At 50.1% G+C, this 244074-nt stretch overlaps 6 protein-coding genes and 1 long non-coding RNA gene across 12 annotated transcripts; 4 read left to right on the top strand and 3 right to left on the bottom strand.

The window, feature by feature from the left end:
* The first annotated feature begins 5868 nt into the window (after positions 1-5868).
* On the top strand, positions 5869-199276 carry ACACA (acetyl-CoA carboxylase alpha). Its single transcript, XM_068210707.1, is given in 59 exon segments — positions 5869-5884; positions 99764-99805; positions 102602-102648; positions 103333-103579; positions 113706-113838; positions 114394-114532; positions 115270-115379; positions 115785-115866; positions 116218-116316; positions 117034-117140; positions 117804-117914; positions 118041-118250; positions 118769-118939; positions 119593-119754; positions 119996-120159; positions 120949-121099; positions 121570-121673; positions 122187-122268; positions 123513-123658; positions 124292-124442; positions 125679-125813; positions 126181-126231; positions 126233-126328; positions 126518-126706; positions 127236-127336; positions 127446-127534; positions 128535-128659; positions 131988-132101; positions 133554-133667; positions 134269-134358; positions 134782-134900; positions 141763-141786; positions 143773-143916; positions 144391-144487; positions 145714-145821; positions 148114-148170; positions 148474-148518; positions 151192-151233; positions 151589-151804; positions 152254-152409; positions 154061-154264; positions 157368-157523; positions 158036-158182; positions 165440-165709; positions 166123-166220; positions 166688-166808; positions 167332-167442; positions 177902-178045; positions 178151-178271; positions 179879-179975; positions 181363-181459; positions 182102-182237; positions 188062-188239; positions 188492-188604; positions 195146-195300; positions 195520-195690; positions 198591-198727; positions 198936-199058; positions 199203-199276. Coding segments are annotated over 56 exon segments (7086 nt in total). The 5' UTR covers positions 5869-5884; positions 99764-99805; positions 102602-102648; positions 103333-103358; the 3' UTR covers positions 199255-199276.
* DDX52 (DExD-box helicase 52) lies at positions 6807-12806 on the top strand. Its single transcript, XM_068210722.1, has 15 exons — positions 6807-6930; positions 7062-7278; positions 7599-7729; positions 7928-8113; positions 8319-8462; positions 9229-9340; positions 9583-9655; positions 9731-9934; positions 10305-10395; positions 10579-10701; positions 10928-11078; positions 11344-11419; positions 11590-11661; positions 11780-11872; positions 12136-12806. The coding sequence occupies exons 1-15, from the start codon at positions 6844-6846 to the stop codon at positions 12221-12223; spliced, it is 1848 nt and encodes a 615-aa protein (XP_068066823.1). The 5' UTR covers positions 6807-6843; the 3' UTR covers positions 12224-12806.
* On the top strand, positions 15079-49880 carry SYNRG (synergin gamma). Of its 6 annotated transcripts, XM_068210708.1 has the most exons (23): positions 15080-15207; positions 18735-18775; positions 20104-20222; positions 21443-21573; positions 21847-21952; positions 22220-22331; positions 23459-23749; positions 24467-24694; positions 26127-26204; positions 26918-27114; positions 27776-28060; positions 28814-28941; positions 30907-31025; positions 31220-31282; positions 32706-33650; positions 40530-41132; positions 41489-41652; positions 42347-42400; positions 43092-43188; positions 43453-43601; positions 46216-46326; positions 46871-46906; positions 47838-49880. In XM_068210708.1, exons 1-23 carry the CDS (start codon positions 15137-15139, stop codon positions 47967-47969), a joined length of 4260 nt encoding a protein of 1419 aa, XP_068066809.1. In that variant the 5' UTR covers positions 15080-15136; the 3' UTR covers positions 47970-49880. The 6 variants fall into 6 exon arrangements, with proteins under 6 accessions (XP_068066812.1, XP_068066809.1, XP_068066811.1 ...); XM_068210711.1 differs by lacking the exon at positions 23459-23749 and having other exon boundaries at positions 15079-15207; XM_068210710.1 differs by lacking the exon at positions 24467-24694 and having other exon boundaries at positions 15081-15207.
* On the bottom strand, positions 53137-54549 carry DUSP14 (dual specificity phosphatase 14). Its single transcript, XM_068210754.1, has one exon. It carries the CDS (start codon positions 54429-54431, stop codon positions 53835-53837), a length of 597 nt encoding a protein of 198 aa, XP_068066855.1. The 5' UTR covers positions 54432-54549; the 3' UTR covers positions 53137-53834.
* TADA2A (transcriptional adaptor 2A) lies at positions 71670-93258 on the bottom strand. The gene is made up of 16 exons (XM_068210732.1): positions 93239-93258; positions 91615-91843; positions 90823-90929; positions 89986-90045; positions 89319-89410; positions 88521-88678; positions 87111-87199; positions 86123-86195; positions 80550-80613; positions 79162-79205; positions 78552-78662; positions 77188-77259; positions 76450-76582; positions 75602-75645; positions 73311-73384; positions 71670-72014 (listed from the first exon to the last, which is right to left on the bottom strand). Exons 2-16 carry the CDS (start codon positions 91637-91639, stop codon positions 71829-71831), a joined length of 1332 nt encoding a protein of 443 aa, XP_068066833.1. The 5' UTR covers positions 91640-91843; positions 93239-93258; the 3' UTR covers positions 71670-71828.
* On the top strand, positions 155161-156684 carry LOC137485948 (uncharacterized). The gene is made up of 2 exons (XR_011005511.1): positions 155161-155218; positions 156430-156684. It is a non-coding gene; the product is annotated as an uncharacterized lncRNA (long non-coding RNA).
* A 6321-nt stretch (positions 199277-205597) lies between the features above and the next one.
* AATF (apoptosis antagonizing transcription factor) lies at positions 205598-242134 on the bottom strand. The gene is made up of 12 exons (XM_068210725.1): positions 242021-242134; positions 240523-240711; positions 239926-240342; positions 239209-239346; positions 228727-228841; positions 228233-228437; positions 227352-227516; positions 226518-226601; positions 219225-219292; positions 218001-218081; positions 215168-215239; positions 205598-205739 (listed from the first exon to the last, which is right to left on the bottom strand). The coding sequence occupies exons 1-12, from the start codon at positions 242103-242105 to the stop codon at positions 205676-205678; spliced, it is 1683 nt and encodes a 560-aa protein (XP_068066826.1). The 5' UTR covers positions 242106-242134; the 3' UTR covers positions 205598-205675.
* Between the last annotated feature and the right edge of the window lie 1940 nt (positions 242135-244074).

Raw genomic sequence — 244074 nt, 5'->3', positions numbered from 1 at the left:
GAGAAAGCTTCCTCTGATTTTGAGTTAACCTCTGGCTGAGGAAACCTTTCTGGATGGTAAATACCACACAAAACTCTTCAGGGCAGCCTCTGCAGCAGCTGGGCTGGGGCTGGGACTGTCCCTGGACCTCACCTTGCTCGGAGAAGCCCTGGGTGGGATGTTTGCTCCCACAGGTGCCCCGGCTGCCTCATTAAATTGCTGGAAAATGCGATGTCATGTCAAGTGAAGCTCCTGGAAGATACTTTTTTCCTCCTGTTGCTGTCTGGCACGTGGTGTTTGTGTCTGATGCAGTTGTTATGGGGCAAAGAAACCAGCAGAGCCATGACAAAGTTCATTTATGACCAAAACAGTTTTACAGGGCTGGGTGACTATTTTACAGTTCAAAGCTGCTTACAAGGGAATTCCTTGCACGTGAGGATTCACAGGTTGCCACGAGGCTTTAACATTGTCTTTTCATGTGAGCTGCAGCCTCCTTCAGGGACAAGGCTGCACTAAATTTAAAGTGCAGGTGTGGGTACAAAGGAATAATCCCCCAAATCCCAGCAGTGCCAGGGGGTAACAGGTAACAGGTCAGGGCTGCCGTGGGTCTGTGTGACACAAGGACCCGCTCTGTCCATGGAGGTATCGCCCAAAGCTCTCTCTGTTTTCACGCTCCTTCCCCAGCCCATGGGCTGAGGGTCAGGGGAAGAGCACGGGGAAGCCTGAGATGTGCAGAGGTGGGGTGTGGAGGGCTGGGCAGGAGCATGACTTCTCCTGCACCTCCAAGGAGAGCACAGCTGTGGCAGTGCCCCAACGGGTAAGTCCCGTGCCCTGACAGCCTCCTGTTTGTGCTGTCAGTGCAGCCAGCAAAGTCACTGGGTCAGAACCAGATGGGCTGCCCTCGCTGCCCGCCCCAGAGTCACGACAGGGCTTATCAAAACCTGGGCACCAGCCCGGGGCACGGGGCTATCACCTCTAGCACTGTGGGAGGAATGGAGACAGGGAGACGTGTCCAGGGCTGAGCTCTGGGGCCTGGTGCCTGGGTCCCTGTCCCCAGGGATGTGACAGCAGCCTGGTGCTGGTGCCCACCTCGCTGCCAGGGCAGTGCTGGGGCACAGCTGCCATCCAGGCCCCTGGGGCTGGCTGGGCTGCAGCCAGCCGGGCTCACACGGGCCAGCAGCAAAGACTGGACTGCCAAGGAAGTGCCGGGTCACCCCTGATGTTCTGCTGGCCAGGAAGGCCAGGATCGGCCTCTCTGGGGACACCAAAACCCAGCTGAGCCATTTCAGTGGCTACAAATGGTCTCGGAGTGCGTGCACACGTAAGGAAGGCGCAGTTGCACAAGAGCACAGCTCACGCTGCGGGCTTTGCAGACCCGTTCTGCCAGTCTGGCCAGGTGGCCGGATCTGCCGGGAGTGTCAGCAGGAAAGGCAGCGGCAGCAGAGCGGGGCTGTGCCAGAGTGGGGCTGTGCCAGGCTGGGCTGTGCCAGGCTGGGCTGTGCCAGGCTGGGCTGTGCTCCCGGCGGAGCTCCCGGCAATGCCGGACAGGTGACAGGGGACAGCGCTGTCCCTCCCCGTGGACCGCAAACAGGCTCAGCCGGTGAAGGCCTCGGTGAAGCTGGCGGGGTTGAGGAGCACACAGAGGAGTGCAGAGGGTGCTCCCTGGCGAGGCCAGGCTGTGCGGGGCTGGCCCGGGCAGGAGCCGCAGCCGGAGCGCTCCCTGTGCCGGGCGCTTGGCGCTGATCACCGCCCGCTGCCCTGCCCTGCCCTGTCCGTGATGTGCCCGCAGCAGAGATTCACTAGTCTGTGGACGGGTTTGGTGGGGCACAGGTGTGAGCCAGGGAGAGCAGCACAACGGCTCTGGAACAGTTTGCTGTCCTGCACCAATGCGCTGCACCCAAACACTTCAAAAGGCGCTCAGCATCCAAAGAAACCCTCTCTGCCTGCTCCAGCGCGTTTGCGATTGTTCCTGCAGCTCCGGGTGCTGCCCTGCCGTGGCCTGGGCTGCCCGCAGCAGCCAGGGGACCAGTGAATCCTGCAGGATTCTTTTCCCCTGCTGCAGCCCCGAGGGAAAGGAGCAGCCCAGGCAGAACAGGAGATCTGGGGGAGCCACCAGCACCAGCAGGGAGAGGTCTCTGAGCCCCTGGATTTTATTTCTCTGACCCAGAGAGAAAACTTTAAAAGTCTAAAAACTCAAATGTGCCCTAGAGTTGTCCTGTCCCAGTGTAGGCGTAATGCAGAGCCATGGAAAACCAAAGCCTCAGGCATTTTACGCTGTCTTCTAATTCAAGGAACTTTGATTTTACTTTTCTACTCAGCAAAACGAATCTTCCTCTCTCTAATTAATATGCTGCTCAAGTGGATTCTTAATTACAGATAAATCACAAATCTACACACTCAACTGTTATGCTTTTCAAGTAATAAAACAGATCATTTGTCTTCCTCAGATGAACAGAGCCCAACCAGCACACCATTTCCCCCTTTATGAAGAATTCATTTGCCTTAGAAAGAAAGTCTTTAAAAAAACATTGCAAGGATTTCTTGAATAGGGGATCAAAGCTCCCACACTGCTGGAAACCATTTTTCGCTAAATAAGATGTGAGTAAAGGAGAAAAAAGTAAAAGTTTTTTGGTAGTGGTTGGGATTACAACACCCTTGGGAGGGACGAGGACGTGGGGTCAAGAAGTGGTGACCAGGTTAGCAACACAGGGAACAGAAGGGCAGGACAAAGGAACAGAAAGTGGAAATGGACAGCTGAATGAGGACGCATGTTTCTGTGCTGCAAGAGAATGGATGCTACATCAATTCATACTGAGAGCTAAGGGCTGCGGGCCTGTTAATGGATCGGGGGACACAGCAGGGGCCAGAGGTCAGCAGGGCGCTCCGCCGGGCTAATTGACTCCTATGTGCATATCAGTGCTGGTGATGGAGCAGCAGGGCAGGGCGTGGGGGCACACGTGCAGCAGCCCCCCTGTGCTGCCATCCCTGCTGTACACCTGTGGAACACATGGACACACACAGACGAGTCGGCTTGGCTGGATTTCTCCAGGAGCCCACGGCTACGGGGACTCGGACCTGGCTGTGCATGTGGTGGAATAAATGCACTCACCCGATCTGCTCGGCCGTATTATGGGATTTTATTTCAGCTCCGTGCCCAGGGCCTGCCCAGTGGCACATCTCACCTGAGCTGCTCTGCACCAGCCCGAAGATCCCTGAGCCCTGGCGGGCTGGGGCTGTGTCAGGGCCAGGAGGGCACCTATTCCCCAGCCACCGTACCTGCTGCGGTCCTGCAAGGATAACCAGTGACACCGGGAGCCTGGGCTCTGCCCCACATCCCGTGCAGCCCGTGGGCATCTACTGTTTTGTCTATTTGAGCCAGGTTTTATAAGCTCTCATAGACAAACATCACACCCTTGATAGCTCAGCTACCTCAGGTGGCATAAAAGCAGGATGGCTGCTGTGACAGTGCTGGAAACAAAAGAGTTTTAATAAAAGGCAAAATAAAAAAGAAAAACCAAGCCAGGGCAAGAGGTTCTTGCTCCTGCTAAAACACTTCACAAAAGCGATTTTCTTCTTTTGTTCTCTTCTTTTTCTAGTGAATTGCTTAGGCGGCACTTTTTGGCTCCTGTCCAATTAGCTATCCTTAAATTTGAGGTGAAATCTCCAAGGTCCTATGAGGTGTCTTTTAACCAAATTGAGGAGAGAAACTTCTGGGCTTTTTTCCTTTCTAAGGAGACAAAGGGTAACTTTTTTACTCCGTCAAGAGGGGGCACATTCCTACGGGCATCCTGCCAGCGGCTCCAGGCAGAACGGGCAGCGCTCTGCTCCCCTGCCACGGCCGTTCCAGCCCTGGCGTGAGGGAAGCGGCGCGTTCCTCCGCACGGACAGCCAGCCCAGGGGGCTCAGGGGCACACACCAGCTGCTGCCATGAAGGCTGTTGGCCCCTGTGGATGCCCCCTAAGCCTGGCACAGGAGGATGTTTCCTCTGTGCCGTGGTGCAGCTGGAGTGGGAACTCCCTGTGAGGAGGCTCTGCGCTCTCCCTCACAGGGTTGGATCAGGGACAGGGAACAAAGCGAGGCGTCCTTTGCAAGGCCTCCCTGGCGGTCTCTTGCCTAAGATAAGAAATGCCTAGTCATGATGAGTGGACCAGAGCAGCCCCTCTTCCGCCCTCGGACCTCTCGTTATTCACCTCAACCCTTCCTACTGGATAATTTCCAAAACCCCTGTGCCCTATATAAAGCCCCATTTCTGCCCGGTTTGGCAGAAGAGCTGTCACTGGAACCCTTCGCAGGAGCTGCCAATAAAGACACCGCTGTGGAACTTCAAACAGCCTTCTCCTCTCTATCCCTGCGTCTGTGAGGCACTTAGTGAGCAAAGAGCTGAAATCACTGAGAGCTGAATTCACCAAGGAGCTGAAATCACTGAGAGCTGAAATCACTGAGAGCTGAATTCACCAAGGAGCTGAAATCACTGAGAGCTGAAATCACTGAGAGCTGAAATCACTGAGAGCTGAAATCACTGAGAGCTGAATTCACTGAGAGCTGAAATCACCAAAGAGCTGAATTCACCAAGGAGCTGAAATCACTGAGAGCTGAAATCACTGAGAGCTGAATTCACTGAGAGCTGAATTCACCAAAGAGCTGAATTCACCAAAGAGCTGAAATCACTGAGAGCTGAATTCACTGAGAGCTGAAATCACCAAAGAGCTGAATTCACCAAGGAGCTGAAATCACTGAGAGCTGAAATCACTGAGAGCTGAATTCACTGAGAGCTGAATTCACTGAGAGCTGAAATCACCAAAGAGCTGAATTCACCAAGGAGCTGAAATCACTGAGAGCTGAAATCACTGAGAGCTGAATTCACCAAAGAGCTGAATTCACCAAAGAGCTGAAATCACTGAGAGCTGAATTCACTGAGAGCTGAAATCACCAAAGAGCTGAATTCACCAAGGAGCTGAAATCACTGAGAGCTGAAATCACTGAGAGCTGAATTCACTGAGAGCTGAATTCACTGAGAGCTGAAATCACCAAAGAGCTGAATTCACCAAGGAGCTGAAATCACTGAGAGCTGAAATCACTGAGAGCTGAATTCACTGAGAGCTGAATTCACTGAGAGCTGAAATCACCAAAGAGCTGAATTCACCAAAGAGCTGAAATCACTGAGAGCTGAATTCACCAAGGAGCTGAAATCACTGAGAGCTGAATTCACCAAAGAGCTGAAATCACTGAGAGCTGAATTCACCAAAGAGCTGAATTCACCAAGGAGCTGAAATCACCAAGGAGCTGAAATCACCAAGGAGCTGAAATCACCAAGGAGCTGATCTCTCTTAAGAGCTGAGCTGCTTGCTAAGATTGCCGTGGCTGGGAGCTGGCCTGAGGGACCTGGACAGGTTGTGCTTATCTGCCCAGCACTATCTGGAGCACCCACGGCTGCTCGGGGTCGGATGGACCCCAGGAACCCCAGGCCGTAAGAACTGTGCTCGGAGCAGGAGAGTGCTGAGAGCCCCAGGAGCTGCAGAGCGTGGTCAGGCTTGGAACAGGCTCCCCAGAGCTCCAGGAGCTCTCGGACAATGCTCCCAGGGATGCACAGGGTGGGGTTGTTGGGGTGTCTGGGCAGGTCTGGATGGTCCCAGCTCAGGATGCTCCACGGTGCCTCGCTGCTGGCACGGGGCTCTCTGCCCTCGGAAGCAGAGCTCCTCACCCCTGACACAGAGGGATCTCCCAGCTGACCCATGGAGAGAATATTCCCCGTTTCCTCACTCTTGAATCTGCCAGCAGCATCCCTCGGTGAGTGATGGATATTGGAGATGATTTATAGTTCTTTGTTACACAAATGCCTCCACATTCCTCCCCATCCTCTCGCAGCAACCACTAGCCGCTGCTCCCAGCAGAAAGCAGGAGCCTCAGCCTGGGAACTGCGCCGAGGATGCAGAGCTGGCTCTTTATTCACTGTAAATACACCGCTGGGGACACAAGAAAGGGAAATGTCACCGCTGTGCTGCTCTGCACCCAGGTCCCTGGGTCTGCTTCCACCCATTTGCTGGGAAGTTAAAGGCCTGGCAAAGAAAAAGGGCTATAAATCAGGCAGAGAAGGGCGGAGGGGAGGATCAGGTTTACCCAATTTTTCATCTCAAAGTTTGTTATTAAAGTAGTGAATGTTATAGGAGGAACAGCCATGGCCTATATGTCTTGGAGCTCTTGGATTTCAGCAACATACACCTTTAGCCCTCGAGACTTTTATTACATTAAATAATTTTTGTTCCTGCTAATTAAATTTCTGTTTGTTTTCCTTCATGAACAACCAGGAAAAAATCTGTATTCTTTGATCTGATAGAGAGTACTAGATTTACCTGCATTATTGGATCTCACAGCTTATCATAATGAATAAATACATTAATTAAATAAATTCTGATCTTAATCTGGGCAAACTTTCTTGAATGCCCTGAGGAGCTCAGCCAGTTGCCAGGTTGCTCCTGCCTCGGTCTCAAGCACTTCTTTCCTCAGGCACGCTCACGAAGCTGGATTGTAGGAGCATAAATCAAGGACTAAGCAAAGTGGTCGTGCCCAGGGCAGCACCCACACCCTCCTGGCTGCTCCCTGCCGGACTCCAGCACTGCGGCAGAGCCGGACGGGGCCACATGGAGGCATCCGCAGCGCACAGGGGGAAGGAATGCTCCCTCGTCCCCTCCGTGCTGTCGCGACAGCCGCTCCCATCTCGCTGCGGCCTAGGGAAGCCTGCCCGCGCTGTTGCCATGGCGACGGGCCGCCATGCCGCCCGCGGGCCGTTGCCATGGTACCCGGCCCCCCGCCGGAAGTGCTCCCCGCTTCCGGCGGCGGCGCGGGGGCTGCCGGGAGCGCGGCAGCATGGAGACCCACGAGCTGTTCCGCCGCTTGGGTGCCGGGGCTCGCTTTGACGTGCGGCGCTTCGGGCTCGACGCGCGGCGCTTCGGGGTGCGGGGACACCGAGGGGAGGGATCGGGGAGCGGCCCGTGCGCGGTTCAGGCTCCGGAGCCCCGTCCCCGCAGCGCTGAGGAACGGGCCCTGGGCCATGGCGTCTCACCCTTCTCCCTGTTCTCCCGCAGGTGGTTAAAGGGAACCGCGGCAGCGTCTCGCTGGAGAGCCTCGACTTCTTCGGGAGCAAGGAGGGAGCCCCTCAGGGATCTGCCGAGGAGGGCGGGGGGCTCGCAGGGGCTGAAGAGGAGGTGAAGCAGCAGAAAGATGGAGCAGGGCAAAACGATGGAAAGAGGAAAAGAACGGCAGAAAGCAGTGAAGGGAAAAGAAAAAAGAAAAAGACACGAGGTATCTGTACACACACACACACACACACACACACACGTGTATCCCTGGCAGAATCATCAAAGAGTCCCAGAATGGTTTGGGTTGGAAGGGACCTTCAAGCCCATCCAGTTCTGGGGTCCTTGGCTGGCCTGGCTCAGAGCTGATCTCATGACTGGGCCAAGATTCAGTGCTGAGAGCTGGGGATGTGGTTGCCATCCTTCTGGAGTCTTCATTAGCTTTATTGGGAACGAGAGGAAAAAGGTTCTGAGATTTTGTTTGTCTCCAAATAATGCCTGTCTGTGTTTTACTAAAGGAAATTTCAACTTGTCTGCAACTTCCAGGAGCAGCGTCAATGCCAGAGCTGTCAGAAAACCATGGCATAAAGTGGATGTCCTCTCTGGAAGCAAAATTTGAAGATACAAAAGACAAAAAACCTTCTGCAGAGAAGCTTGAACGCTTGAGGAGAGAAAAGGTGGGACCAGGGAGTTCTGAGGCAGCAAGAGGTTCCTGGTGTTCTGTGGGTGTTTGATCTAAAACTGAGCTTTATTTTTGGTGATGCCTCATTGGAGGAGGGTGACTGAGAGTGGGGGAAAGACCCAGGGGAGGAATCCACACGTGGTGAGTTTCGTGGTGCAGATGAAGAAGAAGGAGTTTGTCTTTTGCCTCGCAGATCAATCGCTTCAGGCACCAGCACAGGATCAACGTGCAGGGAACAGATCTCCCTGACCCCATTGCCACCTTTGAGCAGCTTCAGGACGAGTACAAAGTGCACCCTAAAATCATGGAGAATATCCAGGCTGCAGGCTTCCAGGTCCCAACAGCCATCCAGATGCAGGCAATTCCTGTCATGCTGCACGTGAGTTCTCTGGGGTTCCAGGGATTCTGCCAAAATCTGGCAACTTCATCAAAATTGGAAGCTTGGCTTTTTCAGTTTTCCTCATCTATGCTTTTCCTAAGGTATTTTGGGTCAGTTGGCAGCATTGATATTTATGGGAATGGAATTTTTACTCTTTTTTTTTTTTTTTCCCCTACTGAAATATAAGTTTGTTTTTTTCTTACAGGGTCGGGAGCTTCTGGCTTCAGCTCCTACAGGGTCTGGAAAAACACTGGCATTTTGTATCCCTCTCTTAACACATCTGAAACAACCCAGGAACAAAGGATTCAGGGCTCTGATCATATCACCCACCCGAGAACTTGCCAGCCAGGTGTGTGTTGAGGGAATCTCACACTGATGGGCTTCAGTGTTTTCACCCTGCGTCAGCAAAATAGCACCTTTGTAAATTTTTTTTTTCCTTTATTGCCCTCACATATCAGAGAAAGCTAATTTAAATGTTTCTTTCAAGTCTTTTGACTTTTGTGGAGTAGGTACATATCTGAGTCTAATCTAAATGATTAGATTAGAGGCTCAAGGTTCTTTGATCATCTTTTAAACTGGCCAATGCTCAGGTGCTCTTAAAACCTCCTTTCCTACTTGAGATTCTATGAGAGGTTTATATGTTTGTCCCAAACTTGGAATTTCAAGGGATAACGTTATAACAAAGCTGTGTTACTGAAGTGAAATTAAAATTACCCCTTTGGGCAGTTCTTATTCGTGTGAAAGAGGGAGCCACGTATGGTAGTGACGGGAATCCTGCCTGTTAGAGAGCTGCATTTTGTTATGCTAAAGAAACCAGAGAGCTTTCTCTTAACACTGAAATCAGGGTGAGGTTTGAAGCTCTGGCTTCAGGATTAGATTGTCCAGAGCAGCTGTGCCTGCCCCTGGATCCCTGGAAGTGTCCAAGGCCAGGCTGGACAGGGCTTGGAGCAGCCTGGGGCAGTGGCAGGTGTCCCTGCCCATGGCAGGGGGAACTGGATGAGCTTTAATGTCCCTTCCAACCCAAAGCATTCCATGACTCCACGATGGCCAGCAGTTTTTTGGTTAGAAAAGCTCATCAGCTCAGTTTGGAAATCCAACCTCTGCTGTCTTTTCAGACCCACCGGGAGCTGGTGAAGCTGGCAGAGGGCACAGGCTTCAGAATCCACATGATCCACAAGGCAGCTGAGGCAGCCAAGAAGTTTGGGCCCAAGTCTTCCAAGAAATTTGGTAACTGTTCTAATGACTGAAGTGCTTCTAAAAAATTAAAAAGTGTCACTGACCTTTCTCTTTGGGCTGTGTGGTTTTAAAGAGATGGTTAAAAAGTGGCAGGGAAGAAATGGGAAGTGAGCCTGACATGGGCTCTGCTAAACTGTACCTCTGGCAGATTGGGTTGGGTCTGGTGTTTCTCAGGCCTCTGTTTGGTTTATTTTGTGTCTTTCTTTGACATTTTGCTTCTTTTCTTTTAATAGATATACTGGTTACTACTCCCAACAGACTCATTTACTTGCTGAAAGAAGATCCTCCAGCAATAGACTTGAGCAGGTAGGAGAGTCTGTTCCAATTGTGCTTTGCCACTCAGAAGTGGCTCTCCTGAAAATCAAACCTCCCTGTTCCTAGCGTGGAGTGGCTGGTGGTGGATGAGTCAGACAAGCTGTTTGAGGATGGGAAGTCAGGATTCAGGGAGCAGCTGGGTACAATCTTCCTGGCATGCACCTCCCACCTGGCCAGGAGAGCCCTGTTCAGTGCTACCTTTGCCCACGACGTGGAGGAGTGGTGTAAGCTCAACCTGGACAACGTTGTGCTGGTGTCTGTTGGGGCAAGGTAGGTGGTTTTTTTCTTTTAATTTCCTAGGAAATTGTTTTCTTTGCATCATCAGCCTGCTTGGTTTTGTGGCTGTTGTTAGTCAGCACTGCAGGTTGTTTGTCTCCAGAAGAAATTGTGTAAGGCACGTAGATGTTTCTCTTGTGTTGAATATAGTGTTCTTTTCCTTTGCCAATTACTTTATCATCAAATAAACCTCAGTCTTAGGAGTGTGCACTGGTGAAGTAGGTTTTGTTGTGCAGTATTTCTCATCCACCAGGCTATATTTTTATGGGGGTTATATATATATTACATATATTTATTAATACATAAGTTTTTGTTAATGTATATTAAAAATACTGGAGTGTTTCTGTTGGATTTCTGGTTTCAGAAACTCTGCAGCAGAGACCGTAGAACAAGAGCTGCTGTTTGTTGGATCTGAGACGGGAAAGCTAACAGCAATGAGAGAGCTTGTTAAAAAGGTATTTTGGAGAGACTGAGCATGTTCTTCTGTTCAACTGAGCTATGGTCTGTCAGAGACTCCCAGTTTCCCAGGTCAAACACTTCTCTGTGACACATGTTAAACCATTGCCCGAATCTGCTGTGTCTCGGTTTCTGCAAGGAAAAAGGACTTTGGAACCTGAGATCAACTTACTCTTTTGCAGGGTTTTGCTCCTCCAGTCCTTGTTTTTGTACAGTCTATTGAGAGGGCTAAAGAGCTTTTCCATGAGCTTATTTATGAAGGCATCAATGTGGATGTCATCCACGCAGACAAGACTCAGCAACAGGTAGGAGGATTTTATTTCTTTTCAATAAATGCTTTAGAAAGAAGGGTAAAAGCAAGAGTGTTGGAATGCAACTCCAGGTAACCGTGGCAGCAAATTCCTGCAGATTTTCATTCAGAGGTTTAGTTTTATTCCTTAACATCACGACAACTTTAAGGAAACAAGTTCACCTCCTTTCTCAAATTGATATTGGGACTCATTCCAAATATCTTTTCTGTTGTTTTCCTAGAGAGACAAAGTAGTGCAGAGTTTCAGAGCTGGGAAGATCTGGGTGCTCATCTGCTCCGCGTTACTGGCTCGAGGGATGGACTTCAAAGGTGTGAATATGGTCATCAATTACGATTTGCCAACGAGTGCAGTGGAATACATCCACAGAATAGGTGAGGCGTGGCTCACAAATCACCTCCTTTTTCCCATTTCTGAGGTCTTTAATGTAGATGCTCTTGTTTTTGTCAGCACTCTGTGAACTTTATTTAGCTGTTTCAGACACAGCTGTGCTTTCATTCACTGGGAGCAATGTTTGGGGATTGGCTGCTTGGTATATCCCTGGTCTGTGAACATGTATCAGGAGGCTGGCGCTGTGAGGAGGAATAAAGGCAGATGTCTGAAGTAAAATCTCTGCTCTGCAAAATGTGTGCTTGGCAGGTCGTACTGGAAGAGCAGGACACAGAGGAAAGGCAGTCACTTTCTTTACAGAAGATGATAAACCTTTATTACGGAGGTAATACGTCTTTTTATTCATGATGTCTTTATTTCTTGCTTTAAAAAAATCACCACAAAACAAAAGACCAACAACAAACCAGACTTTTTTTTGGTTTGCTATTTTCCACAAAAAATATTTATCACTTGTCCAAGCACTGGAGTTGATCTCTTCCCTCCTCTCCTTTCCAGTATTGCCAATGTTATCCAGCGAGCTGGCTGTCCTGTGCCAGAATACATAAAACATTTGCCCAAACTGCAGAGGTAAGTTCATTTGAGCAGTTAACCAGTCTTTTAATCAGTGCTTTTTAATAACTTATGGTAGTTTCTAGAACTAGAAACCCTAGTAATTTCATCTTTCTTCACTAAATGTTGTTCTCAGCAAACAAAAGAAGAAATTCATTAAGAAACCTTTGACAAGAGAATCCATTTGTACCACCCCAAAGTGCTTCTTGAAAAAAGGCAAAAGAAAAATGTAAGTAGGTTTTGCTGAAGAGGAGGTAAGAGATGCTGTTTATCCAGAAATAGCCCAGAAAATTCAAGCAAAGTAACAGATTACGACTGGGTGGTTCATCCCAACAAGTTAAAGATTTTAGTGATGAAGTTTTAGCGTCAGTATCTGTCTGCTGGAGCTTGGATTAATGACAACATTTTGCCTTCATGTGTCAGGTGACAGCAGCCTGAGTTTAAGCCGCTGGTTATGTTCAGGTGTCTTGATCTCCAATGTGTTTCTTGTAGGAAAGCTACAAAGGAAAATACTAAGGGAAAGAAGAAAGGTAAAGAAGTCAAAAATGGCAGTAAACTACAGACTGCTTCAGAAAGCTGAATTCAGGCTGGCGAGCTGGGGCTGACACCTCTGTGCTGGAACAGAAGAATGAAGATGGCAGCGATGGTGAAGGGAGAAAAACATTTCTCATGTTTCCTTTGGGGTGAGGGTGGAGGTTTACATGCTAGAAATTCTCTACTGCAATGCCAGAAGAGAATTCCTGGATGCTTCTTATAGAAGCTGGAGCATGTGCTCGTGCAGTGAATGCCGTGTATTTCTGACAATAGTTCAAAACCGGCATCAGTTTGTGTTACTTTCACACAGTTTTGTACTGCTCCTTGAAAATATTGTCTGTGTTAAGATTGCCCCTAATAAATTTTTTAGACGCTTCCAGGAGGTTCAGAGACAAAAACCACACAATGTTTACCGTCAGTTTTGATAAACACAGCTGTCAGAGACTTCCCTGGACACTTCAAAAAAGCCAAAACAAACCCACTTGTATGTGAAAGTAAAGCCTTGTTCTTCCTACTGTTTTTCTTCTATAAAAGTATATTGAGATAAATAATACTTCGTATGTCCAGTAATTTTGTACGGTTTTATAACTGAGCCTGAAACTAGAATAAACAAGGTCATAAGATGCTAATTCAGAGACCTGTGAGACTGTGCAGCCTTGGTGGAAAAAGTCTGCAGGCAAAAAAGGCCCAGCTCTGTGTGTTTTCCCTGTCTTCATCTGCCCAGTGTGTTCTCAGCCCACTCTGCTTTTGTCATCAGAATTCCAGTCAGGCAGGAATGGCTTCTTTGGAACTACAGTCCTTTAGGGAAGTATTTCTGGACAGGATTGTCTTGGTTTAATCTAGTTTGGATGGGGCAGCCACAGCACCCTGTGCCATGGCCTCAGCACCCTCACATGGAGGAATTTATTCCCAATATCCCATCTAACCCTCCCTGTGTCGCCGTGAATCCATTGCCCCTTGTCCTGGCACTTCAGGCTCTTGTCGCATGTCCCCAGGTGACCCCGGGGGGAGGTCGGGCGCAAAGGCGGCACTTTCTTTTCCTTTTTACGGAAAAGCGGTGGTTTAGATGCTGGAAAACGGTGTTCCTGAGGGGAACCAGGGGCCACTCATCCCCATCCAGGCCGTTCCCGGGTGACTGCGGGGTTGTGGAGCTGAGGAATCGAGGGGATGTGGGGCTGAGGGGCGATGTGGGGCTGAGGGGATATGGGGCTGAGGAATCGAGGGGATGGGGGGCTGAGGAACTGGGGGGCTGAGGGAATGTGGGGTTGAGGAACCAAGGGGCTGAGGGGATGTGGGGCTGAGGGGATATGGGGCTGAGGAATCGAGGGGATGGGGGGCTGAGGAACTGGGGGGCTGAGGGAATGTGGGGTTGAGGAACCAAGGGGCTGAGGGGATGTGGGGCTGAGGAACTGGGGGGATGTGGGGCTGAGGAACTGGGGGGCTGAGGGGATGTGGGGCTGAGGAACTGGGGGGATGTGGGGATGAGGAACTGGGGGGCTGAGGGGATGTGGGGTTGAGGAACCGAGGGGCTGAGGGAATGTGGGGCTGAGGAACTGGGGGGATGTGGGGCTGAGGAACTGGGGGGATGTGGGGATGAGGAACTGGGGGGATGTGGGGCTGAGGAACTGGGGGGATGTGGGGATGAGGAACTGGGGGGCTGAGGGAATGTGGGGATGAGGAACTGAGGGGATGTGGGGATGAGGAACTGGGGGGCTGAGGGGATGTGGGGTTGAGGAACCGAGGGGCTGAGGGAATGTGGGGCTGAGGAACTGGGGGGATGTGGGGCTGAGGGGCTGAGGGAATGTGGGGATGAGGAACCGAGGGAATGTGGGGCTGAGGAACCGAGGGGATGTGGGGCTGAGGGGCGATGTGGGGCTGAGGGAATGTGGGGATGAGGAACTGGGGGGCTGAGGGGATGTGGGGTTGAGGAACTGAGGGGCTGAGGGGATGTGGGGCTGAGGAACCGAGGGGATGTGGGGGTGTGAAATCGAGGGCCTGTGGAATGGAGGAATGGAGTTGGGCTGTGGGGCTGTGGAACCAAGGGGCTCTGTGGGTGTGGAAGCAAGGAGCTGCGGGATCGTGGGGCTGTGGAAGCAAGGGGATGTAGGGCTGTGTCTCTGTGTGGCTGCGACACGGAGGAGCTGTGGGCCTGTGCCTCTGTGGGGCTGTGGAACGGAGGAACCGAGGGCCTGTGCCTCTGTGGGGCTGTGGAACGGAGGAACCGAAGGGCTGTGCCTCTGTGGGGCTGTGGAATGGAGGAACCGAGGGCCTGTGCCTCTGTGGAGCTGTGGAACAGAGGAACCGAGGGGCTGTGCATCTCTGGGGCTGCGGAATGGAGGAACCGAAGGGCTGTGCCTCTGTGGAGCTGTGGAACGGAGACACCGAAGGGCTGTGCATCTCTGGGGCTGTGGAATGGAGGAACTGAGGGGCCGTGGCTCTGGGAGACACCGAGGGGCCGTGGCTCTGTGGAGCTGTGGAATGGAGACACCGAGGGGCTGTGCCTCTGTGGGGATGTGGAACGGAGGAACCGAAGGGCTGTGCATCTCTGGGGCTGCGGAATGGAGACACCGAGGGCCTGTGCATCTCTGGGGCTGTGGAATGGAGGAACCGAAGGGCTGTGCATCTCTGGGGCTGTGGAATGGAGGAACTGAGGGGCTGTGCCTCTGTGGGGCCGTGGAGCTGAGGAACCGAGAGGCCGTGGCTCTGTGGAGCTGTGGAATGGAGACACCGAGGGGCCGTGGCTTTGTGGAGCTGTGGAGCGGAAGAACCGAGGGGCCGTGGCTCTGTGGGGCCGTGCACCCGTGGGGCTGTGGAACGGAGACACCGAGCGGCTGTGGAACGGAGACACCGAGCGGCTGTAGAACGGCGGAGCGGCGGGGCCGGGGGCGGTGCCTGCCCGGGCCGGCCCCGGAAGCCGCCGCCGCCGCTCCGCTGACAGACGGCGGGGCCGAGCGCGAAGATGGCGCTGCGGCCCGGGCCCGGCGCGGGGGGCGCCGGCGGGGCGGGCGGCGGAGCGGCCGGGGCCGCCAGGTCGGTGGTGACCGGGAGCAGCGGGCGAGGGGCTGTGGAGAGGGAGCGGACAAAGCGGGGCGGCGGTGATGGCGAATTAAGGGGACGCGGGGAGGGGCAGAGATGGGGGGCGATGAGAGGGGCTGGGGTGGGGGCCCGGAGTGCATGTGGGACGCGAGGGCAGGGGGGCCAGGTGGGCTGTGCGGGGTTTCTGACTGGGGTGTGGGGGTCCCAGGTTGGGTGCGTAGGCTCTCCGGTGTGGTACATCCTGGGTGGGATGTGGGGGTCGCAGGTGTGGTACGTGGGGTCTCAGGTGAGGTTCGTGGGATCTTGGCTGGGGGTCCCAGGTGGGGTTCGTGGGTTGTCAGGTGAGCTTTGTGGGGTATTGGGTAGGACGGGTGGGTCTCAGGTGTTGTACCTGTGATCCTGGATGGAACATCAGGGTCCCCGGCAGGATGTAGTGGGGTCCTGGCTGGAGTACGTGGGGTCCTGGGTGGGGTGGGGAGGTCCCAGGTGTGTTGTTGGGAATGCAGCCACGGTAGCTCTGCGCTTTGCCGAGATTTATTCACATTTTTGGGGGCCCAGCTGATTTCCCCCGGTGTGTCCAGGCTTGGGCAGTTGTGCCCCGCTTGCCCTCAGGCTCTGCAGCTGCAGTCTCAGATATTGGGGTGGGATTTGGGGGCTCTGCCAGCCCCGCTCGGTGCCGCCGGTGTCGGCAGCAGTAAATGTCCCTGTCACTGCCGGGCAGGTCTGGCTGTGGCCTCCTGGGACCCAGCCTCCCTGGGGACTTCCCTTTCCCCCTCCTTCTCACAAAGGGCACCTTGGCCACTGGGAGGACTGAGGAATCCTGTCAGGAGAAAAAAAAAAAAAAAACAGTGTTAAAAGAGATGTTGTGTTTCTGGAAAGGTTGGAAAACTGGATTTCACCACCTTTGAAGACTCTAGTAATGTTTTTTTTTTTCAATGTAGGCTCTCATCTGCTATTTGTCTCTTGTCCTACTTCCAGGGAGGCTGAGGAAATTTTGCATTTGACAATTAAGTTCATTGGGTTGTCTTGGATATCCAAAGCCCACGGTTTTGTCAGCTTTATTGGGAGTGTTGTCCCTGTTGTCTGTTTCAGAAATAATGGTTCTGAAAAATAAAAGAATTTACAAATCACCATTGCCCATTGATAGTATTTTGGTTTCTTTGAGGACAAAGTCTGGAGGTAGAGGAAAAGTTCTGTGTCTGTGTGGGTTCTTTGCCTGATTTCACTTCAATTTTTGCGCACTTCTGCCATTCAAAAATACTCTGACAGTCTGTTGCATCAATGGAGTTGTACTGCTTGGGAATTAAGGTGTTTAAAAATCCACTTGTAGATAGGAGAATGTTCTGTGTGGTTTGGAGCTATTACAGTGAAGTTTCAATTCAGAGAAGGAGTTGCTTCTCCCCACGCTCCTGCGTTTTGGCTGAAGCTGTTGCTTGGTTGGTTTGGGGCTTCTTGGTGTATTTTTTTTTTTAAGCTCCATATTTAAAATTCTCATTTAGCAGGCATTTGCAGATTTCTAGTAGTGCTTTAAGAGGCCTGTTGTAGGGTGATCCTTTGTTCCCTTCTCTTTACTGTATTTGTGCAGCGTACCTGAGGCGGTCTCACACAGGACCGTCCCTTCGCTGGCTCCCTCAGCCACGAGAGCCAGCTGCTTTCACTGATTGCCCTGGGCAATTTTGCATCTCCAGAAAAGCAGTGCAGTAATAAATTCCCATTGGTGGAATGGTTTGTGGCCGTGCCAGTGTGGCTGGTGCTGGCGGTTGCACACTGAATCCTGGAGAGAATACGGACGGGGCTGTGCTGCCAGAGCTTGCTTTGCTGCTTTGGACTAGCTCCTCTTCCAGTGCCCTCTAATCAGCTGAGGGTTTTTTGGTTGATTGTTTCTTTTTATTTTTTTCAGCAGAGACTTATAAATAAACCAGGAGCTCTGTAGAAAGGGATAAATATTTAATAGTTTGGCCTTTACTTGCTCCCAAAAAGCAGTGGTACCTCCTGACGCTTGTTCAGTTTACATTGCATTGGTTTGGAGAATTCTTGTTGTTCAGGTTCCCCAACAAGAAGGGAAGTGTGAAGCTTAGATCACTACTACATGCTTAGGAGATATTCAGAAATTAAATTTAGTATTTAATCATTCTGATTAAAGTAAGTCTGTTTGTTTTCATGTTGATACTGTATGCCAAGGAATGGATTAAAATGACTGAACAGAGTTAAACAGACCTTGGCTGTGGTGAGAGCCAAGCCCTGCACGTGTTTGGGGCTGAGCTCTTTGAGTCTGCAGAGTTCTCCAGAGGGAGAACCCCAGATGGTGGGAGTGGAGGATGGCAAGACTACACCATTGGGAAGCACAGGTGTGTGATAGCTGTGGAAGGAAAAATCAGCACGCAGTGGTCAGGGCTGAAGAAGAAGCTTCAGGATGATGAAGATCCTGATTAGAGAAGGAAGTGAAGAGCAAATGGGTCTTGGAGATTGTGTGACCCACTGCCTGTACAGTGAGGAGGTGCAATTTGCTCCTGGATAAATGCATAATTTAAATGCCTTATTTTATCTTAGTGCTCATATTACACAGCTCTTTTATATTTATAAAGCAGGTTGGCTTTCAGGACTTCCTGCAGCCATTTCTGATGGCATTTTCTCTTGTACTCTTCGGCAGTTTCTTTTACATCCACCCTTGGAATTGAACATTGAATATCTATAAGTGTGTTTCTCTTCCACAGCACTTTGATGTAATAACTGCCTGGGACACGGAGTGAGGTTCTTGTTTGGGAAATTGCTGCTGACGTGGGTTTCTGCAAGTTGCTTGCAAATGAGAATTTTAAACTAGGTCCTTTTTTACTGTTCGGCAGATGTTTGAGAGTGAGGGCTAGCAATTTCCATTAGGATTTTAGTTAAAATTTTAATGGTTCTTCCTCTAGGTGCACTTGACCCTTGATATGTGAATGAATGTTTTCTCCAAGGTGCTATTTTTGTTGTAATTAGATAACTGAGAAAATAGAAACTCCATTATTTTGTGATACCTAATGTTTCTAAAGGGGGCAAAAAATGATGGGGTTTTGTGGATAGTTTATTTTTCTTCAGAAAAGCTGTTCCTAAGCAGCTGAGAAGTGTTCTCTGGTGGTCCTGCTGAGTCAGATACTTCCAAGAGGAGATGTTTATTCACTCTGTGCTTAGCCCACACAACAAACTGACCTGTTCCCAAGCTGTGTGGGTGCTGAAAGTCTCTTGTGGGTGATGTGGATGAGTCAAAGCCGTGTCAGGGCTGCTGGGAGGATCAGATCTGTGTTTCCTGGCTCTGCAGCCTGTGACGGTGCCTCCGGTGCTGCCAGGGCACTTTGGGGGATCCCACTGAGGGATAACAGCTTTCCTTGGATGGGGTTGGGTTCTGTGGAACCTGCAGGAGCAGCTGCAAGTGCTGACCAGAAGGTGGGAGGCTCCTGGTGATGGTGCTGCCGTGGAAGTCGAGGTGGATTTTCCATTTGCACTAAAATGACAGAATTTCACATACTCTTGTTTTCCTCCTGCAGCTTCATGTTTCCTGTTGCAGGCGGTTTGGGCCCCCCTCAAGGTACGTATCAGCTTCACATTTTGAGCACAAAGTTCTTGACTTTGTTTAGACAAATTAGACCTAAACCAGGTCTGCAGTGGTGTTCAGAGGTGTGATTATTAATTGAACTCCATGGCTGGTTTTTGCCCTTGAATGCAGCTCTGCTCAAATGACTCTCACTCCTCTGCTGGGAAAACCTCTAGTGTGTTGTTGAAGCAGTGCCACCAGAATCTGGATTAAAGGTCCAGGAAAACTGCATCTCCCTTTTTAACCTGAATTGGCCTTTTAGATTCTGGTGTTATTTTGAGTGTGGTATTTCACCTCTCTCTGCTTCATCTCCCAGCTGTGTATACCCATACTGTGTGGGTGTTGCAAGACCTGGTAAATATTTACAAAGCACATCAAGACCCCAGGACAAGAGTCACAACCTGTGTGGAAAGTATTAATACAATGGGAGAGCCTCAGCCTTAAATTGCCTTTGTTCTCATTCCTGATGCACTGCTGTTTGTTTAATTAGGGGAAAATATGCAGAGAATTTATGGGGAAAATAGAGAGTTTTATTAAAATCTCAGGGACTGATTCATGGATTATTCCTGCCTGTGTCATGCCCTCCTGGAGTGTTTTTGCATAATTATCTCCATGGTGTGCTGGTAACAAGTGCATGTTAGTGTTGGTCTCCCAAGACAGCAAAATGTGAGACAGGAAGATGATGAAATATAACACACTTGCTTTATTCAGTGAATTAATACATTCCAGCTTGATTTGTCCAATTTTGTGCACGTTTAGCTTTTACTGACAAGTACTGTTGCCATTCTAGCACATGTAGTGGGCTAATTAACCTAAAGTGTGCTAATTAACCTACAGACAAGTTATCCAGCCAGGTCAGAGTGTGAAGTTGCTTTGTGAAAGGTTGACTTTATTTCCCAAGATTTATTTTCAGAAGCTGCTGGTTTCAAGAGAAATGGGAATTACCAGCGCCAGTCACCCTGGTTAATTAAATCTTTTTAATTGGAAATGACCCTTCCAAAATCATATGGGAAAAAACCCACAGAGAATCATTAGGATGTTGGGGATAATTCATCAGCTTAGTTACTGAAAAGCCCTGTAATATTTTTCCCTGTAGACTGGCCAGTGCCTAAACTAAGGAGAGTCTGTGGCTGCCTGCAGTGTAGCAAATGTTACTGTTTTTATTTTTAAACAGTCCAGCTCAACTCAGAGTTTTTTACTTTCCTTCGCTGGTTTAGTAAACAAAAAAGAATAATTAAATGGGGGAGGCAGGGTTAGGGAAGGGGAAAAAAAAAGCTTTTAACATTAACTGGGCACTTAGCTTGTTTAATGTTTCATTGCAGGGATGATTCCTATGCAGCAGCAAGGGTTTCCAATGGTTCCTGTCATGCAGACCAACATGCCAGGGATGATGGGAATGAATTATGGCTCTCAGATGCCTCCTGGACCCATGGCCATGCAGGTGTGTGGCAATGAAATGTGGCCTGAAACTGCAGAGCCCCAGACTGGTTTGGGTAGAAAGGGACATTAAAGCTCATCCAGTTCCACCCCCTGCCATGGGCAGGGACACCTTTCACCCTCCCAGGCTGCTCCAAGCCCCATCCAACCTGGTCTTGGACACTTCCAGGGATGGGGAGTCCACAACCTCTCTGGGCACCCTGTGCCAGGGCCTCACCACCCTCATAGGGAAGAATTTCTCTCTGATACCCAATCTAAGCCTGCCCTCCTTCAGGTTACGGCCTTTCCCTCTGTCCTATCACTGTCATTTTTCTTGTTCCTCAAAGTAACTTTGTCTTTAGTGCTGCTGTTGCTAATTGAGGGATAAGAATGAAATATGAGCAGATAATATTATGTTTTCTCTCTTTTAATCTGTTGTTTTCTATTTAGCACCGTATGTCCTTATGTACAAATTTGCACTTTGCTGAAATTCAATGTTTTTGCATGACTTTGTAACCAAATTGCTGTGTCACAAATGGAATTTATTGTTTTGCCATCTCCTTACACTCCCTTCACTCCCCCAGCTGCAATTTATTATGTTATTTTGGTGAAATTTATAGTAGGAAGATGTTTTTATGAGAGCTGGTCTAAAAATAATAAACAACTTTTGTTCTCTTCCTACGTGTTCTGAGACCAAATGCAAAATGAATGGTAAGAAAAAGAATTATTTTCTGGCTTCTTCTATATTAGGCAGCTTTGCTGCTCTAAATGTCCCAGAATATATTTCTCAGCAAATGCTTCTGATACAGTTTATTCAGACAAGGTTCCTCTTGGCTGTTGTCATATATTGTTGGTTCCCTGGATATGTCTGGGAAATGCCTTGACCACATTTTCCAGCATCTGTGGTTGGTAGGAGGGAGTATAAAAATATTATGAAATCCCTTAGAATAGGAACCAAAAATCCCAAGAAAGCCCGTGCTGAGCGGTGTAGGATGGCTGTTGCCTTCCTGCTCTTGGAGCAGGCTGGATTTGAAGAGCTGATTTTTGACAGTTTTCCCAAATGCTGTGAGGCTGAGCTCTTGTGGAGAGGAAGAGTGCCATCTACTGAGGGCACTGCTCCTCCAGCACTCCCTAACCCTCGACTTTATTGGCACTGCCAGTGGTTTGGCTTTTTCTACGGGGAAATAAAAATCCACTGGAGCTGAAAAAAACTCCCCTGGAGCTGTGTGCTGTGTTTGGTTGTAGGGTGGCATGGCCCTAGGGCCGATGCCAGCAGCTGGAATGCCCTACATGGGACAGGCCTCCTTCCTGGGAATGCGCCCGGCCGCCCCGCAGTACAGCCCCGACATGCAGAAGCAGTTTGCAGAGGAGCAGCAGTAAGTGACACTTCACTGACTCTTGGGGAATCCTTCTGTGAGGGGGAGATGTGGTTTCTCTGGAGCAGCGTTGTTTGGGGCTGTAGGATGTTGCTGGTTATTCTGTTGCCTCTGAAGTCCGTGGTGCTTGTCCAGGTCTGAGAAGAAGCAGGAGTGCGTGCACCAAACTATCTGAATTTGAGACAATGGAAATGGAGAAATTGAGCACAAACCTGATGTGAAAAGTCTCATAAAAATTATATATATGGTTTTTTAAAAATTATTTTCCTTCAGGAAGAGGTTTGAGCACCAGCAGAAGTTCTTAGAGGAAGAGAGAAAACGGCGGCAGTTTGAAGAGCAGAAACAAAAGCTGAGACTCCTAAGCAGTGTGAAACCCAAGGTATGGCCTGATAACGAGTGGGGTGTTTCTTTCTTCAGGTTTTCTTTTAATAGCTTTTAATGGGAGGGTCTCTTTCAACAAGCAAATCAGTGGGAATTGCATGAGATGCCAGATTATGGCTTGAAAAAACCTCTGGAAGAGTCAGTCCCTTCCACACTCTGCCAGCGGGGCAGGCATTGCTAATTCTGGTACTGAAGAAGTGTGTGGGTATTGATGAAAACTGAGCTGTTCTGTCAGTTTTTCAAAACGTTTTCTGTGCTGTTTCAGACAGGTGAAAAAAGCAGAGATGATGCTTTGGAAGCCATTAAAGGGAACTTAGATGGCTTTTCTAGAGATGCTAAAATGCACCCAACACCAGCAACACATGCGAAAAAGCCAGGTTTGTAATTTTCCTCATTTTCCAACTGAAAATAAAACTCCAACGTTTGAAATCCTCAGCAGGGGCACTAATTCCAACAAGTATTTTTATTTGCTGGTACAAAATGAGTGGATTAACAATTTTGTAAAATCAAATGTCATTCTGGCAGCTGTTTGCTTGGTCAGGATATGAGGGTGAAATATTAGATACCAGCCTCTATTAAAAGACTAGAAATCTTTAACAGAAAGCCTCATGTGCTGTGCTAATTGTGAAGCATCAAGGAAATTGATAAAGCGTTTGTTCTTTTCTAGTCAAAGCATTAATTAATGTTTTGCAGAGTGCTTTTGAAGATGAGAAGTGGTATTTAAATGCTAAGAATGATCAAAACCATGTATAAAGACTTGAGTGCAGTGTCACAGCTGGCTGATGTGTCGTTGGGCATGGTCAAACCAAGCCTCTGTGTTCTCAGTAATTACTCTGGCAACAATTGCCACTTAAGATTTCTTGTGGTCTGTAGTGTAGTTTTTTTTAGTGTCTAGCCTGAAACAAAACTTATCTAGGCCAGCTTTTTCCTATATAAAATTTGTGTCTCTGCTGTGGATTCACTCCTTGGTAAGTTTGCGGTTACAGTTGGTCTCTGACAACTTCCCTCTTGTCTGTAGACTTGCCTGTCCTTCACCAGTTCTGTTGAAATGAGTAACACTGGAAGGGATCAAGCAGAAAATTGTCTACATGAGCAGACATTTCTTTTGTACGTTATGATACATTGCTGAGTTTCTGTGGATAAAACATTCCTTTGAGGGAGAATGTCCCCCTGACAGACTCCATTATGTCCAGTTTGAAATATTACCTCTGGATTTGTTTTGGCCCTGTCTGCTTAAAACAGACAGAATACTTTCACAGCCACCATGAAGAACCAAGTTTCAGTGTTTACATCCTGAAAGGCTGGGAGAGAAGATGCATGGTTGGAAGGGGCTGCTCAGTTTTACCTTGTGCCAATGACACCCTTCACATGTCACCCCACAGCCTCCACGCTGCTCCTCCTCGCCCCTTTGCTGTGTATTCCCAGTGTTTGCCACTTTTCCCACATTCCCACCCGTGACCCTTATTCCTCATCACTTTGCCTTGTGTGTTCATTCCATTTGCAGATCATCCCACACCATCCCACTGTGCTGTGTCTGTTTCCCATTCTGCTTTTCTCGATGATGAAGAATTTAGTGACTTTATGCAAGGGCCTGTTGAAACCCCCAAACTGGTGCCTCAATCCACCTCTCAGCCTTTCCATCCTGCCACTGAGGCTGGGCAGCTGCTTTCAGAGAGGGCTGTGCTCCAACCTGTCCCTCCAGCCCAGGCTCCAGTGTTATCCACCCTGCATGGTACAACTGGGCAGGTTCCTTATTTTCCTACCTCTGCATCTCCATCCAATTCCCGTAAAACAGGTAACTCTAAAGTATCTTCTTTTACATGTCACCCTCTGAGCTACACAGAGTCTTTACTTAATTTGTTGGTTTGTTTTTTTTTTTTCAGCCTGGCTGGAAAAAATAATTTAGGCAATTAAGCAGAAACCTGCTGATCCATGGGAAAAGATGATTTTAGTCCCCTTCTTGCTTCCCTTAGAACTGCCTGTAAAAGCAAGTCATGTGTGGATCCAAATACTGCTAAATACACACATACCTGACCTTAGGTGAATTAAATCTTGTGTTTTAGCATCATCCTAAATCTGTGGGGTAGAAAAAGGCACAGTTGAGCTGGTGGTATATGAAATAATGATTATGCTGCTGTGGAGCACTTGTGTGCTTCCTCCCTTGGAGGCTGAAGGGATGTGGGTGAGATGAACATGAAGAGTTTTGGAGGTCTAAGTAGATACTGGGCACTTCTATTCCTGATGCCTGGATGATTACGCAACAATAATTGTATTACAGGAGATAGTTTTGTGTCTTCCTTCTCTTACTTTGGATTTGCTGTGTTTGTGGTAAGTAAAGGGCAGAACCAGGCTCTGAACGTGTCCAGAGAGGGTGGTGCTGTTGGTCTGAGCTGGGGCTGATCATCTCTAATTCATCAGTGGTACCAAAAGTACTTCTCCTTTGAAAAGTGTGGAAGTGCAGTCTGGGCAGTTCATAACAAAGTATAAATAATTCCTCCTGCTGTTTATTCAGGCTCTTCCTTGGAGGAGAAAGCCTTAGCTAATGGCTCAGATGAATCTGAACAAGAGCAAACCAAACTTAAAACGTCCGAAGTTGGGCACAAAGCCTCGGCTGCAAGCCAAGCCCATCCCAGTCTCACCAGCAGTGACTGGGATATTGTAGGTGGACATGAAAGTGGTCCCACTGCTGCTGCAGAGGTGCACAAGGCTTCAGAACAAAACAGAGCAGTTGAAGAGTGTGGTGAGCAATCGAAACGTTTGACAGAATTTCAATCTAATGAGATGCTGCTTGGTGCTAACGCTCTGTTCACTAATTTCAAGGCCAACCCTGTGCAATTTTGCTCTGAACGCCTGCTTGAATAATATGTCAGTGCCTCCTGCTCCTTGCTCAAAGTGTAACTGCCATGATTTTGCTCTGAACTTTCTCCATGTGAGTTCATTGTTGTAATCACTTTTAACATGTTTGTTTAATCAGGTTTGCTGTTTTAAAATATTCTGTCCTGTCTTGGGGAAAAAGAAGTTGTGCTGTCTGAAGATATTTTTTAAAAACTATTTAGGGAAACTTACCACTAAAGGTGGTCAATGTCATGGTGGGTTTTAATCTTTTATCCTTGAGGGGATAAAATCTTGTCAGGTTAAAACTCTTAGCTAGTTAATACTTGTTTCTCAAGTATTTGCTGCTCATACACATTATGTGTAAAACTACCTGTGCTTTAGGGGTGAATATTCAAAAGATAGTCTAGAGGAAAACTTGAAACAAGGCTTTGTTCCAGTTTGGATTTTGTTAAATCTGTTGACTGAGTATGGAAGGGGGGTTAAAACTGAAGAATAACGAGATCTGAGGAAGTGGCAAATTTATTTTACTTGGTTGGTGAAATGGAAGGAATTGCTTATGTTATAATGTGCTTGGAGTTGTGGGATAATTGGAAATTAGACTGCAGTCAAGAGGGAATCCATGTGGAAGATGAGGAGATGCAAGGGTACTGGGAAAGACAATGAATTCTGAAATGATGCTGATTTTGGTCAGAGCTCCATCCGAGGTGAGCATAAAATCTGCTGAGGGAGACTGAGGGGAAGAGTGCACATAGTGGAGAGGGAAGTAACCGATTTTCAGGGAGTGAAGTGTGGCAGGTCATGTTACAAAACCCTGTAGTAGTGAAGGTGGCTGTGGTGTCCCCTGAAGCAGTGGATAGAGGTTTGTGGATGTGGGATATGATCTTGCTGAGGTTCAGTCCCTGGGCTGTTTGTGGATTTCCCAGGGGAGGATGTTCTGGAGGAACATTGTGGGGTTTATGGTAGGTATGGATTTATTTATTCCACAAATAGCCCTAATAGCAGGGAGCTGATGGGAAGCTGAATTTGTTATGACACACAACTGCTGTGAAACCTGAAGACAGTGAGACTTTAGGTTCTGTACATCTGCACGTTGAGGGAGGCACGTGAGGAGCTCCTTATTTCATTACATAAATAACTATAGTCTTTTACTGCCACATGATTCTAGTTATTATTTCATATTCCTGCAGTATCTATTTTTCTCTGAGCACAGTGATTCCAATCTGAAATCTTTGCCTGAAATGCTGAATGATGCTGACCAGCTGTGGTGTAACCTCTTAAGATCATTGTGCTCTGTATCCTAATACAACTGTTTTTCTTACTGAATGGAATGCCTTTAGGAGTTGGAGTGTTCCCTCCCCAGGACCCCATCCAGCAAATTATGCCTCCCTGGATTTACAACGACAGCTTGGTCCCAGGTAAAGCAACCAGTGGGCATTTGGCCAGGTGGGCAGTGCAAGGTGTGAATGTACCCGTGCTTGCATGGCCACTTACTGATCAAAGCCTTATTCCCTCATCAGAAGAATCCTGGATCTTTGATATGTTACATATTTATGGTGTCTTATCTGCATTTGAAGAAACAGGGGTTTTGACATTTGAGCATGTTAACAAATTCTAGAAAAAAACATTTATGGCAGCAGCTTATCCCAGCAGAGGGTGCGTTGCTGATAATGCTGCTTTCATGGGTATTCTGGTTTTTGGCATGTCTTGCAATTAGGCAGGCTCATTTCTGAAGGCTATGTCTCTTCTATGTGTAAATAACACAGTGAATAGAAAATGAATTGCTGTAGTAAATATTGATTACACTGAGGTTTAAGTACATAAGGCTCTTAGATCTATCTTTTCATATGGGTTATTCTGCAATTTCATTAAGGAAAAGTGATTTGAAATGCAGCACTAAGTGTATTTTATATAAAATATTTCTCAGTTTGAGTTAAACTTGTCTGTAAAGACCATCCAATAACACATTTAGATGAAACATGGTGATATAATACAGTGCCAGAATGCTCTTGCTTTACCTTACACTGAGTGCTCCTGATTTGATATCATGTTGAGTTTGAGACAGCATAAAAAAGCAATAATATTTGAAAAGAGCAGTTGTCAGTGTCTAACGCTGCCTCCCTCACAACAGAGCTGTATAAGAAGATCTTAGAAACCACTCTGACTCCTGCTGGAATTGACACAGCCAAGCTCTACCCCATCCTGATGTCCTCAGGACTGCCCAGGGAGACCCTGGGGCAGATCTGGGCCTTGGCCAACCGCACCACGCCCGGGAAGCTCACCAAGGAGGAGCTCTACTCCGTGCTGGCCATGATAGCAGTGACCCAGGTATGCTCTCACCTGGCAGCCCCCTGAGCAGCTGCCCTGGGCTGTGTGCCTGGGCCTGCGCAGCTCCTCTAAAACACTGCTGCTGTTGAAGTCCGGCGGAGAAACTGCCCTTGTAACTTCAGCGGGGTTATAATCTGAGCAATTTCACCACTTACATTTCAGTTACTCTTTCCTGTAGTGTCAGCTGAAGTTCTTAGATATAGGTACAAATCTCATGTGTATGTATTTTTAATATCAAATGCAACAAGTGACAGGACAAGAATACATGGTCTCAAGCTGTGCCAGGGGAGTTTCAGCTGGAACATGAGGAAGAGTTTATTAATGGAAGAGTTTATTAAACACTGGAAGGGAGTGCCCAGGGGGGTGGTGGAGTCTCCATCCCTGGAGGTGTCCAAGGAAGGACAGTGCTCTGGGCTGGGTCAAAAGATGGACTCAATGGCTTTGAAGGCCTTTTCCTACCTCAGTAATTCTGTGTTGAATATAATTCACTTACATGGACCTTGATGGCATGTTTGGACATGGGAGGTTTACTGGGAGCTTGACCAGTACCCTGCTCCTTGTTGGCTTCAGCACGACGAGCTGCAGACGGGAACTGAGAACGCACTGCACCCTTTGATCAGCACTGCAGCTGTAACTAACTGTGTGCTTGTTGCCTCTGCAGAGAGGGATCCCTGCCGTGAGCCCTGACGTGCTGAACCAGTTTCCAGCCGCGCCCGTCCCCACCCTGTCCGGGTTCCCGGTGCCGCTGCCCGGCGGGGTGAGCCAGCCCCCGCTGCTGCCCGCGGCTCCCCCGGCCTCCGTGGGGCTGGGCATCGGGCCCTCCGTGATGGGCATGAGCATCCCCGGCCCTGCTCCTGCTCCTGCTCCTGCTCCGGTCCCGGCTCCAGCGGGAGGAGCTGCAGCACAGCCTTCCGGAGCTTTCCTGCCCTCCTACCCGCCCGGCCAGGTGAGCTCGCTCCCTGCCTGGAAAACTCCCTTCCCTGGAAGGGAAATTAGCCTGGCACTTCCAAATTTACGTGGTGAGAACAGGTTTTAAGTAAATGGCAAAAAAAAAACCCCAGAGCTGAAATCCAGCGTGTGACGTCTGAAAATGTGAAGTGCCACTAAGGGTGTTCTTTTATTTTTTCAGTTCTTTCTGGTGGCATTAGAAGAGGTACAAAAGTGTTCTGTATTCCAAAGAGGATTTTAGTTGTAGTTAGGATTTTGTAATGCACATAAAATGGAATTTTAGGTTAAACTGCACAGAAGACTCTAATTGCTGGTAAACTAGGAGTTTCAGGAGCAGCTGAGAGCACTGAAAACCTTCAGTTTACAAAGGTAAATCATGTGGGGGATAAATTTTACTGTTTGCAGACATGCTTCATCCTTCAGAAAATATTTTTTGTGGTGCTATTAATTTTAAATTATTCATTGATTTAGATTATTAATATTTGTCCTGTATTAAGAGATGACATGGCTATGATCAATAACACATTTATTGTGAAATAATGAACTGTTGTTCATTCTTGCTCCCTGTAATCCTGTGTGTGCTTGAGTAGGGTGAGGTGCAGACCAAGTGGAAGTACTGATGATGCTGGTGTTGAAAGGTTCTTTTCCTTCTTTTTTCCCCTCGTATTCACACTGCTCCAAGCTGCTTTCTTGCTGTATGACAATTTGAAGAGCCAGCAGCATGGCAATTCATGTGTTGTTTGTAACTCAGGTAGTAAAACCAGAAGATGATGACTTCCAGGAGTTTCAGGATGCCTCAAAGTCTGGCTCTCTGGATGAGTCCTTCACTGATTTCCAGGGGGAGGCAGCCAAAGCAGCCGGTTCACAGCACCGGAGCAGGTACCAGGTCCTTGGTGTTTCTGTCATTTCTCTGGCCAGTGCCTCAACTTTTGATGCCTGCCTATACATCTCAATTGAAACATCGTTCAGACTCCAGCAATCCTGGCTTTTCTTTTGGGAGACAAGATGTAATTCCTGATCAGGCAGGTTTTGTATAACAAAATAAATAAACATGTTTCCTCCCTTTGACAGTTTACAATCGACCTTTCAAGGTCTACAAAGACTACAGAATTTCAGCCTTCTTTCCTCTTTATGCACTTCCCAGGTGTCTAATTGTAGACAGACACATTTTGTGGGTAGGAACTGGCTGTTCTTTGTGGCAAACAGAGCTCTGGATTCCATGTGATCCCTGATTACCAGGTGCTTCCTCAGCAGTGACATCAAATGGGGATGTTCAACCCAATTGTTCTCTTATGCTAAGGCAAATGGCTTCTGTGTAAGAAATATAATTTTCCTGATGGCACAGAAGTCCAGAATGTTTTGGTTTGGAAGGGACATTAAAGATCATCAGTTCCACCCCCTACCCTGGGCCAGAGACACCTTCCATTAGACCAAATTGCTTCAAACCCTGTCCAGCCAGGCCTTGGGCACTCCCAGGGATGTCAGTCAATGCCACATGGGTCTGAAGATGCTGATTTAAGTATATCTTGTGTTAGATGTCATTTTGCAGCTGAAGCTAATCTGTTAGTGAAAGTTTTGACAGAAAACTGTTGCACAATGGGGAAGTAGAGGATCATAATGAAATATTTCAAAAAATGGTGTTTCTTTTTCACTGCAGCAGTTCTCTTTATTCAGTTGTGAAAGCGTTCAGTTTTGAACAGAATGTTACAATGAGCTATAATCTAATTGCTTATGGAGCTTTATTTTAAAAAAAGCCATCTGTGGAGTACAGCTGATTAACCATTCCATTTGCCAAGATTGCATATCTAATAGCCTGCTTTGCAGGGATGGGAAATTTAATTATATTACCATAAGCTCTGTTTTTTTGCCGTTGCACTGTCTGCCTGCAAGCACCACAGACCAGCATCAGCACATGTGTGCAAGTGCTTGGTTTGTGTGTTGCTTGTAGGCTGCTGATAAGGAGATTTAAATGTCTCTGGAAAGATTCTTGCCCCAGGCTGAAGAATGCAATAGAAATTCATTCAGGTTTTCAGTGTGAATGACACAAACTGGAGGTAGAAGGCATCATTGATATGTAAAGGATGTTGTTGTGTGGAGCTGCCAAGGTCTGATAATGGGGGCTTGTGTGGAGGGCAAGCAAAGCTCTCTCCTAAATCTTCCAGCTTTTGCTAACACAAGGTGTTAGGTTGTTGTGGCAGTTTTACTGGATAAAATAGAGTGCGTTTATGCAAAAAGACTTGCTTGTGTAACTGTGCACTAATCCTTATTTTGCTGACTAGATACCTGCCTAAACGCCCTGACTGGCACTGACAGAAATTCAGAGTTATTATTTTCCTTCCTTTGAACAGTGATCCCACTTTATTATCTTAATTTTACAATATGTAATGAGATGTAATCAGAATTAGATAAGCTGAAAGTATGGAGCTGTTAAAATCTCATGCAGTTTTAACTCTTTACTGTACCTAGTTCTATCAGGGGGAATTTTCATAGGGATGAATTAAGCAGGAGTGATTCCTGGCGTATGTCTGTGTGCTTGCTCTCTCCTGGGCTACAGATTCCTTGGTATAAAGTTCTGGAGTGTTTTGTTCTGGTTTTGATAGAAAATAAAATCAAGAATGGTGCAAATTGACTTTGAACTAAAGAAATTTGATTAGGTGAGATAAAGTGGGAATTTACCCAGCTGAGGTCACTTACATCAGGGGCTGGATTAAACACTCATTAAGGCATAAGCTTAAGTTTAGGAACAAAATTGTGTAGGCATAATAAGAGGCTTCTTAAAACCTGGAAATGCAGAACTCTTACGGATAAATTAAGGAACTTTACTTTTATCTCTTTTGTTTTTAGTGTTCCTTCTTTACTAATGCCACTCCCAGGTACTAAGCCACTTTCACCAGCTGACAAATATGCTGTGTTTAAAGGAATGGCAGCTGAGAAACCTTCTGAGAGTGCAGCTGCTTTTGGAGGTAAAAGGACAAATACACAACCATTATGAGCAATTCATTGTACAATTTCATATATCTTCCTTTTGGCATTGATAAGATATTCATATTTAAAAATCAGAGCAATGAATGTAACGTTTGCTGTATGAATTCATAATTTTGCTGTATGAATTCTTAATTTCTCTGTGTAAATATATTTCTTTTCTCCTCTTCTCTAGATGGAGGGGACAAGTACAGCGCTTTCCGGGAATTAGAGCAACCAGCAGAAAGCAAATACTTGGGTAAGCACTGGGGCATTATTGGATTTTCATTATCATTTGTAGCATTTCTCTTTGAGCTGCAGAATTTCCATCTCTGCAATTCTAAAATAATGGTGGTGCTGCTTCTCTAAAAAACTTGGTAGGAAGTATCTTGAAAAAACAGGGCAATATCCTATTGGAACAATGTGCTGATGGTATTTCTGGAAGGTTGGCATCTCTTCTGGGTGCTTCTAAGTTTTATTTTAAAGTGATGATGTGGCTGGAATTTGTTTTAAGTAAGGAGTCATTCATTTATGAAACCCCTGTGGTGTTTTGTGAGCTTCTCGTGCTTGGAGCCTCTTCAGGATTAAATGCTTGCAGTAAAATGAAATAACATTTGATCTCTTTCTGTACATGTTCTATAATATAGAAAGTTGCTGTATTTGCCTGCTGTCAAGGTCTGACCACTCTTAACCCTTTCACCAGCTTACATTTCTAATGGAAAAGTTTGCAATTCTTCAGTAAGTTTAGTGTGCTGTGCTGTTGCAGTTTTGATCAATGAGTAGCAATTTCAGGAATATTTATATTGTTGCTGAGCCAAATGAATTGGTTTGGAGGGGAGGGAGAATGGAATAAAAGGTCAGGTCTAGGTGGTCCTTTACTGCCATTATGAAGAGTATTGTTTTAAATCTTGGTTAAACTGATTTAAAGTGTGACACTGTGGTAGCTTAATAATTAAATGCTAGTGGTGTGTTTCTAAAAGAGAAAAAAAATCTATTTATTGGACACTTGTCTTAAAGTAAGACAATACTTTAAATTTGCAAGTAGACCAAGTATGTACATGCTGGTGAATGGGTTAAACAATGTTTTCATGTTCATAAGAAGAAAGTTACAAAATTAGCACACCAAAATATTGAATATAAATTCAGTGAAAACATTCTTACCTCATGTTGGTTTTGTCTCAGCCATCTGGTGATCCCCCCTGAAAAAGCTGCAATATTTCAGAGGGAGGAAGGGAGGAATTGCTTCCATAAAAAGCAAATACTGTATTGGTATAAGTGAAATTTAAAATTACATTCATTGTTTGGTAAACATGAGGAGGGTGAGGTGGGGAGAAGAACTTGCATGGAAGCCACATAAGGCAGTGCTGATCTCCTTTTGAATCCATTTGCCATGGTGTGTTTTGGTATTAAGTCAGTGTAAAGGGAGTTAAATATGACTTTGAGGCTGTTTGAGAGAATTAAGTGTTTGCTGGAGTGAAAAGTAGAATCACTGCTCTTGACACCTGTGTGGCTCATGGAAGTGGAGTTTGCAGTTCCCTGTGCATCCTGAGGCCTTCCATTTAAACAGTTTGTGCAAAACCTTCTGACCCTGCATGAACTAATTTGCTTGCTTGCATGGAGTGAATGTGCTGTGTTTGTTGTGCAGGGTTTAATTGTTGTTTGCTCCCTGTTTTCATTCCCAGGAGAGAACCTTGCAGAGTTCAAGCCCACAGGAGCCGACGATGGTTTCACAGATTTCAAAACCGCTGACAGCATTTCCCCGTTAGAGGCACCCTCAAAAGACAAACCCTTCCCTGCATCCTTCCCTCCTCTGCCTGCTCAGCCAAAACAGCCAGCACAAGCCAAGACCCCTTTGAATCTGGCAGACTTGGAGCTCTTTTCCTCTCCTGGAGAAAACAAGCAGCCATCCTTCCCACCTGCATTTAACACCTCAAAACCGGGCTCCTTTCCCCCCCCGCCCCTTCCATCCGCCTCTGCCCAGCCAGCACCCAGCAAAACTTCAAGCTTAGCTGATGACTTTGGAGAGTTCAACCTTTTTGGGGAATTTTCTAACGGCGCGTCGGCCAGTGGACAAGATGACTTTGCAGATTTTATGGCTTTCAACAACAGCGGGGGGTTTTCTGAACAAAAACCTGACGACAAATACAATGCACTCAAGCTGGAGGCCAGCCCTGGTGCTCAGGCTGGCTCCTCAGGCAGCACAGTGAAGGGTGGGCAGAGCTCTGCCACCACTGCTACGCCCACCAAGTATGACATCTTCAAGCAGCTGTCCCTGGAAGGCTCCGGAGCGGGCTTCGAGGAGGCCAAGGACAGCGCGCTCTCCTCGGTGAAGAGCGATGATGACTTTGCTGACTTCCACTCCAACAAGTTCTCTTCCAGCGGCGCCGAGAAGTCGCTGGTGGACAAAGTGGCAGCTTTCAAGCAGGCCAAAGAAGACTCTGCTTCGGTGAAATCCCTGGATCTGCCTTCCATCGGCGGCAGCAGCGTGGGCAAGGAGGACTCCGAAGACGCGCTGTCGGTTCAGTTTGACATGAAACTGGCTGATGTGGGAGGAGATCTTAAGCATGTCATGTCTGATAGCTCTTTGGATTTGCCAACAGTTAGTGGCCAGCATCCACCAGCAGCAGGTGAGGAACTGGTTAGATTGCTCTGGTAACGTAGGTGGTGCAGATTCCGTGTTCTCTGTGCTCAATTACAGTATTATGCACTCGTCTTTCAGTAGTGGAAGACTCCTCAGTGTGTGTCCCCGCCAGCCACGGCCCCTCAGCAGGGCACCCTTTAGTTTTTGTCTTAGAAGACTATAAATATAACTAGCTGGAACAGCTTGAGCTCCAGGCCAGTTTATTTTTGAGATTTAACATCATCATACTGGTACCTGTTTGCTATTGGCACTTAAGGGACTCGAGTGGAAAATGTTCCAGTGCAAACAGCGTCATTCCATTGATATCAGCAAGATGATGGCAGAGTCTCACTTTAATCTCTTGTTTTCCACAAAGCATTTGGCTTGGGGACTTCCCCATCGGTGCTTCCCAGGGGTCACTAATTGGGGCTGTTAATGAGAAGCTGACTAATCACCACCACCAGTGTATTCCCCTTACAGTGGGGCTCAGTCTGGGTAGGCAGGATTTTGCAGGACTGCAGCTGTAGAGTATTTCACACACCTTGCAGTGTTAAATCCCTCGTGGAAATCATTGTGCCAAGGGGCTGCAAGTGCTGGTTTCATGACTGGGAGCTCTTGGACCTAAATTTAAACCATGGGACTTTCACTTCATCCTTACCAGGTTTCCACCTTCTTTAATTTCCCTTTATGACAACATTCCTGAGGGAGTGAACTGACCATCTCTGACCTGATCACATATCATAAAACAAATTTCCCAAGTGTCCTGCTTTTTCTTTTCATATATACATAGGAGATAAGCTGTAGTTAAATGTTCAGTGGCCTTCAACAACATGGGAACCATTACTGTGTTCTAGGACAAGTTTTATGCAGTCAAAGGCTTTTCTGAACAGGGGGAACATACAAACTGGAACTGTAAAAGCTCTTGCTGCAAGAATTGGTTATTTCCACATGAAATATTTCTTCCATTTTTTTGCAGATATGGGTAGAGAAAAAATATACAGTACTGTAATTTTGCATTATATGATATTTTTAAGTAGGGGAGAGAATTAAGTTGGCAACTTCGATGTGGAAGATACTCTCTAACAGGGTACAAAATATCAGGAATAATTTATTAGCAAAGACATTTAATTTTCATATTACTGCTTGGGAAAACTCCAAGTTGAGTGAGCTGTCAAAACGTAGCACCAACAGTGTATTCTTGAATGTTTACTTTGGGTTTGAAAGCACTTTTTCCTAATATTTTTCTAGCCTCTTTTGGTGGTAGTTTGACTTCTGTAGCTCTGTACAGGACGTGTGATTTTGCCACAGCAATCCCTGATGAATAATTGCTGATTGTGGCAGGAAAGTATCTTTTTTTTTGGTTTGTTTAAAGGGGTTAGCCCTTCATGTGCTTGTTGCTAAACTTTTGAACTCTGAAGTATTAATTAGAAGCTATTTTTATTAAACAAGTCTGTATTCTCCTATGGTGCCAAGTTAGATGTTATTCCTGAAGGGAGAGTTTTGCTCCATTTAACTGTTTGGATTTGGTAGCAGGACGTGCTCTGGACACTCTGCTACAAACACTCCTGTGCTCATGTGTTCCTTTCTGTGTGTTTGATGCATTTCAAGCTGTGAACTGCTGATGGTCAAGTCCTTTTTTTTTTTTTTTTCCTTTTTTTTTCAGTTTATATGAAGTTAAAAAGCAGATTTTTTTTTTTTCTTTTTTCCTTATCCCTTCCTTCGATCTGTAAATCTAATGTCAAAAAGGGACAGTATCCCTTTGTCACCTCCCTGCTGGGAGATGGGAGATTGTCCTGGGGAGCTGCACGTGTGCAAGCCCTGTGTCACATCTCCAGGGGAACAGCAGCAGGACAGAGGTGCTGAGAGATGGTTTGGCTTTGTGACGTGCCCACACAGAGGTGTTTGTCCCTTGGCTGTGAGCTTTGACATTTGTAGCTTCCAGGTACGGGCAGGTAGGTGCTTATGCTGGGAATTAGGGAGAAATCCTTGGCTTGCTTCCCATGCCTGGGCCCTGTGGCCTCCTGAGGGGTGAAAGGTTTCTGGATTTTCTCTCTCCAAAGGGGATACAGTCTCTTTAAACTCTTAACTCTCTGTGTGGAAGGTAGATGATACTAATGTTGCCTGATTTTCCTGCATTTACTCTATAACCCTTTGAGCACTGGCTGCATGCTGTTAGTTTGAACCAGGCTGCTTCTTTTACACCAAATTTACGTTTCACTCCGAGCTGAGAGCATTTGAATGGGCACCTGCTTCTGTTGGGTGAACCTGATTTGTTCTTCCTGCCAAAGGTTGCAGCCAGAGGAGCCCTGCCCCAGGCACCCTCAAAGGGTTATCTGCTGCACTGACACACCTGTAAAGTACCTTTTTCTTTGGCATTACTGGAGATTCTCTGTATATTTTAATCAACTTCAGGTTTTTTTGCTGCTTTTTCTAATGTCTGATTTCAACTAAACATTTCCTGTGTGAATGTGCCTTTTCAGATCTGCTTTGATATCTCTCTTCTGCAAGTATTGACCTGCATGCTTTACTCTGATACCGCCCCTCCGAGCTCCTCTGTATCCCTATCTTTTGTGATCTGTAAGTCCTGCTGTGTTAATAAATATTATCTTGGCATATTTTGAAAACGTGGGGGTGTGTGTGATTTGTTGCAAACTAGCAATGTATCTCTTCTTCCTCAAAAATACAGAGTTTAAGGTTCTAGTATCCCCTTAAGCTGGTGGGTGCCTTTCTCTTGCAGAGCAGGGTGTGGGTGAGCTTCCTTCTCCTCTTCCAGTGCTTTGACCTCGCTCCCTGTGACCTCCTGAATCTTTACATATCAACCTAAATAATATTTTTCCAAAGATCTGTGTTTGAGAGGGATGGAGTGGAGGAAATATGTGGTGGCAGGGTTGTTTCTGTGAGTTGGCACTGAAAAACTGTGTTGCTGTCTAGACTTCTATGAATAGCAGCCCACTCAATAATATTCTGATATTTATTTAGCTAATCCAGTGTGAGTTAACAAGAACCCCAAAGTAAATTTTCCATTTGGGAAGTTCTACCTTTTAAATATTGAAACTTTCAAACATGGATGACAGCTGCAAATTTTTGGCATGCAATTATGTCACTTCACATTCCTCCAGCTCCTGAGCCACTGACAGCTTGGGATTAGCATCAAATTAGCAGACAAGGAAAAAAGCTAAAAAATAATTGAGATGTGGAATAGTTAACAGGTTGTGGGGTTTTGGAGTTGCCACAAGAGCAGAAACCAGCCCAGGAAGCAGAATGTGGCTTTTCTTCTTTACACCGAGCTGGAGAGACTTTAAAAGGGAAAAAAAGAAAAAGGGAGAAAAACATAACACCCCTCCTTGGTTCTGCAGAACAGTAGGTCGTGCCCAGGGTTTTTAAATCAATTATAAAGCTGAGACCTAATTCTGCAGGGCTGGTGCAGCTTGTGTTTGTTCAGCCAGTCATTCCTGGAGGAGGCAGAGGAACGTCCATGACTGTATTTATTATGTTTTTGTCCAGACTTGACAGTCAGATTGACTCCCTGGCCCTCATTTGGGTTAATTCTGCACACGGAAGAGCTTATCCACCCTGGTTTATCCCAGGAAGGCTCTGACAGGGAGGGTGTGGATGTGTTTGCCATGGCCTTCCCAAGGGCCTCTGTGGGACTGAGCTCCCAGTGTCAGCTCAGGGGTTTTATTCTGCTCTGAAACATTGTTTATCATGAGCATTTCAAAATAATTAGCAAATCCTGTAATTCCACAAGGTTTGGACCCTTTTCTCTCCTATTTCCTTCATCTTCATTTATCTTACAGTCAGCATTCTTGATGGCTTCCACCTTAGCTACAGCCATTCTTTAGAGAAAGCAAATGGCAATCATTCCCTTATTAACTGTCCCAGGCCTCCCCAGCTGAGAATGGGGCTTGGGATTTCTCTGCTTGCTGACAGGCACGGCCCTGCTAGCAGCAGTGCATGAGGCTGTGTGCTCCTGCAGTCTCCTCTCCCCTTCTGAGGCAGCAGGGAGCAGGTGGTGCCTGTCCCCTGGGCTGCTGCTCAGGCTGCAGGGGATGTTCCCAGGGTAACAGCACTCAGGGATGCTGCTCTGCTGGCAGCAGAGCTCCACAGCTACCACCTGTGTCATCCTAACAACCACAACGTGACACCACAGCTAGGTTTATTCATCAGACTCCAGGAGCCACTGAAATACAAAACCCTGAAAGTCTCCTATGCTGGCTGAAATCCCTAAATTTATTCCAATGTCCCTGAGTTGTCTTTCTCAGTTTTCTTCAGGTAGTCACTAATGCTGTCAAGGGTTTTCCTTAAGTGATTAAACTGTTGACATTGAAGGCTCCAGCTTGTAATTTGCCTCCAGCCATAACTTAATCCTTGGTAGTTGAAATAAATTATTATAGTTGGCTTAAATCAGGGGTGACAAGTTTTTCTGTAGATGCGATAAGACTGGGAAACAGTATTTTTAGCTGTATTTCATCCTGCTGTATGTTCCTTGCAGCCAGTGCTTTCCCTTGGCTAGCTTCTGCAGGTGCACCTGGTCCCAGGTGATGATCAGACACCTTGGACTTTGGGTTCCACATTCTTATTTTTCATACTTCTCACTAAATTGTTTTAGGACTGCTTGAGCTGTTAACACTGACTCTGAATGCAGTGTTTTTCCAGTAATATAATATTCTTAGAAAAAGGTTTATTCAGTGGAGTGATCCTTCTGGAATCATAAAAAAAAAAAAAAAATCAAATGTACAGAATTGAACCATTACATTTCACCTGAGCCCTTGCACCTCTTCAGAGGTTTTGTGTCTGCCTGAATTCACACACAGAGAATCTTGACTCTTGGTTTGTGAATAATTAAACTATTGTTCTGCCTCCCCTGCCCTATTGATTGCAGGTCAGTTCAGAATTCCCCCTGGAGCCTGCTGCTGATCCTGCCTGTGCCTGAGCCAGGATTGCCTCAGCAGTGCCCTGACCTGGGCCTCTAGGATGTGTTTGCAGCTCAAAATCTTAGCAGTTACCAAAGGAGTGATTCCCGACAGGATGTGAGCGTGCAGGTGCTGGGGTGGGATCACCACTCCTCCCTCTCTCTCCCAGGGCCACCGCAACAATGGCCAGGCTCAGATCTTTGCTGCCTTTTGGAGCCAGCACAAAGTGAAGGGAAACAGAGGTTGCCTGGTAGCTGGTGGTATTTGCAGGATGCCAGGATTAATTACAGCTGGCTCACGTGTTGGAGGTTGTTCTGGCTCTCTCTTTCATGCAAAGCTTTCGTTTCCCTTCTTTAAACAAAAACTTGAGAGCACAGGGTGTGGTGTGTGGTGATAAATCACTGACCCCTTTCACCCAGAGCCTTCTTTCTGTGCCGGGAGCAGGTGATTTCATCCCTTTCTGTTTACCCTCTGCAGGCTGCTGCTCTGCACATCCACAGTTCCAGTGGCACTTGGAGATCTGTGTGCAGGGGCTCAGCTCTGGGTTTGGGATGCTGGCAGGGACAAAGCAGCTGCAGGAGGGCCCCGGGGCGGGGCTGGTGGATGCCTTGCTGTGCCTCGCTGGCCCATGGCAGTGGCCACTAATCTGTGCCGTGTGTTGCTTAGGTTTTTCATTAGCCATGTATGTGGGTCATGCCTGGGAAGCAGCCTGGAGCCTGGCCTGCTCTCCCCCTCCAGTGAGATGAATAAACCAAGGCAGAAATGGTTGGTTAGAATGGTTTCATCCTCGGGCTGGTGGTGGAGTGCAGGAAGAGGACATCTGGGAATTCAGCTTGTTCTTGTTCCCCCTGTGGCTCTGTCAGAGCCCAGCGTGCCAGCCCGTTCATCCCTTGGTGTTCAGCACCAGATCTCAGCCCCAGGGAGGCTCAGGGAAAACTTTCTGTGGTCTGGGTTTGCTGTTCCTGCCGCTGCTGGACCCCGGGCAATCCAAACTGACAATTGTTCCTGCTGGAAAACCGAGGCCAAAAGTAGGGTAGGAGGGCTGGTTTGCTGGGGAGGGGGGCTCATGCCCTAATGCCAGCTGCCCAGCCCTGGCTCCGTGTGCCTTCACTGGGATCAGTGTCAGTCTGGAGCTGAAAGATCAGTGGGGTGGGAGCAGCCAGAGCCCCCGGGCACTGCAGGCTCTGAGCTCCCACCTGCCCCTGGCAGGGAGAAGAACCTATTGGGCCATGTAATCACCAGGTGGGTATAAATGTTTGGAGCTTTCTGCAAAGTAATTGGATTTTCTCTAGACTTAGCTTTTACAAACTATTTATTCAGTTAAAACATGATCTCTGCAATATCCCTGTCAGTGCTGGCACCTGGAAGTTTGATGAGTCGGCCGTGCAGCACTGCAGGAGCCCTGATAAGCTCAAACAGGATTTCTAGGCTTTTTTAGATCCTTGCAGCACATTTTTACATGTTATTCGTATCAAAGCATGAATATAAAATTAAAGTGTTTTAATACTTTATCAGAGGAATGGAAAAGTCAGCCCAGTCTTCTGTGTGGTTGGATTTGATAAGATGAAATAACGCATTAAAGGTGTTTGAGTTGTAACATTTATATTTTGATTGTAGATTCTGCAGCCAGAAAACTCAACTGGTGATCTGTTCAGCCTGGACTGGCCAGAAATTCTTTTTTTTTTTTTTTAGTGCTTCTTCACTACCATAGTGGTATGGTGACTTTCAGCTTAAAATGTAAGACGGCATTCAAAGGTCAAGGCTTGCATTCACTGAACAGAGAAATTTTTGTATGGAATGCTCAGGTATTTTCCAGATTATTTTTGTGCAAACTCCAGTTCAGTCCTCAGCCAAACAACAATTCACTGTGTCTGTTCTTGCAGTTCCTCCAGGCTCTCCGCAAGTCTGTTCTTAGGCGGCGTAGAGAGTTTAAGGTTTGAACTTCAGCTCCTAATTGTGGGGGTTTGTTTCAGATGTGGATGACTTAAAGGGTGGCCCGTTGGGAAGCTGTCACAGTGGCTCTGCAGTCAGCAGCCTGGCGAGCTACGACTGGTCCAGCTCCGACAGGGACGACGGCCAGCAGGGCAAGAGGCTCTCCTGCTTCGCCCAGCCCTCGGCGAGCGGCTCCTCCGCGGCCACCTCTGTCCTCCAGAAGAAGGAGACCTTCTTTGGCAGCTCAGAAAACATCACCATGACAACAGTTTCCAAAGTGACAACCTTCTCCAGCGAGGATGCCTTGCAGGATGTTTCCTTCGCAGCCTTTGCGAACTTTAAGGACTCAGGGCCGGTCTCCAGCGGTCCCAGCGATGACGACGTCGGGGACTTTGGGGATTTTGCCAGACTTCCCTCGGAAGTTCGGGATGCAGCAGCAGCTGACACAGCCCCGGGCGCTGATTTCCTCGCTGGAGTCTCCTCTGAGCTGCGGAGAGAGGCTGCAGATGACTTTGGAGAGTTCCAAAGTGAAAAACCAAAAATCAGCAAGTTTGATTTCTTGGTGGCAACTTCCCAAGGCAAGGTGAAATCCAGTGAGGAGATGATCAAGAGTGAGCTGGCCACCTTTGACCTGTCAATGCAAGGTAAGCCTGCCCACGGTGGAGGAACCTCATGATGCATGTGCTCATCAAAGGCTGGTTTTCCTAATTGAATTATAAATTAGCTAATGGGGATTGTTCCAAAGGCTGCTGGAAACGACCTGAATCTTCTCATTGATTTCTGTGGCATTTGGAGCAGGTCTTTTTCTACAAGGAAAATATTTGTTGTGCCAAAAACCTGTAAGAATTAAGGGACTTGGGGAAATCTGCAGCAGTCACTGAGTAAAGAGAAATATTTGTTCTTCTGGAGGAACGGGACAGCCCTTGCTGCCACTTCATTCATTTTAAACAGCCTGGCTCTTTAGAGTAAAGGAATAACTTTTTACAACCTGACTTTTTAGGGTCTCATAAGAGGAGCCTGAGCCTGGGGGACAGAGAAATCAGTCGCTCCTCACCTCTGCCAGCCCTGGAGCAGCCGTTCAGGGACCGCTCGAACACTCTGAGCGAGAAGCCAGCCCTGCCCGTGATCAGGGACAAGTACAAGGACCTCACTGGGGAGGTGGAGGTAAGGAGCTGGCTGGAACACACCTGAGCTGGCACTGACATCAAGGGGCTGCCAACTTTTTGGGGCTCTACCTGCTTGAGTACGGGCGTGACTGTGAGATGTGTCCGGGTGCAGTCGGATGTCGTGAGTGGAACCTGGAAGTTCCTTCTCTCACATCTTTAAAGGGAAGTGGGAAAACAGAGATTGTTGTCTGAAACACAGAATCACTTGACCTTGCAGCCTAAGCTTATGATTGGAAATTAGTTACAGTTTAAATCTAATCCCAGCTTTGGCAGAGACCGTTTGCTTTGGGAAATGGCATCACTTTTTGGCTGTGTGGTAGTTATTTCTCTTGCTCATCCTGAGAAGAGATGGGAAAAGGACTCGGATTAAATTCTGCTAATCCCCATTGCTAGAACAGCAGACTGTAACAAATGTGTCAGCAGGAGGTGTGTGCAATGAAACCTTTTACCCACCCCTATACATTCTCCTTTTGAAACTCATTCCCACTCCCAGAAATCAAATTTTAGAGTTCAGGTGCATAGAGAATCTTGGAAGAATGGGAAGAAATTAGGAACAGATCTGTTAAAGGTTCACACAACTGATCTGGAAATAGTCTTTTGAAATACCTGTCTGCTGTGTGTCTGCTGTGTAGGAGAGAGGGAGAGAAATGTGTGTAGGAACAAGACTGAGCCTGTCCTTCTCTTTGCTCTAGGAGAGTGAGAGGTACGCCTACGAGTGGCAGAGGTGCCTGGAGAGTGCCCTGCAGGTGAGTGTGGCTCCTCCTCCAGATCCTTCCCTCCTCCCTGCCTCACTCAGTGTTTGAGACCAGCAGGCAGAGAAAGTGTGGGAATCAGCCCTGGGAATTACAGTTTTTAAACCAAAAGCTGCCACCTCCTCAGCTAAGCACCCTACACTAATCTCCCTGTCGCTGGGGATTAGTTTGGCTTTTCCCGAAATATTCCAGATCTCTGGTTAGTGGGGTGGTCCCGTGTTTGGGTGCGCAGTATTGTGTGCTCAGGGCACTGGTACCAGTGCCTGGCTCCTCAGGGCTTCCTGAGGGGCAGAAGTGTTGGTGTGCTGTGCCCAGGGACCATTCACGTGCTGCTGGGGATATTTCACAGCCAGATCAGTGCTCCTGAACATTTCTTCTTTGCACTTCAGTATTAGCCCAAACTGTGAATGCTCTTATTAAATTAGACAGCAAGGCATGCATGCTCCTAAAACTCTTAATTTGGTAATGAAACTACTGGGGGGAATACATTAAGGTTTTAAATGTTCACACTTTCCCCTGATCTACTTAAGCAGGAGTGTATAAAAATGTGTGATGGAGTGTGGCAATAGTTTCTTTTTTAATTTGTCTCCTTTTCCAAATAACACTTTCTCCTGGGGGCAGTCTTATTTGTAATGATTATTTAAAGATAGAAACCCCATCATTTTATGAAATTCATTCCCACCAGGTCATAAAGAAAGCAAACGACACCTTAAATGGAATCAGCAGTTCATCTGTTTGCACTGAAGTTATCCAGTCTGCTCAAGGCATGGAATATTTACAGGGTATGTTTTAATTTTCCACATGTTCTACACTGAAAGTTCTTCCCTGAAAAACAGGAATATAGAATCTCTCTTCCCCAAATGGCATTATTTTTAATCCTAATCTTTGCCTTCATCTGAATAATGAAGAGCTCTTCTGCCAAATAAATGTAACTCCAGCTTTGAACTGACCCTCCACGGCCACCCCCCCGTGCCACTCTGGTTTTGCCATTTCTGAGTTCTGATCCAGTGCATTCTCTGCAATCCTCCCCTGTTTTACATCCACAGGGGTTGTTGAAGTCTACAGAGTGACAAAGAGGGTGGAGCTGGGCATCAAAGCAACTGCTGTTTGCAGTGAGAAGCTGCAGCAGCTGCTGAAGGATATTGATAAAGTGTGGAACAACCTGATCAGCTTCATGTCCCTGGCTGCTCTAACGGTAAGACCCAAATAAGCTGTCTGGTCACTAAAACAAATGTCATAATTTTATTTAAAGAGGCTTTGCAGGGTGTGCTGAGTTGATTGTTTGTGTTTCTTGTCTTGGAAAATGGAAATGAACTTATTTGTGAAAGCCAGTTTAAAATGCTCTAAAAAAACTGTTATTTGTGCACCAACATGATGTTGTCTTACTTGTACCTTAATGATTTAGGTGATATCCTGGGTGTCTGTGGACATCTCCAGTAAGGCAAATTCAATAAAATCCAAATAAGCCATTTTACAAAGCCAGAATGACAAGGACATGTCTTGTTTTTAATATCCCTGCAATTGGCTTTAAAGCTCACAACTCCATAACACTCAGTGGAGCAACACAGGAAGAACTAAACTGTTTTCCCTTCTCTCTGCATTTGGAAATGCCTGAGTTTGTTCTGGTTCCTGCCACGGACTAAGCAGCTTTTCCTGCTCTGCACTGCCAGGAAAAGCTCCCGGCCAGGCTGGTAGGAGCAGGAGAGCTTTGGGCATGGCTGGGTGAGGGGGACAGGCAGGGATGGTCTGAGGGGAGCATCCCATGGGAAGGGTCTGCAGAGGAGCTGGGGTAGAGGGGGGCACACAGAGGTGCAGAACAGACACAAAGGGAAGGCAGGAAAACCACCCTGCCAGTAAATACCTTGTGGGGTTTGTGTTGCAGGAGATACAATGTGCAAAATCACTTCCTTTAACCATGGAGACTCATCATTTTAGAGAGTCACCCATTTTTGTGTGCTTTATATTGGGTGACACAGTGGATCCTTTGACTCAGTGCATATCCAAGGAGCCATCAGGATCAGCACATCCCGCCAAGCATCACTGAGCAGATCATTACCATGGGGGTTTTAATTTGTGGCTTCCTCTTTGCACTGCAGCTGTGGCCACAAAAGGTTTTTCCTTCCCCATAAACACTTATTTATTAGTAAGGCTTGGAATTCTTGGTTTCTGCTTGAAATACCCATGTCCAGCTCACTGTCATTCCCTGCAAGGCAGGTGTTATAAGTGATCAGTCCCTTTTTACACACCTTTTGCACATTTTAAACCTCCCCAGGTGTTTTGGTGATGTCCTGTGATGCACAGAGCCTGCCATCCTAGGAAATTTATATCCTCAGCATTTTCCTGCCTGGCAGAGGAAGTTGATAGACCTGGATTCACCTGTTTGAACTCTGGCATTGCTGACAGGAGCAATCCCAAGAGCTGCTAGGATCTTTTCCCAATTTAAACAGGTGGATTAAAATACAGTTGCTAAAGTGCTTTTCCTTGGAAGATTACAGGGATTACCTGAAAGTCCAAAGCTTGGCCCCGTGTCCTCTGAGCCACAGCAGCTCCTGGCTCGTAGCTCCAGCTGAAGGTGAAGCACAGCAGGAGCTGCAAACAGCTGCTCACATGCACACAGATTCCAGCTGAACTTAGCCCAGCCCAGGGACTGGTGACTCCTGTGATTCTCCAGATCCCCCCTGTTCTTGCCTCTCTTCCCCACGGGGTTCACTGGGAGGGTGGAGCCCACACTTCTCTGGTGTTACAGTCACGCATCCTAAATGATGCAGAGGTGCCAGTTAACTGCAGAGAAGGATTCCAGCTCCCAGGCATTGGCTTGGAAAGGTTAATTTTATCTTTTAAAGGATTTTGTTACAGGGTAATTTTATGCACAGCCTTGTGGTTTTTCACAGCAAATTGCAGGATGACCTTCTCATTTGCTTCACTCATGCATTTGGTAAACAAATATTAGAGTGCCTTTATTAATTAGATTGATCTACTTAGAGATTAAAGGGTGTTTTTTCAGGATTCCAGTTACTCTCCAGCCATTCAGCAGGGCAGCATGAGCAGCATACCCACAGTGTGGATTAAGACACATGGCCTGAGATCACACCATTTTTTAAGCTTCTTGCATTCTAGTCATTGTTTTTATTTGCCTTACTATCTTCAGTGCAAAATTTGAACAGTTTTGTATCATCTTTATGCAGTGTTTTAATTGATCTTTTATCCTATGGCTGAAATGTGAGGTTAAGTACTGGAAAAGTGTCACAATAATTCATTATTTTCAGGCTTATTCTCCCAGCCTTTGCCTGTCTTTAAGCTGAGCATGTGTGTGGCTGGTGCCTGAATTCCATGGTTTGGTTAACCTTAATATCCCATTTTGTACTGCTCTGCCATATTGTAGGTTCAAAAAAAAAACCCCAAAAAGAGAAAACCAGCCGCCCTTTTTTGCTGAGGCAATCCCAGGGAGTCCAGGACAATGAGCCCTGCTGCAGCCACCTCCCCAGGGCTGGCTGGGAGAGCTCCCTCCCCACAGCTGCACAAACACCTGCAGATCCTCTGTTTGCCTTGCCCCAGTTCCCAGTGCTCCTTCCCCTTTGGATGTGGGAATGTCCACCTCAAGAGTTCCTTCCTTTGTCGCTGAGGCCTTTTTAAAGACTTTGAGTGTTATAAATTGGTGCTGGTGGAGATGGCAAATCCATCCTGACAGCTCTGATGGTTGTCACCCTGCCATGCCTCATGACACGCTGGTTCTTGGTGCTCAGTAATTCTTATCATGAAACTTTCTCAGGCACTGAAAATGCCCAAAAGTTCCTGTCTCCTCTCTTTAGCCAGATGAAAACTCCCTGGATTTCTCTTCCTGTATGCTGCGCCCCGGGATTAAAAATGCCCAGGACCTTGCCTGTGGAGTGTGTCTCCTAAACGTGGATTCCAGAAGCAAAGTAAGTGTGTGGTGCTTGAACTCCTTCTGAATTTACAGTTTGGGCTTCCATTTGTAGAATCCCAGCCTGGTTTGGGTTGGAAGGGACCTTAAAGCCCATCCAGTGCCCCCTGGGCCATGGCAGGGACACCTTCCACTGTGCCAGCCTGTCCAGCCTGGCCTTGGACACTTCCAGGGATGGGTCTACTGAAAAAAATTTCATGGTTGTAATTTCTAAACTCTGACCTGTAGATGGGTCTCAATAGAATCTTATAATGGCATGTCCAGTGTTCCTTGGGCTTTGGTGTGACACAGCTGTGGAGAAAGGGTTGAGTTTAATTGTTGGTAATGGGCAAGAAACAGAGATACTAAGATTGAAAAATACATACTCATTTTTTAACAAATAAAAATCTTTTAATGACTTTTCTTCATGAAATGGCTCACCAGAGGGGACTGTTGCCATGAGCAGAGCTGGGAGGGACTCCCAGGACATGTGCAGAGTTGTGCCAACCAGTTAAAACTAGAGGCATTTTTCCTGACTTTTTTTGGTTTCAACGTTATTTCAGAAAGAAGAGAAACCTGTGGAAGAACTTCCCAAAAAAGTATGACTCTGTAAAAAACATTCTTTCTAGACTCATTCTTCTTGAGTGTGGAAGGCTGAGCTGCTCATGGGCTCTCAGCTGTCATTCTCAATTGTACCAATCATGAATCCTCTTCTCCAGTCATGTTTTGTGGCCGTTAACTCTTGATCTGATCAACTAACATGCTCCAGAGCCTCCCCCTGTCTGTCTGCATGCCTGTACCTTGTGCCAGCTCTCTGGTTTTGTGCTCCTTCTGTTGTGTGGTAGAAAATCCCTGAGTTCCTGAATTTGTGCTGCCTGGGTGTCTGTAGCAAGAGAGGGGGGATTTCAGGGGCTTTGTGCTAGAAATATTGACTTTTGGCTTTGTGTAGCAGGCAGTGGCATTTTTAGAAATCTCTGCAGGAAATCCAGGGTGTGGAGAGCAGGGCTGGGATATTTTTTTTTTAAACAGGGAGCTGTGAGGCATTGGAAAATATCTCCTAGCAACAAACAGCGAGGTGGTTTCAGCCTGTTCATGGCTTCACACGCTCAGAGGCTCCTATTGTAAAGCAGCTTCAATTAACAGGAGGAAGTAAATCAAATTCTACCTGAAATAACACTAATAGCAAGAATTGCACCTGCCTAACCCACAGCCAGGCTGGAGCCAGGGAAAGAAATGCAGGAGCTGTCTGCTGGCAGGCAGGACAAGCTTCTCCTGCGGTAGGGAGGTGGAACAGAACCAGAAGATGCAGGGAGCAAGGTGAGTGAGCTGCCAGGGGTTAGGCCAGGGCTCCCTTCCTGCAGGTGTAGGTTGGCTCAGCTGTGATAGCTGAAGGTTTTGTCCACCTGCAGCTGAAATCAAAAGGAGTTGATGGGGTGGAGTGCTCAGGGGAGAGTCCTGTGCTGTTTCCCACTCTGGGTTTAGACCCTGGAGGGGATCAGGCTGTCACACTTGTTTCAATTCTTCTTGCAGGCCTTTAATTCCGAGACAGATAACTTCAAGCTGGCGTATGGAGGGCACCAGTACCATGCCAGCTGTGCCAACTTCTGGATCAACTGCGTGGAGCCCAAACCCCCGGGTCTCATCCTGCCAGACCTGCTCTGAGAGCAGCTGCACTGCAGGTGGAGCTTTGGGTCTCATCGTGCAGGACTTGGGGTGACTGCTCTGGTGGATAGGCTGCAGCTGGGGTCAGGGTGTGAAACCTTTGGGGCTGATTTTTGGTACAAAAATCAACGGATTAAAGCCACTGTTACAGGTGGTGAAGAATTCACTTGTAATGACCAGGGTTTCAGGAATAACTGGAAAATATGTAGTATGGCAAAACAAAAAAAAAAAGTGGCATTTCGGTCTTTCTGAAGATGAAAACGTTATCCTGTGTAAAAGCAGCCTGGTAACCACGTGCATAAACCTGGGAGAGGCCAGCATGGAGCTTCCCAGAGAACCTGGAATGCCGGGCTGATTTGCATAGAAGCAACCACTTAAATACTTGAAGTCTGCATTTGCAAGCAAATCTTTAACGTTTTTGGGACACAGACCTTGATGTTCTTTAAGTATTTGCTGCTGTGGTATCACAGCACATGAGTCACAGCAGCATCCAGGCAGAATGAATTATTGACTCAGAAGGAGAAGCTGCTGGGTGTTTGTGCTTCCACTGCTCTGTGTTGGAAGTTGTGCTGGATGCAGAACTGGGTAGTGCTGGAAGGTGAGGACTGGAAGAGTGCTGTAATGTTCCCTGTGCTGTGTGGGCTCTGTAGTGCAGGCAGCTGGAGCTCAAAACTCACAGTCTTTGTTGTAAATACAGACAAACTTGCCTGGATTTGTCCTGAGCTTCGGGCAGGGTTTTGTCTCTCCTGACCTTTTGGGAGCTGTGTGGCTGCAGCACTGCTGAAAGCTGGGCTCTGCTGCTGCAGCACATCTGCTGCTGTGGAGATTCTTTCCCTTTTTTGGCTGCGGAGATGCTGTTCCTGATGGGATGGGATGGCTGTGTGTGACTCCTGCAGTCTGCTGCTACCTGTAGCAACATGCTCCTGTGACTCAGAGCTGGCAGCACAAGGTGGCCCCTGGCTCCTGCAGCAGGGAGTGGGATTTAACACCCAAAGGGATGTAACCCTGGAATTTGGTGGTCTCAGCAAGCTGTGTCTGAAGCAGGCATTGTGTTCCTGCTGGTTTGTGGCTTTTGTAGGTGCCTCTCTGGACAGGTTTGTGTCACAGACTCTCACTAAATGTTACCTGTACATCTAAAGTACCTGGTTCCTGCTTCAGATCCAATGTGCAGAGGACAGTGCAGTCAATGGAGTGCTGGTTACAGGATTTTAAACCTGGGGGAGCTTCATGGTGTTAAAAGAGACATCCCAGGGCCCTGTCTAGGTCTGCAGGGAATGAAGTGGGGTGTAAATCCATAGGGTGCAACTTTCTCCTTAATTCTTTGGCTTAGTCTCTCAGATCTGTTCCTTTCCTCCAGAGAGCTCAACAGCTTCTCCAAGTTAATCCTGCCCCCATTACAAGTACCTGACACTGACCTGTGGTTATTTGCTGAAACAGAAATTACAATGAGGGAAACTATGCTTTGTATTTAAAAAACAAACAGGCTTAGTTATACAAAACTATTAATTAGCCCAAATGAAAGAATCTTGGCTCAGAGGTGTCTGGCTCCTTCCTTACACCAATTACCATAAATCTCCTTGCTGCCTCAAATTAGCTCATTCATGAAATAAAGCACCGTGTGCCTCCAGCTCCAGCTGATCCAGAGGCAGATTTCCCGTGCTCTGCTTCCCACATCCTGCCCAGCAATTACCAAAAAAAGCAGGGAAGCAACTCCTTGCTTCTCTCCCTTTCATTTATTAGGTGGGAGAGAGCTCCAGCACCACAGCTTGTGCCCACAGCCCTTGTTTTCCAGCACAGTGAGGCTGCTGTGCCCCTGACCAGTGTTCCCACAGGAGTTTGGGGACAGGGAGCCACTGGCAGGTATTCTCCAGCGGCTGGGAGAGGCTGGTGCTGAGGAAATGCTGTATTGGGGAGAGGGAGTTGACTGTCAGCCACCACAGCTCCCCAGCACTTTGCTAGAGAGGAATTGCTTCCCCCAGTTTAAAGAAAATGGCACAAATAAGAGGCCATGGTGTGAAATTTAAAGCACCAGCTGTATTGTCACAGGAGCATCTTCCATGCTGGTTTTTCTGTACCTGTCACCAGGTGAGCCCCTCTCTGAGCTGCAGCCAGCGTGTCTTCTGGCCCATAAGAAAAGGAATGGACGTTTACAATTGCAGCTGCAGCAGAGCTCACTGGAGGGTGACACTCTCCTGCTCTCCTGCCCCCACAGCAGGGACAGCAGCAGGCACCATCCCTGTCCTTGTGGGGCAGGAAGGGCTCTGCTCCCAGCAGCTTCAGCCATGGGAACACAGGCAGGGTTTCATGGAGATCCCCTGGATAAAGGCATTGCACAAGGAGGATCAGCTGCAGATCCCAGTCATTCCAATGACTCACTGGAACATTCAGCATCCTCTCGGATTTGTTGCCAGCCAAAGCCCAGTGTCCTTCCAAGCTGTATCCAAGGTGACAGGATTGTCACAGCCCACCTTCCCCCGCTGCCTTCCCTTTGCTTGTGTCCAATTTCAGACCTGTAACTCCTTTTCCTGCATGGATTCTCTCACTGGAAAAGAGAAACGAGATTTTCTTTGGTTTTTTATCTACGTGTAGATAGATAAAAGGGGCTGCCTTGGCGTGACCTGTGGAGAGTGGGGTTTCTGTCTCTTTGTGTACATTTGGAGTTCTGAGGAATTAATTTGCTCGGTTATTTAATGTATTTATGGCTTAACCCCGTTGTGTTCCTGGTGCTCCCCTGCCCTGGCAGCTGCTCCAGCCTCTCCCCTGCCCCTCCCTCCTGGTGTTTGGCCCTGAGTCCCTGCAGCCCCTCGGAGGTCACCTGTGCCCTGGGCACTGTCACCTCCTGCACTCACCATTCATTCCAAGGACTGTTCCTCCCTGGCAGCAGCTCCTCCTGGCTGGCTTTGGTGGGAGCAGCTCCTTCCCTGAAATCCCTGCAGGCTGTGGGGTGAGGGTGAAGTTCAGCCCCAGGCTGAGCAGGAGCTCATGTCCTGTCAGCTGCACTGGGAATCATAAACTTGAAACAAAACCTGCCTGTCCAATAAAAGCTGCTATTGTACAAACTGCTGCTTTGGATTTACTTTTAATTCTGCACCTGTATTTAATTCCAGTTCTCAATGTTAAAATAGGAATGTCGTCATTTTATGAAGAAGAGCAATCAGAAAACTTCTCTTTCTATTGTGATTCTTCTCCTGCCCTCTGGGCAAATGTTATTTTTCTTCCAGAAGTGGCTTTGTGATTATTATTTGGAGCTGTTTGGGTTTGTGCTGTGCTGGAGTTGCTGCTGATATTTTAAATCCAGTGAGAATAAGTGTTATTAATTGACTTTAGTACCTTGTTTACTCCCTTAATTCCTGCAATGATTTCTAAATCCTCTGTTGAGATTCAAACCTGGTGTTCAATAAAAAGCTCGTTTCATATCTGACCAGCCTGGGAAGCTGAAATATTTATATTATAATGTAAGTGAAACCTGCTCTGTGGCTGGGATGGGGAAGGTGTCTCACCAAATACTGGAAGATATAAAATATTTTTCAGACAATTAAGATACCATTTGGAAAAGCCTGTGGGGAGCAGGAGAAGGGGTGTTCCCCTCAAAGCCAGTGGGTGTGCTCAGAGCAATCCAAGCTAAACCAGGGCTCTCTTTTCTTTGGTTTCTGTACATTTAAGAATGGAGAAAAAAAACTGGATTTGAGGGGGAAAACACTTGTGTAAAATCTTTTGCAGTAGTGAAGACAAGAGGAGCTTTTGCAGTGAAATCCCCACAAGCACTAAGACTGTAATATAACCTTGAATGGGGATTTCAGGTGAATTTTTTCCTCATGTGTTTTATTAGGCAATTTCACTTTTTATAGGTCTAACTTTCCCTTGTGTTTAAAGCCAGCCTTCGGTGCCTTCTTGGCTGAAGATCAGCATCTCCCTCTCCCTCAGTCCTCGGGCAGTGTGTGCATAAAATCTAAAGAATGATTCCAAGTGGAGAATTTTTAACCTTCCATTTTTTTATACCAAAAATGCTGTTAAACCCTACTTTGCCCATTTTTAGGTAAAGTTTAATTTTGTGAGCAGATTTCAGTTTTTAGCATTTTTTTCCCTTTAAAATGTCATGTGTTGGAATGTCTCCAGACCAGTGATTAATCTTGATTTTCACTCTCTAGTTCCTTGCTTACCATTTCCCTGACTGAAGTTTAATTCCTGATAAATTTGGGAGATGAGTCTCCCGTGTCTGCCTGCCACTGGAACTGGGATCCAGCCATGGAAGCTGAGCTGGGAGCAGGTAATAGCAAGCATCACCTTTATTCCAGTGGGGCAAAACTCATCTGGAAAAGCAGGAGAAAGGCACTGCTGGGCCTTAGGCTGCTGCTGGAGCTCCATTAGCACAGTTTGGAACAGGAAACCAACACATGTTCTGGTTTAATCTTTATTGATTTTTTTTTTTTACAAGTATAGAATCTCATTTAAATCAGCGATCGCAGCAACCTGCCTGCTCCTCCTCCAGAGGCAACAGAAACTCTGGTGCCTTCTCAGGAGCGGGGCTCTCCTGGGCTCCAGTCACACTCCAGGGAAGTGACCCTGACTCCACACAGTCCCTGCCCTGGAGCCACGGGAAGGCTTCTCCCAGGGAAGGGCCGGGGCTGGAGTCACTCCTGGCACACTCTGAGCGAGGCCAGGCCTCTGTCACCCACCCTGGGGACAGAGAGGAGCAACCCTGGAATGCAGCATAACCTTGAGGACGGAATGGAGAGAGGCAGGAATGGGCTAAGGCAGGTCCAGAGCGGAGCCAGAGCTGAGGAGCCCAGGGGATTCACCCTGTCCTGGGCTGGGCTGGCTGCAGGGATGCTGGCACACACAGCCCAGCTGAGGAGCCCAGGGGATTGTCCCTGTCCTGGGCTGGGCTGGCTGCAGGGATGCTGGCACACACAGCCCAGCTGAGGAGCCCAGGGGATTGTCCCTGTCCTGGGCTGGGCTGGCTGCAGGGATGCTGGCACACACAGCCCAGCCCGGGCAGGGGCCATGCACACATTCCTGAGCGTCTCTTTGGCTGCCCAGTGGCTTCAACCCTCTCGCTTCTGCCTCGAGCCACATCTGGACAAGATCTGTCAACTTTCCACCCACAAAACACACCAGCATTTTCCAGTAGTTGAAGTGTATTCCAAGACTATTGCCCTGGCATGGAATGAGTGAAAAAGGATCTTGTATTTATTTGATTTGAAGTGCTCAATTTTTATTTTACTTGTGGCTGACACGGACTGATTCAATCTTGTCTGTTTTTTTCCCTTTTTTTCCCCCTAACTTTGAATATGATTAAGAGCTGACTAAAGATCTCAAACACTATATACTGAGAGTCACTACGGATGTTAAAGAAAACACCAGCACTAGCACCACAGCCCCTGTATTCCTGCCTCCCTGGTGCTTGGAAAACCTGCTGCTGTGGAGCAGGGCCTCGCTGGTGCTGCTCCTGAGCCACTACAGGGTTTTGCAAGGAAGCAAACAAGCTAGAAAAAAATATCCAGGCTACTACTGTGGCACAAAGTGCACTTGGGTCATCCACTCTGCCCAGTGCCTCTTAGGCCTTTCCTCAGAGGAGCCTAATAAACTTGACTAAAAAAAAGAAAAAAAGACTTGAGGCTTTATGGAAGGAATAAACTTATAATGAGACCTGGTTTTGCTAAATCAGAGATGCAGATGGGAAATCCCCACAGAGAAAAATGCTTTGAAGGGAATCGTTGGCTTTGCAGGTTAGTGAGGTGGGAATTGAGGTTCTGCTGTATGGTAAAGAACCAAAGTTGGCCGTAGAAGGAGAAGGGAACGTCTCCAGTCTGGTCGACTCGGAACAGCGTGTCCCTTCTTTTGTGCTTCCCGTCTGCAGTCCCATTAAATTCCCCAGTAAGGCATCAGGGGTCTCCTCTCTCTCTCGTAAACGTCTGGGATGATGCCATAGGGCGTCTGTACCATTTTAACCGTGGTCTTCCCAAAGAGCTTCCTCTCGTAGTCTATCAGCTGCCTCCAGAAGCCCACGTTGGGCCGGATCACGGGGCGCCGCGACTTGACCCAGTTGTAGGCCTCGAAGAGGGAGACCTTGTGGTACTTCATGAGGAAGGCGATGCAGAGCGTGGCCGACCTGCTGACGCCGGCGGCGCAGTGCACCAGCGTGGCCCCGTGCTTCCGCGCCACGCTCTGGATCTTGTCGGCCACGCTGTCGAAGTACAGCGAGATGGGGGCGTTGGGCATGTCAGCCAAAGGCACTTTCACGTACTCAAACTGGGGCCAGTTGAAGTTGGGGATCTCGATGGTGGCGTTGATGATGCAGGTGATGCCCCGGGACAGCAGCAGGTGCCGGTTGGAGGCGACGCTGCCCCGGCTCAGGTACAGCGAGGGCGTGATCTGGGCGATGCCCCCCAGGGCACCTTCGGAGAGCATTCGCGGAGCCATCAGAGTTCTCGGCAGGGAGTTGTGGCTTCTGGAGGTCATGGAGGATCTTGGCACTCAGGCTTCCATTATGGGAAGAGAGCCAATAGGATCTGCAGCCAAGGGAGGGATTGTCTGGCCTGGTGGCGGCAGGACAGCGAGAGCTCCCACTGCTTAGTCACTGCAAAACACAAGTGAGGCCACATGAGCGGGGAGCTGTCCCTCACCTGCGTCTGTGCCAGGCAACAGGAAAGCCCAGCTCGCCCTGCTGTGGCCTGGCAAAGCTCCGTGGGGAATGTGGGGCTGGGCTCACAGTGCTCATTACTGCTGTCCCCCAGGCACTGCCTGGACAGATAGCAACAAAACAATCTTCCAGCCTAATTAACACCAATTACTCGCCAAGGGTTTACCTGTGGGCCCGGACAGCACCTCACCCGGACCAGCATGTGGAAGATGAGCTACACCTTTTCCATACTTAAACACAGCAGCTTCACAGCTGGCCACAGTTCAAAGGGATGGTGAGGAACAGCAGATGCCAGCAATTTCCAGCACACTGCCTTCTCCCCAGTGCCACCCTTCTCCTTTTTAGGTGTAGGAAAGGCCCCGCCAAAGCACATAAACAGAGGAAAATCGCTCATTAGGAAAGGCGGTGAGTCACGTCCATCCCCATCAGTCATCGGCTCTCACCGAAGCAGGGGAAGTGTGGAAAGAGTGACCTGGTTATGTCAGAAGCTGGGAGTAAAACCCAAGAGCAGAGGCTGGGACAGGGGAGGCTCTTGTCCTGCTTCAATGCCTGACTAATGCTTGGCAGAGCGACACGCTCTGCCGAGGCCTGGGACCGCCCGCGAGAGCCACACGGGCCTGGAGGGGCCCTGCTCTGACTCCCCCTGCTCCTTTGGGGCACCTCCAAAGCCAGGGGAGAAGCTGCAGGCAAGGGGGTGAGCCCTGGAGTATCAATAGTTTGCCAGTCTGTGTGTTCTCTGTTTGGAGAAGGGCATGGGAAAGGCTCCAGTCTGTGCAGGCTGGGGAGCTACCCCTGCTCCTACCCTGGTGGCACTGGCAGAGCTGAGGGGACTTGGGGGATGCTCAGGGCCTTGGGAGCAGGGATCTGTCCCTCCAGCAATTCCTAATTATGTTAAGAAGGTCCTTAAGGGGCTGTGGCTTCCCCAGCCCTCAGCTGTCTTCCCTCATGTCATGCTCTGGGAAGCACCCGCAGGTCCCAGCAGTGGCTGGTGGTGCTGCCAGTGGATTTCTGGCTCTGTAGTACAGAAACTTAATGAGCATAACGTGGCCTCCTCTGCAGCTCTTCCCTGCTGCAGCTACTTGAGCAGCTCCTGAAGCTGTGGACCTAAAGCTGCAAAAGTTCCTGCCCCAACAAGGCTTTTGCTGCAGCTCCAAGTGCTCAGCTTCCCCCCACTGCAGTCACCCAGCTGGAGCAGCAAGGAAAGGTGTGTTTTTTCAGAGGAATAAAGTTCTTTGAGCAGGGGAAATGCCTGCTCTCAAGCAGCTCTTACTGTCAATGCAAAGGATTTGGGCACTTACACTTAGTAAAAAGTCCTGCTCTAAGTCACAGACGGCACCGCGGTGCTCTGGGCTGCTGAGGCTGGGATGTCTCAGAGAGCGTGTCCAACGCTGAGCTGGGGAGACAAAAGAGCACGGATTGTACTGGGATCTGCACTGGACTCTAATAGCATAGGTGGGTGTCCAAGAACTGGGAGGGAGAACCACGGCTTCCCCACACAGAGACTGAGGACTCAGGGTGGCGCTTGCTGCCAACACCACAACGTCACCAATTCCTGCCAACACAGCACTCAAAATCATGGTGAGCCCACAGGAATCTGAGGCTGGCACAGAAGTCATAGCTCGAAAAAAATTAAGTCTCTTAAGTAATTAATTTGCTCTAATGTCTCCTTTAGCATCCGCCCAGGCCCAGACAGCTGGGGCAGGTCTGTGTCCTTCTGATGGTGCCCAAGCCACCCACTGGGGATCCCCTGTTCCTGTGAATGGGAAGGGGCAGAGCGGATGCCAGAGCCACAGCGCCGTGCTCCTGAAAAGCTGAGGATGGGGCCAGCATCCCCTTCCTTTCCTGGAAGCCCCCAGAGTGGAGGTGAATCAGCTGGGGAACGCTGCTGGGTGAGAGCAGTGCCACCCCAAAGCAGCCCTGAGCAAGGCAGAGCCTCCAGCTGCTCCCGGGGAGCCGGAGCGCTCCTGAGGCGGTTTGGGAAGGGCTCTGCTGCTTTCCATAAAGTGGTTCCTGTTTGCAGGCAGGAACTTATCCGGGGATTTGCATGTGACAGGCTGGGCTTGCTCTGCAAACTCTGGGGCTGCTGGATAAACACCTGCTCATCCCATCCCCTCCCATCCCAGGTGGCTCCAAGCCCTGTCCAGCCTGGCCTTGGACACCTTCAGGGACCCAGGGGCAGCCACAGCTGCTCTGTCCAACCTGGTACATCCCAGGTACACAGGACATCCCGGGGGCTCGGGGTGGCCGGCACAGCTCCCCCGCCCCGATCCAGAGCAGCTCTCAGCCAGAAGGACGGAATATTTTGAGGAGAATCTCATTCTTGCAGCGAGAGATAAGGCTGCTGTGCCCACAAAGCATGTGCCTGGGGGCTGACGGTGCCCGGTGCTGGGGCACAGCCACCACGGCACCCGCTGCCGCGTCCCCTGCCGTGCTGCGCTCGCAGCGGGAGCTGGCTGGGATGCCACCGACTGCGCCGAGCTGGCTCAGGCATGTGACAGAGCCACGCTGCTGCCCACACACACCAGGCTGAGCAGCTGCTGGCGTGCAGGGAGCTGGGAATGGAAGGGGCTCGTCTGCCTGGGCTGGCAGCGGCTCTGGCTGAGATCGGGAGCTCCCCCAGGCTCGCAGGTGTGAGCCTTCATCTGTCCCCAGGGCTGCAGCCCTGCATCCCTCCTGCCCAGCCCAAAGTCCCCTGCTTTGCTCCCGTGAGAGTCCCTTTGCCTCTCCCAGCACACCCGCGTTATCCCGCTGTAATCCAACACTGTTGCTCTTCACGCAGCCATTGTGCTGGGGCAGAGAAAGAGAAAAGGAATGAAAAGCCTCTTGCCAGGCGTTGCTGAGTGCAGAAAAAAAAAGGAGAAAATCGCTGAAGATGGAACAAAGCACTCACACAGCCCGGCGTGGCTGTGCCTGGGAAGGCTGATGGCACAAGAGGCTCCTGGCAGGGCACAGGGAGGGGCACTGGCTGCCCCTTCAGCCTCTGCACTGCCAGGTACAGCCAGGGTGCACCACCTCATGTGAAATGAAAACCCCACCTCTTCTCCCACTGCTCCTTGGTTGGGGTTTCTGAGTGCTGGCATAGCCCAAAGCCGGTGCCCTGGGGTGCTGGAGCCTGTCCAAGGGCTGGATCCAGAACTGTCACTAAAGCAGCACTGGAAGTGCTCTCCAAAGGAGCTGGAATGTCACTGGGGTGTCCTGCAAAGGGCTGACATCCCCAGAGGGTGCAGATGGCCCTCTGGGAGAAGACCGGCTGGCAGCGGGCCGGTGGCAACCAGGTGTTCCTGCCATCACATCCTCCTTTTTCTGGGCTGACTCCAGTTAATGAATTAATTAATCTTGCAGCAGCCCTGACCCACAGTAAATCCCTTTCCAGACTGTGCCTTGGTCTTGCCCGCACGCAGAGCCCAGAGAGTGCCCTGTGGGGTGGCAGGGGGTCCCTGGGGTGGCAGGGGGCAGGACTGGAGCTGCCTCCTCCCTCCCTGGCAGACTGGTGGGTTCTGCCATTTCCCTCCTCTGCATAATCAGGGGTGGGGGAAGCCAGTGGCTAATTACAGCCTGGAGAACACTCTGCTCTTCAAAGCCTCCAGGTCCTTTCCCAGCGCTCCTGGCCAGCACCATCCTCAGGTTTATGGCGAGGGGACACTTCTCCAGCCCCATCCAACCTGGATCTCATCCTGCACCCACCAGCTCTCCACAGCTTTCAGGTGTACCTCCTGCTGCACCTCCAGGCTGGGCTTCGTGCTTCCCAGGTCTCAGGAGGAGGGGCAGTGCCTAGCCCGGGTAGCTGCTCCCGTGGAAGGCTGGCTGTATCCCACCTGGGCTGGATCTCCTGGCCCCAGAGCAGCTCCTTTCCAGGTAAGAGGATTTCCAAAGCAACGCAGCAATCCCGATGCCGAGGTTGGTGTTTTGTGGTGCAGCCCTTTGGAAAGGTTGCTGCCGGCAACGCTCGTGGCTCTGCTCTTCCAAATCTTGCAACAGCTGGAGTTTGTTTCTCTTGCTTTCATTCCTGGGAACGCAGTCCTGTTAACAAAGGCTGAAATTCCCACGGGAAAGCATTGCTCGTTCCTGGACCTCCTGAGAAAGACTTGAAAACACCTCTGGAAGGTCAAATGACAAACAGGGTGAGTTGGTGAGTTGAGTACTGTGATCTCCAGGACAGGAGGGAGAACTGGTCGGGCTCTAGACAATGAGTTGGCAAGTCTGAGCTTCTGCCTTCTTATTCTGGTGCTGCCGGGTGGTTTGCTCTGATTTTAAAGGGTTTGTTTGTTTGTTTTTTAACGCAGCTCCTCTGTCTTGAGAGCTGAGGCTGTGGCTCATCCCTGAGGCACTTGAGTTTCTGTTGGGTTGTGTGGCAGGAACACAACCATGGGGCTGGTACCTGGGCAGGTGAGAGCTGCCCCAGGCCTCTCTCCCTCTGGCCTGTGGGTTTAATGCAGGGTGGGCCCTGCTCTGCTCATGGAACAGAGACACTGAAGCCCCTGGTTTAATTCCCAGATCATCATCTGGGATTTGAAGCAGGTTTGTGGGCTGGGTGTGCAAAATGTCAGTACTGAGGCAAGGCTTCTCCCCCTTCCCAGGAGAGGAAAAGTTATTCATTTTGGAGATGACAAATGCTCTCTAATCCTGCAGTAAAGAGAAGAGTCAATATCGCAGGCGCTGAATGAACGAGCCTGCTCAGGGCTCTTCCCAGCCAGGCTGAACAGCAAATTGCTTCAGAAATGGTCCTGGAGAGTGGCATTTCAAATAAATTTCAGCAGACGGCACAAACTGCAGCCATTCTGGGGTCAGGGCTTGCTTGTGCTGAGTCCAAGGGAGCCCAAAGCAGAGCCGGGAGGGAAGAGAACGAGTGGGAGCCGCCGGCTCCTCTTCCCAGCCCTTGGCTCTGCTCTCCTGCCTTTGGTTGTGCTCCTGGAGCCATTGCAGGCTCCTCTCGCGTGGGTCAGAGCCATCAGCACATCCTCACCGTGGAAAGGTCGAGTGGCTCGGGTTTGGAATGGGAAAGAAGGAAGGGGAGCAGGCGGGGTGATCTGGGCTGAGACGGAGGATGCTGCGACCAACCCCCGACTGATTCTGCTGGCAGCCTGGGCTGGCCTCTCGAGCAGGATGGGAGCTGTCAGATGTTAAATCAAGATAATAATCTGTCTGCCCGGAGCTCTGAGCAGGCCTGGCTGCTTGTGCAGCTCCCAGCACAGCTGGGTCCCCACGCTTGCCAGAACACACCAGTAACTTCCCAGAGGATCCACAACAAGGGGAATCACGCCCAAAACGCACAACAAGACACCCTGCAACCAGTCCCGGGCTCTCCTGGGAAGCTCAACGACCCCAGATCAAGCAGTTTAGTCCTGCCTGCAAGCACACAGTCCTGCCTGCCCCCCGTGCCTGGAATGCAGGCTGCTCCTGGAGCTGAGGCAGCTCCCTGGGCTGCAGGGCTGGCAATCTCTCAAGAGCCTGTCCCAGCCTGCTGCCTTCAGAGGGGTGACAGCTGACACTCCTGTGTCCCTCCTGCTGGTACCAGCAGGGTGCCCGGTGCCCTTGGTGAGGCCAGGGCTTGGCAAGGCTCACCCGCTGCCTCCTGCCTCTGCTGAGGATGAGCCACCCTCACTCCACAGCCAGGCTCTGCTCCCACATGGCAGCACGGAGCCTCGGGCTGGCACCAGGCTCAGGGGTGGTGACTCTAACCCAGCCCAAGGTGCCCAGCTGAGCAGTGTCTGAGTGCTCTGCCAGCCAAAATCACTCCTTGATTGCCATTCTCCCAGCAGGAAAAATGGGCGGCGAGGTTTTCACAGGGACTCATCTGAGGATGCCACTTGGCACCATGGGCAGAGTCCCAGGCTGCCAGGCAGGGCAGCAGCTCAGCAGCATCTCAATTCCCACTGCCACCAACTCCTGTGACAGCGGCGCTGCCCACAGCCACGCTGTGATCCCTGTCCCCCTGTGATCCATGCAGCCACCGCCTTCCACAGCAGGAACAGGCACCGCTCCCTCTCCAGCTGGCAGCTGGATCCTGCCAGCTGCCAGCCAAACCTCTGGCCACAGGGAGAGCTCCAGGCCGCAGGGACGGAGCAAGACGGGCAGCGGGCACAACCTGGGGCAAGGATTTATAAATCCTTGCTCTGCTCTGAGGACAAGCCTCCCTCGGCAAGCAGCGAGAGGATTTGATGCAAGAAAAACAAACCATCTTTCTTTTAAACACCACGTCTGTGCTTTCAGAGCCACGGGCTCCGTGTGCTGCTCGCTGGGAGAGCGCTGCAGGGGCATGGGGCTCCTCCAGCACGGAGCAGTGCCGTGGCCACCTGCATCCTGCTTTAAAACTCCTGGGAGGCACGTGGAATGCTTTAAAAACCAGAACTAAGCCGGGAGGAGGCACGAACGGGATCTGACTGTTGCGTGCAGCATCAGTTCCCTACTCGGCTGAGCACTGAGGGCTGTTTTCCAGCCCCCAGTGGCGATACCGCCTCTTCTGGAGCACCACGGACTATTCCAGCGCCAGCTGATGGCATCTGGATTGCAGGTGGAGTTTAGGAAAGCTCCATCCCCTGCTCCCTGTGTCCAAGTGTGACCCCGGGAGAGGAGGGGGGCACATTCAGGGAGCAGACCCACGCCTGGCTCTGGCTCCCGGGGTGCTGCAAGATGGAGCCTTGTTTTTCCCGGAGCCATGCCCTGCGCAGTCACAGCTGACAGGAGGGACACAATCTCTTCCCTGTTAGCAGAACAAAACACAGGGACCTGGTGTGTTTGCTCGTGTGTGACCCCGCCGGGCCCAGGGCTGTGCCTGCTGCTCGTGGGGCTCTGCCCCAGCCCACCCCAGAGCCCATAAAATTGAAGGCAGCTGCAAATTCACTGCAACGTGTCCTGGAAACAGTCCGGTGCCTCCACGCTGGCCTCACCCGGGCCTTTTCCAGGGGCAGTGCCAACTGGTGCATGCTCTCAGCTGCCTGGCTTCTCAGGGGGGCTCGAAGCTGGCACTCTGATGAAGCTGATGGTGACACATTCCCCTCCGGAGGCATTCCCGGCGGGCAGGGGCTGCCCACGCCTTCCCCACGCTTCCCAAGGCCGGGCAGGGGCTGGCTGGGCAAGGGTGGGAGCAGAGGGATGTGCCCGCAGCAGCTGTAAGGAGTGAGGTCAGCTCTGAGCACATCCATGGGGTTGTGTCGGGTAACAGGGACAGAGGCCAATTTTAATCAGTTGGGGGAGATGGAGTTTAAACGTGGAGCTTCCCCTGTGAGCACCCCTCGGCTCCCAGGAGGTCACTCTGGCTGCTCCAGGCTGGGGGGAATGCTCTTCTCCAGGGATGCTGTGCAAATTCACATTTCCTCCATGGAGGACTCCTGCCCCCGAGGGGAGGGACCTGCAGACCCCCTCACACTGCAGGGTGGGATGGTGAAAATAAATGAGAATTAATTCTCATTGGCCTGGGAACCCTGACCCACCTGGCCTGGGGGTGACTGTGGCAGCACCTGTTGATCCTTCCTGCTGGGAACCCCAAACCTGCCTGGTTATTATCATTTTATACTATTTTTAAAGCAGGGGAGTAGCTGTGTGAGCTGAGCCCACGCGCTGCCTGCACTACAGGTGCCCTGGGAAGGGTGGGCAGTGCCTTTGCCTCCCAGTTCCTGGCTTTATTCCCAAGCATCCAGGGAGCTGGGACTCCTGTTCAGAGATTCCTCAGCTATTTCCAAATGCCAGAGCCCTCTCAGCAGGTCATGGCTGCTCAGAGTGTCCTTTCTGAAGTGATAAATGGGTGTGTGTGTGTGCTGAGGGCTGTGTACCTGGAGAGGAGGGGCTGAGAGAAGCTCCCGTGCCTGGTTTGAGGTGTTAACCCTCCCTTCTAGGGAAAACCACCCTGGAAGCAAAGTCCTGCAGTGGTGGCAGGAAGCCTGAAAGGCTTCTCTGGTGAACAGCCTGTAGTAGATGGCTCTGGTGGGATCAGTGTGTTGTGTGGTGCTCCCAGGCCCCACTGCCCTGCCCTCTCCAGGTGCCTTTTCCCCACTCCTCATTCCCAGCCTTTTCCTGCATGCCCAGGCGTGCAGGTGGCTGGTTCCGTGGGACAAAGCTGGTTCTGGCTCCCAGAGCAGAGACCTGAGACTTTTTTGTGGCGGCTCTGCATCCCTTTCCTCCCTCCCATGGAGCCTGGCTCAGGCGGAAGATTTCCCCCCACCCCCTGAACGTTTCTAGCACTAGAGCAGCATGAGCTCTCTGGCTTTCCAGCTCCAAGATTCCAGCTGGGATCAGGTATTGAATTAAGCCATGCAAATTTCCATCTTGCCCTGACCAACGAGGAAGCAGTGCCACAGCCCAGAGCAGACCCCGCGGCGAGGGCTCGGATGAAATCCCTGGGATTTCACCTTTGTTCCTGGAGGAACCCGGGATGTCTGTGTCCCTGTCCAGGACCCAGGCGAGCCCTCGAGGGCAGGAAGGACAGGCAGAGCTGCACGTTCACACCTTCCAGGCACAAATCGATTAAAACCTGCTGCATTACTGCTCCCCTGACGTTCACCAGGGTCACGTCAGCTAAGTCGTGGCAGCAGATCGCTCTGCCAGCGGGGAACAGCACGTGTCCCCCAAATTAGGGATCCTTCCTTCTCATTCCTTGGGAACCAGAGTGCCACAGAGCCCGTCCCAGCCACCGGGAACACAGCAAACACCAAGGTTTACAGCGAGGCCTGGGGGAGGAATCCACTCCCTGCCAGAGCAGGGGCAGCTGATCCGGTGTATCATAAGGGAAAACTGTTTTGTCAGTGCTAATCCTCCACCATTCCTGAGGCAGGGGCATTAGGGATAAACTGAACTTGCAACATGATATTAAGGCATCTGCCAGCACTCGAACCTCCAGAATAAAAGGCTCATTTGCTGCCCAGTCGAACAGGTTATAATCCTGCCCCATCTCCCTACAGCCAAATGCCACTCATTGATTACCGGTGTTGCTCAAAGCAGCTGCTCCGGAGCTGAGTCAAGGGCCGTGCATGCAACCGGGCTGGATGTGAGGCCGGGCAGCTGCAGGCACCCGCCGGGGCTTGGGGACACCGGGGTGCCCTGGGAGCTGGGGGTGCGGAGGGCAGGAGCCAGGGATGGGTCCTCCACTCCAGCAGGCTGATGGGCAGGAGCCAGGGACGGGAGCCCAGAGCAGGAGTGCAAGGGCAGGATCCAGGGAAGGATGCTGAGCTGGGGGTGCCGAGGGCAGGAGCCAGGGATGGATGCCCAGAGCAGGAGTGCAAAGGCAGGATCCAGATGCTGAGCTGGGGGTGCCGAGGGCAGGAGCCAGAGGTGGGTGCCGAGCCAGGAATGGGTGCCGACGGCAGGATGCAGGGATGGAGCCCTGTGTAACCGGGCACAGCCCGTGGTGGGGCTGGTTCCACGTCGAGGAACCCCCGGAGCCGTGCCCGCGGCTGCTCTGGTGCAGCTCGGAGGTGCCCCCCGCTCTCCCGCCGGGCTTTGAGCAGCGGCCACCGCGCTCTCGGCCGCGTCCCGCTCCTTGGGGCACCCCCGGCAGCGCCGCCGCTGCCCCGTCCCGCCGCGGCGGGGCCGCTGTCCCACGGCACAGCCCCGGTACCCTGAGCCCGGCGGGGATCCGAACCTCCCCGCGTCCCGTCCCGCCCGCCGGGGGCCCCTCCGGAGGCACCGGGACAGCGAACACAGCGGGGCCCCCAGCGCCCCGGCTCCCCCCGCCCGGCGCTGCCCGTCCCTACCATGGCTCCCGGGCGGCGGCTCCGCGCTCCCTCGCGGCCGTGGCGGCGGCGGGCCGGGACTTTTATCGTGCTCGGCCGGCTCCGTCTCGGCGGTGCCACCTGACCGCGGCTGCCGGGGCCGCCCCCGCCCGCAGAGCCGCCGTTACCAGGCTACGGGGGGCGGCCCGGCCCGGCCCCCGGGCGGGGGCTCCGGGAGACCGGCCCCGCTTAAAGGCGCCGCCGCCGCCGCCGCCGGGCCCGCGGGGCCTGTGGGAACGGGAGCCGCTGTGGGGACGGCGCGGCCCTGTGGGTTCGGGGAAAGGGGGCTCCCGGTGGGGACATGGCGGGGTCGCTGTGGGCATGGGGACGATGGGGATCCCAGTGGGGACATGGCAGGTGCCCTGTGGGGATGGATGCGTGGAAGTCAGTGAAGGGACATGGCAGGGAGAGGTGGTCGCTGTGGGCACAGGGGTGTGGCAGGGTCCCCGTGAGGACGGGACAGCGTGTGGGGATGTGGCAGGGCCCAGGACATCCCTTGTGAGGGATGGGACGTGCCACGTCCCCGTGGGGACCCTGCCAGCGTGTGTGGGGACAAGCTGGGGTCCCTTTGGGGATGGGGACGCGCCAGAGTCCCTCGGCTCGATGGGTGCTCACTGGGGAGGGGGCCAGCCCTGAGAGGGAGAGAGGAACCTGGGTTTTGTGACACAGGACATCCCGAGCCACAGCTCCTCCCCACGCGGGGAGCACAGTGAAGGAATGTCAGGTGGTCCTGAGGCTCCTGGGGCTTTCTTGTGGCACCTTCCTGGGGGCCAGGCTGGACCCTGGCCCAGGGCAGGGTGGGCTCAGGCCCCCGAGGAGGGATGCCACAGGCTGGGATCCCCAAGGAGGGATGCCACAGGCTGGGATCCCCAAGGAGGGATGCCACAGGCTGGGATCCCCAAGGAGGGATGCCACAGGCTGGGATCCCCACGGAGGGATGCCACAGGTTGGGATCCCCAAGGAGGGATGCCACAGGCTGGGATCCCCACGGAGGGATGCCACAGGTTGGGATCCCCAAGGAGGGATGCCACAGGCTGGGATCCCCACGGAGGGATGCCACAGGTTGGGATCCCCAAGGAGGGATGCCACAGGTTGGGATCCCCAAGGAGGGATGCCATGGATTAGGGGATCCACACAGCAAAGGGGACAGAGAGTTTGGCTGCAAACTGTGGGCTTGAGGTGAAGGCTCTGCTCCCACCGCCTCACCACCATGGCATGGGACAAGGCTGGCACTGGCAGAGGAGGAGGAGGAGGTGGGAGGAGGAGGAGGTGGAGGAGGATGGCAGCCTCTGCCTTAACCCCGCGGCTGCTGGAGCGAAGCGTGGCCACCCCGGCCCGCTTTTGTTCGCTTTCTGGTTTTGTTGTCGCACGCTCCGACTGAAATAGCCCAAATCCCTCCTAGGAAGCTTCCCCCAGCCTGAGCCCTCGGCTGGTATCTCGCTCGGGCAGGTTTCATGACTCAGCAGCCCAGATGGAGCCGTCCCTCACAGCCCTCAGCTCCAAATCTGTTTATTGCTCCAGAGGCTGTTTTTCCAAGAACCTCGCTGCTTTATAGCAGCCAGAGCTCTCCCTTAAAACCCTGCCTCTCCAGCGAGGGCTCGCGTCACACTCCGCGCGGAGGTGGGCGAGGAACAAAAATAGACAAATTAAGAAAACCTCAAAAGGCCAAAAAATGAAAATGTGAGGGTTCTGGCTCTCCAAGCTCAAGGTTTGCTTTGCCTCCGTGTTGCATCAGTTCTCCTGCCTTCCTTGGAGCTGCACCATCTCAGGGGCAGAGACAAATCCCCGGGTGATCATCAGGTCTGTGAGAAGCTGAGGGACTGCTGAGCCCCCGGGGTGTCCCCCTGGAGCTGGGGTCCCTGGGCCGGGGGCTCGGAGCCCCGGCAGTGCAAGCCTGGGGTGGTGTTTACTGGCCATGGGCAGCTAGGGAGAGACGAGGATGGGTTTTGAGTGGCAGCCTGTGGGATTCCCTGCGCAAGCATCTAAACCCCTCATTCCCCCCCACCACCACTGAGTGAGAATGAGGCTCTTGCACAACTCCAGTTGCTCATCCTGGGCAATTTTTAACTACTCACACAACTGCAAAGGTGTTTCTAATGCCGGTGCAACTCGTGCTTTTAACCTGCACCCTGCCAGGAGCTTCCTGTGTGTTTGGTGTGGGACAAGGAGGGAAACCTGGGAGGCCTTTGACCCAGGGACACAGCGGGGAACAAAGCTAAAAGGGAATGTCAGCTCCTTCCCACACTCAGCCCTGGCCAGAGGTTCATTCACGGGAGCTGGGGGACTCGGTGGGTGGCTGGGGGCTGCTGTCCTGCCAAGCCTCTCCTGCCAAGAGCTGTTTTGTCCAGGATGGATGTTTGAGGGGCAGGCGGGACTGGGAGGGTTTGCTCCTGAGCACGGGGGAGGTGTCAGGCACTGGGTGCTTTCTGGGGCAGCTGCCCACTCTCTGCCCTGGCATAGCGGGGACTGCAGGGCCTCTGTGGGACCCCCAGCCCTGGGAAGGTAGCCTGAGCTCCCACCCGTACAGCCCAGGGGGTGTGGGGCAGCAGCAGCTCTCCTCTAAGGCAGACAGCATGTTGTGGACAGGTTTTCCCCCTTCCCATAGCAACTGTGCATCTCTTGGAAAAGTTCTGAAGACTGTGTAGGGCCAAGATGCTCCAAGTGGTGACCGATGACCGCGCGGTGCCTTTGGGGATGATGGCTTTGGAAGGGTCAGGACTTGGACTCTGGTCCTCGTGGGTTGAGCAATTCCGTGACTCTGAACTCACCTTCCCCAGCCCAGCCTGGCAGATGCCCGCTGGCTGTGCTGGGGTGAGCACAGCGCGGTGGGTCCCGGGCACGTTCCCGAAGGGTGCGCCTGACCACGGGCCATTAGCTGGTCATTAGGGCTATTATCTTAATCACGGGTGTTCCCCTGCTCTGTGTGCTCAGGGTCACGAAGGCCTGCTGAGAGGGGAGCAGGCTTCCTTCCGCAGCTACCATCCCTCCGTCCATCCATCCCTCCGTCCATCCATCCCTCCGTCCATCCATCCCTCCATCCCTCCATCCCTCCATCCCTCCACCCATCCATCCATCCACCCATCCATCCCAGTTTCCTGGCTACTCCAGAGTTTACTCTTCCCCACCTTCGACCTGCACCAGCGTGATGTAGACAAAGGTCCCTGTGTGAGGCAAAAAGCCCAGGGATTGGGACCTCCTGGTTTTGGGAGCAACAGCTGCATCCAGGGTGGTCGGAGCGTGGAGCGACAGGCGCTGAGCCCCCGGCAGCACCCCCAGCCCAGCTGGAGGGAGCCTTGGAGGGGCAGGTTTGGGGTGCTGCCTTCCCCTCCTCGCCTCCCTGACGGCAGCAGGGACCCAGGGGAAGCAGCAAATGGGGACAAATCCCGGCGCGGGGCCATCGGCCGCCTGGCGCTCGATGCGAGGTGACAGCCGGAGCAGAGATCCTCGAGCAGGCGCTTCTTAACGGGCGAGAACAAAGCCTGGGCTTGGGTCACCACGTGGTGGGGCTTTGGTGGCCGAATGTGGGTCAGCGGAGGCCTCGCTGAGGAGGCAGGGATGTCACGGCTCCGCAGGGATGTCACGGCTCCACAGGGATGTCACGGCTCCGCAGGGATGTCAAGCACAGCAGGGCTTTGTTGACTTTCCAGCAGCACAAGGAGCAGAAGGGGAGCATGTTCCAATCCGAGCTCCCTGAGCAGGAGGATTTTGGCTGAGGGGCTCCCAGGATGTGGCCATGAGGGTGTGTCACCCTTCCCAAATCCATGGGGTGCTCTGATCTGTGGGTGACATGGGAAGTGTTTCCACAGCCCGGGTGTGTTGGGCTGTGGGGAGCCACACGTGTGCCACAAGCTTAGTCAGCACCCAGGCAATCCCAGTGCCCTGCCCTGCATGCCAGGATCCCTGCCTGCCCCTGGCCACCCAGGTGCCTCATGGAGGAAAGTGCTGTCCCCCAAGGCCAGTTGTCCCTCTGATGGGCTGTGGGCTCTAGAGGGTCAGGAGGAGCAGCTCTGCTGCCATTTGTTTGTGTTTGTTGCATGTGGGGCGCCCTTATTGCATTGACTGGCCCCTCGCTAGGCAGAGGGAGGCAGGGATGCTGTGTAGTGCAGGACCCCATGGCGTGGGCTGTGTTTTGGCAGCTCCCTCGGTGAGATGCCAGGGTGCCGGTTTGTCTCAGGAGGGTGGGGTGAGTTTCTTGGGTGCTGAGTCAGGGGCTGAGCAGCCATGTGAGCCGCGGCCGTGCCCCGCGTGCCTCCGGGATGCTCCGTGTCCTGCCCTGGCCCCCTCTCCACAGCCCGGGGCCAGGCTGGGAGCGAGGGCTGGGGCACTGACATGGCCTGGCAGCTCAGCCTCCCCGGGGCGCTGCTCCTGCCCCATCGCAGCCTGCTCAGCACCGCCTGCCCTTGGGCAGCTGAGCTGGGGGCTGGCCCGTCCCAGGGACCCCTGGCATCCCCTGGGAGCTGGGCCTGGAGGTGTTCTGGCAGTGCCTGCCCCTCCAGCACTGCATGAGGTGCTCTGAGCTCCCGTCCATTCCCATTTCACTCCCATTGGGGAATGCTGATGCCTGGTTCATAAAACATTGACTTTCCAGACAGGCTTTGCAAAAGAAATGAGATGTTGGTGATTGTACGGAGAGCTCAGGAGATTCCAGGGCGCATTCCCTGGAGCAAAGGGTGCTCACAATCCTTGCTTGTGGCCATGGAGAGCCTGTGGTGGGGCAGGCATTGCCCAACAGCTCCCAGTCTGTGAGATCCAAAATGCTGGACACCTGTGTACTCTGAGCTGCTGCTTGACCCCAATCTCTGTGTTCCCCATGGTCTTTCCACTCCTTGTTGGGTTCCACATGGTCCTGACCCAGCTCTGCCAGGTGTGAGAGCACGCAGCTGGGATGTGTGGCCTGGCTCCCTGTGGGAGCGTGTTCAGCTCCCTGGGTAGCAGCCAGGTGGGAAGAGGCCCAGTGGGCTGGGGGCTGCAGGAATTCGTGTGCCTGGTGCTGCTGATGGGCTCAGTCCCAGCACTGTCCATCAGCTCCAGTCACAGGGAGGGCTGTGGGAACGTGCTTTGCCTGTGCCACTGCGTGTGCTTTCTCCAGTCACTAATAAATCCATGCTGGCTTTTCCTGGAAGGTCACCCAGCCAGTTTGCTGGAAGGCCAGAGATCACCGTGGGGCATCACCACGTGGTTTGGATTTTTCCCTTTTCCCTTCTCACCAGGATGGCAGCCTGGGGTTTCTCTAACCACGGCTCAAAAGCTGCTGCTCCAGTGTGGTGTTTTCTCCCAGGGAGGCGGTTTAGGTTTCACAGGCCCCTCCTGATGGGAATTTGAGCAGGCAGTAAAACTAGGGCTCCTTGTGTGCCGTTGTTACCGGTGTTATCTGCTCCGTGAGGAGCAGGAGCCGGTGCTGGGGCGGCAGGAGCCCCCGGGATCTGCTCCAGGCAGCCCCCTCCTCCCGGGCTGAGTCACCAGCGGGCCCAGTGCGTTTGCTGCTGGGGTGACGGCAGCTGTGAGTCCCAAAAAAAAACCCCAGCACTGATGCTTTAATGACAGGCGGATAACACAGCCCCGGGAAGACTCATTCCGTGCATACCTCAGTGCTGTGACTAAGCCCGCTGGGCTGGAGCAGCCGCAGCCTCCCCGCATCACCCCAGCCCCGGTGTCACCAATTCTGCAGGTCCCACCATCCCAAAGTGCCCATCTCCAGCCTTGTTGCATATTTAATGTTCCATGTCCACCCGAGTCTGTAATTAAGGATCTGCATCCCCCAGCTGTGAGTCTGGAGTGCAGCAAGGGCTGGCGTTCCCCAGCCACAGCAGCAGCCCCCCCAAAACCAACCCTGGCTGATCCCAGGGTGGTTTGAGTGCTCTTGGCCCCCTTACTGCCTCTGGGGGCAAGTCCCCTGAAGGGCTGGGCAAAAGAAAGGCAGTTTGGCTGTTTAATGTTAAAAGACAAATGGGAAAAACATTCCCAAGGTTTTACAGCTTACTGTGCCCTTTCCCTCGGCATGCCCAGTCTCAATTTCTAGACTTTAATCTTCAACACGTCGTTTATTACTGCTGCTTTTCTTTAAATAGTAATATTTGCTAGGAAATGCAGTGGCTGCATCCCTACGGCCGCTGCTGGGCGTTCATCTCCTCTCTCCTGGCGAGGAGCTGATGGATATAGATCCAGGCAGCTGTGTGACCTTTACAGCCTCACTCCGAGTCCTGGGATGTGGATGTAAGATTGTTTCAAGTCATTTTGATTTTATTACAAACCAAAATACTTCACATTCAACGGCACCTCATGTCCACAGGATAATTACTCTTGGGGAACAAACAACAACGTGAACCTCAACACCTTAGAGAGGTGCTGGTGCAGCTGTAGCTCAGTTATGCTCTTCCATGAGATCCCAAACCTGGGAGCATCCAACACCTCACCTGCTTTGGCTCCCAGCTTTCCTGTGGGACATCATTCCAGCATGACACCTTAGCAGGAAGCTGTCTGACAAACAACTTACTGTTCAATAAACACACAAGCTGCACCTGCAGAGAACCATCTTCATCATCCAACTGATTGCCAAATCCCAACGTTTGGTACTGAAGCTCCTGGTTCAGCTGATGGGATGGGGGCTGTGTTTGAGCAGTGCCTTGTGGCACCTCCTCAGGCGTGTCGCTGGCAACGCTGAGGGAATGAAACCCCACAAACAGGAGCTCCGTGCTCTTCACTCCTTTTTTGTGGGAGAACATCAGGGTCCCAAGAACCTTTTTATTCCTGTTCCCAAAAGCTGCAGTGGCTGTAGCTTCCAGCCTTCCCAACAAGCAGCAGACTGAAATGGAGGGATTATATTTAACCTGACACCCCCAAATCATGGTGGGGAGTGGCTGAAGCTCCTTGGTTTGTGCAGAGCCCTCCTGCTGGGATATGTGCTAATACCACATAAAAGTAACAACTGTTGAGGAGCTTCCCTGCCATGTCCTTTCCCATTTTTTATCACAATTAAGTCAAAAAGACTGGACCACTGCAAGCTCTATTTTTACACCCTCAGGCACGTGCTATCGCCTCTGAAAGCTGCTGCTGATTTAGGAAGGAACACAAGGAGGGAGGGACTGCATTTCTATACCCTGTACTGCAAAAAGTGTGACAGTGTCCTTATTCTTTGTCACCATCAGCACAGAGGTACCGTGATCCTCTCTGCAGCCACAGGAGGTGTGAGCAATGAATGCCCATTCACGTTTAAGATCAGCTTATATGGCACGTGATCCTTCCCAGCGCTGCGAGGCAGAGGAATCCTGACAACAGCAGAGCCAAAAGGAACCCAGACAAATGTCAGCATTCATGCAATTTAACAAAGCTCCCTACTTGTTTTTACAAAAAAAAAAAAAAAAAAAAAAAAAAGGGAAAAAAAAAAAGCCCCGAAAGGTTTTAAACAAAAGGAAACGTCCTTCATTCAACACTGGTGAAATCTTTCAGCGCTGTCAAAGCGACTTCAAAGCTTCTCCACATCTGCCTGCTCCAGCCAAGCACTGCTGCCTGTCCTCAGGCCTTTGTGATGTACCCTTCTCTGATCAGGAAGTCATAGATTTTCCTGGTTTTGTTCACATCAATCTTGATGAGGGCTCGAGCCTGCGCCAGTCTCAGGCCTCCCTGTTTGTTGCACTCATTCACTAAAGCAGCTTTATATTCCAAATAGGCTCCAGGGACCAGCCTCACCATCTGACAGAGCTGCAAGACAAAAGGTGAAGTTAATAAACACCAACACTTGTCATGTTCTTCCATTCCCAGAGCCCTGCTGGGGGAGGAGCACGGGGAATATTTCCCTGAGAACACTTCCAGTGTTTCTTTGCACAGGGGAATGCCATGAGGAGCTGTTTGGATCCACAGGTAGGGAGGGGAGGAGCCTGCTGGCTGCTGCATTCAGAAACATTCCTGGTGGAAAAATAAAGGAGGAGGATGAAAGCAAGCCCTGGGCTCGCAGGAGCACAGCTCTGAGTGTGTCCTGTGTGGGCGTTGCTCCTTCCCAAGCCTGGGAAGCACACATGCCAGACTTGGAAGCAGCAACTGGGCTGGCTGGCCAGGAGCCAGGGAGGGCATCTGGCTGCTAATCCCCTGCCGACTCGGGCTCTAATACCTTCGACAAAAGCAGCTCCCCCTCCACAAGCCTGGCATGGAAGCTGTGCAGGGAAGGCATTCCGTGGCTGGAAGTTTGGTAAGGAATGGCTGTGCACAGCCCCTGAGCTGTTTGGCTGCACAGCTCCTGCTCAGCTCCCAAATTCCAGCTGCCTTCCAGGAGCACGGCGTTGCTCCCGCTGGAGAAACTGTCTGTCTCCTCCCTTTAATAAGGAAATGCTTCATGCTCATTCCTCACGGATAGGAAATTGCAGAATTCCTCAGCCCTCAGACTTTCTGTCTCAGCTGACCAGGAAATCAGATTCCACACACACACCGATGTCCTGCCACCATTACGGCCGTGCTGAATGGAGCAGAATTGCCAGTTCCACACGGAGCCATGGGCTGATTCCCAGTGCTGCCAGCTCCAGCCAAGGGGAACAGGCAGCGAGGGGAGGCTGAGGTACAGCTGTGCTTCACGGGCACTGCAACCTGCCTGGGGCAGCCTAAGGACACCTCTATTAAGAAATAATAATCTCTTATTTCAGTAGTTGTTCACTGAGTTTGAGGACAGGCCTGCACTGGGCTGAAAAACAACCAGTGCTCATTAAGAAAAATTAACCCCTGTGCTCAGCCCAGCCTCAGAGAGCAGGCAGGGAGATGGATGTTGTAACAGCACCAAATAACACCCTGGTGCTCTGCTCCTTTCTTTGCTAAATAAGCCAGTTTGTGCTGTATGTGTAGCACAGGAGATTAAGAAGCCAACTGGAAATCCTGAATGATTTCTGTGAGGAAGGAAGAGTAGTCAGGCCTGTGACTGAGGTGACATTCACAGCTCCCCAGACGTGGTGTGGGCAGCCCTGTGCTGTGGAGACACAGTTTATAGAAGTGATCCTTCCATCCTTTCCTCACCTCCTTCTCCTTCTCGTTGAGCTTCTCTGTGCCTGGCAGGCCGGTGAGGTTCAGCGGTGGGGCACTCCGCCTGCCTGTGGAATGGGAAAGGAAAAGCTGGAGAACGGGAGCAGTTTGGAGGTGGCTGCTCTGTTAGGGAGGCAATTCAACCCAGCTTGAGCCAAGTGTTTACAGACAGGGCTATTTAGGGCTCAGCAGAAAGCTCTGCTGATGTGACAAAAGGTCTGGTTTTGCAATTTGAAGCTCTGTGAATGTTGCATGAGACTCGTGAGCTGTTGGTTTTTGGGAGGAACTGCAAGACAAAAGCTTTGTGTCAGACTGGCATCAGGCATGGCTCAGCTGGGCTGAGCCTCCTGCCTATTCCAGCTCCAGGGAGGGTGTGCCAGGTGTGCTGAAAGCAGCACCTTGTAAGGATGATGAGACTTTTTATTGGTGTGATTAAGCAGCCAATTTCTCTCTGGCATTACTGACAACTTTATGAGGCAGAGTTTTCTTCAAAAGCCTTTGAATATGATGCAGGTATTACAAGGCAAATGCAGTTTGGGGATTGATTTTTTGTCTGTTATGATGAACAGTTCCAAAGGAATATTTATCACAAGGTCATGTGGTATTTCTCACTTTCACTATTGTTTCTATGTAATTATATAAACAACAGTTATAAGTTATTATTTACTTTACTGGACATTACCTGGCACAGCCTAAACTTTCACAAGGGCTGTCTGCTTGCAGGTTTGGCTTTTTTTTTTTTTTCTAATAGTTTTTTGCGGGTTTTTTTTTTTTTTTTTTTTTTTTTTGCAACTCACAGAGCTCAGGACAAAGTTTGGGTTATTTATTCACACTGGAAAAAGTCTCTCACCCCTGTGCTGTGGGCTGCATATTTAGCACTGTTAGAGATAGATCTCTATCCCAGGATAACTGCCCAAATTTGGTGAAGTGATGAGACCTTGGGAAATGTGCAAAAATAAAAGGTTTTCCCCAAGCACCCTGCCCTGGCCAGGTCCTGCCCCTGGCACTGGGAAGTCTCTGTGCCTCCTGGGCATCTGCAGGAACAGAAGGGATCTGGCTGGCTGTGAGGAGCCTGAGCAGAGGGAGCTGGGGACTGGGGAGAAGCTGGAGTGTGAGTCTGTGGGAGGTGTAAAGGAAGTGATTTCTCAGCACTGCTCCCTCTTCCCATGGCATGGGGCCACTGTGCGAGGAGGGACACGACAGAATTCAGTTTTACTCTTTTATAAACCCAGAAAATACACACACAAACTACATTAAGGAAAACATATCAAGGCTGCAAAGTCAAGAGCTTAGAATCTAGAAGTGAAGCATTAATTTGCCCTCTTGTATATTCAGAGTGATGCAGCCTTTAATTAGAGCCACGTGGCAGCTCTTCCTCAGCATCCCTGGGCAGGATGTTTGCTTAATTAGCAACTCTGTGGTATTTTGTTTGGGTTTTGTTCCACATGTGATGCTGCTTGTAAACACTGTGAGCTATCACAGCTCCACAGGCAACACAATCCCCTTCATGGGACACTGGATCCTTGACAAAGAAAGGAAGTTCATCCCTCATTCCAGACCTTCAGCTGGAAGACAGTGTCCTCCCTTCACAGACTCTGGGATATACGAAGCTGTTTTTTCTCCAAAATACCAGATCTCAGCAATCACCTAACAGGTTTAGAACAGTCTCTAGTGCCCTGACTCACTGCTTGGGATCCTGACCCAAATTTACCAGGAAGAAATGAGGAAGAACATACAGACCCAGTGTCCACCTCTGAGAGGTTTGATTCAAGTGGTTTAACAGCATCCCCATAAAAACTGGGTGTAGGGACAGAGCCAAAGCCATTTTCCCTGGCCACATTTAACAACCTTGCAGTAAAACTTTATCCCAGTCTCAGTCACCCCATGACCTCAACAAATGGGATGGGAATTTATTTAAGCCTTGCTCATGAGGACCTTGCCTGACCCCTGAATCTGTCCTTACTGGGCACTGAAAGAAGATAGGGTCCTCCTGGTGGAAAAAATCCTAATTTGTGCTTACAGACTGTGAAAATTCTTTTGTTTCCTGCCTTGCTAATGTAGCTTTAGGATGGGTTTTGACCTCCAGTCAGAAAAATCTAGAAATTCAGCAAAAAATCCTGCAGGATATGTGAGTGGAATGACTTGCAGATTGATGTAATGTTGACTTAAGCAGTGCTTAACCGTGAGGCTCGAGGACTGACACTTTGGCACTCGAGAAAAAGAGTCAGAAAAAGGCTGTCAGGGAGATATTACTGGGTTTTTGGCAGACATCAGCTAGCACTTACCTGTAGTTGAAGGAACTGGTACCGTGGGAGTCAGGCCAGAATCACTGAAAAGAAAGGAAATTTTCAAATTGCCTTCATGTTTTTTTTAAGAAAAACTGCATGTGTTGACCCTGAAAATGCTCCTTCCACAACTTGTAATAATTATACAATTCAACTTGCATAACCCAGGCCCTGACTAGGAGTCAGTAGGATTTATAAATATTTAGTGTTCCCACACTGAAAAATATGTCTGAAACCTGTTAAAAAACCCAACAAGGAAATGTGGAGGGGCACACAATTAAAAATCCAGTGGAGATTGAGTGGGGAAGTTCCAAACCAACTCCTGCACACAGGATGCACTTCCTTTAGGTTTGTTCCTTAAATCCAAGTGCTCGTGCAGGCTGATGACACATTAATAATGCTGCCAAATCTAAAATAATCTGAAATATTTCAGGCATCAGCTGTGCCTTCATTAATATCCATAAAGAGCTCATTTCCCTCCGTGACTTTATGAACAGCAGTTCAGTTCCTGAAATATAAATTTGAGAAAACTGAGGGGTCTGAGTCCCTCCTTTGCCTGCACTCAACAAGCACTATTGCTGTCACCCACTCTTCTGCCCCTCTGAATTCTGCAGGCTGCTCCCACTTTGATAGACTGGGAATGGATTTGTTACTACCGGGCAGGAAAATGTGTTTGATGCAAACTGAACCCCACAGAATCCCAGGAAGGTTTGGGTTGGAAGGGACGCTGAAGCTCATCACGTCCCACAGGCAGGGACACCTTCCCGGCTGCTCCAAAGCCCATCCCAGCTGGATGGGGCACTGCCAGGGTGGGGCAGGCTCCCTGGGCACCCCGTGGCAGTGCTTACATGTCTGCCTGGCGGCTGAGCCACTGCTGGCAGGCGCTGCTGTCCTGGATGTACTGCAGCACCTCCGAGAGCATCGTGCGCTTCAGCCGCTCCTCGTCCCGGCTCTTCTTCAGGTGCTCGTAGGTCCGGGCACCTGTGGCACACACACAGCCTGCCCTCACCACCTGTCTCACCCAAAAAACTCCACACTGGCTTGTCCCTGCTTCAGGAGATATTGGGAAGTTCTCTGCCTCTGGCCTAACCTCTGCTGTTCTCCCTCGTGGTGACTACTTGGCACCAGGAGGGATTAAATTCCACCCTGCACCCTTCCCCCTGTTAATTTCAGGCCAAAACCAAACAAAAAAGGCTTCCATGATCTAATTCCAGGATAAAACAGGCCATTTTGTTATGTGGAGGTCTTAGGCATCTCTCCAGGTATCACATGTGTCAACAGGCAGTGAAAGTGTCCCAAGATAAAGCCCTGAGACCACTGTGCCATGACACAAGTATTTTTTAATGAAGCTTTTGCAAAGTGGTGCCCAGGGCAGAGCTGTGTCAGACACTGTGATCTCCATGCTGATGGCTCAGATCAGCTCTAAACCAGCCCAGCTGGACTGTGCATCATTGCTGAAGCCTTGCTCAGTTCCACAGCCTCTCTGAACTAAGTGCCTTTTTATTCAACACATCCTGAATGTTGTAAAATCATCCTTCCCTTCCTTGATGGATGGCAATGGGCTGAATAATGCATCAGGTACTTACTGCAGAAATTGGTGATTCCTGCTGCTCTGTATTCCTGGAGTCTCTTTATTTCCCTGCGCAGCTCAAATTCCACTGTTGGACCCCACGAGGTGGCAGGAGGGAAAACCAAAAAAGCAAAACTGGGTCAGTGGGGTGGACTGGGGATGTGGCTCTTTGTCATCTGCCTGCACCGGTCAGCTCTGAACACAAACCACAGCCAGGGTTAACCTCCCTCCACAAGATCTCAATCTCTCTCTGTCCCCATGCTCCTTGGTCATGGATTTCAGCTGGTTTCTAGAATTTCTGTGCTCTTAAAAGGCATTTTCTCTTCATGCTTTGATAGTCCCTTTGCCATACCCTAGACAAGGCAAACAACAATAATGTGGGGTTTCCAGAAGGCATTTCAATAGCTTTGAGGAACTACTCCAGCCAGGCTCCTTATACATCAAATATTCTCTTGGAACGATGCTTTTCCTAACCCGACCTTCCAAAATTTTTCCTTGCTGACAATTTCTTTTCATGCAGTCAGTAGGATGAAATTATGAAATGTTTCTTTTGCTCAGAGATATTTCCTGTCTGTTGCTTTCATCAGCTGCCTTCCAGCACTGCTCAGTTTTACAGGGAGCAAGTTTCCTTGTGAATTTGTTTCCTGCTGCTGCTCAAGAGACCTGTCCCTGACTGCCAGGTTCACCTGAGGACCTGCAGCCACTACAACAACAAAGCCAGGTTCCAGGAGCAGCACTCCCATGCAGGACTCATGACTTTGCAGGATCATGCTTTTGGTATTTCACTCTGGGTGTCCTGAAAACACGGGCACAACTTCGTAACTGCTTTGTTCTTTCTAATGAGCAACAACTGTCCCAGTTTAAGTCACAGAATGAAGCAGGATGTGGTGACTCTGACTGGAATCTGCCTAAGTGCAGGCTATGGGATGATTCAGGGACGAAACAATGCCTCTCCCCTAAGGTTAGGACATAATGACCACTGCACTATGTAATTATGTGACATTAAATACTTTAACGTGTGTCTTTCAAAGAATTCACTTTGCTGCCAGCTCCCAATCTCTCCACACAGACAAAATATAGGGATTTTATTCTTCCCCTGATACAGAGTCCCAGTAAATAAACAGTGGTCTTTAGATAAAAAAATATTACCTCTAACACGTGACCAGAATGTTCAGTCAGCCACAAACTCAACCAAAGAGCTCGGACACAGTTTAGTGGAAAAAACCCACTGGCTGCTCATTCAACGCATCAAACCACAAATGTATTTGTTTTCCTGAGGCAGTTAGATGGGGGAGGAGGAGGAAAACCACCTCCTGGCCTCCAGGAGAGGGATGTGTGCAGGAGGCAGGTGGTGCAGCCCGTCCCGGCCCCGGCACTCACGCGCGTGGCTCTCGATGAACTTGTCGTGCTCCACGGGCCCCAGGATCCGGGCAAACCTCCTCATGGTCTCGTACAGCTCCTGCACCTCCTTGGGGTAGCGCCTTTCCAGAACTGCAGGGGGGCAAAGTGCCACGTGTCACCACTCCTGCTGCCAGGAGAAAACACCTCTGCGGGGGCTGATGTGAGCCCCAGCCTCGGGACTGCCTAAAAATCCACGTGTTTGCTGTCACAACTACACATTGCTGAGTAAAAAGCAACAAAAAGTTACAGCCCTTAAAGTCCTTAAGGCATAAAGGGTGGTATTTAAATGTTGTTCAGTCGTTTCTCACAAGAGTGAGGTGCACTTGAAAGGCCTGGGTTTCACCTTCCCCCTTTTCCCCACTCAGCAGAGCCCAAAGTGCTTCTGAAGAGCAATTTTGAGGCAATAACTAAAACACTGAGCTGGGGATAGTTAGAGGCAGACAGCTGGAAACAGCTGGGGCAGGAAATCTGCTGGAATTTAGAACATCTGAATACGTTCCAGTATGAACAAACCACACTGGTGACCTGGAAGTGGTGACTGTGTGAAGTTTTGCCACTTTGAAGTCAAGCAGTTACACCTGATACTCACTCTGAAATTTTCTGAGGTTGATCAGGCCATGATCTCTTATAATTCTGGAAGTGAAGAAAAATTATATTAATAAAGGTCATTACTCCCGCATTGCCTCACAAACACAAAGTCTTCAGAAGAAACTTTGATTTAGACCATCAGAGGAGTCTAAAACTAAACATGAATGAAATTTCTATAAGCCCTGGGCTGGCTGGAATGGAAACATGATGCAGTGTGTCTTTCATCAGGGTAAATTCTGGACAGTGGTGTGCATTAGCACTGAGCACAAAGGGAGCTGCAATCACTTTAAAGGTTGGAAATTGCTTCTTTAGGCACAGGTTTCACATCTACAGCATCTTATAACTTGTCCTTCCAAAATCAGAGGTAATGAATGTCTCATGAGCATCATTTCCAGCTTCAGAGAGAGACAAACTTCCCTCTGCTAAAGCACAGGGTAGAGCTGGACTGTAAAAGCCACCACTGGCACAGGAGAAAGGCATTTTTCCATGGCAGCCTGGGATTTAAAGAGGTGATGGAGCAAACTCTGGGTTTGAACTGCTCCTGCTGGGATCAGGGGGAGGAGCAGAGGAAAAGCAGGTGCCTGATAAATCCCTTTGTCACCAGTGTGAGCAGTGCCACGTGCTCATTGCTCTGTGGTGACTCCACTTTGGCAAATAAGATACCACAGAGTTGGGCTGTCAAGGTCAGCTCAGAACTTGCTCTGTAAAATCCTTGACATTTCCTCTGCTGTGCACAAAACCTTCCTGTCCCGTGCAGAGTCACCTTTCTGACAGTGACATCAGCACTTTTGTGTCATTTTCCAGATTTTTTTTGTCCCATCCTGCTGTTGAAACTTCACAAAACTTGACACTGGTGTAACCACAAGAGTTATGGAGAGCCCTGCAGCACTTTCCTTCAGTATGACAAGATTGATCATCATGGAAATTACACCACATAAATACTTTTTATTTATGAATTATAAAGAACCAGGTCAATCCTTCCTGTCACTCAGCAGAACTGTGTAGTTTTATGAGAAGGACTGGAGCAGCCTCACTTCAAATCACTAATTCTTCCGGCATGGAGAAATCCAGCAAGACATCATTTTAAATATTGAACAAAGTACTGCAAAGTTATAATAAAACTTAATTTAATTAATAGATTGAGTCATTCTAGAACGCTGTCAAATGAGCTGAATAAATTATTCAAGCCCACGTCAGCAATTGAGTTATCTTCAGTGCGAAGAACTAACTTAGGGACCACTAGGATTTAAAAATAATGATGCAAATATTTCTGGGGGAAAAAGTTGGGGTCCAGCAATCAGTCACAGTCTGGCAGGAAATTCATGATGTGTAATCCATCAGCATTGCACAGGGAAAGGGGAAACCACAGTGACTGCTTAAAAAACTCACTTTTTCCGTCTCTGTCTTTCCTTTAACCTGGAATGATAGATATCTACAACTGCAATCTTCAGAGCTGCAAAACACAAAGATTAAAGAATTCATGAGCAATCCCTGCAGGAGGCTGAATTTCAAGCTTTTATGTTCACGTGGGGCTGAAATGGTCACTGCTTTGCTGGTTTAAAAACCCTGAGGCAATTTTACAGGGGCATCAACTCAGTGCAGTCCTTGCTACCTGGGGAAGGTTTCTGTGGCTTCCTCCTGCCAAATTCATCACTGTAAATACACTCATGTCAGCATGAACCTGGGCAGGGCCTGAGAACTCCTCTCCTCTTCCTTCCTGGACTGTTTTGCTGCCAGCAAATATTTGTTCCTTCATACATGCAATAGCCAAGTGTTCCTTCTCCTGAGAGAAGATTTAAGGACCTGAGGTGCCATCTTTGGGCAAAGGCTTGCCCAGAGCAGGGAACTCCAAAAAGCTCTGACTGTGAGGACTCAAAGTAGCCTTTGCTGCAGTTGTTAAAGACATCTGGAAGATTCCAGCTTGTTAACTCCCAAACTTATCTGTCTGCCAGGAGAACAAAGAATAGTTCAGGACAATGTGAAGAAGCCCAGGGAAAAGCCATGCTCATTAGAAACCACATCCTTCCCCAAATCAAACCTGTCTGCAGCCTGGCTGAGCCACTCACACAGCCTGCAGCTCCTTTTTCCTGCAGCCATTAGCTTAATAAACTTTTTTTGGGGGTAAATTCTTGAAAGACAAGATAAAGAGACACCTACCAGCTTCCCTTCCCTTGCTCTGTTAGATAACACACAAATTCTAGGTTGTTAAATGAGTGTAGAGGTGGCTGATTTTCCGTGGGTTTTTAAAAAAATTATGTTAATAATTTCCATGTGCTCCCAGAAGGAAGAGGCTCAAGGCTTGGCAGTGGTTTGGAGGCTGTGACACAACAACCAGATTTTGGAAAAAGGGGAACCAGGGTGGCCCAAGGGGGACAGAACCCAGGATCCATTTCTCTCTGTAGTTACACAGAAGGAGCAAAACTGATAGTGGCAGTTTATTGATTGCACTCTTGGATTAATAATTAATAATGCAATTAAGAAGTGGTTATGTGTCTGTCTTAAATATGTGTGTAGGTGTAAACACCAGGAAGCCCCCAGGCTCTGGGAAATTCATCCCTGCACCCCTCTGGGTAATCAAACTTCATACAAACAGGGACAGAGCCCAAAGGCTGTGGGGATTCACTCAGGAGCTTGGTCCCAAGGAAAAAAACCCTTCAGTTTGTCCCAAATTGCTCTGACATGAATCTGAGAGTAACGGATTCTGTATGAGACAGGAGGGGTGCTGCAATATTCTTACTTGTTTTTCCAAATTTCTTGCATTTTCCAGCATCATTGTGTATTTTCATAGTGAGGGATTTAAGTTTCCTAATTTAAGAACAAGCAGAGACAGCAAATTCTCCTTCGTGCTAAAATGTAGGGACGAGAAATTGGGAATGCAGCAAGTTAAACATGAATGAAATCCATTAGGAAGGGCTGGAATTGGAGCCAATTTAGGGAAAATATTTTTGTAGTTTTCAAACCCTCTGCAAGCTCAGCCAACTTGTTATTTTCTGGGGTTTGTGTGGGCAGAACTTAATAAGTACATGCAGAAACTGCACTGGAGAGCCTCTATAAATATCACAAGTAATTATGCACCTCGAACCATGGAGTTTTGATGCTTTCACCTGGGTGCACAATATTCTAAAGAAATGATGATCAGCTGGGGAGAGGAAGGAACAAATGAAGGGAAAAAAATGGAGCTTCTGCTCCCAGTGAAATTAGTATTTGCTGCCACATGCCCTTCTGGAGGGGCTTTTGTTTTTAATAGCCAGATTCAGCCAGGACAGGCAATTCCCAAATCTGGGATGCATGAATAACTCTGACTACTCCAGGGCCACACACTGCATGGAAATGAGAGAGGAGATGCTGGGGGAATGAGAATGATCTGCCTGTGCTCTTCCCCATGGATTCTGCAGGGAGGCAGCATTCTGTTTGTGCTGGCAGTGTCAGATAATCCAAGCTGACACCGTGCTCAGTGTCCACCCTGGGCTCTGATAAGGCTCTTTGCTGTGCTTGCTGCAGCTCTGAAGGCTCCACTGATAGGCAGCAATTCAAGGTTCCTTCCTCCATTCAAAAAAACAAAACAAAAACAAAAACAAAAACCCAAAACAAAACAAAACAAAAACCAAAACAAAACAAAACAAAAACCAAAACAAAACAAAACAAAAAAACCAAAAACAAAAAAACCCCAAATATTTTGGTTTCTCCAGAGTGTGTCCAAAACAGTTTCTTTGCTTTTCACTCCTCTTCAGCCTCACTTGGTGTGCAGGGAAGTTTGTGGAACACTAATGAGTGAGAGCTTTGTTCCACGGGAGAGAACCTGCCTTGGCAGGAGAGGCCCAGATAATGGGAAGAATGCAAACTAATCCCAGGAAACAGCCTGTGGGACCAGTGTGTGCTGGGCTGGGGACAAGCTGAAGGGCTGCAGTCCAAATCCAGCCACCCTGGAGCAAAGCAGGACCCCTGGCAAGCAGTTATCTGCCTCTGGAGCAGGGCAGAGCTTCCACAGCAGAACAAACACTGTGTTCTGTCAGGAAGGACACAGACTGCCTTGCAGCTTAAAATCAAATTTCCCTGCCAGTTGCAGCCTATTTCCACTCACTTCTAAATCTGTGGTTTCAGCAATTACTTTGCAGTGTTAGAAGTGAAAAATCATTTACATGAGAAGGGGGGAAAAAAGCTGGGGAAAAGATAAATTACCAATGTTCTAATTCAGCCTGATGAAAACTTGTAGTTCATGAAATATTCAAGCACTGTGGGCTGAATTAGGCTTGTAACTGGTTGGTGCTTTTGATCTGTCCATTATGTTTTTGTGTAACTGCAATATATATTTGCATGCCCTTACTGTACTGCCAGCACTGAACACAAGAGAACAATTCCAGAATTTAACTGAAATATGAGAGATTTCATACAATTTTTTGCCATCTCACTAATACCAACAAGTGACTGAATGACGTCTGTGACCTCCAGTGAGGTGGGGAGAGCTGGGGAGGCAGCAGGTACAGGTTCTGTGCTCCCCAAAAAAGCTGCCTAGGAGCCTTCCCACCTTGTAATAAATAGCATTTTCTTGGGGGAATACCAAGAACTTATTTAGAGTGACACAGTGAAATCTGACAGGTAAAATACATGAGCTAAAACTTTAAATATAAATATCATATAAAAGGTATACATGAGAAAACAGAGGTCAAGCAGCTCAGATCTAGAACTCCTTAAAAATAATTTTTACAAAATTATTACAAAAAGCAATGTGGGAGGAAGGGAAGAAGGGGCAATTCCACTCCAGTGGGAGCACAAATATTCCTGTGCGGTGTGCAGCACTGAGCAGTGACTGGTGCACCAAGAGAAGGAAAGACAGACCACAGAAATTGTACTGGGGTGTTCCAGGGCCCAGCCTGAGCGACCTGCAGAAAATGCAATATGAAAAACGCTCTCAAAAAATAATCTTGAACCCAGTGAGGTTTAACGTGGGGCAGGAAGACAAACAGAGGATTTTCTTCCCCACCTGAGCCTTAGTCTTGGCTGTGAGGCCCCGTTTGGGTTTCTCTGGGCCATGAGATGTGTTCAGCCCCTGTGTCACAATGTCACCTTCACACCCAGGCTGCCTCACAGCCCCCTCTGCCCACCCCCAAAGCACAAAGCTCCTCAAACCACCCCTGCTCTCGAGAGCCCCGTGTTGAGCCATTTCCTGCCCCGTGGGCTCCCACACTTGGGTTGCAAAATTCCCCCAAGCAAAGTGGGCAGCTGAGCCCTTCAAAACTGCAGCAGAGGGAGGATGTGGCTCCTTCCCTTTTTTGCATTAAATCACAGAAGTGAAAGATCTCGCTCCAAATTCTTTAGAGAAGAATTCCTGCTCTCCCCAAGATGCCTCGTGTGAAAGGGAAAAAGCTGGCTGGACCCTGGGATTAATTTCTGCTAGGCTTTCACTCTCACGTGGGCAGATCTGGGACAGCTGTGGCAAGGCAGATGCCAGAGTTCCTGGACTAAGAGATCCAAAATGCAGCTGGTCACGCTCCACAACCTCTGCCAGGCAGTCTGCACACAGCAAATGCCTGACATCTCCTCCCAAACACTGAAGACAACTGAAGGATGGAGCAGAGAACACCCAATGAAATTATCGAGCAAAAATATCGGACAGACTGGGGGGAAGTATTTTTTCACTCAACACACAATTAAATTGTGAACTCCTGTAACTGGATTGTGGCAGTCCCTGTTGCAGGATGTGCAGGAGCACAGGCAGACCCAGCTCCAGCAGGAGTTAGCAGAGCTCCTGGAGGATGGAACCTGGCAGGAGAGGGGCTGAAGTGTGCCTGGGAGGAGGGCAGGTGTAAGGGAGGGCTGCAAACCCCCTTGGCCGAACGTGGATCTATCATTAATGTGCAGAAGTAGGAGATTATTTTGCTTTTTCAGTTCAGCAGCACCCAGAATAGGATGAAACAGCAGAGAGCTGGTGTGGATACTCTCAGTTCAGTCAGAGAGAAAAAGAGAAAGATTTCTGCCAGGCTAAGCCTAAGAAAAAAGTCCAGGAGGAATGTAAACAATCTGTTATCTTGCTTTCCGTTCATATTGTTATAGATCTGTTCTGCCACACTGACCTAAATCCAGTGTACCAATCAGGTGAAATGTTTTTACTTTAAAACCAATGGAATTAATGTTCACAACGCTCTCTATAAAAGAGAGAAGTGAAGTGTTTTTGAATACAGATCATCCTTTCCCTTCTGAAGATGGAGTCTCTTCATTCCCATCCCTGCCTCAACAGCGACAAGCTGGCAGGAGGAATCCCTGCCATGGCCTCAAGCCAGTCCCCCCTCAATAAAAGCTGCAAGGGGAGAGGCTGACACAGGACTCTCAGAACCTGCCCTGACCAGGGGAGTTTGCATTCCTAAAGCTCCTGCGTGCCCTGCTCAACTTCAAACTGGCTTTTTTAACTTTGCCAAGACTGTCTGTACGTAACAAGGATTTGTCTGTCTCCAAGGGATGCAAAGGCTTTAGCTCAGAACTGCCTGACACAGATGGCAGAATTCTGAGGCACAAACACAGGACTTTTAAACCCTGTGTGTACTTACAAATGTGGGGAAAAGCAGGATCTTTTCCTCTCTGTGGATTAAAATGTCACTTTAGTAATTCCTGCTATTTCATGTGATTAAGGCAGCATGTTCACAGAGACTCAGAGCAGGCACTGGACTCATACAGTCATCTTCACAATAAAAAGGAAGTTGTCACACACAGCTGATGCTACTCTAACTCAGGGCATGCTGAACATATGAGAAATCACACAGCTTCGAGTCCAACACTTTTAATGTGTTTCACATAAACTACACACCTCCTTGCTGCCTGCATGAACACCTACCCTGATAGATTTAATGCATTAAAAACCCAAACATGAAACCCCATACATTAAAAGTGTGTGGAGAAAGACACCCAATGAAAAGCTGCACAGGCATCTGAAAGAGTTTTCAGACCGGGTACAGAAATATGGCACTTACCATGCAAAATGTCTGAATCATCTTCTACAAAATCAATATCTCTCAAATCCCACTCAGCATAGTTGTCAAACTCCTGTTCAGAGGTGATTAACACATTGTCACTAACGAGCACTAAAATATTGGCCTCAGGTTTGAGAAGATGCAGAAGGACTGGGGACAGAGATGTTTACTCAGACACAGGGCACGAGGTCCCATCCCTGAGCAGCCCAGGGCAGCTTTACCTGGGGGAAATGTGTGTGAAGGCACCCCCGTGGCTGCAGCTGGAGCAGGATGTTGGGAATTAACCCAGTCATCACCCCCTGGCTGGGATGGGAATCAGAACGCCCTGAGCTGGAAGGGACTCACAAACATCACCAGGTCCAACTCCTGGCCTAGCTCAGGAGTTCCCCCCATGTGCCTGAGAGCCTCGGGTGGGATTTTTGGGTGCTGATTGTGCTCAGGGGGACAACCCCGAGCCCCTGTATGGCTGAACTCGTTCCTCCATGGACAGGAGCAGGAACTGGGGCCTTTCCCATGCCCAAAGCATGGAGAGCAATCCCAGGTGATGTTTGGAGCAGTGTGTGTGCTCTCCTCAGGCAGGTGACAGTGCTGGAGCTGATCCTTCGGCCCAGCAGCCAATTCCCAGTGCCCAGCAGGGCCACCCCGATGGACAGCTGGACAGCTGGACATCTGGTGGCAGCAGCACGTCCTGCAGCCTGTGCTGCCTGGCCCGGCTCTGCAGGCCACCAGCGCCACCTCTGGCACCAAAGCCTTCATTAACAGAGAGCTTTAATCACGAATATCTCACCTTGGAAGGGAGGATCAGAGTCCCTGCTCCTCGCGGGGTAAGCTCAAACTTAATCACAGGACTAAGAGCATCCCTCAGCCCTGTGCCCTCCTCTGATGCTTTTACATGAAGAGCAAGGACAGGCAGGGGCCAACAGGGGTGTGAGAGCAGGGTTTGCACCCAGCAGCAAATTTAAAATAATGTGAAGAGAGTCTTTCTTACCTCAACAAAGTCAGCTCTGGCTGGCATGTACCCAGCCATGTCCCTGGAGAGCAAGGAGTCAAAGGTGGGCCGTGGGGGATCATCAGCAGCTGCAAAAAACAAAGCTCTTCAGTTGTTGAAAATCTTCTTTTAAGGATCTGTAAATAAGTGTTTATTTTGCAGGAAATGTGGGAATAATTAGTTGAAGAAAAATACCCTGATTGGGTTTTATTCAGTGTTATAGTCAGAAAAGACAGAGTTAATCCAGAGAAAAATGCAGTAATCTGAGATCTCTGTAGTATTCTCAAGAGTCAAACACAAATTTGAGGTAATAAACAGGTAATAAAATGTAAACTTCACATTTTGGAGCTCAGCATCCCCCTCTAAACCTCTGCAGATCCCCGGGGCTCAGCGTGCAGGTTCTTTTAGTTAATAGCAATAGGAGTGTTTAAATCTGCCTTCTTCTGGGGGCCATTGACAGGGCTGCAATTAAAGGCAGAGAACTCCAGTTTTTACAGCCCTTCCCAGCTGAGGAGCTCGGTGTTTTACAGACAATAACAGTCTGAGGCTCACAATGCACTCGTGCAGAAGCTGAGCTTTGTGTGTCCCACGGCACAGATAAAGCAGGCTGAGGCACACAGAGTTTGTCTTGGCCCAGGGCACATAAAAATATCAATAACAGCCAGGGACAGAACCAAAATTGCCCAGTTCCTACTGTTTAGCTCGAAGTACTTCAGTGGGAAATGTAAAGCCCCAGACAGGCAGCAAGTGCCTCGCCCAGGGAGGCTGAGAGCTCTGCAATGAGCAGCTGCCAGACTGGGGGAATGCTAAAGATGTGAAATGCAAGGAAAACTGAGAATCTGTGAACTTGCTGCAGACTTTTTTAACAGGCAGTTTTCAAGAGAGAGGTGTGAAATCAGCATAGCTGAAAGGAGTGATTTTATGACAAATTAAATCAGCAGTCAGGCCTGGGACAGTGTGTACACAGAAATGTGCACACGAGCAGAGGGAATGCTTGAAGGCAGAAATCCCTGCTCAGCTCCCTCTGCTGTGCAGGGTGAGAGCTGCACTGGTACTTTTCCTGAGGGACACACCTGAAGGAGCTTTGGGGTGGACTGTAATCCAATGGATAAAACATCCAGAACTTCTGCTGGGATGGTTTCTGTGTGCTCTGGCTGTGCAGGAACTTCTGCTTTTGAGGCCCTGATGTTTGTGCCAGCTCCTGTTTCCCGCCTTCCCCGTGGAACTGGCAGCCTTGTCTGTCTGATACACCCAGGAATTAATCCAGTGAGAAGAGAATCCTGCTCCTGACATTCCCCAAGCCAGTTACCAGAAGAGGTTATCCCTCTGGGAGTGAAAGCAGACAGGGTCTGTGGTGCCTGTCCTCCCCAGAGCTGCTGATTCCAGCCTAGGCAGGGCAGGGATACTCACAGTGGAAGGGAATGGCTGTCTCGTGGTGCTGAGCCTCCTCTGCCTGCTTCAGGTTCAGCAGGGTGGAGGCAAACAGGGGGTTGTTGATGAAGTGTTTCATGTAGTGCTTCTCACACTCCTCCTTGGATTTGGTGCACATCTGGTTGGCCACGTCCTGCCTGGAGCGGGGAGAGGGGAAGGCTTCGTGTGAACAACACAGAAATGTTGGAGTTTTTTAAATTTCTCCAGTGGGAAAAGATAATTTTGGACAAGAGATTGGTAGTGTGCAGAGAACTGGCCTGTGATGGTGCCTGAACTCACATTTTCAGCACCAACACTCACATGTTTGTGTCAGGGAACATTTTTGGGTGCCCATGAACAATGAAATTCACTGTTTTCATATGGAAAACCCTCTGGCTGATGGAATGTAACACATATTTAACAGGCTTGAAGTTTACTGATGCTATTTGAGAGCTTTTAACACGTTTTACTGACTCCAGGTAATGGCAAACTCTGGAACCAGTTATCAACCCTACTTCTGACAGCAATGTGCACCTAGGAACTCTCAGTCCTGCTTCTGTGAATTCTGGGGTTCTGTACTTTTCACACAACTACTTTTAATAAGGGAGAAGACAGATAACTCATGAAAACAGGATCTGATGCTCCAGCCTTGCACTTTAGCTGCTGAATTAGTGTCTCACCCACAATAAGTCATTGAACAGTCAATGTGCACTGATGAATTCAACAGTGAGATCCAGGGAAAAGAAAGGACAAACTGCCCAGCATTGACTGAAATTGGCTGAACCACAGAATTCTCACCAGTTCCCAAATCCACAGTCCATCACAGCTTCCAGGAGAGACATCTCCTCCTGAGCTGTCCAGTTGGGATCCAGGACAGGGAAGTCGGATGTCTGGAGAAGAAAAAAGCAGAACAAACTGTGATCCTCTGTTCCAACCCACCTCAGAAAGGGCAAGGAAGTTCTGAGCCACGGGGTGACACAGGAGATAATTCTGGTAGTTTTAAACTTTCACAAAACCTGATTGAATAATTATTGGATTGCTTAGGGCAGGCAGTGGATCATCAACCACAGCAAATACTGGTACAAGTTGTGTCTCCCAGCTGTAATTGCACAATGTTGTGCCATGAAACACAGTAAAATTACTGGAGACTTTAAGAATTATTAATTTGGAGGAAGAAAAAAACAGCCTAGAGGAACAGAGGCCAACGTAGCTGGCTCAAGGATTGCAAGTCTAGTGAGGTGCATTGTGTTATCCAGGCACAACAAAAAGATGCAGCTGTAAATGACTCCACTACTCCATTCTGTTCCAGGTGGATGTTTTTCTTTTTTTAATGGCTTAAAACCTCTGAATCAAAGAATTGCATCACTTAACCTTTCAGTATAGTATGAGTAAGCAAGGGTCCCTCACTCCTGGGAAGCAGTGAGAGCCCAGGATTGAGTAGGTGTTATCCAAAAGGAATATTTACCATTATCTCATAAGTGTGATCACTTTGATGCTTCTTGTACTCAAATCCTCGGGTGAAACACTGCAGAACAAAAGATCAGAACTGTGTTACCTCTGCCCTGAGAAGCTTTTCACTGGTCCTTTTTCTTCACTTTCATTCTCTGACCACCTGCCCATGTCTCAGTCCTCCACCCTCCAAGCCCCTCTGTCATTTCCCTGTCCCGGGTGTGCTGGTCCCTGCTGGAGAGAGCAGAGATGACTGGGACAGCCCTTGACGGCCCTGGCTGGCTCTCTCAGAGCACTGAGAGCTGTGCCCTGCTGCTGGCACTCTGTCCCAGATTGAGAAGCAAGATGTCTTCTATTGCCATCCCTGTAGCAATTGTCTTCTGTTAAGTGGGCAGTTTTTCCTTATCTCTTCCACAACCAGTCCTCTCTCAGGGGAGACATCTGCTGATAATGGGCCATTGAATGACGGATAAGAACTAGAATATCCCACTGGGAGATGCTCCACCCAGAGGGAGGAGCCAAGCATTCCTACCTGGATACAATCTGGGTTTTGGGGACACCAGACTCAGCCCTCCCACTGGGTTCCCAAGAGGAACAGCTGGGGTTTTCCACTGGACCTTCAGAGGAAGACTCCACCCTTCTCCAGGATCACTGCTCTGACAGAACCACATCTGCCACTCCAATATGGACGGCTACCAGCACCCTGACCAAAAGGGTGTCAAGTTGTATTCTGTCAGTGGATTTTTTTTTTGTATTATTGCGTGGATTTTGTTTCTTTCCCCTTTTCCTAATAAATTGTATTTCTGACTTGGAGTCTCTCACTGGTTTTGCTTTCAAACCAGAACACACTCACCTGCAGGCACAGCAGGAAGGGAGGGGGCCCACACTCAGCACACTTCACGTAGGGCTCCGTCAGGTACGAGGAGCAGCCTCGGCACGGGGGCTTATCAAAAGGGTCACCTGGGAAAACCACAGGAAACCTCCTGTCACACAAGCACAGCACTGCTTTGGCAGCCCCTAAATCCACCTGTGCCCAGCCCCAGCAGCTGATGGCTCTTGTGGGCCCAGCTCAGGATGTTCTGTGGTTCCATGGATTTTAAATGAACTCAATTGTGCAACGAAATTAATATGACTGTCAGGTTATAATGGCTTCAAACTCAAAGAGAGCAGGCTTAGATTGGAGAACTGGGAAGAAATCCTTCCCTGGGAGGGTGGGCAGGCCCTGGCACAGGGTGCCCAGAGCAGCTGTGGCTGCCCCTGGATCCCTGGAAGTGTCCAAGGCCAGGCTGGACAGGGCTTGGAGCAGCCTGGGACAGTGGCAGGTGTCCCTGCCCATGCCATGGGATGTAATTGGATGGGCTTTAAGGTTTCTTACAACCCAAACCAGTCTGGGATTCCAGGATTCTGACTTTTTCCAAGAAAATGGGTTTGAACCAGCTCAATTATAAGTAGAGAAAAATAAGACAAAGCTCACACCAAATCATTTGTGTGAGCACTACACCATGTCCACAAAGTGCCCCATTTGCTCATTTTTTGATCACTTTCAGGGATGGTGACTCCAAAATCCCACTGCCCCAAGAAATCCTTGTACCATGCAGGTTTTCCAGGAGCAGATGTGGGAGCTGGATTCTCTGCTGGCACTTACTGCTGAAGGAGGCCAGGCGCTCCATCCTCCTCCGGTGCTGGCCGTGCTCCCTGGGGTAAAATCTGCTGGCCCAAGCACCAGGAACGTCCCAGACCGGGTATCCCAAAGGGAATTCTGCCTCTCCCGCAGCCCTGCGGGTCTGATCCTCCCAGGGTGTCCTGAGCAGCAAGCAGAAAGGTTTCAGCAGCCCCCAGAGCCCATTCCACACGGATCAGAGTCGCTCCTCTGGCTGTGGGGAGAAATCCGACATGGAGCTGTGGGGTGGGGGGGATGCAGCCCCACAGGGAGGGTTTCAGTGGGAACAGACGTGAGCAGAGTTGTGAGCAGCTGCTGTGCGAGGCAGTGCTCTGCACCTCCCAGAAGCCCTTCCCATATCCCACTCCCCCTATCCTAGTTCTCAATCCCTCACATCCCAATCCCCAACTTCCCATATCCCAATCCCCACTCCCCCTATCTCAATTCTCAATCCCTCACATCCCAATCCCCACTCCCCCACATACCAATTCCCATTCCCCATATCCCAATCCCTGCTCCCCATATCCCAATTCTCACTTCCCCATCTTCCACTTCTCACATCCCAGTTCCTATTCCCATTCCTCACTCCCCCATATTCCAGTTCCCACTCCCCCATATCCCCATTCCCATCCCCATATCCCCACTGCCATTCCCATATCCCCATTCCCATCCCCATATCCCCATTGCCATTGCCATATCCCCATTCCCGTCCCCATCCCATTCCCATCTCCATCCCCATATCCCCATTCCCATCTCCATCCCAATCCCATCCCCATATCCCCATTCCCAATCCCATCCCCATTCCCAATCCCATCTCCATCCCATTCCCGTCCCCATCCCCATTCCCATCCGCCCATATCCCCAATCCCATTCCCATATCCCCATATCCCCTTAATCCCATTCCCATATCCCCTTAATCCCATTCCCATATCCCCATTCCCATCCTCACATCCCTATTCTCTATCCCATCCCCATCCCATTCCCGTCCCCATCCCCATTCCCATCCGCCCATATCCCCATCCCCATATCCCCAATCCCATTCCCATATCCCCATATCCCCTTAATCCCATCCCCATATCCCCAATTCTATTTCCATATCCCCATATCCCCAATCCCATTCCCATATCCCCTTAATCCCATCCCCATATCCCCAATTCCATTTCCATATCCCCATATCCCCAATTCCATTCCCATATCCCCATATCCCCATCCCCATCTCCCCTTAATCCCATCCCCATTTCCCCTTAATCCCATCCCCATCTCCCCTTAATCCCATCCCCATCTCCCCTTAATCCCATCCCCATAACCCCAATCCCACTCCCATTCCCAATTCCCCTCTCCCGCCCCGCCTGCCCCTCTCCCCATCACCGCCAGGCGGCGCCCCCGCGCGGCCCCGCCCCCTCCGCGGCCCCGCCCCCTCCGGCCCCGCCGCGGCCCGCGAGGCCCCGTGAGGAGCGCGCGCGCGCTCCCGGCGCCGCGCTCGCCGCGCCCCCCTCCCCCGGCTGCCCGAGCCCCCGCTCTCCGCGCTCCCCCCGGCCCCGGCTGGGCCCGGCCCGGCCCCGGTGCGGCCCGCTGGGGGCGGCGCGGGGAGCCGGGGCCCGCCTCTCACCTCGCTCGGGGCGGCGGGCCGGGCCCGCCGTGCGCACGCGCCGGGGCGGGGCGCGCGCCCCCTGGCCGGGCCCGGCGCGCGCCGCAGGCCCCGCCCCTCGCCCCGCCCCTCGCGGGGCCTGAGGGCGCCGGGCCCGGCCCGGGAGCGGGGCTGGGCGGGGAGCGGGGGCCGCACGGCGGCACCGGCACGGCGAGGGGAACGGCCCCGGGCCCCTCTGACCGCCCGAGAGAGCCCCGCGCTCCTCCCCGCCCTCACCGGAGCAGCTTCCCCCGGCTCCTGACAGCGCCCGGCCTTCGGGGGCATCCCGCCAGCTGTTGAGGTGGCGAAGGGTGGATTTTCGTGGGGAAGGGGCACCCGTGGCACTGTGGATGGCCTTGCGAAGCAGGTACGGGAGGAACTGCGGGGGATTAGAGCAGGACATCACAGAGAGAATCCCGGAGCGGTTTGGGTGGGGAGGAGCCTTGAGGATCATCCAGTGCCACCCCTGCCATGGCAGGGACAGCTTCCACTGGCCCTGGACACTGCCGGGGCCTGGACCTGTGCCAGGGCCTCCCCACCCTCACAGGGCACGGTTCCTTCCCGATATTCCATCTAACCCTGCCCTCTGGCAGCCTGAAGCCATTCCTCCTTGGCCATCCCCGCTCCTTGTCTGAACTATTTACCAACAAGATAAAAAAATGCTGGCAGTTGTTTCCTTTTCCTTTTGCCCAGGCTGCAAGCGCGCCTGCAAAAATATGGGAAAAAAATTCAGGATTTGGGAGAGGCAAAGTGCGGAATGTCAATGAAATATTTATTGCTTCTGCTAACAGGTTTTTCCTGCATCTGGGAATTAGGACTCTGGGTGGTTAGTGGAAGGAATCAGCATGTGGGAATCTGGTTCCTGCTGTTCCCAGGAAAGGTGATGCCTCTGCGAGGTAAAAATGCTGTCCTGAAGCCTGCAGCTTTCCGTGGACTTCAGATATTTCAGTGTTGAGGGTCTTCCTGTTACGCCTCTGGCATGGCAGTGAAAAAATATTCATGTGAAACATTAAAATCTGTGGAGTCTTACAGGATTTTCAGACCAGTGTTCTAGGGACACGGCGTCTCCTGGCTGAGCTGAGCTGAGGCCACAGCCCCTTGATGGCTCCTGGAGGGAGCAGTGACAGGAAAAGTCTTTTTTTCCGAAGTCTGCTCCAGTGGTTTCCAGCTCAGCAGAGCCCTGAAGGTGCCACCAGCCCGTGGCTGCTCCATGGCACATGTGGAACGGCTCCAAAGGGTCTCAGCTCAGCTCCCAACCTCCTTGTCACTCCAGTTGCACTCCAGGAAGATCCAGGTGGATGCTCTGGAACGAGCTAAGTGCTCACACGCTGCTACTCGGAGGTTTTAGCGAATGAGGCAATTTTCATTTGCTATTTGAAATTATTTGCTGATAATTCTGCTCGCCTGCAGCCCAGTGCAGGAGTGGGGGCTGAAACAATAGTTTTGGGGTGAAACAATAGTTTTGGGGCAGCTGTGCCCGGCGAACCCAGAGGCCACACACAGAGAAATCAGCGGGAGCATTATCAGGCCTCTTCCTGCCCTTGGTGCGATTTCTCGGCGCTGTTGGGTGGAGTTTTTTGTGGCATCGGCGTTTTCTGCCTCGGACACACGGTGGCGATGGAAATCACCTTTTCCTCCAGAGCTTCGGGCTTCGGCGTGCTCGGTAAGCACACGTGGTGTGTGCCCCCGAGAATGGAAGGATGAAATATTTCTGTTCAATCCCAAATAACCGCTGACGTTTCCCAGGGGCCGAGGCTCCAGGGAATCCAGAACGCTTTCTCATAAGCACTGGTAGTGTTTAAGTGAAGATGTTTATGTTTAAAACAGGAGCCAATGGAGCCTCGAGGGCTGGTGTTTTGCTTTAAAAAGTGATCTGACCTTTCTCTCTGTTCCTTGGCTGCCAGGACACGAGAGGTGCCAGGCTGGCAGTGTCACCGACCCCCTCACCCAGGATGATCTGTCCTGTGTTTGCACTGGGGGTGTCATCAGAGCCTGGTCAGGAGAGGTGGAACCAGCACTTGGCATCACGAGAGGTGAAAAACATGTCCCCTGTGTGTTTTGGAGTTTATTAACTAAGGCTAAGCTTCCTTTTTTTTTAAGAGAACGCAGTGGCATGAGTTCACAGTGCACATGCTTGGAAGTCATGGAATGAGAGTAAATAACTGTGTCCAGTTTTGGAGCGGGACAAGGAAAGGATGTCAGGTGCATTTACCACCCCTCCTCCAAAGCAGAACGTGGTTATGAATCAAACATTTAAAAGAAAACCGTTGGGAAGTGTGTCTGAACCCTGTGAGACCATTAAAACACAGATTATTCCTGCCCAGACTTGAATCCCAGGATCGTTATGTTGGAAAAGACCTCCCAGATCATCGAGTCCAACCTGGCTTGTCACCCAGCCCAGAGCACTGCGTGCCACATCCACGCATTCCTTGGACAGCTCCAGGCGTGGGGACTCCACCACTGCCAGTAGCTGAATTTCACGGAATCTCCTCAGTTGGAAGGGACCCACAAGGATCAGCCTCACTTTGCTCCAGCTGATCATTCCACGTGCCCTCAGCCTCTCCTCACAGCCTTCCCCTCCAGCCCCTTCGCCATCTTCATAGCCCAAAAAGGCTCCTTCCAAATCCGTGCTGGATTTTTGAGGTTAATGTCTTTAACTCGCTCTTTTCCACGTGTTTCTCTTTGCCCTTGAATGGAGGAGTTGCTGCAGGATTTCAGTGTGTGAAGCAATCCCTCCCCCAGCAGTGTTTGGACAGTGTTTGCAGCTGGATGGATGCGCTGGGCTGGGCGGACAGGCAGAGTGCAGGTGCAGGTTTTAGCAGGCCTGGAGCTCTGGGAACAGCAGCCAGGATGAACTCAGCAGCTGTTGTAACCTCCTGGTTTGGTAAGTTCTGTATGTAGTTATTATCAGTGATTTGGGACCAGCCCCTCAGCAAGCCAAGCACTCCCCCTCACTTCTGCAGCAGCTGGGATTTAGCACTGGAGACCATTAACTAACACCAAAAACCTTCTCTTCAGCTCCTTCATGAAACACTTACTCAGAGGAGGATTCTTTATGTGAAAGACACATCTATATCTATGTATTTATGTCTCAGAGGTATAAATAAAAGCGTCCGTGCCCAGATTTTCTAGATTTAGTCCAAGTGGATGTGAGAATACGGTCTGTTCCCCCAATAATTTTATTAACTACGAACCCCCAAATTGGATTTTCTGGGTATTTCTTGCCTGCAGTGGGCACCCATCCCACCACTTGCAGTTTCCTGCAGTGTCACACCTTCTAACCACTGCCTTGGTGGAAATTATCTGTATTTGGGAACAGTGGATCCCACTTCTGTGCAGATCCTTGGGGTCCCTGGCACCTCCAGCAGGATCAACCTGCACAGGTCACCAGATCCAGCAGCATTAGCATTTTAACTTGTGTTACTCGTTCCATTTGAATTTCAGCAACCCTGTAACGGCGCAGAGTTCAAATAAAACACAAAAACGTGACAAAAAGCTAGAGGGGTCGTTCTTTAAACCACTGTCCATCGGCTGAACAAGCAGCTGAAGGTCAAAGACAAGCAGGAGAGGCAGCGACAGTGCCCTGCTTCGCCGTGCCCTCACCACCTGTTATCAGCTCTGTCCTCCCGGGCTGTGCCAAGGCGGGGACAGGCCGGTGTCCCCGAGCCACGCGGGCACCGCGTGCGCAGCCACCGGCCTGGGCTCCCCTGCTGCCGCGCTCACGGGGGGCACCCGGTCCCGCTCCCTGCCGGAGGAGCACACGGCACAGGGCAGCGTCCAGACCGTGCTGGAGTATCTGCAGGGCCACCTGCACAGCAGAGTTCTTCCTCGTGTTCAGGTGGAACTTTGTGTGCATCAGTTCTGCCTGTTTCCTCTTGGGCTGCTGCTGGGCGCCACCGAGAAGAACCTGGTCCGGCTTGGCCCCCCCACCATACACACCGATGGGCATTGGCGAGGTCCCTTCGGTCACCTCGTGTCGAGGCTGAGCCGGCCCAGCCCTCCCGGAGAGCTTCCCTCCCAGGAGCGATGCTCCTGTCCCGGGCGTCTCAACTGTCCCAGATGTCCCGGGGGTCGCGGGTGTCCCGGCTGTCTCGGGAGTCCTGGGGTCCCAGGTGTCCCAGCTGTCCCGGTGGTTGCGGGTGTCCCAGGTGCCCCGGCTGTCTCGGGGGTCCCGGGGATCCCAGGTATCCCGGGGGTCCCGGCTGTCTCGGGGGTCCCGGGGATCCCAGGTGTCCCAGGTGCCCCGGCTGTCTCGGGGGTCCCGGGGATCCCAGGTGTCCCGGGTGTCCCGGCTGTCTCGGGGGTCCCGGGGATCCCAGGTGTCCCGGGTGTCCCGGCTGTCTCGGGGGTCCCGGGGATCCCAGGTGTCCCGGGTGTCCCGGCTGTCTCGGGGGTCCCGGGGATCCCAGGTGTCCCAGGTGCCCCGGCTGTCTCGGGGGTCCCGGGGATCCCAGGTGTCCCGGGTGTCCCGGCTGTCTTGGGGGTCCCGGGGATCCCAGGTGTCCCAGGTGCCCCGGCTGTCTTGGGGGGTCCCGGGGATCCCAGGTGTCCCGGGGGTCCCGGGGGTCCCGGGGGTCCCGGGGGTCCCGGGGGTCCCGGGGGTCCCGGGGGTCGCGGGTTCGAGCCCGGGCGCGGCCCCGCCCGGCTCTCAGGCCACGGGCATCGCCCCACGGGCCCCGCCCCCGCCGCGCCTCCCCATTGGTCACGCCCCCCGCCGCGGCCCGGGCGGCAGCCAATGGGAGCGGCGCGGGGCGGGGCGCGCGCGGGGCGGGGCGCGCGGGGCCTGACCCCAGGTAACCCCGATCACACCACCGGGGGGCGGGGCCGGGGCGGGGCCGCGCGGGGCGCGGGGCGGGGCCGGGGCGGGGCCGCGCGGGGAGCGCCAGGCCGGGGGCCCGCGGCGCCTCCGCTGCACCGGCACCGTGAGGTGAGGGCAGGGCCGCGCCGGGGCCCGCGCGGGGCAGCGCGGGGGGCTCGCGGCACCGGCGGGCGGCGGCGCGCGGGGCCGGGCCGGGCGGGGCTGGGCGGGGCCGGCCGTGCCGCGCCGCGGGAGATGGCCGGGCCATGCCGTGCCGGGCGGGCGGGACCTGGCCGGGCGCCGCGCCGGCGGGAGGCGGCCGGGCCATGCCGTGCCGTGCCGTGCCGTGCCGGCGGGAGATGGCGGCATGCCGAACCGAGCCGCGCCGGGGACGGGCGGGGGTCTCCCGGGCCCGGAGCCGCCCCTGCCCGCCGCAGGAGCCGCCGCCCGGTTCCCTCCCGGTACCACGCGCTCCGTCCGCGCCAGCGCGGGCGGCGGTGCCGCCGGTCCCGTCGCTCGCGTGGCCTCGGCGGTTCCCCGGTGCCCTGAACGAGCAGCACGTGGGCGGCACCGGGCGCCCCGGGGCTGGAGCCCGGGGCATCCCTCCTCCATCTCATCCTTCTGCTGTCCCTGGGGGAATTTCGGGATCCTGGGGAACAGTGTGTGTCTGGTTCTGCCGAGGGGCTGAGAGCAGCCCTGAGATGCTCAAAACCAGTGGAGTTTTAAAAGCAGATTGGCAGGGAAAAACCAAATTGTTGTTCTTGCCCTTCCGTTCTCCTAAATATTCTTGAAGAAGTTTAAAATGAGAGGAAGTACTGTGTTAGAGAGTGTCTGAAGCGTGAGTGGAGCCTGTTCCAGTTTAGCAGGCAGGAAATATTCAGCAAACTGTTTAAGTGATGCCAAAATCTCTCAAAGACAGTGGGATTCAGACAGTCTCGAGTGTTTCAGCAAACTGGGATAGCTGTAAATACTGCCTCTTACTTTGGTCTCTAGAGGTTTAGGCTGGATAAAGGGAAACAGTTCTTCCCTGGAGGATGCTGGGCACTGCCCAGGCCAGAGCACGGCCCCGAGGCTGCCAGAGCTCCAGGAAGGTTTGGGCACTGCTCCATGGGTGCCCAGCGTGGGATTTTGGGGTGTCTGTGCAGGGCTGGGAGCTGGACTGGATGATCCCTGTGGGTCCCTTCCAGCTCAGGATGTTCCATGATTTTTCATTCTACATCCACAGGTGGAAAGTTCTAGGCAGTTGTTTTTCTCCTAAAATCCAGCCTAACCCTGCCCTGGCACAGCTCCAGCTGTTCCTTCGGGTCACAGGGAGCAGCAATCCCCCGGTGAGTGTCCTCTCAGTGTCCTCCAGCTGAACAAACCCTCAGCTGCTCCTCCTGAGGCCCCTCCAGACCCTTCCTCATCCTCGTGTCCCTCCTTCGGGCACCCTCCATCAGCTTTGGCTCTTTGTTTTTTCTTTTTGGCGGGCAGCGGCTGTGGAGCTGGTGAGGAGCCTCTGGTGCAGCAGCTCTCGGGGTGTTTGGTTCTGTTTTGGGCCGGGATGAGGCAATGCCCAATGATTAACCAGGAGGCAGGCTCAGGTGGGGCAGGCTCATGTGGGGCCGGCACCGGGCCAGGCTCAGTGCTGCCGTGGGGGCGTTAAAACAGCGTGGCCAGGGAGGCAGCGAGGGTGTTCAGAGCTGGGGACCCTCTGTGCAGGAACCTCTCTTCTCTCCCGAGCTGGAACTGCCCCCCCAGCCCTGGTACAGGTGAGCGCGCTGCTGATTTTTACTCTCCTTCACTTTGCTTTTACCTTTCTTGCCCCGTTGTTTTCCGTGTTTCTCCACGGATTTGTGTGAGAGCACAAATCCATTTCATCACTTTAAAGTGATTCACACTGATCAGCAATGCCACAGCTCTAATCAGGAGACATTTGTGTACAACTAGTTTTATTAATTTCCTTTTCGTGTGCCGTATCAATATGGTAAAAGTGTTACTCTGATTCTTGGAAAGAGCCCACTGGAACACTGACGTTCTCTCAGTTGTGGATTTGTCTTTGGAATGGGATGGTTTGGAGAAAAACAGGAAACTTTAATTTCCACCTGTCGTTGCCCAAGTTTCAAGCCTGGGTGTATTTTTACAGTATTAAAAGTGATTTTAAAGTGAAGTTGTTATGAAACTTCTAAAGTCTGGTATTCTCACAAGTGCATTTCATGGTCAAGCCAAAGATGTGACTAATGGTAGCAGCAGAGCTGGGCAGGAGTGAAGTGGGGTTTGTTTTGCCTCAGGCACTTTCTGGGTTTGGGCTGCAGAGTTTTGGACAGGATTTGGGTGTTAAATGCCTGGACACCTGCTGGGAGCTGGAGCTGATTTCCCTGGGAGGAGGGAGCCCAGCAAGGCTCAGTCTGGGTAGATCCAGCTGTGCCTAAAAGTGTTCCTGCATCCTCAGTGCTGTTACCTGGCCTTGCATCACCGCAGGACTGAGCTCTCAATCTTCATCCTTCCACCAGCTGCAGGTTTTTCTCAGTCCCTGCAGAAGTTACCAGTTGGGCAGGCTGCTGGCACCTGCAGGAGGGGAGAGTAGGGGCTGTGCACAGCTGAGGATCTGGATAATTTTGGGTTGTAGGGTCTCGTTCAGCATTATTGAGATAAACACTACACGTGCAGTGGTTCGTGGCACTCAAATTTATCTTGGTGCTGAGCTGAATTCGAGGTGCTTGTGTAAAAATCGAACTGTGGCAGTTGCATTTCAGAGAGCCAATACAATATGCAGAAGTGCATAAATATATTCCTTTATTTATATGTATAGCATACCCCTTTACTTGTATATATTTAACATACCTCCATGTTTGTATATTTACATCTATGTGTGTATAGATAATACAAATATATTTATAAAATTTACCTATGTGTAATATAAGTGTATTTTTGTGTGTGTCATACACCTCTATATTTATACAAAATTCAACTCTATAGTTATATATATATATAATTTACCTTGATATTTCTGTGTGTGCAATATACCAGTGTACAGTGCACAGCCTCGTGCATTTCACTCACAGCCCGGAAATCCAGAGCCTTCAGTGAGGAGATCTCTGAGAAAGTCCCTGTGTAATTTAGCCCCAGACAATGCTGAAATTAATTTAAATATGAACGAGGACTCTCGGTGTGCTGAGAACAAGCCAAGCTTATCGCTCCAGCACAACGCGGATTGCACAACCCCAGCGGAACTCCTGCCTGTGGGACTGGCTCCCAGGGTTTGGAAGTGCCTTGGGAAATGGACCTGAGTGGGGTTTCATGGATAACAACTGGGTTTTTTGGGAGCTGTATTGGACAAACAAGGTGTTGGAGTGAAGTTGTGTGAGCGTGGCAGTGCCTGGCCTTGAGTGGATTGTTTCTCATGGAATATTTGAGTGAGACACCTCCCTTCTTGTTCCTCAGCTTCCAAAAAAAAAAACCTCCTTGAAACTTGCTTATTAATATATTAGTTATTGAAATTAGAAAAGGTTTTCTTCAGTGAAGTGAGGTTGAAGTTAGTTTGGCTGCATCCCAACCTCTTTGGCGCTGCTGATTGTGCCAACAGTAAATCTGTCTGGATGAAAAACTTTAGGAGAGATCTGGTGCCAGGATAAATATCCATGTAAATACTGTCTGCATCTTTGTATGCAACAAACAAAATTGGATTTGTGCTGTCTGAGCACCTCAGCTAAAGGAATCTCCCTGCGTGGTTTAGCTTGCACATCACAGGTGGACAGGGAAACTTCCTGGTCATGCTTCCCTTTCTTCTCATCTCTACCCTCAAAAAAGATTTTTTTAAAATGCTTTTAATGTCCGTGTCAGACAGATATTTGTGGCTTTTCAGTTGTAAAATGGTTAATGGTGCCTCTGTCAAATGAAGTGCCCGTGGCCACAGGGCAACTGGAGTTTGTGGGAGGAGTGATGTCAACATGGGATTTGATCTAAATAATTCAGTCAGGTACATCCATGGCAAAAGTGCATGAGCCAGTTGGATGAGTTCTTAGTTCTGTCACTGATGGAAAGCAGGAGGGTGGTGTTTAGGGATTGCTCTGGCTATGAATGCTTGTCTGGGCCCTCGCTGAGGGTGTCCCATCTGTGTGACACCACGGGCCAGGCTGAGAGGTGCCGTGTTCCCGTCGGGCTGATTGTGCTGCATCCTTGGGCTCGGCGCGATGGGGCTGTAGTTAGCAGGCCTGATGACGTATTCGCTCCTTGGGGTTCAGCTGGAATCAGCCAGCAGGTGCAGAAGGTGGCAGAAAAGGCTTGGTATGAGTAGGTAGTGCTGGCACAACCCGTTGCTCCTGGCAGGTGGGACGGTCAGGTCTCTCGGAAGATTCCAGAAGGACGGACCCGCAGGAGGTGCCACGGCTGGACGTGGGCACTGCAGGTTTAGCTCCTGGGTTAATCTGTACCTGGAGCAAGCAAGCCAGCCCGTGGTGTGCCTGTGGTTTTTTTGGGATGCTTTTGATGGTGTAAACAGGAAAACACACATGGAATATGCTTCATTATAACCCTAATGTTTACTTCTTAATTCTTTTCTTTTCCAGTTCGTTTTGGAAGTGGCTCAGTGCTCAGATTGCACGGATATCAGGAGGTTAGTGCATTCCTCGTTTCCTAATGATGTGTTTCCAGCTGGGTGTAGTTGTCATGAAAGTGCAGCAAAGTCAGGCTGGGGGGTATCAGATGTTTATTCCCCATCCCACCTTTGTGCTGTGGGGTGTTCCTTTGTTTTCCACATCTCTCCTGGCTCGCTCTCAGTTGAAATAATTGAAATTATTTTTTTGACTTTTAAGAAAATGCTTTAATTCCCTGCTGGAATACTGGAACAGACCCATCCCTGGAAGTGTCCAAGGCCAGGAGCAGCCTGGACTGGTGGAAGGTCTCCCTGCCCATAGCAGGGGATGGGATGAGATGAGATTTCAGGTCCCTTCCAACCCAATCCCATCAGGGATTCTCTGATCCTGTGAATTTTGATACTCGCAGTCCCCTGCCTTTGTCTATAGGTTTTGGGTCTGGTGTGTGGGGTTATTTTGGTGGATTTTTTTTTTTCCTTGAAGTGACTCCTGCAGCTTTGTGTGAGGTGGGAGGTTCTGGAGCTTGTGAATCTCAGAGTCCTTGTGCAAGCAGGGAAGTCAGCGCCTAGAGCAGAGCTGGTTTTGATCCCCGACTCGGGGTTCAGCTCCAACCTTTTAACATTGCATTTCCCATCAGTGAGCCTTGCTTTGCCCTCCAGGGGCAGGTATCCACCTCGGGTTTGGTTTTGTCCTTCCTTTTGCAGTGTTGAGAGCCCACTTCGGGGGAGCCATGGAGGAGTCTTCCGAAGCCAGCAAAGCCGCGGACGCTCACTCGCGCTTCATCATCGGCTCCGTGTCCGAGGACAACTCGGAGGATGAGACCAGCTCCCTGGTGAAGCTGGATCTGCTGGAGGAGAAGGAGAGGTCTTTGTCACCTGCGTCCGTCTGCTCCGATTCCCTCTCGGACCTGGGGCTTCCCAACGCTCAGGATGGCCCGGCCAGCCACATGAGGTATGGAGAAATAGTTAAATAGAAGTTCTCGGTTAAATAAAACAGTTAATAGAAGTTCTCCAGTCTTTTTACCCTGTCAATTCCAAAGATAATCCAAAGGTTCAGCTTCATACCCGTGTTTGGCTTCAGGTGTTATTGTTGTGCAAAGACATGCTCTGGCCTTCTGTTTCTAAATTACCTCTTGTATGTTTATCTGTATCAAACCCTTCAGTTTTCCTTTGCTTTTAGTGAAATATTTGCGCCTAAATTCCTTAAGCTCCTTGCCTGTCTTGTCCTGGCTTTCAGAAAATGGAAGTGTCTTCACTGAGATATTTCAAGTTTTCACCCGTGTGTGGTTTTTCTGGGCCCTGTTTGTTGAGAGCAAGAACAATATTTGCTTGTTTTGTCCTTGCATGGGATTTGCTGCTCTCAGTGTAGCCAGAGAATTGGCAGTGGGTAGGATCAGTGGCTCCATACTGGGAGTTTTCTGGTTTGGATAGGGAAAATGGTGATGGTTGTAGTAAAGGTTGGAGTCCTGCAATGTGGTGATAAACCAAGATTTAACGAGGTTGCTGCTGCCTGAGCTCAGGGTTGGTCTCAGGGCTGCCCCACTCCTGATTCTCTGTGAATGAGGCATCAGCTGGGCTTCTGGGGTCGCGGTGATGGTGTTTCCTTGTCCAAAGGCCCCTTTATTTTTAGGTGTTGCTGATTTGCATTCCAGTAGTGGGATGTGCCTGTTGGATTTCCCACGTACGGATCAGTTTCTCGGTGCCTGGTCAGTCTGGCTTCACTCTCCCACGTATCCTTCATTTGTTTGCCATATTCCAGGAGGTCTGCTCTTCCTGCCTGTGCCTTCCCATTCCAGGAACACCCAGGACAGTGTGGATCCCACTCCAGTTTTTACTGGACAATCCCTCATTGCCTTTGCTTTGTTGCTTTTGAAGGAATGCTTGATTCCAGAAAGGTTTCCTGACCAGAGGTAGATATTTACCCAACCAGCTAATCCTTGTTCTTGTGTTTTACTGGTTTCTCTGCTTGTGCAGGCTAAGGAATTGTAATCTGTCCTTTTTTTTTGGCGTTTCCCTTCCCACTTCAGGAAGAAGCCTCTGGGAACACACAGTCCCAAACTCCCAGGTTGGGGCAGAAGGGGGACATTGCTCTGTGCTTGACAGAGCTGTCGTGGTCAGGCTGCTGGGCATGTTCAGCCAGCTGGCACTTGCACAGCTGATGCAAAACCTTAAAACAAATTTACAGAGGGTTGCCTTTCCAGAGCCTGCCAGTTGCAATGATTTGGCAGCACAAAAGGTGAATTTGAAGCAGGAAACTGTAACTATATATTCTATAGGAAGAGAAGAAATTGGATGAGCACCTAACCACAAGTGTGTAAATGGACAATATCAGAGCAAGGAACTTGTAGGACAGAGTCTGGCACCAGAGTGCAGCAGGTGTGCAACCTTGGGCACCTCTGTTGTAACCTGCTTACTTTGGCAGTCCCTTTGGGGAACACTTGACTTTTGAGTTAAATTGGAGAGAAATGCCAATTCAAATAAAAAAGTTACAGCATTATGGGCTGTTTTCCTAAGATAAACTCAGATGGGTTGAAATACTTTTCAGGATGGTTGTCCCTTTCATCAGGAGATTTCTAAATCATGTTTACAGATGGAGAAACTGAGACAAAGACAACAGCAAAGACAAGTTCAACAACTTGCCTGGAGTCACTCCGTGACAGTCAGTTAATGGAACAGAGGTGCTCTTGCTTCCAGCTTCCTTTTGGTGCTCACAAAGGTACCACACTTTGTCAGGTGATAAAGGGGAATTCGCAGGCAGCTCTGTACACTTTGACACAAGGTGCAGGTCCAAGGGTGCATATCTTTTGGAAGAAGGTGCCAAAAACCTTTCCATTTGCTGGTGATTTTCCCACAGGGTGTAAGCAGGGGTGGAGGGCTTTGCTGCAGAGCAGTCCTCAGGGAACAATTAGGATTAAAATGCAGGATTTACTCAGCTGCCAGGGGGTTTGTGAGGGCAGGTTGGTGTGACCCTATTGATCTTGTGAAGGGTTTATGATGTTGCTAAAGACACTCTTGCTGGGACAGGTTGTGCACTCTGGGCTCCCCTGCCCCCGGAGGTCCGCGGAGACCTTCAGGTGTGCCAGCTGGCTGCTGCTCTGGAGGGTTAAAAGTTAACTTTAAATTGCTGTGTGGATCATCAGTGCCCAAAATTTGGTGTGTGGGGACAGTAACCACGCAGAGTGAGTGTTCAGAGGGTCTTTGTTGCATTTTGCACCTTTCAGTAATAAACCCAAGCCTGCCAATCTTTCCTTTTTTTTCTGCCTGTGTTGTCTCTGAGTTCAGAAGTTTCCATCAGCACTTCCAAGCAGTCCTGCTGGGATACAGTTTTCCTTGAAGTGAGCTGTTACAGAGTTGCTGTGCTCCTTTCTGAAGTTTTAGTGGCAGATGAAGTAAACTCCTTCATAAATGCTGCTTGGGAAGTACTTTGGGCCCATCTGTTTTCTTTAATAAATTGTTGTTGATTCTTGCTAAATTTAATTTCTAGCTTCCGAGACGGTATCTTGTATCAAATTCTTGTTTAAAATAGATCAAAACCTGGATGTCTTCTGGTATTTGTACATCAGGGCTCTGGTTTCATAAGCAGTGACATGGGTGCACAGAGTCACCTGACAATCCACTTGTATCAGCTGAAAGGCAAATTTTTGGATGGAGTTCAGCTGTTACCTCATATGAAGCCCACAGAGTTTAGCTCCTTGCTCCTAACACTGGTTGGACTTCTCAGTGTCTCAGTAAATTTTGGAGATGCTTAAGCAGAACTAATCATCTGCTAAAGGAAATTTGGCCAAATGCCTCAATTTCAGCCTGGACAGCAGTGGTTGAGCATGCCCAGCCTGGCACTGGGACAAGGTGCCTGCTTAGAAACCAGCCCTAGAGTGACTGCACAGAGCCCTGGACGTAATGAAAGCTCCTTTTGAGCCTCTTCTGAATCGAAAAAAAACCTTTGCAGCCCAGCAGGTTGTGGCTGGGAGGTTGCACTGTGGAGCATTGATGCTGTGGAGCTGTTGGTGCTGCTGTGGTTTTGGCCCAGCTGTGGGCAGGGAGGCACAAATGTGCTGTGGGGTCTGCGGGGCCGCTGCCGCCTCCGGGGCTGATCCACTAGGGATTTCTCCTCTGCTGCGTGGAGTCCTTGCTGATCCAGGCTGTCTGCAGGGTCCTGATCCCCCTCTGGCTCTGCCTGTGCTGCCAGGTGGTGCTGGAGGTTCTGTGTGGGGTGATTTGTGAGGCAGGAACACCTTCCTCTATCCCAACCTGGCCGCGGACGCTTCCAGGGATGGGGCAGCCACAGCTTCTCTGAGCAGCCTGTGCCAAGCCCTCACCACCTCACGGGGAAGAATTTCTGCCTAATTTCTAATCTAAACCTGCCCTTCTTCAGCTTAAGGCCATGAACTTCAGCCACCTGGAGTGAAAAGGTGACTTCCTCCTCTCTCTGTTGAAAGAGAAGGAGGTGCTTTGGACTGCTGGCTGTGCCTGGCTGTACTGATAACGTGGGAATTACACGTGGGAATGACAGCTCCTTCCTTCCCTGAAGGCTGCCCTGCTCCCTGAACAAACAGCTCTGCTTGCCTCTCAGAAGTTGTATTCTTATTTTGGTGTTATTTTACTCCCTTTAGCCTCAGTTAACAGAGGAAACGTCCTGTCTAAATTCAGTCATTTGCTGGGAGACTCTGCAGAGATTCCCTGGCTGAGACACCCAGCGTGACGGCATCTCCCACGTGCTCACTTATCTGATCCTTCTAACTGAGAGATAACCAATCTCTTACTCTGGTAAATTCAGTGTGACACTCCCCCACCTACCCCTAGCTGGTGTGAAAAGGTCCATTCTGGTGTTCCTGCCGATCAGATCTGATCTGCAAGTCCAACACCTGAACTTTGCCAAAGAGCACGGCGAGGGCTCCCTGCCAGGGACTCCAATTCCGCTCCACTCTGCTGCACGACTATCTTCTGCTGCTGCTGCTGTTGTTATTGTTCGCTTTTATCTTGGTGCCAGGGCTTGACCTGGAGGGCTGTTTGCTGCTCCAGGAACGTGTGGAGTTTTATACTTCATGAGGATGGAACAGTAAAGTTCTTTTGGTACGTCGTCAGTTTAGGAACTGGAGTGTGGATATTAATTTGATTTAAACTTGGCTGTTTATTTGGATTGATGTTTGGGTTCAGTGGATATTTTGAGTGTCAGGGTGTTGCTTTTGGACTTGCAAGGAAGCTCAGTGATTTGGGCTGTGTGTCCTGGGAATGGTCCTGTTCCCAATGCACCTGGCATGGCAGGTAAACAGCCGGGTGTGTGGTTAGGAAAAGGAACTTCTGGCAAACTGTTGGCACTTGGTTATTTGGGAGGAATCCTGGCAGCTTGTACCCATTTGGGCTCTGTAAAAATTCCAGCTTTACGCTAAAGGCTTGCCTGGACTGATGCTGGAATTCTGTGTTAGCATGGAAGGGAAGTTATTTGCCTGGAAGTGCAGAGAGCAGTAGTTTTATTCTGTGCTGCATCCTTTATTTAATTCCCTGAAATCCTGAGGCTCAGTTCACTGTCAGAGCTGAGTCAGGTTTCATTTGTTTTGACCTCTAGGTGAAGCCCTGGTTTTGACAGTGTCTGTGTTCAAGCCAGTTGTGGCTCTTTAAAACATGGGCAGAGCTGTCTTTGACAGGGTGCAGATTGCTGCCTCCTGGTGCCTGAGGCACAGGGAGCCATTTATTCCAGCTGTGGAATTCTGTATCCCTTGCTGGACAGCATTTCTGCTTGTTCCTCCCCTCTGCCTTCCTGTGAGATCAGATGCAAGGGCAGGGCTAAAACTGGAGCAGATCTTAGGGAGGCTTCAGCTGCCTGAGCCTTATCACCCGGGTGGAATCGTATTCTCATCATATTTACAAAACACAGAGCCCACATGGATGGGGAGAGCTGCCCTCTGCACACCCTTCCCAGGCCAGATCCAGAGGGAGACAATGCCCAGTCCTTTCTCTGGGGAGTGTGTGTGTGTGTGTGTGTGCGCTGCAGGCTGCTGCAGGCTGCCTTCCACCCGGGCCAGCATCCCTGCCCCTGGAGCACACGGAGCCTCACTGCAGCCCTGGCATGTGGCAGTGCTGGGATCACCTCCTGGCTGGGATGTGCCTCAGGTACGTGTCCCTGAGGAATGGCTTTTCCTTGGAAAAACGGCAGAAGAGCAGGCACAGCCTCTCCCTTTGCGTGCCAGCGCCGAGCAGGGCTGGCTTCTGACGGGTGAAGGGCTTTGGGGAGCCCTGCCTGCAGGAAATGAGCCCTGTGGGGGGTGTGTGTGTTGGGTGGGCAGCCCTGCATCCCTGACACATCCTTGTGCAGCTTCTGTTTTTGTGGGGATGCTGCAGCAAACCGTGGCCATTGATTTCTCAGCAGCGAATTCAGCTGGCAGAATATTTTTAACCAATGCTGAAGCTGCTCCTCTGGGTGTGCTCCTCCAGCAGCAAATCGTGGCCATTTCTCTCCCAGCAGTGGCTTCAGCTGGTGGAAGGCACAGGGAATGGTTCTGACAGTGCCACATTAAGCTGTGTGTGGATTTGTTTCCTTGCAGCCACAATAGGCAGAGCCTGTTTGGACTGGGGGCTGCGGATGGGGTTTTGAGGAATGAATTAAATGGGGAATTTGTGGGGTACCTGATGATGATTGGGCAGTTTGAGATGCTTTTCCAAGAGGAATAAAGGCAGGCAAGTGAGAGGCATTGAGTTCTGGGGTAGGTACACCGTGCTGGGGTGTCCCTGTTGGTTCAACTCTGTTCTCTCTCAGGTCCCTTGGCTCTGCTGAGGTTTGTGAGCAGAGTGAGGCTGCCCTCACCCCACAGCGTGTCACTGTCCCTGTTCCCTGCTGGTCCCTGGGTGTGCCTGGGACTGGCAGCACGTGGCACTGCTGCTGCCTGTCACCCTGTCACCCTGTCACCCTGTCACCCTGTCACCTGTGCTGGCCTCAGCCCCCTGGCCCCGCAGGGAGGTTACCTCCTGTCACCTGCTTAACGTGGCACTTCTCCCCTGGGTACCTGTTCCTTTTCTGAGTGATCCCCTCCTGGCTGGCTGCATTTTGGGATTCTGTGCCCCAAATCAAAGCTGTGCTGCCTGGCTATGGCCCTCCACCAGGACAGACCCAAATATCCCCACATTTAAAAAATTCCAGCTGCTGTGCCCAGCTCAGTCCAGGCTTTACCATCAGGGCACTGCTGCAGTCACTGCCCTTCCTTATCCTGCCTCTACCCCCAGATTTGCAATTTAGTCTCTGTGTGTGCAGGGCCAGGAGTTGGACTTTGCTGATCCTTGTGGGTCCCTTCCATCTCAGGATGTTCCATGGATCTGGTGCTGAGTAAACATCCTTCCTTTCTCCAGCGATGTTACTGGAGCCTGCCATGCTGTAACACTCTTGCTGTGAGGATATTTATTCTTCCAGCACATGGAGTGATCTCCTCTCCATCTCCTAGGTGGGAAACGGGCACAGAAAAATGAAGTGACGTGTCCAGGGTCTCCCAGCTCCCAAGCTGGTGTCCAGTTTGATCTGCCAGTGTGTCTGTGTGCCTGCACAAGCTGCCTCGACATTGCTCTGTGCAGCCCTGCAGACTCTGTCCCTGTCACCTCCCCATTCCTCCTGACAGTCCCGCATTAAATCCTGCAAATGGACTGAACCCTTGGGGTACAGAGCCCTGGCAGAGCCCGCAGCTGGGCATGTGCTCACCTGGGCAGGATCCCCCCGTGGGGTGCGGGATCCCCCCGTGGGGTGCGGGATCCCCCCGTGGGTTGCCGCATCCCCGTGGGGTGCCGCATCCCCGTGGGGTGCCGCATCCCCGTGGGTGCCACATCCCCGTGGGTGCCGCCATCCCCCGTGGGGTGCCGGATCCCCCCGTGGGGTACTGCATCCCCCGTGGGTTGGGCGCCGCATCCCCCGTGGGTTGGGTGCCACCATCCCCCGTGGGTCGGGTGCCGCATCCCCCGTGGGTCGGGTGCCGCATCCCCCGTGGGTCGGGTGCCGCATCCCCCGTGGGTCGGGCGCCGCATCCCCCGTGGGTTGGGCGCCGCATCCCCCGTGGGTTGGGCGCCGCATCCCCCGTGGGTCGGGTGCCGCATCTCCCGTGGGTTGGGCGCCGCATCCCCGTGGGCGCCGCATCCCCGTGGATGCTGCTGGAGGACGTGGCGGGCTGTGCTGCCCGTTGCCAGCGTGCCCCCAGCGTGGGAGCTCGCCCCGTGGCTCGGAGCAGCCGCGTTCGGGCTCCTTACGTAACCTGTGGCTGCTGCTGTCCCTCCGCCGATCAGCTGCTCCAGTGACGACAGGGAGGCTGGTCCCCTCTGCTGCGTCACCACCACGGGGGTGGCACGGCCGTGGGGGGAGCCGGGGACAAAGGTTATGGGATTCGGAGCAGTCCGGGATGTGCCCTGCGTGGAGGAGAAGCCGCGGGAGGCTCAGGGCAGCGTCTGCTTGAGCTGGCAGGACTGAGAGCTGCAGAGGGGAGCCGAGAGCAAGCTCGAAATCCGGTCATTCCCGAAATCCGGTCATTCCTGCCCTCACACGGCATGGAGGATTCTGCAGAGCAGAGTCAGGAGATGAGGTACCACATGCTGCAGAGGTAAGAATCACAGATCTGCCTGTCTCAGGCTCTGTGCTGGAGATGCTCTCTGAGCTTTTGGTGTTCATTTTATCCTCCTGGGCTCTCCGTGCATGCAGCCTGTGACAAAGGTGCCAGGGTGCAGCTCAGCTGGGGGGTCAGGGTTCTTCAAGTTGGAGGTTCTGCACAACTTCTACCCTCTGTGAGCCCTGAAGGGTAGAAAAGCATTTTGAAAACTCCTCCCTCACAAAACATGGCAGTTGCGAGCAGGTGATAAATAGGGATGGCAGTCACTAACTCAGCATTTATTCTGTTTAGAGATTCGTGCTTTCTTCCTTCCTGTCCAGCTTCTACCTCATCTTATCCTGCAAAAAAAAACCCCAACTCTTCTGTTTTGATTGCAATGTGCAGCCTGTGATTATTGATAAATAAACTTGATGTTCTTGGCATGCTCACAAATCAGACTGTAGTTGTTTATGTCCCAATGTTTGTTGCATCCTGGATGATGAACCTCAGGCTCTATTGATGTTTTGCCCGTAGCAGTATCTTTGTGTGTGGTAATTTCTTGGTGGGACAGTTCCTATTCAAACACGTTCACAAATTCTCACCTTGGCATTTTTATCTCTTCTCTTTTTTGTTGAGACTGCTCTCAGTAAACCTGTAATGCATAAACCTCTCTGACTCATTGGACTGTGCCCCTTCCTGGCCAGGAAGACTCTGATCCCCTAAATGCACAAAGTTAGCAGAAATTCAACCTTAACTACACCTTTGCTCTCTTTCTTGCCTGTTGGCTCCTGTCCTTGTATTCCCAGGCTGAGTTCGCAGGAGTGTGAGAACTTTTAGGGACAGATCTAAGTTTGGTGACAATGTCTGGAAGTGCAGCTGAGTGGAAGAAGGGAAAGTAGGAGGGGATGAACCTGTGCACACAGAGCTTGTTCTTTGCCTTTCTCTGGCTGTCAGCTCTTCTCTGAGATAAGATACTCACCTGGATGGAGTTGTTGTGACCTGGCACAGCCATTCCCGTGTCCCAGAGTGTCACTGGGAGGGACAGCATTGGTCTGTGGTGTCACTGTGCTCCTGGTGAAGTGCTGAGGAGGGACTGTGTTCCATGTGGGGGACTCTTCATGGCCATAAGGTGTTTCTGAGGGAACGTCAGGGGGAATCCCCGTGTTCCCTGTCGGGCTGTGGCCAGGCCCCTGGAGCAGCAGCTCATTCCAGCAGGGATGCTCCAGCCCTGCCCTGGGGCAGGGAACCTCCAGGAGCAGCTCTGGGGCTCCCTGGCCTTGGTGGCTGTGATGGCAAAAGGAAATCTGTGCCTTGGCTTCTCCTGGTGTTGGTTTTCCCTTCGTGCCCTCCCCCAGCAGCTCTCTCTGCATCCCATGCCATTCCCAGTGGAGTTGCTCAATGGAGCAGCCCTTCAGCAGCTGATTAGGGCAGAGGTTCCATCCAGAGCTCCTGGGCACAGAGCTGCCAGCGACCAGCACCGACCCCTTGGTGCTCCTGGGGCTTTCCAAAGCTCTGAGCTGAGCTTCCCGATCTTCCTTCCTGCAGAAGGGGTCTGTGGTGCTGCCAGTGCCAGGGGAAGGAAGGGCTTCCCTGTGCTCCTGGGGAGGGAAACTCCTAGGGGAAGCACAGTAACTACAGCAAAAACAAGTGAACTGTGGGCTGAGCAGAGAGGGGAAGCTTCAGTGCCTGTGAAATAAAAACTGTCTCATTAATTCCCTAATTTCCAGTCGTGCTGCTCCATGGCAGGCACTGGGTGTGAGGAGCAGCTCTGTGCTTTCCCCTGGAATTTCCTCTCACAGACTCAGCTTTGTAAACTCTGGCAAATCAAAGCCAAAGGGTGATATATCCCAGTGTTGTTGCTGTGGAAGCTGAAGCAGAAGGAGGGGAAGTGGCTGTGCCATTCCCACACAGAAGAGCTGGGGCAGGGCACGGGGTTGGTCTTGGCAGGCACAAAATTGGCTTTCTGTGTTTGTAGTAGGAGTAACATGATTAATTTGTCCTCTGGCTCTCAGAGCTTTTGAGGAAGATATTAACAACTGGATAGTGGAGAACTCTTGGAAAATGATTTCCATAGCCAGTGTGGGGCTCTCATTTGCACCTGGAGATAAATTTGCTGTGCTTCCCAAGATGATTTCCTTACAGAACCTGATCTTTGCAGCTTGTTTTGCCAAAGCCAGAAATCACTGTTGTTTCCAGCTTCTCTAGATGGATTGAAAGCAGTTTGGTGGAGCATTGTTGTTCTGTGTTGGGCAGCCACACACAGCAGACATCATTTTACCTATTTATGTTTTGGCATAGCTGGAATTTTTCCAGATCACCTGAAACTTTTGGAAATAACTGAAAAGTAGTTTAAAAGGAGACATCCCTGTAAAACTGAGCACCAGGCCACGAGGGTCTGGAGGCAAGGAGAGATTCTTGTCTGTCTGGGGAGTGTGGTCAAAGAGAACTCTCCCATTATTCACACACTTTGTTTTGCTGGTGTCCAGCTGCCCTGACAGGTTGTCTCTGTCTCCCCCATCTCGTCAGGCCCAGCATGTCTGGTTTGCACCTTGTCAAGCAAGGCCGGGACAGGAAGAAGGTGGATGTGCAGCGAGATTTCACCGTGGCCTCTCCAGCAGAGTTTGTTACCCGTTTTGGAGGCAATAAAGTTATTGAAAAGGTACCTCCCTGACCTGTTTTAGCATATTACAGCTCCTCTCTGCAGCTCTGACTTGTCTCTCTCTAAGGCTGTACGTTGCAGGTATCAAATTACTAATATTTCTGAGCTTGGAAGTCCTGCTTCTGTCTGGAATCATTGTGTTTCCTTTTTCTGTGTGATAAACAAACATCTGATTATTTTAGCTTAAAGTAATAAGAAAAAAGATGTGAGTGAGCCAGAGCACTTCTGCTGATACAGAAGGATTTATGGACAGAAAAAGCAAAAGTAAACTGGAAAAACACTAAGAAATGTATTTAAAAATGCTTGATGATTTGATTTGAGTCCTCCTGCTCTTTAATCCAACCAAGGCATAACACATTAAAATTTTATGGTGAAACAAGAGCTGCTCTCTGAACTGACAGATGGGCCATGAGCTGGATGATGGCTAAAAAAACTGCACAGCCCCAAACTGGGCAAAGAATCTGCAGGGGTTGGGGGGGGGAAATATTCTTTCATGATTGTTAATGGTTTTGTGCTATATAGACTCTATTTCATCCCAGCTTCTAATGCACCCAGGTCCTGATAGCAAACAATGGCATTGCAGCAGTGAAGTGCATGAGGTCCATCCGGCGCTGGTCCTACGAGATGTTCAGGAACGAGAGGGCCATCAGGTTCGTGGTCATGGTCACCCCTGAGGACCTGAAAGCCAATGCAGGTGAGCTGGGGAAGGGTCACAGCCTTCTCCTTGCACAGCCCTGGGGATGCAGGGAGGGGAATGACCTCCTGGTCATTCGCTGTGTCCAGCTCTGGCCCCTCAGTTTGGGAAGGACGTTGAGATGCCTGAGTGCATCCACAGGAGGCAACGAGGCTGGAGAGGGGCTGGGAACACAAGTCCTGTGATGAACGTTTGGAGGAGCTGGGGTTGTTCAGCCTGGAGAAGAGGAGGCTCAGAGGTGCCCTCATTGCTCTCCACAACTCCCTGAAGGGAGGCTGTAGACAGGTGGGGTCGGTCTCTTCCACCGGGCAGCACTGACAGAACAAGAGGACACAGCCTCCAGCTACGTCAGGGAAGGTACAGGTTGGATATCAGGAAAAAATTCTTCACTGAAAGAATAATAAAGTACTGGAATTGTCTTCCCAGGGGGTGGTGGAATCACCATCCCTGGATGTGTTTAAAAAAAGGCTGGACATGGCACTTGGTGCTACAGTCGAGTTGAGGTGTTAGGGCATGGGTTGGACTGGATGATGTTGGAGGTCTCTTCCAACCTCATCATTCTGTGATTCTGTGGTGTGTCAGTACTGGGGTGTTCTGGAGCAGGTCAGCGCTTCCTGGAGTCAGCCCTGTGAGGAGCAGCTGAGGGAGCTGGGAGGGCTCAGCCTGGGGCAAAGGAGAACTTTAGAGCGAGTCCTACTGTTAGATTTGCAGCCCAAATGGAACCCCTGTGTTTGCAGAGTACATTAAAATGGCAGATCACTACGTGCCCGTCCCAGGAGGACCCAACAACAACAACTATGCAAACGTGGAGCTCATCCTGGACATTGCCAAGAGGATCCCGGTGCAGGTGAGAAGTGTCACAGGCACCGAGCAATCTTGTGTCCTTCAGGAAGGAGCTGTGCCTGGGGAGCAAGGCAGGACAAAGAAACTGGAATTCCAAACCAAATGAGCACCCAGAGGCAGCCCATGTGCCAGGGCAGTGGCTGTCCCAGGGTGAATACCTGCAGGAGAGGGAGGTTCCCTGCAGCCTTGCGCTTCCCTACACCCAGCTCCTCCTCAGCCTGCTTGCACTTGTCTTCAAGGTGCAAGCCATCCTCTAAATTCAGCACGCCCTGTAGCTCAGAGGCTCCTGGGTGTTCTCAGGCTGTTTTCCATGAGGAAAAGAAAGGCTTGGAGTGTTTGCATGTGTCTGTTTCGGCTTGCTCGCTTGCTCTATTCAAACAAAGAGCAAATTGTTTCTTTTCTCCTGCAGGCTGTGTGGGCTGGCTGGGGCCATGCATCTGAGAACCCCAAACTGCCAGAACTTCTCCACAAAAACGGGATTGCTTTCATGGGTGAGGAGATGGACTGCTGGTCTGATACCTAGTCCTTGTTGGAAGGTGGGGAGGTTTGGGGAGATAGAAAACCCAAGAGAGAGCCACGGGGAATGGTCTGCAGTGCCAGGTGGATGATCTGTTCTTTACAGCAGGTCTTGTGTGGAAAAAAGGGAAAGTTTTCCAACATAGCCTTTAATGTTGAGATAAAAAAATCAGGAAAGATTCCTGATTAACCAGATTGTCCCTGTTCTCATTTTAAAGAGGGTTCAGTTTTAGGGTAAGATTGGAGTTTCTCCCTAAATTCTGGACCTTGCCCTAATGTCTGATACCCCTTGTGTCTCTCTCATGCATTGTCTTTGCTCTCTGCAGGTCCTCCCAGCCAAGCCATGTGGGCCTTGGGAGATAAAATTGCTTCTTCCATCGTGGCCCAGACTGCTGGCATTCCAACACTTCCTTGGAGTGGCAGTGGTAAGAAGGAAATTGTCTTGTGTTTACCAAGATCATCCTGATCTTTTTTTCCTTCAGCATGCCTACTTTTTAAGAAGCTGCGTGCTCACAAGTGTGTTCCAGGAGGTGCTCCATCTGTTCAGGGTTTCCCATTCGTGCTGTTGGCCCACCACACCAGTGAGGTGCCTTGGAAGCAATGACACCAGGGATGGAATGAGCCTGGAGATGGTGGGAGAAGCTGGCAGCGTGCAGAGGAGGACAGGGAGGAGGGACTGGGAGGAGGAGTGAGGAAACATGGAAGAGGTTGTTTCCTGGAGTGCAGCTGGTGCTCACAGGCTCACCTGGTACACCCAGGGCTTGGAGACACCTGGTCTGGTGGAAGGTGTCCCTGCCCATGGCAGGGGGTTGGAACACGATGATCTTTGAAGTCCCTTCCAACCCAAACCACCCCGTGATTCTGTGTAGTTTTGGAACCCATGCTCTGCTGCCATGGAAGTTCCTCTGCAGTTCCAAGGCACTGTAAATAACAGCCTGCTTCTCACAGATAAATGGAGGAGGATATAATGGATTGGATAAAAATACTTGCTCCCCAGAAATCAGGAATGTCTGTTTACATTCTGCACACTCCCTTTTCTGAGGGCTGCCAGCCTGGTTCCTCAGGCAGCTGTGAGTGTCACTTGTGTCCTACAGTGGCCTCTGGCAGCACGAGGAGCTCAGAGGGTGGTGTTTGTGTTCCAGGCCTTCGAGTGGACTGGCAGGAGAACGACCTCCAGAAGCGCATCCTGAGCGTTCCTCAGGAGCTCTACGAGAAGGGCTACGTGAGGGACGCCGACGACGGACTGCGGGTGGGTCTGGGGGCTCCGAGGGCTCGCAGCGAGCTGGGCTGGAGCTTCCTCCTCATGGCAGCACAAACTGCAGCCCCAGAGCTGCCTCTTGGAGACTGGGGAGTGATCATTCACAAAGCTTTGGCCCCGGCCTGCGCAGCTGGGTGAGGATCAGCAGGGAGGGGCAAAGTATGGGACCAAGGTTGTGTTGCATTAAGAGCTGTCATCTAGTTTTTGTTTTTAGTAAAAACACACAACCACACACTTCACTTCGTCTTTGGAGTTTCTCCTTGAGGAGGAGTTTTAGAATGAGAAATATTCCTGGCACAATGCAGGACTTGGAGTTTTCCTTTGTGAGGAGTGGGTGTGCCGTGTGCCGTGCTTTTTAAATGAGTTTCTGTATTATACAAAAACTTTTCTGTGAATTTGTAGATTTAATGGCATTGAAACACTGACAAAAGTTTTTGTGGTCACTTGGAGAGGTCAGAGTTCTCTGTAATCACAAAATCCCTGCTGATTTTTCCAGCTACAGGCACTCTCACCAACGAGATATTTGGTTTCTATGCCATTGCTTGCTAAATACTCCAATATGGCAGCTTGGATGTGAATCAAAAGAGAAATAATGATCTTTTCACTGGATTCTGCTGCCTTTTTGTACTTACCCTGTTGTTCCCATCTTGCCAGGCTGCTGAGGAGGTTGGCTACCCTGTCATGATCAAGGCTTCCGAAGGAGGAGGAGGAAAAGGAATCAGGAAGGTGAACAATGCAGATGACTTCCCCAATCTGTTCAGACAGGTGAGTGCTCCCTCTGCTCTGTGCTGCCTTGCTCTGAGCGTTCAGGGCTGGCTGGCTGCGAGGCCTCAGCCCTGAAGGCGCCTCTCACTCGAGATGCTCTGCCTGTTCGCTCTGTCCCTGCTGTAGGTTCAGACTGAAGTCCCAGGCTCTCCCATCTTTGTGATGAGGCTGGCCAAGCAGTCCAGGCACCTGGAGGTGCAGATCCTGGCAGACCAGTACGGCAATGCCATCTCCCTCTTCGGCCGTGACTGCTCCGTGCAGCGCCGGCACCAGAAGATCATCGAGGAGGCTCCAGCCTCCATTGCAACCTCGACAGTGTTTGAGCACATGGAGCAGGTGAGAGGGGCTCTGCAGCTTCCCCTGCCCCGGCCAGCCTCCAGAAACAGGCAGGGCTTTGTATTTTTGTTTCACGTCCCCCGGAGTTTAGCGTTGTTGGGTGTTTTAAAGGAGCAGTAGAGGGCTGTGTGTCTCCACCTGGTTGGTGTGGGCAGCCACTTGCATTTCTAAATCTCACCAACAGCTCCTTTCGAAGATAAATGCCCCCCAAAAAAGGGGAGGGAAGTGTGTTTTAAATGTGTGTTACCATATTAAAAGCAAGTCTCAGGAGTTGCAGGAATTGCCTAATGTTGAGCGTTGCAAATATTTGCGTCAAACTCTGCCTTCTGCGAATTGTAGATGAAATAAATTGGAAATCAAAAGTCCTGTGCCACAGGCTTTTCTCTGGGCAGGTCTTGGGCCTGTTACAAGTTTTGGGGTGTTTCAGGATGCCAGCAAAAGTCTGACGTGGCTGTGGTGGATGAGCAGAGAGAGCACGGGTAGCTGGCAATGCAGTGTTCTTGTTTTCCATGTCCCAGTGCGCGGTGAAGCTGGCCAAAATGGTGGGGTACGTGAGTGCAGGCACTGTGGAGTACCTGTACAGCCAGGACGGCAGCTTCTACTTCCTGGAGCTGAACCCACGCCTGCAGGTGGAGCATCCCTGCACTGAGATGGTGGCAGATGTCAACCTGCCAGCAGCACAGCTCCAGGTGAGCACAGAAAATGGAATTCCTCACCTTTCGGCAAGTTCAGCCGTTGTTTGAAGCTCCTCAAAGCCACCAGGGGATCCCTCAGAGATCCTGAAGAGCGGTTGTTGATATGCTGTGGCTTGTCAGTCCCTTGTGTGTCCCCCCAAACTCCTGGCCCCCAACTTTCCAGCAGTGGGTGGATGCCACAGTCCCCTCACATCTCAGTAAGGCTCTGTATGATTTTCTACTTCTTTTTTGAAGTGTATCTGTAAAAAAAACCCAGCTAATGAACAGGGAAAATGGGATTTTGCTCCATAAGGATGCAGCCAGCAGCTGGTTCTGCAGGTTACCCTCCCCAGAGTTTATAATTGCAAAATTCCACAGTTTCCTATGACTAATTAGGGCCCTTCTGTCTCATTGGGACCTCAGTATATTTTTAAAAGGCCTAATGCGTGCCCATCCTCAGCTGACCTGGCACTGTCAGCTTTCCCTGGAGCCTTTTAATCAGTCAGTGGAAAATACTGGCTGGAGGGCTTAAGGTGGATATTACACTGAGCTGACTTGTCCTGGGAAGTGTGAATGTTTGGCTCTGTGAGGAGAGAAACTTAGCAGTGGGGTTTATTATTATTATTATTATTATTATTAATTATTATTATTGTTTTTTCTCTCCTTAGATTGCCATGGGGATCCCCCTGCACAGGATCAAGGATATCAGGGTGATGTATGGAGTTTCTCCCTGGGGGGACACAACCATTGATTTTGAGAACTCAGCCCACGTCCCCAGCCCCCGTGGCCACGTCATCGCTGCCCGGATCACCAGTGAGAATCCTGATGAGGTGAGGCGTCCGTTTCTGTGCTTGGTGCTCACTCTGGGCTTTACAGGGCCAGTCCCTGCTGCTGCTGCAAATTTTGGCAGCAAATTTAAAAGACTCTTCCCTTACCTCACTTAGACCCTGGTTAGACACAGCCTGAACTTGTTATACCACATGGAAGCACAAAGAGGTGTTCCCAGAACCCTAATTCTGGATTATTCACCTTTTCTTTAGGGCGTAGAGCAATGTCTGTCTGTCTTTGCAGGGGTTTAAGCCCAGTTCTGGCACAGTTCAGGAGCTGAATTTCCGCAGCAATAAGAATGTCTGGGGCTATTTCAGTGTGGCTGCTGCAGGGGGGCTCCATGAATTTGCTGATTCCCAGTTTGGTCACTGCTTCTCCTGGGGAGAGAACCGTGAAGAAGCCATCTCGTAAGTCAGGAATGTGGGAGGGCCTTGGGAATTGCTTGGCTTTGTCCTCTTTGATCCAAAGTGCTACGGGAAAACAAGGCTCCTTATTTCTAGGAGTTTCAAGAGAAATTTCCCTGTGTTTGTCTTGTTTTCCATTTCGTGGTCAGGCTTCTCATCCTGTCTTGCTTTGCAATTCCGCTGTGTTGCACCTACATTTCTACACTTTTTGCTAAATTTTCTTTATTTTTCTTCCTTTCTCTTTCATCCCTGCCTTGCATGCCTGCTGCTGGGCTGTGACCCTGTGACTTTCACAGGGTGAAAGTCCCTCTTTAAAGCATCCAGGTGAAGGCTCCTAACAGGAAAAACATTGCTAACCTGACTGACCAATGCTTCAGGATGGTTTGTGAACCATGGAGTGTCCTCTGTGGTGTGGGATTTTAAAGCACCTGGTCCTAAGGCAGACCTGTCTGACCTGTCATCCACGTTTTTCATCCAGGGCCTTTCCCAGTTCCACTCTGAGTGGGGTGGACACCACATCTGTCTGTCTGTCTGTCTGTTGAATGCCCCTGACACCTGGTATGGCCCTGGGTGACGATAGCAGGGGGAGCTCCTGATCCCACTGAGCTGCTCTTCACACCAGCAGCAGGGAAATCAATACTCTCCCATTCCCAAACATTCCTTCAGGATCCTGCTCCATCCAGTGCCTGTGCTCTTCTGCTCTGACCTTCAGGTGCTTTTCTGGATTAGAGCTGTCAGCTTGCATGCTGCCATTAGGATGGGATAGATAACAGGGCATCTTTCCCCTTTCAGAAACATGGTGGTGGCTCTGAAGGAGCTGTCCATCCGAGGGGACTTCAGGACCACTGTGGAGTACTTGATCAAGCTGCTGGAGACAGAGAGCTTCCAGCAGAACCGCATCGACACGGGCTGGCTGGACCGGCTCATCGCCGAGAAAGTGCAGGTGCAGCTGCTTCCCCTTGCAGGACACACATGGGAATGGGCAGGGGTGGTGCCTGCTGCTGCAAAAGGGTGTAGGAGTGGTCAGTGTTCACTTAATGAATAAACATTTTCAGTGGCATTGCTTCTTTTATATATATATCAAAATCCTAGGTCGTCCCTGTTGGGGGAAGTTGGTCTTAAAGTTGTCCAGAAAAGCATTGAGACCAGTGTTATGCTTGGAATCTGGGAGAGATGACAGTGGAAATGTTGTTGGAACCTCGAGATTTGATCCAGGCAGAAGAAAATGTAGTTTTAAGGAGTTACAGCAATAATGGCTTCTGTGTAGAGTTCACATGGCTGCCACACTGAGTTGATTTTAAAGTGTCTTGGCCACGAACCAAAAACAGAGCTGAGACTGCTGATTCTTCTAGCTGGGTGTTCAGATTGGGCTGAAGCTGGAGGAAGTGTGACTGTGTCTGTCCCCTTTTTTAGGCTGAGAGGCCTGACACCATGCTGGGGGTGGTTTGTGGGGCTCTGCACGTGGCTGACGTGAGCTTCCGAAACAGCGTCTCCAACTTCCTGCACTCCCTGGAAAGGTAAAAGGGCAAGCTGCTCTCTAGTAATTACTCCTGGTGTACAAGCTCTGTTCAGTTCAGTCCAGGAATGCTCAGGGGCTGTTATCTGCTGACTGTTCCCTGGCCCCAGGGAGCTCTTTATCTGCTGAGAAAACTGGCAGGTATCTGCATCTCCTCTGAATATCCCCTGCTGTCCGCAGGGATTGCTTTGGTTTCTCGCAGGAGCTCCAGGAAATGGCTCAGAAACACAGAGTTCTTGCTCTGTGTGCTGCTAGGGCAGCATTAGGGAGTCTCAAATCACCCAGGAGTGAATGAAAAGGAGAGCAAAGCTGGCCTGTGTGGCCGGAGGGACTTTGTTCGACTTGGTCAAATGGATTAGTGTCTCTCCTAAGAAGAGACTCTTATAAAAACCTACTCCCACCTCTCTGCTAGTGTTTCCTAAAGCCTTGCATGCATCTCTGAAGCTCATTGGACCCCTGGTAGTCATTTAGTGGCTTGTGGAAGATCAGTTTTGTTTTGTCCTTCTCTTTCCAGGGGCCAAGTCCTCCCAGCTCACACTCTGCTCAACACGGTGGACGTGGAGCTCATCTACGAGGGACGGAAGTACGTGCTGAAGGTACAGAGTGGGACCCACCCTCCTGCCCCTGGGCTGGACGTGGCCACGAGTGCTGCTCTGGCCTCATCTTTGCACAGATGCGTACAGGGAATTCTGTCTGAGCAGGGTTGATTTTCTCTGCTTTAGTGGGTGAAGAAATCAGCACGGCCTCGTTTGCGGTAGCACGGCTTGCATCGATCCATTGCAATGTCCCTGTAAACATTTCAGCCTCTTGCTCTGAGCAGGGTGAAATTTGCTTTGTTACAGGCAAAGACTACTACAGGTTGAGCAAAACTTCCAGCTGATTTTTCTGAATATGTAGGTCTACTCTGCTGGGGTTTTGACACACCAAGGTGGCAGAATTTGCAGCAATTTTTCCCTTTGGTGTTGCTTTTTTGCTGCATGCAAGAACCCCATGTTGCAAAACCAAACATAATGAAAGTTAGGAAATATTAGACTTAAGGTTGCCTGTGCAATCTTCATTAGCTTCCTTGGGCAAATCTGTGGTGGTGAAGTTTTTAATGACAAGACCATAGGCTGTTTTTTGCAGTGGTGAGAGTTCTGCACCTCCCTGGGTTTATCTTTGATGAGGAATAGAGGCACTGAGCAGCAGCTGGAGTGTTCTTTAAAGGATTTACCCAGCTTCAAATAGCAGCTCTGGGGCAGAGGCTGGGATAGGATCCCTTTCTCCAGTTTGTTGCTTTCCCTGTGGGACAGTCTCTCATTTTTCCCCCCAAATTATCTCCTCGATTATGCAGTGGAAGTACAACTGTGCCTTGTAAGTAGGTGAGGGTGGGAGAATGGTCTGTGATTGCACAATCAAACCTCAGCCATCAGTGCAGAAGTGTGAGAGGATTAAATCAACATTCATGGACAGCACTAGTTCTGGCATCTCTTGACTGCTGTGTCACAGAATCCCAGACTGGTTTGGGTTGGTTCTTGTAAAAAGTCTCTCTCTGTTTTTCTTGTGGGATCCCTTCAGGCACTGGAAGGCCACATTTAAACCTCCCCAGAATTTCTCTTCTCCAGGCTGAACAATCCCAATTCCCTCAGCCTTTCCTCACAGGAGAGGTGCTCCATCCCTCTGGTCAGCTTTGCTTGCCTGCCTTTGTGACCCAAATTTTTTTTACACGACATCGAACACCTCTGTTCCTCTTCATTAACTCCCACTATTGCAGCACTTGGAAAACTCTGTGTTATGGCAGCCAAGGCACTCAATGCTGTGTTCAATTCCCTGGATAATTCCCATTCTTGTGGATTGGCAGGTGACCAGGCAGTCTCCCAATTCCTACGTGGTGATCATGAACAGCTCCTGTGTGGAAGTCGACGTGCATCGCCTGAGTGACGGGGGGCTGCTCCTCTCCTACGATGGCAGCAGCTACACCACCTACATGAAAGAAGAAGTGGACAGGTAGCAACCTGTACAGCTCCAGGTTTAGCATTTACACAGCCAAAACGAGGTGTATTTGTAACTTCATGCTTCCCAAAAGATCAGCTGGGAGTGGAATTCTCTCCTAGGAAGAGTTTTCTAGGTGTGCTGTGGGTGAGTTTTGAGACAGAACAGATCTTGGCTACTGTTAAAAGGATCTGGCTGTGCACCATGTGGAGTCCATATTCCTCTGCTTGGTCCTTAAAAGTGATTTTTGGGATTATAAAAACCAAAAAACCAGAACAAGAAAATCTTTAAAATTCTTGTAATTCTGTGGCTGCTTTAGAAATAAAGACAAGTTGTACTGTTTCAGTGCATCCCCTCAAAATTCCCTGCAAGGATCATAGCAGTAAGGGCAGTAAAGGGCATCCCCAGGTCTGGAATGTGAACTCCGCCCCCTCTGCTGTGTTATCTTCTGGGAAAAGTAATGGATCTGCTTAGGAGGACAAAGAATTTGGCTAACTTCCTAGGTTTGAATCCCCACCTCTCAGTTGGTTGAGGCGTTTTCCTGTAGTTTTGTTTCGAAGTAGAATAGGGAAAGGGAGACTGGATTTTCCCTTTCCCATGCCTTCCCCAAGGAATTCTGTTGCCCTGATCTGTCCTGTTCTTCCCCAGGTATCGCATCACCATTGGGAACAAGACCTGTGTGTTTGAGAAGGAGAATGATCCCTCCATCCTCCGCTCGCCATCCGCTGGGAAGCTGATCCAGTATGTGGTGGAGGATGGGGGACACGTGTTTGCAGGCCAGTGCTTTGCAGAAATTGAGGTAAAAGTCTCAGAGAACTGGTTTGGCTGCCCAGGAAAAAGCTAAAAAGCTTAGGGGGAGGGATGTTGGATGCTTTGGGACTGGGAGTTGAGCGGGAGGGATCATTCACAGTATTTCACTGACAGATTTGAACCTGAACTACAGCGGGAATCATCAGCGGGAGCGATGGGGTGGGGAAGAAATGTAACAGCAGAAATTTGAGTGTTAATGACTGTACACCAAGTGATAAGTAACATTTCTCAAAAATCCTGTGATTATCACCTTCCTGAGATTCCAAGGGAAGGTGGGATCCATTCCCAGCTGTGGTGAAGAAGGCCTTCTCCTTGTACTACTGACACAGACTCAGAGTTATATGCCAGGATGAATTAACAAACTTCATCCTGGGTAGCTGATCATTTATCAGGTCGATCCCAGAAGTTAAGTAAGTGTCACTCCTCCCTTCTCCCTAGGAAGTTACTTAACTCTTACCGAGGAGGAGGAGGAGGAGGACGAGCAGTTTCTGCATCACGATGAGGAAAGCACGATGAGGGGTTGTGTAGGAGTGTGTGGCTCAAAACAGATTTGAGGGAGGGGAAGGTGTGTGATGACAGAGGGGCAATTAAACCAGTTGGGGACAATGTGTAGGAGAAAAACATCAAGAGAGAGATCCAGCTATTTTATGTAAGTGCTTTTGCACTGCAACAGGGCATGCTAAGAAGGCACCACCCACACAATCCCTGTGGCTCCCAGTGGTGTAGAGCAGAGCAAGGGTAAAACCAAACTGGCTCCCCCATACCCAGCCCTTCTGCTCCAAAGGCAGCAGCTCTTGATGTAAGGAAGCATTTCTGTCTGGGAAGAGCTGTCTGAGAGCTCTAGAAAGTGATCCTGGTTCCTTCTGCTTCAAGTGAAGATGTGGCTGTAGCCTTTGAGAGGAGCCTTTGGAATGCAGCAGAAAATTGTCTGCTTTCTTCATTGTGCTCAGTGAGGGGCCTTCCTGAGTCTCCTGTTGGTTCAGGCAGTGTGAGCAGTGACACTCCTGAAGTTCCTGCTGCACTATTTTGTGGCCAATTATTTTGTTCTCCCATTCACTTCAGTGTCTGGGTTTTGTTCCCAGCATCTGTAAGTTTTGGGAACACCTGAATGCCAGAGGTGCTCATGCAGGTCTGTCTGTGGTGGGACACTGCCTGCTGGCTCCCCAAACTAGAACCATTTTGGGGCACATGGAGCTGAGTGTGTAACCTGTTTTCTTTGCTACAGGTGATGAAAATGGTGATGACAATAACAGCAGGAGAATCAGGCTGCATCCACTATGTCAAACGCCCAGGGGCAGTCCTGGATCCAGGCTGTGTGATTGCCAAGCTGCAGCTGGATGATCCCAGCAGGGTTCAGCAGGTGAGGAGTTGCAGAAGGCACAGATTTCGTGGAGTTTTAATGAGGGAGTGATGTTGAGAGTGTACAAGATGGTCCAGTGAACCAATTTCCCATTTGTGCATCATACTGGAATTGTCACTTCACCGTTTATTTGTCTCAGATGAGGACTGGGACTGAGATTTCTCTCTCTCTCTCTCTCTGATTCATCCCAAACTTATCTGCCATTCCTGCCCTCTGCTTACCTCAGTACTCTTGTGGGGATGTCTCTCTCAACCAAGTGCTTTTCCCACTGTGGGAATCCTTGCAAGGGGCTCCAGCTGAGGGTGACTGGCTGCTCCCCAAGGCTGGTGCCCCACAGGAGGCTCAGTGAGGCTGTTCCTTGTTGCAGGCTGAGCTGCACACGGGTACCCTGCCCCAGATCCAGAGCACAGCGCTGCGGGGGCGAGAAGCTCCACCGCATCTTCCACTACGTGCTGGACAACCTGGTCAACGTGATGAATGGGTACTGCCTGCCAGAGCCCTTCTTCAGCAGCAAGGTACTGGGGGGCTCTTCTTCCAGAGCCAAAACACAACGTTCTTGCAGCTCAGGGAAGGGTTGGGCAGTTTTTCTGCCACAGGGCAGCACCCATGAGATGGGATGTTGGACATCGCCCCTCTCTTCTTCCTCTTCCTGTTGTTTATTCCCTTCTCCATTCTTGCCTTCACACTGCCTTGTCTCTCTCCAGGTGAAGGGCTGGGTTGAGCGATTAATGAAGACCCTGAGGGATCCATCTTTGCCCCTGCTGGAGCTTCAGGACATCATGACCAGTGTCTCTGGGCGGATACCACCCAATGTAGAGAAGTCCATCAAGAAGGAGATGGCCCAGTATGCCAGCAACATCACCTCTGTCCTCTGCCAGTTTCCCAGCCAACAGGTGACCATCCACCCTTCATGGAGGGATAAAAATTGGTTTGTGTTGGGGCAGAGAGAGAGAAAAAGTTCCTTTGAATGACGTGGAGGTTAACTGAAGCTGAAAGATGTGTTTGAACATGGTGTGCTGATGGTAGAAGATACTTCCCTGTGTCACTTCAAGGCTTGTCTCTTTACCTGTGCTGAAGGGTTCCCTGCTCAGTATGGCTTTAACCAGGAACACTGGTGGGAGCACTTCAGTCTTATCAGTGGCCCTGTGGGCATTTATTTGCTTTTGGCATGGTACATGTGCTGCAGTGCAATTTGTAGTGCTCAGAATAGAATGATTGCAGCCAAGGGAGGCCTGGCAGGGTGAGGAGATGCTGGAAGCTGATTTCTCCATGGTATGATACAAAAATCAATGCACTGTATCACTGGCAAGTCTGGAACTCCCTTTGCTAGAGTCTGCTGGGGCTCTGGTGTGTCTCTGCAGGTTGTCCAGCCCATCGAGGGCTTTTCCCTGTGCTTTTTTTCCACGTGCTTTTCCCTTTCAGATTGCCAACATCCTGGACAGCCACGCGGCCACCCTGAACCGCAAGTCGGAGCGCGAGGTTTTCTTCATGAACACCCAGAGCATCGTGCAGCTCGTGCAGAGGTGAGCCTGCCCAGGGCTGTCCTGCAGAGCAGGAGCCACCCCCAGCAGGCACGGCAGGGGCTGTGTGTGCGCTCAGCCTCGCTCAGTGCTGGCTTCGGTGCCTCTGCAGGTACCGCAGTGGCATTCGGGGCCACATGAAGGCCGTGGTGATGGATCTGCTCCGGCAGTACCTCAAGGTGGAGACTCAGTTCCAGCACGGTGAGTTCCTGGGCACATCCAGGATTTGATTTCTTGAAGAGTCGTGTTTGGTCCTGGAAAGTCCATGTGGGCCCTCTGGAGAAGGTTTGCTCTCACTTTGTGCTGAGGGTGAGGTGCACCGGCTTGTTTTTAAGGGTCTGCAGTCAGATCCTGGGTTTTGTAGAGGAGATTCTGTCCCCAAAGCTCAGCTGAAGCTGAGAGGTGAAACCAATGCCTTGCACTGCTGTATCCAGGCACAAGATGGCAATGAAGCCCTGGCCAATTCCGAGGCTCCGGCTCTTACAGGTAGTTCAGATTCCACTCTTCTTTTGTCCTGCTCCATTACCTGCCCCGGCCTAATGGTACTGCAGATTCATTTCCACTTCAATTTGCTGGCAGCAGAGGATGGTGCAAGGCTTTTTGCTGTTATTTCATTTTGCTTGTCATTTGAATGAAAGTCTGAGCTCCCTGTTCCTCTCTCAGTATTGCTCACAAAGGAGGCATTTGGTGTTGGAGCTGTTTATTAAGAGTGGGATGTTAGAATTAAAGTTTGCAGTAGGTGATGGTGGGAATGATTCCTTCCCAAATTGATTGTGTGGACCATAGAGAATCACAGAATGGTCTGGGTTGGAAGGGGCTTTAAAGCACATCTCATTCCACCCCTGCCATGGGCAGGGACAACTTCCACAATCCCAGGGTGCTCCAAGCCCTGTCCAGCCCGGCTTTGGACACTTCCAGGGATCCAGGGGCAGCCACAGCTGCTCTGGGCACCCTGTGCCAGGGCCTCAGCACCCTCACAGGCAGGAATTTTTTCCTAACCCTGCTCCCTGTCAGTGTGAAGATATCCCCCTTGTCCTGTCACTCCATCCCTTGTAAATAGTCTCTCTCCATCTTCCTTGTCGGCTTCAAGCCAAGGAGATCCTCAAAAAACATGTAGAAAAATAAAGCCACATCTACTAACTTGCAATCCTTGCCACAGAGGTGTTAGGACTGGAAAAGAAATGTGCATTTCTGCCTGCAGGTCACTATGACAAGTGTGTCTTCACCCTTCGTGAGGAGAACAAGAGTGACATGAACGCGGTGCTGAACTACATCTTCTCCCACGCCCAGGTCACCAAGAAGAACCTGCTGGTTACAATGCTCATCGTAAGTGTCTGCTGCTTTCTCTCTATCTCCCTCTCACTTTTTTTCTCTTTCTTTACTTTTTTCTCTCTCTCTTTCTCTCTCTCTTTCTTTACTTTTTTCTCTCTCTCTTTCTCTCTCTCTTTCTCTCTCTCTTTCTCTCTCTCTTTCTCTCTCTCTTTCTCTCTCTCTTTCTCTCTCCTCTTTCTCTCTCTCTTTCTCTCTCTCTCTTTCTCTCTCTCTCTTTCTCTCTCTCTTTCTCTCTCTCTTTCTCTCTCTCTTTCTCTCTCTCTTTCTCTCTCTCTCTTTCTCTCTCTCTTTCTCTCTCTCTTTCTCTCTCTCTTTCTCTCTTCCTCTCTTTTGTCTTATATTTTACAACCATAATGTGGTCTGTTACTGCCAAAAATACATCCAAAGTAGCCATCCACGAAATAACTCTCCAAAGCAAAAAAAGTCATAATTTTCCGAGACCGAAGCTGGGTTTCTTAAATTCTCATTTGTAAGATGTACGGATCCTGGCGTTCTTTCTTCCTGGCTCTCCTTTTTCCCCCTTTTTTTCCCCCCCCTTTTTTCCCCTTTCTTTTCCCCCCTTTCCCTTTTTGGTGTGTGGTGTGATTGTAAGTAACGCTTGCCTTAAGAATCTCATTATTTGAACACGGAGCCATATTTCCTCTGAGGATTCTGGAGTAGCTTTGAGCCGGGGCTGTTCATTTCTCAAGTAATCACGCTGGCGTGATGGAGAGAGAAAATGGCAGCTGTTCACAGCTCAGGCCTTCAATTTTCTTCAGAGTCCAGTCACTCAAGTGTGTAATTACACGGGGGTGCCGGCGAGGCGTTAGCCCTTGTCAGGGAGCTGGGCTGAGGCTTTGCTGCTGCCTTTGCCAATCAGTGCAGGCAGAGCCAGTGCCTGGCTTTAGGTTGTTGTTGTCATCCTGATCATTCCTTGCTGAAACAGGACTGGAACTTTCAGTCTGGTTTGTCACCTCGTGCGGGCTGTGCCTCGCTGCCTCTTGGTGTTGGCTGGGTGAGGAGACCTCAGAGAGCCTCAGAGAGCCTCCCTTGTCCCTTGCTGTTGGGTCATTCTTCCCACCAGTTAGTTCTACTCAAGTAAATGCCAACATCCCAGGGTGCCAGAGCCTGAAGCACCAGGGAGACCTTGGTGGAAGAGCCACTCCTGGTTACCCAGGGCCATGGTGCCACCTCACGGGAGCACAGGGATTTCTCTGCAGTGGGAGCAGGAGCTCAGGAGGGACCCCGTGGTCATCCCTGGCACAGCTGGGTGTCCCTGAACTTCCAGGCACTCCATGAACCAAAAGACCATCACTCCTCCCCTTCCAGCTCGTGGCTCTTCACGTGCTGTGGCACTCTGGGTGTGACCACGGTGACAGCTGTGGTGTGACCACGGTGACAGCTGTGGTGTTTTGTGGGGTCAAGCTGTTTGTGTGGGGTGGGGTCAGGGCAGCCTCGCTGCCTGTGTGGCTGTTATTGATGGATCCCAGGAATCCATCATTAACCGGGGGCTCCGAGGATGCCGTTAGTAATGGTGTTGTGCTGCCATCACTCACCTTTTTTAGCCAGCAGGCACTGAAGGCAGGGTGGGAACTGCTTCATCCTTCATACATCTGTTGAAATACGGTGTGATTTGTTGTGGTGTGTTCCTTTTCTGTGCTTAACTTACGCACGCCCTGGCCTGAGCAGGATGGAGTGGCTGGTGGCACGGCAGGGTCCCGTGTCCTGTCGGATTTCTGTTCCCTGGAGCAGCAACATAACAACACCCAGGAGTTTGTGTTTCAAATCCAGCAGTTCTTGAATTTCTCACTGTCCCCACAGCGTCCTGGAGTGGATAAGTGCACAGAGCTTCCTTTGGGAGCAGTCACACTCGTGTTTGGTGGCCCAGGACCGGCCAGGAGGGGACAGCAGTCTGATCAGAGTTAGGAGCTCAGATGTTTTCTCAGTGGTTTGAGTATGGGCTGTCCCCCTGGGAGATCTGTGTGGTCATTCCTAGAGGTGCCATCGGGCCTGAGTGGGGCTGGAGAGAAGGGGATCAAGAGCAGTGTGAGGGAAGAGCTGTTGAGCCTTGGAATCTCGTGGACTACGAGCTGTTGTGGAGTTATTCACTCTGTGGGACTTCTGTATTATTTGGCTTTGGTTTTTAATTTATTTTCCCCTGGCAGATTTGTCAATCCTACCTGCTGCACAGAGGTTTCCCCTTATCCTTTTCTATTTCTTGGATCTTCAAGTGGCCTATTCTGGTCTGTAGGTGTTTAGGATCTCTTTAAACTTTTAGGCACCAGCTCTTTCTCGTGGCAAATCCCTGTTTCATCTCACATTTCCCTCCTATGATTAATTTATCAAAACAAGCTGTTAAGTGCTGTGTGGAAGAATCACGTTAGAGGCTCCTAGAGGGTTTCCAGCTTCAGGGTGGGAGGGAAGAAGCTCACAAGAAGTGTTGAAGAATGTGGGATTATTCATGGGAATTGATACTATTTTTGGAAGAAAGTCTTTACTGTTGGCATTCTTTTGAATGGATGAATTCACAAGAGTTTTGGAACAGCATTAACACTGGAATTTTATGCTCTTCAGTTTTGTTGTTCTATCCGGCCAGTTTAGGCAGTAAGGTAAGCTTGTGGATTTCCTCAGATCCAGGATTCTCTGGTTAGAAGAAATATTATGGAGTCAGTCCAGTGCTGTGGCAGGAAATACAGTACATTATTCATGGGTTTAGTTAGCTTTGCTTAGCCTTGTCAGAAGAATGACAGATCTTTTATCTGGAGTTGGCTGAAGCTGCACAAAGCTTGGGTGGTTTGTGGCTGTGGAGTAGTGGGGACTTCTGAGGTTTGAGGTGTTTTTTTAGGTGGGTGTCAGGAGGTTCTCTGGCAGTGTAGCTCTGGTCACCCTTCAGGGAGAAGGTTTGCTGACCCCTACATGTTCCACAAGGTGTCTGGCTACAGTTTGAGCTCTCTGAATTTTGCATTGTTGCAAACTTCTGTACCAGAAGGAGAAACTTCTGGTACAAACCTGAAACTGGATAATGGGAAAAGGTTTTCTGGGTCTCTCTGAGAAGTCAGCATTTCTCATGTGTTTGGGTGCCATAACATGTGCTACAAATAGGAGAGTGGGAGACGGTGCCTGTCCCTTCTTTCACCTTTTCTTTATGTGTGTAAAACTGTTGAATGCTGACTATTTGTGTCCTTGTCAGCACAGAATTCCAGGATAATTCAGGTCAGGACTGCTGGGGACGGTGTGGTCCAGCCCTGAGCGTGTGCTCGCGTTCCAGGTTCAGACTCCTTTGGGGGAGCACACGTGATGTTTTCCCTCTGCTCCAAGCATTTCTTGTTCTCTCTGTCCCCAGGACCAGCTCTGTGGCCGTGACCCCACCTTGACAGATGAGCTGATCAATATCCTGACAGAGCTGACCCAGCTCAGCAAGACGACCAACGCCAAGGTGGCCCTGCGAGCGCGGCAGGTGAGGGGTCCCTGCCCGGCTCTGCACAGGCTGCTCCTGCCTGCAGCTCAGCCCCCTGGGAAACCCAGAGCTCCTGATGTTTATTGTGATCACTGTGCAAATGGGGAGAGTAGGTTCCTGTGAGCAGCACTTTGGCAGTGAAGCTAATTAACAGTGATTAACCGTGGTGACGGGCGATGACTGCGGTGCGTTCCCAATCACTGTAATATTTAAATTTAACGTGCGTTCCTTTGTCCCTGCTCCTCCAAGAAGTTTTGTCTGGCTCACACAGGAGTTAATTGTGAGTAGCCCATGGCTTGTGCGATGGAGGAAGTGGAAATGTGTGGCCACTGTGGTTTTTGGTTTTGTCATCTGCAAACCTGACCAGCACAGGCTGCCTGGATTGTGCAGGAACGACATGGATGGACTCTCCTGGTTCCTCAGCTGCCTTACAGTTGTGGATCCACATGTGCAGAGAACAGGGAGAGCCATTTGCACAAGAACCAGCTGTTCTTTGCAGCTGCTAAGGAATTACCACAAAGAATTATGCTGGCCTTTTGCAGGGCTTCTTCCATCCTTGAGCTGCGCTTTGTCAATTTTGTTCTAACCTGGAAATAAGTGGAAGAACTCTGGATACTGTAAATTCTGAGAGTCTGCTACAGAACTGATTTGAATGTCACATAGGCACCCAGATATTGTTGTGAGCTTCCTCTTCGGCAGTTCATTTAACCCTCCCTCTGTTGCCAGGAAGGGGCGAGAGGTTTCCTGATAGCGCTGACCCGAGTCTGATCACTCCTCTCGCTGCACAGTCCCCATCTCCAGCCTAAAGCAGGAAAGCTCACACTTCGGGGGTCTCTCCTTTTATTTCAGAGCTTGGCTATTGAAAATGAACACGGTGTTTGAAGCTGCTCAGTGACCTTCTGTTTCCTCCAGGATTGTGCTTGTGTCCTTGAGCTGTTCCGCTATTGAACCTCCCCACAGCAACTGGGGATGCTGCCGCAGTCCTTGTGTTGCTCTTCCACTTCATTTTCCCTGCAAGCTGCTTCCATTTCCTACCTCTGCATCCTTCACGTTGGGCATTTAATACCTGGCAGTGGTGGCTGTTCCCTCCCCTGGCCAGGAGCAGAGCGTGGCTCCGGCGTGGGCATCCCCACAGCTGATCCCCACCAGCTCTGCTTCCCAATTAACAGCTGGGCAGGCAATCCCCAGGACTGGCAGCTCTGCCCTGCTAAATCACATGCACTGATGGAACTTGATTGAAGCCGTTCCCTTTCTCCCCGGGGAATCGCCAATAACACGAACGGAGCAGACACACAAATGAGGCCGGGGAGGGGAGAGGGTGTGCGGCATCACCCGCCGAGCACGGGAGGGCCTGGCTGCCTCTTCAGGGATGGAGCAGGCTGCTGGAGCTGCCAGCCCCCTGCTGATGGCCCCGCATGGCTCCTTTCTCTGACGTCCCCCGTGTTTCCCCAGGTTCTCATTGCTTCCCACCTGCCCTCCTACGAGCTGCGTCACAACCAGGTGGAGTCCATCTTCCTGTCGGCCATCGACATGTACGGCCACCAGTTCTGCATTGAGAACCTGCAGGTACCCCCCAGCCTCCCTCCCTGCCCCCTGCTTCCTTCTCACTGACCTTCACGCCCCAAGGTCCTGGTGGCTTTAAGCTGTGTTGGTCTGGTGTCCAGCTTTGCCCCGTTTCTTTGTTTTTGTCCCTGTGCCAAGGTGGGGATGGCCTCGTGCCAGTTCTGCACCTTCCTCCCAGGGGACAGCAGAGCAGAGGTGCTGGTTCCTCCCTCTGGGCACCAGGCATGGGGAGATGGAGTGGAGCTGTGCCAGGGGAAGTCCAGACTGGACATTAGGAAAAGGTTCTTTCCCCACAGGGTGGCACTGAACAGGCTCCCCAGGGGATGGGCACAGCCCCGAGGCTGCCAGAGCTCCAGGGGCACCTGGATGAGCTCCTCTCCTATGGTGTTTTCGTTTGAGTCCTGTGAGGAGCAGGGAGTTGGACTCAGTGATCCCTTCCAGCTTCAGGTTTTCTATGGTTTAATATAAAAAAGTCATAGTCCTTGATGTACAACAGGAGAAGCTTAGGAATCAGAACTAGCCAGGCTTGATTTGGGGCTTTTCCTTTTCTGCCCGATTCTGCAAGACACACTTTTAAACCCCTGCTTAATGTGATCTCTCCTAGAAACTCATTTTGTCTGAGACATCCATCTTTGATGTGCTTCCCAACTTTTTCTACCACAGTAACCAGGTGGTAAGAATGGCAGCTTTGGAGGTGAGTTTATTCCCGTTGAAAAAAAATGGTATTTTTAATTTTTCTGTGGATTTGGTTTGTTTTGAGCACTGTCTGCAACCGTTCTGGGCAACCCTGCAAGATCCAAGAGAGCTGTAGGTTGTGTGGCATTGGGCATGCTTAGAATCTGGCATTTAACAGCATTAACATTGATAATTGAGTGAAATTTCAAAATCAAGTTACATTTGTGTGGAGACTGAGGTGGTTGAAGGCAGAAAGTGAGAGTTCTGTCAGAGGACAGGATCACAATCCTGATGGCTCTTGCCTTCCTCAAAGAATAAACTCTGGTTGAATTAGAGTTTATCTAGCTGCTCAGGTGCAGGCATGCTTGTCTTTGAGCTCTGAGGGGTCTCTGGGGTGCTGCCTGCCCTGGGGCAGTGCGGCTGATGGGTTCTGTGCCCCCAGGTGTACGTGAGGAGAGCCTACATTGCCTACGAGCTGAACAGCGTCCAGCACCGCCAGCTGAAGGACAACACCTGCGTGGTGGAGTTCCAGTTCATGCTGCCCACCTCCCACCCCAACAGGTCAGATTGCCTCTGCAGCTGGAGATTTGGGAGGGGCTCGTCCTGCCCTGGCAAGGGGAGCTTGCACAAGGGCTGCTGGAGAAAGGGGGTTCCTTTGGGCGTGATCGTTCTTGTGTATTTTTTGGGTTTTAGCTTTAGTTTGGGTTGGAAGTTATCTCTAGAATGTCAGTTCTGGCTGATTCCCGAGCCTTCCAAAAGATGCAGTTCCAGACAGAATAATCAATTAATTGGAAGTTTAATACAGAACAGTCAACCAGTCTCTGTTCCCTTCCTGCCAGCCCTTTCTGACTGCTTGTGTGGCTCTGCTCCTTCCTGGCTTGCCTGGATAAGGTGGCATCTTTTGTGGCACACGATTTTTTGATGGAGCAGGCCGAGATGAGAGTTTGATACAAAATGCTGGGGTTGACCCAGTCTGATTTTCAGTTTTGCATTCCTTGTGACTACGACCGAAAGCATCAACTCTTGATGCCTCCTCCTGGAGAGGAGGGTGGCATCTCTACTTCATTTCAAAAAGCAAAACCTGATTACTAGAACTTGCAGCAACATTGAATCAGAGTGGTTTGGGTTGGAAGGACCTTAAAGCTCATCTCCTCCCAAGCCCCTGCTGCTGGGGCAGGGTTGTTTCTGGGTCTGTGGGGTCAGCCCGTGCCGTGCGTTCCCCAGGACGGTGTTGGAGCTGTCCCTGGGGTTGGTCCCTGCTGGCTCTGAGGTGGCAGTGAGTCCCCGCAGCCACCGGGTGCCACTGTTGGTCCGTGCCGGGCCCTTTCTGCCTCCTTTGTTCCCAAACATCGCTGCCCTGATCTCATTTCTGGTGGGGTCCGGTCTCGCTTCGCTGGGAATCCATCAGTACCTTTTATGAAATGGTTTTCAGGATCTGGTTTGCTGGAAATGAATGGCTGTCCCCAGCCAGCCCCCAAACCACTCCTGCTACAAATGGGACATGTGTCTGGGCTCATCTGGTCCCTGCATTGCTAGAATATTTGTACATAATTGCATACTATTTTTAGTACCCCTTTATAATGTTCCCTTCTCCCCTTCATTCTTCCTCCATTTCTTCTCTGCTGGCCTCAGTTGCCTTTGTTGCTCAGGGATTTTTGGCCTGCCAGTGCTCTGCTCTGTGCACAGGCTTAATCAGACATGGTCAGCTGGGAGAGGAGAGATGTTCCCTGCTCCAGGAGCAGCTCTTTGGCCTGAAATCTCCTCTGCCCTTACACTGAGTTGGCTGGGACAGTGTTCTGGGCTCAGCTCTGCTGCTCGGGCTGCTGGCAGGTGCAAAAGGCACAGTGTCCCTTGAGGGAGCAGGCTCAGGGGCAGGCTCAGCTCCTTGCAGGTGCCTCCAGCTGCCAGTGATGAATATGGCTCCTGGTGCTTGGGGCAGCTTCCTGCTCTCCCTCTGGGGTGGCTGGAGGAGCCCAGGGGCTGGTGGTGGCACAGGGTTTGAGGAGCTCTGAAGCCACACCTGGTGTTAAACCCAGGACATGGAAATCTCAAAACTCTGAGATTGTCCTGCTTAAGTCTTCTCTGTTGTTCTTGACCACGGTCTGTGTTCATCGTGTGTGCTTTTCTGTATCTTTTGTAGCACAAATTCTTAGGCTGGAAAGCTAAAAATGCATTCCAAGGGCAAACCCCAAGGCCAAAATATCCCAGAATGTCCCCGGAGGCTCTGCAGGGCTGGTGGCCCAGGAGCAGATGCCAGGGAGCCCTTAGGAGAGCATTCCCTAGAGCATTCCCTAGAGCTGCTGTTATATGATGCCACACATTTTTCACCACCGCCTCAGATATTTTTAAACCCTGGTCCCTTTGTGTCAGATGTCTGTGAACCTTTGAGAGCCCAAGTTTTATGGAAGCAAACATTCATGTCGAGAAAACAGCAAACTGCTAATGGTTTAAATTCTAATTAGGATTTAAAATTTGTATTTAAATTCTTCGTTATTGCTATTTAACCCTGCTATGCCTTTACTTAATTGTGGCAGAAACAATCCCAGCCTCTCCCTCTGAGCTGCCTGATCACAGCTCGGGCTCAGACTTTGTGGTTTTGGCCATGGAAGGATTGCCATCAGCTGCCCACAGGGAAGCAGAGAGGACAGAAAAGCTGTTAAATCTGCTGACAAAGTCACAGAAGTGCAACCTGCTCCTGGTGGGTTTTGTGGGCAGAAACTGTTTGGGGAATTATTTGTTTAAATTAACAGCAAGCATCCTAATGCAAGAATCCCCACTGAACAGCAAGGGAAAGTGAGGGGAAGGAAAATAGCTTCTAATGGGAAGCACGGAGGGCTTTGTGGGTCCATCAGCATCCCTGTGCCCGTGCAGGGCAGATGAGGAGTGCAGTGTCACCATCTGGCAGCAAATGGGGTTTGGGAGCCCTCTCCATGCAGAAATCCCATCTGGAGGCGTGGATCCAGGGCAGCTCTGGGATGCCAATGGCCACGGGCTGCACAGGGGGCTGCAGAGTGCCATCCTTGCCTGGGGACGAGCTGCCCTGCAGGCTGCCAGCGTCCTGGGGAGAGGGGAGGCAGGGGGAAAGGAGCCCTGCTCCGGGCTCTGCTCTGCTGTGTGTGTTGTGCCAGCCCTGCTGCCGTGGGCAGAGGGGGCAGAACTGATGCTCAGAGGGTTCAGCTGCCTTTGTGAGCACGGCAGCCCAGGTGACAGACCCTGAAAGGCCTTTCTGAGGTGCTCATGAAACAGGCCTTGCCTAATCTTAGCTTCAAATCTTCTGTTCAAAGAAACATTGTGTGTCGAGGAGAGGGAATTATAGTGCTTTTTCAACAAAAGTGTTTCTTTCTAATCCCCTCTCCTCTCCTGCTTTCCAGCAGCCTTTCTTATGTCTGAAGCTGTAAGGTTTAAATTAAACTGGGACATTGTCTGCTGCAGCCAGCTCTTGGAGCCTGCTGCTGCCCTGCTCCTTCTCCCCAGCTCCCCCAGCCAGACTGCTCAGCTGCTGGGGGATCCCCCCTTCCCCTGGAACAGATGTGCTGCAGGATCAGGAGAGAAGAGCTCGGAGATAAATGTGCTCCCACCAAACAGATCCCTGGTTTTCTCAGAGCTGGATGTGTCCCCTGTGTCAGATGCTGGCAAGGAGACTTAGAGGTGCTGGATATATCCTGATTTTGGGGTGTGGCAAGGATAGCCCAGGGCTCTGCCTTCTGCTTTGTTGAGCCCCAGGGGAAACTGAAATACAGCCCAGCCTGGTTTTGGTCCCTGCTGCCTCAGCCATGCCTTCCCAGCCCCTCTGGGCACTGAGCCCACACCGTCCCTCTGTCCCATGGAGCACCCCCAGCTGCCCCACTGGGCCTTGGGATGTCCTGGATCAGGGTGTAGCACTGGAAGGAGGAGGCAAGGAAGGGTTTAGCCCTGCGGGTGAAGTGTTGATAATGAGGCAAGTGTGACTCTGGGGGCTCCACAAAGGAGATGTCTGCCAGCAGCACGCCCTGGCTGCCTCTGGAGCCAGGAGTGCACACTCCACAAACAGGGATGCAGAGGCAAAAATGCCTTGTGTGGCTTGGATTCGTTCCTGGGGCTGCAGCCTGTTGTCCGTGGTGCTTCCAAGGGTGGAAGTCAAGGCTAGGCGTGAGTTGCTCTGCATTTCATCATCATCATCATCACACCACAGAATGGCCTGGGGTGGAAGGACCTTAAAGCCCATCTCATTCCCCCCTTGCAGTGGACAGGGAACTTCCCACTAGTCCAGGCTGCTCAGAGCCCCATCCAAGGGTACTTCCATCAGTACGAATGTCTCAACTCCCTTGTGCTTGGTTTGGCCTGGAATCTCCCTGGAATCTCCTCCCTCTGTGCTTGTGGATGTTTGTTCATGCCCCACCTTGGACTTTGGTGTTGCTGATTTCAAGGCCTAAGAGTGGTGCATGCTCTCTCCTTTGCTGTCTCCTGATGTTTTATCATCTATGGGGAGTTTTGGTTGTTCTTTTTTTGTCAGCCTCTTCCTTAGCTTGGAGGTAGAAACCATTTGGAAGGCTGAAATATCCCTGGTCCCAAACAGGGCTTTTTTAAGAACCCCACACTCACTCACATTTACAGCAGTGTGTACAGGCATTTTTTCCTGCTATCATTTTACAATGATCTACTCATAAAATGTCAATTTCTGACAAAGTGACAGCATTTTCTGTGGACTATTTGCTGGAGCAGCCTCTGGCATCAACCTTTGGATGCCAGGAGTGACCCAGCCGTGGGCTCTGGCCCTACCTGGAGCCCCAAAGGGATAACTCATGGGGTGTCAGGCAGCCTGAGGTCCCCTCCTCGTTGTGAGAGTGGTTTGTACAGGGAGGGAGGAGGGGAAGATGATTCCAGGACACCTGTAAATCCCTGCAGCTCGGGGCTGAGGTTTGATGTTAATTAGGCAGCAGGCAGCAGTAATGTGCTGCCGTTCCCTTGGCTTTCCTGCCTCGGAAAGGGCAAAATCTTCCAGCAGAGCAAAGAAGGGGCTGTGGAAGGGGCAGCAAACTGAATGGAACGAGGATAATTTTATGCAAATTGGACTTCTGTAGCAGATTCAGCTCGGCTGAATCACAGAGGGAGCAGAAGAAAAGGGGAAGAAAGAGGGAGAGGAAAAACCCAATCAAAATGTATGGTTTGAGGCATGTTTCGCTGCCTTCTGGTTAGGTTCTTCTGCAGAAATGAAGAAACATAAGAGGAATGGCACTGGTCAGAGCCAGTGGAATTGCTCTTTCTCCTGTGGTGCTGCTGTTAATAACTACAAGTGGGTTATTGAGCCAGCCTGGGCTGATTCTGCTCTGCTGCCTCATTTCCAAAGCTTTGCCCTGCGCTGGCACTCGCCCACAGCTGAGCTCTGCATGCCTGCCCATGGCGTGGGGGAGCTCCTGTTCCTCACAGAAAAAGGGGAGGAAAAGGAGGAGGGGGCACAGGGAACCGAATTCAGAGTGCCCAGAGGCTGCAGGAGCAATGGAGCCAGCGGGGCTGCAGCAGATCCCTGTCAGGAACATTTCCAGGCCATCCTGGGAGCTGAGGAGGGATCAGAGGAGGGCTGGGGCTGGTGTTGGGGACAGGCTGTGAGCCTGGCCCTGGTGCTGCAGGGGGCTCTGATGTGGCCCTGGCACAGAACCAGGGGATGGTTTGGGCTGGAAAGGACCTTAAAGATCTTTTATTCCACCCCTGCCATGGGCAGGGACACTTTCCACTGTCCCAGGCTGCTCCAAGCCCCATCCAACCTGGGCACTGCCAGCGATCCAGGGGCAGCCACAGCTTCTGTGGGCACCTGTGCCAGGGCATCCCCTCCCTCACAGAGAGGAATTTCTCCCTGACATCCCGTTTGAACCTGCTCTCTTTCAGTTTCAATGCACTCCTCCTTGTCCTGTTTCCCTCCTTGCCTCTCCAGCTCCGTGTGGAGTGGCAGGAGAAGCTCCCAGAGCACAGCACCAGGGTGCCCTTCTTGAGGCTGGACTGAACATTTGTTGTGCTGTTTTTTCGTCCCTCTCTTTCCTGAAAGCCTTCCAGGGACGGCTACAGGAGGGTTCCTGCTGGGGGTAGGAACTGCCAGTCCTCTCCAGACTATTTTTTCCAACTGAAGTAGATCACATGCAGCTTTCCCACTCTTTGCCAAGCTCAAAAAATAGTCCCAAGCCCCTGAGGGCTGGAGGCCCGTTCTGTCCTGACCACAGGCTCTGCAGCACAGGGTCTGTCCCCCCCATCCCCCCCAAAAATTAAATATTTGTGGTTCTTACACCATGACAGATATGTTTTTAGGTATTTTTTCCCCATATGGTTTAAGGAGACTATGGGAATTTTTTGTGCCTCAGTAATGCACCCAACACATCACCTTGTAGTGAAGGTGACTCTGCTGTGGCCAAACCAGTCTGGGACAGGAGCAGGGCAGTGTGACCGTGGAATACACTGGTCATCAAGCACTGGGACTTTGTGCTCAGCAACTTGGGGTCTTGCCTATGGGCTAGGATGCCACAAAAGTTTGTGGCTTCATCTCCCGAAGGGAAGGGGGTGAGTGCCCACTCACACCTTCCTCAAAGCTCTCCTTTCCATCTTTTAATTCTTGCTAATCCCTTTGCACAAGCCTCCGGTGTGCAAGGACCTTTTTTTTTTTTTTTATTTAATCTGTGCTACTGTGCACGTCAGATCCCAGCCATTTTTCCATCCTGCATGGAGCACTCTCCTGGCTGTTGCTGCTGCGGGCTGGGCTGTGCTGCTGCTCTGAAAATGTGCCCCTCGCTCCCCTCTGCCTCGTGTGCATCACTGAGCCCTGGGCTGCACGCAGATCTGGGGAGAGCTGGGCTGATGTTCTGAAAGAATTGGTAAAGTTTTCCCCACATTAGCCTTGAGGTTGTTCTTTTTTGCCTTGAGGTTGTTCTTTTTAGCACTGAATGCTGAAAATGCAGTGTGTTCCGTGGTGCTGTGTGTGCTTGCTTTGCCCCTGCCTTGTGGGAGCCTGTGCGTGGGCTGCTGCTTAGCCTGGAGGTTTGGCACTGAGGATTTGGCTTGTTTTCCTCAACCTGTTGCAATTTTCCTGTGTGAGATGGTATTTTTTTTTTTTCTTTTTGCATCTCTGCTGTTTGCTGCTCTGTCAGGGGGTGCAAGCTCTTGCTCTGCACTTGGTGTGTGCAAAGGGCTTGCAGTGGGGACCATGAAAGGTGAACAGGAACGTGGGGTCCCTTGCAAATGCCAAGCGTTTTCCTGGGATATTCCACTATTTTCATGCTCCCTGCACCAGGCTGTGCCCCTGGTGGATTTGGGTGGTGGCAGGCAGCTCTCCCTGGCAGCTGACAAATTTGGGACAGTCATTTGTGAAGATGTTGCTGGTTGTGTGCATCAGTTTGATGATGGTTCTTTATGATGGCTTTCACTAACCAGTCTGTGACTAACTGTGCTTGTTTGATTTCAGAGGGAACATCCCCACGCTAAACAGGTACAGTACTCGTCATCTTCTCCAATTTCAAAAGCCACACTAGAAAGAAGGAGCCTAATCCTGAATGTTTTAGCATGTTTTGTTGTAGTGCCCTTCCCTTTACTTGGGAAACTCTCAACCATAATACTTCTTTTACCTTCCCTTTTCCTCTCCCTTTGTCTAAAACATGTTCTCAGCTTCTCTAAAAAAAAAAAAAAAAAAAAAAAAAAATATATATATATATATATATATATATATATATATATATATATATATTTGCATGCAGCAAATCAAATTTGCTGGGTGACTCAGCTCATCTGCAGTGTGTTACACAGCAAAGTGCTGTCCTAGGGTCTTTTCTGGCACTGGATTCCCAGGTCTGAATCCCAGAGGACTGACTCTGGCAGGGTGTCACAGCGGCCCCAGGCAGTTCCTCCCAGCCCAACCTGGTGCTACCCTGGCTTCTTGTGCATAGCTCAGAATTTGTCAGGGCTGTTTCACCTCCCTCACACCAGAGATGAATCTACATCTCAAACAGCTGACAGCATGTTTTGTTGTGGTTTGGACACTAATTTTTCCTCCTGTGTCTCAGTTGAAAAGTATTTCTTGTTTTAAATAATACATGAAAAATGTCTGCTGTCTTTTTGCTCAGCTCCTGTTCTGTGATAGTTTTTGTATTAGTTGTAAGAATGTACACCAAGGCACTCCCCTCTTTCAAAACGTGAATACCTATTATTTATTACTGCTTACAAGCCTGTTTAGGGAAAAATAGTAAAAATGGGCTTGGAAGTCTCATGGCTCTTAATCAGAGATAAATTGCAGAAACAGAGAGTGACTTTAGGCATGGAGAGCTATTAATCACACTGATGATACTTTAGACTTGTTAACACTGTACTCAGGGCTGGATCACAGTGGGTTTGGTGTGTGGAAAGGAGGAAATCCCAGCCAAGCTGGGAGGTGGCTGTGGCAGGAGTGCTCAGCCAGGTCCTGGCCCTGCTTTTCAAACCCTTGCACCTCACAGCTCTGAGGCACCAGGTCTGGTGGGGAATCCATTCCCTGACTTTTTTCCCCATCTCCTCCAATGTTGGCAGCAGAATGAATGTGTCCCCAAGCCCAAGGAGAGCGAGTGAGGAGCGTGTGGTCCCTGGGCCAGCTCCCTGCTTGGGTCTCTGCAGAAGTGTCACCACCTTGCAGGCAGCTCTTGAAGGAAGTCTGAATTAAGAGGAGTCTGTAGTACAGCTCAGGAATTGGTGATAATTACTGCAGAGAAGGCAAACCCCAGCTGGGGTCATCAGAGAAAGGCCCAATCTCATTTTGTGCTTTTTCCTCACTGTGGGAGAAGCTTTCCTCTGCCAGTCTTGACTGTGGCATTGTGAGTCTTTAAAAAAACATAAAAATCACAGAATAAGTGAGGTTGGGAAAGACCTTCAAGACATTGAGTTCAACCTGTGACTGATCCCCACCTTGTCACCCAGCCCAGAGCACTGAGTGCCACGTCCAGTTGTTTCTTGAACAGAAAGGGTAGGAAAGAGAGTGTTAGACTCAGTAAAGAATTTTGGAGAAGTCACTGTACCATGCTGCATTTCAGGAGTGCAAATTATAGTATGATCAGAAAAATCATGGAATCAATAAGTTAATACAGCTTTTGTAAAAGTGTACTGAATCCTTCAAGTGTCAAATCTTAGAACTGTTGCTGCTTGAATCATGTTCCACCTGTAAAGCAAAACAGAAAGACAGGAGGAAAAATAAGTTCAGCCTTGCATAGTCAGAATTCTCCTGTCATCTCAAGAAATACCTGTTTTAAGGGGTTATAACATTATTTGCTGACTGTGGGTGTTCCTGTCACTGACACAACACCCAGGCAGGGTGGCACCAGAGGCATGGCAGGGGCTCTGGACAGTCCAGCACGGATTGCCCAGCCACGCTCCAGGTGCCCAAACCTGCTCCCAGTGCTGTCCCCCCGTGCCCTGCCCCTGCTGACTGTGCTCTTGCTGCCTTGCTCTTTAGGATGTCCTTCTCCTCCAACCTCAATCACTATGGGATGGCTCACGTGGCCAGTGTGAGTGACGTGCTGCTGGACAACTCCTTCACGCCGCCGTGCCAGCGCATGGGTGGGATGGTCTCCTTCCGCACCTTCGAGGACTTCGTCAGGTGTGTGCCCAGCCTGGGCCTTGCTTCTGTGGCCACCTCTGTGCCTGGGCCCTGGCAGAGCTGGGGGAAGGCTTTGTCAGGTCTTGAGTCAGGTTTGGGCTGGTCCTGAGCGTGTTTCCCTGCTTGGATCCCTGCGTGTGGCCCCGTGTGGTCTCAGGCTGCTGGAGGAGCAGTTTGCAGACAGAGGGATCAGCATCCCGGGTTCCTGCTGGTTGGGAACATGCTGATGTCTGCTAAGGCTCTGTGGATGTGTGCTTCCAACCTTTTGGGACAGGCAACCCCCCAGCAGAGCCCTCAGCCTGCACCCAGGAGGTCTCTGACCAATGCTGGACCCTGGTTTGAGGAATTGCCTCCTCACCTTTGAGCCCAGCGAGGGAAGGAGCCCTTTCCTGCCAGGACTGGTGGGCTCAGTGCTGGGTGCTCCGTGTGCTGGCAGTGCTGTGGTGGTGACTGCTCCTCCCTGGTGCATTCCAGGATCTTTGATGAAGTCATGGGATGCTTCTGCGACTCTCCCCCGCAGAGCCCGACGTTCCCCGAGGCCGGCCACGCTTCCCTGTATGATGAAGACAAGGTAGGGTTTTTTTCTTTTTCCTTCTGGAAGGTGCTCTGAGGCTGGCAGCAGGGCTGAGGCTGGATGCTCCTCCCCAGCTGGAGTGCTGGAAGCAGGAGTTAGGAGCTTTGTGTATTTATGGCTGTGATTTGCTTGCTTGTTCCACAGCAGGTGACTCGGCGTGGGCGGCCGCTTTCCAGCTCTGTTCTGAAACTACAGCTCAGCTCTTGCTCTCCCTGTAAATTTAGTTTATGGCTTTTAGCATCAGCAGAATTCCTGGATCCACTGCACCATAGCAGAGTTTAAACCCACCATTAAGTCTCCAGACCCTCTCTCTGCACCAGGATGTTGAACTGCACCTTCAGCTGTCTTTGTCCTATGTCTGACTTGCCGTGTTTCCTGTCTTACACCCTTCCTAGCCACCTTAAATCCTGATTCTTCCCTCTGTTCTACCTCTTGGAACTGTTTTTGGGAGGTAAAGCTGCTCAGTTTTTGCAGAGATGTGGAGAACAGGTGCAGAGGCAGCAGGTGGTCCCTAATCCATAGGGACAGAAGTCCAGTTTCCCTTGGAGACACAGGTAGCTGCTCCACAAGAGTGGGAAGCTCTGCTGGAATACAGCCTGTGTCCAGAACAGGGCTTTGTTTCCCACTGATCCATTGATCCTGATGTGTGGAAGCACTGTAGCCTTTTCCAGAATATTACTGTCAACCTTAATGTCCTCAGATCCCTCTCTCTACACCCCCCTCACCTCACCAAGGTAATTTCCTGTCCAGACTCAGTTTTCCCCAGTTAATCACAGGCTCCTGAGGCTGAATTTGTAATTCCTTGGAGCTCTAATGGAATTTATGTTTCCACATTATTTCATGTTGTTGCAGATATGGAAACTCACATTGTTATGCCCCTACACTTTAATTAATTTAATTACTTTCCTTGATGCCAAAGTCCTCTACTGTCCTTGTGCTGCATCTGGTAAGGAGAGGCCCTGACCCTGTGCCCTGTCTCATCCTCAGACTTGAATTCTCCAAAGGAGGCTCCTGTTTGATGTGTGTGGACGTTGACTTCTGTGAAATTGCAGATTTATGATGAGGCTGTTTGGTCAAGGATTTCCCTCGGAGTTTTCCCTGGTGCTCCTCTGAGTTCATTTCCCCCAGAGCATCTCTGCTTTAAAGCTGGATTTAGGGAGCCTGTTCCGAGGTGTTCAGCTGTTAATTATTGAGCCATGGGGAACATTGCCCTGTCCTTGCAGAGTGCCCGGGAGGAGCCCATCCACATCCTCAATGTGGCCATCAAAACCGACAGCGATGTGGACGATGACGGCCTGGCTGCCATGTTCAGGGAGTTCACCCAGAGCAAGGTGAGTGAGGTCCCTGCACCCTTCTGCCTCTCTGGGGATGGGCAGGACAGCCTGGGAAAAGGTCTCTGTGTTCCCTAGGTTTGGGGTGGTTTGGTTTGGTTTCAAAGTAAGCATGCTACAGTTACAGCCTTAATTTATCCCATCTGAAGCCTTCCCATTTGTTTGACTGGATGCAGCTGCACCTTCTTGAAGGCATCAGGTCATTGTTTCTCCTTCTAATCTGTCAGGTCAGGGCTTCTTGCCTTTATATTTTGATGGGATGAAAGACTTGGAAGGTTTTAAACATATCAGGTCAATCTTCAGTAACTGTCTCCACATGCTCTGAAAAATGTGTTCTGTGTCTTTCCCTGGGGATAAAGTTGTTGGATGAGCAACAGAACCATGTAAAATGCCATTAAAATGTCCTGTATTTGTGTATCACCATAGTCTTAACGCAATTAAAGTTTATTGCCCTTGTTAGTGTGCTGGAGCATCCACCTCATACAATATTCCTGGCATGAGGAGGAATTATTTGGCACGTTCTGTTGCTCCTTCCTAAGTGTGGGATACACCTGAGAGTCCCAAATGTCACTGCTGGGTCAGCTGTGGGACAGCCTGGCTTGGGAGCAGCCTCCTTGTGTCCACTCTGGGCTCTGCCTGCACCTGCTCTTCTGTGCTGGGAAGAACTCCACTGGGTTGTGGGGCTGAATATCCCACCAGGAACTGGAATTCTTGGTGCTGCACTGGTTCTGGGAGCACTGAAAGAGCACCTCCACCTTCTCAGTGTGGGAGGTGGGAACGTACCCTGCAGAAATCAGGGGCTCCAAAATGGGACTGGCATCCACGTGGCTTCAGCAGCTTCCTGTCTCTTTAAACAAGGAAAACAATCAAATTTAAGAATTAAAACTAGTTCTGCTTCTCATCTGCTTGATCATGCTCTAGGCGTTTTATGGGAGGGGATAAAAGGAAAGAAATAAAATATATTAAAAAAAAAATCCAAAACCACATTAAACTATCAAATAGGTTGATCCAAATTGTCCAAATAATCTTCCAGTCCCAGCATGTTGTGTGTGGTTTTTTTAATAGAAATTAGGATCATATACTTGTAAATGACTTGTGGAGGAGATTGAGGCAGTCAGTGGAAATGGAGTTTCTCCAGGTGCTGATGGCTAATCGCTCTGTAATAGCTGTGGCCTTGCTGGGAGACCCACATTATTACCATGTAATCAGAATCCTGTTGCTCTGCTGTTATTGTCTGCCACTTGTGGAATTTTAAAAGCAATAACAATTTTTGCTTTTTAAATCACGGCATTATTAAAGTTATTTTCTTCCTCTTGCCATGAATATAGTCACTGCTGCTCATTTTCAAAGGGCTTAACCTTAGTAAAACATCACAGTCTGTTCAGAGAGCGGCTGCTTTGCTCCTGCTTGAGCTGAGCTGTTGTTCCTTCTTGTGTTCTTTGCATTTAAATTGGAAGAGGGAGGAGGAAGGAGAAAAGTTTGAAAAAGAGGAGAATTAGGGGATCTTAGCACTTCAAAGGGTCAGTGCTGTGGCAAATACTGCTGGCAGCACTCCTCTGAGAGGGGAACATGAGGAAGGAGCAGCCAGAGTGGATATTCTGTGATCTGTTTGAAAACAATCACTGACACCTGACTTGTATCACCTTTGCCACGTGGAATCTTGGAATCTCAGGATGCTTTGGGTTGGAAGGGACCTCAAGGCCCTGCCTGACATCCCATCTAACCCGTGTCCATCTAATTCTTGCCACGTTCCTCCCCCTTCTATTTTAATGCCCTTAAAGGACTAGAAGGTCACAATGAGACCCCCAAAAGTCTTCTCCAGGCTGAGAGCCTGGATGTGTGCTTTGGACTGGGTTGTCCATGAGCTTACTGTGCCAAAGGCAAGCACGAGCCACATCTTCCATGGGATAGCTCCTCTAAAACTCATTTTCCACCATTTTCCATGACCTTGCCCCATCTGTGGCGTGCTCCCTTCAAAAAGCAATCCTGGCAGATGGACAAGGATATTTCCTGCAAGGTTTGGGGGTGACTCTTCTGCACTCCTGCTTAGCCAGGCTCGGCTGGAGGTCACTGTTGCTGTGATTTAGTTATTTACCTGCTCAAGTGGAAGGGATTTGGGCGTTTATGCTGCTAAAGCAGCATCAGGTGGGAAATCAGGAAGCTGAAGGGGAGCAGGAGCTCAGAGGCAGGAGGATCTGCAGAGCTTTTTCACTTCACAGAGGGTTCCAGCATGTTTTTAGTCTGTTCTTTTTCTGCCAGTCCAGTCAGCTGTTTCCACCCTTGTCTTTGCAGAAATCAGTCCTGATTGAGCATGGCATTCGGAGGCTGACTTTCCTTGTAGCACAAAAGGTATTTCCATCTCTCTCCTGATGCTCAGAACTCCTTGGTTTCTATTATACCGTTTGTATCTGACATGTTTTCCCCCCAGATTAAATGCTGTATTTACTGTATTTGGTTCTCTCTTCACTGTTTTTGTCCTCTAAAACTTGAGATGGTTTTCATGAATTTGCTTAAGAAAATTAATTTACAATTGTAAGCAATCTTGACGCCTCTTGTATTCTTGAATTAATTAAGTTTTGATTTTAATCCTAATTGCTAGCTGTCTTCTGCTTTTTTTTTTTTCTTCCTATGTGTGTATGTTTCGTTTGTAAGGACTTCAGGAAACAGGTCAACTATGAGGTGGATCAGAGATTCCACGTAAGTAAAAGGGGCCTGGAACATGGTGGCATTCCTGATGTGAGGCCAGGAGACACGCAGGGGACTCTGGACTTCTCATTTGGATCTCAGGCAGGCATTTAATGCCAAAGTGAAGTGTTGAAAGTATTTATTTTAATATCTAAGTGCAAACCCAGGCTGGGCCCGTGGCTTTCAGAGGGGCCACTGGGGCTCTGAGTCTCCCTGGTTACCTGGCTGAGCTCAGGAAGCCACACTGATAAAGATTTCCTTGTGTTTCCTTTCTGTTCTAAAGTGCAATTATCAGTGAAACCTTTGTCTTTCTTCTGTAGAGTGGTGATTTATTTTGATTTCTTGCTGACTTTAAGTTAACTTAGAGCAGTCACTGGAGGGACTTGTTAAATTTTGCAGAGTGGTTTTGTGATGTGGGAAATGTTTGATGCTCTTACTGCTGAGAATTACTTTTTCCCCAGGGCCTGGGCATCAGTGAGGCCTGGTTTAGGTGGCAATGTGAGGCATAAACCAGATTTTTATCTCTTGGGTATCTACTTTTCAATTCTGGAAGTTATCAGGAGCCTTTGAAGTGCAAGAAATTCACCCTGTGCTCAACACAGCTGGTCTAGGAAGGTTTGTGAAGGGAAAACTAGTTTACAAGTCAGCAGAATAGTGTTTGAACCTGTCACCACGTGGGAATTGTTGCTCACAGTACAGGTACAGAGGTGTCAGCCAGCAGCTTAGGAAACTGGATTTTGTGGAGAGTCTTTTGGGACATTTAGCAATAAAAATCTAGGCTTTTGGTTTGAAAAAGGATGTTTTAGAGAACAGAATGGGTGTTGGGGGAATGAAAAGTCAGAGTTGCTGAGTAAGTGCTGTGTCAGAGGTCAGAAAGAAGGCACAGAACAGAAGGAACCATCCCCAAGCTCTCCCTGGACCCTCAGTGTGGGGTGGTCTGGCTGCAGAGTTTGTGGAGCACCTCTGGGAGCTGCTCTGTCAGTCCTCACTTCTGTCTGCTGTCCCAGCCCCTTCATTACTGGACCAGCTATTAGCTTAGCCAGGGCCTGGGCTTGGGTTTGTTTTTGTTTTAATTACAGTCTATATAATTAGTTCCCAGCATGTTGAGGTAATAGAGAGTTGCTCCAGCAAGCTTCCAATTTCCTCATCTCATTAGGTTTTTAACGTGATTATTAGTATAATAATCAACTCTGATGATTTCTGGTGCAGCTTCTCGCATTCTGCGGTTTGCAGGGTGTCTTGATTGGCTAATTTAGGCAAATTATTTTGATTGTCTTGATGATGGTTGGTTGATTAGAACACAGCAGGGGTATAATTCTTCTGCCTAGGAAATGGAGCACTCTTTTGGATTTTGGTACCAGGGCACTGAGGATTTTTGTGTGTGTGCACATCTAATTATGATATTTGCCCACCACACCAGTGAGGTGCCCTGGAAGCAATTCCATTAGTGGTGGAATGAGCCTGGAGATGGTGGGAGAAGCTGGCAGCCTGCAGAGGAGGACAGGTAGGAGGGATTGGGAGGAGTGAGGAAACATGGAGGAGGTTGTTTCTTAGATGAGGCTCACGGACAATTGATATATTGGGTGAGCCTGAACTTTTAGGCAGCATTTCTTGTACCACTGCTTATTTTTGAAGAGTTTCCAGGCAAACACAAGTTGTTTGGCTCAACTGAGAGTCATCAGGTGAGGTTTGGGGGCTGTTTTACCTGGGAGGGAAGGAAGATGACCGACTAGAATAGTACTTTTAGCCTAAAACTCTCTGTTGCTCAGTGGTGGCTCGTACAGTGTCACCGGTTGTCGCACTCCCTCCAGCTGGGGTTGTTCATCTTTCCTGGATAATGGAATGTGAGCCAGAAATTCAGTGACTCCAGGTCAGATTCTCTGTTTTTTGCTTAGTGAGACAGTTCTGGCAAGTTGTGTGTGTCCCTTCAGGTCACCTTCAGCACAGGCAGCAGTGTTCTCACGTGGTGCAAAGCACTGACCAAAGCTCTGCCCAGTAAAATCTAATTCCAGAGGAGGGGATGGATCTGCCTGGGTGGAACTGGAGGGACAGGATGCTGTCTAGGATTTCTCTCTTCACCTAAGATTTGTACAGTATTTCAAAAAACTCTCAAGGCTCTGCCAGGGTTTTTATCTATGCAACAGAAAACCAGAGAAACTGAATGGTACGTGGGGGATTTTTGTAATGTTTTTGCTGCTCCATACAGGAGAGTAAAGTTGTTTGATTACAACTCCCAGTTTTCCTTGGGAAGAGAGTATTTCTGGCAGTAATGGTATGAAGAGAGCTCTAGAATTAGATGATTGTGATTGTTCTGTGTACATCTGCATCCATAACAGTGTTCATATCACTCCAGACATTTCCACAGGACTCTTAATCATAACAGATCTAGAAAAGGTTTCCCACTACTGTCTGGACACTTTTGTGTTATCTGTCAATAACTGACAATAATCATCTAAAGCCAATCAAGTAGTCTCTTTTGCATTAGTGAGGGCAGGTTTAAGCTACCTCTCCTGTCTTGAAGGTGACTTGATTTCCCACCACCCTTGTGATGTTGAGAATGTAACTGGGAACAACTTGTGTCACCTCCTGTGCTGTGGTGCTGCCCCAGGAGTGGCCTGAGAGCACTCAGGGGACATCAGTGCTTGCTTTGGGAGCGCTAACACTGTTGTTTTTATTTTCAAACAGAGGGAATTCCCAAAGTTCTTCACCTTCCGTGCCCGGGATAAGGTGAGTTGGATTTCTTAATACATTTCTCCAAGTGTTGGCTTTATCCTTCTTTCATGCAGTGATTTACTACTCAGAATCAGGACAAAACCTTCTGGTTTCTGTGGAAAAGAGGGTTTTCTGGGGGTGGGGGGTGGGGTGAGCTTGAGAACTTGCTGTCCTGCAATTTGTATTATTCAGCAATTTCACAGCTCCCAGTGCTGCGTGAGATAGAAGAGTCTGGGCCGCATCTGTTTGAATTTTTAGAGTTTGAGTTCAATATGAAAGTTCACAAGGGGCATTGTGGAGTTCTTACCTGGGTGCTTCACCTTTCCAATGCCCTCTTTCCCACCCTCTCCTGCGTCCCTGGCCCCTGCAGTTCGAGGAGGACCGGATTTACCGGCACCTGGAGCCGGCCCTGGCCTTCCAGCTGGAGCTGAACCGCATGAGGAACTTCGACCTCACGGCCATCCCCTGTGCCAACCACAAAATGCACCTCTACCTGGGGGCTGCCAAGGTGGAGGTGGGCACAGAGGTGACAGACTACAGGTTCTTCGTCAGGGCCATCATAAGGCACTCGGACCTGGTGACCAAGGTGAGTTTGTCCCTGTCCACGGCAGTGAGTGAAAGCCAGGGTCATCCTGGGGAGCTGCAGGATCCAAAACTGACCATTCCCTCTAAGGAGGGCTGGGGGCTGTGCCCTCTCCTTGCTGATGCTGCTCTCAGAACCATCCCTTTGAAGTCCTGCTATTCCTGTGCTCCAGGGAGATTTTTCAGGGGCTCAAGAGGATCCTTAGATCTTGAGGCAGCAGTGGCTTGCCCTGTGTGGTTTCAGACTTGCTCTCAGCTAAAGGAGGGGACAAAGCAGCCAGGTGTGGGATGCAGGCACAGGGAGCACTGGCTCTGAGCTGGGGATGGATCTGCTCCAGGGCTGCGCGTGGGCTCTGTCCTCTCCATCACATCCTCCTGCAGTTCTCCAAACCTTGCGTTGTCGGGCAGTGATTTGTGAGCCAAAACTCAGTGGTTTGTTGGCAATTCTGGCAGGAAGCCTCCTTTGAGTACCTGCAAAACGAGGGCGAGCGTTTGCTGCTGGAGGCCATGGACGAGCTGGAGGTGGCCTTCAACAACACCAACGTGCGCACGGACTGCAACCACATCTTCCTCAACTTCGTGCCCACCGTCATCATGGACCCCTCCAAGGTGGGAGCTCCTGCCCAGCTCGGGGCTGGTTGTCTTTCCAGGGCTTCACTTGTCAGAACCAAAAGGCCTTTTGTTCACAGAGTCACAGAATCGTGGAATGGTTTGGGTGGGAGGGACCTTAAAGCTCATCGTGTTCCAACCCTGACACTTTCCACTGTCCCAGGTTGCTACAAGCCCCATCCAGCCTGGCCTTGTGGGCACTTCCAGAGAAGGGCAGCCTTTGCCAGGGCCTTCCCACCCTCACAGGGAGGAATTTCTTCCCAATATCCCACCCAACGCTGCCCTCTGGCACTTTAAAACCGCTTTGTTGTGCAGCTCAGCTCCTCTGTGTAAACTGAGGGACAATTATTGGAAATTTGTTTTGTGTTTGAAACTAAACCTATTTTTTCATTGTGTGTTTGGGGTAAACAGTTTTAATAAGGAAGCAGATGTAAATGCTCTTCTGTTTGTTGCAGAAGTTCAGATTCCATCCAAATAAAACATGAGATAAATTAGGAGCTTAAAAAGAATCTGTAAATTCAGCTACAAAAGTGCCTCATTTACAGTCTGTGGTACAAAACCACAGAGATGAACGTTGTAAATAAATGAACATTAAGCTTTGTAGATGCACAAATGAAGGTGTTCAGGCATAAAGGATGTTTGTGTTTAGCAGAATCACCACAAAGCAAGTCCCAAGTCCAGGCTGAATTTAGCTGGAAATCAGCATTCAGTTCATGGGTACCCAAAGATGAGAGCTGACCTTTCCTGAGGAGAACAGCTGAAAGTTATAAAGATGAATTGGGTATCAAAATAACTCTCTCTTGCTTGCTGACTTTTAAATCATGATTAAAAATTGGTGGCTTAAATCCCTTTTGAATGAACCTTTCCTGGTGCGTCCAGAGCCATTGGTTCCCAGGAAGTTCAGAAGAAGCTGGAATATTCATCCCTGGAAGTTGGGCTGCCCTCAGATACAAACCATGACTTTTCCTTGAGCCGCTTTGCAAAAGAGACTTTTTTTTTTTGGAAAAATGTTTAACCCAGCCTATAAATTGCCTTCTTTTAATATGCACTTTGCCCACAGTGGTATTTTATAAAGTTTAATAGAAGAGCAGAAGGCCCAGCTCCAAGTGGTAATTGCTTTGTTGATTTAAAGCTCCATGCAGGCAGTGAAATGTGATTATTGTGCATACAAGGGCTACAAAACTGCCAAGGATTTGGCTTCCCTGGATTCTGTAGTTCCCAGGTGTGAGCGATGCCTGTGGAGGGGAGGCAGGGGGTCCCTGTGCTGGGTTGGGGTGTGGTGGTTGGATTGATGATCATCAAGGTCTTTTCCAACTTAATGATTCTGTGATTCCGCATGCCATGAGGGAGCAGGGATTTGAATCCAGCACTGTCCCACTGCATCAGTCCCCAGGTGGAGTTCCTGCCTGCCTCAAGGCTGAGGAGGGACAGGTCACCACTGTCACTGCACTGGCCACGTGCAGTGTGGTGCTTCCTCACCACCTTGGAGCAGCGGGATGCGGGGGATGCAGAGCAGTGATGGATCCAGGAAGAATCCCAGAATGGTTTGGGTTGGCAGGGACCTTAAAGCCCATCTCACTGCACCCCTGGCACAGGCAGGGCCCCTCCCGGGTAGCCTGGTGCCCGCTGAGGAAGGCTTTTCCCTGCGCAGATCGAGGAGTCGGTGCGCTCCATGGTGATGCGCTACGGGAGCCGCCTCTGGAAGCTGCGCGTGCTGCAGGCCGAGCTGAAGATCAACATCCGCCTGACGCCCACGGGGAAGGCCATCCCCATCCGCCTCTTCCTCACCAACGAGTCGGGATACTACCTGGACATCAGCCTCTACAAGGAGGTGACAGACTCCAGAACGGGCCAGGTACGTCCCTGGGGACGCGGGGCTGGGGACGGCGTGGCTGGACAGTGCCCAGGCAGAAAGGGACCTGGGGGTGCTGGTTGACAGCTGGTTGAATATGAACCAGCAGTGTGTCTTGGTGGCCAAGAAGGCCAATGGCATCCTGGCCTGCATTAGGAACTGTGTGACCAGCAGGAGCAGGGAGGTCACTCTGCCCCAGTACTTGGTGCTGGTGAGGGCACACCTTGAGTGCTGGGTCCAGCTCTGGCCCCTCAGTTTGGGAAGGACGTTGAGATGCCTGAGTGCATCCAGAGGAGGCAACGAGGCTGGAGAGGGGCTGGGAACACAAGCCCTGTGAGGAACGTTTGGAGGAGCTGGGGTTGTTCAGCCTGGAGAAGAGGAGGCTCAGAGGTGACTTTATTGCTCTCCACAACTCCCTGAAGGGAGGCTGTAGACAGGTGGGGTCGGTCTCTTCCCCCGGGCAGCACTGACAGAACAAGAGGACACAGCCTCCAGCTACGTCAGGGAAGGTACAGGTTGGATATCAGGAAAAAAATTCTTCACTGAAAGAATAATAAAGTACTGGAATTGTCTTCCCAGGGGGTGGTGGAATCACCATCCCTGGATGTGTTTAAAAAAAGGCTGGACGTGGCACTTGGTGCTACAGTCGAGTTGAGGTGTTAGGGCATGGGTTGGACTTGATGATCCTTCCAACCTCATCATTCTGTGATTCTGCGTTCCACCTGATGGAGCTCCTCTGTGGGTTGTGGTGTTTCCAGGTAATCACAGAATGGTTTGGGTTGGGAGGCACCTTAGAGCTCATCCCATTCCAGCCCCCTGCCGTGGGCGTGGATGTTTGAATCGTGGATGCTGGGAATTTTAAACTTTCTGTGCTGAACGGCACAGACGCGCAAGGAAACGAAGGCAATGCGGTGATGAAGTGGCACATCCTCACATGGACACCTTCCACTAGACCAGGTTGCTTTAAGCCCTGTAATACATTATAATTTAAAACAAAATTGCCATTCAACTTAGCCAAAGGAAGGAGAATGTAAAGATGAACTTGCAGCAGCAGATGTGAAAATGTGATCAATTAAATCAGTCAAGTTTTCTGGTTGTTTTGTACATCAGCCATCTGGGCAACTGTTTTCCCAAACAGTTTTCCTCAGAGTGCTCAGAAAAGTAACAGAAAAGGAGTCACTGCTGATGCTCATCCTGTACATTGTAATAGAAAATATTATTAATTATACATTTTCCTGAGTAGATAGAAGAAAATCTGTGAACGTGTCCTTTAAATTCTAAAGATATAAGGAATGACCTGGGTAGGAAGATGTAAAATTATGGAAGGTGCTTTTATATCATTTTTCTGAAGCGTAATGGGCTCTTTTGTAATGGTTGTGGCTGTTGTGGTGTTTCTGTTTTCCATGGTGTGGGAACAGCGTGGTTAACTGAAATACCTACATATGCTAAAATCCATGGAGCATGGGATGCATGGAAAATATTTAAATAGAGAAATGTTTACATCTCCCTCTGTAATCATCTCTCTGCCAGGCAGGAGAAGCAGCAGAATAAATCACTTGGGCACTGTGAATGCAGAACACAAAGTGCTGAGTCACCTTTCTCCCCCTTTTTCCATTTAATTTTTCCAGCGAGCTGCTGGCCGTGGAGTCCATCCAGCTCTGAGATCCCAGAGCAGATAGTGTCAGTGTGTTTTACCTCATTCCTGCCTTTGAGGGGAGATGAGGAAAGAAAAGAACATTTTAATAATCTCCAGCAGCTCAGCTTAACCCTTGAGTTGGGTCAGTCACTTGTGAAGGTCACAAGTGAGCTCTGAACTGATGAGCTTTGTTATTTAAAGCTTGGGGAATGGGCTCGTGTGGCTGTGTGAGGCTTTAGCAACTTTTCCAGTATTAAATTTGATTTGTTTTCCGGAATATTAAACCACATTTTAGTAAAAAAATATTCTGATATTTTTAGGAAGCTTGCCCCTTATGATGGAGTTTTATAGGGTGAGTTCAGATCTGGAGATTTTCCCCTGTGTTTTCAGAGGGTTCTTTTAAACTTAGAGAGATTAAAAAAAAAAACAAACCAAAACAAATATTACTGATGTGCTGGGTACTTTCATGACTTCTGAAGGATGGGAAGATGGCTTCATGGTGAGAGAATGACCCTGATCTCTTGTTTCTCAGTAGTGATAAGTGGTGATGCTCAGCACAGACTTCTCCAGTTCCCTTCAGAGCTGCTGTGGAGCTTCCCAGAGATTTAAGGAGAATTTCCAAGTGCAGATCCTGATGGATCCCAAGACAGGCATTGGCACAAACACTCATTACCCTGAACAAATGCTTGTCCCGTTAAAGAAGCTGCCTCCCAAATTAACGTTTGTGCAGACTGAAGAGAGCATAAACTGCTGGTTTTATCTAAAAATAAAAATAGGCTTTACTGAATTTTGTGTAATTCTTCAATTAATTCCTCTTCAATTAGCTATATTCTGTTAAACACATCCTAATCAGGTCCCTCCTGCTAGATGTGTCCCTGTTAAGCAGCGTTTGGGCCGTTTGAGGCATTTTTATCCCGTTTTTATCTCTTCCTGTTCCTCCGTTGAAAAGCTTCCCTTCCAAGTCCTGCCTGCCCAGAATATATAGTGCCATGAAGCACGGCAGTTGATAATTCATGTTGCTACTCTGGGAAAATCTTTTAAACTTACAATATCAAAACTTCAAGCCCGATGACATATGCAAGTCTTGACCCGGCTCGCGGGCGCAGCCGCGGATCCCGCTCCATAAATAACGGAGTTCTCCTGGCTGCTCCCAGCCAGCAGCATCCATGGGCACAGACACGGGCTCAGGGAGCTGCTGGGGAGTGGGAGCTCCTCTCAGGCCCCAGTTTGTGCTGGGGATGTGGCTCTGTGTGCTCTGGGCTCTGCTGGGATGGGGCAGTGAGTCTGGGATGCCGGGATTGTGCAGTGACGGTCCTGAGGTGTCCCCCGGGCAGCAGTGAGTGATGGAGCCTGGCTGTGCCAGCATGAGCAGCCTTGCAGAGGGCAGGGACAAGCAGGCTGGAGTAGCCTGGGAGATTTTGGTAAGAGCTGGAACAGCTCAGTGTACAGAACCTGTGGTTTGTCCTGCAGATCATGTTCCAGGCGTATGGAGATAAGCAGGGACCACTCCACGGGATGCTGATCAACACTCCCTACGTGACCAAAGACCTGCTGCAGTCCAAGAGGTTCCAGGCGCAGACTTTAGGGACATCGTATGTCTATGACATTCCTGAGATGTTCAGGCAGGTGAGTGTTCTTTGGGCTCTTCTTGCTGCTCTTGTCTTTGCCATCCTGATTGTCAGGGGAGCCAGGGACATGGAGTGGCTGCCAGTGTCCCTGGGGAGTATCAGCCATGGATTGAATCTGCTTTGAATGAAATCAGGACAAACTGCTGTTGGAGTTCCATTAATGAGTCAAACCCTGGAAGCTGAAGCATAAACCATCTCCCCTCTCTTGTTGCTGTTGCTTTGTTTTCCCCCCTTGTCATCTGCCCTTCCTAGATGGTGTTTCTGATTTGCTGGGTTCTATCCTGAACCACCTCATTCAAATTTCACTTTGGGGGAAACTGTTTCGTGATTCAAATCCCAGAGCAGGTGATATCCCTGGAATACTGTCAGTCACGCTGGCAGGAAGGATATTTCAGGGTGTGCTGAGCTGGGAATAACCCCAAATTCTGCTGGGAATGCCACGCTGCAGCGGGTTGAATATAAATATTTGCGGGTGGCGTCCTTAACGAGGATTTCTCTTTGCACCCCCAGTCGTTGATCAAGCTGTGGAATTCCATGAACGAGCACGCGTTCCTGCCGCCGACGCCGCTGCCCTCGGACATCCTGACCTACACGGAGCTGGTGCTGGATGACCAGGGCCAGCTGGTGCAGATGAACAGGCTGCCAGGAGGAAATGAGGCAAGTGCCACTTCCCTTCCTGCTGCTTCTCCCTCCACGCCCCACAGGACGCTGTGCTTTGGGCTGGGTTTGACAATTGTAATGAAAATTTACCAGCCAGGCACAAAATCTATTCGTTCAGCCTTTCACAGATGAAATCTCACTCTTGAAAATTAGATTTTTGTTTCATTAAAAATTAATACCTTCCTTACAATGGGTATTTTAACTTCCATAGTAAATGATGATTCCATTTCAAACCTGTGCCTGTGCTGGGCTTCCTTCATAATTAAAAAATGCTCATTCAGCTGTTCCAGGTAACTGGGGTTTGTATTTGAGCAAAATGTGTTTTACAAGACTAAATAGAAATATTTTCTTTTGCTGAGAAAAACACAAACCACAGAAAAATGTATTTTATGCTTCCATTTCCATCCTCCCCACACAATTTGTATCAAGGTGTGTGGAACCTCCCACTCTAGGGCAGGATTTACTCAAGAGTTACAACGAGCTGATGTTGGGGATGGCAGAGTCACTCCTGGAGATCGAGCAGGAGGAGACTTTGCTGTCACAGTGGGGTTTTGCTGGAGTGTCTTCTCATTAGGAAGGCAAAAATTGCAGCTTTGGAGCGACTGCAGAGTAAAGAGAACCACTAGAAGATGTGGTGGTTATTTTTGTGGGACTTAGTAAGTGAATGTTCTAAAGTAATTTAAATTTGAACAGTTCTAAGTGATGGTGTCATTTGTTTTTTTCTTGGTGTCGTTGAACTGTATTTTCCTAAAAACACAGCTTAAGGTTTGCAAAGGCTCTGTTAAACCCATCAGGGTAGGGATGCAAGGAAACAGAGGTTTTCCTCACCATTCCTGCATGGATCTCGTCAGGGGAAGGTTTGGAATAGGATTTTTGCAAATTACCCCTGATGATGTCTGTGGGGTTGCTGCAGCCTTGTCTTCTGCTGGACTTGAGGAGAAGTGTTTGAACTGGTCTAATTAAAGCTGGAATGAGCTATTCCCTGCGTTCCCAGTGCACACTGAGGCTGCTGGGGAGCCTTGTGCCATCATCTTTCTCTCTTTCCCCGCTCTCATTCAGCGTTTGAGTGGATGGTGGCTGGGGAAATAGCAAAGTCCCTCAGGGACGTCGCTCTGTTCTTGCTGAAATTACAAGCACAGAGCTGCCTGGGCATGAACATGTAGTGTTTACTCTGCCAGTATGAATACAAATAGTCTTATTATAAGAGATTCTGTACCCAAAGACCACCAAAAAAAAAAAAAAATTAGGAGATTTTTTTTTAACCCTTGGTAGACTTCGTTGTGCTCGGTCTGTAAAGAAATTACGTGGCTGTTGTGGTGTGTGGAGTGTTGGTATTTAAATTAATCTGATCTGATGTGATCTATCAAATGTCTTCTTGCCCAGAGGGGTTGTAGAGGTTGTTGGCTCCCCATCCTTGGAAGTGTCCAAGGCCAGGTTGGATGGGCTTGGAGCAGCCTGGGACAGTGGAAGGTGTCCCTGCCCATGGCAGGGGTGGCACTGGATGGGCTCTGAGGTCCCTCCAACTCCACAGTGGAGTCTGTGCCCCAGAGATCCCGAGCTGGTTCCAGTGAGCTGACTGACATGTGTAAAAGGAACTTCTCAAGTAAATGTGAGATTTTTATTATTGTTTTTCTTTCTTGCCAGCAAGAGGTGCTGATTCTCTGAATTCAAAATCATTGGAGAGATTGCCCATTGGGTTTTCTGGTAAAGAGGAGATATCTGCTGGGAATTGCTGTCTGTGGTAGACGTTCTTGCTGTCAACATTCAGGTTCCTGCTCCCCTTGTTTTGGATCAGAGGCTCAGAGCCATTCCCACACTTCCAGTGGGAGCCTGGCACCGGGGGACTGGGGCTTGGCCTTCCTGGCAGCTGCATTTCCTCCGTGTGAAAAGGGGTCAAGACACTCTTGCTGTTACAGCATTCAGCTGAGCTGAGTGCCCTGAGTGTCTGAGCTGATGGGAGGAACTGAGAAACCAGCATAAAATCCAGGAGATTTGTGGGCAGCGTGTTCAGCCAGAGCTGCACTCCCTGCTCTGACACAGAGCAAGGCAGGAGCTCCAGCCTGGGGTTCTCCCTGTCCTCACGGAGTTGGCAAGCAGCATTTTGGGCAAAAATCTCTCTGTGTTTTCAGGAAAATCCTGAGGTCTCAAGGCTCTTCCCAATCCCTGAGGTTTTTCTCGGCAGAGCTCAGGACCACTCCCCTCACCCACGCTATTGCAGCAATTAGCTCTTTGCTGTGGTGTCAACAAAGAAGCCAAGGAATTAATGGACTGTGAAAATACAAGTTGCTCTTTATTCCTAGACTGCTCTGGCTGCTCCAGAGCAGAGGGTCCCAGTCCTTGTGCTGCTGCCCTTGGGCCACAGCACCATCGCTAAATGGGGCCTTTCCCAGCCTCTGACCATCCAGAGGACACCTCTTTTTCCACTTTGTCACAGAATCCCAGGCTGGTTTGGGTTGGAAGGTCCTTAAACCTCATCCTGTTCCACCCCTGCCGTGTGCTGTGCTAAAATGGGGAAATCTCTGGAAGAGCTGGGAATTGGGCGAGCACAGAGCAATTCAGGAGTGTATCCACCACTGCTTCAATCACTGTGCTGGAGACAAGACCTGGAGCACAGTGACACCCCCTTCAAAGCCCAGGGCTTTGTTCCCAAGATTAGCATATTAGCACAAATCTCAGTGTGAAAAGGTAATTCCCTCAGCCCCTTGCAGAACTCAATATATTCCTTGTCAGTCCTGAGCCAGGCATTGGGATGCTTTTCTATAGCACTTTATGTATTTTGACTACAATTTCCCCTGATCCTCTGGCACCAGGAAAGCACCAGCTGCTGATAAGACCCAACTAATCTTCAAGGACAAGGAGAAAGTGATGTAAGGAGGGCCAGCAGCAACACCCCACATCCCCCTTCTTCCCTCTCCCGGTGCCCATGGAAAATGTGTCATTTTCCCCACTGGCACTAGATGTCACAGTTTTTCCTCCTCAGTAGCACGAGGATCAGAAATAATCCACAATCACCGCTGCTTGCCGGAGCTTTGGCTGCAGCACCTTTCCTGGGTAGCTGGGAAGGTTTGGCCAGGGGAAATTCAGGATGGCAGAGGGCTCCTGGAATGCTGCTCTGGTGGCTTTCCGGATTGCCAGAGGCGGAAAGGTGTAGCTAATGCATTTTATACAAGCACAGCTTAACCGTTGAGCTGCGTGTTCTGCTTTGTCACCCCCTGTTCCTGCGTTTTATGTCAGGCACAGGGAATTAACACAGCAGCGAGAGCTGCAGATTTCTTGGAGGGTTTTAAAATCCCCAAATCCAAGCCTTCCAGGAACAGAGATGGAGGAGGTGGCACAGTTTTATTCTCTATGCTCATGTAGATGTTTGAACGGGTGTATGTGGGTCACGTGGGCACTGTGGGCAGGAATGTTCTTGCCCACAGGAAAGCTCCTGATGAAGGTTGTCTGTTGCTCTCTGTAATGGATCTTTACCCATCTGTGACTTCAGGAGGAATTTCTCCATGGAAAGGGTGGTCAGGGACTGGAAGGGGTTGCCCAGGGAGGTGGTGGAGACCCCATTCCTGGAAGTGTCCAAGGAATGACTGGATGTGGCACTCTGGTCTGGGTGACAAGGTGGGGATGGGTCACGGGTTGGTCTGGATGATCTTGGAGGTCTGTTCCAAACCTGGATGGTTCTGGGATTCTGTCACACCTTTCCCTGAGCTCCTGGTCTCATGCTGGAGCTGTTCCCTCCCATCGCTCAGATCGTGCCAGCGTACTTGGCTGGGCTGCCACCACCACGCTCGGATTGCTGAGGGACACCTTTTCCAGAGCCAAGAAGGAATCCTGGGTTTTGGCACTCCACCCTTGTCAAGGCACGGAGCTGGAATGCCTCTGGCACACCATGTGCACTCTGCCCTTTTCCTGGGAGCTGGTTCATGCTCCAGATAAAATGTTGAAAGCTCTGCACAGTGTAAGTGCAGAGAGTAATGTTGAGGAGGATCTCTTTTAGATCTGAAGTTCCAGGCAACAGATTCAAAGGATGAAATGCCAAAATTGCTGCATCTGCACCAAGTAAATACCCACATTCAGCTTTCCAAATTCGGATGTAAATGGATAAAATGAAGCCTGGCCTCCAGTCCCCAGGCTCAGCACCATCCTGTAGTGAGGGAAGTAGAATAAACCAACACTGATCGCTTCTCCCTGGTGCCCAGTGACAGGACCTGAGGGAACAGCTGGAGCAGTGCCAGGGGAAGGTTTAGGCTGGATATCAGGAAAAGGTTCTTCCCCCAGAGGGTGGTGGAGCACTGAACAAGCTCCCCAGGGAGTGGTCAAGGCTGCCAGAGCTCCAGGAGTGTTTGAACAATTCTCTCGGGGATGCACACGGGGGATTGTGTCTGCGCAGGGCCGTGAGCTGGACTGCATGATCCCTTCCAGCTCAGGATATTCTGTGATTCTGTTGGCTGTGCTTCTCCAGGAATTACAGAACCTGCCAGAAAGAGGCTGAAAAGCTCCCTCTCCCCAGCACCAGCCGCCACCAGCATTGGCTCCCCTCTGCTCGGAGCCTGCCGTGCTTCCCGGAGGGAACCTGGGATCGGCTCCTTCCCCGTTCCCCTCGGTGCCTGTTGTCAACAGCTCTGGCTGCCACCAGCAGTCAATTTGGAACTGCATCAGTGTGTGTATTACTGTTCCCATCGATAGTGCAATTAATGTTGAAGTCAATTTTGGTGTTAATTTTAGGCCATGATTAGTGTTGACACTGGGTGTCAAACGAGCGGCGTTTACGAGCGCCGGGGAAGCGCCGTTCGTTAGCGCGCCCGTTTTACTGGCTCTTGATGCTTCCATTAAGGCCAAGATGGAGTGGGAGAAGGTGTGTGTAAAATTATACATCTGAAACTTGGGTGTCATCTCCGTGTGTCGTGCAATTCTGCGGGGCTGGGGCCGTTCAGGGAGCAAATGACAGCTGAGCCACTGAATCCTAATCACAGTTTGGAGCATCAGAAATAATGATCACTTCTGATCGGGGCTTGTGAATAATTCATCCCCTTTGATTCTCACGTGCTGCCCACTGATACTTTTCAAACCAAATGTGTTCCTACAGGAGAATAATGGTCCCACTTCTTATGGAAATACCAGGGCACAAATCATTTTGCCAACATAAAAACAGTTAAATAAGATGGTTCCTGCTTTTATTTTTTCTCCGCCTCTTCTTCACTCCTGGGTGTGCTGGGAATGGAGCTGTGGCAGGAGCAGCACTTCCAAACTGTGCTGCCTCTTCAAAAGAGCCTGTTCCAAAGCCAGGGCTGCTCACCATCACCTACTATTGCCTGCCAGTGCTCTTAGGTGATTACCTCAGCTTGGCTAATTAACCTGGGAACTCTCCAGTTTTTGGAGTGCTGCCGTTAACTTAAAAATCTCGTTATTCCTTTTTTTTTTTTTTTTTTTTCTGGAATAGAAAGCCATTCTCCACTGCCCATAAATCTCAACTGAATCTAGCAAATTCATAGCAAAAAAAACCCCTTAGTTGTGCAGATCCCCGTGGCTTTTATTACTGGATAAATGGCACAAAACATGTGCCATGATGAATTGGGGAGGCAAAAGGCACCCAAGTTAATAGTGGTGCACTTTTAATTTTTCTTTTCCTAAACTGTATGGGGTTGCTCCATATTTGTCAACTGTAAACTGTTTTCAGGAGTTTGTGCCCTGGCTGATTGTTTTCTGTTCTTCTGGTGAGAACTGGCAAAAGGGACTTTACTCTGGTGTAGAGGACCCACAACTTTGGGTTAGGAAACTATTTCAACACTTCTGTTACAATCTGAATTTTCTAAATAAGAAATGCCTTAAATTGGCCTGTTTCCTTAATTTAATAATCATCAAGCTGCTGAAAGTGAGGAAAATCTCTTACGTCCTGGTGGGTGGGATGGACTGTGCGACCAGCCCTGGGACTCCCTGGTCCATCACTGGTCCCTCGGCCCTGGCTGATGGGGTCAGTGTGGCTGTAAGGAAACCACTTTCAGGGATTTTTGCTCCCTTCTTTGAAGCTGCTGCGGCATCTCTCTGTTCCAAACCCTGCAGCTGGATGCTGAGGTGGAACTGTAAGTCTGCAAATATTCAGAGGCAAAAAGATTATTCCGTTGCAACTTGTCAGAGTAGGAGTGGAGGAATCCAAGGGGAAGGTGAACTGAAACACTCTGTTAACTTGCAATCTCAGCTCTTGGAAGGGGAGGTGTAAGGAAGGATGTGCCAGTAGCTGGCTGTAATATTTTTGGATTGCTGCCTGCTTTACTTCCAATGACCCTTTGATTAATTCCTCTGCCTCTTTATTTTTTTTAATGAGCCTATTATGGCATATCTTATTGCAGATGCTGATTGGATCTGGGCTGTGTATTGTGCCATTTGGATGTGGATTAAATGGCACAGATCTATCTGCTGCCTCTCCCCCTCCCGCTTTAGTTCATCATGCTCAGAATTCCGAGGCTCCACAATGAGAGTCTCAGCCCTGCTGATTGCAGAGGATGTGCAATCGGCTTGAGGAATGTGTACTCAGAGCTTATGATCCTTGGGCAAGCGGGGACTGGGTGATGCATGTGGCTTTCAAGGGACACTGCTGTTCCCATCTGTTAATGGCATTCCGAGCCCCGAGCGCTGCCTGAGGGATGGGGCAGGCAGGGGAGGGATGCTGCTGATCCTCCAGGAGATGGGCCGCGAGAGATCAGCCCGTGGTTTTTGGGAAAGAAAAATGCGCGGCAAAAAGCGTTGCTCAGCCAGGCAGGTTTGGGATGGAGCTGCTGCGAAACTGGGGAAGGGAAACGAGGAAGAAATGGAAGGAAGGACGGGGGGAAAATTTGAGATAGCAATGAAATACAAAGGTGGTTAAAATGAGGGTTGGGTGAGGGGGATGAGGGTGTGGGGTGATACCTGGGAAGGCTGAGGAGGTGGTCAGGAATCCTGTGCAGCAGCACATCCCTCACCCTGGGAGCACAGGGAGCGCACACGTGTTGGACCTGTGATAGAGCCCTGAACGGGGAGAGGGAAAACCAGTGTGAGTGTCCTGGTGGGGTGAGAGCAGTGGAGAACGTGCTCCAAGGAGTGTGGGAAGGAAAAAGTGCTTCCAGCTGCGCTGTCATCCGAGCTCCCCGGGAAAATATGCCAAGTCCAAGAGAATCCAAGAGACCATCTCTTCACATAAGAGAAATGATGCCTGTGTGACTCCTTTCTTTCACACCTTGAAGACACAACGTTTATTTTGTGCTCTTCTCTGCTCTTGGGCTGCAGATTGGGATGGTGGCCTGGAAGATGACCCTGAAGACGCCGGAGTACCCGGAGGGCCGGGATATCATTGTCATTGGCAATGACATCACCTACAAAATCGGCTCCTTCGGGCCCCAGGAGGACGTGCTGTTCCTCAGGGCCTCCGAGCTGGCCCGGGCTCAGGGCATTCCCCGGATCTACGTGGCTGCCAACAGCGGGGCCAGGATTGGCCTGGCCGAGGAGATCCGCCACATGTTCCACGTGGCTTGGGAAGACCCAGACAACCCCTACAAGGTAAGGGGGCACAGGAACCAGAGGGGGAAACTCAGCAGCAGCCCACAGGAGGCTTATTTTGACACCACCTCTTCTAGCACAGGTGGGGGTAAACGTTTCAGAGTGTCACATCCAAGGTTCTCCTCGGTATTAGATGTGGAACACTGGAAATGTCCAGTGCTGAGCTGGATGAAGCTGGGAGCAGCCTGGTCCTTTCTAACCCAAACCATTCCATGACAGGATTTTACCATCTCCCAGGCAGCAGGGTAGCATCTAGAATGAGTTTAATGCTAAATATTGCACCATTCCCAGCTTTCACTGGCCTCCAGCATTGAGAGAATATTCTTAGCACTCTGTGGAATTTGATCCTGCCCCTGTGAAAGTTTGTTTCTGGAAGGGGTTACGGGGGATGAATGAGCTGTTCTTCCCTGCAGGGATACAAATACCTGTACCTGACTCCTCAAGACTATAAGAAAGTCAGTGCCCTGAACTCTGTTCACTGTGAACACGTGGAGGAAAATGGAGAGTCCAGGTAGGAATGGAAGGATTTCTGTTCATCCTTGGGGGTTGCATGGCATGTCCTTGTCCTCAGCTGGGGCATTCCTGGGGCATCCAGGGCATGGAGGCATGGAAGAAGGAAGTGAAGAAAAGGTGAGAGCCTTGTTGTAATCCTTGTTCTTTTCCTCTTTCCCTTTGTCTGTATTCCCTTCCTTTCTTGCCATTTTTCCTATTAATCAGCCTGCTCCTCACGTCCTGTGGGAATGACAGGACACTTTTCCCAGGCCTTCCTCTCCCTTGGCACTTCCCCTTGCAGTGCTGCTCCTGTGGGAAGGTTCCGTGGTGCTGCAGGATGGGCCCTGCACAGCCCCTGCCCATGCTTTGTGCACATTTCTCCTTGGAACCTTAATGATATTTAGTCACTTTTCATTTTCTTTGTAGCAAACTGATTCAGCAAATCACTGGACCTTGTGACTCAGAGGCTGTCTGTGTCTCCCTCAGGTACAAGATAACGGATATTATCGGGAAGGAGGACGGGCTTGGAGTAGAGAACCTCAGAGCATCTGGCATGATTGCTGGAGAATCATCTTTAGCCTATGATAGCGTTATCACCATCAGCTTGGTAATCCCCCACTGCTTTCTATTCTTCAAATGTATTGTCTGTTTCAGCTAAAAATCCTGTGATGATATCCCAAACATCCATCTGGGATCAGCCTTCTGGCTGATGGAAATGGGTTCCTGCAGGCTTTGAGCAATGCTCCTGGCACCACTGCAGGGCTGGGTCCCCTCCACACTCAATTTAAAACACTTCAGGCATTTGGCCTCGTATTTGCTCAGTCTGAAGCTTGCTGCTTCTCTCTTTCTTTTTTCTTTTCTTTTTTTTTTTTTTTTTTTTTTTTGTTTTTTTTTTGTTTTTTTTTTTGTTTTTTAATAAAATACATTTATGTTCAGATCCTGTGTTTTACAAATCAACGGTTTCTGGAATTTTCCAGCGAGAGTAGATTTTATGGCCTTGTACTACAAACACACCTAGTTTTATCTCAGCGTTTGAATCAATAGGTTGGGGCTGTGTGGAGAGACAGAAATCAATGCTGTTGTTTTTTTTTTTTTTTTTCTTCCCCCTTTCTTTTTCCCTTTTTTTCCAGGTGACGTGTCGGGCAATTGGGATTGGAGCCTACATCGTCCGGCTGGGCCAGAGAACCATCCAGGTGGAGAACTCCCACATCATCCTCACCGGCTGTGGGGCCCTCAACAAAGTGAGTCCCTGCATCTCAGCCCCCAGAGCTCTCAGGGTGGGGCTGGGCTTTGTCGTGGAATCCTGGAATGCTTTGGGTTGAAGGAGGAGAAGCAGCTTTTCACAGAGGTTGTGGGCACGGATTAAATCCCGGGCAGCGTCTTCTCCCACCCTCCGAGTGCTGGGAGGGGAAACGGGGCTGGTCCCAGTGTCTGGAAGCTCCTGTTCCAAAATACGTGGCCCAGAATCCCCTGAACTTCCAGTCAGCCACAGCACTGTGTTAGTTCTGGGGAGCACTGAGCCTCAGGAGCTTGGGTGCTGATTCTCCAGGCTGGGAGCGAGATTTCCCACTGGAAATCTCAGCTGTGGGGACAGGAGGAGTGACTGGGGCTGTTACAAAGAAAACTTACAGCTTCACTGCTAAAGTGGCTCTTTTTTTTCCCCCACTCCAGAGGCAGATTTTCTCCCTTGCTGCCCCAAACCCATTAATCCCAGAGCCTGCAGCTCCTTGCCTGGTGCAGACACGGCTCCCAGCCCACTCTGCTGCCATCCCCGTCCCTGAGGGCTTTGTTTCCCTGGAGTTGGGGCTGTGTGCTGTGAGTGCCCTTCCCCATCGAGCAGCTTTGTTCTCAGGCACTCTCAGCACCTGGGGTGGCTGTGCTCCATGGCAAGCTGCGTTTCCAGGAGTGCCTGCCTGACAATGGGAGATAAAGGCAAACAGGCTCTTGTTGAATTATTCTCCTGAATAAAGGGGGCTCTGCAGAAAATGAAGCATTGATCCTATCAACTCTAGGCTGCAGCACCCTCAGTTAGATCTCTTACACACATCACACACACCTGCATCAATGGGAGGAAAAGAGGCATTTGAAGATCCAGTCTTTAAAAAGAAATTGAGTCAGTTTAGTGCTTGCTGGAGTGCAGTGAGTTGCCTGGTTCCAGCTGTCACTTGCTGGGGCTCGGGGCCCTGCAGAGCTTCCCAGATGGCAGGGCCAGGCTGTTCAGCTCTCCCCCTCTTCCAGCTTTAGCTGCACTCCCAGCCCGTGCAGTCAGTGGCTGTTTTCACAGGACTGGATTAATCTTGCTAAATTTTAGGCACTTAAAAATTAAGGGTATGGACTGAATGAAGCACCTGACATCTGTCAGCAGGCGTAGGCAGAAGGAGCTGCTTTCTGGGGGGGATTTATCCCATCCTGAGAATTTCAGTGGGCTCAATAATCCTGTGTGTCCCTTTCCCTCCTCCCTGCTCTGTTGGGATGTTTGTATGTTTGTGTCAGCTCTGAACCTCTAACTGCCTAAAGGTGAGGGAGGAACCTGTTGCATCCTCTCCAGCTTTCCCAGCAAGACCCAGCAGTGTTTACCTGCCCTTGAACAGTGGGAGCCTGGGAGTCCCCACTCACTCCTGGGTGTGTGTGTGATATCTGCTGCTTCTTAGGATCCTCAGTTTCCAGTCCCTGCAGTTCTGCTCGGGGCTTCTTGAAGGGATCCAGCTGCAATAGTGTCCCAGAAGTGTGTTTGAAGTAGGGAGCTGGTGTCCAGGGCTAGCCTGGAATGTCCGAGCTCAGTCTGGCGGATCCTCTGGGGGACCTGAAACAAGCAGTGAATGCTGATCCACTGGCATCCTCCTGCCATGGAGCCTGGAGTGACTCACCCTGTGCTCCCTGAAACCTGTTAAACACTTGGCCCTGGGATTTAGAGGGCCAGTTTGAATTTTTGGGGGCCAGAGATGAGGTCACTCCCAGCCAGGGGCCAGTAATGCAAAGTGTCCCCTTGCAGGAGAGCAGAGGCTGTTTGGGTGTGGGATATGATGTGTTCCTGCTCATTCCCAGGACTGAGACCCCAGAAAAGGAAACCTGTTGTGGCTGTTCTGTGTGGAGTGAGTCAGTCTTGGTGATGCTCGTTCCCTTGGAGGAGGTGGGGAGTCGGGGCTGGCAGGGGCTTCAGGAGAGATGGTGGCTGGAACAAAGGTAAATACATGGAAACTGCCACCTTTAGCTTTTCCCAGTTAGGTGCCAGAGATCTGGGACAATTTTTCCATTGCTGACTTTTACATATGTGTGTTCCTGGAGGATGCAGGACAAAGCTGACACTTCTTGTGTCTGCAAACACATCTTCAAAATGTCTCCTCTCCGCCAGCAGAACGTGCAGCACAAAACTGTTTCTGCAGCAATGGAGACAATTGGGCTTTCAGAGAGCAGGCAGGGCTTCCTGGGAAGTTGTTTAATTTTATTTTTTTCCCTGTGAAACGCTGGATTCTTTCTAATTTACAAAGGGAGCAGAGGGGAATGGTGACAAACATTATGTGCAGCCAGAGCCGTCGCTGGTCTTGTTCATTATCATTATGTAAAAGCAGCCTGAGGGTTGAGGTGTAGAGGGAAAGGTCCAGCTGCCAAAGCCAGGGGTGACCTCCAGCTCAGACGATGAGCTCAAGGTCAGCGTCACTTGGAGCTGCAGCTCCTGGTGGCTCCTGGGCTTGGCTCCTCACCTGCCACCCGTGAGCACAGGGGCACATCCTGGGGAGCCGGCCGGGTTAAACATCCTGCAGCCCGAGCCCTGGCAGGGGATGCACGGGGGCTGTGCAGGGTTTCCCTGGGCTCCTGGTGGAGCTGTCTTTGTCCGTGCTGGGGCCTGCCAGGCCGGGCAGCAGCCAGGTGAAGGTGCCACGCTCCCAGTGGCACACCGGTGGCACACGGGCCGTGTTTCAGCTGGCCCCTTTTGTCTCCCCAGTGCATTTCAGCAGGGGGTGGAGAGGTGGAAATGCCATTTCCTTGCTCTCGGGGAGCGTGTGCCGCGCCTGTGCCGAGCCCGCTGACCCCCCTGCAAATTGAAATAATGATAATGCGCGTCTCCTGACTGCATCAAAGTATCAGCACATCAAAAGCCAGGAGGCATGAAATGCAAATGATAAAGTGAAAGCAGATGGATTGTGCATGATCGCCTGATGCCCAATGAATTTTAAAAGATGCTGGTTCACATGGGGAGAGGGGCTGAAATAAACACGTTATCCCTGCAATTTTTTTCTTTTTTTTTTCCTTTTTTTTTTTTGTTCTTGCTGCTCACTCCTGACAATATTTTTTCACACTTCAGCGAGCAGCCACTCCATCTCCCTCCCTCCCTTCCCTCTCTTTCTCTCCCTCTCTCTCTGTCGCTGTCTCTACCTCACACACGTCTCGGGTCATGTCGCCGCAGCTCCGGTGGAAATAATAAGATATAAACCACGAGGTTGTTATTTGCATAGAAATAGCATGGAGCCCCAGGCAGCATGGGAGAAGGACACAGAGATCATTTGTCTAAAATTTTAATGAAAACTTTTGCTGAGGCAGAGATTTTTTTTTTTTTTTTTTTTTTAACTTCCCCTGCCTCCCCCTTTTCTACCCCCAAACCTTCCTCCTCTTCTTCCTCTCTCCCTCCTTCCCTCCTCACAGCCTGAGCACGGGGTGATTTCAGACGTGATGCACTGTGCCCTGCACCAACACCTCCATTTCCACGGAGGTTTTCTTTTTGATGGAAGTAAGACCAAAGAGCCTGGCATTCCCAATTCCTGCACTGCTTATGTGCTTCAAGCTTCCAGGGCTACGTTCCATTTCAGCCCTCCCAAGGATGTTCCAGAGTCTGCTGCTGACCTATTTTTAATCAGCTTGCTCCTCCTTGTCTTTAGTGTTTAAAAGAAATCCCATCTTGGAGACTGTTGTGTTAATGGAAACAAATAGTGGCTTTCAGTCACAGTTTCCCTGCAGATAGGTGTTCTAGGCTTTTCCTAAGGAAAGCCAGGTTCAGCTGAGACTTTCAGGAACTGCTCCAAGCAGCATTCCCATCAGTTTGTTATGCAGATGTTCAACCAGGCTCTCAAACAGTTCATTTTGTGATGGTGATGAGGAGCTGCCCCAAAGTCCCTTCTGGAAGTGACAGAATTCTGACCAGCACTGGTTTGTTCCCCTCCTGTTTTAACTTTATTTTCCCCCAAACTCTCTGGTCTTGACTTGCCTGAATCATCAGGCCCTGTGCTCCCCATGGTTTGCTCAGAGCACCAAGGGTGAGCTGGGCAAATCCCACCTGCCAGGAGTCTGCAGGGAAGATGAGGGGTCAGAAACTGAGGCATGAAACATTCAAGGCATAGTTCAGCACTTTGGGCTTCATTTCCCTGCCTGGTCGTGGGGTGACATTTTTGATCAGAATGGGTCAAAAAAAAAAAAAAAAAAGTGTTGTTTGGTCTTGTTGGATTCCTTTGCACGAGGCCAGAAGAGAATATCTTTGTATTTTTGATTCAGTCCTGAATTGTCCTGCAGGACTTTTTGGATGCTCTGGGATTCACATAACAGGATGAGACAATAGGTCAGGGCTGCTCAGGGGGCTGTGCCCATGTGAGAGAGGTCTGGGCAGCTCTCAGGCTCCCTGGAGGAGCTCAGGGAGGAACAGGAGGCTCACACAGGCTGGGGAGTGATTGCCAACAGTAATATTTACCCTTCAATTTCACAATCTGCAAAAATAAATAAAAGCCCTGATGCTGTTTGGGGTTTGTACTGTGGAAAGCTTTTTTTTTTTTTTTTTTGAGATTCAAGGCAGGGATAGCTCAGTATCTGCTCAAGATGACTCCAGTCTTAGGATTAGATGAAAGCAATCATGTGAGAGCAATCATGTGAGTTAGAACAGCAAGTGCCAGCCCTGTCATTCAAAGGAGCATTATAATTATTAATGCATGATATGAATCATTCTGTAGTGGCACAGCAGGACTGCTGGAAGATCTGTATGGGTGCAGGGTGCTGGACAATGCTAAGCAAGGAGGGAAGTGTCAACCAGAAATCAACACTCAGCAGCATCAAGTGTTGGTTCCTTGTGTGGAGGTTGGAGCTGCCCAAGGTTATCCCACTCCTGGGAAGCAGGACAGGCCCCTCTGCTCTGCCCTGGCTGCTTGTGGCACTGGGGGTGGTGACAGCAAGGCTGGGCTCAGCGTGGAGGCTGGCTTCTCCAGCTCCCAGAGCTCCCAGCACCGTGGTGCTGTTGGAGGTGTCCCTGATGTGGGTGACCATGGCCCAGACCCAGCAAAGCCAGGCTCATTCCTTTCCTTCCCTGCCAGAGAGAGGCTTTAGGTGCTGCAGGGGTGTGGCTGGTGGCACTGCTGCTGACACACAGGTCCTTGCTCCGTGTGGAGCAGTGGATGCAAGCAGGATGGATGCCTGGCCTCAGTGCAGATAAACAACCACCACCCTCCATTGCTGCATTTCTGTTTTAATTGCCTTTCTTTAAGTGCTGATATTTGTGTATTGTTCCCATTAGAGACAATTTACGTTCCAGGCATGCCATTATCAGTCCCTTGGTGTTTGCTTAGGGAAGAAAGTCTAATAGATTTCTGTTGACTTTTTTTATTCTCCCTCCTTCTATCATTTTTAATACAGATCTTGCTCAGTTTATCTGTGTGGGCGGGGGCTCTGTGTGTGTTTAATTCTGCTAAACAGGAGTTTACCATCATGGCCCATATTCTGCCTGTCCAAATCTCTTCCCCAGGACTGTGTCCCAGCTCCTGGGGATCCTGCAGGGTGTGCTCTCACTGGAGCATTAACTCTGCTCCCTAATGTTCCACAGGAGCTGAACTTTTCAAACATATCCCAGAATTACTGGCCCTGACCATCCCTCCTGGGATATCCCCAGGGGGACATTGGGGTGACCAGCCCTGGGGTGTTTTCTGTAGAAATTCCCTGTGATTCTGGACACATGACTGGAACTGTAGGAGCAGCATTGGAGAATTGCAGCATTTCTCATGACTAAACCTAAACGGACACTGGAAAGTGAGCAGAGTTTCCCTGTCCTGGTGGAGAGGTCCCTGCACTGCAGCCTGTGCCCTGGGGGTCTCTGAGTAACAGGGTTCTCTGGGGTCCAGAAGGTGACAGAGGAAATGACCAAGATCTTTAAGTTGGAGACAACCATTAATATTGTTTATGGGGTTCATATTTAGATTAGGGAACCCCTGGCTGAGACAGGTGGGATTTATGGGTGTTGGCACCACGTAGAATAGGGGCTGTAATTTTAGTTTGCAAAGTGCATTGAGTCCTTTTGATTTACCACTGACTGAGGGAGTGACCTTGAGCAAAACACACGCAGGGAGAGGAGAGAGGGGCACGAGGGTTTTGACAAGACATTTTTCATTTGGAAATGCCACTTCACTGAAACTGGAGCTCTTCAGGAAAAAGTATCAGTTTGGATGAGCTTCTCCTTTGGAATATTTTGGGTCAAATGAAAAATTGTTCAGTTTTTATTTCCCAGCTGACTTTTCTTCCCAAATTAATTTTTGTTCTTAATATGTACAACAAGTATTTTAGAGGTCATTTGTAGCCTGTCTGATCTCAAGTTTTGTAGTTCAGCTCTCAAGATTGCAAAACTTGATTTTTCTGCTGCAACCCAGAAATTTTCCAAAATCCTCCTCAATAACCGCGAGGTGGAAAAACCTTCCCACCAAAAATGTGTGATGCTGCAAACAGACAGAATCTCATGTGTGTGACCAGCTGTGGAGCCCTGCTCCCTCTGTATCTGTGAGGAGGGTTGGGCTCTCCAGGCAGGAGCTGCACCTTGCCCTGCTCCCTGCGAGGTGAAGTGCAATTGCTTTTCTGCCCCTTCCCCCTCAGATCTCACCAAATGGAAGCAGGGAAGGACTCCAGCAGCAGGACCTGCCCGTGGATTTGCAGTCAGGAGCCATCCCCAATAACCATCAGGCTGTCAGCTCCCCACCTCCCCCCAGCTCCCACCTCCCCCATCACTCACCAAAGGGAAAAAAGAGCTGGAGCTGCAGCTTGAAATATATCATGCAATAGTGTATCATGAATTTCTTGTGAATCACATTGGAGAAGCAGGTTTATTTATTTCCGAGACTCTAAATCAATACAAAGTAGGTCTCTTAGTTCTGAAGCTGGGATGGAGTGGGAAAAAATGAGCCCATTGTACTCTTAAAACTTTGGGGAAAGGAGATGACAGCTATATAATTCCATTTACCAGGCACTAGGGGCTTTAATGTGAAGGTGACAGGGAGCTCTTTGTGCATTTAGAGCACCATATCTTCTAAATAAAAGATCTGTAGACTTGATAGTGGAGTATAGCTCTGCCTTTAATAATCTCCAAGCATTAGACCGAGCCAATCTGTTCCCAAGTCAGAAGGGTCCCCCACCGAACGCTCGTAAATTAGAAGTGCAGGAGCTGCACGGAGTCAGGGATTAGGAATGCAGGAAGGGCAGAGAGGAGCTGTCTGTGCTCCCACTGCCAGGCACAGGGCTCTGCATTCGGGCAGGGCTCTGGGCTCAGCTGGGCTCTCTTCCCTCTTGCTGCTTTTCCCCCTCTAATGCATGATCCATGTGGGGGAAGAGCTGGAAATGAGCGCTGAGCTCTGTTGAGGCTTGACTGCACATAATAGCAGTCAGGTTTGAAGTTCCTGCATTGTGTTCCTACATTTTTTCTGATGAGACATTCATTCCCATCATTTCTGCCTGTTTATGAAAAATAGGCTATTTATAGGACGTGCATATGCCTCTTCTGCTTCGTGTTTCTGGCAGACAATATAAATTGTGGGATGGGAATTGCAATTATTGAAATTATTTGGATAAAAATCTGGCACTTATATTTGATATAAACACATGATATGCTTGGAATAATAACAGCACTTGTGTTACATAATGATTCCCATTCAAGCCCTCCAAGCTGTCATGTTTTCAGATCTTTCATCCTGGGTGAAACAGATGAGCCAACCCAGCCCTCAGCCAGCCCAGCTTTGCAGGGAAAGTCCCAGCTCTCCAGCAGCTCAGGTTCCGAGAGGAGAAAGCAGCTGCTCAGCATGGGTTGGAGTGCTGGAAAGTTATTAATATGCACATGATGGGCCTATGAACCTGTTGAGGACCATCCTTTAGAGGCTGTTAGAATCCTGGCTCTGCTCGAGTTTGCCAGAAGATCCTCTGAAATAACAAGAAATGTGCTTTCCTAATGGGTTTTTTGAAGATCTGATGAACTCAGTGTTGGCAACGCTGCCCGAGTATTTTGGAATGTTTTGAAGTCTTCTCCAAGGTAAATAATGGCAGCACAAGAGGAAATGGCCTCAAGCTCTGCCAGGGGAGGCTCAGGTTGGACATGAGGAAGAATTCCTTCACGGAAAGAGTTTAAGGTCCCTTTCCACCCAGACCATTCTAGGATTCTGTGATCCTCCTGAACCCCCAGTGCCAGTGTGGGATGGAGCAGCTCAGGCTGAACCCCCAGTGCCAGTGTGGGATGGAGCAGCTCAGTGTGAACCCCCAGTGCCAGTGTGGGATGGAGCAGCTCAGTGTGAACCCCCAGTGCCAGTGTGGGATGGAGCAGCTCAGGCTGAACCCCCAGTGCCAGTGTGGGATGGAGCAGCTCAGGCTGATGCCCAGTGCCAGTGTGGGATGGAGCAGCTCAGGCTGATGCCCAGTGCCAGTGTGGGATGGAGCAGCCCAGGCTGATGCCCAGTGCCAGTGTGGGATGGGGCAGCTCAGGCTGAACCCCCAGTGCCAGTGTGGGATGGAGCAGCTCAGGATGAACCCCCAGTGCCAGTTTGGGATGGAGCAGCTCAGGCTGAACCCCCAGTGCCAGTGTGGGATGGGGCAGCTCAGGCTGAACCCCCAGTGCCAGTGTGGGATGGAGCAGCTCAGGCTGATGCCCAGTGCCAGTGTGGGATGGAGCAGCTCAGGCTGAACCCCCAGTGCCAGTGTGGGATGGGGCAGCCCAGGCTGTGCTGAGGGCTCTGTGATTCAGAGCTCACGTGTCCCCTCTCACCTGCTCCCTCTCCCTGTGCCCGTCCAGCTCATCCAAATCCCAGCTCAAACTCTGCTCAGAGCAGCTTTTCCCTGCAGCTGGGCACCCTCTGCCCCTGGCTCCCTCCTGCTCTGGGATCTCCCACCCGCCCCAGGCTCTGCTGGAAGGCTGCAGCACTCGGGAGAAGGAGCTGTGTGTTTATCTTGATCTCCAAAAAGGGATTTAAGGGTGAGAGCAGTGGTATATTAGGCTGTTTCATTGCCTGTCAGCAGTGCTAAACCTGAGCTGTCTGCAGTGTCTCCAGATAAGCAGGAGCAGAGGCCCATTTTGCATGTACATGCGTTTGCATTAGTTCAGAGAGGGGGAGTTTAAATCCTCTTTATTTTTATTTTCCTCTGTGGGAAGCATTTAGCTAGGCTTGTGCCTGGCATCTGGAGGCCTGGGCTTTTCTTATCCTTGCACCTAAATCTGTGCTGCTGTCTTCTGTACCATGGCTTTGCTTGGCACTGATTTTGTTAGAGGAGGAGGAAGTTGTTTGAGCTCAGAAGGGAGGCCCAGGAACACCCCTGTGCTAAAACACACGCTGAATTCTATATTTGGGGGTTAGTTTTGTAACATCTGTGCCTCGGTTTCTTCTGTAGATAAACCTTGACTGGCATCTGCCAGCTCCTCTGTCTCCAGAATGAGCTGTGCTGGGTGTCTGGGGGAGGCCAGGCTGTTGCCGTGCGTTTGAGGGGGTTTTTAAGATCCAAATGAAGCAGGTGTGTAATGTCCTCTGTCTGTTAGAAAGACTCAACCCATAAAAATAACAAACGGCGTGTATTTGCTGGAATGTCAAAGTTATGAGTTTATTTTGTAATGATGTGCTCCTGCCTTCATGAGGTAAACTGGCCGTGGCAGAGGTGTTATTAGTAATATGGAGTCAGTGGAGCAGAAAGCCAAGTGACCGAGAGATCAGTGTATCAGTCAGGGAGAGGGCAAATGGGAAGAGACAGCAGGAGAATGAGAAAAGAGCTGTGCTGCCCAGGCTCAGATTAGAGATGGAGCTGTGCAAGAGAATGAGGAGCCCCAGCCTGCTTCTGGCCAGCCTCTCCAAGGAGCTGCTGGGCCTTTGTCTGTTTGTTTGGGTTTTTTTTTTTTTTTTTTTTAACCCAGTTATATGTTTAAATATGTCAACCCACAGTTTTCTGGGAGCAGTTTGGGATTAGTGAGCTCAGCTGGGCTCAGCACTCAGGAGCCTTGGTCACATTGCTGCTTGGGGAAGGCGAGTGGGAAATCTGCCTCAGTTTCCCCACTGGTATCATTCCCCTTGGGGATCATAGAATCCAGAATGGTTTGTACTGGGAGGAACCTTAAAGATCCAATTCCATCCCCTGCCATGGGCAGGGACACCTTCCATTACCCAGGCTGCTCCAAGCCCTGTCCAACCTGGCCTTGGACACTGCCAGGGACCCACAGCTGCTCTGGGCACCCTGTGCCAGGGCCTCCCCACCCTCCCAGGAAACAATTCCTTCCCGATATGCCATCCCCCCTGCCCTCTGTTCACTAGGGATCACTGTTCAGCAGCTCCTACCTGCACACACAGGGCTTGGGAGGCTGTGTTGGCAGAGCTTTGCTCCACCCTTTCCATTTCCAGGTGATGCTGAGGTGCTGCAGGGGTGGGTTTGTGTGCACCTCCTTGGCCAGAACCTCCTGGTCACATCCCAGCACTGATGGCTTTCCTGTTTTTCTTCCCCCAGGTGCTTGGAAGGGAAGTTTACACCTCCAACAACCAGCTGGGAGGGATCCAGATCATGCACAACAACGGGGTGACACATGACACTGTCTGTGATGACTTTGAAGGAGTCTACACCATTCTGCAGTGGCTTTCCTACATGCCAAAGGTAATTCCTGGGCCTGCAGAGGTCCGAGGTGCCACTGTTTGCTGTGTTTGCAGGGTTTTGGGAAAGGGGCTCTCACTTCCTTCTCTGTTTTCCTTTTTCCCTTAGAATATACACAGCCCTGTGCCCATGCTGAAAGCCAAGGATCCCATAGACAGAACCATTGACTTTGTTCCCACCAAGGCCCCCTACGACCCTCGCTGGATGCTGGCTGGACGCCCCAACCCAAGTATGGCCAGGAGATGCAGCAGCTCATCTTCTTTCAAGGCTGTTTGCTAGATGTCTGCGACCCAAATATATTTCAGATTCTGTAAAATAATTAGTTCTGAGCAGTATGGATAGGATATATAAATATTTCCATATAAAAAATATTCATCTATAATATTATTTATAAACAATATCTAAAAGTAGCATGTAAATCCTGAGTGCTCAGGGACACCATACTTTTACAGATATCTGTTTACTTAGAATAGGTACTTCTATGGATTGTTTTTATGATTTAGGGGAAAGTCCATCCACAGAGGGTCTGTATGTTAAAGGAATCACAGTATTCCTGCAGATCCTGGGGAGTTGTTTGGTTGGCACCACTGGGGTTGTGTAGCCTTGTGTAGGTACAAGCTGCAAACTGGGTGACCATTACTCCTGCTGTTATTAATGAGTTTGGGGGGCTAAAATGAGATTTGTGATAAACTAAGTTTTCTGGTTTTGGATAATATTTTTTCATCATCTCTCAAGCAATTCATCCAGCTGTCCGGGCGCCGCAAACGCCGGCTTCCAAATCGAGTGACTTCAGATTTTAATTTAGTGGAAGCGTTAAGGAAAGCAGATGATTCCCTGTGATAAGTTAAAGCAGATATCTCCTAGGTGAAAAGTTAAAGCCATTTATTAGAGGAGATATTGCCGTGATATTCTTCAAACTGACGCCCGACACGAGGCCAGAATCTAAACGATCAGCTTCGGGCTCGCGATAAAGAGATAATTTTGAAATGGATGGTCACATTTTACGGTGGGGCCACAGAGGCAAGGAATGTAGAACACAGTAATTACAAGTTTGGGCTTGATAAAACACTCTCCATCCTGTTTAAGTCAGCAGAGGTTAGCGTGCTCGGATCTCCACTTTTTAATTGGTTTTGGACTTGGGTTTGCAGAAGCAGAGGTGCTTGTTCAGAGGGAAGAGTTCCTCGGGAGCTCTGTGCCAAGGGGTGAAGCTGGGAGGGATTTGGGGTTTTGGGGGGGATTTTTTTGTGGGCTGTTTTTATGCAGAGCTTCCCAAAACCCCAGTGCACAGCAGCTGCCCCACAGAATTGTGATTTCTGTGGCTGACTCTGAAATATCATTGAAATTTTCATATTTAGTTCCTGGGATTCTGCAGCATTCCTGCTTTCAAAGAAAGATTAGGCAGGATCAAGAGAAGAATATGAGATAAGTTTTAAAATAGAAATAGATGTGTTGAGAACCATCTTTAATGACTTTACTGCCTTTTGACAAATGTTTGTAGTCTTGAAAAAAGCAGAGTTATTTATTTAAAAGCATGGGAAGTCCCTCTGCTCTCCGAACCCCATCGTTTAACAATAAATGATGCTTTTGCTGATAAATTGCTGTCTTTATGCAGACTAGGAAATGAAATAAGACATGATGGCTGAAGTCAGACAAATGCTCAGCTGTCTAATGTTCCCTTGTATTGTCATCTATTTAAAATTAAATAAATAAAAAGACAGTGCCATGTTCTCCAGTTGGCATTTTTAAGCAAGTTTGATTTGTTGCTTTGATATTCTGTGTTCTTTCTTCCCTCTCTCCTTCCTCCTTTGATTTTTCCCTTTTTTCCCTTCCCTTTAGATCAGAAAGGGCAGTGGCTGAGTGGGTTCTTCGACCACGGCTCGTTCATGGAGATCATGCAGCCCTGGGCACAGACAGTCGTGGTGGGGAGAGCAAGGTAAGTTCTGAGGTGTGTTTTAGACAATTGTGGAGATCAAGTTTGGATTATGCTTTGCATTTCTCTAGAACACAACATTCCTGTGATTATTTTGTTCTCTCTCTATGTGTGTGTGTGTATATATATATATATTTAATAGGAGTTGGAAAGAAAGGGATGAGATGACCTTTAAGGTCCCTCCAACCCATTCCATGGCTCTATAATTCTATAATTTAAAGGCTTCCAGGCTAAGCAGTGTGCCAGGGGTGGAAATCAATGATTTGGCAAAGCCAGAAGCTCTCTGTCCATGCTCAGCTTCACTTGCAGTTCCTTTCTTCTGACAAATTCCGAGTGGCTTTGGACTCTCACACAGCAGGGATATATAACACAAATGAAACAGACTCCTTTCAAAAGCAGTGGCACTTTGAAAAAAACAAATATGAGTGTATTCTTCTGGGATTGTTACTGTAAGTGCTGCCAAAACTCATCTCTTGTATGTATGTTTGGAATATGTGTGCTGTTGGCTGTAAATTGTCTTTTATTATTCTATGGCAACTTGTCCAGGGACACACTATAAAACAAGATGTAGCATCTTCATGTGCTAGCCTGATAAAATTTATATGAAGTATTATGGAAAACAGAAGTTGTTTTGAGCTGTTTTCAAGTTCAATAAATAACTGTAATACTTGGATAAAGATGTTCTTTATTAGGTCACATGGGCCCTAATATAGAAGTTATAAGTTACCGATTTAAGACGGTTTCTGCAATTATGGGGTTCCAGCAGACTCTTCATCACAGGGAATGGGAATATTTCAGCCCCTCAGTGCACATGGGCCCTGGCTCTTCCCTGCCTGTTCGTGTGTCATCAGCTTGGGGTGGCTGGGGAGGCAGAGGGGGCTCTGCTGGGACTGTCCTGGCAGCGTGGCTTCCATGGCTTTTGTGTGCAGCAGGGCCTGGGTGCCCTGGGAGGCAGAGCTGGGCATCCTCCCTGGTGCCTGCACTCCTGCCCATCCCTCTGTCCCTGCACCCTGCCCCCCTGGCAGCCACCCTGCAGCAGCAGATCTGGGCAAAATGCAGGGATTGTTGAAAGTCCCTCCCAGCCTGTTCTGGGACTCTCTGATTTTTCATGGTCAAGACCACCAGTACCAAAATCTGGGTGATGGCAGGCAAAGGGTGGTGGATACACAGATTTACCACTCAAATCTGGGTTTGGTTTATACTGTCTAATTTTTAGAGAGGAATGTGCTCATCTTTGGAATAGATTTGGCTTTGAGAGCTGTGACCTCTCTGGCACTCTCCAGCCTCAGCTCTCTAAAAGGCCACAACGCTGCTCCTGTTACTTGTGTCTCCTGGGTGTTGGGATGGGTAAAGCAGGAGTAGGAATTTCACGTGTCTCACCTGTTTGCAGGCTGGGAGGAATACCTGTAGGAGTGGTTGCCGTGGAAACAAGGACGGTGGAGCTCAGCATTCCTGCTGATCCTGCAAACCTGGACTCGGAGGCCAAGGTGGGTGCTCCTGTCCCTGAGCGTCCCCTGCAAATGTCCCTGTCCAGGTGGGATTCCCTCCTTTCCCCAAGCGTGGTGCCAGTGTGCAGCCGTTCCTGGAGAGCTGGCAGGGCCTGGACTGTTGTGTGACCATTCCTACAGCAGACCTGTGGGAATTCCCAGATTCCCTGCAGTCCTGCTTCCCTCAGGACTCAGGGGAGGGGCAGGGATCAGGGCCCAGGAGATGTGACAAGCAAAAATCCCTTCCCTGCTCTCTTGCTGTGACTGGAGTGCTCCATGACCTTCCTGCTCTGACATTTTGCTCTTCCCCCTCCTGATTTCACAGCCCTGGCCCTGCTTCATCTCTCCAGGGCTTTCTCCTCTCCATGTCCTTTTCTTTCTCTTCTCCTTCCCCTCCTTACAGCATCACAGTGTCAGGCCGTCCATGCTCTCTTTTCTGAGCTGAATTAATGGGAATGCTGCCCTTGAAGTTGGTGACAAAAGGATCGTCCCTATTTTCCCATGGCCAAGCAGATCCCACACATTTCACCTGCCACGTTCCTCGTTGTTTATCCCACATCACAGCTCCTGATGATTTTTCTGTGTTTTAACTCTTACAGTAACGTGCTTCAAGGCCTGACAGTGGATTTTTCTTCCCACCAGATAATCCAGCAGGCTGGGCAGGTGTGGTTCCCTGACTCTGCCTTCAAAACAGCCGAGGCAATCAAGGACTTCAACAGGGAAGGGCTGCCCCTGATGGTCTTTGCCAACTGGAGAGGCTTCTCTGGGGGAATGAAAGGTAAGCAGCACTTTGGAGCTGTCCTGGGGGTGGTTTTGGCTCTGTGTTGGCCGCACAGGGCACCACAGAGTGCTGCTTGAAATGTTGTGAAGTGCCAAGGATGTGAGATTGGTCCTATAAAATGAGACGTGAAAGATTAGATCAGGGTCTCTTACCTGTGTGAGGGAGGTTGCAGGAGCACTGAAGCTCTCAGGCTGGCAGAGGCTGCTGGGCTCTGCTGGGCACGAGGCAAACCCTTTGAGTTTGCAGATGCAAAGGTGGGAGGTGGCAAAAGAGGGCAAAATTCTTCCCTCTGAAAAATACCCACTGCCTCTGAGGGTGGATTCTGCTCTGTGTGCTGTTTCTGCACCCCCTGTGTGAGTGCTTCCCCAGCCACACAGCACACTGGGAAGTTGTTGGTGTCGTTTCAGCTTATTTATTTTCCTTATTTAGTCCTTAAATATTGTTTTACCTTAAAATGTCAGGTCTGGCCTTGCTGGGTTCCTCAGAAACTGAGTTTTAGCTTTGGAGTTGGGTGGAACAGGCAGCAGGAGGATGTTAATATTTATGTTGCATATCCCAAGTTATTCCAGCCAGCTGGCAGGAGGAGGAGGAGGGAAGGACAGAGCCATTGCAGTTTGCACCTTGCTCCTTGCATTTTCCAGCCTTCTGCTTGCTGCTGGTGTCTCCTGACACTCTCGGTGTCCCTTGGGGAGTTGTTTGCAGTTTTGGTTTCAGTGCTGGCTGGGGATTATGCAGGGAGGGAAAATAAACAATTATGCCACCCCTCAGTGCACACAAACACACTGCCAGGAGCCGACTGCACTGTGGGTAAAATGACTCCAAAATTGTGTGTAATGAGTAGGAAAAGATTAGAGACAGCTCTTGCTATGCTGAAAATTGACATTAGGGAAGGGGGAGGAAAAGAAAAAAAAAAAAAAAGAGGGAAAAAACGAAACCCCCTCTTTCCTAGTCAGCCTGGGAGGTCTAATTCCTGCTGCAAAATAAATAAATAATGCCCGAAATAAAGGCAGCTTGTGGTGGTGGTGGCTTCCCCAATGAGCTCTCCCCGTGGCCAGCAGGCTCCTGAGCATCATGCAAAATTAAATTAGGAGAAACTGGCTGGAATATTTGCAATGGAGGAGCCATTTGGCAGGGGTTTGTTTGGGCGAACCGGCGGTGACCCAGGCCGGGGAGACACCGAGCGCGAAATTCCCTGGAAATTAGCACCGGGGTGCTGGGCTCAGCAGGGGGCTGGGCACATGCAGACCCCCACCTCGTGGAATCCCGGCGGGGGCTCCTGCTCATTTATTTCTGTTGTAATAGCAATAAAATAAATACCCACTCATTCAGCAGGGTTGGAGCTGGGGTGGCTGGCTTGTGGCGTGGATGGGCTGTCTTGGCCAGCGCTGTCTTCAGGTCCCACCTGCTGTTCCAGCCAGGCTGGTGGGGTCTGCTCCAGCTCCAGAGGGGCAGGGAGGGCTCCGAGTGCCAGGGTTTACCCCCACAGGGAGGTGGGGACACCTCCAGCAGGCTGTGTGTCCCTGTGGGCTGGGCACCGAGAAAGGGCCAGAGCTCGGTGGGCACTGCCCAGCCTCCTGCAGACCCAGCTCTGCTCTCCTGGGGACGTCTCTGCCTTGCTCATGGAACCCAAGGCTGGTTTGGGGTGGGAGGGACCTAAAGGTCTCCTCATTCCATCCCCCTGCCATGGACAGGGACACCTCTCACTAGGCCAGGTGGCTCAGGTTGGGCTGAGGTTTGAATTAGTACAGGAATTTTGGCCTGGAGCGCCGTGGGGAGCCTTTGGTAGAGGCAGTCAGGGAGGAGACTGCTCCTCAGCAGGGCTTACAGCCAGAGCTGGGAGCACCAGGGGTGTCTGCAGCCCTGGAGCAGCAGCAGCTCCACCAGCCTTGCTGGAGTGTTGGGTGTGACATTGTTGAGGCAGGGACGGGCGAAATGACTCGCATGATTTCAGAAAATGAACATGTATTCAAAAGCACCTCTTTCTTTTATAGAGAATGTTGTGAACATTAATTCCATTGGTCTTAGAGTAAAAACATTTCACCTGATTGGTACCCTGGACTTATGTTCTGCCACACTGACCTATCTATAAACAATATGAATGGAAAGCAAGATAACAGATTGTTTACATTCCTCCCGGACTTTATCCCAGGCTTAGCCTGGCAGAAATCTTTCTGTTTTTCTCCCTGACTGAACTGAGAATATCCACACTGGGTGTGCAGAGGAAGGCAGCACTTGGTTCTATTGAATGGCAAATATTGGATGCCAAGGCTGCTGGGACATTCAAGGACATTCCCAGAGGGAGCAGCTGTGTGCAGAGCCGTGCAGGGGTGAGGGTCAGACTCCTGCAGGGCTGATCCCAAAAGATCCACAGGCACAGAAACGCTTCCCTGACCACCTGCTGGCACCTGGGAAATAAAATCCTTTCCTGGTCACGCCTGGGAAACCTGAGCGAGGTCTGGAGCTGGGAGAACGCATCAAGTTCCCCCAGTTCCTCTGCTCCTCCTTCCTCTGCCCTGTTCAAACAATTAGTGCTGCTCTTCTCTGCACTTCACCTGAGTAAAATATATACCCGTGGCAGGAGTGAAAAATGTATTGCTAATTACACAATTATTTTATTATGTAGCACTAGTAAAAAATGTCTAGTAAAGAATTAATTCAGTTAAAATAATTTGAATCAAGCAATTATTTTCTTAACACTAGAATTAGCTGAAAGTACTTCAAGTGGTTTATTACTAGCACTACATAATAAAATAATTGCATAATTAGTAATAAATTTGTCACCCCTTTTGAGTCTTTTTCTTTGCTCAGGACAAAGGGAAAGGTTGGAGTTTTGTTTGGTTCTCAGTCCTCGCTGTCTGTGCTGGGATTTATGTTTATTCCCAATTAGAGGGAATAAATTGTTCTTCCTTTTATCAGCATTTGATACCTCTTAAATAACATGAAATTCCTTTCCTTGGGTGTTTGGGCAATGACCTTGGGAATGAAATTGAGAGATCCTATCAGTGCCTATGGTACTAATATATATATTTATATATGTATTTGTTTTTGTATATATATATATATATATATATATATATATATATATATATATATATATATATATGAAATATAAAAGAACGTTTCCCAAAGAGTTAATGGCTTAATTGTGTTCATGTTAATGCTTAACACTAAAATGAGGCTTAAATGACAAAGGGGCCTTGGCTGGGGTCTCTTTCTTCCCCAGAAATGAGGCTTTTCTCGAGGGATAGAAGGATTTTAGATGAATAAAAGTGTCTCAGTGCTCCCAGACTCTTCCTGTTGCAGCTACATAAATGCAGCTCCTTAATTTTCTCTGCTCTGGTATTTTAATGGCCAGAAAAAATGAGGCAAACTGGGAGGGTCCAAGCAAAAAAAAACCGAAGTGATGGAGGGGGTTGGAAGGGATGAGGGATGGATACCTGCAGTGTCTGAGGACAAACCCCACTGAAAATCCTGCTGCTGTTCGTAGTGAGCCTGAAGGAGAGCAGACATTGTGTAGGGTGGTACAAGGGGTAGTGACATGAAATTAATGGGGAGGGAGGGGAAGTTTGGCTGAGTTGTGAGGGAAATCTCATCTGTTTGGCTGTGGAAATGCCCCTAAAGAAGCAGATTTATTGTTTGGGGTTTCTGAATGGGAGCTTTCAAAAGCACTGTGGAAGAAACGGTGCTGTGTGAACAAAGAGGTGGGCTAGATGAGCCTAATAACTATTTTTCACTTCTTGTATTTTGATTTAATACTTGTAGATATAATTATATGTATCAAAATATATATATTCAAGAGTGCCCGTTTCCATTACAAACTGTATCCATTAGAAACTATATCATCTCATAGAAATTCTTCTGCCTTCCCTTTTCCTCTTTTATTTAAATCACCTTTGGGGCTGATATTTTCAATGTACTGTCTTTACACAGCGGAGTTGTTCTTATTAATTTTGAGCAAAATGCCTTAAACAAATTTTAATGGAGGAAGAGCGGAGTGCTGTTCCCCATCCCTCTCCACACACATTTTTATGAAGAGCTGGAAAAGCTCTGCTGCCCTTAGGTACATTTTATTCACATTACATGAGTTGTGGGAGAGGTCCAGGGTAGTAAGTCTGAAACTGGGCAGTGCAGACGTACCCAGGCTGATTCCCCAGACTGTGGGAATGTTTGTGGGCTGGGGAGGCAGGGATGGATCATCCCCAGGGCACCTGGTGTCGAGCAGCTGAGGACCTGCAGCCCTGGCAGAGATGGGGTTTCATGGAAAGTGTCCAGACTGGATTTCCAGAGGGGAGGTCCCATGTCTGGACAGGTGTGGGAGCATCCTGCAGGCTGGAGAGGGACTTGCCCAAGGGCATGGAGTGACAGGACAGGGGGAATGCCCTTAACCTGGAGGAGGGTACATGTAGATGGGATATCGGGAGGAAATTCCTCCCTGTGAGGGTGCTGAGGCCCTGGCATGAGGCCCTGGCACAGGTTCCCAGAGAAGCTGTGGCTGCCCCACCCCTGGAAGTGTCCAAGGTTGGGGCACTGGTGAGCTGTGACTCCAGGCTGTGTGTCCTGTCCCAGCCATGCCTCACCATCTCTGTGTCCATCCCCATCCATCTCTGACCATCTCTGTGCCATCCCCATCCATCTCTGACCATCTCTGTGTCCATCCCCATCCATCTCTGACCATCTCTGTGTCCATCCCCATCCATCTCTGACCATCTCTGTGTCCTGTCCCAGCCATCTCTGACCATCTCTGTGTCCATCCCCAACCATCTCTGACCATCTCTGTGCCATCTCTGACCATCTCTGTGTCCATCCCCAACCATCTCTGACCATCTCTGTGCCATCTCTGACCATCTCTGTGTCCATCCCCATCCATCTCTGACCATCTCTGTGTCCATCCCCATCCATCTCTGACCATCTCTGTGTCCATCCCCAGACATGTCTGACCATCTCTGTGCCATCCCCATCCATCTCTGACCATCTCTGTGTCCATCCCCATCCATCTCTGACCCTCTCTGTGTCCATCCCCAGCCATGTCTGACCATCTCTGTGTCCATCCCCAGCCATCTCTGACCATCTCTGTGTCCATCCCCAGCCATCTCTGACCATCTCTGTGTCCATCCCCATCCATCTCTGACCATCTCTGTGTCCATCCCCATCCATCTCTGACCATCTCTGTGTCCATCCCCATCCATCTCTGACCATCTCTGTGTCCATCCCCATCCATCTCTGACCATCTCTGTGTCCATCCCCATCCATCTCTGACCATCTCTGTGTCCATCCCCATCCATCTCTGACCATCTCTGTGCCATCCCCATCCATCTCTGACCATCTCTGTGTCCATCCCCAGCCATCTCTGACCATCTCTGTGTCCATCCCCATCCATCTCTGACCATCTCTGTGTCCATCCCCAGCCATGTCTGACCATCTCTGTGTCCATCCCCAGCCATGTCTGACCATCTCTGTGTCCATCCCCAGCCATGTCTGACCATCTCTGTGTCCTGTCCCAGCCATGTCTGACCATCTCTGTGTCCATCCCCATCCATCTCTGACTATCTCTGTGTCCATCCCCATCCATCTCTGACTATCTCTGTGTCCATCCCCAACCATCTCTGACCATCTCTGTGTCCATCCCCAGCCATGTCTGACCATCTCTGTGTCCATCCCCATCCATCTCTGACCATCTCTGTGTCCATCCCCATCCATCTCTGACCATCTCTGTGTCCTGTCCCAGCCATCTCTGACCCTCTCTGTGTCCATCCCCAGCCATGTCTGACCATCTCTGTGTCCTGTCCCAGCCATCTCTGACCCTCTCTGTGTCCATCCCCAGACATGTATGACCAGGTGCTGAAGTTTGGGGCCTACATCGTGGACGGCCTGCGGGAGTACCGGCAGCCGGTGCTCATCTACATCCCGCCGCAGGGCGAGCTGCGGGGCGGCTCCTGGGTGGTCATCGACCCCACCATCAACCCCCGGCACATGGAGATGTACGCCGACAGGGACAGCAGGTGGGACCCCTCTGCCTCCGTCACAGCTGGGCTGCCTGGGATGCTCCCCATGGCCTGGGACAGTTTGTTCCCGTGGGGTTGGACACGTAGGACCTCGTTGGCGTTTCCAGCCTGGATAAACCGGAGCTAAAAATCCTCCCTTTGTCCCCTGTTCTCTTTTCACATGCTTTCCAGCAGATGTTGAGCCAGTCCATTTTGTGTCTGATGGCACAAAGTCAGGTGCAAGAAGTGCCTTTCTTTTTGCTTTTGCAGAGGAGGGATCCTGGAGCCGGAGGGGACGGTGGAGATCCGGTTCCGCAGGAAGGACCTGGTGAAGACGATGCGCAGGGTGGACCCGGTGTACATCCAGCTGGCCGAGCGCCTGGGTACGTGGCACACCCCACAGGGGACCTGGGCACCCCTCGGGGGGCATTTGATCAGAGTCATTTCCATTTTTATTTACTGTTGTCTGACTTGGGAAGAAATCCAGATGAGACCACGGCTTGTGTGTACACGTGAGATGACGCTCATGCGTGCTCAGCATACCCAGGGTGTGTAATATTGTGGTTTTTTGAGCTGATGTCTCTTTTTTATTATATTTTATTGACTGGATCTCACAACAGACCCTCACTGCAGATGCCTGGGTCTAATTTCCAGCTCAGCAATTGCTCAGCTCAGTAAAGGTTTGTGGGCCAAGCCTTCAGCGGGCTTCATTTCACGTAACGAAGGGCTTGATCGGAGACATTTTGGGCTGCTGGTCTGTCACTGAGTGTCTGGAGTAGTTTGCAGTAATGATACCCGTGTGCTCTTCAGTTCCAAGGGAATAAGGAATGTTGTCCATGTCTCTGTAAACAGGGGGGCTGTGCAGAGCTTAGTGCTGACATGACCAGGGTTGTGTTATTTCCACTCCGAGTGATCCCAGTGCCTGCTGTACACTCAACATCCCAAAATACAGAGTGTTCAGCAAAATGCACTTAATATCAGATATGTTCTCTCTCGGGGGAATAGGCTTTTTAAATAGTCCTTTACTGGCTCTTACTATAAGAGTATAATCTTACAGAGCCTCCTTTTACCTCCAAAATTGACTACATTTCAGTGGAGGGAGAAGCGTGCCATGTGGGTATGGCTTGAATTTATAAAGCCTTTTGGGATCCTTCAGGAGGAAAAGTGTTCTGCAAATGACTGATAAATCCTGACTATTGCTGCAGTTATATTTTATTATTTGGGTTTTTTTTTAATTTATGGCAGGGCAACAATTTATACACAAAACAAACTTCCTGATATGCCTTGGGAAGAGAATAATAACGGGTGAAGGGTGAGGGGGTGCCCTGGGATAGTGGAAATTGTCCCTGCCCGTGGCAGGGAGTGGAATGAAATGATCTTTAAAGTCCTTTTCAACTCAAACCATTCTATTATTCCATGACTTAAATCCCAGTTTTAAAGTCTGCAGCTGCAGCAAGGAGGTTATTTTCAGAAATCCTCACTTTTGGCCTCTGTCAGACTTGACAGTGTCCCTTTAGGAGCAAAGGGACAGTGACCACCCCAAATCATGGGGACCCAGCTCAGAGTCCCAGAAGAGCCTCTCTGGAGGTGTTCAGAGGAGTTCCTCAGGCAGGCAGGACCCACAGCTCCCCCTCCCCTGGGTGTGTGTCAGCCAGGGAGAGCAGGAATCTCCGGGAAGGAGAAATGAGATGTGTGCTTAGGGCAGGGAATGTGCTGAGCGCTCAGCTGGACCCTGCAGGTGAAGAGCCGTGCAGGGCAGCTCTGCTGCTGCTGGCAGTGTTTACCTTCACCTCCCCACACCCCCTGGCTGTGCCAGCAGCACAGCAAGCCCTGCTCCAGGTGGCCTGTGATGGATCCATCCCCCGGAGAATGCTGTGGACAAGGGCTGGAGTGGGGCAATGCTGCCGGGATCACCTTCACTCGCCTCTGCGGGTACAGGACACCTGCAGGCCACCCCTGAATCCTGTGGGACACTGAAAAAATCCCACAAGGGGAAAGATGGGATAGAGTTCTCTGCCAACAGCCTCACAGACCCAGCGCCATGTGAGCAGCCTGGTCGGGGTTTTTTCCCCCCTCTTCCTCTACAGGGTAATTACTCCCAGCAAACTCCATACACTTTAATTAAAATGACTGCAACACAAGAGCAAGTCACTTACAACTGTACATGGGGAGAGCTCTAAAAGCTTCAGTCACTGATAAGCATCTCCCTGAGATGGATCGTAATTGCTCCCAGCATCGGGTGATCATTGCTGTTGTTTTGCCACTAATTCCATACCAGAGCAGGAAAGCCAAGATTGCAGGACACACTGAATTGCATAATTTTCTTTCTTTTTTTTTCTTTTTTTTTTTTTCCTTTTTTATTTTATTTTTTTGCCGGTTTTCTTTCTGGCCAATTTAAAATTTGTCAAAGTCGGTCTTCTTCTGGATCACTGCCCTTTGATATTTCGCGCACTCCATTTGCCACAAACAAGCCGCAGGGCCGCAGTTCATGCTGACTCCAGCAGAAGCAGAGAAAGCTCCATTTATCTTACACTGCCTGCTGAATTCTTACTCATTAGCTGGGGGTTCACTGCCTCTCTTTAACCCCTGAGTGGCTGTCATCCCTCCCCGGAGCTGCACCAGGGAGATGCTCTCCCACGAGCCCACGCCGGGGTTGGACGTGGCCGGTGGGGAGTGGGGGAGCAGGGGAGGCTGGCAGATACCGAATCATTTGACATAAATCTGTTCATTATCAATTCTGCAGCACGATTGCTGAAATGTTGATTAGCCCCCGTGGTTTATTAAAGTGTCACTCAAGAGTTGGGCTGTTCCAGCAGAGGGCAGGGGGAGAGAGGGATGGCCCTTTTCCTGCCCCAGAGCACATTCCCACATGGAATTGGGGTGCAGGGACAGCAGGGATCGTCCAGAAATGGGAGAACGGGGCAGCCTGCAAGCCTTGGGCCAGAGTTTAAAATACAGACACCCAGTTTTATTTATTTATTACAATTAGACTAAAACATGTAGGAGTGGAGTGAAAATAATCCTCATCGTCCAGATTCTGTGCCTTGTGTCAGAGGTGCAGGGAAAGGGGTGCAAAAATGGGGTGGAATATGGGTGAAAGGAATGGCAGAATGGCTCCAGTTACAGCAAGACTGGCTGTTGCATTTCCATGTTTCTTGTAGGAAAAAGGCAGCATCCAGTCATCACCTGATGCACATTGTGGAAGTGGGAATGTCCTCCTTGCTGATCCTGGGAGGTGTTCCTGTGTGCTGAATGCACCTCTGATTTTACTTATTTCATTTATTTAATTTCCTAGAGCAGTCAGTCTGTGATGCTGGGGCTTGGTTCACGCCTTACTTGGCTAAAGAGCATCCAAAATTGTCTTTAAATTTCCAAATAATGAGTGAACACTCAAGTATTCATCACTCAGCTCCACTTCAGCTCAGCAGTTCCTCTCTGAAAATAAACATTTTGGGGGGCAGGACCAGAACTGACAGTTTTTCAGGAAAACCTGGGAGAAACATTGCTCTTGTGATTCCATCTCTCATGGGGTGTTGGATAAACACAGGTTTAACTTTGTTTTGTGGGTGATGCTGGTTTCAGTAGCTGCTTCCCTGTGCAGGTGCTGCTGCATTTAAATTGGTGTTAATTCACAATCACAAGGCTCCCAGAGCAAGTCCTGCTTTCTCTCAGCTCCTCCGTGGCACTTGGCACTGGGATATCCTCCCAGGAGAGCTGGGGGCAGGAATTTTTTGGAATTGTGTCCCTGCCACACTTCACCTGCTGAGAAATGAGACCTCAGGAGCAAAGAGAGGGAAGGGCCAGGGTGGGAGTCACAGGGATTCTGCACAAGGATATTTGCAGCCTGTGCCACGAGCTGGTGTGACCTTCACTGGCTGTTCATGCTGCACCTTTCTGTCATAAATCCTGCTGAATATTTAGTGAAGCAATTACAGCCTGTCTCATTTAAAGAAACAAGAGACAATCCAAAAATGCCTGTCTCTCCAGGGACGTGAGTGGCTCCCTGTGACCTTCCCTCTCCCCTCTGGAGCAGCTCCCTCCAGCTGGGCTGGGGGAGTTGCCTGGGCAGCCCGGACACCTTTGGCATTTTTGCTGCCTTTGCTGAATTTCATGGAATCCCAGGATGGTTGGGATTAGAAGGAACCCTAAAGCTCATTGGGGACAGCTTCCATTATCCCAGGCTGCTCCAAGCCCTGTCCAGCCTGGCCTTGGACACTGCCAGGGGTCCGGGGGCAGCCACAGCTGTGCCAGGGCCTCCCCACCCTCACAAGAGAGAAAAACATTTATGTCTGGCAAGTGTTTTGCTCAAGGCAGAAGGAGAGAAGGTGAGGTTCAGGCTGTTGTTGCAGGTGTGGAAATGAGGTGGGACCCCAAAGCTGCTGCTTTCCCAGGGCATCTTTTCAACTTGGTTAAGGCAGTTTTGCTGCTGATTGAAAAAGAGAAAAGCGTGTAGGAGCAAGAGGTGTTGGGGTGTTCCCTGCCCTGGGTGGGCTCTGGGGGCGTTGGGAGCAGAATTCAGATGTTTCCCAGCCCCGTCCCATCCCAGCACCCTCCGGAGCCGTGCTGATGTGGAGGCTGCAGAGGAAGCTGCAGTCCAGGGGAATAGGTGACATTTTCTGGCACTCCAGGAGCCTGCCCTGTGCTCCCTGCCAGGGGAGGAAGGTCACACGCGTTCCTGGTGCTGCCCCACCTGCGTGCCAGGCTCTCTCCTCATGGAATGGGGCTGTCAAAAGGAGTGCTGCTCCTTTTGTTTCCCTATTGATTAGCAGCCAATCCATACCTAGAGGTCTATAATGTTCCTATGATTTAAACTTTAACAGTTTCATTAACTGTCAAGTACCTCTAGAGCAAAGGAATCCCATATTTTAACTCCCCTCTCCTTGCCAGGATAAGATTTGTGGAAGGAGACTTCTTTTTTTCTTTTTTTTTTTTCCTTGAAAAATAAATAAAAAAAAGCCCAGGCTTTCTGAAAAACCCTGAGGCCTCAAGATCTGACTAGGAAAGAAAGAAAACCATTCCAAGATATTTAATTGTACAGGGGGCTTACGGGATTGATCGAGAGCTTAGCTTTTTACAATAGTCCAGTGAATAAGAAATGCTCCTGACAAACGATCGATGATGGGATAATCACTCTTTATCCCCCCTCCTCATTGTTACCTTCTTTCTTCCAGGAGAACAGGGTTCAGAAGTCAAAAATCTTTATAGACGCTGCTTTTAAATTAAGCAGAAAATAGACATTGACATATTTGTTAATCTCACCTAAATCATTACTGGGCCTGGCTGGGTGGACTCGGTGGCAGGGGCCGGAATTCACCAGCGGGGCTGCCTTAAGTGCTTGTGTTGCCATTAAAAGCAGGGAGCCTGGGACTTGAACGTGGATAAATACAGATAATTTTTTATTCTGAAGGTTATAAGGGGAGCTTCTCTTAATTAAAACCTTCTTACTCACATCTGAAGGGTTAGGTAACATTTGTATTGGTAGGCACAGAAAAAAACATTCCTTCCCTGGGAAGGGTCTTTGTCTGGAGGGCCTGTGCCTTGGAAAAATGCATATCTGGGGTGTGTGAGCAGGCACTGGGGTGCTCAGGCCACTGAGGAGCTCTTCCCTTTGGACCAGCAGCCTTGGACTGTCGTGTCTGTGGGAATGAGGCGTGCGAGGAGCAGCAGCATCCTGGGATGGAGCCCCCAGGATGCTGTCTCAGCTTCCAGCTGTGGTTTAAAGGCTTCCTGAGCACAGATTAATATCTGATCTTCATGCTCAGGAGCCTGTGCTGGAATCTCCTTGCGTGAATTTGTCTGATCACCCTCTGTGAGCCCGTTTGGGCCCAGTGACAGTGAAATCCAGCCTTGGATTCTGTCCTTGGTCTCCTTGGGGTTTCTGTAAAGCTTCTGCCCAGTGGTTTAAGCTGGGTTTGTTGGCCTGGGGTTGCTTTGGCTTCCTGCTGTGATTGCAGAGCCCCTGGAGTGGTTGTTTTGGGCAGCAGCCTAAAGGAGAACTTGCAGTGGTGAAGGTGGTGTGCCATGGTCTGTGTTTCCTGCTAAATGAACAGCAGTGTTGGGACATTATTCTCTTTTAGGAGTAAGTCCTGTAAATGTCACTAATTGATGGCTCAGATCGTTGGCATTTAAATGGAACAGAGTTTCCATGGTGAAAACACCCTCAGAGCCCTTTTCTGAGTCTCTGTGGCACAAAGTCTGGGCTGGACCAGAGATTTGCTGGGCACTGCTGGGAGCTGATGCTCTGGGGTTTGTCCTTTGGCTTTTCAAAGCTCTGGAGCTGCATCCCTGAGCTTCCCTGGGTCTGAGCAGTGTGTGCTTTCAGGCACCCCTGATCTTGCCCAGGTGTGTGGTTTCAGGTATCCATGATTTTCCCTGGGTCTGAGCAGTGTGTGCTTTCAGGCACCCCTGATCTCGCCCAGGTCTGAGCTCTCTGTGCTTTCAGGCACCCCTGATCTTGCCCAGGTGTGTGGTTTCAGGCACCCCTGATCTCGCCCAGGTCTGAGGTTTCAGGCACCCCTGATCTCGCCCAGGTCTGAGCTCTCTGTGCTTTCAGGCACCCCTGATCTCGCCCAGGTCTGAGCTCTCTGTGCTTTCAGGCACCCCTGATCTTGCCCAGGTCTGAGCTCTCTGTGCTTTCAGGCACCCCTGATCTTGCCCAGGTCTGAGCTCTCTGTGCTTTCAGGCACCCCTGATCTTGCCCAGGTCTGAGCTCTCTGTGCTTTCAGGCACCCCTGATCTCGCCCAGGTCTGAGCTCTGTGTGTGCTTTCAGGCACCCCTGATCTCACCCAGGTCTGAGGTTTCAGGCACCCCTGATCTCGCCCAGGTCTGAGCTCTCTGTGCTTTCAGGCACCCCTGATCTCGCCCAGGTGTGTGGTTTCAGGCACCCCTGATCTCGCCCAGGTCTGAGCTCTCTGTGCTTTCAGGCACCCCCGAGCTGAGCCCGGCTGACAGGAAGGAGCTGGAGGCCAAGCTGAAGGAGCGGGAGGAGTTCCTGGCCCCCATGTACCAGCAGGTGGCCATGCAGTTCGCTGACCTGCACGACACCCCCGGCAGGATGCAGGAGAAAGGGGCCATCACCGTGAGTGTCCCGCAGCTTCCCTGGGGACGGGGCTGGAGCCAGACCTTCCGTGGTCCCACGGAGCTCCTGGTGGCCCGGTGTGACAGGCTGGGGGAGTCTCCATCTTCCTCTCGTGCCAGGGGACGCGACGGGTCCCGCCTGGGTTGTCATCTGGGAACGAGGTGGGTCTGTTCCTGTCGTCCCTCACGCCTTTCCCCCTGTCCCCCGTGCCTCGGGCAGGACGTCCTGGACTGGAAAACCTCCCGGACCTTCTTCTACTGGCGGCTGCGGCGGCTGCTGCTGGAGGAGGCGGTGAAGGGCAAGATCCACGAGGCCAACCCCGAGCTGACGGACGGGCAGATCCAGGCCATGCTGCGCCGCTGGTTCGTCGAGGTGGAGGGCACGGTGAAGGTCAGTCCGGGCTGTGGCCAGCCCTGCCCCTGCCCTGTCCCCAGGGCTGCCACCCCATGGAGGGCAAGGACAGCGCAGACCATGGCCGCTCCTCCTAGAATCCTGCTCGAGCTCTGGACCTGCTCTTGGGTTGGTTTTGTCACCAGCCTCCAATCTCAGTATTTTATTTTATTGTATTTTATTTTATTTTATTTTATTTTATTTTATTGTATTTTATTGTATTTTATTTTATTATTTTATTTTATTTTATTTTATTTTATTTTATTTTTTTATTTTTATTTTTCTTTATTTTTCTTTATTTTTCTTTATTTTTCTTTATTTTTCTTTATTTTTATTTATTTTTCTTTATTTTTATTTATTTTTATTTATTTTTATTTATTTTATTTAATTTTAATTTTATTTATTTTATTGTAATTTTATTTATTTAATTCTAATTTTATTAATTTTAATTTATAATTTTTTCTGTTTTATTCTGTTTTATTTTACTCTGTTTTATTCTATTTTTTTCTATATTGTATTCTATTTTATTCTATATTCTATTTTATTCTATATGCTATTTTATTCTATATTTTATTCTATTCTATTCTATAGTTTATTCTATTCTATTTTCCTATTTTTTCTATTTTTTATTATATTCTCTTTTATTTCATCCAAATTTATTTATATTGCTTAATTTTATATATGTACTTCATTTTAACTTTGTTACTGTATTACTTTATTTAATTTTATTTTGTTTATTTATTTGCTTAATTTTATTTTACTTTATGTTACTTTATTTTACTTTGTTACTTGATTTATTTTACTTTATTTTACTTTATTTATTTTACTTTATTTATTTTACTATATTTTACTTTATTTATTTTACTTGATTTATTTTACTTGATTTATTTTATTTTATTTATTTTACTTTAATTTTTTTTAAATTCTGGTTTATTTCAGTGTTTTATTTTTTAATTCTATTTTTTTTTTTTCATTCTGTTTTTGAAGTCCCCAACACCCAGGGGTTCCAGGGAAGGGGGGGATGTTCTCTGGAGGGCAGCAGCCTTTCCAAGGTAGAGCCTGAGCTCTCCAAAAGCAGGCAGCTCGTTAGCTAATACATTACACCAATCAAGGAGAGTTATCTTAAGCCACAATTAATCTGCTCCCTGGCATATGTTGATAGGGAAGCATCATGCTGTTTCTTAATTAAAAGCAAACGGATTAAAAATGATTAATAAGAGTATTAAATATTCTCCTAAACGAAAAGCTTTGGGATTCTTGGGTAAATGGAGCTTTACACAGGTCTGGGGCTGTGTCGCAGCTTCCCGGGCTGGGCTTTCCCCCCTTCCCTGGAACCTTCCTTTGTATGCAGGGAATGTTGCTGCCTGGCAGGGGCACAGGCAGGGAGCAAAACTCCGAGTTTCAAATCACAATAAGGAGAAAAACAATGAAATAAGCAAAATCTTGAAGTGACATCACCGGGCTGAGACAATCAGAGACATCGTGTGAAAGGAAATGAAATAATCCTGGGGTTTCTGAAGTGTGTCAGGAGCTGGGATGGGCTCTGAAACCAAAATTCCTCCCTGGGAGAGGTTCCTGGAGGAGCTGTGGCTGCCCCCGGATCCCTGGCAGTGCCCAAGGCCAGGCTGGGCAGGGCTGGGAGCAGCCTGGGGCAGTGGGAGGTGTCCCCTGTGCACAACTCCCTGACAGGAGGGGACAGCCAGGGAACAGGGACAGCAGGAGAGGGAGCGGCCTCAGGCTGGGCCAGGGGAGGTGCAGGCTGGATATTGGGAAAACTCACTCCTCCATGGGAAGGGAAACTCCTCCATGGGAAGGGAAACTCCTCCATGGGAATTCCTGCCCTGGCACAGCTGCCCAGGGCAGTGCTGAGTCCCCATCCCTGGAGGGACTGTGTGGACATGGCACTTGGGGACATGGTCAGTGGTGGCCTTGGCAGTGCTGGGGAATGGTTGGACTCGATGATCTCAGAGGTTTTTCCAGCCCTGCTGACTCTGTGACTCCCTGGCTCTGTGTCCCAGAGGTGTGGCAGGGTCTGGCTGCAGCACGGGGTGCCCAGGAGGTGCCACCACAGGTGGCCAGGAGGTGCCACCACGGTGTCACCACCCCCAGCTCATTGTCATTCTGCCTTTGACTTGGTTAGTGATAACAGAGAAGGATAGTGCACCTTTAAATGAGGAGCTTTGTGTTTAATTACCCAAATAAAATGACATAAATATGAATGAGTGCTAATGGCAGTACTTGCTTTTCCGGAAACCATTAACAAAACGATTCTTAAATGATTTGTAAAGAAAATGAGAGAAGAGGAGAGAAGGCTGTTAGGGGCTCACACACTCCTGAGTTATTACACAGCCAACTATCTAGCAAATATCAGGTGAAATGATCTTGTGAAAGGCAAAAAGGGGGTTGTGGCTGAGGGTTCCACACACCCCGACCTGCTCGGCCGTGCCCAAGGGGCTGCTTGGCTCCGGGGCTGGGTCAGGGGTGCCAGGATTGCTGGGGCCACCAGCACAGGGGCGGGCTGGACGTGATGGGGACTCACAGGTCCCCTGATGGTTTAGCACTGGGAGAACCCCTGGAGCAGCTGCATCTCAGGTCAGCCCTGTACCACCAGAATTCGGGGAGCTGATAACCAGGGAAACTGGGATTTACCTGGGACAGCTCCTGGGATTGATGCAGCTCGTTCCCTGCAGCACTGACCAAGCACCTCCTTGGTCCCCTTCCATCTCATTTATGGCAGGATGCAAAAGAGATGGCTCATCTTTGACCTTGTGCTGATTGTTAGGTGTGTTCGTGGGGATGCCCAGCCAGATGTGTCACACAGCCACCAGTCCAGGAGCTGCGGGGTAAATCTGGGGCGTGGGCAGGGCTGGGGTACAGGCTGAGCTGTGGGATTTTGGCAGGCCTACCTGTGGGACAGCAACAAGGACCTGGTGGAGTGGCTGGAGAAGCAGCTGACGGAGGAGGAGGGCGTTCGCTCGGTGGTGGAGGAGAACATCAAATACATCTCCAGGGATTACGTGCTCAAGCAGATCCGGAGGTGAGTGCAGGGAGGCGACGTGGGTGGCACCAGGGATGGCTCCAGAGCTCCTGCCCTCTCCGTGGGGCTCACGCTCAGGATTCCAGTCCCTGTGCGACCTCAGCCCAGCAAAGCGCCCTGAGGAAGCGTGTCCACGCACAGCCCCAGATTCCAGCCCCGAATTCCTGCTGGGAGCTGCCTCACTCCCTCCCCTCTGTCCTCTTTGCAGCCTGGTCCAGGCCAATCCCGAGGTTGCCATGGATTCCATCGTGCACATGACCCAGCACATCTCCCCCACGCAGCGAGCTGAGGTCGTGCGGATCCTCTCCACAATGGACTCGCCTTCTTCCACGTAAGAGCCTCGGCTCCTCGCTGCCCGTGCCCGGCGCCGCGGGAGGAGCCCGGAGCTGGGAACTGCCCTTTGTCTGCTCGGCCGCGCCGCCGGGGGAGGCTCAGGGAGCGCTGCTGCAGTGACAGTTTTATTTTTTCAAATCAGGCTGGCCAGAGGAAGCGTGTCCTTTGGCCAGGGACACGAGGAAAACGTATAAACACAAGCGCCTGCGGAACCGAGTCCCCGCTGTCCTCCTGTACCTTATTTATTGAACAGAGCGGGGCTGGGTGCTCCGCTACCGCGAGGCCTTGGCGTGGCAGGGCCTGCAGGGACATCCCTGTCCTTCCAGGGACACCCTGCCCCTGCAGGGACACCCTGCCCTCCTCTCCTCCCCCGTGCTGACAAGTGCCAATGTGTCCCTGTCCCCTCTGCGGGGACCCCCGCAGCCCCTGGCTCTGTCAGTGGTCATTCGTGTGTCACCCTCTGTCAGTGGTGATCTGATTTGTGTGTCCCACGTCTGTCTTGTCTCCTAGGTAGAGGAAAACCAGCCTTTAGCTGCTGTGGCTGGGGCTGTCCCCGTGCCCCCAGGAGGCTCCCCAGGGCTGTGAAGGATTTTGGGGCACAGGATTTTGGGGGCTGCACCCCTGTGGCTTTGCCTTTGTGCCCAATTCCTTTAGAGCAGGCTGTGAATTGTGTGAAAAGCCCTTCTGGGAGGAGGCACAAGAGACCAAAGTGCAGCTGCTCAGCATTTCTGCCCTCCCTTCCCTGATGTTTTTGGGGCTAACGTGTGGGGCAGCGCCGCTGTGGATCCTCGGTGTGAGTGCTCATCCCTTCCCTGTGGGCAGCAGGAGGCAGGTTCAGGGTGAGGTGAGGGAGAAAGGACAGAGCCAAATCCCCAGCGGGGCTGGGACTGCAGAAGGAAATCTCAGTGTGAGGATCCGAGGAGAGCTTTTCTCCATCACCCTGCCCTGCCCCAGAGCTGCCTGTGCCTGGCTGGGGAGGGGCCACTCTTACCTGGGAATGTGAAAAAATGTTGGGTTTGGTATCTCCTTGTAATGGTCAGAAAGAATTGGGTGGCAGCTGCCCAGGTCCCCCCCGGCCAGCCCAGATCCCCAACTTCTTTCTACACGTTTTTTATGTAACAGAAGCTCAGAGAAGCTGCAGTGCTGGAGGGGAGCACAGCCCACCCCTCACACACAGCTCCTGCTGCGGAGCTGGGTCTGGGCACTCCCGGGCTCACCAGTGATGGTCTTGGAAGAATTTCAGATTTTACAGCCCCTCCTTTAGTCCAGCAGGAAGGGCTGTAGGTCAGAAGTATGGCACATCAGAAGGGCTGTTTCACGAGAGAATTAATCAATGATGCTGCCAGTGCCTCTCACTTCTCCCTGTTTCCTCCTGAAGTGCAATGCAGCCCTTCTGCCTGTGCTGCCAGTGACTGGAGGTGCCAGCCCGGGGTCACTGCTCCCCTGCCTGTGGCCAGCAGAGCTCAGCCACCTGCAGGTCTTGCTTTTTCTTAATAGTTAAGAACCCTAATTTGATTAACAGATTTTTTTTTTCCACTAGAGCCCCCTGAACAAGCCCCAAAGATGCTTTTGCTTACGCCAGGGTGGGCTGCAGCAGGACACACAGACAGAGAATGTGTCAGCCAGGCAGGACCGGGACCTGTGGGGCTCCTCTGCTGTCACCAGGATTGCCCCCGTGGTGGTGCCACCCGAGTCCCTTCTGCAGGACATCTGCAGGTGCCGTGGGAGGTGTCCCCGTGCCCACTCTGCCACAGCCTCGTGCAGAGCAGCTCCCCCGTTTCAGTGTTACAGCACCGGCTCAATCTGGGGGTAAAGCAGCTCCAAAAAAATCTCTTGGGTGACATCGGGGTCTGGCACTGGCCCTGGGGGGTCTGGGCCTGCTGGGGCCCTGTGGCAGCAGCACCTGTGATGTCCCCAGGTGTGGGGGGGTCACCGGGTGGGGGAAACCCCCTGGGTACGAACGGTTCTCGCTGGTGCTGAAGTATTTCACTTACCTCAATTTCTTTTAATAAAAAGAATGAATTACAGCTCTGTTGCTGCGAGTGGAGTCTGTCACCCCTGTCCTGGGGGAGCTGAACTGTGCTTGAGGCCAGGACAGAGAGGGTTCTGTGGAACCTCTCCAGGTCAGCTGTGCCCTCCCCTGAGGTCCCAGCTCATCCCACAGCTCTGCCCCACCCCAGGTCCCCACTGCCCCCAGGTGTCTCCAAGCCTGATGGTGGCCAGCCCCCATTCCCATCCTCCAGTGTCATCTTCAGCATCACAGTGAATGGGACAAACAGGGAAAACCCCCAAACCACAGAGACTGCTGCTGAGGCGGGAGAACTTCGGCACCCTCTTCCCAGGGCTGTTTTGTGGGCAGGGATGTTGGACTGGATGATCTTGGAGACCTTTTCCAGCCTCATTCTGTGCCCTGCTCAGTAGGAGCCTGCAGGGAAAGGCCCACCAGGACTTTGGCTAACGGATGTCCCTGGGAGCTGATCCACAAATACCCTTTGGAGGTCTCCCCACGAAAGGTGAGATTTAAATTTGCCCACGTGAGCCACCACAACTCCAGCAGATGATTTTTCCACATTTCTCAAACCAGAATCATGACAGTTAAAATTTGGGGGGTGGTGAGGGGACAGACCCTACTGAACTCCAGCATCACGTTTAAAACTCTTTAGCCTAAAATATCACCACATTAAAATGCCAAGAAAAGACGTACCAAAGCTGTAAGCTCTCCAAAGCCCAAGATCAAAGTGCCATCATCTTTTAATGTAAACCTTTTGTTGCATCAACAGTCTTAAGAGGGATGAGAGACATCAAAATAAAAACTGAGACAAACTGGGGCTTTGTAGCTGTTTTTTGTTTTAGTCTCTTCTCTCAATTTGGGCCATGAAATAGGTCAGCTCCATTACTGATCAGCCTTCCCACAAATATTTAAAACAAATTGAATTGCACACCCAATACCCATCACAATTACGCCAGGCACAATAACTAAATTAGCAATTCAACAAAATAATTGGAAATGCGATTCTCTCCATTCCAGAGCCTCCCCCGGGGGTTTGGCCGATCTATGGGGGGAAAACTCTGCTTTACTAATTCTGCAGCTAATTAGAGACACACTTGTAAATGAAGTTGTTTGTCTGAAAGTTGAAATTCTTGGCTGTGGCGGGGCTGGGGGGAGAGGATTAACACAACCCTCTGTCCCTCCCTCTGCACACCCCAGTCCCCAAAACACCTCCGAGTGTTTTGCTAAGGTGTAATGCCCATTTGTGGAGGTACTAATTAGCAGCTGTATCATGAATTAATAAAGAATTAATATTCTATTGGTGGGGGGGGGGGCGAGGGAAGATGTCACTTGCTGTTAATTGGCAGCATTAGGAAAACTTGGTGGAAATCACCCTGGTTCTTTCTGTGTGCCCGGGAACGCTCCAGGAGCTGCGCCCGTGCTGGACACCATCACCCTGAGCCAGCCTGGGGACACTGGGGACACACTGTCCCCCCTGTTCCTGCTGGCCCGCCACGCCAGAGCCCCTCGGGGCACTCAGGGCTGCTCCTGCAGCACCTCCACACCAGGTCGGGCCCCTTTCCCTGCTCTCCAGCAAGGTCAGAGCTGCAGCGGGGCCGCATCCCCCGGGCCTGGCTGTCCCCGTGTCCCCGGCCCAGGTGGTGGCAGGGATGGGGACGGGAGGCGGCTGCAGAAACGCTGATAAGTGAATTCAAAAGAGCTGCTCGGGCTCTTATCTCCTCAAACAATACCGGCGAGAAGTTATCACATTTAAAGAGGTTTGTATTACCCTTTTAACATTACAGCCAGAGAGGGAACGGAAAAAACAGCGGGAGCCCCGGAGCTGCGGCTGCAGAGGACACAGGAGTCACACAGAACGGGTGGCACGGACGACACGGGTGACACACAGAACGGGTGGCACAGAGGACACACGTGTCACAGAACGGGTGGCACTGAGGACACGGGTGTCACACAGAACGGGTGGCACTGAGGACACGGGTGTCACACGGGAGGGGTGGCACAGAGGACACGGGTGTCACACAGAACGGGTGGCACGGAGGACACGGGTGTCACACAGCAGGGATGGCACGGAGGACACGGGTGTCACACAGAACGGGTGGCACGGAGGACACGGGTGTCACACGAGGGGTGGCACAGAGGACACAGGAGTCACACAGAACGGGTGGCACTGAGGACACGGGTGTCACACGGGAGGGGTGGCACAGAGGACATGGGTGTCACACAGAACGGGTGGCACGGAGGACACGGGTGTCACACAGAACGGGTGGCACGGACGACACGGGTGTCACATGAGAGGGGTGGCACAGAGGACACGGGTGTCACACAGAACGGGTGGCATGGAGGACACAGGTGTCACACAGAATGGGTGGCACGGAGGACACGGGTGTCACACGAGAGGGGTGGCACAGAGGACACAAGTGTCATATGGGAAGGGTGGCACGGAGGACATGGGTGTCACACGGGAGGGATGGCACGGACGACACGGGTGTCACACAGAATGGGTGGCACGGAGGACACAGGTGTCACACAGGAGGGGGTGGCACTGAGGACACAGGTGTCACACAGGAGGGGGTGGCACTGAGGACACAGGTGTCACACAGGAGGGGGTGGCACTGAGGACACAGGTGTCACACAGAACGGGTGGCACAGAGGACACAGGTGTCACACAGAACAGGTGGCATGGAGGACACACGTGTCACCTGAGAGGGGTGGCACGGACGACACACGTGTCACACGGGGGGGTGGCACAGAGGACAAAGGTGTCACACAGCAGGGGTGGCACAGAGGACATGGGTGTCACACAGAACGGGTGGCACAGAGGACACGGGTGACACACGGCAGGGGTGGCACAGAGGACACAGGTGTCACACGGGAGGGGTGGCACAGAGGACACACGTGTCACACAGAACGGGTGGCACAGAGGACACAGGTGTCACACGGGAGGGGTGGCACAGAGGACATGGGTGTCACACAGAACGGGTGGCACAGAGGACACGGGTGACACACGGCAGGGGTGGCACGGAGGACACAGGTGTCACACGGGAGGGGTGGCACAGAGGACACACGTGTCACACAGAACGGGTGGCACAGAGGACATGGGTGTCACATGAGAGGGGTGGCACAGAGGACACAGGTGTCACACGAGAGGGGTGGCACAGAGGACACAGGTGTCACACAGAACGGGTGGCACAGAGGACACAGGTGTCACACGGGAGGTGTGGCACGGAGGACACACGTGTCACACGGGAGGGGGTGGCACAGAGGACACAGGTGTCACACAGAACGGGGGCACAGCTGTGGAATCTGAACCCAGGGGGTTTGATGCTGTGCATGGCAGAACTTCAGCTCCCTGCAGGCCAAACCAGGGCTGCTCACCTGGCACAGGTGACAAAAATCAGCCTTTCCCTGTGCCCAGGCCCCTGTGACCTTGCTCCCCACAGCTCCTGGCTGGGGCTGTGCCTGCAAGGGGCTCTGCTGGATGTGGGGTCATCGAAATCCCATCAGGTCATCAGTGGATCCTGAAATGCAGGTGGCTTTTCTGGCTGGACCAGGGAGCTGGGGAGGGAGGGCAGGGAAATCGATGCACTTCCCTGGGAGCTGCAGCTCTGCTCCTCTGCGAGGGAGCAGGGATTTATTCACCTCTGAAAGCTGTTCCAGCCAAGTCAAGCCTCAGCTGGCACTTGCTTTGCTTTCTGAAGGAAACCTGACATGTCCCCGGGGCACAGAGGGACCTGGGACAAGCAGCTCACAAACCTTTTTAATTGGAGTGCCCAAACCCCAGCCAGGGGCAGGGTAACTCTGTGGGACAAGCCATGGCCATGACACGGACCAGTGGCCCCAGAGCAGCCCCATTTCTGATCGATCCCTTTATGGGGATTTGCTGCAAACCCCACCCAGCCTGGGAGTCACCTCTGTCCTGTGCTGCCATCCTGCCCGGGATGTCACAGCCACGCTGGAGGCACACTGGCCCAGAGTCATGAGCAGCTGCAGGAACTGAGTGTGCAGGATCAGTGCTGGGCTGGAGGAGTCCCCAGGCTCTTCCCACGGCAGCAATTTCCTGGCACATCCCCGTGTCAGGGCCAGCAAATGTCCCTGTGTGTGTGCAACAGCCAGAACGTGAACTGGGAGCTCTGGTGCCTGCACAGGAGCACCTTTCCTTTGTTTTAAGGCCATGTTAATTATGGAAATGATCTTTTAAATCCTCTTGACTGGTGAAAAATGAAGTCAATATGCGGCCAAGCACCAGAACAGGGCACTGAACCCGCCCCCAGCCCCCAAATCTCCAAGGTTTTAACACAGCTGTGGGGGACCCAGCTGCAGGGGGGGCTGGATTGTGTCCCTCCCCCCACACGGTGCCCAGGCTGCAAAAACAAGGTCAGGAATTTAAAGGGAATAGTTAAAAATGGATTGTCTTTGGGAGGAAGCATTTCAGGCTGGACAGGGGGTGTTCAGCCAGGCTCACTCCTCCCTCTGATTTAGCAGGGTTTGGTGCTCCTTTGGGGGGGATTTTAGGGACAAACCAGAGGCTGGAGAGCTGGCTCTGCCCCTGGGAGCAGCTGAGGGCAGAAGCAGCTGGGAGAACACCAGGAGCTCAATCCCAGCTCCTAATTCTGCTCTGGTTCTTCTCCATTCCTGACTTTTCCAAACAGCGACCGGTACAGCTCCGTCCTGGAGAAAAAATGGGGAGAGGGAAAAGTTACTTTCCAAGGTCAAAATGGAAGCAAAAGGCTGCCACAAACCCTCCACTCCTTCAACAGGAAGGCCTGGTGTAATTAAAAATCTTTATTAATAAATACAGGCAGAGGGGGGAACTTGAGCGAGCCCAATCCCAGGCAGGAGAGAAATATGGAAATATTCCAGTGTGGCTGGATATTGGATCTCCAGAGAATGAGGGTTTCTGTAAGTTTGCCCTTTACAGACAGGCTCTTCAAGTAAGAAAACAAGATTGAATATTTTAATAGGATGTACGGGGCTGTGAGGAGGATTCAATCACACAGCCAACGTGGGGCTGTAATTTAGTTTTCATACATTTTCTTGGACAGTACTTGAAAAACAATGAAAATGACCCAGCAACAAGATTCCAATTAATATCCCATGTGCAGCAATTCTGATAACAGGAGCAAATTTCCCTTTAAAAATTCAAAAAGAAAGTGGGCTGGTGTTATTTATCTTTAATTTTAGAAGCAGAGAACGTGAGCTGGGAGAAAGGAGGGATTCTTATAAAGCAGGCATTTCTGGGCATGGAGGGAAAAGCAGGGGAAGAGCTGGATTTTCTCTAACTGCAGCTCCTAAAGCCTCTTGGCTCACACATGGAGGAGAGTGGTGGGTCCACAGATGGGATTTTCCCTTCCAAGCACAGCAATATTTGGGTTTGGGCCTGTCCCTGTTTGCAGACACCTCCATGGGAGGGTTCCCTGTCAGCATCCAAAGGAGGAATTCCATGTTCATCAGTGATGGCAGAAAAACTTCCCCAGGAAGTGCAGGAATGAAGTCTCAGTGCCAGCAGTGCAGGACGGATGGACAAAATTTTGTCCTGCCCGCAGGGAACAGCCTCAAACCTTCCCCAAAAACCACCCTAAGGGAATCCGGGGAAACCCTTGCTCCCCTCTCCAGGCTCCCTAGGCCCTTTTCTCCCTTTCATCTTCATTCTTTCCATCCCCAGGAAGGTGAGGGAGCTCAAAACCAACGTGCATGTTTTGGGGAACCCCACAGGAATTAGAGAGCAAAGCTTCTGTGTCTGCCTCATGAGCAGCTAAACCCCAGAAGTGCTGCTCTGCAGCCTGCCTTGGCCTTTCCCCCTGCGGGAGAACCCAGGAGGAGAATTCCTGGGGTTTTTGTTTTCATTTTTGTGGGTTTGATGCTCTCCTGTGGGTGCAGGAGTTCAGGGATGCATGCAGAATTTGCTCCAATCCCACAGATTTTAAATAAACATTTTTCAAGCAAGCGGGGCCCGGGGAGACTTCAAGGAAGAATTTCTCTTTGCTGGCAGAGCAGTGTTTGCTGGCACTGACAGGCTGTGACATGGAAACTCCAGGTTTTGGGGTCGGGGGGGTTCCCCCATCCTCCCAGGAATGGCACTGGCAAAAGGAATGGGATGAAGCAAAATCCCAGTGGATCCTCCTGGATAATGACCCAGCAGGGACAGACACCCTGGCAGAGTGACAAGAGAAGGAGAGCAATCAGGTAACCCCAGCACCCCCAAAACAGGGCAAACATTGCACCCTGAAAATAAAATATGAAATAACACAACCCTTTCCCCCCCTCCTCCTCATCAGCCAGACTCCCTTTCTTTTCCAGCCTCTCCCCTCAGCAGGATTTAACCATGCAGAGAGTAAAACTCATCAATCCTCCAGGTTTAACCTTGTCTGTGTTTCAATTCACCAGGGTAAGTGCAGATTTTAATACTTTCAGCCCCCTTAAGGCTATGCATAATGAACTTGGATTTTGGTTAAAAAAAATATAAAATTTCTCTCCTCCACCCACAGACATGAAGCATCAGACTTGAGCCAGTGGCCTGAGACACCCAGTGCTACCTGGAGCTGGGGGAAAGGTGACTTCAGCACAGGAGGAGTGGAGCAGCCTGTGCAGAGGAATAACCTGTGCAGGTCATTAACACAACTCCCACCCAGCTACAGCCAGAGCAGGTCGATACAGGGGTCTTCCCTGAATTAAAATTTAACTTACCCTTTATTGCAGCCCACAAAAGCAAGTAATGAGCACTAACATTTTTATTTCTTTTAAACTGTCATTTAGGCTGTAGAGGGGATAATTACCTATTTCCACTGTAGTAAGGTTTTATCACCCTTAGTGAGGCATTTTCTAATTTAATATTTTTACTGTATTATCATAAAACCTGTTTCTGGAAAAAAATGATCAGGAACCACACAGCCATTTGCCATAAAACATGTGTGTGTAAGTACCTTGGCTTAATTATTTATGCAACTCTTCCAGAGGCAGGGGATGGCACTTCCCACCTGGACACTGCTGCTTCCAGGTCAACAATATCATTTTAAAAAATTAAATAAAAGCAGCTACAGCCAGCCCAGGTGCTGAGAGTGGTTCTTCCCCCTCCAAACCCTGGGTGTAGCTACCACAGACATTTTATAGGCACAACAGGGAGAAAGGAGTGCCCTGGATGAATATTAATAGCTGCAGCACATTTCATAAATCTCCATGAAGCATCAAAATATAAATCAGAAAAACTCTCAGCAGATCCCCAGGAATCTCCTCTGCCCCCCTGCAGCAGCACCAAACACTCCAAGGGGACACCAAACATGTGCCTGCACACGGAGGGGAGCAGCCAGTGCTGGGCTGTTCTGTGTAATTACAGTCATGTAACTGCCTTTTTAAAAATATAGTTCTGTAAACCAGTAGAAGAACAATATTAAGGGGGAAATCTAGTTTCTAGGGGGTGGTTTTTTTTATTAAAATAGCAATAGTGCTCTAGTCACTGCTGTGCTCTTCAGTAAAAACACCCTCCAACCAATTTCTCTGCCTTTTCCCAAGCACCTTTTACCTGTTCTCTTCTTCTACCCCAAAAAAAAAAAAAAAAAGATAATTTAGAATATGCCACAAGCAGTACTGAAATGAGTATATCCCCCATTCCTGCTGCCATCCTCCACTGGGAACTATGAATTTTTAATTCACAGAAACTGGAAAAGAAGATGGAACAGAAACACCCGTGGAAAACACAACTCCTGATGGAACCTGACGTTGGCTGAGGGTTTCCTTGGAAAACTTTCTGTCTGTACCAGGCTGGCTCAGCTGCTCAGAGCAGGCTGCTGGTAACCAAATTTGGGGGTTCAATCCCTGGATGGATCGTTCACAGAAGAACTGGACTTGATGATCCATGTGGTCCCTTCTGTGAAATGTTTTGTGCAGTGGTGTGAAATTCAGATTAAAGTGCCCAGCAAGCAGAGCAGGTACCAGGAGGATAAAACAAATCTGAAGCCTTAAATGCCTCAATAAAAATGAGTATTTCTCTTAAAAAAATGAAATGGAAGGAACAGGAATTCCAGGTGAGCTTGGTGTGCTCAGTGCCCAGTGGGTTTTACCCCACTCCAAATCCCAGGTATTGCTGCTCCCACCAGGAAGGCAAAACGGGCTGAAACCATTTATTCCTATTTTCTACTCAAAGGCTGAACCAGCCCCAGTTCCCAGTGAAACCCTAAAGCAAAGAGGGGTCTGCTGTGCATTCCCACAGCTCCCAGCACACCTTCCCTGCTCCAGCATTCCCTGTGGGATCACTGGGATGGGGTTCATGGGGCTGCTGCAGCCCCAGGGCGTGGCACTCACCCTCTTCCCAAAATCCTGGCCATAAATCCCTGGCCAGCCAGCCCCAAAGGCCCTCCCAGCTCCTGAAGGAGCTCACAAAGGGCTCCTGCAGCTCCCTCCCTCCCTGGCGGGTCGGGATCGGGTCCTCTGCGCTCTGCAGATGCTTTTAGCCCCACGGCTTTAAATTACAGGAGGTGACATGTGACCTCGGGCTGGTCCCCTGAGAGCAGGCCCAGGCTTTATAAATATTTCAGAGAGCTGGTTCTGGCCCTGAACAAAGGCACAGTGCACATCTGGAGGGGCTGGATGTGGGGATGGGGTGAGCAGAGGAGGACAGCAGAGAGATGGAGCTCAGGGCACTGTCCCCAGGCATAACCAGCCCTGGGTCCATCCCTGCTGTCCCTGAATTCCAACATTCCCCTCCAGCAGCACTCACCTCCTGCCCAGCCCTGGGCTTGGGACACACTCATGGGGCACAGGTGGAGCCTCTCCCATCCTGATTTTGGTCCCAGTCCCATTTCCAAAGGAGCTTTTGCAGCACAAAGCACAGAAGATGCAGAGAACCAGCAAAACACAGGGACCTGCAGGCACCTGCAGGCTGCTGCACTGGCCTGTGTTCCAGCAGCTCCCATTTCCCCAGGAAATCCATCAAATGCTGCCTTCCCAGGCTGGCTTGGGATGGGTATTTGAGCAGGGCAGGCTCTGGGAAGTGCCCTGTGCAGAGGGAACCATTCTTTGTGCTCCTCATATTCCGAGGACGATTTCCCTCTTTCACAGCTTGCCTGTTTCATAACAGATTTGATGCAGGAGAAGACAAATTGTCTCACAAAGGAAAAACGACAAATCATCTCGCAGCCCTTAACAGGTTATTTTTTTTTTCCCCTTTAAGAGGGAAATTTCCATACCAGAGGCTCCTGTCTGTTTGCCAGGGATGTCAAACATCAGCTGTGGGGACACGACCAGTCCAGCCCAGTGCCACCAGCTGGGTCACACTTCAGACTGGCAGCTGAGCCCACAGAGCCCCTGCTGCAGCATCAGCCCTCCCAAAAGCCCTGGGTGAGGGACACGGGTGCTACACTGCACCTCCAGGGGCCACAGGCTGGGGGGAGTTTAAATAAAACAAAATCAGGGCACAGAGAGAAGAAACGTCAAGGCCAGGTTGGACACTGGGGTGGGAGCAGCCTGGGACAGTGGAAGGTGTCCCTGCCCTGGCAGGGGTGGCACTGGGTGGGCTGTAAGTTCTCTCCCAACCAAACCAGTCTGGGATTCTATGATTCTGTGGTGCCTCAGGATCTGTCCAAGCAGGTTTAGTTTCACAGGATAAGGTTTTTCCTTTGGTTCCAGAGTGCCCTCCACGCCCTGCTCCTCCCCTTGTTTCCCAAAGCAGGACATCCTCTCTCCCAGGCTGTGCCTGAACAAACCTGGGGGCATTTTCCTCACACCAGCAGGGTCAGCGGGGTTTGTGCCATGCAGCACTGAGCTGCTGGCTCAGTTCTTCCAGCAGGAAGGGCTTTGCTTCCTCCCAGGAATTCTGTGCTGGTGAACAGCCTGGATTGACAATTGCAGAGCCCAAATTCCTCCATTAATCTGCTCTCATGGTGTTTTAATACCCCAAGTACAAAGTGAGCCAAGTTAAAGGCTGGTATCTCACCAACCTTTTTTTTTAAATTTTTTTTTTTATTAAACTCCTATGTCATATAAGTAAACTAATCTTTTAATGCCAGGATTTCCTGCTACGTACCCCCCTCTGCTTGCAGCAAGACTCTCTGTGACAAAGCCACTGCACCAAAGGGAGAATGCTGATTGGGAAAATGCACAGGGCCTGGCTGCATCCAAGGGAAAGGCTCTAATCCAAACCTCACTGGCAGCTGGATAATCTGGCTGTTAATTCAGCCTCCCAGCAGGCCCCACTCTGCTCCTGCAGGAGCAGCACTGGGCTGGAGGCTCCTGTGCCAGGCAGGATCCTGGAGGCAGGGGGCTCATCTCCTGCACCTGCATGTGGGATTTGAGGAAGTGATTCCCACCTCACGTTGTGGTGACACTGCCTGGTTTGACACAGCCCCATCAGAGCCACCTTCTTCCTCTGATTTGGCTCATAAAGGATGCAAATTCCTCCTCCCTAACGAGGATCCATTTGCTGAGGCATAACCCAGCCTATATAAAATGGGATCTCTTCCCCAGCTGGAATTCCAGCGTGTCCTGCCTGACTCTGCTGCAGAAAAGGCTCCTTTGGGCTCCTGCAGAGCCCTGGGTGCCATGTTTAATGATGATGTATGGGTGCCCTCCCCCTGGAGGGTGTGGGGAGGGGTCACACGTGTGACACTGCCAGCCTGTGTGTCAACAGCAAATTATAAACCGTGTCAATCCCAGCTAATGCAGAGCTGTAATCCTCTTTAACAAGAGATCAAATCAGTGCCATGAGTTATGTTCATTCTGTAATCTGATAAGAAATAGAGTGAGCCTCTAATAAAAGAGTAATGAGAGCCCTTAATGATGCTGTTAAAAGGTAGTGCCAGTTAAAATACTGCTGTTGTTCCAGCTGATTAGATCACTGTTGCATATTTGCACAATCTTGTTTTACCTGTCAGAATAACCTGAGTTGTCTGGGGAGATAAAGGTGTTTGGACCAAACATCTGTGTCCTTAGAGGATGTCTCTTCCTGGAAGTTAGTGTCCTCCAGAGGTGAAATCAGGATGTTCATCAGACTTTGCAGTCCTTTGACACCAGCCCTTGCTTTGGAGTGCTCAGTCTCTGCTCGCCTCACACAGGGACAGAGCTGAGGGTTTGTGTCTCACCGCTGAGACAGAGAGGATAAACCCCAAATGCACACCCAGCTCTCCCAGGAGCACAGACTTCACCTGGGCTGGGAACTGGACCCACCCCAGCACTGGGAACACCTCACTGCCCTGCAGGTCTCCAGGGGCAATCCTGAGCCTCAGCCTGCCCAGAAATAAACCCCTGCACCTGGCACAGGAGCTCTCTGCACGTGCACACGTGTCTGACCTCCTAAAAGAGGAGGCTTTCAGGGCAATGCCTGCACAGAAGGTCTGGGTTCAACCTCAGCTCCAGCCCAGTCCTGTCTGACATCTTCAGGAATTCCCTGAGGCTCTTGCCTCAAGGATCTCTGGACCCAAAGGCCTGTGAGACAGGGGCTACCAGCCCTCTGTGCCCCATTTCCCAGAGCAAAGGTTGCCCTGCTCCCAGCTCTGCTGCACAAGGTGCTCCTGAAGGATGCCATGTCCTGATGATGGGAAAAACCTATTTCAAGGGAAGTCCAAGAAGGGGAAACCACATGAGGCCACCCTCAAAGCCAGGAGAAACCACAACCAGCCCTGTCCTGCCCCAGACAGCTGCTGTCTCCTCTGGACAACCCCCAGAGCACAGCCCCAGCTTTGCCTTTGGGTTCCTTGTCCCAGGGCAGAGCATTTACCCAGCAGTGACCTTGGACCGATTAGAAAAACCTTGGCCCAAGAGGACAATAAATGTGTTAAAGTCTATAAACACAGACCCCAAGGTAACCATAAAAATCACTTCCCAGTGTATGGTTTAAAATACTACCAGAGAGGGGTTAAAAAGGAGGAGGGCTGGAGGCCACCAGTGCCCCACACATTACAACATAAAATATGTGAGCACGAGGTTAAAGAGCCCTGCCCATGCCTGGGGTGCCTGGAAAAGGGGCAAGGGGAAGATTAATTGCCTCCAGCAAAGCTGTTATCCCAGCCAGCAGCAGGAGTGAGCAGAAAGTGGCAGGGATGTTGACAAAGGCAGTTATTTGACTTGTGTGCTTCTCTTCTCAAATCCAGGCTGTAAAATCCGGAGTGATCCCCTTCTCCTGGCAGTGCTCAGGCTGCTTCCCCTCACAGGGATTTCTGTGTGCACAGCCAAGGAAGAACCAGAGCCACAGCACCACTCCCTCCCTGCACTCTGCCCCAGCCCCAAGCCCACCCACATCTATTTATCTATTTACTGGCATTTTCCTGGTGTCTTCCTGCCCCTGTGGCCACTGGTAGAACTCAGAGGGAAAGCTCTGCCAGCTGTTTCTACATCCATTTCATACACAGCTCTGGCACTGGGAAACCTCTCCCACCACAGCACAGTGCCCCATTGTCAGAGGTGCATTAATTTTGGGGTCATGCATTTTAAGTGCCTGGCCAGAATAAAATAAAACTGGCTCAGAGCACAGTCCCATCTCTGTGAAGTGTACATGTGCATTTTCAATCCAGCAATTCACACCTGCCAACAATAAAATTACCTGCTTCTGCCACAAAGAGAAGCTGCTAGCGCTGCTGCTTCCCTCTCCAGCACACAGGCCTGGCCTGCTCTGTTTAATTCACCTGCAGCTGTTGAATTCTTCTTACCTTGTGGTGCAGCTGTGTGCTGGACAGAGATCTTGTGGCTCATGCCAAGGGCAGGGGCATTTTGAACAGAGAAGTGAGCTGACCCCCAGAGAGTGGCTCTGATTTTCAAACAAATGACTGAGAGCAGCAGATCTCTTCATCTGGGGAGAGCTGAACCAAAACACCCACAAAAGGCCTAACTTTCAGACTCCCAATGCAGTATTTTGGATGTGTTCAGTGTATGGATGCAAACACAAATGGTGTCAACTGTGCGGGAAGACAAAAAGTAACACCCAGCTTTTCACAAGAATTCCCACCCAAATGTGCAAGGGCTGCTGCAGAGAGGAAGCAGGAATCTGTTCCCATCTGGAACACGACAAGAAATGATGGTCCTAAATCACAGCAGAGGGAAATTCAAGCTAAACATTAGGACTGCATGGCTGGAGGAACAGCTTGGAGCCTCCCACGTTCTTTCTGTGGTGAGAGGATCCAAACAATACTGAAAAATCAGAGCAGCTGGGTTTTGCTCTCGCTTGAAAAGAAAAAAAAAAAAAGGAGTGGGGAAAAAAAAAAACAGAGTAAAGCAACTCTGAGAAAGATGCAGTGATGAAACAGCACAGGTGCTATGGTCACAAAACTTCTCATCCATAAGTCCCTGCAATCCCCCAAAAGGCAGCAGGTATTTGGTTTCCATTTCACATACAGACAAATGACATCTCTCCCTCACAGAGCACAAACATGTTCCACAACCCAGGGGAAAGATGTTTCTCAAGCTTTCTCCATCCATTCACTGGAAAAATAATTCCACTTCCTTCCCACAAACAGCTCAGCTTTTGGAGATTTGGGTTTAAAGTGTATTGCTGAAGAAATATGGGTGGATGTGGGGGAGAGCTGTCTGGAAACTATGCACCAAATTTCACTGGTGTTTTCTTTACTAATTACCACATTAAAACATTACAGTCTTCCAATAAAGTTCTTTACTCTTTAAATAGAGATAAACACAAGCAACATAAAAGTCTTGAGTGAATCTTGAGAGAACTATTCCAGTTATTAACTGAGCTAAGAAAATGCACATTAACCAGAATATAGAAGCTGCTATTTCTGTTAGAAGAGAAGCTCTTTTTAAGCTCTGATTCTACCTGAAGATACCAGGTGGCTTAGCTGTGTAATTCCATAAAATGGGGAAATTCCAAAATTTAGGACTTTGGATATTACAACTCCTAATTTCAAATCAGGAGTTCTAAAGCAAAAATCAAACCCTAGGTGCTAGAGATTTATGACAATTTCTGGTTTGGTATCACAGTAATTACAGAGTGAAAGCTCAGCCAGGCTGCCAGGACAGATGTGACCAAGACACCCAGGCTGTGATGCCAGTGACAAATGGGGAGCTGATAAGAAGGAATGGAGAGGGTGACAGGCTGAAGAACAGGTCAATACCACGCTGTCATGGAGCCATTTGAGAAACGTAATTAATCTCTTACTCACCTGGCATCATCATTCATTGTGCAGAGGTCAATAGGTGCCATGAAGCTCACCAGCTTGCTGTGGACATGGTACCTGGGGAGAGCAGCAGGCAGCACATCAGGAGCTGCTCACGAGGAGGAGATGCTGCTTGCCTGAGCAGCAGCAGCTCCCAGAGGAAAAGCAGGGCTCTCCTGGGGGCTGATCCCTAAGGAGTCACCAGCTGGAGCTGGCAATGCCCCTCCCCTCTGAGAACAGCAATAACCAGGTGAACAATGAACTGAGGGACAGCAAATCCTCTCTCATCCCAGCCAGGGACAGGGCAGCAGCACCCGTGAACTGAGAGCTCCAGACAGACAACCCTGAGGGGTCAGACAGACAAACAGCCCCTCCTTGCCAGCCCTCCCATCAGACCTGCTCCAGCATCCCTCTGCTCCCCCTCCTGCCCTGCTCTGTGCTCTGCAGAGCCCTGAAGGACAGCAAAATCCACACTGGAGCCATTTCCAGAGCTGGGAAATCCCACCCTGAATGACCTGCAAATGGAGCAAGTAAAAGCCAGGCAAGAAGGAGACAGGAAAAGGCCTGTGCAGAGATGGGATGGGGCACGTTCTCATCACCAAAACATTGCTGCAAGCTGTCCTGCACCTCCAAAGAGAGGATCCCCATCCCATCTGCCACCCTGGGCAGGAGCCTGCAGGGATTTCATGATTTATATTCAAGGACCTGACATAAAATTTAACAGGGTACTGAGAACCTCAGAATGAGCAGGTTTTAAACCCTGTGTCCAAGGGCAGGGGATTCCAAACCCAGGCATTTGTGTGCACTGCATACCCCAGCCTGAGGGGCTCCATCCAGGCTGCTGCTATTTATAGAGCTTGACAAATAGCAGGCAAAAGGATCCACTAGCATTTGCCCAGGATCACCTTTCCACTCCGTCACCTCTGCACTCCTTTTGTTTGCCTGTGCAGGAGCTCTCCCTGGGGGATGCTGAGCTCACAGCCCATCTCACAAGGCTCCTCAGGCACAGCCTCACACAGGGGCACTCTGCAGCCTTTGTCCCTGGCACTGGAAGGAGCTGCCCTGCTGGGATGCTGCAAGGATGGAGCCAAGAGCAGCCACAATCCACAGCTCACAGCCTGGCACGGGCTCGGGGCCATTCAGCTCCAGCCTCTGTTTGCCCACAGCTGATTGCTTTTGGAAAGCCCCAGCCCAATGGAAAATATTTCAATTAGTGCAGAGAAAGACACCCCACACTGCAGCAGCACAGCTCAGAAAACACTGACATGAGAAAGGTGTGCAAGCATCCCTCCTCCATGCTACCTCCAGCAGGTTTCTCAAGTTTGATTTTTGGATGAACTTATTTCCTCTCTTAATGCCCAAATTTCCCTCGTGTCAAGTGGAAGACTGACTGCCTCTGGAAGCACCTGAAGATCTTCAGCCCCTACAATAAACCAGCACACTGCACCCAAACAGGCTCTAATACTGAAGCTTTGCTAAAAAGGAAGAATTAAGGAGACAGATGAAACTTGGTATGAAATACTTGTCTCTCCAGGATCTCAAAGTCATGAAAGCAAATGTAAGCACTGCTGTCCCCATTTTAGAGAAGGAGAGAGGGTCAGGGATCTCCTGGGGTGACCCTCTCAGAGGAAGCACTAACTATTTAAAAACCCATTTGGGCTCTACTGCCCTATTCTGGAAAATGCAGGAGCTTAACGGCACCTTAATCCCAACCACAGAAAATGAGCCTTTCTCCCTTCTATTGTCATTTTCCCTGCAGGGTCAGCACAACTCTTAGTGAGAGGAGCAAAAAGAGGCACCTGAGATGTAAGAGGCAGCCGAGTGGGGGGAGAGCTGCTCCCCCAGGACTGCTGAAGGCACAGACTGCACACAAGGAGAGATTCCCCATTATTCCTGGAGGTTTACAAGGCTGCCTCAGTTGTGTGATGTTGTCAGGAGTTTTGACTGAATCCTGAATATATCCAATTATGTGTGATGCTGACAGAAAAGAATATTGATAGTCAATAATTATAGGCTTTTCAGGCCAACAAAGTAGCTCTTCCCTCTTTCAATAAATTATCTTATGACATCTATCTTAAAAATTGCTATGCCAGGCCAGACCCAGACTGACTCCACTGACTTTCTATCAGATGCCATCTAAACTCAGGATTTATGGTTTACTCACAAAGGATGGTTAATGTGCTGGATTTTTCAGGAAGCAGAGCAGCTTTTCAGCATCCTCCCTCCTCCACCACAAATCATGCTGATCTCAGGGAGGCTCAGAGAGCTGCTCTGCAAAGGGGAAACACCTCCTGCTCTCCAGGCTGCTGCCCTTCCCACGTGGCTCTTCCACTGAGCTCAACCCAAATGAGTGATCCAGGAGGGAAATGATTCAGACATGAAGGGAGCTGTGATGTGAGTTACCAGCAAAGAGAGATTTGACACTAAATTCCAGCTGGCACTCAGTGAGAAACAGAGATTTACCTGAGGTATTTCTGCACATCTTCCCTTGGAGGTGCTGCCCACATCTCAGTCAGGAAATACAAATTGCACAAGAGGGGCTTGTTGGCTCTCTCGGGAAGTTCCAGCCCCAAATGGCTCAGGGTCACCTTTCTGTGGTGTTTCCCCAGACCCTGACTGGGGCAATGCTCCCAGGCTGCATCCACCAAGCTCTTATTCCAGGCTCCAGGAATATCAGCATTCCCCACTGACTGCCCAGAGCAGGAAATGCCCTCAAAGTCACAAATCAGCCAAGATTCCCCAAAGCCACCTGGGGTAAAACATACCCAGAGCTGTCAGACTTTTTTTTTTTTTTTTTTAATCAAGATTTGTGTGTGTGCTTGCAGAAGGTGTCACTCACCGGATTCTCCTTCCTTTGCTGGCTTTTCTGTCCACTTTCTTCTTTATTTTGCTCCGTAACTTCTGGATGGCCAGCCACTGCCTGGGGAATGCAGAACAACAGGAACACAACTTCAGAGCCACTGAACACTACCAGAAACACTCTCTGATCCCCAGCTGTATTAAAAGCACCACTTCTCAACCAGAACTTCCTCAAGTCAAAGAAGTTTCCAGCAGGGAAAAACTTCTCCTGGTTATAAATATTTTTTTTAACTGAAACGAGCATCATCTCACCTGATTTATACAATGAACACTCGACATCAGGGAAAAAATCTAACAAAATCCAATTACTGCAATCTTAATATAATCTTAATTACTGTAATCTATTTTATTGTAAAGTCAGATAAATGTACAATGCAATCACCACTTAAATGTAATTTTGTCTATATCGTGTTAAATCATAGTGAATAGCTCTCCATAATATTCCAGACGTACACAAAATAAATCTGACACACTGCACTAAAACCTGGGTGGTATTCTACAAGGAGAAAAGTTGTTTCACCATCACAACATTTCCTGATGCATTTTCTTCCCCTCCCTATAGACAACTCCCCCAAAACTGTTTCAGGGAAGAGCCCAACTCCAGCTTTTTCAGCCTTGCTTGACTTTTACACTTTTCTCAATTAGAGCCCGTGGCTATTTCAATGTACACTGCTCATGAAGTGGCATTTGGAAGATTCTTTACTTTCTAACTCTAGAATTAAACAGAGAAATAAGAGCTTTCCTGCATGGAATTATATTTTACTTCAGCATGCAGGGAGCATTCCCTGATATTGTTTTAATTGTACAGAATCCTTTCTTACAGGAGGGACACACAGGAATTGCTTTAACTGATGTCAGAAGGTTTATTCTTCTAAAACACCACCAAAGCAGGGTCAAAAAAGAGCCAAAGCCGAATTTCAGCAGTGGGCAGCCACTTTTTGTGCCACTTAGTGCTGCAGGAACCACTGAGTGATAGAAACACCTGGACCAAACCTTTCCAATGGGGAAACATCTCCAGAGGATCACACACAAACAGCTTAAAAGGCAGACTGGGTGATCCACAACCCAGGAGTCTGTTAGGGAGGATGAGCTTCCTGACCAGTGTCATCACGCCTTTTTCCAGCGTTTTGCCCTCTGCAAGGAGCTGTGCTGAAGGGTCACTGTGCTGGGCTGGAGGCAGGGATGCCCCAGCCACCCCACTCACCTGCCCATGGCCACCTGGTCGTTGGGGTCCAGGGACGTGGTTTTGCGCTCGATCAGCTCTCGCAGGAGCTGCAGGAGAAGACAAAAAGCCCATGTGAGATAAGCACAGCTGTTGTGCAGCCAGCTGCCACAGGTGTAACGGGGCAGACGTGGAGGGAAAGCTCAGCCCCACAGGGCTGCCCCCACTGCTGGGGAAGGGCAGGGGAACAGAAACAATTCCCAAACAGCAGCTGGGCAGCGATGCTCGCTCGGAGAACAGCACAGCAAAATCCTTTTTATAGCTACAGCAGGAATGCTCAGGCAGCCTTTTCTATTTATTTTTGTGTCCTGAGGGCTGGAGTTTGTCCTCTTTGCTTCCTGCAGCCAAAGGATGTTGTGAACAGCCTTTTTGGATCCTTGACTGGTGCTGTGTGTTTATCACCACTCGCTGCAAACCGTGCCTGCTGTGCCTTGGGTATTGGCCAAGATATCAACACAAGGAACAGAAATAAACCCTCCAAAACTGAGGGGAACAAACTGCTTCATGGACACCTACAATTCACCAGCCAGTGAAGTTACAGCTCAGAAACACCTGAAGCAGACCCACCTGGAACCAGAATCCAGGCAATTCCAGGGAGGAAAGGATGCAGGATGCCTTTCCTCCACCCTGCACTTTCCTCTCCTTCGAGGCATACACCACATTACCAGAAAAAAAGAGTGATTCAAACATAATTAAAAACCTGCCACTATTTTTTTTCTACTTGCTTATTTTTGGAGATTATTAGTGCAGCAATTACATTTAAAAATTCCAGGAGCCAGGCCACTGGTTTATTATCACTAGAAAACAGCAAGCTACTTCTCTGCCCTGTTTATCTGATTGATTCCCAACATCTTTCTGGCACACAATCTATCAGTTTATCTCTGCCACTTCATCACAGTCACTTCTGGCAGCTAAATACAAGATCCAAATCCAGTGTTACACAGACATACGACACAGTAAACCTGTGTAGCACTGCCACTCTGCAAACAGCTGCCCTTAAGGCTAAGCAGAAATGGGATCTTGCTTTCCAGTCAATATTCTGTCAAAAGCAAGGTGGGAGGGAGGCTTGGAGCAGCAGCCACAAGTGGTGCAGAGAGGTGAGAGCGGTTTCCTCCTGCTCCAGCAGTGAGGGGTGTGTGCTGTCTCCTCTGATCTTGTCCCTGGCACGAGGCACAGAGCAGATGTCACACACAGCCACCCTGGGCTCCTGGGGAACCAGCAGCAGGACATCTCCTGCAGGGCTTGGCTCCTCCTGCTGGCCCAGAAATCCAGACTGCAACACCAAGGAGTGCCCCAAGATCTTACAATTGTGCCCACACTGGTGAGACAATGCCAGAGGGCAGGGTTGGATGGGATACTGGGAAGGAATTCCTGGCTGGGAGGGTGGGCAGGCCCTGGCACAGGGTGCCCAGAGCAGCTGTGGCTGCCCCTGGATCCCTGAAGTGTCCCAGGCCAGGCTGGACAGGGCTGGGAGCAGCCTGGGACAGTGCAAGGTGCCCCTGACTATGATGGGGTGGAGCAAGATGAGCTTTAAGGTTTCTTCCAACCCAAACCATTCCAAGATTTCAATATGTATTATTGGGGCTGGTCCCTAACCCTTAACCAGTTCTGTGGACCTTGGGGCTCACAAGGCCTTGCAGTGCTCCACATGTTCTTCCAGTGCAGTGTCAGCTGGGGGACTGGGGGCACTGCCTGGGAGAGCAGAGCAAGGTGAAGATGAGGGAGAAGTTAAAAAAAAAAAAAAACAAAAAAAACCCAAAAAACAGCAGGAGCAAGAGGGAAATTAGGAAATGGAAATAAAAGCTGTGAAGCATCTTGTTACATCTAAATAGCAAAAGTCTCTGAGCTGAGGTTATAAATCATGCTAACAATGGTTACTAAAATAAAAGTGCATGTAGCCAGAGGCTACCACTGAAAAAGTCAGCCCAGGCCTGCCTGGCTGCCTTTGGTCTTTAAGGATTTGATTAGTTTTCTGCTTTCTGGCTCAGAGTCTTGCATCCAGCCTGTGCTCCAGAGCCAGCCAGGGCCTGGGATACAGAGTGAATGATAAATTCATTTACTGAATAAAGCAACACTGTTTTCCCAGCACAAGACTTAAACCACTTCCCAAACAGTAATATTTCATTAAGCCTGGCGATTCTGCTTAAAATTTATTAGTCAAAACAGAAAACTCTCATCAGACCCCATATATTCCATTAGGAGTGATATATGGTGTCTCCCAATGTCTAATTATTAACTAGGAAGTGTGAGTAAATCACCATCAGCGTTAAGCCCTGATGTGTGAAGACAGAGTTAGGCAATTCCAGCATCAAAAGGCTTTGATTTGAAACAGATCCTGTTTTGCCTTCCCTCCTTCACCTCTTCCCTGAGCTTGCAGAACCTCAGCTCAGTCTCCCACGGCAGCACACACAAGTGAGGGAAGCACAGCTCAGCTCCCAGCCCCAGCTGCTCCTGCCCACAGCTGGGAGCAGGAGGACAAACCACGGGAGCAGAGGGAAGCTGTCCATGCCAGCTGAATGCCCCTTGGCAGGGAGTGCTGCTGTGTGCCAGGAGAGCTCCTGCAGGCTTGCTGCAGAACCCAAAAGCTGTCCTGACACTGTGGATATTCTCAGTTCAGTCAGAGAGAAAAAGAGAAAGATTTCTGCCAGGCTAAGCCTGGGATAAAGTCTGGGAGGAATGTAAACAATCTGTTATCTTGCTTTCCGTTCATATCGTTATAGATCTGTTCTGCCACACTGACCTGAGTCCAGGGTACCAATCAGGTGAAATGTTTTTACTGTAAGACCAATGGAATTAATGTTCACGATGTTCTCTATAAAAGAGAGAGGTGCTTTTGAATAAAGATCATTCTTTATGTTCTAAAGATGGAGTTTCTCATTCCTGTCCCTGCCTCAACAGCGACACTGACACCAAAGCCAAGATCCCTGAAGCACTGAAGGGTTGGTTCCCTCCAGAATTCCCCTGAAGGAGCTCTCTTCAGTGCCAGTGCACGCCACATCCACTGGGCAAACTCAGTGGGACTTGGAAATGCCATCAGGGTGCTGTTCCAGGGTAACACGGACTCATTTCTCATTTGAGAGGTCAATTTTCATTGTAGAGGTTAGGTCTCATTTTCATGCACTATCTATCAGTGTTTCTAATCCTACACTCGCTGACCTTTCTGATTTGCAGACCCCAAAGAATTTCCAGTTGAGACAGAGAGCTAAGGAGAGCTGAAATCAGCCTCGTGACAAAAGGCTCACTTGTCTTAGACCTTACAGAGCAAATCAAATTTAAAAAGAAGTCCATCTATAGAACCCCTGTCAAGCTCCCACTCAGTAGCCGTGTAACAACATTTGGATTTCTACCAACACCAGAGAAAATCTAAGTTTGCAGCTCAAATATTATTCCAAATCCCCCTTGAAATGCTTTTTAAAAACTTAATTTTTATATTTAATAAAATGCAAGTGGAAATCACTGGATAGTTTCTTTTTAAAGCCCATTTCATTCAAATTCAGGTTTGTGTAAGATGCACAGATTTGCCTATTTTCAAAGAACCCATTAAGAGAAGCTCCAAATTAAGCTTTAAAATGTGTTATTAACCATCTACCCAGCCATTTGAAAGATACATGCCTGTGATAAGAGTATTGTATTGCCATTAACCTGTGGGATGGTTCGAGACATCTCTTATTCACACAAAACTCTAAATGCATCTAATTAAAGCCACAAGATCAGCTGTCCATATTAATCACTCACCGGTTTAATTAAGGTAAACCAGCTTGTCACAAAGCCAGGCTTCTCTATTCTTCACCATTATTGACTTTTAATAGTTCTCTGGATTGGTAATTCCTTGTTTAGGCCATTACCAAATTCCTGGGAGAGGACACCACACTGTGGGCCAGGAAACTGCTGGGGACACGAGGGGAAACCAGCCCATCAGTGAGGTTTTCCAAAGAGGCACACAGAGGGGTTCAAGGATGCTGACCTTGGGGTAAATCCCAGCTGTGGGGGGATGAGAACTCCTCCTGGAAGGTTTTGGTGATTCCTTGGGTGTTCCCCCTCCACTCTGGCTCCCCTCTGGTGCCCACAGCCAGGACTGGTGGCCGTGGGCTTGTCACAAAATGCCCAAACCAGCGGAGGAGGGAGCAGGAGAGCAGAGGAAAGAAGGGATTATGGATATTCCCAATTCTCCTTAGGCATACCTGCTGCCAGAATTGATGAACATTTGTTCTGGGAAGAGCTGCTACCAGTGGAACACTTAGCATATGAACACTAACCTAATTCCTGTTGGAAATAAACCAATTTCCACTCTCTCCTTTACCAGAGGAGTATTTCAACCTAACAATAAAATCTCCACTGTAGCATGTCAGAGCAGCAGCTCCCTGGTAGCAGGCTGGAATTTTAAGTCTTAATGCTGCAATATCAGCTGTAATGAATTCTACGTAAATATGACTTCTAAAAATAAAAAGCCTTTTTCTTCCCTAAAAACCGTGTATGAAGGAGAATTTAAAGGAAAAGGAAACAGGCTCCAGCCTCTCACTGCTGCCAGTAATGAGGAGCTTCCGAAACACTTTAACTATTCCCACCCAAAGAAAAATATTTCACTGCATTACTCAGCTCAGCTTTCCATCACCATCCAATATGGGTCATCACAATAAAAACTGTAATAAAAACTGCTTACAAAACAAGTGAAGAATAGGAGAAAAGGCAAAATGGGATGAACAGGCAGAAAAGAGATAAATCCTGAATCATCACAAAATTCTACCAGACCCACCTGCTGAATTCTACTGAATATTAAGACCTGGACAAGAAAATTGTTTTTCCAGAAAAAAAAACAGATTAATTAAAGAGCTTTTTGTTATAATGTATAATAAAACAGTGTAACTACCTATTCTGTTATCATCAGCTTGTGCACATTCATCAAATCTGGTTCATTTTTACTTGCCTAATTTCACAGTGACACAGAGAGGAAGATGCTTTCCAGTGCTGTTCTTTACCTGAATGTTTACCTTTTAAGCAGTAATCAAAATAAATTCATAACTCTAAAATGTTATTTAGAGGAGTGAAAACGATCCCAAGGAAAGCCTGGCTGTAGATTTGAAGAGGAAGGAAGAGGCAGGTGCTGAAATGCACGCTGCAATCAGCGTTATGCACAGGGGTCAGAGGTTGTGAGCACCCTCATCTTGCTGCTGCTCGCTCCTGGAGAAGCAGCTCCCTTCCCAGCTTTTATTTCCATGCCCACATGCAATCCCACACACACAAAGCACTGCTCAGGTATGACCCAGGGAAAGCAGAGCCATTCAGGGCCTTGTCAGCTCCATTGTGCTGCGCCCTCCCTGCTCTCAATGCAATGTTCAGCTCCAGCTCAGCGCCCTGACAAATAAAGGAAAGCACTTTATGAATCCAATTTAATTGGGAGGTGACAGAAAACACAGAGCCATTTTCCTCAGCCTTATCCCTGAACTGGCTCCAATCTCTGCCAATTCCCACCGAGCACGGGACACAAACCAGGGCAACTCCACAAACGCTGGGATCTGCACGGATCCCCCCTGCCAGGAAGCATTTTGGGGATGGAGGAGAGGGGAAGGGTGGAAGGGAAGGAGACGAGGATGGGGAGAGATCAAAAAAAGTCCAGCAAGAGAGGAAAATGGATGTGCAGCTGCCTGGCTGCTCAGCAGATGTCTGTGTGTGATGTACGAGGCCGGCAGAGGCTGTCGGAGCTGCTGCCAAGGACTGGCAAGTGATTAAAGCCTGCTCCAGCCTCAGCACCGTATTTCCAGCCCGTGGGGTTCCCAAAGTGGCACCCACGCCTGGCTGTGCTGCCAGATGTTGCTGGCTGGTGCTGCTCCTGCAGCTGGAGCAGCAGGGAAGGCAATCTGGAGCGCTGCCCTCCAGAGGGGCCGCGCCGAGCCCCTGTCACCCTGTCACCCATCCTTCACCTCTGCCCGGGCCTCAAACTGCTCCAATTTGCTGCCACTTCCCTCTTGGGAAATGGCCAAGATACAGTTGTGCCTGGCAGACCCATTTGTTTTACTCAGGTGATTCTCTTCCCTCAATGACCTCTATTAGTTTAAGTTTTAATTTAGATTAACCCCAGCACCCCAATTAGCCAGTGAGGGGAGAAGCTAAGCTGGGCCTGCTCATATTTCTGAAATCACAATTTAGCACAGTTACAGTTATTAGAGGGAAAGATGGGGACACTCATCCATTGCTGTTTTCTTTTGAAGAATTTAACATTTCATGGCCAAGAAGCACCTTCTCTGCACACGTCCTTGGGCTGTCAACCTCGGCTGTTTCTCCACTCCATGATTTTGTTACACCAACTTCACTTCTTCTGTGTTCTTAGGGTCCAATTTGCCCCCAAAGCTGAGCTTCTGGACCCTAAATTCCACCTCAGCAATATCTCAACAGATTTATCTCTATTAAGATTTATCTTCAACCCCTGCTGCCAACAGGACAGTCCCTCTCCCATCATCACTGGGAGCCTGGCACCCTCACACGGCAACAGCTCTCTCCTACTCCCCTAGCACTTTCCTGGCCACTCTAATAACTACTCAGATTTAAAAAATCTGTCTTTCCAGTGATAGAATGATATTTGTTTAGTCCTGAAGTTCAGGCTCTGTGTGGATCATCAAAGCAGGCAGAGGTTTCCACACACTGGGGAAGGGCTTACAGTGACACGTTCCTCAGTATGTGACAATTCCAGTTTTCATAAAGCTGGCACTGTCTTTATTAACTTAACTACAAACACAGTGTTTCCCTGCACTAGGTGCAGATTCCTTGCTTCTAAGAATTTTGCAAATCAAAGGAATAACTGGCCTGGATCCAAGCTGGCCCAGTTCCAAGAGAAGTGCTGGAGCAGCCCAGGAGCTCTCCCATTCAGCAGGTGAACGAGATGATTTAGGCTGAGACAAGAGCAACTTTCAGTGCTCCCGAGGATCTCCTGGGATTGTTTTTCCTAAGGGGGCTCTGCCCACAGAGAACAGAGAGGATTCAGAGCCTTTTCTCCTGTGTTGTTCCCCAGGCAGAACAACAGGCACAGCTCCTGCAGCCCTGACACGCTCAAGCACCAGCAGCAAGTTCACATCCACAGGGCAACTTCAAACTCACACAGCCCTAGAGAAAAAACTGAGAGCAGAGTGCCCTGAGGGACTTGCAGAGATCTTGGTTGTTAAAACAGGTAACTGAGTTTTACAGGTAAAGAGAAATACAGAGCATAGAACCAAGTGCATTTTCTCTGTAAGCATTAAAACCCAACTGGAGCCGTAATTGCAACACACATTTACCATCACCTACCTGGTGGTAAAAGTCATCATCATCAAATATCTCCTCATCGATGTCCTTCAGGTGCCTGTTGGAGTCTGAGGGGGGGAGGACTTCCTGCAAGCATCAAGGAAATACTGAGAGCTCATATGTGCACATTTCTACCCCTAACTCCAGAGACATCATGTGCAGCAGCTTGTAAACACACTTGAAGATATGAAGGAATGGGGAAAAGCTCCCAACATAGTCAGCTTTTAAGGACCAGGAATACATTTAAAGGCAAGGCAGAAACGCTGCCAATGCCAAAATAGATTTATGATGCCTTTACTGGGAAATAAATAGGACTGTGCAAAGTCTTTCTGGCAAAATACTACAGATATTTTTTATGTAATGGCAAAAATACATCTTGCAAGTCCAGTAATTCTACCTGATCTCTCAGAATTGAGTATTTATTCATTCTTAAATACTAAATTAATAAAGGGCTTACTACTAACATATTCTGTAGGTTATATGCAGTATGATTTTAAAAGGGACTTTCTGGGTTAAAGACTCTAAACTGCAGAGTGAAAACCAAGTTTTGCTGCCGCTACCTCAAAAATCAGATTTAGTGAGCAGCACAGGAGGGGCACAATCCCAGCTCAAGGAAAACCTCGTTTTCCCCTGTCAGGAACTGGGACAGGAGATAATGCAAATATCACAAAAATGGAATTTAAATGTTTTTCCTTAGCCATTACACTGCAGGAATCAACAATCAGACACGTCCTCCTCCACCCATCACCCAGACAAGCACAACACCTGCTAAAGGCTCGCGCCAACGGCCCCGCAGAGTCCCCCAGGATGAGTCAGAGAAATAAAACCCACCCTTACCGAGTTGCCAGGCTCGGGCTGAGGGGCTGGGGCAGGCTGCTGCTCCTGCTTGCCCAGCACGGTGTAGAGGGAGCGGCGGGTCTGGGTGCGCCGCAGCAATCGCTCCCTGTCCAGCAGGACGTGATCGATCTGTGCCAGCACCGAGCGCTCCAAGGCTCCGAAGCCCTGCACGGCACCAAGCAGTGTCAGATAACACACACAGCCTCTCCTCCAGGCACCACCAGGCCTCTCTCTATCTTTCCATGTCACTGGATAAGCAGCTCCAGCAGCAGGAGGGGGTCTGGGGCTCGTCGCAGGGATTTCTGCGAGGATTTTTTATTTGTTTCTCCCTCGCTCTCTCTTCCCAACCTGAGGCAAGTTGATGCCTGGCTTAATAAAATGCCTTTGCTGTTCTGGTTCAGATTAACTTCTCCTTGATTAATACCAACTCAGAGATGTGAGGAGACCCTGGATCTCTGGGTGAAATGATTACCCATTGTATTAAAGCCTACACTTCATGGAGGAGGAGAGCCTCAGAGGGCCCTGCTTCTGGGAGGAACCACAAACAGCTCCTGCAGCAGCAAGAGTGACATTTTCCTGGAGATTATTTGCTGCTGGAGATTGGCTGTGATGGGATGTCTGGTTGACAGAACACAGAAACTACCAAGAGACACCTTACACAGTCCCAGGTTGCTCCCAGCCCTGTCCAAGCTGGCCTGGGACACTTCCAGGGATGGGACAGGCACAGCTGCTCTGAGCACCCTGTGTCAGGGCCTCCCCACACTCATAGGGAAGAATTTATTCCATGTACCCCACCCAAATTCCCCCTTTTTCAGTATGGACTTGTTCCCCAGATCCCTGCTCCATGAGAGCCATGTCAGCACACACAAACCAGGCCTTGCCTTCCCCATTTTGCCAGTTGCCAGCTTGGTCTTGTCATGCCACTTCTGCAGGGTGCTGTTCCTGTAGGTCCTGAAGTCCTTGTAGCGCTTGGCTATGAACTCAGGGTACTCCTCAAACTTCAGCTTCCGTTTGGGGAGGCTCCTCCTCTTCTCCTGAGCCTTCTCCACTGGCTCCTCATCGCTGCTGCTCAGGATTTCATCCTCACTGGAACAAAAGCACTCAGGATAAACACCCTGTCCCTCCCCAAGGCAATGTGGGAGTCCTTGCTGACCCCTCCACGCTGATATTTTTGTTAAAAGCCCCATGGTTTAGCCCCTGCTCCATTATCAGAAATATTCCAAACCAGACTTCCCACAAGGCAGAAGGAATTCAAATAACAGAGTGTCTGTCACCCAGCACAGCAGCAGGGTGAGGGTGGTCAGGAAGGCTGGGCATTGTCCTGTTTGCTGGACACCGAAGGGTTCAGGAAGCTCTTATCTCTTTTTGCATTTACCTCTCAGGTTTTGCTTGCTTTCCATCCACCAGATGCCTCGTGCCTGGGTACTGATAAAGCAGCTCATCCTGAAGTTCCACCAGCACTTTCAGCAAGGCCTCCAGGGCTTTACAACCTGCAGAGCAAGAGACACAAGTGATGAGATCTGATCTATGGGGGAAACTTTAAACCATGACCTGGCGAGTTTAATGAGAGGACTCTGATCAGAAAAGCAGAACTGCAGGCCCAGAGATCCTCAGGAAGAGAGAAAGGGAAGAAAAGATGGGGTGGAGGGGTGTAAATTGATCAATACATGGTGTGAATGTGATTTTTACTGGGACGGGCAGTTGCACCCCAGGGTGCTCACACACACAGATCCTGAAGGGAGATGTGATGCTGTGTAAAGGCTTTTGCAGCTGACACTTTTCCTGTACCCTCGCAGTGCATCTTCCAAGGGCTGTGGGTTCTCCAAGGACACACAGTTCCAGCTGACTGTGGGACAGGTTAACTGCACACTGCCACAGCATCTGCTCTTCAAAAATAGTTCTTTTTGTGGCAACCAACAAGCCTCCCTGCAGAATTCTCTGACAGATAACAAGTGTCTGCCCAGGCCTACACAAACTGTCCCTCTGCACATCCATCACAAGGCCAGCTGTCCCAGGTGAAGCACTTGGCACAGCCCCACCCAAAACCTAAACTGACCTTACTCTGGCTGGCAGAGCACGTGGGTTTGTGTGGAGAGCAGGAGCTGGGACCTTCCCCAGAGCTTCCCCTGGTGCCTCCTCTGCCATGGAGCCAGTGGGGCTGCTCTGTTAACTCCCCAGCCTCCCTTTGTACGTGGCACAAAAAGACAGGGAGAACTTTTCCCCACTCCATTTTTTTCCTTTATTTCTGCTTTTCCGTGGGGGACACAGAGATCATGGGTAGAGTGAACAGCAAATCTTCCTCAGGCAGACAGAGGCAGAAATCAGCCCAGACACTCAGAGGTCTCAATCTCCTGTGTGTTCCCACTGTGATATTGCTCGGTTGTCACCACCTTCAGATAAATTATGGCCTGACCTCAGTAACAGCAGTGTCAAGGAGAAGATGCTTTAAGATTTCTGTTGCAGATCAGCTGTTGGACTCACCCTCCCTGAGCCCATGGTTCATTATAGATACACTCTGACAACTCCTCTATATAAACCTATTAACGGATTAGGTTTGCTGCACTTGTAAATCAGACGTGTGTGAGCATCAAAACAATTCCACCAGACAAACAGACAAAAGCCCTTAAAAATGCATTTGTTGTAGGTGTCTGCAGCTAAAGCATCACTTGCAAGAGCCAAATGCCCCCACCCTAGCCTGAGTGCACAGCTTACACCAGCAAAATCTTCCCACTGCCTGCAACGCAGCCAAATGTCCCCAGAGCTTCCCAAACTGTTTATTTTCTCCCTGCTGCCTCTCCTCCAGCAGCAGTGCTAATGCACCCCAGGCAGCTTTGATCCCGGCAATTACAACTGGAGTAGCACTCCAGCCCTTCTGGGGTATAGCAGGGCCGTGGTGAGCAGGCAAGGAAATAAAGACAGGCTCAAGCTGCTCCAGGCTATGAGATACAGACCCCAGCAGAAGTGGGGATGGGGAGCAATTTTATTTGGAGTGAAGGGGCTGGAGAGGGCAAGGAAGACAATGACCGTGTGTCTAACCAGGTGGGAGGGCTAATTATTCCAGGCAGTGGCTTCATCACCAGCCTCTTACAGCTGGGTAATTTCCCTGTTCTCAGTTCTCTGTATTTAATAGCATTATTGCATGCCATTCTCACTTCTACTCTTGGCTGCTTAAGTGTGCTGTAAACTCAACTTCAGAAGCCAAGTGTCACTCTCCTCTGCTCTCCTCCCATCTAGCCCTGCCCTAACCATCTCACATTTCATTCCAGAAGGGGCTGTTTTCTTCCCAGCCTCCTCTTCATCTCCTCTTCCCTCTGAAGCCCCTTTACACCGCCTGCTTCAGGGCAGAGTCTGGCCCCACTTGTGAATGAAGGCAGCACAAACCCAAACCGTTCCTGGATGCAAACTGGGTCATTCTGAAAGGAGGCTGGACACTGACTGACCCTCTTACCCCCAGCTGTAATGCTGCTCCTTGTCTGAATTCAGCACACAACAAACCTGGCTGGAATATAACCTCCAGCTCAGATGGAACTCAGAGTGTCAGTGGTGAGACACTACCTTGAAAGAGTCACTTTTAAGAGTGCACAGGAGCCCCTTCCTTTTGTGTCCAGGAGGGAAAAAGTTTTTCCAGACCCACCCAGAATGCTGGGAGCACCAGAAAATCACAGTGTGCCTCGATACTCCTCTTATGTCCTCCTTTCACCCAGCCCTCCACCCATGCTGGAAGCAGCCCTGGAGTATTTAGCTCCATGCAGGGGTAGCACTGCCATGGATCAAAGTGCCAGGAGACCCACCAGAGATGAAACTTGTCCTGCTGCTCTCAAACCACACAAAAGCAATTCTGTCATGCCAGGGGGTGTGGACACACTGGCGTGGGGGTGTGGCTGCAGGGACTGATCCCAGAGCTGCCCTGGAACCCACGCAGTGCCCGTGGGGATGGGCTGCCAGGGGGCGGCTGTGCTCATCCATGCTCCAAGGCAGCATTCCCACAGCCTCCCACACAGGAAAAGCTCTGCACTCCCTTCCATGACCTCTAAAGATGGGGTCTCATTTCACCCTCCCAAGCAGCTGCATGCAGGGACACTGAATCCACGGGAAAACCCTTTTGCTGGGAGGTACCAGCAGGAAACCACCACCTACCCAGCACACAGCTCCATTTCAGAGCCTGTGCCAGCACTGGAAATTGAGGACTTTTCCCCCTCAATTCATTCTGGGGTTCTGGCATCACAGGAATATCACAGGCGTGCAATGCTTTCCATTCTCCCTGCCCCTGCACAGGCTGGGGAAGCGCTCACACAGGAAAGCTGCAGCAGCACTGGGTTGGGATGAGGGGATGCAGAGCAGAAGCTGAGCTGGGAGCGCTCCCCTGCCTCCATGGACAGCCCCCAAGCCCCCACCACACCTCACACCACGCAAACCAAAAGGAGGAGAGGAGCCCACCCTCTGATCTGAATGGCTGCACACCAGGAGAAGGATCTCCACCTGGTACACAGGTTTATCCCAGCACTGCGATGGAGAGGGGGAATCTTCCCTCCCTTCAAGGGCTGTGGGACAGGAGTTAAACTCCAGGTCAAAATGGCCCTCGATGAGCTGGCCTCGGAACAATGCTCCCCATTCACATCCAGCAGCCAGCCACTTGCACTCGTCATCCCCAGCAATTAATCCCCCACCAAACACGTTTGATTAAATCTTTTCAAGCAAATCCTTTGCTTTGCTTTTGTTAGTTCACTTCTTGTCAACATCTATTAAAATATGCCTTTAATTCTCCCACAATCTTAAAAAACACCGATTCCACTGTCTTCAACTTTAATCAACTGTATGGCCGGCATTTTTCATTTCATAATAATGTGCTGTTTGGAATTCAAGAGGCAGGCTCAACATCAATCATTCGGCAAGAATTTTTCCACTGCAATAAATATGCAAATGAGGAAAGCCAGTCAGTCGTATTTCAGGCCCGACTTGCTAGTGTTTTAAAAAAGACACAAATTTATTAATTGCCGTTGGCCAGCGGAATCCTATTACTTTGGGCATTGATTACAAAGCTGTGTGAGTGATTATTGTGCAACTCGCAGGCTATCCAGGCATGAGGAAAAATTATTAAAGCAAGGCAGAGATTATCAACTCGGAATAACAATAAGCCTTAACATTTTAGGCCCCTAACTTCTTCAACAAAGAATTACACCGCAGCTCCAGTGTATCATAATTCTGAAGGCTGTCAGTATTACTTTTGGAGCTTGCTCTCTATTCCCAGCAGCAGGATGTTCCCAGCCAGGAAAAGGAGGGGGAATTCCTCCAGGTGTCACATCTCAGACATGGGGCTGTGGACAGGAGCCTGCATGTAATTCCCAGTGTGGGAGGAACCTCAGGAGGAACAACGTGGGGCAGGCAGGCTGCCAGCAGCTCCAGCCTGGCACCCCTGAGCATCCCCAAAGCAACATGGCACAGAAAGAAAAGAAATAATTCTGCTGGATAAGCCTCAGACAGGAGCTCCAAGAGCCAGCCCAGACTCACCGTTAGGCTAAAGGTGATTTTTCACAGGTGGTGTGGTTACATTCTCATTTCTCACAGACTTCAGCACAAAGCACTGGGAAATCTGTCCAAATTTAGGAAGTTATGGGAGCAACATTCCTTTCATTCCCAACACAAGGAGTTTGGGAAAATTTACCAAATGATAGGAGGAAAAGGGCCGACTTTGCTGCTGACAGCAAAGGTCTGCTCCACACCCAAGCCCAGTTTGCTGGTTCCATTGGAATGCAAATGATGCAAGAACCTTTGCAGAGGGGAAAATTGTATTCCCTGGGCACAAAGAAGCCAGGGCTGCACCCCCCTTCCACAGCAGTGCTTCAGCTGACTCCCAAAGAGTTCCAGAACAGCCTCAATTTAGCCCTTTCACTCCCAATATTACTGCATCTGACAGGGAGGACAACAGGATCAGACACAGATGAGTTTGCTAAAAGTAAAGAAAATAACTGGATTCAACAACAGAATAAAGGCTGGGTATTCAGGGGTTTATTAGAGGGGACTGGGGGAGGGGGAAAGCTGAGGAGGAGAGAAAGAGAAACACTTCCATGAAGTTCATGCTCTGCTGATTCACCTCAACCATCATCTTTTGATATCAGCCCAAACCAGGGAGGGGATGGGGCTGGCAAAAATGAGATTTATAAAAACTGATGCTTTCCATTACTGGAAATGCAAAGAAGCTGACAGCACCAATTCCTGCCTCTGCCAGCCTGGAGTCCCCAAGTACATGGGCAAGGAGGAGAAAGGAAGAGGAAATGTGATATTTCATAGCTGTATCTGGATATTAAGGCCAGAAGGGAACATCGGCCCATCCAGACTAACATCCCCACATAATACCAGGTCATTAATTATATTTATCATGACAAGCTCTGAGTTTCCACCTCAAGGTACCCAACTGCCAATTAATCCGAATTAGCTGACATTTGCACACACTTGTCTGGACACTTTTAAAGCCTTTGTTTCCCTGCATCTTGTTTGTGCAGTACACAGACTAACATGCACAAATATTTAGCTAAATTCAGTTTAATTAGCTATTAATCTTGAGGAACTCAGGTGTAGGCAAAGCTGTCTGAGTGTGGTGTAATCCCACGGGCTGGTGTTCAGCTGGATCAGGTCACCAGCCAGGGACTGTCCCAGCATCTCCTGCGCTAAAATTTAAGGCAGATTTCAAATAAACCTCAGACGTCACCAATGAACAACACACATGGCTGTGGAGATCACCTATAAAATCATTTTACCACACCCATTCATGAGAAGAGGACAACAATTCTGCTCAAAAATACTGAATACCACGAGCCAAAGGCCTTGGCACTCCGTGAGGGAGGACAAGAGTTTTTTCTCTGAAAACAGCCCAAACCTGCATGTTAAATAAATGTCCTGCATTTCTCCCCTACCTCCCACACAGAATTCCTGAACAAATCACAGACAGTAATGACCAACCACAAAACACCTTCAGCCCAAATTCTGCACATGCCCAAATCATGGACTTCATGACCCAACTTAACACTCACACAGCAACTACAGAGCTCCAAAGCTGAGCCCTGGGCCTTGCCTGCAGCCTCTCCCTCCATGGCTCTTGCCTCCCACTCACTGGCACAGACAGCACACCCAGAATGGCCCAGGAGCTGCTCATCCTCACTGAGCCCACTCCTCACCAAAAGCTCCCCGTGGCACACTCCACAAAATGTAGAAAAAAAGGATCTGATTCCTTCGTTTCTTTCAGCCGAGAGAAAAGAGTCTTCAGTGATGTCAACAGTGCCAAAAAGAGTTGAACAGATTCTCCATGAGATCAGAGAGGAGGTGAATTTTGGGGACATCTGCATCCACACCCATTTCAATCACATCCAGTCCTGCAGGAACTGACAGGGCCGATGCTTTTTGTATTCATAAAGTGTCCAGACTAACACAATTCAATTAAAATGAGCTACCAGTTTTAAGTGGGCTAGATCTGATCATAATAATTTACACTCAGGCTTGAAACCCAGTTCTGCTGTCACACATTTGTGCAGGCTCCCAGTAAAATCTTCAAAGCAAGAATATATTTAAGTCCATGATCTTGCCTAGCACCAATTAATCCTGTAACTGCTCCATGCCTCTGGAAACTGTGTAATCTGCCTGTGCCTCAGTTCCTCCCCCTCCCTGTGACACTCAGCCTGCTCTGTATTAATGCATTAACATCTCCAGATGGAGGTGTGGATATACTGCAGTTCTAAAAGCCAGCCAGGAACAGAGGTAAGAACAGAATTACCAGCGAGTTCTGGGCTGCTGAGTCCTGCAGGCTTCCCTTAAAAATTCCAAGCCTGTGTCAGTAAATCCCATTTCATCACAGAGCTGTTCCCACCCAGCTGTGTCCAGGTGAGGGGAGAGGGGAAGGCCTTGCCAGCACATCCTCTCTCCCAGGAGGTGGAACAGGTTCTCTGGCACCTACAGCAGACTGGATTTTATCCAGAATTAGTCCCTGCTTAACCAGTGTCTTCAACATGACTTACCTAGATGTTGTGGAGGATGTAAAAATATTATTTTAAAGACTGGGATTACGAGAGCCCAACAAAAATCCTCACTAAAAAGACACTGAGAATATACTCATACACCAACTGAGACTAAACAGAGTCTTTCCCTCTCTCTCAAATGTCAAAATATTGCAGAACCAACCCAGACGAAAATGAAGATACTCAGGGTGAAGCACTCAGAGAGAGAGGTCTAAATGTGCTGTTTGGTCCCAAGCCACAGAATCTGTCATGGGACAGGTACCCAACCTGCTGAGCCAGGGCCCAGCTCAGGAATTATTCCAGATGGGAGTACAGTTCCTTCCCAGCACACTCACCACAAATTCCCACCTGTTTCCACCCCAGAAACATTTCTGGGTCACTCAAAATTTTCAGGAACAAAAATCCAACAACTTCATTTCTCAGAAGGTAACAGAGCCCTGTTTTTTTTTTTTTTTTTTTTTTGTTTTGGTTTTGTGGGGTTTTTTTGTTTGGTTGGTTTTTTTTTATCTGATTCACTTTATTTAGGTTTATTTTATTACTGATCACAAACCTTGGTGGAACTTCACCACAGTTCTCCAAAGTGTAAATAAATTAATATTTGCTGTTGGTTGCTCCACTGAGCAAATCCATCCCTACACACCCTGCATATCTACTTTTACCAAGCCCACTACTTCCTCCATTTCTTGAAATTATCTGCAGCTTATGCTGAGGAATAGAAATGTGGGATTCTGGTATTTTCTCTCAATCCACTGACAGATGGAGACAAAGCCAAAAATACCCCAAAACCCCACACAAATGCAGTGAGCAGTCTGCATTTCAGGGACCTCCTGAACTCTTGCAAAAGGAAAGCACAGCCACTTGTCCCTTTAAAGTCCTGCAATTTCCATCAGTTTCTGGCAAAATAAACTTCCTCACCTGGGTTTCTGTACATTCTTAACTCATCTCACCAACTCTAAAGTGAAAATAACACAATCTGCTATTTAAAAGCTGTAATTCCCAGCTCTTTTTGAAAAGCATGCAGTATTAGTCACTGAAGTGCTCCCAGTTTAGTATTTTTAACCAGAATTAGAAAGGAAGAGCTACAGGCCTGTACTGAGAAGCACAGGGCCTTTGAGGATGAAGAGATTTAATTCCTTAAAGCCCTTGTTACCTCCTTGTCCCTCAATTATCTGTGGGTTTTTTTCTCACTCTATCAAGATTTAACACAACAAGCCCCAAACACTGGAACTGTTTAATTCCTGACACTGGATGTGGCTCCACCAATGTTTATTCCATCTCTAGTTTGGCTCTTCCTTGCCCTTGAGGGGATTTTTGGAGACAATTTCAGGAGATCCCCTTCCAGCCTCCCAGCACAGTGAAATATGAGTGGCAGGCCTGCAATCTGTGCACAGCCACAGCACAGAAACCTGCACCTTGCACTCCTTTTCTATGTAAATAATGCAGGGATCCTGCGGGAACATGCCAGGGATTGGAATTTTTAATTAATGGGTCTCTTTAATGTGCAAATCAGGAGCAGATTGCAAATTCTGACTCGCATTGATTATGAAAAACATTAATTGAATGTGCAAGACCCCAAACAGAGGCAACATTTCAAGTCCTGGACCAGACTGGAGGATGCAGTGCAGGGGAATACAAATCTGTCCTGGAGGAACAGCACCTTGGAACTGTGAGCTGGGAGGGTTTGTGTGTGCAGGACGTTAAACACTGGACATTTGTGCTGCTTTCAGAGCTCAGCCACTCTGATCTCAGCACTAAAAACCATCCAGACTCGGGTGTGCAAAACAGGAATAAACATGAGCTCCATGACCACAGTTTGGTCTCCCATTTGTATGTAAAAAGGGCGGCAGAAAAAAACCTCTAGAATATAATTAAAGATTCAAAAAAGGAGGGAAATAAAAAGTAAGACAGCACAAACAAAGCAATGCTGTCTCTTTAAACAGAAATTCATCCTATATAAATTATGGCCATAAACTTTTCCTGCAGTGCAGCCTAATTAATTCTTGTTCTATACACAAAGGGAAATGCTGGGTGACAAATGGGTGTGAAGCCTGAAAGCTGCCAGGTCTGCAAAACATTTTCTACTTCAATTTATAAGCAATTTTGCAGTAAATCATCTACCAGAACCTGAGATCTCAGGAATCTAAGGTTGTCCAAAGCATGTTGTAACATTAAAAAAAGAAATAATAAAAGATTACAAAAATAATAAATTAAACATTTTAAGTTTTGTAACCTCCGGTCTCAAAATCTGGAAAATGAGCACGACCTTGCCATTTTCACCCAGGTTTGGCTTTAAAACTGCAAACGGATGGAGAATTGCTGTCTACTCTTTAACACAATTACACTCCAGCCCTTAGGGAATTCCAGCACCACAACAGGGCTGTCCTGAGTGCGAGATACTCAAGAGGAAAATACACAAAGGACCATTTTCCAATTCAAAAAATGCAATCTTCCTCTGAGCACAGAGCAGAAATTTCAAGAGAAACTAAAAGATTTGGGGAAAATGACTGGAAACACTCTTGTCCAGGAGCTCTGAGAGCACTGGGAGCCTCCTGACTTCAGCATCCTGCAGGGCTCACCCACAGTCTGGGATTTTGACACCCAGTCTTTTGTGCAACTGGAACACCAAATCATTCCCTCCTGATCCATGAGGAGGATGAAAAGGTGACAGATTTATTTTGTGGGTTTGGGCAGAAGTGCTGAGGCTGCCCTGAAAGAAGAGCATCATCCAGGCCAAACCAGTGCCCATGCCATGATGATCCCCAATCCTGTCCAAGGCTGAAGCTCACCACATGCAAGTGTAGCAGCAGTGGTAGAACGTTCCTAAATTCAGCATTTCCAAATCTGTCAGCCTGACATTTCCTCTGCTAACACTGCCCATGTCACACCAACTCTATGCTCTGTCCTCACAGATGACCCACGGAGCACAGACCCAAGCTATGAGGAACATCAGAGTGAACTCCCACAGCTCCCTGCCCAGATAATGAGGAGAAGGTCAGGAGGGGATCATTCAGCACTTCTTAGCAGTGGAGTTTCTCTCAGAGCTCTGCACAACTGAGGGATCAGCCTCTGCAGCACTGGGGACCTTGCACTCCATGCTCTTGGGTGTATTTTGCTTATGGGAAATACCAAAATGTCAACCATTGTTTCTGTTAAAGGTCTTTAATGATATTGCATCTAGACCTGTAATGAAACATGGAGCTGGGGCAGTCTGTAATGCATCTCATTAAGGACATTAATAATGTGTGTTCCACTGAAAGGTCAGCACAGCTTTGGTGGGAGCCTGCCTTTTTGTCCTTAATCACTTCATTTCAAGCAACAGAGCAAACTTAAAAGCAGAAAACAGCTCACCTGTAATTGCAGGTAATCTGGTTGCCCTGCCCTAAGACAGAGGACCACAGCCAAAACTTGCTGCAGGGCCAAGGTTCAGGGTCATGTCCGATGACCCAGACATTCCTCTCCCTGTGCATTCACCTCAAGGCCAGAAAAAAGGTGTCCAAATATAAAAACTAAACAGACCCACACCACACTGAAGCCCAGCACTTTGCACTCCCCCACTGCAGCCTGCACATTATGATTTCATACTGGAGAATCTACTACAGATCTCATCAGATCAGCGTGATTAGCCGTGATCTCAGGAATGAACAGATGAAGCAGCACCACGCTGGAATTCACCTGCACGGCCCCTCCTTCAGGCTGCACTGCTCCTGCTTTGGGCAAACCTTTGCATTCACTGGCCCAGCACAAACCTGGTACAAGGTGTCTCTGGACAAAGCACCCCACTCTGCACTGGACAGCAATAAGCAATTGTTTATAAGAGTCTGAGCAAAGGAGAGAGATTAAAAGGCTCTTACAGTTCTCCACAGCGTTGTCAAAGTCCTGTCCCCCCTCCTTCCTGAACCTGGGGTACGTGTCTGGCTGGGGCAGCCTGTTGGCTGTCATGAGCACCTTCTGCATCTTGATCCTCCCTTCCATCAGCTGGTCCCACAGGGCTTCACAACAAAAAGGAAACAAAAGAATCAGTTAGCAAGACAAAGCACTTGCTCCTGGTGAAGGACCTGACAGCTCAGGCCCTCTCCTCTGGGCTGCATTCCTCCTGCTCAGGGCAGCCTTGGCCAGCACAAAATGGGTGCCACGAGTTGTCTCTGGACAAAGCAAATCCCAACTGCAACTCTGTGACCCACAGCCCAAACCACCCCTTTGCTTTACTGGTTCAAAGGACAGCCTGCACACAGAGGTTTGATCCTTTACCAGCTCAGACAGGAAGAAATGGCATTGTGGGAGTGACTTTGCAAAGAAGCAAAATGATCCCATCAGGACCAGTGCAGGAAGTTCCCAAACCCAATGGTCCCATGAGGATATTCAGCACTGGTTCAGTGAAGCTAATGGATAAATACAGTCCACATCAGGAGCTGTTACAGCAGCAGTGACACCAGAACAACTGCACAACATCTGCACACACATGGGGCTGCTGCAGCATGCACAAGCAGGGTGCTGGCAGCACCTCACCATGCTGAGGGGCTCAGGCTGGTTTTACACTGCCAGCAAACACACAGCAAACATGCACAAACCTAGCTGGTTCCTCACAGCTTTGCCCTTCTCCACTTCTTCTGACTCCTGTCCTCTGGAGAAGGTCAGCACTCCCCCATCATCTTCGCTGTCTTTGGTTTCTTTTCCGTCATCGTGGTTTTCATTCCCAAATTCCTCCTCCTCACTTCCTCCTTCCATGTCAGCATCATCTTCATCCTCATCCTCATTTTCATCCTCCCCTTCACTGCTCCCTGCATCGTCCATCCCCTCTGCAAACTTCTCAAAGTCTGTGATATTCTGGGAGCTGAATTTTGGTGCCTTGGCCTCTTCATCATCCTCCAAGTCATCCTCCTGCTCACTGCCAGCACTGCTGGGCTTCTCCCTGCCCTTAGTGCCAACATTGTCCTCCTCTTCTGAGCCTTCACTGCCACTGTACCAGTCATCTAGTGCTTCTTCAGCTAATAAATGAGAGAAAAAAGTTATTTACTTAGCAGAAAAATCCACCAGCAGCAGCTCAGCCTTGGGCTGCTTGATGTCCAGCTTAACTGTAGCTGCTCCTGGCCCTGAGCTTTGCCAGGCTCAGTCACTTGCTGACATCATGGTCTGCCAGCAAAAAGGGGGAAAATGAGATTTCTTACCAGATCCTTCTTCAGACAGAGCATCTCCCCAGAGCTCTTCCTGCAGAGCTTTCCGAGATGTGGCTTTTCCACTGTACCTCTTATCAGCTTCCAGGAGAGAGGCTGAGGCTCTTTTCCTGATATTACCAACAGGCAAAATGTCATCCGTGGCTTCATCCTCAAATCTGTCAATCACTTTAGCAACTGTAGCTGTGGAGGGGGGAAAAAAGGGAAGGAGTGTCTGAAACTGAGCTGAATTCCAGTCTGGAAGGAGCCCTGGGAAACTCCTCATGCTCTGTAACAACAGTGCACTGCACAGGAGAACAGGAACTTTGAAAAGTGCAGGAAAGGCACACAATTTCCTGCAAGGGGGAAAGGCTCCTGCATGAAGCAGAACATGAACCAAGCCCATCCAAGGATGCAGGAGGGTCTCTGAGTCCTTCACGTGGAGGACTCTGCAAAGCTGCAATGCCTTCACTCACTTCATGCCTGCAGACTAGGAGAGGAAAACTCCAATTCAGAGATGCACTCTGGCCTCTTGCTATATATAAAACCCACATAAATACATACATTGCACTGTGGTTTTTGCCCTCCTTCATCCCCATCTTCTCCAGGACACAGAGCAGAGCAGTCCAGCCCAGAGAACACATCCCAGCTTCCTCCCTCCCCACTATGATTCATGTGCAAGGCACCCAGTGCCAAATTACAGGGTTGTTGTTTCGCTGAGTGCTCTTAATGTGCCTTTGGAAATGTTAATGCCTGTTCGAGGCAGAGGGGGGCAAAAACATCTCCTGCTCATAAACAAAACAACAAAATCTGCTCTAAGTACAGTCACTCCAGGCAGCAGAGGATGGCAAAATGCTGGGAAGGAGAGGCAGATCCTTCCAGCCATCTCCTGGAATCCTCAGTCTTGGCACCATCACAGGATGAAGTTCTCCTCAGAGCAGCTGTGGCTGCCCCTGGCAGTGTTCCAGGCCAGGCTGGATGGGCTTGGAGCAGCCTGGGACAGTGGAAGGGGTCCCTGCCATGGCAGGGATGGCACTGGATGGGCTCTGAGGCCCCAAACCCAAACCAGTCTGGGATTCTGTGAAGTCTGGAACAAAATTAGGGTTACTAAAATAGGAAAACGCCTCTGCTGACCACGGTAGCTTCCTCAGTGGTTACTGAGGCGTTTCTTACACGACACTGTTGCTCTCACACAGACTGCAGGAAAGAACCAGGCTAGGCCTAACACAGGCCCGACCGCGGGGCTGGCCCCAGCCCCTGAGCGAACCCCGATCCCGGACACATCCCCGATCCCACAGGTGGCTCGATGAACTCCTTCGCGGAGGTAACGCCGAGCCCCGACGCAGTCCCGATCCCGCGATCACCCCGGGCCGGGGGCACGGCGGGAGCTCGACCCTCCCCGCCGCCGCGGCGCCACGTGCGGCCGCTCCGGCAGCGACCGGGCCGCCCTCGCCGGCCCCTCCCGCCCCCACCGGCCGCGGTGCCAACCCCCCCTTCCCCGGTGCTCCCGCACCTTCCTCCGCATCATCCTCGGGGTCCCGCGGGCCGGGCCGGGGGTCCAGCAGCTCCTGCAGCCGCAGTGCCAAGGGCGCCGCCATCTTGGGGGGAGCGCGCGGGGCGGGGCGGGGCGGGGCCAGCGCCGGGGCGGGGCTGGGGGCGGGGCCTGCGTGAGGGGACGGGGAGGGGCGCCCGGTCCCGCCGGGATCCAACCGGGAATGAGCCCGGCATCCGACAGGAATCCATCCGGGAATGAGCCCGGGATCCAACCGGAATCCATCCGGGAATGAACCCGGGATCCAACCGGGAGTAAACCCGGGATCCAACCGGGAATAAACCCGGAATCCAACAGGAATCCATCCGGGAATGAACCCGGGATCCAACCGGGAATAAACCCGGAATCCAACCGGAATCCATCCGGGAATGAACCCAGGATCCAACCGGGAATAAACCCGGAATCCAACCGGAATCCATCCGGGAATGAACCCAGGATCCAACCGGGAATAAACCCGGGATCCAACCGGAATACATCCGGGAATGAACCCGGGATCCAACCGGGAATAAACCCGGGATCTAACCGGAATCCATCCGGGAATGAACCCGGGATCCAACCGGGAATAAACCCGGAATCCAACCGGAATCCATCCGGGAATGAACCCGGGATCCAACCGGGAATAAACCTGGAATCCAACAGGAATCCATCCAGGAATGAACCCGGGATCCAACCGGGAATAAACCCGGAATCCAACCGGAATCCATCCGGGAATGAACCCGGGATCCAACCGGGAATAAACCTGGGATCCAACCGGAATCCATCTGGGAATGAACCCGGGATCCAACCGGGAATAAACCTGGGATCCAACCAGAATCCATCCGGGAATGAACCAGGGATCCAACCGGGAATGAGCCCGGGATCCAACCGGAATACATCCGGGAATGAACCCGGGATCCAACCGGGAATAAACCCGGGATCCAACCGGAATACATCCGGGAATGAACCCAGGATCCAACCGGGAATAAACCCGGGATCCAACCGGAATACATCCGGGAATGAACCCGGGATCCAACCGGAATCCATCCGGGAATGAACCCAGGATCCAACCGGGAATAAACCCGGGATCCAACCGGAATACATCCGGGAATGAACCCGGGATCCAACCGGGAATAAACCCGGGATCCAACCGGAATACATCCGGGAATGAACCCGGGATCCAACCGGGAATAAACCCGGGATCCAACCGGAATCCATCCGGGAATGAACCCAGGATCCAACCGGGAATAAACCCGGGATCCAACCGGAATACATCCGGGAATGAACCCGGGATCCAACCGGAATCCATCCGGGAATGAACCAGGGATCCAACCAGGAATAAACCTGGGATCCAACCGGAATCCATCCGGGAATGAACCTGGGATCCAACAGGAATCCCTCTGGGAATTAACCCGGGATCTAACTGGGAAGGAACCCGGGATCCAACAGGAATCCCTCTGGGAACGAACCCGGGATCTAACTGGGAACGATCGCGGGGCCACACCGGGATCCCACAGGGAATGAACCCGGGATCCATCCAGGAATGAGCCCAGGATCCAGCCGGGAACGATGGTGGGGCCACAGCGGGAGCCCCCCGAGCCCCCCGACATTACCGGGGCAGCGCTTGTGGGCAGCAGGGCTGTGGGAACTGGGGCTCACGGTGCCGGATACCGGCAGCGCAGCAGCCAAGCGCCATTAATAATGCACAATATGACAACTATCGCTTTAAATCAACGTCAGACTTTCTCTGCCTCTCCAGCTGCGCAGAACTGAATTAATTCTTTCCCCGTCCTGCGTTAAACATTCTGTGGCCTCCGCTGGAGCCCCTCTCACAGCAGTGAGGTCCCAGAGCTGGGTTCTCAGGTCAGGCCTCATGCACAGATAGATCCTTACACCTGAGTTACCCCTGAGTTACCCCTGAGTTACCCCGAGTTACACCAGCCACGGGGAATTCGGGAATTTTGGCTCCTGGGGTCACGCTGTGGCCGAGGAGCAGCAGCCGGGCGATGCAGACGTGACCTGCAGAGAGCCTTAGCAGG

Source organism: Anomalospiza imberbis, chromosome 20 (assembly GCF_031753505.1).
Source record: "Anomalospiza imberbis isolate Cuckoo-Finch-1a 21T00152 chromosome 20, ASM3175350v1, whole genome shotgun sequence".
NCBI classification, from domain to species: domain Eukaryota; kingdom Metazoa; phylum Chordata; class Aves; order Passeriformes; family Viduidae; genus Anomalospiza; species Anomalospiza imberbis.
The sequence above is the reverse complement of the archived record's forward strand: the minus strand, read 5'-3'. Positions and strand labels throughout refer to the sequence as shown.

Bases quoted from the DNA above. Each gene is read 5' to 3' on its own strand.
- DDX52 (XM_068210722.1), top strand. From the start codon at position 6,844: ATGGAGACCCACGAGCTGTTCCGCCGCTTGGGTGCCGGGGCTCGCTTT. The intron at 7,730-7,927 runs GTGGGACCAGGG...TTTGCCTCGCAG, and splicing joins AACGCTTGAGGAGAGAAAAG to ATCAATCGCTTCAGGCACCA. The intron at 11,662-11,779 runs GTAAGTTCATTT...TGTTGTTCTCAG, and splicing joins CATTTGCCCAAACTGCAGAG to CAAACAAAAGAAGAAATTCA.
- SYNRG (XM_068210708.1), top strand. From the start codon at position 15,137: ATGGCGCTGCGGCCCGGGCCCGGCGCGGGGGGCGCCGGCGGGGCGGGC. The intron at 21,953-22,219 runs GTATGGCCTGAT...GTGCTGTTTCAG, and splicing joins TAAGCAGTGTGAAACCCAAG to ACAGGTGAAAAAAGCAGAGA. The intron at 28,942-30,906 runs GTACCAGGTCCT...TTTTGTTTTTAG, and splicing joins GGTTCACAGCACCGGAGCAG to TGTTCCTTCTTTACTAATGC.
- DUSP14 (XM_068210754.1), bottom strand. From the start codon at position 54,431: ATGACCTCCAGAAGCCACAACTCCCTGCCGAGAACTCTGATGGCTCCG.
- TADA2A (XM_068210732.1), bottom strand. From the start codon at position 91,639: ATGGAGCGCCTGGCCTCCTTCAGCA. The intron at 90,930-91,614 runs GTAAGTGCCAGC...TGGTTTTCCCAG, and splicing joins GCGCCTGGCCTCCTTCAGCA to GTGACCCTTTTGATAAGCCC. The intron at 73,385-75,601 runs GTAAGTGCTAGC...CCCATTCCACAG, and splicing joins ACCAGTTCCTTCAACTACAG to GCAGGCGGAGTGCCCCACCG.
- AATF (XM_068210725.1), bottom strand. From the start codon at position 242,105: ATGGCGGCGCCCTTGGCACTGCGGCTGCAGGAGCTGCTGGACCCCCGG. The intron at 228,438-228,726 runs GTAAATGCAAAA...CTTTTGTTCCAG, and splicing joins AAGCAAGCAAAACCTGAGAG to TGAGGATGAAATCCTGAGCA. The intron at 227,517-228,232 runs GCAAGGCCTGGT...GGTGCCGTGCAG, and splicing joins CAACTGGCAAAATGGGGAAG to GGCTTCGGAGCCTTGGAGCG.